Source organism: Myotis myotis, unplaced genomic scaffold (assembly GCF_014108235.1).
Source record: "Myotis myotis isolate mMyoMyo1 unplaced genomic scaffold, mMyoMyo1.p scaffold_m19_p_19, whole genome shotgun sequence".
Taxonomy (NCBI): domain Eukaryota; kingdom Metazoa; phylum Chordata; class Mammalia; order Chiroptera; family Vespertilionidae; genus Myotis; species Myotis myotis.
In genome coordinates, this window is record NW_023416323.1 from 6,063,701 (window position 1) to 6,328,252 (window position 264,552).

At 50.3% G+C, this 264,552-nt stretch overlaps 10 protein-coding genes, 2 long non-coding RNA genes and 1 pseudogene across 19 annotated transcripts; 7 read left to right on the forward strand and 6 right to left on the reverse strand.

The window, feature by feature from the left end:
* Positions 1-2,703: 2,703 nt before the first annotated feature.
* SERTAD1 (SERTA domain containing 1) lies at positions 2,704-5,786 on the forward strand. The gene is made up of 2 exons (XM_036346499.1): positions 2,704-2,861; positions 4,697-5,786. The coding sequence occupies exon 2, from the start codon at positions 4,700-4,702 to the stop codon at positions 5,441-5,443; it is 744 nt and encodes a 247-aa protein (XP_036202392.1). The 5' UTR covers positions 2,704-2,861; positions 4,697-4,699; the 3' UTR covers positions 5,444-5,786.
* Positions 5,787-12,899: 7,113 nt separating this feature from the next.
* On the forward strand, positions 12,900-28,398 carry PRX (periaxin). Its single transcript, XM_036346503.1, has 7 exons — positions 12,900-12,961; positions 16,435-16,472; positions 16,555-16,653; positions 16,773-16,898; positions 19,130-19,286; positions 23,696-23,892; positions 24,536-28,398. Exons 4-7 carry the CDS (start codon positions 16,872-16,874, stop codon positions 28,235-28,237), a joined length of 4,083 nt encoding a protein of 1,360 aa, XP_036202396.1. The 5' UTR covers positions 12,900-12,961; positions 16,435-16,472; positions 16,555-16,653; positions 16,773-16,871; the 3' UTR covers positions 28,238-28,398.
* A 2,599-nt stretch (positions 28,399-30,997) lies between these two features.
* Positions 30,998-37,918, forward strand: HIPK4 (homeodomain interacting protein kinase 4). Its single transcript, XM_036346321.1, has 4 exons — positions 30,998-31,462; positions 34,176-34,532; positions 36,146-36,979; positions 37,497-37,918. The coding sequence occupies exons 1-4, from the start codon at positions 30,998-31,000 to the stop codon at positions 37,674-37,676; spliced, it is 1,836 nt and encodes a 611-aa protein (XP_036202214.1). The 3' UTR covers positions 37,677-37,918.
* Positions 37,919-38,737: 819 nt separating this feature from the next.
* On the reverse strand, positions 38,738-58,716 carry PLD3 (phospholipase D family member 3). 4 transcript variants are annotated; one of them, XM_036346365.1, is made up of 13 exons: positions 58,572-58,716; positions 53,536-53,661; positions 48,283-48,373; positions 48,120-48,194; positions 47,893-48,035; positions 47,260-47,443; positions 45,782-45,902; positions 45,571-45,698; positions 44,049-44,249; positions 40,654-40,793; positions 39,900-40,065; positions 39,310-39,409; positions 38,738-39,231 (listed from the first exon to the last, which is right to left on the reverse strand). In XM_036346365.1, exons 3-13 carry the CDS (start codon positions 48,307-48,309, stop codon positions 39,044-39,046), a joined length of 1,473 nt encoding a protein of 490 aa, XP_036202258.1. In that variant the 5' UTR covers positions 48,310-48,373; positions 53,536-53,661; positions 58,572-58,716; the 3' UTR covers positions 38,738-39,043. The 4 variants fall into 4 exon arrangements, with proteins under 4 accessions (XP_036202258.1, XP_036202259.1, XP_036202260.1 ...); XM_036346366.1 differs by having other exon boundaries at positions 53,536-53,630; positions 58,572-58,599; XM_036346367.1 differs by lacking the exon at positions 53,536-53,661 and having other exon boundaries at positions 58,572-58,703.
* Positions 58,717-58,855: 139 nt separating this feature from the next.
* CUNH19orf47 (chromosome unknown C19orf47 homolog) lies at positions 58,856-80,482 on the forward strand. Of its 3 annotated transcripts, none has more exons than XM_036346941.1 (10): positions 58,856-58,967; positions 66,286-66,337; positions 68,528-68,615; positions 68,730-68,844; positions 70,918-70,999; positions 73,923-74,060; positions 75,486-75,638; positions 77,378-77,448; positions 79,225-79,555; positions 80,214-80,482. In XM_036346941.1, the coding sequence occupies exons 1-10, from the start codon at positions 58,872-58,874 to the stop codon at positions 80,300-80,302; spliced, it is 1,215 nt and encodes a 404-aa protein (XP_036202834.1). In that variant the 5' UTR covers positions 58,856-58,871; the 3' UTR covers positions 80,303-80,482. The 3 variants fall into 3 exon arrangements, with proteins under 3 accessions (XP_036202834.1, XP_036202833.1, XP_036202835.1); XM_036346942.1 differs by adding an exon at positions 60,858-60,953 and having other exon boundaries at positions 58,874-58,967; positions 79,225-80,482; XM_036346940.1 differs by having other exon boundaries at positions 79,225-80,482.
* A 15,177-nt stretch (positions 80,483-95,659) lies between these two features.
* On the reverse strand, positions 95,660-97,817 carry LOC118674837. The gene is made up of 3 exons (XR_004973714.1): positions 97,769-97,817; positions 96,049-96,177; positions 95,660-95,925 (listed from the first exon to the last, which is right to left on the reverse strand). It is a non-coding gene; the product is annotated as an uncharacterized LOC118674837 (long non-coding RNA).
* Positions 97,503-158,711, forward strand: AKT2 (AKT serine/threonine kinase 2). The gene is made up of 14 exons (XM_036346939.1): positions 97,503-97,674; positions 120,280-120,399; positions 130,968-131,096; positions 132,801-132,912; positions 148,518-148,671; positions 149,368-149,499; positions 151,549-151,614; positions 152,673-152,741; positions 153,456-153,578; positions 154,646-154,774; positions 154,969-155,183; positions 155,710-155,797; positions 155,906-156,008; positions 157,076-158,711. Exons 2-14 carry the CDS (start codon positions 120,354-120,356, stop codon positions 157,153-157,155), a joined length of 1,446 nt encoding a protein of 481 aa, XP_036202832.1. The 5' UTR covers positions 97,503-97,674; positions 120,280-120,353; the 3' UTR covers positions 157,156-158,711.
* Positions 158,712-163,053: 4,342 nt separating this feature from the next.
* On the forward strand, positions 163,054-167,816 carry LOC118673978 (cyclin P). The gene is given in 6 exon segments (XM_036345070.1): positions 163,054-164,019; positions 165,347-165,436; positions 165,514-165,669; positions 166,475-166,633; positions 166,735-166,886; positions 167,582-167,816. Coding segments are annotated over 6 exon segments (996 nt in total). The 5' UTR covers positions 163,054-163,746; the 3' UTR covers positions 167,748-167,816.
* A 2,333-nt stretch (positions 167,817-170,149) lies between these two features.
* Positions 170,150-172,662, forward strand: TTC9B (tetratricopeptide repeat domain 9B). Its single transcript, XM_036346376.1, has 3 exons — positions 170,150-170,697; positions 171,249-171,431; positions 172,468-172,662. The coding sequence occupies exons 1-3, from the start codon at positions 170,283-170,285 to the stop codon at positions 172,569-172,571; spliced, it is 702 nt and encodes a 233-aa protein (XP_036202269.1). The 5' UTR covers positions 170,150-170,282; the 3' UTR covers positions 172,572-172,662.
* Positions 172,663-172,825: 163 nt separating this feature from the next.
* On the reverse strand, positions 172,826-189,088 carry MAP3K10 (mitogen-activated protein kinase kinase kinase 10). Of its 3 annotated transcripts, none has more exons than XM_036346122.1 (10): positions 187,889-189,088; positions 183,727-183,907; positions 180,754-180,902; positions 180,131-180,306; positions 179,333-179,579; positions 177,264-177,380; positions 175,268-175,442; positions 175,065-175,177; positions 174,051-174,731; positions 172,826-173,345 (listed from the first exon to the last, which is right to left on the reverse strand). In XM_036346122.1, exons 1-10 carry the CDS (start codon positions 188,571-188,573, stop codon positions 173,212-173,214), a joined length of 2,658 nt encoding a protein of 885 aa, XP_036202015.1. In that variant the 5' UTR covers positions 188,574-189,088; the 3' UTR covers positions 172,826-173,211. The 3 variants fall into 3 exon arrangements, with proteins under 3 accessions (XP_036202015.1, XP_036202014.1, XP_036202016.1); XM_036346121.1 differs by having other exon boundaries at positions 172,826-173,401; XM_036346123.1 differs by lacking the exons at positions 180,754-180,902; positions 183,727-183,907 and having other exon boundaries at positions 172,826-173,401.
* Positions 189,089-212,206: 23,118 nt separating this feature from the next.
* On the reverse strand, positions 212,207-216,104 carry LOC118674709 (annotated as a pseudogene).
* An 8,604-nt stretch (positions 216,105-224,708) lies between these two features.
* On the reverse strand, positions 224,709-234,664 carry LOC118674543. The gene is made up of 3 exons (XR_004973662.1): positions 234,313-234,664; positions 233,536-233,572; positions 224,709-224,923 (listed from the first exon to the last, which is right to left on the reverse strand). It is a non-coding gene; the product is annotated as an uncharacterized LOC118674543 (long non-coding RNA).
* Positions 234,665-240,706: 6,042 nt separating this feature from the next.
* Positions 240,707-247,440, reverse strand: PSMC4 (proteasome 26S subunit, ATPase 4). The gene is made up of 11 exons (XM_036346282.1): positions 247,304-247,440; positions 246,366-246,464; positions 246,051-246,237; positions 244,619-244,765; positions 244,428-244,537; positions 244,239-244,332; positions 241,859-242,026; positions 241,698-241,774; positions 241,392-241,560; positions 241,122-241,177; positions 240,707-240,945 (listed from the first exon to the last, which is right to left on the reverse strand). The coding sequence occupies exons 1-11, from the start codon at positions 247,337-247,339 to the stop codon at positions 240,832-240,834; spliced, it is 1,257 nt and encodes a 418-aa protein (XP_036202175.1). The 5' UTR covers positions 247,340-247,440; the 3' UTR covers positions 240,707-240,831.
* Between the last annotated feature and the right edge of the window lie 17,112 nt (positions 247,441-264,552).

Genomic DNA, 264,552 nt, shown 5'->3' on the forward strand with positions numbered 1-264,552 from the left:
AGCTAAAACTGTAAACCTAACTTTTTGTTGGGGTCCAGCTCCAGCAGGTCCAGGGGTTCCCAAAGGTGTGGATGGAGTCGGCGAAGAATGAAGGACACGGAGGCAGAGTTCAGGTGATCATCATAGCGAGGTTCTCCAGCCAGGTTCTGTCCAGGATCTCCAGCCAGGTTCTGTCTTTATTGTCTTGTTACATCTGTATTTATACCAGTTGATTTTAATCCTGTCAATTTCTATTCCAAAGGTTAGGGCGTTTCTTATCTCCATTCCAGGGAGTAAAGATTAGGTAGCTTAAGCGTGATTGTTCGTAGTTAAAGTGATTAACTACCCGCCTGGCACTTAGCTAAGGGGTTTTATTCCCTCCCTAACTTCAGGGAAAAATTCCTACCTGGGGAAACAACCTTTCCTGGAGAGGTGACCTTGGTTAAAACACATATCTCTAAGAAGGGGAGCAAACATATTAAGAACAGTATGCCATATACACCAGGTCCCTTGAAACATATGCTGTGCAGATGTTTCTTCCCTGCAGTGACTGTGTCAAGCAGCAAGGATGGACCGGCTCCCAGCAACTTTCTTTTATTGGTGGGTAATAACTGAAAAAAATTATTTTATTTTTATGCTTAAAAAAAAAGAAATGATCGAGAGGTTTTTTTTTTGTTTTTTTTTAGGATTTAAAAATTGATGCTCAGCCAGCGTGGCTCAGTGGTTGAATGTCGACCTAAGAACCAGGAGATCATGGTTCGATTCCCGGTCAGGGCACATACCCTGGTTGCAGCTCGATAAATCCCCAGTGTGGGGCGTGCAGGAGGCAGCTGATCAATGGTTCTCTCTCATCATTGATGTTTTTATCTCTCTCCCTCTCTCTCCTCTCTGAAATCAAACTATATTAAAAAAGAAAAATATTCCTTAAAAAAGAATTTAAAAAAATTGATTTTAGAAAGAGAAACATCAATCAGCTGTCTTGAGGGAATCAAACTGGCAACCTTTTGTTGCACTGGACGGTGCCCAACTGAGTCATACTGGCCAGGGCCAAAATTATTTTTGTAATAAAGGCCCATAAGACCTGAGTGCCTTCTGTTTACCTGCCCATCCCTTTTGGGAAAATTCAGCCTCAATTCACACCTCATAGTTGGGGCATTGCTCTACTGCCAAAGGTTCACCATTTCAACAATTCAGCTTGGATATTGAAACTTCCTGGAATGAGCCTTCCTAGCGCTGTTAGACCGTGCTACCAAACAAAATGGTTGCTCATCAATGCGTCCTTCGGATTGATTTATGACCAAAAGGGGGAACTGGGAATGAAAAGGGGGCTATATAATAAATCTGGCAAAGTTCAGTGACAAAAAGTGAACAGGTCATGGGGGGTAGTCACACCACAGGTCTATAAAAGGTTTATCTTTGCCTTAAGCAGCCCTGTCCCTTGTTCTTGTGTGTTTAGGTTAACATACCTTTGAAATGCCTCTTTTTCAGACACCTCTGAAGTGTAACTACCCTCACGAGAGCACATTGTTAACTAACTAACCTGTAATCCAGTCTCCGCCTTGCTTTTCCCCCCACCTTCATGTAATCTTCCTTATGCTCTCTCCTTAAATCCAAATGTACGAGTATAAAAGGAAACGCAAACTGTCATTCCCTGGAGGATTTGAGATCTTGCTTCCTGGCATATGTCCTCAGTTTGGTTCAAATAAACTCATAAAATTTCTCTACAGGTTGGACACGTACCACATCCTGTTTTTCCACTTGTCTATTGGTGGATACCTAGATTGCTTCCATATCTTGTAGAAAATGCTGCATAGTATATAGTTAGCATATTTGAAAGCTTACTTTGCCAGGAGCGTTCTTCACAACTAACAGTTCTTCCCAACAGCTCCAGAAGAGTTAGCAAATGAGCTACTTGAAGAAGTTAAGTCCCATTGTCAGTTTATCTGACAAGTATTAAACTCCTGTCACCTACATGCCGCCCTGAGTGTCCCCCACTTGAATTAAGTGCCCGTGCTACTACCACAACTATTACCACTAATAAAAAAACATGCACACCACTCAGCATTTTGCACAAATTATTCTGCTTAAACCACAACAATCCTCTGCCCCAACGCTATTTCCCTCATTTTAACAAAGATGAGGAAATCGAGACTCTAAGGAATTAAAACCTTTGCCCAAGGTTACACTTAGGGAATGGAGCCTAATATGTGACTCCAGTGGCATCCCCCGCCCCCTTCCACTCCTGCCTTTTGACACCCTCTACCAGCAGTTGCTGAGTCTGGCACAGTGCTCTTATAGACACGATCTTATTTTAATTTTGTAAGAGGTAAGCAAGAAGATCCCCATTTAACAGACTTCACGTCGCTCAGATAGGTCAAGACTTCCTAAGGTCACACATCATGTGGTGAGTTCGAATTTGAACCGAGGCCGATCTGGCCTAGAGCGTAGATCCCCTGTTGGGCCGGGTGCGCGAGAAGCTCAATTGCGGGGTTTGGGAGGTGCAAGGGTAGGTGTGAGGGGTCCGCACCTTGGAAGGCTAAACACCCCGCCCTATCACTGCCAGGGCAAGTAGCCTCCCCCTCTACCCTCCCCTCTTGCAGCCGCCAGGGCATGCGCCCTGAAGCCAACCTCCCCTCCCTGGAACCCGCCCTCAGGCTCCGCCCGTCGCCGAAGGGCCAATCCCGGGTGGAGGGCGGTCCGCACGGGAGGGGGCGGTCCCTGCTAGTAGTCAGGCGCCGGGAGTCCTGCGCCGGAGTCAGAACTGCGTCTCCCGACCCAGGTGCCGGTCGCTGAAGGAGAGCCAGCGAGCGATGGTGCCGCCGCCGCTTCCTGATTGGCTGCGGGTGGCTCCCTTTTCCTTCTGATTGGCAGCTGGTGACTGGGTATGTAAATGAAGGGAAGGGGTCTGGGTAGGGAAAGAAGGGGTACCAGGAGCGGGGCCTCTGGCAGGTTCGATCCCCGGGTCCGGCAGGTGTGCGCCGGGGCTGCCAGGACGGAAACATGCTGGACTCTAAGCGCCGTCCGCCTCGGCCGGGCCGGGTGAATCACGCCGCAGCCCCAGAAGGGGGCGGAGGAGCCGGCTCTCTGGCTCCGGCTGCGTGACTCACCCGCCTCCGCCGCCGCTTCTGGAGGAGCCGCCTCCACTGCCTTCCGGTAGCGAGAGAGGCAGAGAGCGCCCAACAGCCCGCCCGGGACCCCGGCCTGCGCGGCCCCGGCGGCCGGCAGAGCAGCAGCCGGGACACGGCGATACGGAGGGTCCCCGGGTCTAAGGGGCCGGAACCCCCGGAGGAAGGCCCGCCTGGTGCCGCTAGGGGGCGCGGGGATCGGGGGGCGGAGTCGGGGTAGGGGGCTAAATTCCTGCGGTTTGGGACTCCCAGGTCTGCGGGAAAGGAGGCGAGGACCGAGCTCTGAGTGGTGTGAGGGGTTAAGGTCCTGCTGGACAAGGGCCCGCGGACTGGACCCTGCCGCCTGCCAGGAGACCGGGGGGGGGGGGGGGGCCAGGGACCCCCCCCCACCCGGGGGGAAGTGTAGGGCCTCTTACTGCTCAAAGTGATCCCCGTGGCCATCAGGATTTCCTGGCAAGCTCCGTACACTCTGCCTCCCAAATAAATCCTGAATCGACCAACTTTTTTCCATATCCATTACCATCTTCTACTGCAAACCACCGTCATCTCTCATCCCGAAGAGTGCAGTAGCCTCCGAATGGATCTCTTCCCCCTTCTCTCCACACCCCCATCTTCCTTGAAGTAGCCAAGGGGGAGCTTCTGGAAACCCCATCAATGCACACCACCACTCTCCCCCTGCTCAAACCCCTCAGTGACTTCCCACCACACTCACAATAAAATCCCAACTTCTTGTCTCGGCCGCCCACCTACCCCTCCCCGCCCCTCCCCACTCCTACTCTCATCATTTCTGTGTACTGACCACACTGGTCCTTTTTTTTTCAGTTGAAGCTCATCCCGCCTCAGGCAGGGTCTTTCTTTGCCTTTGCTGTTGTTCTCTCTTCCCAGATTGTTTCCCCCTGGTTATTTCTCAGGACTCATCATGCTTGAGGGCTCACCTCAGAGGAGCCTTCCTTGATCACTCCCCAGAACTTCCTAGCACCAGCTATACATTTCCTGTGTTTGTTAGTTTATTGTCTAATGCATGGTACTCAATAAAGATTAAACTATGAAACAGCCCCTTTTGTAAGTAAAAAAAAAAAAAAGAAGGTTGAATATTGAACACTTCACATGGTTCATTGGAGAAATAAATTATAATAGTTATTAATAATAGTACTTATTCATATGAGAAACTGCTATATACCAGGCACTGTTGTAGTGTTGTTGTTGTTTTAATCCTCACCCAAGGGTTTGTTTCCATTGATTCCAGAGAGGAAGGGGGGAGGGGGAAGAGAGAGAGAGAGAGAGATATCAATTGTCTCCAGTACATGCCCCAACCTGGGATCAAGCCCGAAACCTTTTGGTGTACGAGACATCTCTCCAGCCAACTGAGTCACACCAGCCAGGCCATAGTGTTTTTGTATATTATCTCATATATTCCTCAAAACAATTCTAGGATGTAGATATTAATATCATTCATATCTTAAAGATTCCCTAAGAAAACGTAGGCCCAGAGAGGTTAAGTGACTTGCCCAAGGTCTCACAGCATTCGTCAGAGCCAGGATTTGAACTTAACATTGGCTTTCCATAACTCAGTGACTCTTCCCTCCCCACAGAGGATGCTGAGCAAGGGCTTGAAGCGCAAGAGGGAGGAGGAGGAGGAGGAGGAGGAGGAGGAGGAGAAGGAGGCCCTGGCAGTGGATACCTGGTGGCTGGATTCTGACCACCCAGCAGTGGCACAGGCACCCCCGGCCGTGGCTTCCAGTTCTCTCTTTGACCTTTCAGTGCTCAAGCTCCACCACAGCCTGCGGCAGAGTGAGCCAGACCTGCGGCACCTTGTGCTGGTAGTGAACACTCTGCGGCGCATCCAGGCGTCCATGGTGCCCACGGCTGCCCTGCCGCCTGTGCCCAGCCTGCCTGCAGCCCCTGGCATGGCTGACAGCCTGCTGGCCAGCTCAGACGCCGCCCTCTCAGCATCCATGGCCAGCCTCCTGGAGGACCTCAGCCACATTGAGGGCTTGAGCCAGGCACCCCAGCCCCTGGCAGAAGAGGGGCCACAGGGCCGCCCCATTGGGGGAGCCCCACCCAGCCTGGGTTCCTTGGACTTGCTGGACCCAGCCACTGGCTGTCTGCTAGACGATGGGCTCGAGGGCCTGTTTGAGGACATCGACACCTCCATGTACGACAGTGAACTTTGGGCGCCAGCCTCTGAGGGCCTCAAACCTGGCCCTGAAGATGGGTCAGGCAAGGAGGACACTCCGGAGCTAAAGGAGACTGAGCTGAAGGACACTGAGCTGGACTACCTCATGGACGTGCTGGTGGGCACACAGGCACTGGAGCGGCCACCGGGGCCAGGACGCTGACCGCAGGGCTGGGAGGGTGTCTGGTGACTAAACTGAGAGTTGATGGCTGAGCCAACTCTCCTTGGAAAGACACGGCTGGCTCCCCTAGGACAGAGATGGGGGCTTCAGAGAGACAGAATCAGTCATGGGCAGCTTCACCTTGGTCTCTTCTCTTAGACTGATGGGAGGAGTCTGGGATCAGCCCTCACGATGGAATGACAGGGCTTGGTGGCTGGATTGTGATTGGACCAGGCCTCGTGCTGGACTGACTCCCCTGAGGTCGTAGCCTGGAATATGGTTCTCCCTGATGTGGAAAGAGACCCCAACCAGTTTTTTGAAATTAAAAACCAGTCCTCGGAAATAAGTCTGTATGTTTCTTTGTCTCTGGGCTAAGGCAAGGGTGAGAGAATAACCTTTAACATTTATTGGCTCTGGACTGTGTACTGCACAGCTCCAGGCACTTGACATGTGTTAACTCATTTACTCATAACAAGATGGGCATTTTCATTATCCCCGTTTCACAGCTGAGAACAGGCTCCAGGAAGTCATCACTTGAGGTGGGTTTCAAACCACGAGCTTTACCGTTTTATTGGCCCGAGAACCCCCCGGAAGGCGCTTAGCCAGGTTTCTCTGGTGCCTGTACATCCTGGTTGTGGATGCAGAGGCGCCCAGGCTGCCCTTCAATAATGAAGCCTAGTCCTTACCTGTGTGTTTTGGGGGCTGGGGGTGGCGGCAAGAGAATAAGCCAGAAAGTAAAGCACAAAGCTGGAGGCCGGATGGAGCCTCTCCAAGGAGCACCAGAGGCAGCTCTCCAGGAAAACGGTGACAGAAAGGGAGACTCCAGCAACTTTTTAAAAATAAAATTCCTGCCCAGCTGGCCGGGCGTGGCCCAGTGGCTGAGCATTGACCTATGAACCAGGAGGTCACAGGTTGATTCCCTTCAGGGCACCTGCAGGGATTGTGGGCTCTGTCCCCAGTGGGGGGCGGACGGGAGGCAGCCGATCAATGATTCTCTCTCATCATTGATGTTTCTCTCTCTCCCTCTCCCTTCCTCTCTGAAGTAAATAAATATAAATGTATATTAAAAAGAAAAATAAATAAAATTCCAGGTCTCAAACCGGAATTTGGGCACTAACAGGTAGCTCGGAAATAAAGCCACTGGGTTGGAGGCTTGGCCGAACTGGCAAGAAGAAACCCAGGCCCCAGCGAGCTGAGGCCACCTGCCTGCCTGCCTGCCTGCGCCGGGTGTCCGCGCCACCCCCGCGGTCCAGCCGCATTCCTGGCGGGGCGGGGCGGGGCGCGCGGAGGCCTGGCTGGGGACCCGGGCGGCGTCCTTCCTGGCGGCCGTGGGGGCAGGGCAGCGCCCGGGGTGCGGGCGCGGGGAGGAGCAGAGGCCCGGCGGTGAGCGGGGGGGCTGGGCCTCGACGGGGCGGCGCCGGCGAAGGGACACGGGGACCGTGGAGCACTCACGCCTCTCCTCCGCCCGTAGCTGCAGGGAGGCTGGCGCTGGGCGGGAGCCGGGGGAGGCGCGCAGCCCCGGGCGGGAAGGGGCGGGCGGAGAGGCGCTTCCTGGAGGGGCAGAGGAAGTCGTGCCCATTTCTGGAAGTGGATGCGGCGGCCTGGGCGGGGAGTGGAAATGGCTCGAAAGGAGCGGGTGCCCAGGCTGAAGGTCTTCCGGGTGCCCGACTCCAACCTCGGGGGAATGGGACTCCGACTCCGGGTTGACCCTGACCCAGTCCTTGGGACTTTAGTCGCGCTCAGCGATGCCCCCTGGTGCCCAGTCTGGGGTCTGTGACGTCGCTGCCTTAGATTTTCCCGAGATCTGCCCAGTGGCTCAGGAATCCCCCAGTGTGGGGTCAGCAATGCCCCCTGTTTACAAAATTGTGGGGGCCTGTGGCTGATGTCTCCCAGTGCCAAATTGCAGGATGCTCCGTATGCCTACAGACAGCCAACCGGCCTGTGCGTGATCCTCCCCATCTGCCCCCTGAGCCTCCTTGGCCCGCCATGCTCCCCTCTCCCCAGAGCCTCTGGGTACAGTTGCAGACGTTGTGCACTACACAAGACTCCATATTTAAGTGACTACCGCAAACGTCTTGGGCACCTGCATGTACATGTTTATGATAACGGTTTCCCAGCAGATGGAGGTCAAGTGCCTTGGGGAAGGGGAACTTCCTTTGTCCAAAAGCACCAGATGGGCTAGATCGCTATGGTCCCCATTCCTCTGGTGCCCTCAGGTTTATGAACAGCTCCTGCCCGAGGACCTGCCCCACTGTCCCCATGTCTGACCTCTGGATGATTGTACAGGCTCCCTGACTTTCTGGTGTGCACTTCTGTCCTCAGGCTCAACCCCAGGAAGCCACACCACCTCAGCCAGCAGATTCCAGGGCCCACACCATTCCTCGCTGAGCTGCCAGCCCTAGTGCTGCTGCTGCCTTTCACAGAGCCTCTGTGTGTTCCCACCACAACACTCCCCAGGCCAGCTCCCCTCCATGGACATTCACAGGGATCCCCACCACACACCCACTTCTTTCCTGTCCTTGGTCTTCTTCACCCTCCCTCCCTCCCTTCTTTCCTTCTCTCCTTCAGCAAAGATTCATGAGTACCTACTATGTGCCTGGCCCTACCTAAAAGGAAAATCTGACCACATCTCTCCCCTGCTCCGGGCCCTCAGAATGTATCCCAGTCCTCTAGGACCTGAACCCTGCACCTTCCAAGGCTCACCTTCCACCCCTGTGCCAAGTACCTAGGATGTGCAGTCCCAGCATGGAAATCTAATGATGCTTAGTCCATGATTATTGGCACAATAAGCCGTAGAGCAGCGGTTTTGTTGAGAGCCAGACCACCTGTGTTGGAACCTCAGCTCTGCCATCTGTGGCTTGTGACCCTAAGCAAAGTATTTAACTTCTCTGTGCTTCAGAGTCCTCATCTCTAAGCTGGAACCGTAACAGTACCCGCCTCACACAGCTGTTCTGAGGAAAGAATATTCTAGGACAGGGGTGGGCAAACTTTTTGACTCGAGGGTCACAATGGGTTCTTAAACTGGACCGGAGGGCCGGAACAAAAGCATGGATGGAGTGTTTGTGTGAACTAATATAAATTCAAAGTAAACATCATTACATAAAAGGGTATGGTCTTTTTTTTTTTTTAGTTTTATTCATTTCAAACGGGCCGGATCCGGCCCGCGGGCCGTAGTTTGCCCACGGCTGTTCTAGGAAGAGGGAACAGCATGTGCAAGAATTAGGAGGTGAGGGACCCTACAACCTCTTCAGGGACCTGCAAGCTGCTGGGTTTGACTGGAAGGAGGGGGAAGTGATAAGGTCAGTGATGGGGTTGGAGGGGTGAGGGACTTCGCTCTGAAGGCAGTAGGGTAAAGGGATCTAGGAGTAAAGGGATCTCTCTGGCTGCCATGTGCACGTGGTAGTGATGAGATGAGACGAGGCCAGGAGACCAGAGGGGAGGCCAGGAGCAGCCATGGGGAGAGGTGGAGGACTGATAAGCAGTGAATGAGGAGGAGCCTAGGACGAGACCTCAGCTCTGGCTAGGAGACTGGGGGATGGGGGGCCAGGCCTGCGGTTGACACCAAGGCCAGAGAGGGACATGGTGTGTCAAAGCGTCCACATGGCTTGGCCCTGGGAGTGGAGCTCAGTTGAGAGGGCCAGGGGCAGGAGCAGACATGAAGGACGGAGGTGAGGATAGTTTCCCTGGGCTGCACCGGGAAACCTGGCTCCTGCCCAACTCAGATTGGGTGGGGAGAGGGTGGTCCCTGAGCAGAAGCGTCCACCTCCTTCCCCTGCCCTACAGGATGTCCTGTGTTTACTGAGGTGGCCTTGGCCAGAACCGGGACACTGGTGCCAACTTCTAAACTCAACTTCCCATGGCCACACCCTCTCGGGTGAGGGAAAGCCAGAGACACAGAGAAAGAAATAGAGACAGAGATGATGAGACAAAGAGACACAGAGCTCAGGAACGAAAACAGGGACAAAGGGAGAAACAGACACAGAGGAGCACACAGAGAGCCATACCAGTTATGACAAAAACGCACTAAACTAGGGGAAGGAGCTTCCTTCGCCTGCTCAAGGGCAGCTCACAGCTCACTTAACGGCAAAAGACTGGATGCTTGGTACCTGCGATGGGAACAAGCGAGGGTATCTGCCCTCTGAGGCACAGAGAGAAACAGGAGGGCAGGCAGCAGACTGTCTCCCTGGTCTGTCTGACCCTGAGCAGACAGGGTGGATTTTCTTCCCGACTCCAGTCTGGCCAGTAGTCAGGCTCCACCCTCAACTACTTAAAACTTAAAACTCAGCTCTGCCTTTGTCCCTCCTGTTGGTACCCAGGGCTCTCAGAACAGTTTCAGCCCCTCCTCATGGCCCTGATGACCTCTCCTCACTCTCCCTCACACTCGCCAATTTCTCAAAGGAGCTCTGCCCACAGGCTATTCCCTCCATCTGAAACCCACTCTCATTTGTCTACCACTCACAGCTTTGCATGGATCCCTGTGTGTCCTTGTTGGGGCTGACGCAGCAGCTCGACGGATGAACAGATTAGTCAGACACAGTTGACTGTGCAAGAGAGGGTTGGGGGGCCCTGGCTTTAGTAGCCAGAGCTCCCTCTTTTGCCTGCCTCGTTAGGCCTTTATTGGAATTTTTATCTTTAGATACAATCAGTAGGATGAGTAATCTTGGGAGGACACATGTTTACCCTGTCCTTAGGCAGGGGCATCCAGGGATTAAGCATAAGGATTCCAGTAAACACCTGGGGGTCTGCATATGCACAGGCTTGTTTGGAAAGGCCAAAGAATAATTAGGGGCGCCGCCTTCGACACTTCCCTAAGTCGGAATTCTGATGAAACTGGGCAGGTGGCCTTCCACACACTTCCCTTTTATCAGAATGTCCTCCTTACAACTTTCCAACCAAGTCTCATGTGCTCCCCAACATATCCTTCAGGTGCCAGTTCGAATGTCACTTCCTCCAGGAAGCCCTCCCTGATCATTCTGATAGTACCAAAATGCCAGGCCCCTCATATAGACCTAGATCCGTCTTTCATATCACTTGGGTCTGTGTGTAATAATAGACTCATCCTGTTGATCACTTTTTTAACGTCTGTCCCCTTTCAACTGTGAGCTCTGTGAGGGCAGTCACTGTCACTACTGTGTCCCTAGCACGGCCCGGCCCAGGGATAGACACAGAGAAGGCATCTGCTAGGAGCTGGTAAAGCTATAAACGAGACGGAGATGCTAAAGAGGGGCATGCTTGGTCCTGGGGGCACAGCTACTGGTATGAACAAGGACACAGTTCTCAGCTCTTGGACATTTCCTATGTGTTGAGCTCTCTTCAGATTCGGCTCCTTCTGCCCATAAAACTGTTCCCTTCCCTCTTCTCTAGTCTAGTTCCTATCAGTCATTCAGTCTCAGCTCACACATCCCTTCCTCAGGACGCCTTCCCCGACCTCCCTTCCTCGGCTGGCGCAGGCCCCTTTCCTGGGCTCCCCCGTCAGGGCCCTGATTGGCCTCTCTGCCTGCGAGTCTCCATCACAACCCTGGCCATTTTGGGTCTGTCCCCTGTTGGGCTGTGAACTCTGTGAAATCGGGCCCGGGCTACCTCGGTCACACGGTGTCCACAGCACTGCTCAGCGTGGGGCTGGGCACAGGACCAGGTGCTCACTGACCGCTGATATCGGATAAAGGATTGCTCCCTTCTCCCCTCTGGTGCTCTGCCCGTATTTGTACCTCCACCTGAAGCCCCTTCCCCACCTTTGTACCTGGCTCCCTTGTCTCAACCCTTCAGCTTGACTTTAGATGTCTCCTCCTCCAGGAATCCTTTCCTGTGTCTACCCCCACCCCTGGAGTAAATGTAGGTGTGTCAGTGTCTCTAGTGCCCAGCAAATGCTTTTTGAATGAATACATGAACAGATGAATATTTGAATAGATCAATGAAAGCGAGGGGTGTTGGGGGTGGGGGGCGGGGGCAGATTGCAATGGTTGAGGGTCTCCTCAGGCCCATCCGCAGCCCTGACCACACTGTCCCTCCCACCCCTCCTGGGCGGAGGGTTCTGGCTGGGTTTCGGCCACACCCCAACCCTCGCTGGCTGCCAGGCCTGGAAGGTTTTTCCCAGAGCTCAGCACATTCCTGCCTTCTCCAGTGGCTGAGAGTGGGCAGGGGACATTTTGGAGAGCAGAGAGGAGGCCCTGAGCATTCTGGGATCTTGCCAACCTGTTCTATGGGGTCCTGCCAACCTGGTCCCTATGCCCTGATATACAGTGTAGTCAAGGGGACTGTTCCTCAGAGGGTCCACTGTGCTGGGGTGAGAGTTGAGGCTGCACAAAGGGCCTGGTGGCCTTGCCTGGCTGCACAATGGGGCAGAAGCTGCTGATGTGCACTTTGGGGGTAATCCCCAGGCTCATAGCAGCTCCAGCCTCAAGCCTGGGCTCAGAGAGCTGTGAGCATCCGAGGCAGCAGCCAGGAGGGTTCGAAGGGCATGTGGGGGTACTTGTGCTTCCTATGCCGCCCCCCAGGTCCTGGTGAGTCAGGGAAGGCTGGGGGCCGGAGGCCAGGGTATCAGGGTGAGGCCTTGGTTGGGAGTTGGGCAGGCCTGGGTTCAAATTCTAGTGCTACCGACTACCTGCTGTGGGTGGTCATGGGTGTCACCCTCTCAGAGCCCGTTTGTCTGTTATATGGGGGGACAGAACAGTGTTGCAACATCTTTGGGGTCCAGCAGAAATGGAGTTGGACCCCAGACCAGCCACTCCTGGCTGTATAGCTAAAAAGTGGGTATAATTTACCCACCTTGCACCCTTGATTCTAGGAGCAGGGCACAGTATTTAGCACAAGATAGGTGTCCCCTCAAATGGCAACTCCATTAAGCAGAGTAGTGGGGCTCCCCTGTGCCTGGTCTCACTCAGGCCAAAAGCCCCCTGACAAGGCTAGCTGTCCCCCTGATTTGTATGGATAAAAATGCAAAATATTTATAAGTAGCATTCATTCTATGCCAGATTCTTTAAAAAGTTTTGAGCCTCTTTTAACTCATCTAATCTTCACAACAAACCCATGAGGATGAGCACTTTTACTATCTGTTTTAGAAATGAAGAAATGGAGGCCCAGAGAGATGCTGTTACTTGCTGAAAGTCACATAGCCAGGCGGTGGCTGAGCTGGGAGAGGGAGTGGAAGTTTATTTTAGGGGCCCCAGGAACCAGGGGGGGCCAGGCTTGTTTCTGAAAGCCAGGAACTCATGCTGGAGGGGTGCTCAGTCTCCAAGGGGCTGTAGCTATGCAAATCCCAAGAGCAGGGGCTCATGGTGGCAGTCTCACCCCAGGCAAGGGAACACAGCTGCCTTGTGGCTCCCCACCCCCCTGGCAAGTGAATGTAGCTAGGAGGGGGGATGTTTGTTTCCCCACCCTCACCCCTGGTGATGTCATGCCTGGGCAGCCAATGGCTGGGGTCTCCCCCTTCTTCCCTCCCCATTCCTTTTCCCCCCCAGCCTGGTGCTGGGGCTGAGCAGACGAGGGACAGGAGCTGCTCTGGAGGTGTCTGGAGGCCCAGTGGTAAGAGATCAGCCAGCCAGTTCCCTTCCTGGCCAGGCTACTAAGCCTCGGGAATGGGACCCAGGGTCCTGGGAGGTGCTGGGAGGGTGCCTGGGGCTCAGGAAGCAGCGTGTTGTAGGAGTTGAAGGTACAGACTTTGAAGCCAGACCCTGGCTTCCAATCCCAACGTTCCTCTCTTTCTGGCTGTGCAGCCTCGGACAAGACACTTCACCCTTTGTGCCTCCACTTTACTTCCCTAAAAGGGGCTGCTGAAGGCCACCTCACAGGGCTGACGGGGAGATAAGTTGCTGCTTGTAGGGCAAGAATATCTGGGATAGGGCAGCGGTTTGGTCCCTGGAAGAGTGTGCTGGAGGCAGCGCTCACCTGGTGTGAGGTCATGCCCGAACTGGACTTTGTTCCTCATCCAAAGTTCCCCTTTGGTAGGAAAGAGTGCGGAGCCACCGGTGGGCAAAGGCTGGATATGAGATACTTTGAGAAGCACAGCCCGGACTCTCACTCGCTGTCAGAGACTAGTTTACAAGACTGAGCACCTACTATATTCTAAGCACCTGCAATTATCTTACCAATTTTATATATATATATATATACATATATATATATAATTGATTTTTTACAGAGAGGAAGGGAGAGGGATAGAGAGTTAGAAACATCGATGAGAGGGAAACATCAATCAGTTGCCTCCTGCACATCTCCTACTGGGGATGTGCCCACAACCAAGGTACATGCCCTTGACCGGAATCGAACCTGGGACTCTTCAGTCCACAGGCCAACGCTCTAGCCACTGAGCCAAACTGGTCAGGGCTATCTTACCAATTTTCAAAACCATTCTTATTGGCTGCATTTGACAGCTGAGAAAATCGAGGCCCTGAGAGGTGAAATACCATACCCCAGTGTTCCAACCTGAGAAGTGCGGGAGCAGGGATTGACCGAGGCAGCCACAGGCCATGCCTCCCCTCACCTCACTAGATGGCCTCAGGTTATGTCTAGGGTCCTGGATGGGCCAGGTCAATATCCCCATCCCATTACCAAGGGCACCAGATGGCTGGTAGCTAGGGAAGCTGAGGCTCCGAGTGGGGAGAATGAGGTTGTCGCCAGCCATAGGGATAAGAGGGTGCACAGGGCAAAGCTGGAGGAGTCCTCAGCAGGCCCAGCTCAGCTAAAGGGCCCAGTGGCTCTCACCCCAGCCACTCTGAAGGGCATGAGTGGCATTTTAAATGACCATCTAGGCTGTACCTTTTCCGGGGAGGTGTTGTGAGAATTTAATTATCCAGGGACGGATCTTTGCACATGGTACGTGCTCTAGAAATGGGGACTCGGAGTTCTGGAAGCTTAGGAATGTACCAGGATCGCACCAGAGGACCTGCTCAAGAAGTGGCTGCTGGCATCAGGAGGGTCCTGCCTTGCCTTCATTCACCGTGGGAGTCCCATTAGATCTTCCTCTAACGCAAGCCAGGGATGCCCAAGGAACCTCCCCACCCCTTCTTCCCTTGCCTAGTAGGATGGGCAGAGCTGGGAACAGAGTGCCCTGGGTGGGGTGGGCTTCCTTCCGGGGGCTGGGTACGTGGCTCAGGAAGGGCACAGTTGGGGCTAAATATAACCTGGGCTGGCCGCTGTCCTGGGCAGGGATGAGGGAGTAGGGTACTCTCGTGTCCCCACCCCTGCTGAGCTTCCTGTGCCAGCCTCTGGGTGTGACCTCGATGCCCTGCCTGAAGCAGGGAGCTTGTGGTCCAGGAGATCCTTTCCTCCGTCTTCACTACTTCCTACAAGGACCAGGCTTCTCCCACCCCCGACTCAGGATGCTATACTGCATCAGGGACTCAGAGTTAGCTTCTGAGACCTGAGTTCAAGTCCTGACTCTGTCACGGTGATGTCCTCTCAGCCCTCATTTACTCATCAGTAAAACGGGGTACCATGAGGCCTTGTCTATAAAGTGCCTGCCCAGCTCGGTTGGCACCACAGAGGTCCCTCTAAAAGTGCCTGTTTCTGGCACCTTCACAACCCCCACTTCCTGCCCCTGCCCTGCCCAGCCCTGCTCCTGCCCCAGCTGTTTTGCTCCTTGGGCCTCCTCCAGTGCTCAGGGCCACCAATGCTAGTTAAGGTGCAGGGTTGGGGTCAAGGGCACACATGCTAGCTGTGTGACCCCCGACCGGTCACTTACCCTCTCTGAGCCTGTTTCCAATCCTAAAACAGCCACCACGTCCAGGGTGATTACAAGGTCTATGGGTGTCAACACAGGGCCTAGTTTAGAGGAAATCCCCGATGGAAGCCAGCCCTGCTTGGAGGAGCTTGGGGCTCAGAGGAGAGTCCAGGAAAGGACACGGAGACCCAGACCCCTAACAGAGCCAGAGAGGAGCCCTCTGACTTGGTGGGGTGAGGGGGCAGCCAATGGAGTGGGCATAGCTGGAACATTGAGGGGGTCCCTGTGTCCTCCCTCCTGGCCACTGGTGGGCTATGAAGGGCCATTGTGCAGCTGGGGGTGGTGGGCAGGGGCGGAATGTGACTGGGCACAGAAGATGGGCCATTGTTTGAGGGAATGTGCCGCGTGAGGCCTGACCTTTCCCTTGGGAGTGGGGGTTGGCATGTTGGCATGCCAGGTGGGGGCTGGGGAGACAAGACCAGAGCTGGGGGGAGACAAGGGGAACATAGTATCCACTCCCCTCCCCCCAGAAGGGCTTCAGGGGAGGCTACAGACTAATCCAGCTCTGCCTCCTTCTCCCCGTGCTGTGTGACCAGAGCAAGGTTCTTGGGCTGAGGGGCTAGGGCTTTCCGTGAGGTGGACAGTAGTCTTAGCACAGGACTGGCCAAGGGTGAGCACTCGATACCCATTAGTTATTATCAGAATAAGGGGCTGGAGCTTTCAGACAAGTTCAAGTCTGTGATGAGGGCAAGTGACTCCCCTTCTCCCAGGCTCAGGTACCCTCTTCGTAATGGGCTCAATAAGGGTACTGAGCTCCTAAGGGGGTTCTGAGGTCCACAGGCAATAACCCCTGCGGAACATCTGACACAGGATCAGTGCCACAGGAAGTTCTCAGTAATAACAGCAAGTGCGCATGAAGTGGCTTCCATGTGCCTGACACTTTATATTGAGTAGCTCGTTTGACTCTCCCAACAGCCCTGCAAGGGAGGTGCTGTCAATCATGCCATTTTATAGATGAGAAAACTGAGGCACAGAGAGGTGAGGTGACTTACCCACGGGGAGTACATGGGATGGTTATAATGATTTTATAGTGCATTTGGCCCCCTTGGCCCGTTGAGGCTTTGGCCTCAGGGGTTCTGCTGTCAGGGAGGCCTAGGAGTTAGTTCTGGCTTTACTGTTTGCCGGCCAACTGTGCCCTCCTGGGTAAAGGGCTTCTGAGGCGCAGGTTCCCCACCTGTGCTATGGAGATAAAGTATTGACAGTGAAGGAAGGGCCAGGCACTCAGGAAGCAGTCCGAGGGGTTAGCTGACAGGAATGCTCATGTTTTTCTTCTTAGAGCCCCGGACCCGGGAGGGCCAAGGAGGTGACGCTGAGGTGAGCACTGGCTGACGCACATGCCCCTCCCTGCCCCTCCATGGCCTGCCTGGAGTTTCATGCCTTTGTCTCTCCTTGGCAGGCAGCAAGACCTCAGAGGAAGGGTGCGCGTCCCACAGACGACTGTGCAGCACGCCAGGCTAGGCTCCTGTTAGGAGGGGGTGCCTGTGCCCAGGCGGCGGTGAGAGGACAGCTGGGGGGGGCCCTCCTCCCCTTGATACCACCTGGACCTCACCCTCTAAGCCCAGCCTCTTCTCCTCATCCTCCCCGGCCTCAAACCTCCATCTCTGTCCCCCGCAGGCTCAGAGGCAGCTGCTCCATGCAGAACTGAAGCTGGTCCTGCAGGAGAAGGGAGAGAGGAAGCAGGAGCCTGGGGCCCAGGTGACTCCTAGCAGCGCCATGGAGGTCAGGAGCCGGAGTGCTGAGGTGAGTGCCCATAGGTCCTCCAAGGGGCACTTGTGGGGCCTACGTGGAGGGCACAGACTAGGGCAGCAAGGAAACACTTCCAGCTGTCCCTGGGCCTCAGTCTCCCTATCTATGAAATGGAAACAGTAACGGGGCATATTTTATGGGTCACTGTGAGGAAAAAATATTAACATATGTAAAGTGTTTAGCACAGAGCCCGGCACAGACTAAGATTCAAAGCAGCTAATTCATTGGTGCAGAATGGAATTATACTAACCATGAGCTAAAGAAAATGTAGCAGAAACCCTTCATCGAAAGTGGCAGGATGGTGCAAGGGTTGAGGACACAGGGTTTGGACATGTGAGTTTATTTTTTTTAATGAATATATATTTTTATTGATTTCAGAGAGGAAGGGAGAGGGAAAGACAGAAACATCAATGATGAATCATTGATCGGCTGCCTCTTGCACACCCCCTACTGGGGATCAAGCCCGCAACCCAGGCATGTGCCCCTGACCGGAATTGAACCCGGGACCCTTCAGTCCACAGGCCTACACCCTATCCACTGAGCCAAACCAGACAGGGCTGGACCATGAGTTTAAATTCCAACCCTACCACTTCAGTTGTGCAGCCCTGAACAGGTGACCTGATCTCTCTAACCCTCAGTTTTCACATTCGTGAAATGGGGCATGGTCCCCCCACTCTGAGGCTGTTGAGGACTCTCACACCCGCCATTTGCACAAGGCCTGGCACCTAGGAAGCCTCCTTTACTCTCAGCTGCTGTCACTGTTAAGTAGATAATGCACTGGCATTGACTGCATTCTACCAGGTGCCAGGCACAGAGAGGGTCCACTTTTACAGGAGCCAAGCGGGTCGAGGGGTGGCAGGCTGGGGGTGAAGTGCAAGGAGGTTACTTACTGCCTACAGAATAGTCTATGGGCTCTGAGGTCACAGTCCTCAGGTTGAGGCCCATGGCTTAACTTGCAAGTCACTTCACTTCTCTGAACCGTTGTGCCCCCCTCTGTGACTGCCCAAGCTGTGGGGAGGATGAAACGAGATCCCACACAGAAAATGCTTAGACCAGGGCCTACGGGTGGTGGTGATGGTTATCCTGCTCCCTGCCACCTTCACCACGACTCTTCTTACCCCTTCTCTGCCCAACCCTCTGGTCTCAGGGCCACGCTGTGGGGCATCTGTCCAGGCTTGCTTTCCCCTCTCTAGCCCTGGGCTCAACTCCAGTCTGCGCCAATCTGGACGCCTTGCCCAACAGAGCATCCGTTTGGATGCCTGTTGCTTCAGGTCTCAGCTCACAATCAGACTCCTTCTAGTACACCCATCTCACCCAACTTTACAGTAGGGACACGGGCCCAAGAGGGCGAAGTTCTCTCCCAGAGACACAGCAGATTGGGTTTCCAGACAGTTGTGGAACTGAGGTCTCTCACTGCCTATTCTGGGCAAGTCCAGATGTGAATCCCAGTGTGCAGCTGGGCCAGGGCCAGGTCAGCACCATTGACAGTAAATACCAGGAATGCCATGTCGCCTGTCCACCACTCATTACCCACGCACCCCCCTTTCACTGGATTCCCTCTCCCATGGGCGTTCTGCGGGTCTTGGGGTCAGAGAGTCCACAATAGGGCACAGTCTCACGCACATGCATGTTTCCAAGGAGGTCAGCCCCACGCCCGCCCCTCCATTCCATCCCACTTAAGGGTCCAGCCCATTATTTGGGAGCCCATCCTCACCCGCAACCCTGTTGGGCTGTTATTAAAGCCCCGCCCCATAGCTCCTGAGACTGTGGGTGCCCACCCACCACCACAGACACCTAGCCACACCCCTCTCCTGTACCGGTCCCTCCACCCCGCCTCTCTAACGGAGCCCCACCCCCAGAGCCCCACCCTCCCCAACCCGCCCCGCCCCACTGAGAGCATAGCCCCTGCCACTCCATCAGGCCCTCCTCGGTCGGGACTCTGGCCTCCCCCACACCGCCCCTCGCCCCGCCCCGCCCCGCCCGGGGGGATCTGGGAGAGCAGCGAGCCAGCGGAGCCCTTGAACCTTTCCGAGAGCCCCACTGAACGAGCGACCCCCGGGTTTCCTTAAAGGGGAGATGCCAGCGTGGGTGGGCCCGCACGACCAGCCTGAGCCTCGCAGAGGGACATGTGCCCTAAGGAATGGTTTAAGAGACGCGGTTAAGCGCGATGGCGAGCTCTGGGCGCGGTCTGGCGTCCGGTGGCGACCCCGCACTGCCCTCCGCAGGAGCTGAGGCGGGCGGAGTTGGTGGAAATCATCGTGGAGACGGAGGCGCAGACGGGAGTCAGCGGCATCAACGTAGCGGGCGGCGGGAAGGAAGGAATCTACATTCGCGAGCTGCGCGAGGACTCGCCGGCAGCCAGGAGCCTGAGCCTGCAGGAAGGTGGGCGGGGCGAGGCGTGGGGCGGGGCCTTTGCGCGGGGGCGGGGCCTTTGCGGGGCGGGGCCTTTGCGCGGGGGCGGGGTCAGGAATCTGCCCTGGGGCCCGAGCGCGACGGGCTACCAAGAGGCGGGGTTAAGGTCGTGGGGCGGGGCTTTGTGTTTTGGCTTTTCAGCTGCTCTTAGTGAGCTGTGGAGATTCATTGTCTCAGAGCTGCTGTTTATTGGTTTTTGATCTTTTTGTGCCTCGGTTTTCTCATCTCTATATGGGAATAATTCCAGTTCTTGCCTCATAGGGTTATTATGGAGATTAAATGAATCAGCATTTGAAAACACTTAGCACATAGCTAAGTGGCACATAGTAAGCACTATGTAAGTGCTAGTTATTGTTTTTGTTGTTTGGGCTGGAGGCGGAGTTAACGTGGAGGGGTGGAGCGGGTAGCTTAGTAAGGGATGTCTTAGGTAACATGGATGAGACGGATGTGGTTTATTCATGCAACAACTATTATTTAAGGGCCTTTTATTTCCATATAGTATTCTAGGTGCTTGGGTTACTGAAGTGAACAAAACAGATAGGGTGCTTACATTCTAGTGGAGAGAGACATATTTAAGCAAAAAAAAAAAAACCAAAGTATATAGTAAGTTAGGAGGCAATATGTGCCACAGATGCCAGGGAAGAAGCTGAATTTTTAAATAGGGTGAGCCAGGAAGGGAGGAAAGACCCGAAGGAGGTAAGGAGGTAAGCTGTGGGGCCATCTGGAAGAGCATTCCAGTGCAGACACCCCAAGCTGGGAAAGTGCCTGGCTTGTTGGAGGGAGAAAAAGGAAGCCAGTGTGGACAAAATAGTCCGTGAAGAAGGAATGAAGATGAGGCCAGAGAGGTGAGAGGGAGGGACGTTTTTAGAGGACTTTATGGGCCATGGTGAGACTTTTGATTTTAATCTGGGAGGGTTGTGAGTGGAGCATTGACTGTGTTCAACTAGCATATTAGCAGGAGACTGTAGGGGAGCAGGGTGAGAAGCAGGGAGGCCAACAAAAAGGCTACTGTGATTATCCAGGAAAGAGATGGTGATGCTTGGGGCCACAATGATGTTATTGGAGGTGAAGAGAAGGGTTTGGATTCTGGATTTATTTTGGAGGAGGAGCCTTCATGCTGGATAGGGGGTGTGGTGGAAAGGGACGGGTCAAGGAAGATGGTAGTCTTACACATGGGGAATACTGGGGCTGGGGCTTATTTGGAGGAAGACCAGAACAGTTTGGATTTGTTAAATGAGAAATGTCTCTTGAACACCAAGGGGGAGATGTGCAAGGGCAGTTGGATATATAAGTCTAGGAGGGAGGGGAGAGTGCTGGGCTGGAGAGATACACATGGGAGTTGTCAGCATATTTATGATCTTTAAACTCCTAAATCTGGATGAGCTTCCCAAAGGGGTGAGTAGAGCGTGTGGATAAAGGGGTCTAAGGTCTGAACTCTGTGTTAGTGTGTCTTTAAGAGGTCAGGAGGATGGGGAGGAACCATCCTAGGAAGCTGGAACTTGACCATTGGACTTGGCTACTCAGAGGTCACTGCCTGGGACCTTGAGAGGAACAGTTCAGGGCTCTGGGATGCGGTATCACAAGTGTGATTGCAGAAGTGGAAATAATGCAGAGAGACAACCCAGTGCATTTTGCCATTAAGATGAAGAGATAAGTGGGCAGGAGCTCCAGGTGGAGTGATGTCAAGACAGCTTTTCATATGTAAGAAACACTGGCATGTTATATGCTGATAGGAATAGTGTAGAAGAGGGGGACAAAACAATGATGGGGAGGGGGGGAGTTGCTGGAGGAATTGGCTGGAGCCAGGAGTGGGACAGTTCATTCCTCGGAACAGGTGGAGAGTGGAGTAAGTCACCACAGGAGGGGGGCGGAGGGTGACGAGTCGGGTGAAAGCTTCTGGAAGTTGTCTTCTGATTCTGTTCTTTCAGTAAAGGAAGCAGCGTCAGAGTCTGAACAGCTTCTCCCCTCAGTTGCCCATTCTCTTTCTTTGACCTGCCCCCTCTGCCAGTTCTGAGGGAAAGCAGTGGTGGCAGGTGGAGGGGAGGAGAGCAGGGAGAAGGCTTCATGGCACAGGCTGGGGAGAGCGTGATGTCAGCTGTGCTGAGGGCAGATGGAGAGGACAGGGGGGGTAGGACTTGGGCAGACACTAGCAGGCAGAATTTGAAAGGCCACGTGTAAGGTGACTGACTAGAGGGAACCTGAGCCTGCGGGGAAAAGAACCATGTCAGGAGTTTTACTTGAGCAGGGGGTGAGGTGCTGACTTCCACTGACATCCAGATCCAAAATTCCTGGTCTTGGCTCCCCAGAACTTTGCCTCTTGACTGTCCCCTTTCCCATTTCCACCCATGGAAACTTCATTCTTTTAAAAAATAGGTATTTTTTTTTTATTGACTTCAGAGAGGAAGGTAGAGGGAGAGAGAGATAGAAACATCAATGATGAGAGAGAATCATGAATCGGCTGCCTCCTGCACACCCCCTACCTGGGGATTGAGCCCGAAACCCAGGCATGTGCCCTGACCGGGATTCAAACCTCCTGGTTCATAGGTCAACATTTAACCACTGAGCCCACTGGCCAGGCATGGAAACTTCATTCTTTTCCCTCCCCTTCTCCTGCCTGATGTAGTTCCTCTCCAGACAGTCATGCCCTGTAAATGCTAGGGCCCTGGGCCCTGAACTCTGTAGACAGATGTCCCCCAAATTGGGGCATGGAAGAGAGGCATCTGTGGACTCCAATGCCCAGCCCTTTCCCCAGAACAGTTCCCTGACAATCCCATCTCCCCACTCTTCACAGCTCTACACATTTTTTTTCTAAATATATTTTTACTAGAGGCCCGGTGCATGAAAATCATGCTCTGGAGGGGTCCGTCAGCCTGGCCTGCGCCCTCTCACAGTCTGGGACCCCTGGGGGATGTCCGCCTGCCAGTTTAGGCCCTCTCACAGTCCAGGGCTCTTGCAGTTCTGGACCCCTCGCTCCTTACCACCTTCCTGCTGGGCTCCTTAGTGCTGCCATGAGCCCGACTTCTGGCTGAGCGGCGCTCCCCCTGTGGGAGCACACTGACCACCAGGGGGCAGCTCCTGCACTGAGCGTCTGCCCCCTGGTGGTCAGTGCGTGTCATAGAGACCAGTCGTTGTGCCGTTTGGTTGATTTGCATATTAGGGTTTTATTATATAGGACTAGGGGTCCAGTGTATGAATTCATGCACCTTGAAAAGAACTGTGGGCTGTGAGGCTGCGGTGTGCACAGGGGCAGGTCTCGGCCCATTCTCTGCACCCCTGCCTGGCCCCTCCCACCATGGCCCCCAGTCCCCTGTCTGCCGGCAGCCCCGCTCCCGCCCCCACTGCTCCCACACCGACCCCGCTCGCACCCACTGATGGCACGGAGCAATTTGGGCCGGTGCCAGCAGTGGGTGCAAGAGGCGGCTGCTGGTCCCGATTGCCCCTCAGGAGCAGGGGGAGATGGAGAAGCCTTGAGGGGTGATTGGGGCTGGCAGCTGCTGCTCACACTAGCTGACAGTGCCAAGCTATCCGGGCCGGTGCCAGCAGTAAGTGCGAGTGCCCGGCGGGACCACGGCATGGGGAAGCAAAGAATTTTCAGTAACCAACAGAGGCTCGCCCTGATGATAATGACCGGCACCCTGACTTGGTCTGATGACCCCGCTCACCTGCTCCACCATCCCACCACGGCTGACGCCTGCCATGTTCTGCACTGCCGCCTGCTGCTGACGCCCGCCATGTTCCGCGTTCACCCCCTGGTGGTCAGCGCACGACATAGTGACTGCTTGTTCTGTTGTTCCACCCTTCAGTCTATTTGCATATTAGGGTTTTATATATATAGATTGATCTCAGAGAGGAAGGGAGAGGGAGAAAGAAGTAGAAACATCAATGATGAGAGAGAATCATTGATCAGCTGCTTCCTGCACACCCCACACTGGGGATCAGCCTGCAACCCAGGCATATGCCCTGACTAGGAATCAAACTGTGACCTCCTGTGACACTCAACCACTGAGCCATGCCTGCCTGGCTCTCTACACATTTTTAAACCTGGCAAAAGATGAAGGGAATATTGTAACTATAAAGTAACTGTTTAAAACAGGGTCTGAAATGTGAGGAGAGGGGAATGGGAAGGCGACAGGCTGTGGTCTGAACGGGTGAGGATTTGTCCAGTGGGGAGGCGGAGCTAAGGCCGTGGGGTGGGGCTTCCTTCTTAAGCGTTCCCCAACTTCAAACAGGGAGGAGCTGCTTTGCTGCTCAATCTTGCCGTTGGGATAGGTGGGAGCCAAATTTTTGGGCGGGGCCTCGCCGCACCGGTTCCAGGGAAGGGGAGGAGCCAGGCGTGGGTGGAGCTGAGAGATGCCCACCCCTGCTCATCTCACCTGCAGGAGACCAGCTGCTGAGCGCCCGCGTGTTCTTTGAGAACTTCAAGTACGAGGACGCACTACGCCTGCTGCAATGTGCCGAGCCTTACAAGGTCTCCTTCTGCTTGAAGCGCACTGTGCCCACCGGGGACCTGGCGCTGCGGCCTGGGACCGTGTCTGGCTACGAGATCAAGGGCCCACGGGCCAAGGTGGCCAAGCTGGTACGCGTGCTTAGCCCGGCCCCAGCGCTGGACTGTCCCGGCGATCTCGTCTCTGCGCCATGAACCCTACTCCCTTACACCGCGGGCCAGCCTGGCCCTCTGTCTTGTCACTAACCCAACGCTAATCCCACCCTTTGCCTCCTGTTCTGTGACCCTAAACTCCTCCCTGGGTGGGGGACCCACCCAGAGACCAGGGCCCTCACCCACTTTGGAGAGGTGTCCTCACTCTCAGCTCCAGGTTTGCGAGGGGTCCTGGACCAGGGGATTCCAAATCAGGATTCCAGGTTTCAGCCTGACTGCTCCTCGCTTACTGCTGAGTGACCCTGGACAAGCTTCTTTTCTTCCGTAGGCCTCAGTTTCCCATCTCTAGAGTGAGGGTATTGAGGAAAATCCTGATTGAGGACCTAGAAGTCTTGGGTCCCAGTTTCCACATTCCTGTTGACTCACTGTAAGATTCTAAATGAATATCTTCGCCTTCAAGGGCAGTATGGTGAAATGACAGGCAGGAAGTGGGGATGGTGTTTGGGGAACAAAATGTTGAATCCATCACATCCCCAGCCTGGTACACCACCAGGTGGGGCTCCCCCTGTCCACCTTAGGCCTCACTGTCCCACTGCCTCCCGCCTCTCTCCTCTCTCCCCAGAACATCCAGAGTCTGTCCCCTGTGAAGAAGAAGAAGATGGTGGTGCCTGGGGCCCTGGGGGCCCCTGCAGATCTGGCCCCCGTTGACGTCGAATTCTCCTTCCCCAAGTTCTCCCGTCTGCGTCGGGGCCTCAAAGCCGAGGCTGTCAAGGGTCCTGTCCCAGCTGCTCCCACCCGCCGGCGCCTCCAGCTGCCGCAGCTGCGTGTCCGGGAAGTGGCCGAAGAGGCCCAGGTAGCTCGGCTGGCTGCCGCTGCTCCTCCCCCCAGAAAAGCCAAGGCGGAGGCCGAGGTGGCAGCAGGGGCCCGTTTCACAGCGCCCCAGCTGGAGCTGGTTGGGCCTGGGTTGCCAAGCACAGAGGTGGGCGTCCCCCAAGTCCCAGCCCCGAAGGGACTGGGGAAGGAGGCCCCCGCAGTAGAAGCAGCCACTGGCTTTGCCCTACACCTGCCAACCTTGGGGCTTGGAGCCCCCGCTGCACCTGCTGTGGAGCCTGTGGCTGTAGGGATTCAGGTTCCCCAAGTGGAGCTGCCCACCTTGCCCTCGCTACCCAGTCTGCCCACACTCCCTTGTCTGGAGACGCGGGAAGGGGCTCCGGCAGCACTGACGGTGCCCACCCTGGACGTAGCAGTTCCTACTGTGGGGGTGGACTTGGCTTTGCCAGGTGCGGAGATGGAGTCCCAAGAAGAGGTGCCGGAGGTGGCCCTGAAGATGCCCGGCTTCAGTTTCCCCCGCTTTGGGGCCCGAGCAAAGGAAGTAGCTGAGGTCAAGGTGGCCAAGGGCAGCCCTGAGGTCAGGGTGAAGGGGCCCAGACTTCGAATGCCCACCTTCGGGCTTTCTCTCTTGGAGGCCCGGCCCACTGCCCCCGAAGCCGTTGTTGAGAGCAAGCTGAAGCTGCCCACCATCAAGATGCCCTCCTTTGGCATTGGGGTCTCGGCACCTGAGGTCAAGGGGCCTGCCGTGAAGCTCCCCAAGGCCCCTGAGGTCAAGCTCCCAAAAGTGCCAGAGGCAGCCCTTCCAGAAGTGCAACTCCCAGAGGTGGCCCTTCCGAAAGTGTCTGAGATGGAGCTCCCAAAGGTGCCCGAGATGGCGGTGCCCGAGGTGCGACTCCCAGAGGTGGCACTTCCGAAAGTGTCTGAGATGAAGCTTCCAAAGGTGCCCGAGATGGCGGTGCCCGAGGTGCGACTGCCAGAGGTGGCACTTCCCAAAGTGTCTGAGATGAAACTCCCAAAGGTGCCCGAGATGGCGGTGCCCGAGGTGCGACTGCCAGAGGTGGCACTTCCGAAAGTGTCTGAGATGAAACTCCCAAAGGTGCCTGAGATGGCAGTGCCCGAGATGCAGCTCCCAGAGGTGGCACTTCCGAAAGTCTCAGAGATGAAACTCCCAAAAGTGCCCGAGATGGCGGTGCCCGAGGTGCGACTCCCAGAGGTGGCACTTCCGAAAGTGTCTGAGATGAAACTCCCAAAGGTGCCCGAGATGGCGGTGCCCGAGGTGCGACTGCCAGAAGTGCAGCTGCCAAAGGTGTCAGAGATCCGGCTGCCGGAAATGCAAGCGCCAAAGGTGCCAGATGTGCAGCTTCTGAAGGCACCTGAGATGAAGCTGCCCAAGGCTCCAGAAGCGCAGCTAAAAGCTGCCAGGGCAGAGAAGGCAGAGGGGGTGGAATTTGGCTTCAAGATGCCCAAGATGACCATGCCCAAATTCGGGAGGGCAGGGTCCCCGTCACGAAGCAAGTCAGGCGAGGCAGGGGCTGAGGTCTCAGGGAAACTGGTGACGCTTCCCTGTCTACAGCCAGAGGTGGACAGCGAGGCTCATGTGGGCGTCCCCTCTCTCACACTGCCCTCCGTGGAGCTAGACCTGCCAAGAGTACTCAGCTTGGAGGGGCAGGTTCCAGTGGCTGACGTGGGCAAGGTGGAGCGAGCAGAAGGCAAGGCAGCACAGGCAGAGGGCAAGGTGGAATGGGCAGAGGGCAAGGTGGCAGCGGGGGTTGGGGAAGTGGCCTTCCGGATGCCCTCTGTTGAGATCGTCACTCCACAGCTGCCCACAGTGGAAGTCGAGGAAGGGAGGGTAGAGATGATGGAGATGAAAGTCAAACCCACCTCCAAGTTCTCCCTGTCCAAGTTCGGACTCTCGGGGCCAAAGGTGGCCAAGGCAGAGGCTGAGGGCGCTGGGCGAGCCACCAAGCTGAAGGCATCCAAGTTCGCCATCTCACTCCCCAAGGCTCGGGTGGGGACTGAGGTTGAAGCGAAAGGGGTCGGGGAGGCAGGCCTGCTACCCGCTCTCGATCTGTCCATTCCGCAGCTCAGCCTGGATGCCCATCTGCCCACAGGCAAGGTGGAGGCGGCAGGGGCCGATTTCAAGCTCAAGGGTCCGAGGTTCACCCTGCCCAAGTTTGGGGTCAGAGTCCGGGACACTGAGGCTGGAGAACTAGTGCCAGGGGTGTCCGAGTTGGAGGGCAAGGGCTGGGGTTGGGATGGGAGGGTGAAGATGCCCAAACTGAAGATGCCCTCCTTTGGGCTGGCTCGGGGGAAGGAGGTAGAAATCCAGGGTGGGCGTGTTAGCCCGGGAGAAAAGGCAGAATTGATGGTCGGGCAGCTTAAGATCCCTGAGGTGGAACTGGCCACTCTGGGGGCCCAGGAGGAAGTGGGGGCAGAGGGGGCGGTGGCTGTCAGTGGAGCACGGCTATCAGGCCTGCAGGTGTCCACAACCAGGCAGGCAGGCACTGAGGGCCAGGAGGGGGTGCGAAGGATGCCCCTGGGCATCTCTCTGCCTCAGGTGGAGCTGACCAGATTTGGTGAGGCTGGCCTGGGTGCCACCTCGGGGCAGCAGGCTGAGAGTGCAGCCCCTTCAGCAGAGGGCACAGCAGGCTACAGGGTCCAGGTGCCTCAGGTGACCTTGTCTCTGCCTGAAGCCAAGGGAGAGGATGGTGAGCTGTTGGTGGGAGAGGGCGTCTTCAAGATGCCCACTGTGACCGTGCCCCAGCTTGAGCTGGATGTGGGGCTGAGCCGAGAAGTGCAGGTGGGTGAGGCAGCCACAGATGAGGGTGGGCTGAGGCTAAAGATGCCCACATTGGGGGCCAGAGCTGGGGCTGGGGTCGGGGGACCTGGAGACCAGCCCCCAGGGGCCGAACGATCCTTCCACCTTTCACTGCCCAACCTGGAGCTCTCGCCTCCTGCCATGGGCAGCCACGCTGAGTACCAGGTGGTAGAGGGTGAGGGAGACGCTGGACACAAGCTCAAGGTTCGGCTGCCCCGGTTTGGCCTGGTGCGGGCCAAGGAGGGGGTTGAGGAGGGCGAGAAGGCCAAGAGCCCGAAACTCAGGCTGCCCCGTGTGGGCTTCAGCCAGAGCGAGGCTGTTGCTGGGGAAAGCTCCCCCAGCCCTGAGGAGGATGATGATGAGGAGGAGGAGGGCAGCAGGGAAGGCGCTTCTGGTCGCCGTGGCCGTCTACGAGTTCGCTTGCCTCGAGTGGGCCTGGCTACTTCTTCCAAGGCCTCTCGGGGGCAGGAGGGCGAGGCAGCCTCCAAGTCCCCTGGTGGGGAGAAGTCCCCCAAGTTCCGGTTCCCCAGGGTGTCCCTAAGCCCCAAGGCCCGGAGTGGGAGCAGGGACCGCGAAGAGGGTGGATTCCGGGTCCGACTGCCCAGCGTGGGGTTTTCGGAGACAGGAGCTCCAGGCCCCACCAGGATGGAGGGGACTCAGACTGCTGTCATCTGAAGCCCCAGGACAGAGGGAGACTTCCCTCCTGTCTTCCCCTCCCCACCCCTTTTGTGTGTGAGTTAACCAGCACTAACCCTCAGAGGGCCAGGAGCCGCGGAGGCCTCCTGCCTGGCTCATTGGCAAGAGTGTATCTTGCCAAGCCATGTGAATAAATAATCCAGAGGTAGCCTTGTGTCTGGCCTTCTCTGTGTATTGGGAGGGGGTGTGTGTGTGTGTGTGCGCAGGGGAGGGGGGGGTGTAGGGGAGGGTGCAGAGAAAAGAATCCCAGAGAAGGAAGGAAGGGGGACATGATCCTGGGCTGAAGGAGCCTGTGTAGGCAGACACAGGCCACCTCTGGTCTGAGGAGAGTCAGGGAGGCCTTGGGATGGGCGTAGTGGGAGGGGGGCCTGTCCTAGCCCTTCAGAAATCCCAGGGGCCCCTGAGCAGGACTCTGGGAAGTTCCCCAGCAGAGCATAGCAGCAGGACTCCTCTGCTGGGGACTCCGCCTGCCCTGGGGAACCCCGCACTGGCCAGGACAACCCCAGGGGCCCTAAGAGAGCAGACTGATTGCTACCCACCTGCCCTCTGCTGGCCACTTCACCAACAACAGCGCCTCTGCATCCTGCTGTGCCTTTTCCGTCTGGCTGGTTTGACAGCCTGGTCCACCCGGCCCCACCCAGGAAGGCCTCTCCTGGCCTCTCCAAGCTCCTGGGTTCAGAGCCTCCACTCAAGACATTTGGTTGCCTCCTAGGACTAAGTCCTAGGGGCTCAATCTCGGCTCCCAGGGACCCAACCTCACTCTGGATTTATGCCCCTAAGCTCCTGCCAGGGCCTACAGACACCCTCCCCCCATCTCTCTGCCATGCCCCAGACTAGTAGGAAGACCTGTTTTCCCATTCCAAATCTCCCCCTGATGCCCCCATACCCACTCCTCCACTCTATTCCCATCCCAGAGGATGAAGGGCCATGCCCTTGAGTTGTCACAGACCCTCCACTTACTCCAGTACCTTCTCCCTTCAAGCCTTCCCCCCTCAGGTCACTACCCTGTCTCATGCTTTCTCTTTGTCTCCACCAAACATGCAGGGGTTATCTGCCCTCATGGCACCCACACCCCTTGACCAGCTCAGCTCTGTAGCATGTGGGGTTTTCCTCCAACAATGGCTACCCCGTCCAGTGTCTGAAGTGACTTCTCTGTGATCACACTAAGGGCTTCCTCTGTCTCCCTTGTCCTGACTTCTCAGGCCCCTTCCTCCTTCCTGAACACTCTCCTCTCTTCTCCACTCCTCTCTCTCCTTGTGCCCTTTGGGCTCATCCACTCCCACACCCATCCTAGGCCCGTCACCCTCCCGGAGGCTTCTGCTCCTCACCTCTGGGTGACAGTTCCCAAATTCTTTCCTGGGTGCATGAGGGGATCCACTGGCCTCCACATGCCTCCCCTGGACATCTCCTGAGCACTTGGAGGATGTGTGGGGTAGTGGTTCAGAGCTTGGCTCTAGAGCCAGACTTCTCAAGGTCAAAGCCTATCTCTGGCACCCAACTTTTTTTTTTCAATTAAATGGAGCTATTAAAATGTATGGTGTGCCCAGCCAGCATGGCTCAGTGGTTGAGCACTGACCCATGAAACAGGAGGTCATGGTTCAATTTCTGGCCAGGGTACATGCCTGGGTTTTGGGCTCGATCCCCAGTGGGGGACGTGCAGGCGGCAGCCAATGGATGATTCTCATCATTGATGTTTCTGTCTCTCTCTCCCCCTCCCTTCCACTCTGAAATAAATCAAAACAAACAAACAAACAAAAAATAAAACATGTGTTGTAAGGATAAGGCTTCTAAAGCACTCAATATTAAATTCCCTAACCTGATCTTAGCATCCTCTCCTCCAAAGTGCTTCTGTCCATGTCCCCATTTCTGGGACACCTCCCTCCTCCCCCCCCAAACTTTTCAGTCCCTTAGCCTGCCCTCCTGGCCTCCTGGCCTCCTGAATGCCTCATCCACAAGCCTCTTGCCTGTCTCCCCAACCTCTCCCGCCTGGGCCTGCTCCAGGCTCAGGGCCTCCACTCTCGCCCCTTCTGATTCAGCTTTCTTCACACAAGTAGCTTTCTGACACTCAAAAGCCCTTCTGTGTCTCCCCAGTGCCCTCAGAACAACGTCCCAAAACTCCTTAGCTTGGCACTCAACCTGAATCCACCTTGGCCACACCTTCCCCCATGTCAGCCACAGGCTGGGGCAGGTATTTTCTGAAAACAAACACACACACACACACACACACACACACACACACACACCCCTTTCGCCAGGAAAACCTGCCTTTTCTCACCTGTTTGGGAATGTTCCTTGCTTCTGCCTGAGGTCCACCATCAGACTCCCCTCTCAATGGATCCTTTACTTGTCCAACCTCTTCAAGATTCCGCCACTGGGTGGGGGAGGGGGTTTGACCTGCCACCCCACCCCCATTCCAGCGAGGGGCTCAGGTCTCCAACAACAGAACCGGAGCCACTTAGCAACGCTGGAACCCATTTGGGGGGGCCTGGGGCCCCTCGTCCCAAGCCAGGAGGGCTTTGGGGGAGGGGTGCAACTCTTGGCACATTCCCCGTGTGGCCCAGGGGGTTGTGAGGTGCCCAGGAGGTGAGGGCAGACCTCACAGGGGTAGTAGGCACGAGTGACGCTCTCTTTCCCCCACTGGGGGTACTTCGGGGACAGCGGCAGAGGAGGGCCAGGAGGCCTTCGAGACAGAGGTGGGGCAGAGGCGGTGGCAGGGCGGTGTCTGGCGGCCGGGGCGCCATGGCCACCATCCAGTCAGAGACTGACTGTTACGACATCATCGAGGTGCTGGGCAAGGGCACCTTCGGGGAGGTGGCCAAGGGCTGGCGGCGAAGCACGGGCGAGATGGTGGCCATCAAGATCCTCAAGAACGACGCCTACCGCAACCGCATCATCAAGAACGAGCTGAAGCTGCTGCGCTGCATGCGGGGCCTGGACCCCGAGGAGGCCCACGTCATCCGCTTCCTCGAGTTCTTCCACGACGCCCTCAAGTTCTACCTGGTGTTCGAGCTGCTGGAGCAAAACCTTTTTGAATTTCAGAAGGAGAACAACTTTGCGCCTCTCCCTGCCCGGCACATCCGCACGGTCACCCTGCAGGTGCTCAGAGCCCTGGCCCGGCTCAAGGAACTGGCCATCATCCACGCCGACCTCAAGCCCGAGAACATCATGCTGGTCGACCAGACCCGCTGCCCCTTCAGGGTCAAGGTGAGGGGCCGCCCGGGGTGGCAGCATCTCCTGTCCTGTCTCCTCCCAGCCTTCCCCAGCCCTGGGCGCTCTGGTTGTGAGGAGCAGGAAGACAGTGAGGGGTGACCGCCCCAGTCCAGGTGGGAGACATGGTGGGCGGGACTAGACATGTGGGGGGGAGTGGGAGGAGGGGCACGGTGGGTCTGAATAGGTTTTGGAAATGGAGACAACAGGGTTTGCTGATGGATCTGATATGAAGTGTAAGAGAGGACTTGAGGGGGCACAAAAGCCTGTTGGCCTGAGCAACTGGAGGATGGCAGTGCCATACCTCGTCACAGTGAGTTTGCTTGTCAACAAACACTTTCTGAATGTCTGCTCTGGGCTTGAACCTGGGCTTGCCCATCCCACCCCGACCCTGTCAGAGCTCCTGGGCTCCCCCATCCCACCCCGACCCTGTCAGGGCTCCTGGGCTCCCCCACCCCACCCCGACCCTGTCAGGGCTCCTGGGCTCCCCCACCCCACCCCGACCCTGTCAGGGCTCCTGGGCTCCCCCATCCCACCCCAACCCTGTCAGAGCTCCTGGGCTCCCCCACCCCACCCCGACCCTGTCAGGGCTCCTGGGCTCCCCCATCCCACCCCGACCCTGTCAGAGCTCCTGGGCTCCCCAATCCCACCCCGACCCTGTCAGGGCTCCTGGGCTCCCCCATCCCACCCCAACCCTGTCAGAGCTCCTGGGCTCCTCCATCCCACCCCGACCCTGTCAGAGCTCCTGGGCTCCCCCACCCCACCCCGACCCTGTCAGGGCTCCTGGGCTCCCCCACCCCACCCCGACCCTGTCAGAGCTCCTGGGCTCCCCCATCCCACCCCGACCCTGTCAGAGCTCCTGGGCTCCCCAATCCCACCCCGACCCTGTCAGGGCTCCTGGGCTCCCCCACCCCACCCTGACCCTGTCAGAGCTCCTGGGCTCCCCCACCCCACCCCGACCCTGTCAGAGCTCCTGGGCTCCCCCAACCCACCCCAACCCTGTCAGGGCTCCTGGGCTCCCCCACCCCACCCCGACCCTGTCAGTGCTCCTGGGCTCCCCCACCCCACCCCGACCCTGTCAGGGCTCCTGGGCTCCCCCATCCCACCCCGACCCTGTCAGAGCTCCTGGGCTCCCCAATCCCACCCCGACCCTGTCAGGGCTCCTGGGCTCCCCCACCCCACCCCGACCCTGTCAGAGCTCCTGGGCTCCCCCACCCCACCCCGACCCTGTCAGAGCTCCTGGGCTCCCCAATCCCACCCCGACCCTGTCAGAGCTCCTGGGCTCCCCCATCCCACCCCGACCCTGTCAGGGCTCCTGGGCTCGCCCACCCCACCCCTGCCTTGTGTCTGTTTCTGGGTTTGTTATTGTCCCCTGAGGATAGGAGCTAGGAGCGCCGTGAGAGCAGGGCCAAGGCAATTTTGGCCACCACTGTGCCCTTGGCACCCCCAGCACAGCGCTGCTGTGGAGTCAGTGCTACATGAATGTCAGACCCGTGTGGGTGCTAACAGTGCTTGATAATGAGGAGGGCCTGGGCTGCTGGGAGGTGTCTTTCTAGTGGGTGACTTAGAGACGCATGGAGAGAGACACTGAGAGGGGAGAGACACAGACAAGCCATGAAGCGGCAAAGAAGGAACAAGAGATACAAATGAGACAGAAAGACAATGATAGATTAAAAAAAAAATTCATTCACTCATTCATTCATTCATTCATTCTAAGCTCCTGCTCTGTGCCAGTCGCTGTTCAAGGCATCTGGGGACTCAGCAGTGAACAGACAAAATCCTGCCCTCATGGGACTCAAATCCTAGTTGGTTAGAAAAACAATGAACTCAATAAAAATATAAAACATATAGTTTGTGAAATGGTGTTAAGAGCTATGGAGAAAAGCAGAGGGGAGGAAGGGGGCGAGGAGGGGAGGGGCCTGGTGTTCGATAGGATGGTGCGGGGAGGCCTCCCTGAGGAGGTGACTGGAGTGAAGACTGAGGAAGCGAGGGTGGGCGATGCGGACATCCAAGGGAAGAGCATTCCAGGCGGAAGAAACAGCCCTGCAAAGGCCTTAGCTGGGAATATATCCGGCTTATTGAAGGAACAGTGAGAGGCCCCTGTGGCTGGAGCAGGTTGTGAGGGGGAAAGTGGGAGGAGCTGAGGGCAGCGTGGGACGGGCGGATTGTAGGAGCCTTCGGGCCTGTGGGGAGAACTTCGGCTTTTATCACAGGATGTAGTAAAGCCACAAGAGGATGCTGAGCCGGGAGGTATGTGACCGACTCAGGTGTTCACAGGATCTCTCAGAGCACATGTGAGGAACAGGCTGGGGGCAGAGGCGGGAGCAGGGAGAGCTGTCTAGGCAGGAAATGATGGAGGCAGGACCAGGCGGGCTGTGGCTTCGATGCACAGTGAGCAGATTCTTGATCTGTTCAGAAGGTGGAACCAACAAGATTTGCTGATGGACAAGGTGTGCGGTGAGAGAGCAAGAGAGGGGTTTAATGCTCACAGGCATCCATTCCAGTGGAGAGAAACAGAAACAGAGGTACCGACACACAAAGCAGCGACAAAGGCTGCAGGAGGCAGGTAGCGACCGACATAAGCGGTAAGACTAACAGACAGCGACAGACAAAAGGCAGAAGCAGACAGACACTGGGAGAGATGCCAGCTGCGGCCCAGATCTGTTGTCCCCACCCCATGCCTTGCCCACTGGGCTCCCTTTCCACACAGGTGATCGACTTTGGCTCCGCCAGCATTTTCAGCGAAGTGCGCTACGTGAAGGAGCCGTACATCCAGTCGCGCTTCTATCGGGCCCCCGAGATTCTGCTGGGGCTGCCCTTTTGTGAGAAAGTGGACGTGTGGTCATTGGGTTGTGTCATGGCCGAGCTGCACCTGGGCTGGCCGCTCTACCCTGGCAACAACGAGTATGACCAGGTGCGCTACATCTGTGAGACCCAGGGCCTGCCCAAGCCCCACCTGCTGCACGCCGCCCGCAAGGCCCACCACTTCTTCAAGCGCAACCTCCACCCTGATGCCACCAACCCCTGGCAGCTCAAGTCTTCGGCTGACTATCTGGCTGAGACCAAGGTAGGGGGGGGCAGGTGCAATGAGGGCAAGCAGTGGGGGGGCTGCTACATAAAGAAAAAAAATCTAGCCCAGCCAGCATGGCTCAATGGTTGAGCATCGACCTATGAACCAGGAAGTCACGGTTCGATTCCCGGTTAGGGCTGTCAGAGCACATACCCAGGGTTTGAGCTCGGTCCCCAGTAGGGGCCATGCAGGAGGCAGTCGATCAATGATTCTCTCTCATCATTGATGTTCCAATCTCTCTCTCCTTCTCCCTTCCTCTCTGAAATAAATAAAAATATACTTTAAAAAAAGAGTTAACACATATAAAGCACTTTAGAAATTGCCTGTATTTAGTAAGGGTCTGAATCTGAGCTCTGCGCTCCGTCTTCCAAGGTGTGTGACATTGGACAAGTGTCTTTGACCTCTCTGTGCCTCAGTTTCCTCATCTAGAAAATGAGAGGAGAAGAGCATTTACCTCCTAGGTTAGCCTCAGGGAGGTCTGGAAGCTTGGCTCAGCTGTGAGGATTGTCACAAGAGAGATCTGGATGAGACCAACGGTGGGACTGGGAGTTTGAGGGTCACTCTGGGGGCTGCTGCAGCAAGAGGGGTCTGGGTTATACCACAGTGTGACAGAAGGGTAGGTAGCCCCTCTGCCAGCTGCGGATCTGGGGTCAGGCAAACTCGTGCAGTGTGAGGGATCTAAATGAGGCCCAGGGGACTGGATGTTGAAGGCAGCCTGTCTGCCACCTCTGTGGCTACAGTCACACACCTGTGCAGAGTCTGGGAGAGACAGCAGAGGACTGGAAGTTTGGGTCAGCTGCAGGACCTGTCACAAGAGCGGTCTGGGTGAGAACAAAGATGAGACTGAAAGATGTGGCAGCTCCTCTAAGGGCTTCTTGCCTGGGGGTTGCCAAACTAGTGTGGCAAGGAGGTTCAACCACTGGGAGGCCCGGAGGCCTGGGATGGAGTGTGGGAGCTGTAGCAGCAAAAGGGACCCGGGTTTGATTCCAGGAGGACTAGAGGCTTAGGGCGGTTCCTCTGCTAGCTGCCCCCTGGGAGCGGCTGGGCCCACAGCTCCGGGGAGGACTGGAGGTCTGGGGTGAGGTGTGAAACTGAGTGAGTGATAACTCTGAGTTAGATGACAGGAGGACCAAAACACACAGGCAGGTGCACTTCCAGCAGGAACAGGGCTCTAGATCCGACTAGACGCAGCGGTTCTCAACCTGTGGGTCGCGACCCCTTTGGCGGTCGAACGACCCTTTCACAGGGGTCGCCTAAGACCATCCTGCATATCAGATATTTACATTACGATTCATAACAGTAGCAACATGACAGTTATGAAGTAGCAACGAAAATAATTTCATGTTTGGTCACAACATGGGGAACTGTATTTAAAGGGCCAGAAGGTTGAGAACCACTGGACTAGAGGGACCAGGTTTGGCCCTCCCAGCAGCAAGAAGGCTTCAAGTCAGATCACAGGCAGAACTGGAATCAGGATTCAGATGTGTGGACTTCATAGCAACAGGAGAGCTCTGGGCCAGACTGCAGGGCCTGCTGGAAGTTACAGGAGTGACTGGGGCCCAAGGCCTCGGTGTGGTGTCAACCCCTGCCCACTGTGTGTGTCCCACCAGGTACGCCCGCTGGAGCGCCGCAAGTACATGCTCAAGTCACTGGACCAGATTGAGACGGTGAATGGCAGCGGGGCAGCTGGGCGGCTAACCTTCCAGGATCGGGAGGCGCTGGCCGAGCACGCTGACCTCAAGAGCATGGTGGAGCTGATAAAGCGCATGCTGACCTGGGAGTCGCACGAACGCATCAGCCCCAGTGCCGCCCTGCGCCACCCCTTCGTGTCCATGCAGCAGCTGCGCAGTGCCCATGAGACCACCCGCTACTACCAGCTGTCGCTGCGCAGCTGCCGCCTCTCGCTGCAGGTGGAGGGCAAGCCCCCCACGCCTGTGGTGGCTGCTTCGGAGGAGGGGCCCCCCTACTACCGCCTGGCCGAGGAGGAGGAGGCCGTGGGTCTCGGCAGCGTGGCGGGCAGTGGGCCCTTCTTCCGCGAGGAGAAGGCGCCGGGCATGCAAAGGGCCATTGACCAGCTGGATGACCTGAGCCTGCAGGAGGCGGGCCATGGGCTGTGGGGCGAGACCCCCAGTGCGCTGGCCCCACTCAAGGCAGCTGTGGCTGGCCTCCGGGTGCCCGACCCGGGCCCCGAGCCCATCCTGGCCTTCTACGGCAGCCGGCTAGTGGGCCGCCACAAGGCCCGCAAGCCGCCCACCGGCTCCAAGTCCGACTCCAACTTCAGCAACCTCATCCGGCTGAGCCAGGCCTCGCCCGAGGAGGAGGGGCCCTGCCGGGGCAGCGGCTGGGCAGAGGGGGAGCACCGCGGGGCCTCCGCAAAGCCGCCCACCATCCCGAAGCGGGACGGGGACGGGCCGGACGTCAAGGACATGACGATGGATGCTGAGGTGAGTCAGGTGGGCAGGAAGGGTGCAGGTGGTTCTGGGTCAGGGGTGCCCACAGAGCTCAGGGGTTGGGGGTGAACCTGGCCTTGGCTCCCCACACATGTGCTGCCAACAGCTGGTTCAGAGTCCAACACACACTAGCCCAGCCTCGGAACATTACCAGGCTCCACACGCTAACCCACACTCAGGACACAACTAGGATGTGGTGAGGCTCTGCACATACTAACATGCCGTCAGGCTGCGTGAAAACTCAGGGCACCGTCATCCACCTGGAGGAAGTGACAAAGGCCCCGCACATGCTCACCCACCCGCGGAAGATGTGACAGAGCCCCAGCAGACACTAACACACCCTCGGGACACACTGGTCTCAGCACACACTATCGAAGCCCCAGGATGTGACGAGGATTGCAACGGTATAGAATCGTCTTCAGGAAGTGACAAGGGGTCAGGTGGGAAGGAGGGCGTCCATGAGGGGCAGGATGGTGGCTTCTTGGCTGATGCCCTCTCTTCTACCCCACAGAGGCCGAGCCCTGAGCTCTTCGACCCCAGCACCTGTCCTGGAGAATGGCTTAGTGAGCCAGACTGGGCCCTGGAGGGCATCAGGGGCCCACGGGCTCAGGGGCTCCCACACCGCCATACCCACCCACATGGTCCACCCCGGACCACCAGCTTTCTGCAGCATGTCGGCGGGCAGCACTGATGGTGACCCCACCTCTACCCATCACTGGTGGCTGAGCTAGCTGGGCTGGCATCCCTTCCTCAGAGCCATCCCCTGAACCCACACATTCTTACAGAAAGTTATCCAGAAATTCCCATTCCCCCACCCACAGTGCATGCCTGCACATACCCCCAAACACAGGAGGGCCTTGGTGTCTGGCCTGTGACCACCTCGATCAGAGGGGCACAGAGAGGTGGCTGCACCCTGTTGGCCCTGAGCACGTTCTTGGCCCTGCTATCTCTGCCTATTTCAATAAAGAACTGTTCACAGCCCTGCCTCATGCCTGTCCTCCCTGCCTGTCCTCGTGCTGGGGAGGTGGGGGGGCGGGTTTCAGGCTGGTGCCAGGCCTGCTCTCTGATGCTGCACCCAGTTGGCCATTGGCTCAGGCTGGAGGCTGGGCTCCCAGGATACTGGGACAGGCTGTGCTTGGCACACTGACCCAATCCCTAAATATGCACAGTGCCTGGCACACAAGCACACGAGAACAACCCACAGAACACTGTGTCCGGCAGGTGCCCATCCAAGCTTGCCAGATGCCAAGGTCTCACTGTGTGTTTACCTGTCCTTGTCACTACAGGCTGGCCATGCACTTGGCTGGTGCAAATTCACACTTGGTGCATGTGCCAGTGTTCAGACATTCGAGTCCACCCTTGGGCTATGGCGATGGTTCATCTGCTGGGAGCACGCCGAGTATGTGGCACACACTAACCCGTGCTGGCTACAGGACACTCAGCATACACCAAGTATGCCGTCATACACTGCATGCTCAGCACATGCCACCCCATGCCAGTTACACATGCCAGCTTGTGTGGTTACACGCTGAGAGCTCAGCACATGCTAAACTAGTGGGCCTCATGCTGTATGCTCAGCAATGGCAGGCCACCCCTGAAGACTCAGCACATGTCAATCACATGCTATGTGCTAGGTACATTCCAGCACATGTTAAGGGCTCAGTGTACATGCTCATGTCCCCACCAGAGGCCCACGCTGGCTGTCCCCGATCCCGACGACACCCTGCCTCACACCACTCAGTCAGGCAGAGACTGAACAGACAAGTTGTTTACTTATTAGAACCTGGGCCCTCTTTGCTCTGGGAACAGGAGGAGGCCGGGGGACTGGCCCAGCATGCATCCCCACTTCTTCTGGGGCTGACCCCTCCCCCAGCTCAGCTGGGATCTGGGGCCACAGCGTCAGGCGGCCGGGGGCGAAGGGAGAGGTGGGAGAACAAGGGCGTCTGTGGAGCCACAACGGGACAGACAGAAGCAGGGCTACGGGGACAGGGACCACGGCCCAGGGCATCTGGGTGTGTGGGGGCCTTGAAGGCCTCAGCCTGTCTGCTGGGACAGGTCTCAGAGCAGGCGACAGGCATTGCCCACGCTGTCGGCTGAGGCGTCGAGGTCGTGGCTGTAAGGGGAGTCCCAGTCCCTCAGGAAAACAGCCTCCAGCTGGCTCCGCAGGCCGCCCTCCCCGTTCTGTGTCACCAGCAGCGAGGTGCCCGCCGTCTCTGTGAAGTAACTGCCAGACCAGTTGGAGGTTCCTACAGGGCAGGGGGCAGAGTCAGGGCCTGTGGCAGTGCCTGGACCCCTCCCAGCCCTGGCGGTGCTCGGACACTCACCGATGTAGGCGGCGCGCTCGGTCACCATGTACTTGTTGTGGTTCACTCGGGCATATGGGATCCGGGCCTGGGCCTTGTCCGCAGGGACCACAAAGAGTTTCTGGGGGAGAGGGGAGAATGGGAAGCTGTGGGAGGTGCAGTGGGTTATAGACGCCCCCGGGTATGGGGTAGGGAATGGGGACAGGTCCGTAGGATTGGGGAATCCGTGAAAACCACAGGGCCAGAGCAGGGTCTGGAGGGGTGGCTTTCAGGCAACGCTGGCTGGGAGGCCCAATGACTTCATTTGCCACCGTGCCCTCTATAGTGACGCCCAGAGGGGCTCCTCTAGAATGGCCCTGTAGGCCGCACCTCAGATGTCCCATTTTCCAGACAGCCTTCCGTGACCCCTCAGGCTGGGGCAGGTGTGTCCTCTGGGCACTCCCATCCCACCCTCACCCTCCACCCTGCCCCCCCAAACCCGGGCCTCACGCATGGTCTCCCCGTCACCGTGCGGTTCACTCTGGGCTGTCTGTTAGGAGAGCTCCACAAGTACTATGTGCCCGGGACTGCCCAGCACAGGGGCTAAGGAGTGGGTTGTGGCAGGTGCTTACCACCTGGATGTCGGAGTGGGTGTGGTTGTCACGCAGGGCGGCCAGGGAGAGCAGGAAGGCTCGCATGGACGGCTCAGAGTGACCCCAGCAGCTGACCAGCAGGCGCACCTTGATGCCCCGCTCGTAGGCAGCCCGCCGCAGCCCATCATCGATGGCAGGCCAGAACCTTGGGGCGGGGGTGCAGGGTACAGGGTGGCTTTATCCACAAGCCTCACTCTTAGCTTTATGGAGCTCGGCCTGGGCCCTGCCTCAGCTCTGAGAGCCCCCAAACCCTAAGACCACTCATCTCTGACTCCCGGTCCTGTTCCTGCCTCCTTAAATACCACATCCTTTACTCCCTGATTCTGGCTCCCCTTCCTGCACCCCCAACCCGCCCTTTCCATCATCTTGTCTGCTGCTCTTACTACTTTCTCTGAGCCCCCCAACCCTGAAAACTCTTAGCCCCCATTCTTCAGGCCCTCATCTGTCTCCAGCCCATGCTCCCTGCTTCCCACTCCAGAAATCCGACACCCCCTGCCTCTGGCCTCCAGTCCCCAACTCACCCCCCTAACCCCAATATTCTCATCCTTTTCTCTGACCCCTCTGCCCTTGTCTGGAGCACCCAGGCCCCTCTCCCTGTTACCTCTGTCTTCTCTGCCTCTCCCCATCGCTTCACCTCCATCTGTCCCCTTGCCTCGGCTCCACTGCCTGCTTTCTGGGCCCCTTCACTCCCTCTCCCACGCCAGCGGCTCCCTGTCCGCCCACCCAGCAGTACCTGCGCGGGTGGGAGAACTCCATGGTGGGCAGGTAGTTCATGACTGCGATATAGATGAAACTCCGCGCATTGTCCACCACGTTGAGCAGAGCCTTCAAGTCTGGGGTGCGGCCACTCGGACACAGGGGTGGGGGCGCACTCTGGGGGTGAGGGGACAGGTAAGACGTGTGCCATGCCCGGGGTGCCATCACAATGGACCCGTGTACAGGCAGCTTGTCACTAGCCGGGTCCTGCGGTCTTGCTGAATCTGCAGCCTCCAGGAAGGGGAAGGATGCTTATGACGTCCATTTCACAGGTGAGGAGACTGAGCCGCAGAGAGGGTAAGTGACTTGCCTGAGTCACACAGCTGATAAACAGAGCCAGGATTTGAACCAGGCTGTCTGGTTCCAGAATTTATGCTCTAACCCAGTGGTTTAAGACAAAAGGTCCCCGATCCAGCACTAACAGCATCAACTGGGAACTTGTTAGAATTGCAAGTTTGTGGACCTCACTACACATGGCCTCCTGAATGAGGGTGCTGAGGTGGAGCCCAGGAATCCGGTGATATAGCATTCCCGGTGGTGCTCTCTCTCTCTTTTTTAATTGATTTCAGAGAGGAAGGGAGAGGGAGAGAGAGATAGAAATATCAATGATGAGCTGCCTCCTGCATGCGCCCTTCTGGGGATTGAGCCCGCAACCCAGGCATGTGCCTTGACCGGAATTGAACCTGGGACCCTTCAGTCCACAGGCCGATGCTCTACCCACTGAGCCAAACCGCTAGGGCACTCCCGCTGGTTCTGCTGCACACTCAGGTGTGAGGATCTCTGCTCTAATCGCTTTCATCCCTGACTCACTCCCAGGCCCCCCTGAGGGCACCCCTCGTGTGCCCACGCCACACCAGGCCCTTTACCCAGCTCTCTCCAGCCTCAGGACAGGTGAGCAAACTCAGGTTCTGAGAGGGGGAACCCTCAATTCCCTGTGGGAGACCACTGGAGTACAGGACCCCAGCATCCATACACCGTGTATGGCCCCCCCACAATGACTGGGCTTGGCCAGGTGACTTGTTTGGGGGGACTGAAGGGGACGAGGTTGGCCACCCCAACTAGTGAAAATATCAATAGCTAAAAAGAGACTCTCATAGCCAGTTAGCCTGGAGGTCAAATCACCCCTGGTATTGCCGACAACAATCAAGGCTTAATTACAACAAGACTGCGCACAAAGACCACTAGGGGGTGCACCAAGAAAAGATAAAAAAAATGCGGAGACAAAGAAACAGGACACAAATGTCAGAAATGGAAGATATAGAGCTCAAAACCACACTTTTAAGGTCTCTCAAGAACTGTCTAGAAGCTGCCGATAAACTTAGTAAGGCCCTCGAAAAGACTGGTGAGACCGCCGATAAATGTAGTGAGATCCTCAAGAAATCTAATGAGACCCTCGATGTTGTGATAAAGAACCAACTAGATATTAAGCATACACTGACTGAAATAAAGAATATTATACAGACACCCAACAGCAGATCAGAGGAGCGCAAGAATCAAGTCAAAGATTCGAAACGTGAAGAAGCAAAAAACACCCAACTGGAAAAGCAAAATGAAAAAAGAATCCGAAAATACGAAGATAGTGTAAGGAGCCTCTGGGACAGCTTCAAGCGAACCAACATCAGAATTACAGGGGTGCCAGAAGATGAGAGAGAGCAAGATATTGAAAACCTATTTGAAGAAATAATGACAGAAAACTTCCCCCACCTGGTGAAAGAAATAGACTTACAGGTCCAGGAAGCGCAGAGAACCCCAAACAAAAGGAATCCAAAGAGGACCACACCAAGACACATCATAACTAAAATGCCAAGAGCAAAAGACAAAGAGAGAATCTTAAAAGCAGCAAGAGAAAGAAACCCAGTTACCTACAAGGGAATACCCATACGACTGTCAGCTGATTTCTCAACAGAAACTTTGCAGGCCAGAAGAGAGTGGCAAGAAATATTCAAAGTGATGAATACCAAGAACCTACAACCAAGATTACTTTATCCAGCAAAACTATCATTCAGAATTGAAGGTCAGATAAAGAGCTTCACAGATAAGGAAAAGCTAAAGGAGTTCATCACCACCAAACCAGTATTATATGAAATGCTGAAAGGTATCCTTTAAGAAGAGGAAGAAGAAGAAAAAGGTAAAGATACAAATTATGAACAACAAATATGCATCTATCAACAAGTGAATCTAAGAATCAAGTGAATAAATAATCTGATGAACAGAATGAACTGGTGATCATAATAGAATCAGGGACATAGAAAGGGAATGGACTGACTATTCTTGGGGGGGAAAGGGGTGTGGGAGATGCGGGAAGAGACTGGACAAAAATCGTGCCCCTATGGATGAGGACAGTGGGTGGGGAGTGAGGGCGGAGGGTGGGGCGGGAACTGGGAGGAGGGGAGTTATGGGGGAAAAAAGAGGAACAAATGTAATAATCTGAACAATAAAGATTTAATTAAAAAAAAAAAAAAAAGCTAAAAAGAGCAGTGCCTTGCCCTAGACCAGTGATGGCGAACCTATGAACTCATTTTTTTGGTTGATTTTTCTTTGTGAAATGGCATTTAAATATATAAAATAAATATCAAAAATATAAGTCTTTGTTTTACTATGGTTGCAAATATCAAAAAATCTCTATATGTGACACGGCACCAGAGTTAAGCTGGGGTTTTTCAAATGCTGCCACGCCGAGCTCAGAAGGTTCGCCCTCGCTGCCCTGGGCAGTGTGGCTCAGTTGGTCGGAGAGCATCTCATGCGCTGAAGGGTCCCAGGTTTGACTCTGCTCGAGGGCACGTACCTCGGTTGCAGGCTCAATCCCTGGTGTGCGGGAGGCAACCAATCGGTGTGTCTCTCTCACATCGATGTTTCTCTCTCTCTGTCTCTCCGTCTCCCTTCCACTCTCTCTAAAAAAAAAATCAATGGAAAAATATCCTCGTATGAGAATTAACAAAACAAACTCCACAACAGCACTGCCTTGTCTAGAGTGCTCAGCATGTGCCACAGAGACAGCCGGCGCTGCCCACAGAACTTCTGCAGCGACGGAAATGTGTCTGTACCTGCACTGTCCTGAGGTGGCCGCTTGCTGCATGTGGCCACTGAGCACTTGGAGGTGGCTATGTGACTGAGGACCTGAACTTTCAGCTGGATTCAGGGCTAACGGGGAGGTATAGCTGGGCCCATGCAAGCCCTAAGAGGTCGTGAACGTTTTCTAGATGAAACTGAGGCCTAGTGAGGCTGGGATGCAGCCCAGGCCCCTGACTGAGCAGACTGAGCAGCAGTGAGGCTAGTGGCCCGACCCCTCCCCACCAATCCCTGGGCAGGGCTGGATGGAGGCCGTGAGGGCACGTGGCCAGGGGTGATAGGCCACGCTTCCTTCAGACTCACCGCCAGGTAGGCCAGAGCAGGGGTCCCGTTGAGGCAGATCTCCATTGGTGTCTTTTGATTGTAGAGGGTGTCATAGGACTGGGGCCAGGTTGACGGGATGGAGCTGCCCTCCTGGCCCAGGTACCAGTAGGCCTCAAAGATCTTGGTCAGGTCTTGGGCGAGACAACTGCAGTTGTACATGACCACGCCCAACTCCTTGACCTGTGGGAGGGAAGTGCTGGGGCTGGGGTAGTGGCCTCATGTCCACAGCAGCCCCATTCCTTCCCACGCCCCTCAAAATCCCCTCTCCCTTCTTTTTTTTTTTTTAACATATATATATATATATATATTTTTTATTGATTTCAGAGGGGAAGGGAGAGGGAGAGAGAGACAGAAACACCAATGATGAGAGAGAATCATTGATTGGCTGCCTCCTGCATACCCACACTAGGGATTAAGCCCATAACCCAGACGCATGCCCTGACCAGGAATTGAACCATGACATCCTGGTTCATAGGTCGATGCTCAACCACTGAGCCACACCGGCTGGGCTCTCTCCCTTCTTTTTGCCCCTCAGCTCCCCCCAACCCCCAGACCTCCATTTAAAGCCCTGGAATGGGCATGAACTTGATTCAAGACTAATATCTTTAGTCAAATTTTTATGAAAATCAGTGTCACTCCAAAGCTCCAGGTTTCGTGAACCTTTGCATGTGCTGTCACTTCTACCCTCCAATGAGGGAGCTCCTGCTTATTCTTAGGTTTCAGCTGATAGTTTCCTCCTCCAGGAAGCCTCCCCTGACTGCCCAGACTGCTTCAGGCATTCCTCTGAGCTCTCACAGTCCCTTGGGTTTCCCTCATCACTCTCTCTGGTGGCAAACCCATCTCCCCATTGGACTGGGAGGAAAGACAGCAGGGATGTCTCAGCCACAGCTGTATGTTCAGCATCTCCCCAAGGAGATGGTGAGATTGGGGACTGAGCAAATGATCACTGCCTGAGCTATGCCTTCTATCCTGTCTTGTGCTGGTTCCTACAGATCCTTCAGTTATCAGGTTAGTCAATGCCTCCTCTGAGAGCCCTTCTGATACCCCAGCTTGGGGCCCCCTTCCTGGCTCAGACCTCTCTGCTTGTGCTTCCCCCATCCCAGCCTTGACTCCTCTGGGCTGACACTACCTGGTGACTGGCCTGTCTCTGCACTGGGTAGTCCATCTGCTACCTCCGTGTTCCCAGCGTTACCCAGAGCAGAGCTGGGCTTAGAGGAGGCATCAGAGAATGAATAATGAAGCCCAAATGGGTGGACTGGGCCTTGAATGCCCTGGAGAGGGCCTGGCCGCTGTCACTGGGGACCAGAGGAAGCCCCAAGCTTCCATGACAGGTGGAGGGCAGTAGAGGGCTGGATTTGGGGACTTTCCTGGTAGAAAGTGGGAAGGAAGCCATTGAGGACTGGAGAGAGAACTCGGGGATTGAAGAGGGTGTAATTGGAGGCTGGGCACCTGTGGAGTGGGGAGTGGTCTGGAAAGGCGGGTGGGCAGGGTGCAGGCAGACCTGGGTGAGGGAGCGCCAGTCCATGTTGGCACTGCCGATGTAGAAGTGGGTCTGGTCCACCACCCAGAACTTGGTGTGCAGGACGCCATGGGTCAGCTTCTGCATGTCCACCATGCGAACCTGGGCACCTGCAACCGACAGGAGTGGGGGTCAGGGGCTGGCTTGGACAGCGCAGCCCAGCCCAGCCTGCACCCAGCTGCCCCCAACTCACCGCTCTGCAGCAGGGCCTGCAGGTCCGCCTGGGGCTGGGGCCCGCTGGGCTTGCTCACAGCGATGCGAACCTTCACACCTCGAGGTGCCAGGGTCTGGAGCTGCCGGAGGACTTCCTCACCCTTGGGAGGGGGATGGGGAGGAGCAGAGCCTCTGAGGGCCTGGTCCAGCCAGCTCTCCCGCCCCACACAGCACCCCATGGGGTTGTTTTGATGCTGGGCTTCCAGATGAGATCAGGAGTGATCAGGCTTTACATTAGCCAGTATGCCCAGGGATGGCTTTATAGGTTAGGATATTAAAACCTTTACTTGTTTTAATAACTGGCCGCTCTGAGCTTCGTCAGGGCCTCCCTGCCACTCCCGTGACATTCCAGGGACCTTCCCAAGATCCTACCTTGGAAGTGTCACTGCCTGGTACCACAGGGGCCTCCAGGCACTTTACAGGATACTGGGGGTTTGGCTTAGGCTGGGGGTCTGGGAAGGTACAGGTGAGGCTCGGTGATGCCAATAACAGTAATAGTAACAGCCCACGATTCCCTAGTTCCTACTTGAGAGGGGCCTGTTCCAAGCCCCTTCACGTCTGAACTCACTGAACTCTCACCACTCTCACTGAGGGGGCAAGTCTGAGTAACATCCCGAGGTGCAGATGAGGAAGCAGCGCCGGAGGATTCAGTGGTGAAGCAGGACTCGAACCTAGGCTGCTGCTTTCCAGGCCTGTGCTTGCGCTTTGAACCACTCCAGTGGGAGCAGCAAGGAGTGCGAGTACCTATCATTTCTAACTTTTGTAATTTTTTCAGGTAGTGCTTAAGGAGCCCCACAGTGTGAATAAATTTTAAGCCCATTTCTCACAGAAAGAGGCAGCAGAAAGAGGAAAAAAAGGGGAAACTTCTGTGATTTTCAACAAAGGGGTGATCCACCTAGACTGCTCCTTCCCAGACCTTGAAGCTTTATGGTTTTTAAGTTTGTCTGCAGACCAAAGAATATACTAATAACAAATGCTTATAAAGGGCTGACTGTCAGGCACCGCGCTATAATTTGCATGATTAGCCCGTTCCATCCTCCTAAGGGCTGGGTGCTATACACTGGCCCCATTCCACAGATGAGGAAACCGAAGCCTGAGAGTGGAAGTGACCTGCCCAAGGGAAGCGGCAGCCTGGCTAGAGGCTGGGCTGTTTCTCACTCGGCTCTTCCATTTCTTGGGGTGACAGGGTCGGGGCAGCTTGTGAGTAAGTGGCATCTGCCAGCCTACTCCCTCGTAACCAAACCCACACCCGACATTCAGAGGCCTACAGGGGACGGTGATAAACACCCCCGGCCCAGAGGGCCATGTGAAGACAGTTGCTTCCAAACACCTGTGTCCAACCCATTGAATGAGACATGCCTACCTGTCTCCTGGGCTGCAGGAAAACCCCTTGCACCCCGACTCCTAATGCCTCCCACTGTCCCCTTGCTTCCCACCAGGGCCCGGGTTGCCAGGTACCTGCTGTGCAGAGGGCTCCTGAGTGTGGGTATCATTGTTGGTGAGGGTCCAGTAGAAGGAGGCGATGTCCAGGCTGCTGTGAGCCCGGGCGAGCAGGCCCAGCCAAGCCTGGCTGGTGGAGGGGTGGCTAGTGGAAGCCTCAGGGAAGTCCAGGCCCTCGGGGATACTCTCCACCAGCACTGCTCTGCGGGATGGGGGAGGGGCGGCTGGCATCAGGCATAGCACACCCTGAGCCCACCTGTCTGCCCACCCAGGATGGAAGACTGTGTATTGTGCATGCCTGTAGTCATGATTCTCTGAATTCATGCATCTGTCTACCTGGAGGTGTGAAAGGAAGGTGTGTATGTGGATGCCTGTCCGCAGATGTGGACAGATGGTGCAGTGTGTGTCTGTGTGTGCCTGTCTCTTCACAGACCTGGACAGACGATGATGCTGTGGCTGCCATGGGAACAGTGTCGGGGATGGGGGTGGGCACGGAGGGAAGAACCGTGGTGCACTTGGGAGGCTGCAATCACCTCACAGTCATGGGCACTGGCTGATGCTGAGGGCAGGCCCTTCCTGGTGTGTCTACGTGTCCCTCGCTTGTCAGGGCCTCTTCCTCCACCATCCCAGGCTCTCCACTTCCCCACTTACTCGCAGGGGTCATAGCAGGGTGCTGGGGGCTGGTTGGCTCCAAAGAGATGCAAGTCACTGTATTCCCATAAGAACAGCTGAGTCATCAGGGCACCAAAACCCACAACAGCCAGGATGAGAACCAGCAGGACCCAGCGGGCTTTCTGTGGGAAGAGGCGGTCAGCCAGCCCAGGGGGCACAGCCCGGCCCATGCCTGAGACAGACCAAGGGTGGCCGTGGGCTCCTACCTTCTCGGCAGCCTTCCACGCCTCGATCTCATTCATGGGCAGCTCACTGACGGACTCCTCAGTAGGCAACTTCAGCTGGGGAACAAGGTGGTTTGGGGGTGACATGGGCGCCCCTACTCTCCCCTGTGCCCAATCCCTCGCCGCTGGGGCCCCATCCACCTACCTCCTGATACATCAGTTTAGGCTTCATCTTGCCAGGCAGCCGGGGGCACGCAGAGTGCAGGTAGGAAAGTGGGTGTATCAGGGTCTCCAAACTGTGGGAACAAAAGCTGGCACTGTGTGGGGGTGTTCTGGGCTTTTGGATGACACCACACAAGGCGGATGAGTCTTGGGGCTCACGGGATCCACTGGGTTCTGTCCATGATCACGGGGGTCAATGGCACGGAGCCCGCCAGCCCAAAAGGAGGAAGCAGACCGCTGGTCAGCAGGGATTTCGAAATCCCTCAAGCTCTAACGCCTCTGCTCTCTTCCCAACGACATGCGGTAGCCGCCCTTTCAGTGCCCGCTCTGCAACCCACCAGCACCTTGCCTTCTCTGAGCGCTAATCTCGACATTCCCAGAGACAGCTTCGGATGGGGTCAGCTCGGCGGAGCCCCAAACCTCTGCGCCTGGCTCTCCTAGCCAGGGAGCACTTTCCAGGTGCCTCCTCCGTTCTGACCCCCAGGTACCCACCAGCCAGCGCAGGCCGGGAGCCCAGGACCATCCTGGGCCCCCCGCCAGCTCCCAGCCCATCCCCCCAGCCCGCCTCCCCTCCCCTACCCCGGAGGGGCCTCGGCTTCGGTCGGCAAGCTGCAGCTGCTACTCCGCGGGGCCCCAGCTTCTGCCCCAACAGGCTGAACTGGGGCGAGTGGAAGGCGGGGGCGGGACCGAGGAGGCTCCGCCTGTGCAGCAGGGAGTCTGCGCAGGGACCGGGGGCCGGGCCCCCAGGTATGGTCCCGCCTACCTGGCCTGGCGGGGAGAGTGCATGGGGGTCGGATGGACTCTGCTGCACCGACCCGAGAGCCACCGTGCACGCCAGGGAAGCCACAGGTAAAGAAAAAGGACCCCGCGTCCCCGCCGGGGCTGGGCTGGTTAGAACCTCCTGCCGCCCAGCGAAGAGGCTGCGGTCTGATCCCGCAGGGGGCGCTGTGGAGGCGGCCGAGGATGTTTCTCCGCCTCTAGAATCGGTGAGAAACGCACTCCCGGGTGAGAATTTAAAAAAGACACCGCCCCCACCTCCCCAATCTTTTCTCTCTACAAACCTTGTGAAGTTTGGTACCACGGGCATGCGTTGCCTAATCAAACATAAATACATAAGATAATGTTTTAAAAACTTATAAAATACAATGGAGACATCAAAGTTGAGTGACAGCCCACGCTCTGGGTGGGAAGAGCAGGGCGGGGAAAGGAGACGGTGGGTTTTCTGTTGGAGTCTATTTTACTTGACTTATCATTTTTTTAAAAGCCAACTGATAGGGATTTTTAAAAATTTTGTTTCTGAATCCAGGCTCCGGCTCGCGGATAGGCTGGGTTCCCCACCTCTCAAGCTCCTGTCTCCCAGGGAGATATAAATTGGAGAACCCTTCCCCACCCACTTCTGTCAGTGAATGGGGGGCAGGACCCCCTCCCCCCAGCCAGGCAGGAAGTTGACAGATAAATGCAGAAAAGCATATTTTTGAGAGAAGAGCGTCAGAAGTGGTTGCTTTGAGAGTGGGACTTGGGGGTGGGTTAGAATTGCATTTTAATATATTTGTATTTTCAGGATCCCAGGCTGGGGAAGGTAGAGCTCAGCTAGACCCATCCTCTCATTGCAGGGAGACAAATGGAGACGGGGCAAATGGATCCAGCAAGAACTGGCAACGGACCACGGTATCCTGAGATCACCAGAGCAGAAGATAGCAAGGAAACAAGTCTTAGAGGTGGTTGGTAGCAGGGTTTCAGGGTGGGGGAAGGAGGTATGGGGCAGGAAACAACTTTTGCCGCTTTTGTTTTTTTGTTAACCCTCGCCTGAGGATATTTTTTCCATTGCTTTTCAGAGAGAGTGGAGGGCAGGGAGGGAGTGGGAAAAGAGAGAAACATTGATGTGAGAGACACATGGACTGGTTGCCTCCTGCATGAGCCCCCATCAGGGGCTGGGAGCAAACCCACAAACCAGGTAGGTGCCCTTGACCCTGAATCTGAACCCATGACCCTTTGGTCCTTGGGCTGACACTCTAACCACTGAGCACACCAGCCAAGACTTGCCGTTTATTTATTTGCAAAGACCTTGGTGAGAAATGTTGTATTAAGATTAAGGGCTTGGGAACAGCAGATGTGAAATTAGGAAAGCTGAGATGAACAAGAGCAAAACTGAGGGAGCAGTGAGGCTTGGAGAGGTGAGGGACAGGACTGAACACACTGAGCCGGGGAACCGGGACACCGATAATAAACCGAAAATAGGAAGAAAATAGAGGGAGTTCACTGAAACAGTTAGTGACCTTTTGGCTTTCAAATTCTACTAGTATAGTGATTACAGGGACTGTAATGAGGGGGTTAGTTGTAACTTCTGTTGTACTTTCATCAAAGCAAAACACTAGTACTGGAGAAGTGGGTTCCATATATGAGGATTCATATATGAGCCTCCACACTTATGTGACCGTATGACCTTGAAAAATGACAATGCAATTGTGCCTTAGTTTCTCCATCTGCAAAATGGGCATGGTAACAATAGCACTTTTCATAAGGTTGTTCATGAATTTTACACATATTTATTGAGTACCTGTGTACTTGGTATTGTTTTAGGCTCTGGGGATAATGCTGTGAACAAAACAGACATGAGGAAAGACAGACAAAAAGCAAAATAAGTAAATTATAGTAATAAGTACTATAGAAAATCAGGAAAGAGGGATAGGGGTAAGGGTGGGGTTGGGGTTGTTTGCAATTGTAATTAAGTCAGAGAAGGCCTCTCAGAGAAGGAGCTACATGGACTTCCTGAGGGAAGTGCTCCAAGCAGAGGGCAGGCCAGTGCGCCTTTAGCACAGTAGGCAAGCAGGAGAGGGAGAGATGAGTCTGGGAGGTGACAGGAGCAGGTCATACAGGGTTACCTGGACCATGGTGAGGACAGGGCCTGAGCAAAGGAGGGTTCTGCCTTTGGTGTTGTAGTGGGTTGAATTGTGGCCTCAAAAAAGATATATCTGATGTGGGCATTACCCCTGGGACTTGTGAATGTGACATCTACAAAAAGGGTCCTTACAGAGAACAGACTGATGGTTGCCAGAGGCGAGGTGAAAGGTGAAGGGATTATGAAGTACATATTGGGCCCTGGCCAGTCTGGCTGATTAGTGGCAGTCTGTGCACAGAAGTGTCTCTCTCACATCGATGTTTCTCTCTCTCCCCCTCCCTCCCTTCCACTCTCTCTAAAAATCAACGGGAAAAATATCCTCCAGTGAGGATTAACAAACAAACAAAAAGAAGTACAAATTGGTAGTAACAGAATAGTCACGGGGGTGTCAAGCACAGCATAGGGAATACGGTCAGTGACATTGTAATAACTGCATGATGCCAGGTGGGGACTGGAAATATCAGGGGAACACGTGATCAAGTATATGGTTGTCTAACCACTATGCTGTACACCTGAAACTAACACAAAATAATATTAAATGTAAACTGTAATTGAAAAATAAAATTTAAATTAAAAGAAAAAGAAGTCTTTGCAGATCTGATCGAATAAAGGATTATCTGGGTGGGCCCTAAATCGAAGGACAAGTGTCTCTGAGAGACAGAAGAGACTGGAGTGACGTAGCTGTAAACCCAGATATGCCTTGAGCCACCAGATTCTGGGAGAGCCAGGGAACAGATCTCCCCTAGAGCCTCTGGGGGGTGGGGGGGCCATGGCCTTGCTAACACCTTCATTTTGGAGTTCTAGCCTCCAGAATTGTGAGAAGAAACTTCTGTTGTTTTAAACCACCCCGATTGTGGTAACTTGTTAAGGCCACATGGGCAACTGGTGTGGTTTGCAGGTTCCCCCTGGCTGTGTGGTGAGCAGACTTGGGGAAGGGGGTACAGGAGCTGGAGCAGGGAGACCAGGGTGGGGGCAGCCACTAGGAGAAGATTGGATGGAGTCTGGTTACATTTTAAAGGTGGAGCTGATGGGATCTCTAATCCAATTGGATGCAGAATCCAGGTAAAGGACGGAGTTGAGGATGACTCCAGGGGTTTGAGCCTGAGCAACTCAAGGATGAAGATGCTAGTAGCTGAGCTAGGGAAGATTAAGGAGGAGCAAATTTGAGGAAAAGAGCAGGAATAAAGAATGAATGGCCCTAGCTGGTTTGGCTCAGTGGATAGAGCATCAGCCTGCGGACTTAAAGGTCCCAGGTTGGATTCCAGTCAAGGGCACATGCTATCTCTCTCTCCCTCTCCCTTCCTCTCTGAAATCAATAAAAATATATTAAAAAACAACAACTATCCAGGTGGATCCTTCAAACTAAAGGATTAATACATATCAAGCGCATAGAATGGGCATGTAAGAGGCTCTGAATAAATGTGATGTGTCAAGGCTAACAGCCAAAAAAAAGAAAAAAAAGAAAGAAAAGAAAAAAGGCATCATTACTACCCCCAACCCCAGCCAAGGTGGTTGCAGTTCAGTTGCTATTTAATTTTTAAAATGCACATAGGATGTCTATGGAGATTAAAATATGAGGCTCGGACTCCTAGCTGGAGTGCCCTCCCCCCACATTCTAGTCTTCAGAAAAGGACTGTGAGTTCAGCTGGAGAAGTATCTGGTGCTCCCACCCCAGGTCCCAGGGGGAGCAGGTAGGATGGAACTGAAGGGCTGGAGCAGCAGGGCTCCCAGCCAGGCTGGCAGGTGCTGGCATTGTCCTCAGCTGGTCTCCTGTGTTCCCAGGTTCCTAGAAGCCCCCATGGGGCTCCAGTGCAATGACCAGGCTGGTCCTTATGCTCCCCTTCCTTGCACCTCTCCAGCCCATGGAATGTCCTCTCCCCTTGACCTGTGCCCTCCCTGCTTGTGTGACACCACAGACCGCAGGAAAGGAGGAAGCAAAACCCACAAGGCTTTTGAGACACATTGGTACAGCTCCCCGAACACTCCACTCCTGGGTGAGGGGGTGGGGTTGGGAAGATTTGGTTCCTCCTCCATAGCTTTGGATTGGAGAGTCCAGGGTTCAAATCCCACACTGTCACTTCCTTCGGGAGTTACCTCAGGCTTGGGGCTTTACTTCTCTGAGCCCTGCTGGCCTCATTTATAAAATAGGATCATCTTACAGTTTTAGACACTGTCTGGGGCACAGTGGCTGGGGGATCTCCAAATGGTATATGGGGGTGGGTCTCAAAGTCCCAGAGCCCCGCATCCAGGTCTCAGCTCTGTGTGTCCCTGGGAAAAGAGGCTCCCTTCTCTGAGCCTTACTTTCATTCTCAGACAGTGAGCCACTTATATACCAACCTCACATTTGCTGGGAAGTCAATGAATCCATCCACGGCAGGCAGGTAGCACAGCACACTTCCGATACAAGCTGGCTGGTGAGAACTGTATGTCCCCTATTTGATCACAGATAATCTTGTGTGTCCCCTGAAAAACGAAGTCTGTGTCTGGTTTATTCCTCTGCCCCCGCTCCCTGCCAATGCCCAGCATACTGTACACTCAAGAAATGTCTGTTAAAAACAGAAGAAATGGAGTAGAATGGAAATTCCTGAGAAAGGATTTTCTTAGCTGTCTCTCTAGACCTTGTGACACTTTTTTATATACAGTGATAACCAGCTTGTGTTCTAAGCCCAGAACAGGTGGACTAGGAGCAGGTCATGGCATCTCAACCTGAGAGTAAAATTCAAGGTTGAATTAAGGTTGAGTGCAAAGGAGAGTGGGGGCCACTCAGCTGCTGAAGCGCAGGTGGAGCCCGGACAGGCCACACGCCAGGAAGCACCCACAAACCCATGGACCTCCCATGTGGCTCAAACTGAAATGTCCTCGTGTTTAAAGGAGCCAATTTCCCCCTGATCATGCAGACCTCTTTGGACTGAACAATCAACTGTCTGTGGTTAAGTCTACAGAAAACAAAACAGAGCTTTGGTTTTGTAACTTTTTTGTTTTTGTTTTTAGCAGAATCTTTATTTCAAAAGACTCCTCCCTAGAAGGTGCCGGCCTGAAAAACAATTAAATAGGTCAAAATAAAACAAATGAAACCCATCATGAATGGGGAATACTTCTGATTTGGAATTCAAAGTCTAAGCTGTCACCTCCCTGTTAAAAGCCCCTCTGTGGGTTCCCACTGCCTTCAGGACAAAGTGCCATGCCCTCTAGGGACCCCACCTTTACAGATTCAGGTCCCCTTTCTGACACCAAAGCCATCTCCAACTCTCACCTCCTCCCTGAACTCTAGTCTGGAAGTCTCATGGCCTTTTAGATACCTCCCTCAAGGTGTCCCCAATCCCCTTACACCCGCTATGTCCCCAACTCCCCTTAGCATCTCTCCCAAATCTGCTCCTCCTCTGCACCCCCATTTCAAGGACAGCTGTCCTGCCCATCCTTCAGGTCTCATCCTGTGTGCCAGCTCCTCCAGAAATCCCTCCCTGACTCCGAGGGAGCCCTGGGCTTCGTCTTAGACCCCCCATGTGTCTACTTGGCCTCCTGACGGTCTCGCACCCACCCCTATCTCTCCCACCTCCCTCCCTTATCTCTCCCATGGCTTCAACCTGGACTCTCCGGCCACCTCCTTTCCAGCCTTCACTCAACCCTTCCAATCCCCCTCCGAGTTTGACTTGCCTTCCATCCCCACTCAAAAACTCCCCGTGGGCCCCAGTGTCCTCACTGTGGATCTGAGTCCTGAACGATCTTCCCTAATAACTTACTCTCACCATCCTTGATGACCCAGCCATTTTTAATATCTTTCGGTTCCTTGAACTGAAACCACTTTTACCGCCAACCCTCCCACAGCTTCTCCTTTCATCTTGCTCACGCGTATCAACTAGAGTCCCATCTATTCCAGGAAGCTCTCCCTCACCCCCTAGTTGGTTCAGGTATCCCTTTTGGGCTCTGACAGTCCCCCGAGGTTCTCCATCCTAGCCCTGACCACTCTGGGCCGTCACTGCCTGGTGATGGAACTGTCTCCCACTGGACTGTGAAACCTACGAGGGCAGAGCGAGGCTGTCTCAGTCACGTTTATGTCCCCATTACCACCCAACACAGGGAGAGTACATGGCAGGCGCTCAGTGGCCAGCTCATTCATCTAGTTATTCAACTTGTATTTATTCAGTGAATACCTGCTGACAAGCCCTGTCTAGAAATTGAAAATACAGCATAGAACAGAAACAAAATCCCTGGTAAAGATGGCATTTGGGGGCAGAGGGGGAGGGAGTGAAACAACAGATAAATGAGTGAAACATAAAATGTGTCTTGGAGAAAAAGAAAGCAGGGGAGGAGGATGGTGGTATTACAACAGAAAATGGTGGATATCTGAATTCAAAAATAACACAGCTTATCTGGGGGGAAAAGCATTATTAGCCCTGTTTTTTAGATGCAGGGCAGGGCTCAGGGAAATGACTACCTAGGTTGCGTAGTGTCGGTTTGTTGGCCCGGAATTTGAACAGAGCTCAGTTCTGCTCCAGGATACTACACTGACAAACCAACTCATGGGCAGCGAAGAAACAGACTGTCTTTTCCTTGCAGCTCCAAGGGAGGCCTGTGCCTGTGAAAGTGCTGGATGTGGGGCTAGAACAGGGGTGGGCAAACTTTTTGACTCCGAGGGCCACAATGGGTTCTTAAACTGGACCGAAGGGCCGGAACAAAAGCATGGATGGAGTGTTTGTGTGAACTAATATAAATTCAAAGTAAACATCATTACATAAAAGGGTACGGTCTTTTTTTTTTTTTTAGTTTTATTCATTTCAAACGGGCCGTAGTTTGCTCATGGCTGGGCTAGAAGGTAGGGTTCCTTATGTTTATCAAACCAGACACTGATCTAAGCAGTTTATACATTTAATTCTTTTTTTTAAAGCCCCATTTAACAGATAAGGGAACTAAAGACCCAGAGAGGTTAAGTCATTGGCACACAACCAGGAAACAATGGAACCAGGATTTGACCTCAATCTGCCTCAGGCCCAAGGGGTGGACAGGTGCCTCTCCTGTTGTTTACTATCTGCAGTTCCGTAGATGCCCTCCCCTCCTCCCTCCCCAACAGCAGATGAACCCAGAGGTGGCTTTGGCCTCTCAAAAACTACCAATATCCCTTCCCCTCCCAATCTTTGAGGGGGACATTTGAAGCGTCCTCCAAATAGAAAGGATATATGAGTGCAGCTTTAAGAAGAGGACTCTTGCTCTCCTTCCAACCAGGCTGGTCTTGCCGATCCATCCTTGGTACTTTGCCGCTGCTTTGGGTCACATTATGTCACATCAAATGGTGTCCCTCTGCTCCGCCAAATCTTCCAGTGGCTCCCGCCCACCTCACTCAGAGCCAAGCTGATGGGCCCTCAGCACTCCACCGATCTCATCCTCCAGCCCTCTCCTCCCTCACTGGCCTCCTTGCTACTCCTTAAATATTCCATGTTCTTCCCTCAGGGCCTTTGTATTCGCTGTTCTCTCTGCCTTAAGGGAGAGCCACACCACTCTCCCTTAATCCGGGTCTTTGTTCAAACACCACCATATCAGAAAACCTTTTCTGCCCACCTTATTTAAAACTACAACCTTTATCGTGCAGTCCCCACCCTCCTCCTAAAACATCCTACAATCTACTTCCCTGTTTCTAATTGTCTCTTGTCCCTGCTAGATTGTAAACTCCATGGGGCCAGAGATCTCTAGGTTCGTTCACTGATGTGTGCCCAGTGCCTAGCACAGGGTTGGCCATGTAGAACGTGCTTTCCGAATAGTTGCTGAGTGAATACTTGTGTTTTCATTCCCGTGTTGCAGGAATGAAACTGAGGCACAGGCACATTAAGCTATCTGCCAGGTCATGCAACTATTTAAGTACGATACGCTAGAATCACCCGACCGTCATGGCTCCGTGGTGGAGTGTCAATCTATGAGCCAGGAGGTCACACAGTTTGATTCCCGGTCAGGGCACACGCCCTAGGTTTCGGGCTCAATCCTCAGTAGGGGGCATACAAGAGGCAGCCGATCAATGATTCTCCCTCACCATTGATGTTTCTATCTCTCTCCCTTCTCTAAAATAAAAAAAAATATATATTAAAAAAAATAAATGCTAGAATCAAGATTGGAACCAGGGTGTCGCAGATCCCAGGGACACACTGCTAGCCACTGTCCTACCTCACGTAGGCAAGCTGACTAAATAAGATACTTACCATTCCACCTGGGGACTCAGGGTTGCTGACATTTGACTGAGGTGTGGTGGGACCTGCCTCATCTCTCTGTATCCTCAATTCTAGAAGTCAAGGGAGGTCTGGGTCTAAGCTTCCTCTAGTCTCCCCCAAACCCTCCCAACTCACACCACTGTACCAGTAAATGCTCTCATTTTTTGGGTAGCGATCACTCAGTCCAACAAGGTGAAGAGATAAGGATTAACTATTTACGTGAGCAAGATTCGTGATGGCTGATGGGCCACCCCCTCAAGTGTGGTGCCGTGGCAGACGTGAGGACAATGTGGAGATCGTGATGTGGGGTGGCTGCCATGGCAGAGGGTATCACACACGGTATACGGTGTGTGACTGACGCCATAGCAATGATGAAGAGGTGGGGGCAGGGAGAGAGCAACAGTGAGGAGGTGATGAAGGTGATTGGACGAGGGTGAGAGTGATATGGTTACTAACAATATTAGCCCAAATCACCATGTCAAGCTGGACATAACACAAGAATAAACTGGCAGAATCCTCCCAATCACCCCTGATGTAGGTGTCCTGTGTGCATTTCATAGAGGAGGAAGCTTGGATTGCAAAGGTGTGACTGGTAGCCAAGGTTACCCAGAAGTTTAGTGGGGGAGCTGGATTCTGGCTCTACCCCGCATGGTGGTGAGTATGTGACACGGGCAAATGCTGGAGATGTGGAGGGAAAGAACCCTGTAAGGCAGCGTTGCTCCTTACGGGGAAAACCAGAAGCATGAGGCATGGACGGTGACAGCTAGAGGAGCAAACGTGACATGGGAGAGATGGTGACACAGGGGCGAGGATAACACAGGGGAACATGAACGCGATTTAAGGTGAGGGTGACAGGAGACGTGCGAAGGTGACACGGGTGTATGATGACAGTTTAGCTGGCGACATAAGAAGCCGATGGCGACTACAAGGCACAACTGTGCGCTATGGTGGCAATGGGCGCTTAAAGGGGACAACAGCGAGTTAAGGGGGTTGGTGGCGACAGAAGGAAGGTGATAGCGACAGAGGGGGAATGGTGACAATTTAAGCGGGATGCGGCGTAAGGGAGGAATGGCGATATAAAAGGACCGAGAACAACATAAGGGTAGAGACGCATTACCGACACGAGGTGACAACACAAGGAGGGCAGCGGAGGCGCCGCGCCCCCAGATCGCACAGTACCTGCACTGCCCGCTCCCACTCCAGCACCCAGCCGGGCACGAACCCTCGGTATTGGAGGTGGGCCCACACGCCCGCTGTGCGCAGGCGCAGTCTGGCTGGAATGCGGGTCAGCGTGGGCCTCGCTTGTGCCTTTCTGATTGGCCGCGCTCCTCGCTAGTGCAGGGCGGGGGGAAGTGCCCTGGAGACTGTGAGTGATCACGTGACGGCTGCCGCCTTACTCTCGTTGGTGGCGGCCCTGGTGGCTAGAGCGGCCGCGGGCGGGTCAATCTCGCTTCCGGCGGCGGGAGCGGTGCTTTCGGGATGGATCTCCGGGCTAGGGGAGGAGGGAGTCTGACAGTTGGTTCCGCCCGGAGGGGCGGGCGGGCGGCGCGAGTGGGCGCGGGCCCGGAGGGCCAGGTGAGGCGTGGGCCGGGAGAGGTGGGATTGGGCAGGAAACGGTGGGGATGGATGGCATCTAGGCTCACTGGCGCTGCGTTGCGGTCCTGGATAAACGACTTTTTTCTTTGAACCTCAGTTTCCTCCTCTGTAGAGTGGGGGTCAGTATCTATAGCTTCCTCCTTCTGGTTTGGAATGAGAAGTCAGCTCGCGCTTGGCGGAGCCCCTCGCTCTGCGCCTGGCACTGTGCTCACTTGTTAATATACTATTATTGTTAGTTGTGATGATGATGTTTGTGCTTGGCGGGGAAGATTGTTGGACTTGGAAGTCAACAGATTTCAGTTCAAGTCTCAGCTCCCCTAGCAGTGGGCCTGTGCCTTCGCCTCTCTGCACCTTATTTCTGCAGTGAGGGCTAGCAGTCCGAATATCATAGGGTCCTTGTGAGGATGCTGACGAAACGTGCGTGTAAAGCTCCTAGCACAGGGCCCGGGACAGCACTGAGTAGAACTCGCTAGACTCATAGTAATGATTTTGAGAGTCATTGTTGTAGCTGGGACTTCCAAGGCAGGAAAAGGAGCGAGGAAGCTCAAAGACAGCATCAGGAACAGCCTGGAATCTGGAGTCAGGGAAATCGACATCCTGCCACTTACAAATATTCCAAATCCCACGATTTTTCTTTTTCTTTGAAACTACTGATGCATTTTCCTCCGGTCAGTTAACTTGAGAAGGAAAAGTGGCCTGGCTGGCCATGAGAAAGGAACTCTTCACCTGAAATACAATGGAAGCAGAACAGTCCATTAAATTGAGTGTGATTCCATATTGTCAGGTACATGGAACTCATCAGGTTACCTAATACTCGGTTCCCAGCTCACACTTTGCATAGGACTAGTATAAGTCAGTGACTGTCCTTTTCTTTTCCTAGCTCACTGAAGATTTATTTATTTAATGCACACAGATCACCTGCCAAGCATTGTTCTAAGTCAGTGGTCCTCAACCTTGGCTGCACATTAGAATCACCTGGGAATCTTTTTAAAATCCTGATTTCTGGGCCCCGTCTTCCAGAAATTCTGTTTCTTTGTTACTAATGTTGTGGCCTCGCCCCATAACAAAGAAACAGGCTTTCCGGAGGATGAGGCCCAGCAATCAGGATTTTAAAAAGATTCCCAGGTGATTCTAATGTGCAGCCAAGGTTGAGAACCACTGTTCTAAGTGCTTGGTGTTTATGAACTCATTTACTCTTTTAAGAATAGATACTCTTATCATTCTTATTTTATAACCAAGGGAAGTGAAATCCTGAAAGGTTGCCCTGCCTGCGTGGCTCTGGCACCAGCGTGGCTCCGGCTCCGGCGTGGCTCAGTGGTTGAGCGTCAACCCATGAACCAGGGTGTCACAGTTCAATTCCTGGTCAGAGCATATGCCTGGGTTGTGGGCTTGATCCCCAGTGTGGGGTGTGCGGGAGGCAGCTGTTTAATGATTCTCTCTCATCATTGGTGTTTCTTTTTTTTTTTTTTAAATATATATATATATATATATATATATATATATATATATATGTATACTTTTATTGATTTCAGAGGGGGAAGAGAGGGAGAGAGAGATAGCAACAACCTGGGCATATACTCTCACCAGGAATCTTGGTTTATAGGTTGACGCTCAACTATTGAGTGATGCCGGCTGTGCTCATCATTGATGTTTCTATCTCTCCCTTTCCCTTCCTTTCTGAAATCAATTTTAAAAGAAAGAAAGAAAGAAAGAAAATTTAAGCCCCAGAGTCAGGGTTAGGAAGTGGTAAATTAAGATTTGGATCCACGCCTTGTAAGGTCTTAGCACAGGTTATCTAGTATATGGCAATTACTTGAGTTTTGGGAGTGGTCATTTTTCCATTATTATTAATGTTATAATTTTCACCAGAGAGCACTGGAGATGGGCTTTTAATGGTGGAGAGAGGAAACAGTCCAGCAGGGAATTCTGCAGCTGTAGGAGGATACCAGTACTTAAAGGCTTCTGGTAAGCATTAACTGAAACCTTGCAAAGACAGATCATAGTGCCTGCTCATAGTAATCCCTTGACCAGCAGTATCTTAGCCATTGAACTGACTTGGGTTCAAGTCCTGGCCCTGTAGTTACTTATTGTGTGACCTTGGAGGTGCCATTCTCATCTGTAACATGGGGATCGTTTTCACTTTCTTCCCCTGTGGTTGTGAGGAATCACTGAGACATGTATATACTGTTCCTAGCACGTGAACATTCAGTAGGAGCTACTGCATGGGCACTGGAATCAGGGAGAACTTTTTTTTTTAAATTAAATCTTTATTGTTCAGATTATTACAGTTGTTCCTCTTTTTCCCCCCCATAGCTCCCCTCCACCCTCCCCTCTCCCCCCCCCCCGCACTGTCCTCATCCACAGGTGTACAATTTTTGTCCAGTCTCTTCCCGCATCCCCCACACCCCTTTCCCCCCCAAGAATAGTCCACTCCCTTTCTATGCCCCTGATTCTATTATAATCACCAGTTTATTGTGTTCATTAGATTATTTATTCACTTGATTTTTAGATTTACTTATTGATAGATGTGTATTTGTTGTTCATAATTTGTATCTTTACCTTTTTCTTCCTCTTCCTCTTCTTAAAGGATACCTTTCAGCATTTCATATAATACTGGTTTGGTGGTGATGAACTCTTTTAGCTTTTTCTTATCTGTGAAGCTCTTTATCTGACCTTCAATTCTGAATGATAGCTTTGCTGGATAAAGTAATCTTGGTTGTAGGTTCTTGGCATTCATCACTTTGAATATTTCTTGTTATGCCCTTCTGGCCTGCAAAGTTTCTGTTGAGAAATCAGCTGACAGTCGTATGGGTACTCCCTTGTAGGTAACTGTCTTTCTCTTGCTTCTTTTAAGATTCTCTCTTTTGCCCTAACCGTTTTGGCTCAGTGGATAGAGCGTCGGCCTGTGGACTGAAAGGTCCCAGGTTCGATTCCGGTCAAGGGCATGTACCTTGGTTGCGGGCACATCCCCAGTAGGGGGTGTGCAGAAGGCAGCTGATCGATGTTTCTAACTGTCTACTCTAACCTCTTCCTTCCTCTCTGTAAAAAAAAAAAAAATCAATAAAATATATTAAAAAAAAGATTTTCTCTTTGTCTTTTGCTCTTGGCATTTTAATTATGATGTGTCTTGGTGTGGTCCTCTTTGGATTCCTTTTGTTTGGGGTTCTCTGCGCTTCCTGGACTTGTAAGTCTATTTCTTTCACCAGGTAGGGGAAGTTTTCTGTCATTATTTCTTCAAATAGGTTTTCAATACCTTGCTCTCTCTCTTCTTCTGGCACCCCTATAATTTGGATGTTGGTGCCCTTGAAGTTGTCCCAGAGGCTCCTTACGCTATCTTTGTATTTTTGAATTCTTTTTTCATTTTGCTTTTCCGGTTGGGTGTTTTTTGCTTCTTCGTATTTCAAATCTTTGACTTGATTCTTGCGATCCTCTAGTCTGCTGTTGGAACTCTGCATAATATCCTTTATTTCAGTCAGTGTATCCTTAATTTCTAGTTGGTCCTTTTTCATAAGCTCGAGGGTCTCACTAGATTTCTTGAGGGTCTCACTAAATTTATCAGCGGTTTCTAGAAAGTTCTTGAAAAACCTTAAAAGTATGGTTTTGAACTCTATATCCAGTTGTTTGCTTTCCTCCATTTCTGTCATTTGTGTCCTGTTTCTTTGTCTCTGCATTTTTTATGCTTCCCTGTGTTGATAGAGTGGCTTTCTGTATTAGATGTCCTATAGGGCCCAGTGGCTCAGCCTCCCCAATTACCTGAGGTGGACAGTCTTGGTGCACCCCTTTGTGGGCTTTGTGCACAGTCTTGTTGTAGTTAAGCCTTGATTGTTGTAGGTATCACTGGGAGGAATTGACCTCCAGGCCAATTGGCTGTGAGAATCAGCCATGTCTACGGTGGGAGAACTTCTGTGCTGAAGACACCCTTATGGGGCAAGATTTGCTTCAGTGGGGCTTTGGTGCTCACTGAGTCTTCCCCCTGAGTGTGTCGCTTATGGATCTGAGGAGTTGTAATCTGGATGGTCCCACTCTGACCACTGGGTACACTGGCTCTTGGATCTAAGGAGGTGCTAATTTAGCCTCTGCCTGAGGCTACCCAGCAGGAGCTACGAAGAGATCTGCAGATTCTCCTTCCTTTTTTGGGGTTTGGAGGTGCCCAAATGAGGCCCAGCTGTGAAGCAATGCAAGCTGCTGTGGGGCCTTGGGCCTTCTCTTGGAAGTTCTGGGTCTCTCTGACCCAGCTGCAGTTTGTTAGGTAATTTTCAGATTGCAAAGGGCCAGGGCATTCATATGCAAAAGCGTCTGCTGCAGCTTGGGTGGGGCGGGGTCTCAGGGAATCAACAGGGCGGAGAAAGCAGCTATGGCAGATCCTCAGCCCTGCCCTAAGGGGCCCCGAGGTAATTGCTGCAAGCACCTCTGAGGGAAAGCCGCCCTCGTTTCGAGTTCTGCCTGCAGCCAGACCGTTCAGTCTCTCCCCACCCGAGTCCGGGTCCCCAGAGACTTCCCGGAACCGGAGTTCAGAGCAGTCTGGAGCTTGTGACTCCCTCCTGATTCAGAAAGACAGCCGCGTCCTCAGGTACCAGCCCCTTTCCGCGCGCGCGCCTCCGTACCTCTGCACTTTACTTCCGCAGCTCCTCTGAGTCTCTGTGTGCTTTTCTCTTTCCTTCTAGTTGTAGAATTTCCACTCAGCCAGCCTTCCTGTAGTTCTGGATGATGTCCGTTTTGTCTTTTAGTTGTATTTTTGAAGTTGTTGTGGGAGGCAGCAATTTCCGGTGTTTACCTATGCCGCCATCTTGGTTTTTTCAGGAGAACTTGTTTTTGAATCCCAGTAAAGCCGTTTGCTAGATGTGGCATTTGGCAAATTGACTGCACTTCAATGAGTTGGTTTCTTTCATTGATTAAAATGAGTCTGATGCTAGTCCTCACTCATGAGGAGGTTGTGAGGCCTCAGCATGACACCTGGCTCTGGTCCTGGTATATGAAATGTTTTTTTCTCTGACTTATTAAAGCCTCTTTTTGCCCTGCCCTTTGAGAGATACAGGTATGTTATCTTTGTCCACTAGTAAAATCCAGGAGGGAAAGTGGGTGTTAGAGCGTCAAGTACAGGGTGGAATGATGTCTGTGATCATGTTCATCAAAGAATGCAGCAGGAGCCAGGGAAAGGCAGATGAATCCTAGCTGGGGGCAGAGGAGAGAATCTCACGTGTGGGGACTTAGGGGAAGCTTCACAAAGCAGGCAGCAGCAAAGCAGAGTGAAGAAGGGTTTTCCAGGAGAACAGGAGAAGATAAGCATTCCGGGCACAAGTGACATTCTGTGTGAAAACTGGGAGGTAGGCAAAGCCCCCAGTGTTAGAGGAAAGGCTGGGTGGGAAGCCTGGGAGTTAAGAATAGCCCACGCTTGGTGAGCATCAGACAGTGTCTCAGGTGCTTCGTACATAGAAACTCACAGCATTTGTCTAAGGCAGTGGTCGGCAAACTCATTAGTCAACAGAGCCAAATATCAACAGTACAACGATTGAAATTTCTTTTGAGAGCCAAATTTTTTAAACTTAAACTATATAGGTAGGTACATTGTTATTAACTTAATTAGGGTACTCCTAAGGCTTAGGAAGAGCCACACTCAAGGGGCCAAAGAGCCGCATGTGGCTCTTGCGCCGCAGTTTGCGACCAAGGGTAAGTAAGGTAAGTAATGTTTGTATCTTCCCAGTTTACAGATGGGAACACTGAGGCTCGACGTGTAATTTGCCAAGGCCACACAGCTAGTAAGTGGTAGAGCCAGATTTGAGCCCTGCAGTCTGGTTACAGAGTCCTTACTCTTTTATTGCTTCTGTTCAGCCATCAGAATGCGGGCGGGGAATGAGGGGGGAGATTGAGTGTGCTGGACAGAGGGCCTTCTGCACCCCATAGAGGAGGTGGACGGGGATGAGGGCGAAGGGTCACAGCTGGGGGCTGGGGTGGGTGGCAGGGAGCAGAGGGAAGGGTGAGGGCAGAGGAAATGGAGGATACGGCAGGATCAGAGAAGAGGATGGGGGCTAAGTGGGAAGTTTGGGCCAGGGCAGTGTGGGACGGATGTTCCTGGAGTCAGATAGCATCGAATCATCAGGAGAGAAAGTTACTTCCTGTAGTTTCTTTTCAGTGCTGCTGTTAATGTCCAGGAGAAAGGTTTCATTGGTGCTAATATGTCTCTAACACCTTTCTAGCACCTGCTAATCTCTTAGGTGAAAATTGGCTTTTCATTTCTTCTCCGAGGCCCCTCATGATTTGGTGCCCCACCTGTCTGCCCTTGTCTCCTCTCACTCTGCTCGCTCACTCCCCTGCAGCCGGGCCAGCTGCTGCTGCCCCTCCAGCATGTCAGATGGGCCCCTGGCTCAGGGCACTGGACTTACCTTCCGCTGGAGCACTCTTCTGTAAAACCACATGGCTCACTCCTCCACCGTTGGGTCTCTGAACGTCGCCACTTCAGAGTGTTCTCCCCGATCACCCTCTTTAGGATTGCAACCTCTTTCTTCCCAGGCCCTCCATGTTTTCTCTGGGACACTAAAGGCTTTCTGACACCACCCCTTTTTTTTCCTTTTTAAAAAAATATTTTTATTGATTTTTAGAGAGAGAGGAAGGGAGTGGGGGAGACAGAGAGAGAAAGATCAATGTGAGAGTGAAACGGTAAAACATTGATTGGCGGCCTCCTGCAGGCCCCCTTCTGGGCATCAGGTCCATAGCCCAGGCATGTGCCCTGACTGGGAATCGAACCGTGACCTCCTGGTCATAAGTTGATGCTCAACCACTGAGCCACACCGGCCAGGCTGACACACCACATCTTAACTGTTCTGCTTCTTTCCTCTCTGTGTCCCCCTTTCCCCTTTCCTTACCTAAATGCCAGGCTCTGTTTTTGTTCACCTCAGTATCCCTAGCTCCTAGAACAGTGCTTCACACAGGTTTTGAATGAATGAATGAATGAATGAATGAATGAATGGAGTATTTATGGTTAAAGTCTTGGGTAAGGGGTGTCTTTTTTCCCCCTTCCACCCCCCCCCCCTTCTGTCTTTTTCTAGCTAGAAACTTTTGAGGTGTGTGGAATAGAGCTGTGGACATTTGCTGTCCCTGGGCCTTGTCCCAGGCAAAAGTGATAGCTGTGGTGGCAGCTCTGTCCCAGGCTGACTTCCTGCCAGCTGCTCCAGTCTATTCCTGGGCTCTGAGCCCCCAGTCCAGGAACTCTCCTCCGGCAGATAGACAGGCAGCGAGAGAGGGACAAGCTCTCACAGCCGGTGGCAACTCATGAGCCCTCTCCCCTTGTTCTCTCTTCCAGGCTCCAGGGAGCTGCGTGAGGGCCAGGGCGACAATGGTCTCAGTGACCATGGGTGAGTCTGTGGACTTCTCTCGGGGCCCCCTCTCCCCGCTGCCCTTTTTGGGGTATGACCTTGTTGGGGAAGACGTGGGGGGGGGGGGGGGGGCCGGTCACAGGCAGGAACAGCTGTACTGGAGGTCCATGGAGGTGGGGCCAGGCCTGCTCAAGGCCTACCCGCTTCCTCTCTGTATCTTTGCCTCCTGCAGCCTCGTTTAGCCATAAAGAACTTGGGTATTGAAGTCCAGCAGATCTCCCACGTGGCCTCTCAGAGCCTCAGTTTTCTCGCCTGTAAAATGGAGATACTAATACTTCCTACAACCTGGGATCTAATAAGGATTAAGGAGGTTATTGCCGGTAAAATCCTGGGCATAGTTTTTTTGCAGTTCCTTTTGCTTTAGGCAGCTAGCTACTCCCAACCTATGTGGTACTTTTTTCTCCCCTTAAGAGCTTGATTGATATACAGTTTATATTTTGTACAATCACTTGTTTAAAGGCTACAATTCAGTGATATATATATATGTATATATATATATGTATCTTTTTCTTTTTTAAAAAAATGTATTTTTATTGATATCAGAGAGGAAGGGAGAGGGGGAGAGAGGTAGAACATCAATAATGAAAGAGAATCATGGATTGGCTGCCTCCTGCACACCCCCCACTGGGGACCGAGCCCACAACCCGGGCATGTGCCCTTGACTGGAATCAAACCCAGGACCCGTGCGTCCACAGGCCAGTGCTCTATCCACTGAGCCAGACCGGCCAGGGTTACATATCTTTTTCTATTCACAGATTTGTGCAACCATCACCACAGTCGATTTCTTTCAAAACATTTTCATCTTCCTCCAAAAACCCAATGTCCATTAGCAGTCACTCCCTCCACCCCGGACCCTGGCTCCACTAACCCACTAATCCACTTTCTGCCTCTATGGATCTCTACATTTACTGTTCTGGACATTTCATATAAATGGAATCATTACGTGGTGCTTTTCGATACTTAGACAAAAGTGCCTGCTTTTGGCTGATGGAAACCAGGGCGCCCTGGCTAAGCAGGTGCCTAGAGCCCATGCAGAACAGAAGGCAGCTTTTCCTCTGGGCAGGAGCCCACCTTTCTCAATTAGAGATACAGGCCTATGGCCTGGTGGGCAGGGGCCTCCTAGGGAGAGGTGTGGCTGTGCGTTTGTGCCGAGCCCTGCACTGCCACCTATGAGACATCTGACCTGGAGTGTGTCTCTTTTCCTGCACTGAACCTCAGTTGTCTCAAGCAAAATGAGCACAGCAATACCAATTTTTTTCTAATCTCAACTAGCATTGCCCAACCCCCAACTGGTGTGGCTCAGTTGGTTGGAGTGTCGTCCTATGCACTGAAGGGTTTCGGGTTTGATTTGATATTTCTCTCTCTCTCTCCCCCCGATCCCCGCCCTCCCTTCCTATCCCTTCCTTTCTCTAAGCATGTCCTTGGGTGAGGATTAAAATAAACAAACTAGCATGGAATGTTGGATATAATATTATGTACCATGAGAAAGAAAAAGAATGTTGCCAATTAAACTGGCAGCCTGGCTGGGGTGGCTCAGTGGTTGAGCATTGACCTATGAATTAGGAGTTCACGTTTGATTACCTGTCAGGTCTGTCAAGGCACATGCCGGGGTTGGGGGCTTGATCCCCAGGAGGGGGCATGCAGGAGGCAGCCAATCAATGATCCTCTCATCATTGATGCTTCTGTCTCTCTCTCCCTTTCCTTTTCTCTCTGAAATCAATAAAAATATATTGAAAAAACAAAACAAAACAAAAGACAACTGTGGCACACCCTCGATTGTGAGGTAGATCCTGGTTTCAGAGATATTTAAAATGAAAAAAAAAAGATTTTACTTGAAATCAGTGATCTTACCTAACACCTGGCCTAACAGAGCAGGGTCAGTGTGAAGGTCACACCTAAGAAAGCAAGAAAGATGTTTAGAAACAGTAAGCCAGGGGCAAGGTGCCCACCCGCCCCCTGCCTGCTTCCTCGTTGGCAAAGTGGGGGAATCAGTGCTGCTTAACCACGGTTGTCAGGCAGGCGTAATTCCATCGTCTGTGTAAAGCACTCAGCCCAGGGCCTGGCATTTGATAAGCATTTAATTTGTGGGCGCCGTTGCTGTTGTGGTTTTGCTGCGGCTGTTCTCTAAAGAGAATAATGTGAGTAATGAGTCCTGTCCACCCCGACCAGCCACCTCTGAGTGGATCCAGTTCTTTAAAGAAGCCGGCATTCCTCCGGGACCTGCTGTCAATTACGCTGTGATGTTTGTGGATAATAGGTAAGGGGCACCGAGGGGATGAGCTGAACTCCGGGAGAGGTGGGAGGAGACAGGGAACTGGCTGGCCCACCCTCCCTGGTCCACCGTGGCCTCACTGCTGACCCTCCCCTGCAGGATCCAGAAGAGCATGCTGCTGGATCTTAACAAGGAAATCATGAATGAGCTGGGCGTGACTGTGGTGGGCGACATCATTGCCATCCTCAAGCATGCCAAGGTGGTACACCGCCAGGTGGGTGCTCTGTGCCATCTTTGTTCCTGGGTTTGGGGAGGGGCGGGGCAGTGGTATAGCGGACAGGAGGCTTAGAAGCAAAGGCAGGCAGACCTGGGATCCAAGGCTGGTTCTACATTTGCTGTGTGACATTGGGCACATTGCCTAACCTCTCTGAGCCTTTGTCTATCTGTAGTATGCACATAGGCAAACCTATTTTTCAGGGTGGTTGTAAATATTACATTGTATAAAGCCTAGTACAGTGTAAACAGTAGGGCTTTAGTAAAAGCTGTCTGTATTATTATTACTAGAGGCCCGGTGCATGAAAAGTCATGCACTGGAGTGGGGGGTCCCTCAGCCCGGCCTGCCCCCTCTCACAGTCCAGGAGTCCTCAGGGGCGGGAGGCAATGCCCCTGTCACACCTCTGCTGCTGCCACTGCCGGCAGCGCAAGCCTCGGCCGGCCCTGGTTACCTGAGCCTTGGGTGGCCGTGGGCAGCTGGGGGGCTGAGGGGACTGGGGGACTCTGGAGGCAGGCACGTGCCTGGCCTTGCCGCATGCCTGCTGCCCTGGTGGGGCTGAGGGAACTGGGCACTGCCATCTTGTGGTTGTGGGGGCTGCCATCTTTGAGGTTGGGGCAGTCAATTAGCATATTTCCTCCTTATTGGCTGTGGGTGCCACCACCTTTGAGGGTGGGGCAGTCAATTAGCATATTCCCTCCTTATTGGCTGTGGGCACTGCCATCTTTGTGGGTGTGAGAGTCAAGTAGCATATTCCCTCTGTATTCGATGGGATTGCTAGTTGTCATCCTACTAATATAATGATCAGGACCAGGTGTCTTCTCTGTCCCCAGGACAGAAGCTTCCTATGTGGGATCCAGTTGATGACTTGGCCAACAATATGGTGGTTCCTTTCATTATTGGCCACTCCGGTTGGCCCCTCTGGTTACAGTGTCCTTAGACTAATGATTTCACCTCCCTGAGTCTCTCTGAAACAGGTTTTTCACACACTCTGCTGCATAGGGTGGCTTTGGCCATCTACCAACTAGTGTATGTGGCAAGGAGTGCCAGGTTTGGAGTGAAGTGCTTGTGAAGTTACGATGGCTCACACTTAACCATGTGCTTGCCATCTCTGCCCTTTATACCTATTAATTCATTTGCTCCTCCCTCCACTTGACCAAGAAGGAAACTTGCTTCAGAGCTGTACTCCAGCTTCCACATCGTGGCTGCTGGGTTATTTTCATGTCCAGTAGCTCCCTCCATCCCAGAGATGGTCTTCATAGTTCCACCATGAGAACAAGCCCCTACAGTGAGGCTTTCTCCAGCCAGGAGCATTATCTGAGTTAGCATGGAGATGGTCACAGAGTAGCACTTTTTTTTTCTTTAAACTTTTAAATTTGGGAATAATTTTTGATCTCTAGAAATGTTCCAACAATAGTACAGAAAGTTTCTATGTGTCCTTCACTCACCTTCTCCTAATGTTAACATCTTACATAGTGATGGTACGTTTGTCAAAACTAAGAAATGAACAGTAGTATGCTAGCATTAACTAAACTACAGACTTTTTGGATTTCATTCATTTCCATTGATACCCTTTTCCTATTCCAATGCCTCACTGCATTGACTGATGTCTTCTTTGTCTCTCTCTTCAAAAATTTATTTGAAAGAGAGAGAGGAGAAACATTGATTTGTTGTTCCACTTATTCATGCATTCATTGGTTGTTTCGTGGATGTGCCCTGACTGGGGATCAAACCCACAGCCTTAGCTTAATGGGACAAGGCTCTAACCAGCTAAGCTCCCGGGCCAGGGCTAAATTTATTTTTCAATTACAGTTGACACACAATATTATATTAGTTTCAGGTGTCAACACAGTGATTTGACATGACCTTGACAGTTTTGAAGAGCACTGGTCAGGTGTTTTGTAGACTGTCCCTCAGTTAGAGTTTGTCTGATGTTTTCTCCTGGTTAGGAGTGAAATGTCTTGAAACCTTTTCTCTAGCAGCTCTGATACCCTAGTTTGGTTTAGATTTCTGAGTCCCCTGTTCCCTCACCTCCTGTCCCTGTCCCCATGGTAACCCAGGCACTTTTTTTTACAGGACATGTGCAAAGCTGCCACTGAGTCGGTGCCCTGCAGCCCTAGCCCCCTCCCGGGCGAGATTCGCCGAGGCACCCCTAGTGGTGAGTCCCATCTGCTCATTCTTACACTCCTGCAGTGAAGGGAACACACCTGGAGTCTGCAGAGGTGGCAGCAAAGGCATCTGAGGCCCTCTTCTCTTAGGGAAAAATACACTGGGTGATGAGGGGCTGGTGGTAGTTCTGTCCTGTAAAGTCACTGCAAACACCGCAATAGTGAACACTGAATCATGCGCCTACGGGCAATACAAGGTTAGATTCCTGCAAACCTTTGATCACGACATTTTTCCTTAGCTGATCAATACTGAACTTCTTTTATGCATGTTTCCATTTAAAGACACTTTATTTCCTAGCTATTGTTGATTCATTAACATTGAACTGTGGTTAATAACACTATAACTCATTTCTGAACGGAGCTAATTTCACACATGTATTTTTTCCATAAGGCACATACATCAGTGCCTCCTTGCATTTAGGAACACAGACAGCATTTCAGTGCTGTGCTTAGGGGGCCGTTTTAATCAGCAAAATCATAGACCATGGAAAGAACACTTTTTACAGTATGAGAGCTGAAACAAGAACACAGCGTGTAGCTTGTTGGACCTCAGTTGGGAGTGTGGGTATTGGGCGATTCAAGTTTTCCGCCATTCTATGCATGTCTGTGAATGACCACAGACGCACTATGAGTGTTAGTTTTGGGGGTTACAAGTCAATTTTAATGAAGAGGTGAATTTGAAAATATGGAATCTGTGAATGGTGAGAACCTGCTCTATTTATACTTTTGTTTCTTCATCCGTATAATAAATTTAAAAAAAACCTAAAAAATTTAACATGTGTATTTGTTAGCCTTTGCTACTTAGCAAGCCACCCAAAAACTGGTTTAAAACACCGACATTTATTTCCCATGGTTTTATGACTTGGTGGGTCATTTCTGCTCTGGGCCAGCTCAGCTGGTCTCGACGGGTGATCAAGGAGACCTCAACACACATCTGATGGCTGGCTTGATGTCAACAGGGGCAATTTGGGCACACGCCTCTCATTTCCTAGCGGCTCGCTCAGGCTCATCCGTACAGTGGTGGTTGCAGGACTCCCAAAAGCAGCATGGGAAGGCAGCCTCCATTTTTCAAATCACCTCTAAGCCTCTGCTTATGTAACATCTGCTCTTGTCCCATTGGCCAGAGCCAATCACATGGCTCAACCCAGAGTCATTGTGGGCAGAGCCTACCCAAAGGCATGGTCAAGGGAGGCTGAACAAATTGGGGGTTCGTTTCTGTAAACATCTCTTACAACTTACCTGCAGAAAAGGGTTCAGATGACAACAGTACAGCTGAATGACTTCACAGACAGGACACCATGTGAGCAGCAGCGTCCAAATCCAGAAACAAGCGTGACAGTGACTCTAACCATCTCGGGTGCCCACCACCCTGATTTCTAGCAGCATAGGTTAGTTTTGCTAGTCTTTCAAGTCTATGTAAATGAAACTAGATACATGTACTCTTTGTAGCATTCTGAATATCTTAAATAGTTTAAAATAAATTTTAAAAATTAATTAAAACAAAAACACTAGTGGAAAAAATAGGCAATCAAATAGTAAGAGGAAACAGGCAAAGAAGGAAAGAGGGGAAGAGTTCTCCAAAACAGCATTTCTGATGTGGCCACTTGTATACACTTTATAATATCACATGTATGTGTCTGCGAGCAGCAGTCATGATGTCAGAGCACAAAGCACCTGATGTTAACATCCAGTAGAGACAGACAGTTGTTTTCCCTCTGCCTAAATGGTGCTAACTTGCCATAATAAACGCATCCCTGACTGTTCCCCTCCCATGCTGCTACTTAGCCTTACATGCTACAGCTCTCACCTTATACCCTAGGACAGTGATGGCGAACCTTTTGAGCTCGGCGTGTCAGCATTTTGAAAAACCCTAACTTAATTCTGGTGCCGTGTCACATATAGAAATTTTTTTGATATTTGCAACCATAGTAAAACAAAGACTTATATTTTTGATATGTATTTTATATATTTAAATGCCATTTAACAAAGAAAAATCAACCAAAAAAAATGAGTTCGCGTGTCACCTCTGACACGCGTGTCATAGGTTCGCCATCACTGCCCTAGGACATCCCTCTCTTGTTCTACGGAAAACAGGGTCCATCAGAGACTGTCCCCCATGCCCAAAGGGAGGTCACCTCTTTTCTTGCCCCAGACCAGCTGGAGCCAGACCCACATTCCCAGGCCTGGCTGAGTGATTCCCGCTCTGAATCCCAGCTCCCTTGTCTGTAAAGTTGGTTATCAGAAGGGTCTGTCTAGCACAGATGTTGGAGGGTTGGTGGTAGTGTTCATCTTTTCAGTAGATGCTTATCGAGGGCTGTGAAGTGCCAGAAATGTTGTGGGCACTGGGGAGACAGCAATGAACAGGCAGTGTCTCCGCAGGGAGCTTGCATGCTCTGGGAGAATCCACCAGTAAACAAATAATGTAAGTTAATGTCGAGCAGTAATAAAGGCTATGAAGAAAGAGAAAGTGTGGTGTAGGGTAAGGGAGTACAGGTTGATGGGTGGTCTGGAAAGCTTTCGCTAAGGAGACCATCTGAGAGGAGACCTGCATGAAGAGGCAGAGCAAACCTGTTGGCACTCCGGGAACTGCGTGCCAGGCCAAGAGAACAGCTTGGCTGAAGTGGAGTGTGGAGGGGAGGGTCGAGGTCCGTGCGGGGCTGCATAACTAACTGATGGGTGAAGTATGGTAGGGACCAGTCTGGTCTTGGGTCTCAGGAAAGATCCTCAGGGCAGGGAGGGGTAGGCTAGTTCCTGGAAAGACTGGCCCACCCAGTCCCCAGACATCCCCACAGGAGGACAGCACAGCCACAGAGGAACTCTGGCTGCTCCTTCCCCATTCAGTCCCAAGGCTGGCCTCCAGCCGGCCTCCCTCCCAGGGTGACTGAACTGGACTCTCCCCTTTCCTCCCTGCAGCCGCCTCCCGCATGATTGCCAACAGCTTGAACCGAGACTCCCCACCTGGAACTCCCCCCAGACGGCCAGATACCAGCACCTCTAAGATCTCCGTCACCGTGTCCAATAAGATGGCAGCCAAGAGTGCCAAGGCCGCTGGTGAGGGGACTGGGGCAGGTGGTGGGAGGAGCAGGAGGTGAATGTGCCTGTGAGTGCCTGAAGGCCACCAGGTTCAAAGGGTTTGTAATTGATCAAGTCACTGCACCTCTGGGGGCCTTGCTCTCCACGTCTATAGAATGGGGGTGGGGGTACCCTACCCAGAGACGGTCAGAAGCACTTGAGATGATGTATGTAAGCACAGGTGCACTGTGGTTCAGTCTTTTAAATTTTATTTTATTGTGGTAAGAACACTTAACATGAGGTCTACCCTCTTAGCAAAGTTTTAAGTGTACACAGCAGTACTGTTGACTCTAGGTGGTTCAGCCTTTTTTAACAGATGTTCACTGAGCCCTGCCCTGTGCCCAGCCCTGTGCTTGATGCCTGGGGTCAAAGGTAAAGAAGCTACTGTTTCCTCACAGCAGCCAGAGGATCTTTCAGAACCCTCAGCCAGACCTTTTCACACCTTTGTCTAGAACTGTCCAGGGCTTCCCATTATTCCAGCAATCAAATCCTGTCCTAATGTGGATTCCTCTCTTGTGTCTCTTCCCCTTGCTCGCTGCCTCCGGCCCCCTCCAGGCTCCTTCCCCCTGTGGGGCCTCTGTCCCGTGTTCCCTCCTTCTGGAGCATGCTTCCTCTGCAGACTTCCGTGGCTGGCCTCTGCTCTTCTAGGTCTCAGCTTGAAAGCTGGGATTGGGACTCTGGCCTTAGGGCTTTCCCCCTTTGTTGGGCCCATCCCACAGCAGTGATGTTGGCACAAGTGGAACCTGAGGCCCAGGGAGGGGGCTTCGTAATCTGACCCCCAGCCCATCATGCCCTGTCCACCTCTTTTGCACCCAGCATGCTCCCTTTTGCTGGGGGCATTTGGAAGTGCCCCAACCCCCTTCTGGCCTTGTGATTTGCATGCCATGAAAAGAAAGTTAAAATTACTTTCTAAAGTATTGAAAAGATAGCCTGGGAGGACTGGCGCTCTTCCCCCTCTACACATTTGAGGGGATTCTTTTTTGTAAAAATGGAGTTAAAATTTAGTTATACAGATTGTAAGTTTACGACTTGATTAATTTTTGGAAGGTGAGCACACCTGTGAAACCACTAGCTGGTAGGGCTCTGTAACCTCCCCTCCCAACCCAGGTCTGAGGGGAGTCTGGGCTGGGAGGTGAGCCTGTTTGGGGTGGACAGAGCCACAGAGAATGGGAGGCCCACCGCAACCTGGGTGTCCGAGTACCTTCTGCCCTGTCTGGCTCAGACCTCTGAGTTTCTTGGTGGTTCAGAGTCAGTGGTGATAGGGGTAGTTGGGAAAATAAGGGGTTCCAGTCATGCGGATGCATGGAGATAAAGGGCACATATGTGCCCTATGCAGGGCATCTAGTCCCTACCCTGGGAGAACATTCTATCCCGGAAGGCGCTCAGCCACACCCTCTTCCCCAGCTGCCCTGGCCCGCCGGGAGGAGGAGAGCCTGAACGTTCCCACCAAGCGACGCAGGGTCACTGCTGAGATGGAGGGGAAATACATCATCAACATGCCCAAAGGCACCACCCCCCGGACCCGCAAGATCCTTGAGCAGCAGCAGGCGGCGAAAGGTACTGGCCTGGCCTGGGTGTGCACTGGCATAGCCTGTGCTTCCCCTTTGGCCTCATCTCACTGGCACTGGCAGAGAAGCAGGCTCTAAAGGGACCCAGGGGACCTTGGACCAAGGGAGCAGTGATGGTAGCCATAGAGGAGGGGGAGGTCACCACTCTGCCCTGTGTCCTGAGGTTAGTGTTGCAGGTCTGCTTAGTCCTTCAGCCTGGCAACCTTCACCGGGTGAGGGTGGGAGGGTTCAGGGGCATGGATTTGGTGATGGCTGCCTCTAAAGCTGTGCTGTGCCTGGCTGAGGGCAGGTGCCCCAAGAAGTGGGAACTGTCATTATGAGCCCGAGGGGTCTGGTTGAGATTCAGTCCAGCGCTGCGGCTTGTATTTGGTCGTATGGAGATGGTGCTCTGTGGACTCAGAATATAGTCTGTTCTAATGGGAAAACATGCAGATGATGCAGAAGCATATACAGTAGGAACAGACTCTCTCCTTCTCTCCCATCTCCCCGCCTGTTGCTAACTTCCAGACTAACATCCATGAACTTACTTGCATCTGTATACATGTCCACACAGATATGGGCATTTTTTTCCTTCTAAATGTATAGCGTCACCCTGTAGGTATTGTTCTATTACTCTTTTATTGAGATCTTTTCACTTTAGTGTATGTACATTTACAGTCCATCCTCTGTATCCTTGAGTTTTGTATCGTGCACTCAACTAACTGCAGATTGAAAATATTCAGGGAAGCCCTGGCTGGTGTCCGCAGTGATTAAAGCATCGGTCAGTGCATCGAAGGGTTGCGGGTTTGATTCCTGGTCAAGGGCATGTACCTGGGTTGCAGGTTTGATCCCCACCCCAATCAGGGTGCATGTGGGAGGCAACCGATTGATGTGTCTCTCTCACATCAATGTTTCTCTCACTCTCTCCCTCCCCATTACCCCTGCCTTCCTTCTACCCTTTCTAAATATCAATGGGAAAAAATACCCTCTGGTGAGGATTAACAAAAAAAGGGAAAAAAGAAAAAGAAAATATTCAAGGGGGGAAAAGAAGAGCCCAGACATTTCCAAAAAGCAAAACTTGAATTTGCCACGTGCTGAGTGCTACCCTTGATTCATGTGAATGACGTAGTGATAAGTAGGTGTCCCCTGCTTTGACACCATGGAAATAGAGATGATATGCAGATACCGTGTCATTTTATATGAGGCACTTGAGCTTCGCGGATGTTGGTATTCATGGGGCACTGGAACCAGTCCCCCTCAGATACCGAGGGACGGCTATGCTCATTCTTGCTGATGGTGGTTTAATATTTCCACAGTATTTATACATCATATCAAGCTTTCTGTTGGTGGCTATTTAGGTTGTTATTTAGAGAGAGAACGTGTTACCAATTCATCAGATTTTCTCAGAGGCCTATGACCCCAAAAAGAGTGAGAGGGCCAAGTAGTGATCAAGAACTCTTCCCGCACACACACCTGATGAACTGGCACTAGGTCCAAGGAACAGATATCAATTTTAGTTCATCCTTCCCCCAGTTAACACCAGCCAGGAGCCGGTGGGTTCAGGTCAGTGTTAACCAACAAGTGTAGACAAAGCCGAACTGGGCCCAGTCTGTGCCTGTTGTACCAGCGCTGCGTGGGGCCTAGGCTGCCATGTTGGTGTCTAGGCTCCCTTGTCTGCACATGCTCACCCAGGTCTGGGCCACAGGGGCCGCTCACCAGGTGCTCAGTGATGGCCTTGCTTCCCTCCAGGTCTCCACAGGACGTCCGTGTTTGACCGCCTCGGTGCCGAGACCAAGGCAGACACGACGACAGGCAATAAAGTGAGTTGGAGATTGGGGAGCCACTCGGGGCTCTCAAATTCTTGTCCTCCCTGGGTGTTGTTCCTGACACTTCCCACATCTCACCCCTGCCATACCCTGGGCCCATCTCAGGGCAGAAAACAGGGAAAAAATGTCCAGCCCAGGGTCTGGCTGACTCCAGTATGCTGCCCTGTCCCAAACCGCCCTCAGCATCATCCCCCACAGCAACCCCTCTCCTGGGCCCTGTCTCAGGGACAGCCCACTGTCCTCATTCTAGGCAGTGACCAGACGGATGGCGCCATCTGTCTTGCCTGCTCTGCCACCTCTCCCTAGCTGGATAGGGCAGTGGCCGCCTAACTGGTCACGTGCAGCTACTGAGAGCCCCACCAGCCCTTCGGCCACAGCAGCAGTGGGTGCTGCACAGGACAGGCCGCCCGCCGCCTCCTGCAAGCCCTTCACAGGCTTTTCACCAGCTCAGGGTGAAGCCCACTCTTCTCCCCTTGGCCCTGCAGCCTGCAGACCCCAGGCATGGTGCGTGGGTAGGAGCACCCAGCCTGGGCCCGCCGCACAGTGTGAATCTGCCACCGCCTGGCTGCATGGCCTTGGCCACGTCACGTATGCCCTTCCTACCGTGGTTTCCTGTATAGTACCCACCGCATAGGGTGAGCCTGCGGATTAAGTGAGGGGTACCTGCATGGTGCTGTGGGGTCTGGGGCGTGGTAAGCACCCTTCAGTGTCACCAGCTGCAATTCCTGCCTCAGCCCCTCACCCACCAGGCCTCACCCGCTCTGGCCTGAGCATGATAATGGCACTCAGGATCATGTGGCTTGAAGATGGAGCCACGTCAAGAGCTTGTCCCAATGCCCTAACTGGTTTGGCTCAGTGGATAGAGCGTTGGCCTGCGGACTGAAGGGTCCCAGGTTCGATTCCGGTCAAGGGCATATACCTTGGTTGCGGGCACATCCCCAGTAGGGGGTGTGCAGGAGGCAGCTGATCAATGTTTCTAACTCCCTATCCCTCTCCCTTTCTCTCTGTAAAAAATCAATAAAATATATCTTTAAAAAAAAAAAGAGCTTGGCCCAAGCGAGTGTTCCAGTGATTCTTACTCTGGCCTTGGGGACTTAGCCCACTCCTTTTGCTGCTGATTCAGCCTTGAGGGTCTGGCTTAAATGTTGGTGCTTCCGAAAGCTTCCCTGAACTCGGAGAAGAGACGAGGCTTCCCTGTCTCCTGCTCTCCAGCACCCCCCTTTCCTCCACAGACGTATCACTGTCATAATTAGAGAATTACTTGTGTCATTTCCAGTGCCAGGTCTGTCGTTCCCTCTGGACTGTGAGCCCCCTGAGGACAGGGCCAGGCCTGTCTTGGGCACCCCTGTGTCCCCAGCACCACCCAGCACAGGGCCAGGTACAGAGACAGGACTCAGAAAGTATCTGTCAAGTCATGACCAAATTTGTCTTTTCTCTCCTGTGCGTCTGTAAACCTTAGCTGAGGCCTCACCTCTTTGTGGCGTGTGCTTTCTCCTCTCCTCCTTACTAGACCCACTTCTGGTCAACTCTCAGACCCCATCTCAGATGTCCCTTCTCCAGGGAGCCTTTCCTGAACTCCACCCAACGTCAGGAGCCTCCTCTGGGCTCCCCCAGCTCCCTGACTTCCCTGTCATGGCTCTTGCCAACATCTATGTGTTACCAAGGGGTTTCTCTCAACTTCGATCTCCAGGAGGCCAGTAGGCACATGAGGCAGCTGAATGCATGTTGAATGACTAAATGACTCACTTGTTCTGTCTCTGACCTCCACAGCCCACGGGAGTCTTCAGCCGACTGGGGGCTACCCCAGAGATGGACGAGGATCTGGCTTGGGACAGCGACAACGACAGCAGCAGCTCTGTTCTACAATATGCCGGGGTCCTGAAGAAGCTAGGCCCGGGCCCAACCAAGGCCAGTCCCCAGCCGGTGCCGACTGTCAAAGCCAAGGCCACAAGCTCAGCGATGACGGCCAACACCCCTACATTGCGGAGCCTGGCCCTTCCCTCCCGCCCAGGGTCCCTGTCCAAAGTCAGCATCATCCAGAGACTGGGCAAGGCTGCCCCTGTGCCTGAGGCCCAGGACAGCCAGGTCACGAGCACCAAGAGTAAGTCATCAGCCGAGGTCAAGGTCACCATTAAGAGGACTCTGGGGCCCCGGGGGAGCGGCTCCAGCGAGGGCCTGGGTGCCCAGATGGACCATGCAGGCACTGTGAGCGTGTTCAAAAGACTGGGCCGCAGGACCTTCTAGCCCACAGGTGGGGCACAGGCCCCTCTCCAGGCTCTTGACTCCACCAGTCTTCAGCCAGGGCCCACCCTGGGATGGCACTGCGGTCTCCTTCAGGCATTCAGGCCGGCCCGAGCTCTGTGGGGCTGCATCCCGTTTACTGAGTCCGAGATGGTCGTTGTGGCCTGGCCTTGCCACTCTGGGACTTTCCCTTCTCTCGTGTCCTCTGTTCTGTCCTCTCTGACTGTGGCCTTGGCAGGGCCCCCTTTCTACCTCTCCTGAGTGCCAAGTGCCCTTTATCTCTCCTGTATCCCCCTGCCTCCCTCTCAGCAGCATCTGCTGCCTCAAACCCCACCTTCTCGGCCTCTTGGTCCCCCAGAGCAGGTGTTGCCCGGAGGGTCTCCCTTATCCCTCCACCCTGCCGCTTCCTGACTTCCCTCCCATCACTCCTCTGTCCCCTACCCCCCAACTTTAACTTTGTTTTTTCTCCCTGTCTTCACCCTATTCATTTATCTTCTGTTTTCTGTCCCTGTGGTAAGGCCCGACTGTCCGCTGCATCCTGCCTGACCCTCCTGCACCTCCGGCCTCCCAGCGGCCCCCTCGTCGACAGTGGCGTCGAGCCTGTTGAGACTGTTAGCAGCCTCACTCCCAGGCTGGAGGGACCTCCCCAGACCCTGGGCTGCAGCTGGGGTACCTCCGTCTTCCTGCCCCGGGCATCTTTTCTCTGAAAGGCAGTGGTGGGTGTGGGCAAGGGGCACTGGGAAGGGAGGCCAGTGCCGAGAGAGAAGAAAATAGCTGTTTTAATATATTTGTGACTTTCAAATATTTTCCTCTCCTCCTTCAAGGTGAGTCGCAGGATGGTTTTTCACACAAAGCATAATGTGGTGGAGGGGTCGAATGAAGGCTTGGGCTCTGTCTCTGAATGTCAGGCTCCCTGCACACATATGGGCCATGTCTCTGCTGCAGGTCCCAAGTCCAAGGGAGTACTGGCCACGGTCAGCGTTCAGTTGGGCCTCCTCCTCCCTCAACAGAAAGCTGCCTCGGTTCTGTCACTCTGCCCTCCCCCTCCCTAGATTTCACCTGTTTCTGTCTCTCTCTCTGTTGGTGGCTTTCCAAATTGCAGGCTCCATTTGAAGGTGAGGGTTCACATGGGTTTGATTTCCACTTGTTTGCTGCTGCACAGCCCCCCTCTGTGCCGGGCCTGTTCTGGGAGCTGGGACCTCTCCGTGAGCAAGACAGACAAGCCCCTGCCCACGTTGCTAACGGCTCCAGCCAGGGAGTTGGGCGGTGGCGTGATCACGGGGGATCGAGGGATGAGTGATTTCAGAGAGGAAGGGAGCGGGATAGAGAGAGAGAAACATCAATGATGAGAGAGAATCATTGATCGGCTGCCTCCTGCAGGCCCCCTACTGGGGATCATGCCTGCCACCTGGGCATGTGCCCTTGACCAGAATCAAACCCAGGACCCTTCAGTCCGCAGGCCGGCGCTCTAAACCAGCTAGGGCAGACCAGGGCCTCTTTAGATGTTAGGGGTAAGAAGACCTTTTGGGGGAGGTGACAGGCTGAGCTGGGAATGAGAGAAAGCAGCTACATAAAGTTCAGGAGGAGTGTTCAGGCAGAAGAAACAGCTGGGCAAAGGCCTGACTTGGACAAGGAACTCAGAGAGGCCTTTGTGGCCAGCAGAGAGTGAGGGACCTGCCCTTCAGCACAGGTGGGGGCGGGGTGGGAGGGTAGACCAGAAGCAGATACCCGAGGCTCTATGACTCTGGGGGAGGAATTTGGGCATCACCCCCCAGAGCACTGAGGAGTTTGGGAGGGTTGGAGGCAGGCAGTAATGATCTGAGTTGCCTTCTGTGAAGCTGGCTGTGGCCCTGGGAGGAGGATAAATTGCTGGAAGGGTAAGGGTGGAGCAAGGAGGCCGTCGAGAAGGAAGGCTGGTGGTGGGGAGACAGAAGTGGCTGGGCTCGGTGTGCTTCAGAGGAGCAGCAGGAGGCTGCAGGGTGCGCTGAGACTGGGCGTTGGGGTGAGGGGAGGGTGGGAAGCATGGATCACGCCTGGGTGGGAGACTTGAGCATCTAGAGCAGCGGTTCTCAACCTGTGGGTCACCACTCCTTTGGGGGTCGAACGACCCTTTCACAGGGGTCGCCTAAGACCATCGGAAAACACATCTATAATTACATATTGTTTTTGTGATTAATCACTATGCTTTAATTATGTTCAATTTGTAACAGTGAAAATACATCCTGCATATCAGATATTTACATTACCATTCATAACAGTAGCAAAATTACAGTTATGGAGTAGCAACGAAAATAATTTTATGGTTGGGGGTCACCACACCATGAGGAACTGTATTAAAGGGTCCCGGCATTAGGAAGGTTGAGAACCACTGATCTAGAGGAAGGTACTCTTTGTGAGGCCAGGAGGCCGGGGAAGAAGGAGCGGGTTGGGTGGGAGGGCACTGAGCTTTTCGGCTTTCAACTTGATGGGTAAGCAGGCTGCTGGGGTTCGGGGCCACCTGGGCTGGAGGTCAGCAGATTCGGGGAATTCTGAGGGTACTGTTGTGTTCAAAGCCAAAGGCTTGGCAACACCAGCTGACAAGGAGCATAAGAGAGGGGAGGACCCAGAAGGAGCATGGGGGCCCTATTCCCAATTAGAGAACAGGGGATCACCAAGGAGTGGTGGGGAGTTTGGAAGAGAATGTAGAGCAGGTGAAGATGAGATTAGACCTTATCCATTTTTTTTTTATTGTGGTAAAAATATACATGACATAAAATTTACCATTTTAGCCCAGCCACCATGGCTCAGTGGTTGAATGTTGATCTATGAACCAGGAGGTCACGGTTTGATTCCCGGGCAGAGCACATGCCCGGGTTTTGGGCTTGATCCCCCGTGTGGGACGTGTGGGAGGCAGCTGATCAATGAGTCTCTCTCATCATTATGTTTATATCTCTCTCTCCCTCTCCCTTCCTCTCTGAAATCAATAAGAATATATATTTTTAAAAATTATCATTTTAACCTTTTTAAAAAAAAATATAAAATCCTCACCCAAGGGTATTTTCCCGCATTGATTATACTAGAGAGAGTGGAAAGGAAGGAGAAGGGGGAGAGAGAAAGAGAAACATTGAGGTGAGAGAGACAAATGGATTGGTTGCCTCCCTCGTGCACCCCTACCGGGGCTGGGGAACCTGCAGCTGAGATACATGCTCTTGACTGGGAATCAAACCTGCAACCCTTCCGTCCACAGGCCCATGCTCTAACCACTGAGAAACCGGCCACGGCCCATTTTTAAATATACTGTTCAATGGTGTTAAGTACATTCACATTGTTGTGTAACCACCACCACCACCACCACCATCCATCTCCAGATCTCTTTTTGTTTGCCCAAACCAATCATCCATTTATTTTTAGTTTTTTTGGGAGTAATGTCATACTGGGAGGCTACTGTGTGTCAGGCAGTGTACAAGCACTGGGCCTGGGGTGTGAAGGGCTGGATCAGTATGAGGGACAGTGGTAGAGAGAGCAGCCATAGACCCCTCTCCCGGTGAGGGCTCAGGCTTGGCCCTCATGTGGCTGAGGTTGACCTCAGAAGGACAGCAAGTAGTGGTGATGCCAGGGTTGCAGAGAGTTCTTCCTCTCATGCCCGAGCCATAAGGAAGAGCTCACACACACACACACACACACACACACACACACACGCGCGCGCGCACGCACTTGCCTTGCTGCTCTTCATCCTCCATGCCCCCCCGCCCCACTTCATGGATAATTTTAGCAACTGCCAAGGTTAATTGGAAGTGTTTCAGTTACTAAATTTAAGAGCACAGGGTAATTTCTTGATGTGTAATAGGAACTACAATGATGTAAACAAATGTATAGCTCATTGACCATGAAAAGTTTGCCTGCGTGGGTAAGTCATGTCACTGTGCTCTGTACAGTGGAAGGCCTCGCCCAGCCAGAGTGACAGGCCTGGGCTAGACGTCAGGGAGCTGACCGGGATCCTGGCCCCATATCCCCTACCCTGTGCTGCCTCAAGTACAGATTTGAAATAGGGTAAGGGTGGTCCTAGGAGAATGGTTTTGGATTTTCTAGAGTTATCTATGTTCCCTGCCTGATCAACTTGCCCTTAAGCATTTGCAGCTCTGGTATGCCATGGGCCATGAGAGTCACATCCCATCCTGCCACCCTTGGCCAGAGGGACCCAAGCTGGATGCCTCCTCTGCTGCCAGCCTCTCTAGAGCCCCAGTGTCCCACTCATTTCATTTGGTGATTGATTACTCCCAACCCAGCCCAACAGCTGTGACCCACAGGGATGCGTCATTTTTTCCTCTGGTTCTCTTAAATATTTTTGAGTATAAATAATACACATGGTTCAAAATGCAAAAGATACAAAAGGCTTTACAGTGCAAAGTTTCTTTTTGAGTCTTCTGGCCCTCAAGTCCTCCCCTCAGAGGCCACCACTGTCACCAATGTATTGGTAATTCTTCCATTCAGAGATGTTTGTATGTGCGTGCCAACACACACGCACGCGCGCGCGCAGAGGAACATTTGCACACATCTTTTTAAAAATATATTTTTATTGATTTCAGAGAAGGAGAAATAGAAACATCAATGAGAGAGAATCATTGACTGGCTGCCTCCTGCATACCCTCAATCGGGGATCAAGTCTGCAACCTAGGCATGTGCTCTGACTGGGAATTGAACTGTGACCTCCTGGTTTATAGGTCAATGTTCAAGCACTGAGCCACACCAGCCGGGCTAAGCGCTCACATCTTAACGGCCTACTCTACTTAACCAGTTCTTTCTGGAAGGGAATTAAAGTTGCGTCCAGTCTCTTGCTGTTATGTGAAATGCTGCAGGGAATAACTTGTTCTCGTGTGGAGTCCCTTCAGTGGTGAACTTGTAGAGTCATAATGATAGCAATTCAGTGCAAATACTCTATTGGGTCAATAGCATATCTGAACCAGGCTCTCCCCCAAGACTATTGGCATTCTTCAAGTGATTTATTTATACATTTATCACCCCACTCCCCAAAGGAATTAAGAGCAGTTGGACTCATTTAATTGGAGAGTGCTGGAGGAAGCGGGGCAGGAGATGCTAAGAGCCAACACTGACTGCTCCAGGAAGTACTAAAATGCTTTGCTAAGTTGATGGACTTGTTGACTCCTCAGGGCCAGGGGATCACCATGAAAGTCAGGGACTTCATATTCTCATGCTGTAAACAGACATGGAAGTGGAGGGGTCGTTAGCCCGTGGCTCTGGCTCAATCACAAAGCCAGGTCTGAGCCAGCCCAGGAGGATGATTGTCTTTGAATGTGGTCTTTGGATGAGGTTACCTCTGGACACATTACCTCTTCTGGCAGCTCCCGCCAGTAGATGCAAAGCAAGATGGGAATCTGCAGTGCTGCGGCAGCTGCAAGGTCCTGGCCAGATCCAACACCCTTCCTCCAGTGTCTGAGCCTGGTTTGGTGATATGTGCAAGGAGTTGGGTCACAGTGACCTTTGGGATCTGAGCTGACTTAGTTTGGTGAGCTCTGCTCCTATAGACCTGACTTTGAAGGCCTGACCATTACCTACCCTAAACTTGATCTAATTTGTGAACTCCAAACCAGGCCTTTGCAAACTGCATCAAACAGGTATCCTATATGGATAACTTAATAGTAACTGAAATCCATGGTTATTCAGATTTCCTTAGTTTTAACATCTTTTTCTGTTCTGGGATACCATGTTACATTTATGTTGACAAACAAGGTGTTGTTATGTCTCAGTCTCCTGGTTGTGGAAGTTTCTCAGACTTGTTTTTTATAATCTTGACATTTAGTTTTTTTGTTTTTAAATCTTTTCTTGCTTTATTATTATTATTTTTTATGACCTTGACATTTTGAAGAACACTGGCCAGGTATATTATAGGATGGCTCTTCATCGGGATTTTTTCCTCCTGATTATAGTGAGGTCACATGTTGTTCAGAGGAAGAGCTCAGAGGTAAAGTGCCATTTTGTCACCTCATGTCTAGGGTGCTTACTGTCAACATGATTTATCACTGTTTCCATTAACCCTGATCACCTGGCTTGATTACCGACCATTTCTTTGTCATATTGTTCACTATAAAGTTGTTCTTTCTCTCTTTCCATGTGGACTCTGTGAAAGGAAGTCAGTCCGCACAGCCCACACTAGGAGTTGGGGGGCTCATGCTCTACCTCCTTTAAGGAAAAACCCACATGAGTTATTTGGAATTCTTCTGCCAGGGAGACTTGTCTCTTCTTCTTATTCAGTCTTTTTTTTTTTCATCAGTATGGACTTATGGATGTTTATTTTAGACTTTGGGTTGTAATCCAGTGCTACGTTATTTATTTCATTGTTTACATTATTTCAGCTTTGGCCACTGGGAGTTCTTTCAGTTAGCTCCTGTGTCCCTTTGACATACCTCCATCATTGTGTAGTGGGTATTTATTTTGGGGGGTGAAGTTGTTTGTTGGCACTTCCTTACTTTCTGGCACTATAGCTACTCCAGGTTCATCTTGTATATTTCCTGGCCTGGTCCTAGAGTGAGCCATTTCTACAAGGAGCCTTCGTGCCTTTTATTGTAGAACTAGTAGCCCTGCACGTAGCTCGCTGCCTGCCCTCGTGTAGCTCTCTGCCACTTGTAGGTCAGTCGTGACGTTACGGCGCCCCGGCTAATTTGCATATTCCTCTATTATTATATTAGATGGTATTAGAAACCAAGATCTAGGGATGAGATTTAATATAGGAACCCAGTATAGAAAGCATGTTTAAAACAGAAAAGCAAAGCCGAAACCGGTTTGGCTCAGTGGATAGAGCGTCGGCCTGCAGACTGAAAGGTCCCAGGTTCGATTCCGGTCAAGGGCATGTACCTGGGTTGCGGGCATATTCCCAGTAGGGGATGTGCGGGAGGCAGCTGATCGATGTTTCTCTCTCATCGATGTTTCTAACTCTCTATCTCTCTCCCTTCCTCTCTGTAAAAAATCAATAAAATATATTTAAAAAAAAACAACAACAACAAAAAACAGAAAAGCAAAAACAAGCAAACAAAACAGAAAAGCAGTAATTTATTAGCATACATTTAAATGCTTTTTAAAATTAATTTATGCAAACAAAATTCAAAGGTACAAAAGGATAGATACAATAAAACTGTTCTGTGCCCAGTAGACTGGCAAGATATCCCAAGTCTCAGTGTTGGGGAAGATGTGGAGTGATGGGAGTGTGTACACTGCTGAAGGAATGTCAGTTGGTATCAAGCACATAAAGAGCTTTTTTAAATTTTAATATATTTTCATTGATTTCAGAGAGGAAGGGAGAGGGAGAGAGAGAGAGAAACACCAATGATGAGAGAGAATCATTGGCTGGCTGCCTCCTGCCCGCCCCCACTGGGGATCAAGCCTGCAACCTGGGCACGTGCCCTTGACCGGAATCGAACCCAGGATCCTTCAGTCTGCAGGCCAATGCTCTACCCACTGAGCCAAACCAGCTGGGGCATAAAGAACTTTTTATTCATTTATTTATTTTTAAAATATATTTTATTGATTTTTTTTACAGAGAGGAGGGGAGAGGGATAGATAGTTAGAAACATTGATGAGAGAGAAACATCTATCATCTGCCTCCTGCATACTCCCTTCTGGGGATGTGCCCACAACCAAGCTACATGCCCTTGACCAGACTCGAACCCCGGATCCTTCAGTCCGCAGGCTGACACTCTATCCACTGAGCCAAACCGATTAGGGCATAAAGAGCTTTTTAAAAAAACAAAACCATACACACCACTTTATTAAGCCCTGGCCGGGTACTCAGTGGTTAGAGCATTGGCCTGCAGCCTGAAGGGATTCCAGTCAAGGGCACGTACCTCAGTTGCAGGATCGATCCTGGGCCCTGGTTGGGGTTCATGTGGGATGCAACCGATTGATGCGTCTCTCACATTGATGTTTCTCCCTGTCTCCCCTCCCACTCTCAAAATCAATGGAAAAATATTCTCAGGTGAGGATAAACAAAAAAATAACACACGTAAAAACAAACAAAAAGCCCACTTTCTGGAGATATAGTTCACATACCAGACAATTCACCCACTTAAAGTACACAATTCACAGAATTGTGATTCACCACTACTTTTAGAACATGTTTATTACCCTAAAAAGAAACTCCACCTCCCTTCACCATCATTCCCCAAGTCTCCCCATACTCCGCCCCCCACTTCAAGCCCTTGGCAACCATGAATCTGCTGTCTCTATAGATTTGTCTTTTCTAGATGTTTCCTATCAATTGAGTCACATAATATGTGGCTTTTTGTGTCTGGCTCCTCTCTCTTAGCATGTTTTCAAGATTCATGTTGTAGCATGTGTCAGTACTTCATTTAATTTTATTGATGAATAATATTGCATTGTGTGGATAGATTATAGTTTTTTATTTTGTTGATGGACATTTGGGTTCCACTTTGGGGCTATTATGAATAATGCCTCTTGTGAACTTCTGTGTGGACATATTTTCAATTCTTTTGGGTATATACCTAGAAGTCTAGTTGTTGGGTCATATGTTAATTCTGTTTTTAATCATTTGAGGAACTGCCGGACTTTTTTCCAAAGTGTTTGCACCATTTTACATTCCCACCAGCAGTGCATGAAGGTTCTGATTTCTCCACATCCTGCCACTTGTCTTTTTTATTACTGCCATCCTATTGGTGTGAAATGATATTGCATCATCTGGTTTTGATTTGCATTTCCCTGATGGCTAATGATGTTAAACATCTCTTAAATATGTTTTTAAAATTGATTTTTAGAGAGAGAGGAAGGGAGAGGGGAAGAGAGATAAAAACATCAGTGAGAGAGAAACATCATCAATTGGCTGCCTTCTGCACGCCCTCTACTGGGAATTGAGCCAGAAATGCAGGCATGTGCCCTGACTGGGAATCAAACCAGTGACCTCTTGGTTCATAGGTCAGTGCTCAACCACTGAGCCACACAGGTTAGGCTGTGTTAAACTTCTTTTACTGTGCTTTTTGGAAAGAGCTGACCTTTAAAGTAATTGCGTAGTGTTCCCTCATGTGTATGCACCTTGATATATCAAACCAGTCCCTTTTTATGGACACGTAGTTTCCAAGTTTTTTTCTAAAACAAACAGTGTCTCTCGTGTATACCACATTTTACTCATGTGTGAACGTATCCATAGGGTAAATACCTAGGAGTTAAAAAATTACAGGGTAAAAAGGAATGTGCCTATGTTTTATAAGTTTGTATTTATGCCATTTGTGTATTTAAAAGTAAATATTGAGAATAATCAGAGTTGTTTGCAGGACATTCTAATTTTCCCTCCAGTGTTAACATCTAGCAGGTTCAGTCACATCAGAATCAGTGGCCACTTTATTTCTCTATTTTGTTTTGGTTACTGTTTTTGTGGGGGGGGGGCGGTTTGTTTTGTTTTTAAATATATTTTTATTGATTTCAAAGAGGAAGGGAGAGGGAGAAAGAGATAGAAACATCAATGATGAGAGAGAATCACTGATCGGCTGCTTCCAGCACGCCCCCCACCGGGGATCGAGCTGCAACCCAGGCATGTGCCCCCAAACAGAATTGAACCTGGGACCTCTCAGTCCGCAGGCCGATGCTCTATCCACTGAGCCAAACCAGCTAGGGCTGTTTTGGTTACTTTTGCATAGGCTTGATGTCAGGTTGAGGCCGGAGTTCAGAGCACATAAAACTAATTCATTGTTCCAAAATTACCCCCTAAAGCTGCCTTTCTGCTCCTCATATTTAGCACAGGGCTTGCTCCTAAGTGATCAGCATAGCATGTCCTGGAGATTGTGTGGCCTTCCTGATGACCTGTTAGGATTAAGAGCTTGACCTCTGCAGCTGCGTGATCTTTGCCTCAGTTTCCGCTTCACTAAGATGGAGTAATAGTAGCTCCTGCATCCCAGGGTGGTTGTGAAGATTACATGAGTCAGTTCACGTGAAGGGCTTAAAACAGTGCCTAGTACAGTGTTATCTAATTTTATCTCTGAAATTGATGATTTTCAGGGAAGATATTCAGGACCAGCAATAATTAGCACCACCACCTAAGAAACCCTTTTATGACATTCTCATGGGCTACAAAAAAAGAGCATTTTGGGTAACTTTTATTTTATTTTATTGATTGATTTGAGAGAGAGAGAGAGAGAGAGAGAGAGAAACATCAACCTGTTGCTCCACCCATTTATGCATTCATTGTTTGCTTCTTGTGTGTGCCCTGACCCGGGATCGAACCCATAACCTCAGCTCTAATCAACTGAGCTACCCGGCCAGGGCTGGGTAACTATTTTTATACTATAGGCCTGGTGCACGAAAATTCATGCACTCAAGGGGGTCCTTCAGCCCGGCCTGTGCCCTCTCGCAGTCTGGAGCCTTCAGGGGATGTCCGACTGATGGCTTAGGCAACCAACAGGCTGATGGGGGGGAAGGTGCTGGCCAACAAGTAGCCGGCCCCACCCCTCATCTCCACTCCGCGCTCCCTCCCCCCCACCCCCATCGCTGTCCCCTCCCTCTGCCTGCTGGCACTTGCCTTTCTGCTCCTCGTATTTAGCACCGGGTCATTCCGCCGTTTGGTAGATCTGCGTATTTAAATTGTGAACTTATAGAAAAGTAGCAAGAATAGTACAAGTGTTTTCTGTCGACTTTCTATTCAGATTTGCCCGTTTGCTCATCTGCCTTATTCTCTCCTGTCCCCTCCTCCTCTCTGTAAGCATGCATACATGCATAGGTACATACACATATGTTGTGCTTTTGAGCCATTTGAGAGTTAGGTTGGAGAGTATCTTGCCCTTTTACCTCAGAATACCTCAGTGCATATTTCCTAAGAACAAAAACATTCTCTTTGATAAACAGTACAACTATCAAAACCAAGAAATTTAACATGGATAAAATATTTCTATCTAAACCCCAGTTTCATTAATTGTCCCAATAATGTTCCTTATTGCCATTTTTCCCTCCGGCTCAGAATCTGATTGTGATCACATGTTGCTCTTTTTGGTTAATTTTATTTTAATTTTTAAATTAAATTTATTGGGGTGATATTGGTTTAAAAAATTATATAGGTTTCAAGTGTACATTTCTGTGATACATGACCTGTATATTGCATTGTGTGCTTACCAGCCAAAGTCAAATCATCTTCTGTCACCACATATTTAGCCCCCTTTACCCTGTACTACCCCCTTCCCTCTGGTAACCCCATACTGCTGTCTGTTTCTATGAGTTTCAGTTTTATATCCCACATGTGACTGAAATCATATGGGTCTTAGCTTTTTCTGACTTATTTCACTTAGCATAATATTTCCAGAGTTCACCCATGTTGTTACAAATGGCAATATTTCATCTTTTCTTATGGCTGAGTAGTATTCCATTGTATATATGTACCACATCTTCTTTATCCAATCTTCTACCGAAGGACACTAGGGTTGTTTCCATGTCTTGGCCACTGTGAATAATGCTGCAATGAACATAGGGTGCATATATCTTTGTGAATAAATGTTTTCAAAATTTTCAGGCAGATACCCAGAAGAGGGATTGTTGGGTCAGATGGTAACTCTATTCTTAGTTTTTTGAGGAGCCTACATACTGTTTTCCATTGTGGTTATACAGTTTACATTCCCATCAGCAGTGAATGAAGGTTCCTTTTTCTCCATGATCTCCCCAGCACTTGTTATTACTTGCCTTATTGATGATAGCCATTCTGACAGTGTGACGTGGTATCTCATTGTAATTTTGACTTGCATTTCCCTAATAGCTAGTGAAGTTGAGCATGTATCTATTGGCCATTTGTATGTCTTCTTGGGAGAAGTGTCTGTTCAGGTCCTCTGCCCAATTTTTTTTCTCTGTCCATTGATGCTGAGTGATATGAGTTCTTTATATGTTTTGGATATTAATCCCTTGTTGGAGCTGTTATTTGCAAATACTTCTCCTATTTGGTTGGTTGCCTTTTTGTTTCAGTGTTTATGGGTTGGAAGAAGCAACATAGTTAAAATGTTCATATTACCCAAAGCAATATACAGATTTAATTCAATGCCATCAAAATCCCAGTGACATTTTTTAAAGAAATAGAATAAAAAAATCATCAGATTTGTATGAAACCACAAAAGACCCCAAATAGCCAAAGCAATCCTGAGAAAAAAGAACAAAGCCGAAGGTACCACACTACCTGGCTTCAAATTATACTACAGAGCAACAGTAATAAAAAAGCATGATATTGGCAGAAAACACACAGAGACCAATGGTTGGCTCAGTGGATAGAGCATCAGCCTGCGGACTGAAGAGTCCTGGGTTCGATTCTGGTCTAGGACACATACCTCAGTTGTAGGCTCAGTCTCCTCGGGCCCAGTCAGGCACATGTGGGAGGCAATCAATCAATGTTTTTCTTTCTTGTGTCTCTCCCCTGTCTCCCACTCTCTTTAAAAATATCAATGGAAAAATATCCTCAGGTGAGGATTAAGAACAAAAACCTCCAAAACACATGTATACGGGTAGATAATTTTTGATAAAGGGTCCAAAAGCATACAATGGAGAAAAGAAAGCCTCTTCAATAAATGGTTCTGGGAAAACAGGAAAGCCACATGTAAGAGGATGAAACTAGACCAGCCGTGGGCAAACTACGGCCCGCGGGCAAATGAATAAAACTAAAAAAAAAAAAAAAAAAAGACCGTACCCTTTTATGTAATGATGTTTACTTTGAATTTATATTAGTTCACACAAACACTCCATCCATGCTTTTGTTCCGGCCCTCCGGTCCAGTTTAAGAACCCATTGTGGCCCTCGAGTCAAAAAGTTTGCCCACCCCTGTTCTAGACTATAGTTTGTCTCCATGTACGAAAATTAATTCAAAATGGATCAAAGACATAAATATAAGATCTGAAACAATAAATTACATGGAAGAAAACATAGGAACTAAACTTATGGACCTTGGTCTTAGAGATTTTATGAACTTGACCCCAAAGGCAAGGGAAATAAAGGCAAAAATAAATGAATGGGACTACTAAAACCTTCTGCACAGCAAAAGAAACCGCCAACAAAACATGGTGGTGTTGCTTGTATGAGTGGTTTCAGTTTACTTTTAAAGAGTGAATGTTTAAATAACAGTACAAAGGCCTCCCATCTTGCGCCTGACTCCAACCTACAACTCAGCGGGAGTTCCAGCCAGGATGACTAGCGCATGTGGTGCCATCTTGTGGCAACAGCTCAAATAGAGTTTATAAATCACCTTGTAGAGCAGCTATGAGATAATCTTATTTATTTGTTTGTTTGTTAAAATATATTTTTATTGATTTCGGAGAGGAAGGAAGAGGGGAGAGAGAAACATTAATGATAAGAGAATCATTGATCGGCTGCCTCCTGGGGATCAAGCCTGCAACCCAGGCATGTGCCCTGACAGCCCTGACCAGAATTGAACTGTGACCTGATTCCTAGGTCGATGCTCAACCACTGAGCCATGCCGGCTGGGCATTATTTTTATTAATTGATTTTAGAGAGAGAGAGGAACGGGGGGGGGGGGGGTGGAGTGAGGGACATTGTTTTGTTGTTTCACTTGTGCATTCACTGGTTGACTCTTGTATGTACCCTGGCCAGAGATCAAACTGGCAGTCTTGGGGTATGAGGACGATGCTCCAACAAAATGACGATGATGCCCTCCCTGGTGGCCTAAAAAAGAGATGATATTCATATCATCTCAATTTTTCTTAATAAATTGGGAAACTGTGTTTTAAGTACTTTGCTGTTTCAAATCTTAGTATAAAATGAGACTTTACTGTATCTCACTCTGGACCCAGGCAGGTTAAGTCCAGTGCTGTGAGTTAAAGTGTGGGCTTGACCTGAGACATCTTTGTGAGTGGATTTAGGCACCGCAGTATTCTGGCTGTGCCTAAATTTACTTCTGCAAAATAGGCTTTACAGAGACGTCCACCCGCAGGCACATTTAACAAGGTCATGTATAGTTCCCAGCATTGTGCCTAATATGTAGGAGTTCTTCCGTGAAGGTTAAGAGATTATTAGTATGTGTTCAACTTTTTGTGAGTAGACAAGTTCAGACCTGAAGTAAAAATCACCCCAGTTCAGAACTTTAACCTTCCTAATAAAAACCACAGTCAGTCAACAGATATTTCTGGATCCCCAATTCCTAACTATGTGCTGGGCATTGTTCTAGGAGCTGGGAAGACAGTGGTGCCTAAGACAAGGTCTTTGTTTTCCTGGGAAAATTTATATTCTGGTTTGGGGGAAGACAATTACAAAATAGACAAAAAAATTATGTGCTGTTAAATGCTAGGTAGGGAATTCAGAAAATCTAAAGAGATAGTGACAGCCTGGCTCTTTGGATTTGGGATGGCCAGGGAAAGTCAAAGAGGTGAGATTTGAACTGAGTTCTGAAAAACAAGGAGATGCCAGTCATGCAGAAGGAACAGCAAGTGCAAAGGCCCTGAGGTGAGAATAAGCTTGTCTTCTTAGAGGGGCATAGGAGAGGCTAGTGTGCCTAGAACATAGTGGTCAAGGGCAAGAGTAGCTTAGGATGAAGTTAGAAGGATAGGCAGGCACAGATCACATAGGGCCCGAAGGTCCTGGTGAAGCCTTTAGTTCTTACTCCACCTGGGATGGGAAGCCATCTATGTGTTTGAGCAGATCCATAAGGTGTTCAGTCTTGAGGGTAGAAAAAGTTTTATTCTAAGGTCTGCCCCAAAGTGTATTAGCATAGCACAACTACCAAAATGACCTGGGACTCTCCTGTGTGTGTTAAAAAATTGAATGTGCATGATGTCTTCTATTACAAGTTTTGAAAGAGAACCATATTTCATAAAAAGAAAATTGGAACCAACATTTACAGAATCCCTGAGCCTTATCTGTACTTGTGCCAAACACTTAAAATGACTTTAAAGGATCTTCCCAAACAGTAGCATCTAGAGTGGAGCTTAGTAACTTCTGACTGGGGAGTCAAAGATATTTCAACATTTCTGTATAACGCAGGAAATGCTTTTAAATAAAAACGTTTTCTTAACAGTGCCAGACTTTGAGAATTTGATCAATGCTATGGGATTTCTCCCCTGAAAAAGCGCTGTGTAGGATGAAGAAAGGGGGCATTCTCATTTCTCCTGCTTTCATCTCCTGTATGTCCACGTGTCAGGGAGGGTTCCCTGCCTCATCGCCACCTCCACCACTGCCAGGGTCAGACCCCCAGACCTCCTGGGAATGGAGTAGAAGCCTCCCCACTTGGGGATCCTAAGAGCTGGTCGTGCAGCTTATCCAATCACCACTCAGAGCCCAGTCTCTTGTGAGAAGGGTTGAAATGTCTGCTCCCTGGACATAAGGGGGCTTTGAGGAGATGTCTTCTTCATCCCTCAAGGCAGGATCCTTAAGTCATTTTTTTTCTGAATCAAGAGGCCTTTAAGTAGACTTCAGATGAGAAGTTACCGACCCTTCTCCCCAGAAAAATGCACAGGCAGCCCATATTTATAGCTATGGGAGGGAAGTTCACAGAACAGATTAGAGGGTAGAGAACAATTTGTGGTTTTAGGGAATTTTCTCCTCAATCACCCTTGATGTGGAAATTGAGCGAGTGAGGCTGAGAATGATAATTAAGTGGTTTCCCAAAGCACGCAGGGGACAAGAGTAGGGCCAATACTTCCCAGCGTTCTGCATGATATAAGTGCAAATCACAGGTTCTTGTATCAGACTGTCAGGTTCAAATTCCACCTCTATCCCTAACTTCTCCTGGGACGGGTACTGCTGCACTAACCTCCAAGATCATGTTGATAGGAACAGAATAGCACCAGCAGAACTATGTTAAGAACAGAACCTGGCCCATAACAACTACTAAATAAATTCTGTTGATATTTTGCAATGAGGAAAGGTAGGCTCAGAGAAGTGAAGTTATTTTTTTAAAATATATACTTTTTATTGATTTCAGAGAGGAAGGGCGGAAGAGAGAGAGAGATAGAAACATCAATGATGAGAGAGAATCTTTGATCGGCTGCCTCCTGCACGCCCCTAAGTGGGGATCAAGCCTGCAATCAGGGCATGTGCCCCAACCAGGAATTGAAGGCCGGTGCTCTATCCACTGAGATACACTGGCCAGGCCAGAGAAGTGAAGTTATTTTGACAAGGACATAGGAAAGGCATGATTAGAACTAGGGTCTGTCCATCTCCAAAGCCAGTGAACTGTTCACCTTTAGACGAGTGGTTTTACAAACTGCAAGGCCAATAGTGGGCCAGGAAATCAGTTCAGCAGGGTCTCAAACAGCACTGGAAAAAAATATCAGAGAGCATCATTCATAAGGGTAAATAGTATTTGGTGACTTTTGTTTCATTATACTGTAAGTACACATATGTCTGTATTAGGCCTTAAAATAGTTTGAAAGTCATTACCTTTGACTACTAGGACTCCAACAGTTCAGACACAAGTGCACTGGAGGTTTCAGTGAGATAATCCATCCTGTGCCCTAGGAGGGGCTGGGATTTGAGTTGCCCAAGAAGACTCAGAGGTAGGGGGATGGGCTGTGAGCAGAGGAGCAAAGAGGGTAGGCCACAGTAACCCTGAGTCCAGATTGGAGCAGAAGGGCTAATTCTTGAAACAATTATTCCCAAAGGGCCTACTCTGTGCCAGGCCCTTTGCTAAGTACACAGTGATGACTGAGACTGTCCTGGTCTTTTCAGTCTTGGGACTCTGTGCAGTGAAGGAGAGAAACCTGTCACCAGACAGTAAGACTGAAATGGTTAGGGTTGTGGTGGTGTAAGCATTGGTCAGAGTTATCGACACTGTAATGGCGCAACACCATGAATTAGGAATACAGAGCAGTGAGTTCCAAGCTGAAAACCCATAGTTAAGGCCTAGTTCCAGCATTAGGTTTATCTAAGGCTCACCCCTGAGCAGGATTTGTGCAAGACACTCTCACACTTACGTGAACCCAGGATTCTTCAATCCCAACCAGGCCTCCTAGGAGAAGTATGCTCTAACCAATGTATACTTGCCAAGCAGTGTGGTATACCAGAACACAAATTCACGATCTAACATGCTCCATTCAGCCTATAGGAGAGGGGAGTGTCTGCTACATCAGCTAATAAATGGGTCAGAATTTTGTGCAAAACGCTTCTCTTGCAGGGTGATTAAGGCCTTTGTAGGTTCAAGTTTCCCCATAAAAAAGTTATATCCCATATTTAATTGCATATGTGATGAGCAGATAAGAATATTTTGGCGTCCTAGAATGTCTAATTGATATAAACTATTCTGTTTACATAAAATAGTCCAATAGCCCAGTTACGCAGATATGATTGTCTCCATTTTGCAGATGAGGATACTGAGGCACAGAAAAAAACAGTGCAGCCTTCTGCCCAGCAAGAAAATGCAAAGCTGGGTTTGTGTGGTTTCAGAGCCTGAGCTCAACCACGAGGGACATACTGAAAAGACAACCTCTCCTGGCCCCAAGTCGAGGGCTCTTTAAGAGCCTTGGACCCAGGAAGAAAAGCGAGAGCCGCGTAAAACGAGATCAAAGCCTATGCAAATAAGGAGCAGGGGCTGCCGGGAAACATCGTTGCGGCTAGCCTCTGGGGAAAGCGGGCGTCAGTCGGAGCTACAGCGCCTGCTCGTTCCTACCCGTTCTTTCCGTCTGGCGCCTGCGCGAGGCACATCCCTAACGCACACCGGCCCAAACTCGCCTATTGTACGAAGGCGCTCGGCTCTGAGTCCGCCTCTTCCCTTTCCTTGCGCTTGCGCTCTAGCGCTCTCCGAGTCTAGTTCTCGCTTTTACGTCAGTTCCTGTTGTGGCGGGAGAAGGCGGTATTTCCGGCCAGAGGGTGGGACGGGGCGGTAAGCGGGGGCTCGGGGGAGGGGGCGGGGGGGCCGCGCCGCGCGAGCCGTTGGGTCTGGCTCGGAGAAGGCACTGCTGCTGCCACAGCCGCCACCGTCGGCAGGAAACGCAGGAGCGGACCTAGCGCAGCGCGGCGATGGGCGGGAGTAGAGCCCCGCCGGAGAGGCTGGGCGGCTGCCGGTGACAGGTGAGTGCGCCAGTGCGTGTCCCCGAACGCCCCCCCCCCCGGTGGTCTCGTCCGTCCCCCCCCCCCCCCGCCCCAGTGCCGCGTTGGGCCGTACCACCAGTGCCTGCCGGGCGGGGATCTTGGTCCTAGAGCCCCCCCTTCCGGGACCGAGTGGGGCAGCTGCGCGGGGGCGGTAGTTCTAGCCCTGAGGGGCCAGAGGCGGGGGCGGCGGGTCGTACCATTGAAGCGGCGGGGGGGGGGGCGCCTACCTAAGTGCGAGGCCCGAACCACTGAAGGGCTAGGGACGCGCGCCCTAGCATGTGTACACGGGCTTGGGGTAGAACTCGTGGGGTGTGAAGTGAGAGCGTGCCTGGTGGGCGAGCGCTAAGCCATCGAAGGGGCGCGCCTTACCCGGCGTAGGAGGCTGTACCTACTCGGGGACGTGGGAACAGTTCCAATTACGCGTTGGGAGAGGTGGGGGCTTTTGGGGAGGGAGCTGTACCAAGTGTGGTCCAGGTAGTGCCGTCTGGGTTATACCACTGGGTGCTGCGGGGGAGCCATCCTGAGAACATAGCCGTCCGTGAAAGTAGGAGGACTGTGATGTGTGGAGGCGCTGAGTGAGGGGCAGGGCAGGCTCAGTGGGTGTTAGGGGAGAGTTTGGGGAGGATAGTAACGCTAGTGATCAAGAGGGGCTTCTGCCTCCTGTGTTTGGTGGGTGGGGCTTGGGGTTTACCCTGAGCTGGAGGAGGATCCTCCTTTATTGAACTTAACTTTTGTGGGGAACTGGATGGACACACTGCTGTCTACCCCAGAACTCTTTCATATTATTACGCTATTTTACTGGTCCGGTGTGTGGGACAGACACCTCTGTGGCAAGTTCGATCTTTCCGTGGTTGTGGGGAGATGGCTTAGAAGCCACTGTTGGAAGTTTTCTGAGCTTTTGGCTCCATTTAGGGAGCAGAAGGGGTACTGAGCTTGGATTTCAGGAGCTGTACTCCTGGACTTGCTTAAGACTTTGGAGGAAGGAGTGTTTGGTGGGACACCTCTCTCCCAGGGCAAGGTGGCTGGGAACATCTTGCTCCTTGGGATTCTGAGGACCCCCTTCCTCTGATCTGGGGGCCGCTTGGGCTCAGCAAGAGGCGGGGACTGGAGTACTTGGGTCCTCCAGTACTTGGGCTGCCATTCAACCTTGTCCCTTTTTCCTGCCTCACACAAGCATTGGGAGTTTCGTTAGGGCCTGACCTTGGTTGATGGTGGGTGTGAAGTAACCAGGCACCACCCAGACAGCGGCCCCTCTGTCCTCAGTGAGGCTGTCTCCCTGGTTGGCATTCCAGGCGCCCATCATGTTTACGCTCCCCACCAGGTGATAACAGTTGGCCTCGCCATTAGGTGGCAGTGAGGCTGAGCGCTGTTTTCCCAGCTGTTCCTCTTTGCATAGCCAAGGGGACTTGTGGTGGGGTGCCCCTGGCCCAGCCCGAGCTAGGGAGGAAGACTGCTCTTTTGAAGGACTTGGGACAGCTAAACGCCCCACAGCTCTGCTTTCTCACTGTGGCTGCTGGGTGGGTGCTTGGAGCAGCCAACTCCAGATGGGAGGCCACTGCCCCTTCTCTCCAGGCCAGCTTGTGACCTTGGCTTGCCTGGTAACCTTTGCACTTGGGTCTGGAGTTCCCAAAGGCAGGCTGCAGTCCCTGACCGACCCAGCAAATATGAGCTGGTGATGTGGTCAGAAGGTCCACAGCATCAGCTTCCAAACTGGTGGGCTTTCCTAGATTGTGGTTTCTGGGGAGAGAATGGTTGCTGAGTCTGTTCAAGGCCTCAAGGCCTTGGGGGCTCTAGAATTTTCTCCTCTAGGAGTTAGTTTCTCTGGTTTCCTTCTGCTAATTTTAGAGCAGCGGCTCTCAACCTGTGGGTCGCGCGCGACCCCTTTGGCGGTCGAAGGACCCTTTCACAGGGGTCGCCTAAGACCATCCTGCATATCAGATATTTACATGACGATTCATAACAGTGGCACCATTACAGTTATGAAGTAGCAACGAAAATAATTTTATGGTTGGGTCACAACATGAGGAACTGTATTTAAAGGGCCAGAAGGTTGAGAACCACTGTTGTAGAGGGTTTGCCTGATGGGGATAACAGCAGCAATAAAAACAATAACCATGAGATTGACGGCTGACATTTATTGAGAGCATTCTGTGTGCCACATGCTGTTCAAAATGTTTCACATGGGCCAACTGGCTGAATATTCACATCCTAGAACTACAGGTACTGTTGTTATGATCTATTTTAGAAGGGGAAACTGAGGCACAGAGAAGCAGATAATTTCCAGAGCTAGTGAATAGCCGTGTTTATTGACCATTCACCGTATGTCTGGCATGTGACAGGACTTTTACACACATGATCTAATTTAAATCTCAAAATACTTCTATGGCTGGGTATTGGTTGTGCCCATTTTACAGATCCTAATAGGTAAGGAGAAGTGTGATACCTGCGTTACAGGTGAGGAAACTGAGACACTTGGTCTGAAGTGAAATGATTTGCCCCAGGTCTCACAGCCAGAAGTGGTAGAGTGGGGATGTGAATCCCTGGCCCTGTTTGGCCTCAGAGTGAACCTCTTGTCAACAAGTAGCTGGGACATTGGTTTATTTGCACCCAGGGGTGAATATGGTGTTTCTGTCCATTTTGCAGAGTCAGAAATTGGGGCTCAGAAGAGGAATTACCTTGCCCTAGGTCCATCAGACCTAGGGGGTCAAGCCGGGGTTTGAATGCCTGTCGGCTTGTCCTTGGTGTCATGTACTCCTAGCTCACTGGGTCCCAAGCTGGAGTGGGTCTCTGTCACCTCAAAGCTCCTGCCCTAGACCCTGCCAGCTGCACCTGTGGGTATTTCCTTCCTCTCATCTGCAGAGCCTAGGGCTACTGTGAACACCTCGGTTGGCAGCCAGTCCAGCAGTCCTGGCTTGGTGGTAGAAGTTGGTCCATCTTCAGATTTGAGCCAGGGCATTTATTAACCCAGGGCAGAGTATGTGCTGGGAACTGGGGAAAGACAGAGTGATATGCAGGGGGTGACCCAGCTACCAGGGCACCTTGTTAGAGGTCTCTAACAGGATGGTGTAGTGGCCATGTAAACAAGTTCTGGCACTTTCATGTTCTGGCTGTGTGACTTTGGGCCACAGTGTTCATCTCTGTGCAGTGGGCTCAAAACAGCAACCACCTCAGGCTATTGTGAGGGTTAAATAAGTTAGTTCATGAGAAGCTCCTCCAAGAGTGCCTGGCACTGTGTAAATGCTTCGTCAGCAGTACTGAGGGCATCAACACCCCCCCACACTCCCCAATCTCAGTTCTTTCTGGCACCCGGCTAGCCAGCCTTTCAGCTTGGCCCAGCTAGGATCCAGGAATCTGGTGTCTTGATCTGTAACCTCTATAAAGAGCTGCATTGAAGTGAATCAGAGCACAGGGTTCAAATCCAGCCCTTTCACTTGCTGGTTGTGTGACCTTGAGCGGGTTCTCAACCCTTCTGACCCTTTTCATCATCTGTGTCATAAGATGATGAAAACTCTCCCCTGATCGGTTGTTGTGAAGGTTTAATGGGTTAATTTGTGGAAAGCATTTATAATTGGGAAGACATAACAGTAAGTCTGCAAATAACATATCGAAGAAGAGTATATGACACATGGTGAGCCCTAGAATATCTTAGCAATTTTAAGTCTTTATTATTTCTGCTGGAGTTTTGAAGGCCCTTTTCAGGTTACAGAGCCTTGTCAGATAACATCAGGAGGAGGACTTGGACAAAATGAGCATCTTCGGTTTCAAGATGAGGGTTGGGAGCGGGAGGGACATATAATCAAATAAAAACTGGCAAATGCAGTGCCCTGGGCCCATCTTTCTTCCACATAGTTGCTGCCCAGAGCCCCTTCAAAGTAAAAATTCCAGCTTCTCTTCAGATGTCGGCCTCTGCTGAGTCCTCTTCTTTCTTACATGTGTTTTTTATTGGCTCTTCACCACAGCCATCAGGAGTGGTGGGAATGGCCTTGGCCCAGGTGAGGAAGAGGCTTTTTGAAGGCTGTAAGGTGGAAAGTTGGGGAGGGAGAGTTGGAGAAGTGTTCATGGATTTGGGCCAGGCTTCGTAGAGCCTGGTAGGTCTAGTTGAGAAGCGTGGATTTGATCCTGAAGGCATGGCGGAGCTGAGGAAAGGCATTGCTTCAGGTGTTGGAGATACAGGGTGTACTTGACAAAGGCCCTACCCCCATGGAGTCGGGGAGACAAACCCTTGGCGAATTAAACAAGGGGCAGGGTAAAGAGTGGGGCTAGGGGGTGGGCAAACTTTGACTCGAGGGCCACAATGGGTTCTTAAACTGGACCGGAGGGCCGGAACAAAAGCATGGATGGAGTGTTTGTGTGAACTAATATAAATTCAAAGTAAACATCATTACATAAAAGGGTACGGTCTTTTTTTTTTTTTTAGTTTTATTCATTTCAAACGGGCCGGATCTGGCCCACGGGCCGTAGTTTGCCCACGGCTGGGCTAGGCAGTGAATTAAAATCAGGTGTGACTGGTGCTTTAGCTGGGCTGTCAGGAAGACCTCTGAGATTGACAGGAGACAGACATAACTCAAGGCTGTTATGTAGGGGACAACAGTGCAACAGTCCCAGGGTGGTCAAGCTTGGTGAGGTGCAGGGCAGGGTGAGTGAGGGAGGGTTTTGGGAGGGGAGGCCAGGGGCTGGGGTATTCAGAGCCTTGCAGCCCGCCCTAAGGAGCAACTTGGTCAGATTTAGGGTGTTACCAGGTGCCTTTTGTCACAAGAGAGGTTCTCAGGCTTCTGGCTGAGGTAGGGATAGATTTTAGAGCCAGTCAGGGAGTTTCACATGTCTCCTACTTCCCCCTTGAGTAGAATCATTGCCTTAGAAATGCTGAAGGCCTGACGGTCGCCTCCCTCCTCTGTGGTTTTCACACTGTGTTCCCCAGGGCCCATGGCTGTTCCCTTTAGGGACAGATGGGGGGAGGCTCAATGGGCTGATTCGCTGCCCACCCCTCCCCAACCCAGATAGTTGGGCTAATATCAAGTAACAATGCAGAACTATAGTAATACCTGATAAAAACCACACCTGCTGATTCTGCCTTCCACTCAGCTTGTGCTTGAGGGCCTGCACCCTTCCTGGTGCTGCTCTAGGACTTGGAAGACCAGGCCTTGTGGGCCTATCTTCTAGTGGAGACAGGTGCCCAGCAAACAAATCTATGGTAGGACATTCAGTGGCGATCAGTGTTAGGAAAGCAAAGAGAATGGGGGTCAGGGGAAGGAGAGTGTGGGGATATTGGTATGTTTTATTTACTGATTTCATTTTTAATTTTTTCTTTATTATTCTTTGATAGTATGTTTTAGCTGGGATGATCAAGGAAGGCCTTCCGGAGGAGGTGACGTGTAGGTAGGGACTGGTGTGTGGTGAAGGAGCCATGGGAGGACTTAAATGAGGACCCCGCAGACCAAAAAAGAATTAGCTATGACTCTTACTTCACAGTGGTGAGAACTGAGGCCTGGAAAGTCTCGGTAACTTGTGCTGGGTCCCCCAGCGTGGCCATATTGGGGCCAAGCTCTGAATTTGGACAGTGTGCCCCCAGCCCAGGAAGGCTCTTGGTAACGGTGGGTGAGGAGAGCTTCTAATTCTGCACCTGAGCCTCAAACCTAAGGTTTAGCACAGTGAGCAAGAGCCTTGCTGTTGTTTTCCCCAGGCTCGCTCTGCAGTGTCTTCCCGGAAGGAGTAGAGCCCCTCAGAGCACATGCTTGGGGTCTCAGAATTTCCTTGGATTGGGAGGGTGGAGAAAGTATGTCCTCTGCAGTTGATCTCCAAGCCTCTGGGGGACCCAGGGACACCCCTTCCTGGGCCTCTCTTTGACTTCCCAACCACCAGGCCTCTGGGCTGCACGGTGGGGTGGTTCCGTGGCAGGCTCTTCTGGACAACCAGCCAAGCAGCGAGAGGCCCAGCTTGGGGAGACAGCCCTCGCTCGGAGCAGGACCAGGAGGGAGGGAGAGAGGGAACGGGTGTGGGAGGGGCGGTGGGGTGGGACCTCAGCCTGGCCCCCTTGGGGGCAGGACCCACTGCCAACTCGGCACCCACAGCAAGGCCCGCTGTGCTGGGCTCGTGGAGCAGGGAACAGCGAGCCACGGCTGAGGGGAGACGACATGTCAGAGGTCCCTGCAGGAAGCTGTCCTGCCCAGGAAGCTCGTCCACAGATGCTGTAAGGGTGAGGCCAGAAATCTAAGCCTGCCTTGGTCTGTCACCTCATGGGCCCTTTCCGAATGGACTGGGGTAGCTGCCACTCCCTTGCCCCCGCTCCCCAACCTCTCCCAGCCTGGTTTCAGGCCGCCTTCATCTGGTGGCTCGTTGTGAAGTGGTCTGGGCTGGGGCAGCCAGCCTGGGCGTGCGTTCTACTCCTGCTCCCCTTGGCTGATGGGGATCCATGGAGACCTTATTTCATCTCGCTGAGCAGTGGTTCCCAACGCGGGGCACCCCCGGGGGGCAATTCAAGAACAAGTCATTAACAGTGAACTTTTTGCATTTCTTATGGTTCTAGGAGCCTCATATACAGTATATAAATATATATTGTGACATATTTATGCATTTCAGTTCTCTGTTGTATGTTTTGAAACTTTATTTGCTATTTTTCATATCACTTTATATTCTTTTTTTTAACAATTTCTTAGTGATTTCTTCCTCAGTACTTCATCTCTCCTTTCTTTTTTTATTTTTCTCTTTCATGGATGCCATGTTCTTTGGAAGTTTGTTTAGACCAAGTTAATGGCCTTTTAGGCTTCCTCCGTGTGAATAGTTCGCTTTTTGAATAAGAATTGTGTGTCACAGGGGGCCTCAGGATTTTAGAGATGCTTAGGTGGGGCGTGGCCAAAGAAAAGGTTGGGAACCACTGCTCTAAGGTGTATTTTGCTCCGCTGAAACGCGACCCTTCCTGCCAGGGCTGTAGGGAGGAGTCGAGCTAACGTGTTAGCGCGCCCGTCGCGGGCCTCCTGGGAAGGCGCGTGATGGATCCGAGCTGCGGCTGCCTCTGCTGGTGGAGATTGTGAGGCGGGGCCCTGGATGCACCAGCCTGGGCTCGCTGGTGGGCAGAGTGGCTTGTGCTTGGAGCCTTGGGAGGGGATGGCAGGCCAGTTAGCTGAGGTTCCCTGCTGGGGCGGGCTCCGTACAGAAAAATTAATCACACCCATGGCTGAGCCCCTGCTCAGCCGGACATGGCTCCGAGCACTCCGTACATGTTAGCTCAGACGCAGTGACCTGTGAGGCGGGCAGTAGTCACCTCCATTTGTAGGTGGGAATCTGGCACAGAAAACTACACGGGATGCCTGCGTTTTGAGAGCCAGCAGAGCGGCCCTCTAGGCCAGGCACTGCTCCAGGGTTTTATGTGGTTCCCTCACCGGTACTCGCCACAACCAGGGAGCTCAGCACAGTGTTCTCCCCATTTCACCGGTGAGGACACCAAGGCCCAGGGAAGTGATGGAATTTGCCCAACGTGTTCATGGGTGACAGACATAAAATTTGAACCCAACTCTATCTGGCTGGGGTCAAGTCTGCCTTAGTAAGACTGACTCTTCTGCCTCTTACCAATGTTATGATCACCGTTTCTGGGGTTGTTTCTGTCATTTTAGTGATCTTTTTGCTTTCTTTTCTCCTAGGTAGAGCTGGCACAAAGTAGGCCTCAGTTGTCCCAGAAATGACTGAATTTGCTCCATTTGATGCTTGCTTAGGAGATGGATGCGGCTGCCTCTCTCCACCCCCTATGCTCATGGGGCCGTGGCCTCGGCCAGTTCCTTCCTTCCCCAGAGCGAGGGGAAAGGGGTGAGGGTGGGAGGCACTCCCCACCCCCTGCCTTGGCGTCTGATTCCTGAATGGCCTCTGGTGTCAGCCCTTGGCTGTTTTTGGTCATTTGTATATTCCATTCTCTCACCATATAGTTTATGAGTCCCCGTTATGTGCCCTGTATAGTTTTGGATGCCAGGGAGTAGCACATAGTCTAGTGGAGGCGGCAGAGAAGTAGCATTTGCCTTTCGAGTGCTCAGTGTGGGTATGGCTGAGGAAGGAAACAGAGATCTAGCTGGCCTTGGTTGGCAGGAGGGGAGCTTGGAGAAAGCTCCTGAGGGAGGCATCAGGACATGAACATAAAAGCCCAAAGGAGTGGGCTAGGCAAGGGGACAGCATGGGAAAGGTACCTCGATGTGGTGGTAAAACTTAGCATAGGCTACTGTGGCTGGAGCAGAAGAGAGGAGGGTGGCAGGGCACAGGTCCTGTGTGCAGTCTGGGGTCCCCTAGGGCCATGCTTCTCAGACTGGTTTCTGAAGACCTGGGGGTGGCTGCGGCAGGTGTTCGGCATGTGATTTGGGATAGTGTTTGCAGGTTGTCTACTTTTTAAACTGTGTTTTCATTTAGATCAGTGGTTCTCAACCTTGGCTGCACATTAGAATCACCTGGGAATCTTTTTAAAATCCTGATTTCTGGGCCTCATCCTCCGGAAAGTCTGTTTCTTTGGTATGGGGTGGGGCCACAACATTAGTAACAAAGAAACAGACTTTCCGGAGGATGAGGCCCGGAAATCAGGATTTTAAAAAGATTCCCAGGTGATTCTAATGTGCAGCCAAGGTTGAGAACCACTGATTTAGATGATATTTTCAGCAAGTTAATATAGGCATGTTGTGAATCATCTGGACGATTTCTTCTAGTCAACCAGTGACAGTATTCACTAGCTGCCACTTCCATAGCTCTAACTAACAGGCTCAGGCAGTCCCTTGACTTTGGAGTTCGCCTTTGTGTAATTGCTGCCTGTCTTCCAAAATGCTGGCCTCATCCCCAGCTGTGGGTGAAGCATGACTCATTGGGTCCCCATGGTGACTCTAGGTTGTTAAGAAAAACCATCTTAAAAAAAAGTTTTTATTGATTTCAGAGAAAGGAAGGGAGAAACATCAATGATGAAAGAGAATCATTGATTGGCTGCTTCCTGCACGCCCCCTGTTGGGGATCGAGACTGAAATCCAGGCATGTGCCCTGACCAGCAATCAAACCATGACCTCCTGATTCATAGGTCGACGCTCAATCACTGAGCCCTACCGGCCAGGCAAGAAAAAACATCTTTTGAAATAACATATGCATCTCCTCGGTCAGGTTGTATTAAGATACCATTTCATAGATGAGGATGCTAAGGTTCAGAGTGACTCATGCAGCCTGGAAGTAGTGGTCAGGATGTGAATCAGCCGGACCCAGGTGTGGGTTTGGGCATCTGCGCCCTGTTCCCCTCTCTGGGCTGAGTGTGTCAGGACTCAAGAGGGATGCCGTTGCGTGGGTCCTTCTCCTCGGCCCCTCCAGCCTGTGAGCGTCATGGTCCTCACCTCACCCTCACTCCTGCCTTCAGGCTCTGCTGCCTCATTAGCAGACCTTCTGTAGAGTTGCATCTCTAACCTGTTAGCCACTAGCCATGTGTGGCCACTTAAAGTTTAAAAAGTTAAAATTAAATAAAAGTGAAAATTCAATTCTTTGGTTGTACTAGCCACATTTAAAAAAAATCATATGAGTGTTTATTCCAATACTGTTGGCAGTATGGGAGAGCAGCAGGTCACCCGCAAACATCTGCTCCGTAGAAAGTTTTGTTGGCTAAATTAGCCATCTCCTGCACTTGCCCGTGATCTTGGGCATGTGATTTGTTCTCTCTGGGTCTCAGTTTCCTCTTCTGAAGGGTGGGGATAGTAACAGCATCTACCTCTCAGCGTTGCTGTGAGGGTTGGTATTAATCCAGACCAGGCATGTTGTGAGTACTCAGGAAATGCTAGCCGTGGATGGAACCCTGCTTGTTTGCTCCCAGGTGTCCTGTTGATGGGATGGGACGCAGGCTACCAGACCCTGCCTCAGAGTTCCTGGCCAGGGAGGCAGCAGGTGATGATGTGGTGCAATGCCTGTGAGGGAGGAACCCCCTCAGCCAGGCTGGGGGCTGTGTGTGTGTGTGCATGTGCATGTGTTTGGAACAAGGTCTCTGTGTGCGTACGTGCATAAGTACATAGGTACATGTGTTTGTCAGGGATAGCCCAGGTCTTCAGGGTGTCAGGGATGGTAAGGGTGGGCTGGCTAGGAGGTGGGAGGGCTTGGTGTCCTGGGTGCGAGAGCAGAGGGAGGAACAAGAGTCTCAGCTAGGACAGTATGATCCAGTCTTCTTGGTTGTGTGATGGCTGCCTGGCCTTGGGTACTAACTGAATCCTTCCCAGCCTCAGTTTCCCCATCTGTAGAGTGTATGCCCTCATGGTCGCCAAGTGAGCCAGGTGGTGGGAGTGTCAGGCCAGTGCACAGGGCTTCTTCTGGGGTCAACTCCTAAGAAGAAGGCTGTGATACAGCCCCTGCCTCCCTGGGGTCAGGGGATTCCATATGCGGCTCCTCCTCAAGCCAACAGTTCCCCATCTCTCTACCAGAAATAGCCACAGCCCTTACAGTGGCTTCCCAGTTCCTGCCCAGCCAGGCCCCTAGCTTCCTCTGTAGCCATATGTGCCTCACTCCCCTCCACCACCTCCTGACTGTGTCTCACGCAGGCCACACCTTGGCACTGCTCCTCCTGGGCCTGGCACACTCTTTCCCAGGTCTCCACATGGCTGCCCAGTCTCTTTCAGGTTTCTGCTTAGATTTCACCATCTCAGTGAGACTTTCCTTATAACTGTATACAAAATAAGAAATCCTCACCCCCTTCCCAACCCCTAGTCCTCTATGTGCTGCTTTTCTCCATAGCATTTGTCAGCTTCTGATATCTAATCTTATAAAAGAGAAACATGCAAATTGACTGCACCTCTGCTACGCCCCAAGCCATGCCCACCAGCCAAACAGAGCAACTATATACAAATTAACCCAACCAAGATGGTGGCCAGCAGACACGGAGTGGAGCAAGCAGGAGGTTTGGTTGCCCCGGCGATGGAGGAAGCCAAGCTTCCCGCCTGCCCTGGCTGGCTGTGGCCTCCGATCAAGGCAACAAAGTTTCAATTATAGAAGATAAATAAATCCCAGATACCTGCTTCCAGCCAGCCTCCACTGGGATCTTGGGTGGCTGGGGGCTGTGGCCAGCCTGCAAACAGCCATCAGCCCCTCACCCAGGCTGGCCAGGCACCCCAGCAGGACCCCCACCCTGAAGGGGGTGTGGCCAGCCTGAAAATGGCCCTCAGCTCCTCACCCAGTCTGGCCAGGCACCCCAGCAGGGACCCCCACCCTGAAGGGGCTGTGGCCAATCTAAAAACCACCCTCAGCCCCTCACCCAGGCTGGCCAGGCACTCCAGCAGGACCCCCACCCTGATCCGGAACACCCTTCAGGGCAAACCAGCCGGTCCCCACCCATGCACCAGGCCTCTATTCTTTGTCCTCCTGCTGGCAAGTGGACATCCCCCAAGGGCTCCCAAGCTCCCAGAGAGATGTCTGACTGCCAGCTTAGGCCCAATCCCCCCAGGGAGCGGGCCTAAGCCAGCAGGTGGACATCCCCCGAGGGGTCCAAGACTGCGAGAGGGCACAGGCCTGGCTGAGGGACCCTCCCGGGTGCACAAATTTTTGTGCACCGGGCCTCTAGTCTATAATAATAAAAGCATAAAATGCCAATTGACCGAATGACCAAACAGCAGAATGACCATCCGATGACCTTCCGGACAACCTTCCAGACGACCATGCTATGACACACACTGGCACCGGGCCAGCCAAGGCAGGTGCGATGCGATTAGTTGGGGAGGCCCCTGCCATTGCCCCACAAGCACCCCGCAGAGGCAAGTCCAGGCCACTCTCTGCATGGCGATCAATGGGGGTCTCCATGATCAATTGCCCCAAAGAGGGAGGCTCAGGCCACCCGGCTGGCAGCCACAGAGAGAGACCCAGGCCACCCAGCTGGCGGCGCTGCAGCAGGTGGGCGGGGCCTCCTCTGCAGGACAATGAATCTGGGGGCCCCACAGTCGATTGCCCCACAGAGGGAGGCCCAGGCCAGCCAAGCGATCACACCCCATGCCTGTCACCTGCAGAGGGAGGCAACCAGTGGCAGGTGTGGGGAGGGGAGGCAGCGCCACACAGATGGCAAGCAGTGGCAGCAGCTGGGCCAGGGCCAGCTGCAGGCACCCGGGGGAAAGGAAAGCCCCGATAGGCCTTGATCGCCAGCCAGGCCTAGGGACCCTACCTGAGGTGTCCCAGACTGTGAGAGGGCACAGGCCAGGCTGAGGGACACCGCCCCCCCCCCCCCATGCACGAATTTCATGCACCAGGTCTCTAGTCTCTCTATATAAAAGCCTATAAGCAACCAAACAACCGCTATGACATGCACTGACCACGAGGGGGCAGACGTTCAGTGCAGGAGCTGCCTCCTGGTGGTCAGTGTGCTCCCACAGTGGGAGCGCCACTCAGCTGACCAATGGGTGCCAGACACTGGGCTCACGGCTGGCAAGCGCCTCCACAGCAGTGCTACTACATCTCTTGGGCTGGCCTGCGTGGATAGCGCCGAAACTGGCAGTCCGACATCTCCCGAGGGGTCCTGGATTGTGAGAGGGCGCAGGCCGGGCTGAGGGACTCCACTGGTGCATGAATCCGTGCACCGTGCCTCTAGTACTGTATAATTTGCCTACTTACTTATTTTAATGCCTGTCCTCCCTCCATCCCCATCCCCATCCCCAGCCCTGTAAGCTCCCCCAGGGAAGAGAGTTCTGTTTTGGTCACTGCTGCCTTCCTGGTGACCCAAGCAATACTGACAAAGCATGGGTGCCCTATTTGTGAAATAAATGAATGCAGGATTTTTTGCTTCACCTTCACTTGGCAGAATTTTGAGCTCAAAAGCTGTGGTTCTGTTTGCCACCCTTCCCTTGCATTAATGAATGCTCTGGGCCTGGCCCTGTGCTGGGTGTGGCTAGGGACACAGTGGGGACCAGGACAGACCCTGTCCCTACTTTGTGGAGCTCTCATTCCAGTGCGGGGGTGGGTGGGGAGGGCACTGATACTCAGATGATCATACATGTGACTGAGCACAGTAGAGGTAAGTGCCGTGAGGGGACGCAAGGCTGAGCTCTGAGAGTCTGAACCGTTGTAGGCCAGGGGGCTGTTGGGAGGCTTCCTTGAGGAAATGAGGATTTGGCAGGTAAAGATGAGTGAGCAGTGTGCCAGGGGGAGGATGGATAGTACGTACAAAGGCCCTCAGGTGAGCAAGAGCAAGGAGTGTTCAAGGGACTGAGAGGGTAAAGTGTGTGTGTACGGGGAGCACAGTGATCCATGAGGCTGGAGAACAGGCAGGGGCCACTTTCAGATGGTCTCTTGTAGCCTCCGTAAAGGCCTTGGATGTGATCCCTGAGCAGGGGAGGGGCAGGGTCTGAGCTGTGTTTGTAGGGCCCCTGGCTCTGGTATGGTGCTCTCAGCATGTTTAGAGCCCACGGCTAGGCAGACTCAAATAATTGGCATGATTTCTGTGGGTGCTGTAAGGCCCTGGGTGGCAGGGTGAGGGGGTAGGTGTTGGGGCAGGTGGCAGGGAAGAGAAGAAATCTGCTGTGGTACTTATTCTTGTCCCGGTATCATTTGCAGCCCACCCACATCTTCAGTCTGCCTCCAGTCCTACCTGCTCCAAGTAAACAGATGGGGCCGCTGGGGAAAGTGTGGTGTTTAAGAGGAAAAAAAAAGTATCTTTAATGCTGCCTTCTTACCAAAGATGTGGAATAGGTAAAAAATACACGTATTATAGAAATGTGTAATATAGGAAGTGAAGGTCCCCATGTCTCCACCCATCAGAGGAAATAGTGATACTGGAAAGGTGTTGAGCAGTTGCTGTATTGGCCTCTGTTTGAAGAACTTAATGTGAATTAACTCATTTAATCCTCACAACGGCCTTGGCAGTGTGTACTATTATTATATCTAATATACAGATGAGGAAACTGAGGCAAAGAAAAGGGAAGTGATTTGCCCAAAGTCACACAGCCCAACCTCACAACTGAGGTTGAAATGCATTTGGTTTCCGAGGCCACCTGACTGCTGTACCTATTATTCTTCCTCTATTGGCTCTTGGGCACAATTCCTTCTACGCATGTGACAGTTAAACATAGACCTACTCTTGCCCCCCAGTCTGTGATACTTTTTCCCATAAGTTCCATTGTTGATCGTATAACTGCTTTTCTGAAAAGGATGCTTTAGATGAAATTTATACATGAATTGTCAGATGCATGTCAATCTCAGTAATGTCAGCAGGTGAAAAAATAAGTGTGTCAGAGTTGAGGGGACATTTGTTTCAGAAAAGAGATCAGGTTGGATATTCTGTTGCTTCATAAGCACATTGAATGGTGATGGTCAGTGTCGGTCCATCAAGTGGTTCTTGTGCATGAGATGCTATGGTGTGTCCTGTCAGTTGGACCCTCTTTAAGGGCTGGGTGCTGTGCTGAGCGCTTTCCATGAATGAGCCTTTGAAGGAGCCACTGCCCGCAGCCCCATTGCACAGAGGAGGAAACTGAGACTTGGGAAGGCTATAAAGTCAGGGAGCAGGGACATGAGCCTGAGTCTGCCTAACTCCAAAGGCCATGATGTGGTGCATTGTGGTGGGGAAGCCAGGCTGCCTGGGGTCCCATTCCAGCTCCATACATTTTGATCCAGTGATGGGAGCAAATCATTTCACATCTGTGACTTAGTTTTTTCATTAAAATGGAGGTAATAGTATAAGTGTCTGCCAGAGGGTGGACACAGGGTTGCTGTGAGGGTTGAATTTGCATGTACAAAGTACTTAGGTGAGCCTGGCATGTGGTAAATGCTATATAGGCATTCCCTCTTTTTAGTATTAACATCATATGGACCATTATGACAATACTAGATCCCTGTTGTGGACATTAGGTTGCTTCCAGGGTTTTACGAATCCAGCGAAAATACTCAGAGGAGCAGTTCTCCAAAGGGGTGGCTTGTCCCAGGGAGTATTTGGTAATGTCTGAAGACATTTTTGATGGTCCCAGTTCGGGGGAGGGCGTGCTGTTGGCTTTAGCAAGTAGAGACCTGGGATGCTGCTAAGGCTCCCACCGTACACAAAGCAATCCCCACAGCCAGAATCACTCAGTTCCAACAGTACTATTGCTGTGGTTGAGAAACACCTCTGTGCTCTGTCATAAGCATTTTCTGCAGAAGTTCCTCCAAGGACATGTGTGTTTTCCACATGATCAGTTTTGCTAAAGTGCTCTTATAAACACGGTAGCAGTTTGCAGAGCTGCGGATGGAGAGTGAGGGAGTCGTTTCCCTCTGCCCACCGCGTGCCTTTCGTCCCCATTCCTGCAAGTAGATGCTGATCCTTGAAGTTATTTCCTGAGCAAGTCCTCTGGGAGCTGCAGTTGAGGCGCAGATGAGAGGCAGGGAAAGCGCTCCCAGAGGGTATCCCAGCGCCAGGAAGGAGCCCTCACCCTACTCTCGCAAGTGCCTCGAGGCACAGAGCCTCAGCCTCCTCTTCTGCCTCCCTCATCCCATCTGTCTTGCCTGGTGTAGAAACCAGGTCAGGAAGAGGAGGCGGGAGAAAAAGGATCTGACAAATGGCAAAGAAATGAAAATTTAATTTATTTTGAGCCTGTTCTGGGCACAGAGCTTTACTTGGTACATATTCATTCCACAAATATATATTAGTGGTCACTGTGTACCCTGCATTGCACTGTGCAAGGCTTTGAGATCCAGTGCTGCCCCAGATAGGCCAAAGCTCCTGCCCTTGCCATGCTGACATCACAGTGGGGAGAGGTTGGCAATAAACTGATAAGCTGGTAAATATGTACAATCACATGAGTGATGGTAAGTGCTTATGGAGAAAAATAAAGGTTATGGGGAGGTAGGATGGATGTACTTTTCTCTAAGGATGTTAGGAAGGCTTCTCAAAGAAAGTGAGCAGAGATTGAAGAAAGTGGCTGGGGCTATGTGGATACCTGGAGAGGAGCCTCCTGACAGAGGCAGCATGTGTCAGGGCCCAGAAGTAGGGGTGTGAGCAGGTACCACTGAAATGGAGTGTGTTTGGAGAAGTAAGGGGGTGACAGTGCAGACCTCATAGGGTCCTGGGGCTCCTGTTAAGGACTTCGGCTTTTACGCTGGGTTACCTGGGCACACCAGAGGGTTTGAGCAGAGGAGGGATGGGCTCTGACTCAGGTGGTCCCAGGGTCCCAGACTAGAGGAGTGAGGACAGAAGCACTAGAGTTCATCTAGGCCTCACAACCTTACTAAGTGGCAGGAACCACCCAGCTAGTTTTGCAGATGAGGAAACAGGTTTGGACGGACCCTTCCCAAGACTGCCAGCCAGGACGAGGCCGTCATCCAGGGCCTCTCCGCTTGGCCCTGCACCACCCTGTAGAACGCCTCTCGTGAATCTGACCCCCAGCACTGTGAGATGCAGCTTCTGCAGGAGCTACGGTTTGGAAACCATTGAGAAATAAGACAGATGAAAGTAAAAATGTCTTAAAGAAATTTTAAAATAATTATACAGTGTTTGAGACATAATGATAGAGTAAGTGAATGATACCCATGTACTCAGTGACTGTTTTAAAAAATAAAACCTGCCCAGCCAGTGTGGCTCAGTGGTTGAGCGTCAGCCTATGAACCAGGATGTCTCGGTTTGGTTCTAGGTCGGGGCACATGCCTGGCTTGCTGGCTCAGTCCCCAGTGGTGTGTGCAGGATTCTCTTTCATCATTGATGTTTCTGTCTCTCTTTCCCTTCCTCTCTGAAATCAATAAAAAAAATAAAAGTAAAACCTGCCAATGCAGTCAGAACCCCCTATTCAGTCACGTCCTCCTCCCTGCTCAGAGCTGATCGAAGAGTGCGATGAGTCCATTCCCATTCAGCTTTCTTCTGTGCAAAATGTACTCCCTAAAACTCCAGCACCCTCCCTCCCCCTCTTAATTTTCCGGGCTTCCCTGTTCCCTCCTGGAGTGCCTGTCCCTCCTCCAGCAGGGTCTGGGTCATTGTATAGGTGGGTGCACTGTGGTGCACTTGCCTGCAACCACATAGCCAAAAAGCTGCAGAGCCCGGGGTTGAAATTTGGACCCTTGACTCCTGATTCCTCCTCCTTACTCATTGGTAATCCAGCCTTCTTGAGGCAAAAATCCAGGCAGACCTGCCTTGGAGTCAGGGGAGTCCTGGAAGCCAGGAGGCCCAATTTTGGCTCCCCTGTATCTTCTGGATCCCCAAGGAAATACAGAAAAATATGTTAAATCCATTTTATGCAGTATGATATAACAACTGCAAAGCAGAGCCTGGTGTGATCACCATAGAACAGCCGTGGGCAAATGAATAAAACTAAAAAAAAAAAGACCGTACCCTTTTATGTAATGATGTTTACTTTGAATTTATATTAGTTCACACAAACACTCCATCCATGCTTTTGTTCCGGCCCTTCGGTCCAGTATAAGAACCCATTGTGGCCCTCGAGTCAAAAAGTTTGCCCACCCCTGCCATAGAATATCGTCAGCTCCCAGAAATAGCGCCCCCTCTCAGTTACTCCCAAATCTAACCACTCTCCTGACTTTTGGATAGTTGTTGTCTTGATTTTCTTTATGCCTAGTTTACAAGCTAGAACGGCATCCCTGAACAAGTAGTGTCATGTCCCTGTTCTGCACTTATATGAATGGACCCTTACTTGATGTGTTATTTTGTGTCTGGCTTCTGTCATTCAGCATCACATTCTTACACTTCATCCCCGTTGTATGTGTCAGTAATTTGGTCCTTTTTATTGTTGTTTGAATTAACCTCATTTTGTTTATCCTTTCTTTTGTGGGTGGGCATCCAATCTGTTGCCAGTTTTGGGGTTACTGTATGCTGCTATGAACAGTCTAGTGCAGTGGTCGGCAAACTCATTAGTCAATAGAGCCAAATATCAACAGTACGATTGAAATTTCTTTTGAGAGCCAAATTTTTTAAACTTAAACTAGATAGGTAGGTACATTGTTACTAACTTAATTAGGGTACTCCGAAGCTGGTCTTTGCTAAAAACGTCCTCAGTCTGATTGAGGTACGTCCGCTGAGGTCGACCCCTTCCAACTCTCCCATCCACGCTCGCCTTGTATACTTGTTTCATCTATCTCCTTTCGTTCATCCTCTCTATATGTCCAAACCATCTCAACATACCTAAAAAAATGTTTCATTTGATAATAATAAAGCCACCATCACAAAACAGTTACAATTCTTAAATTGATGACAAAAATACCTGTAGGATTTGCAGCTGGTTGGAAAAATACAGGTAACTTTATGCTTCGAGTAGGTACTTTTTTTTTATTAGTGTAGATATGGTTATAACCATATTATGGCATATACAGTTTAATAATTTTTTCGAGTAGGTACTTTTGGCAGACGCGACTAGTGCTAACCATGCACAATGAGACTGCTCACTCAACTCGTGCATGAATCACCCGCGTCTCCTCCCCCCACGCTGCGTATCCGCGGCCCGCCTGCGCCGAGTCTCCCATCGCCGGACCCACCGACACCCCCCACTTCTTCTAACGCCACTTCTTCAAAATAGACTCGCCCAGGCCGAAAACCCACTTCTGCGCATGGGCCATGAAGTTTCAATCGCACTGTACGCACGTGGTATTTTGTGGAAGAGCCACACTCAAGGGGCCAAAGAGCCGCATGTGGCTCGCGAGCTGCGGTTTGCCGACCACTGGCCTAGTGCATGTTTTTTTGGTAAACAGATACACTCATCTCTATTGGGGGTTGTGGAGTTGCTGGGTTATGGTGTAGGCATATGTTGAGTTTTAGTTCTTACTGCAAAGCAGTTTTCCATAATGGTTGACCATTTGATACTCCGACTAGCAGCTATTCCTTAACATCATTGTCAACACTTGGCTGTTAGCCATCTGGTGAGTGGGTTTAACTTGCATTTCCCTGTAACTAATGAGATTGAGTGTTCTTGGTTGTGTGGTGTCTTTTCCTGTGAGGTGCCTTGTTCTTTTCACCTGGTGGTTCTCCTCTAGCTGACAGCTACAGTTCCGGCCCAGGCCTTCAGCGGACTCAGATCTGGACAGCCTAGGGAGCAGCAGGGAGTGGGGGTGGGGCCATGCAGGTACTCTCCACTGTGGGGCATGCTGCTTTCAGGCCATTGGCCAGGGCAGGCCCCCTGTGTGCAGACACTTGGCCTCTAGAGGCTGGTCTCTGACCTCCATCGCAGCTCCCCAGGGAGCAGGCCATCCTCTTGGCTGAGGTGCCTGGTGTTTCATCACCGCAGGACTGCGTCACAAACACCTCAGCAGAGGCGCCACCCTCAGTGGGAGGACAGGGCAGGATCCAGGCGGGAAAACTAGGGATCTTCCAGTTCCTCCCCCTGCCTTAGCCCAAGCTACTGCTGGCTTCTTAGTCGCTGAGATGAGAATGTAAAAAGTGACTGGTGTGCCGAGCATGGGCCAGGGCCTCCACCACTGCTTAGCTGGGAGACCCAAGGTAACCGGCTTTGTCTCTCTGTGCCTCTGCCTACCCTAGGTGTGGTCACTGCCTCTCTGGTGGGTGGTTGGGAGCATTTAACACATTAAGCGCCCTGTCCGTCACTGGTGACTGACACTATCTTTCTGTCCGGAAGACAAAACGGGCTGGGCGCTTAACGTGTTAAGAAAGACTCCATGGGAACGCTGTCACCCTACTCACAGCCACCCAGCTGGCAGTGACTCCCGGACTCTGCAACCCTGACCACTCCAGGTCACACGTGGCTGCCTTCGCTTCTCTCTTTCCTGTCACGGCAGCCATGTGTTTGCGGATCCTTAGGGGCTGTGGGCTGAACCTTTGTACACACTGGGCGCTTCAGTGCTGAATCACGGAGGCTCCTTGAGGTGAAATGAAGTTGCTGGGTTGGGAAGGGGAGGGGAGAGGAGCGCTGAGATTGGACACCAGGGCCTGTCCTTTCCTTCCACAGCACTCTTCCTTTGGACTCTGGGTCCGTCCCAGCCCTTTGGGAACTATTCCAAACTGAACTCCCTCCTGGGAAAGTGCAATATTGGCCCCTGTGTTGGGGAGGAATTCCCTAAGCTCCCACCACAGCTGCCAGGCCCTACGTGTGCTCCCAGGCACCTCTCCTGGCTTCTGACCTGCAGCCACGTGGACCCTTGGCAGTTCTCCCTGCTCACAAGCTCCTTTCTGCTTCAGAGGCTTTGCACTTGCTGTTCCCCTGCCTGAAATTCTTTTGCCTACATTTCAGGACTCACCCTGCTCACATGTCCCCCACAGCATGTGGCGGACATAGCTCCTTTCCCTGCTGTCCTTTTCTCTTGCTTTATTTTTATTCTCAGCGGGGTCGCCACCACCTGCCATTGTTATGTGTCTGCTTCCCCCACCGAAATGTGAGCTTCGCGGAGGCAGGGGCTGTGTCTTAGTGATGCTCTGTGTCTGGCACCCAGGATAGTCTCTAGAGCTTAGGACACCCTCAAACAAATGGGTGGCATGATTGGACTCTGGAAGTGTTTCTGTGGCTGTGTCTGTTCCTGGGCTGGGGAGTGGGGGCGTCTACTGGGGAGACTTGGATTCATTCACTGTGTACTCAGCCGATACCCAGACGTTGTGCTGGCTCACTGTGAGCACTAGCAGGTGTGGGGAGAATTGGTTGAGGAAGTGCACAGAGGGCACCCAGTGAAGCCTTTGAGGTCAGGAAGGCTTCTTGGAGGAGGAATCGGTTCAGCTGAGACCTCCAGGAGGGAGAACTCACGAAGGTGTGGGGAATGGAGGCCAGAGGGAAGGGCCTAAGTGACAAGCAGGCAGAGAGTAGGATGGGGGAAGAGGGATTGGGGAGGTGGTGCCGGCTGTAATCATTGTCATGGTCATTAGCCTTTATTGAGGGCTTTCTAGGTGCCTCTTGGCTCACAGGGAGAGAAGGCCAGACTTAGATGGAATGTAGGAGCTGAGTGCAGAGGTTGAGAACCCAGGGAGAAGACTGGTTAGGGGAGAGGAGAGGAGATGATGGGAGGTGAGGGAAGGTGGGGCCCGGTGGGAGAAGTGGTTAGGAAACTGGGTGGCTGGGACCACCCTGGTCAGCAGGGTAGGAGACAGAGGAGTACAGGCGGGCGGAGGCCGGGTCCTGAAGGGTCTTGAATCCCAAGCCTAGGAGCTTGTCACTTTCCCGAGGCCAGTGGGAAGCCACGGGAGGGTTTTGAGTAGGGAAAGGACAGGGTTAGGTTTGAGGGTCCTTCTAGCTGTGGAATCAGGGAAAGCTAGAAGGGGAGGAGTCTAGGGAGCAGGTATAGCGGGACCCTGCTGGGAAAGGATAGCGCTGGCCCTGAGCCAGACTCAGGGAGGGCTGGATGGAGAAACTGGTCACATTAGTGATTAAAACAGACGGGTGGGACATTGAGGATTGAAGGTCTGACAGTCCTGGGTATTGGGTTCATGAGGTGTGAGTCCTTTGGGGTGCCTGTCATGCCTGCTGGTGAGGGGAGCCCCTGCTGCTGCTTCTGGCCCTGTCTTGGCAGGTTGGAGTTCAGAACATGATTTCTCAGCCCGCTGTTTACTTCCCTGTCACTGTTCATCTTGTCTCTCCCCTGCTTCCTCCCACTTACCTCCTTCCCTCTGCCCAGCCCGGCAGCTTGCCACGGTCACATGCCAGGCAGTAGTGTGTCCAGCCCACCAGCTCCCCTGGGGCACGGGAGAAAGCTGATGCCCACAGTGTCCCTAGAGGCAGCTGCCACTTCTCTGGGGGCTCGGTAGCTCCTGACCTGCTGTCCGCAAATAACCCTAGGCGAGGAAAGGGAAAGGCGCCTTGGGCTCTGTGGCTCGTGGCTCCTGCCCAGGCCTGCTGCTCCAGGTAGGGGCCCGGCTGGTGGCTGCCTCCTGTCCTTCTCCCCTCCACCCTCCCGCCTGGGAACCTGAGACAGAATCAGCAGCCTCGGCGTCTGTCAGTCTATCAGCTGCTGGTCCCTGAGGACAGAAAGGGAGGTCTTGGGGAAGGAACCAGGGCCTTGATCAAGCCCCCAGGACTGGCTCCTGGGCCCCAGACAGGTGTCTGCACAGTAGGTTGCTTTCCTGGAGCACCTGAGGCCCTCTTTTTTTTAAATAGGGGCAAGGAGGGACCTGAGGCTGGGGAGCGAAGTGGGGTGGCCTGAGGCCGGGGAGTGGGAGTACTTGGTTTGCTAAAGATGGCAGGTGGTTGGCCTGGTTTGGAAAGGAGAGAGTGAGTGAGAGTGTGTGTGTGCTGGGGGGTGGCAGGCAGATGCTGTTGGCTTTGAGCACTCCCTTAGGTGCCCAGGGCTGTCTGATTCATCTAGGTTACCTCAGTGTTGGGGCATGGGAGTGACGCTGGGGGTGGGACCATAGCTCCCTTACCACCCTCCCAGCCTGGAGTGAGGGTGGGTGGATGGGCTGCCTCTGCTCAGTGTGGGTGTCGTGGGTGTTGAGCACAGGTCTGGCCTGCACATAGGCCAGGGAGCTCTGATCCCTGCAGAGTAGGGCTCTGTGGCCAGGGTTGTGTCCTTCCTGCTCCCCCACCCCTAGATTGGGGTCACTGGAGACACAGCCACATCCCCCCCCCCCCACTCCCACCCACTAGTTCTCCCACTCTCACTGGCTCCACCATGTACAGAACAAACAGCATCCACAGGGGCCACAGAGCCTGGAGGTCCCCTGGGAAGGGGCTGGGGCCCAGTCTCCCTCCAACTCTGATGAGCTCCTCTCTTGTCTTGCAGATTGTGCTCTGTTCCTGCATGTCCTGCTGCCCTGAACTGTCCTGAGCTAGGTGACAGCGTGTCACGCTGCCACCATGAACGAGGTGTCTGTCATCAAAGAAGGCTGGCTCCACAAGCGTGGTAAGGGGCCACTTATGCCTGTGGGATTGTGCATCTCTCTCTCTCTCTTCCTCCCCCCTCCCCTCCCCTCCCTTCCTGGCAGCTGATGTTGTGAGAAGCAGAGGTGCAGGGTCTTCACAGCATCCCAGCCAGTAGCTCTTTACCACTCATTTCATGAAATCCTTCAACAGTAGTCTGGGCAGAGGAGCTGTGGCTCTGCCTGGGGCCAAGTCTCCAGGTCTCCCTAGATACTTTGCATGAGCCCGCAGGCCAAGCCTTGAGCTCTGCTTCTGCACTAGTGATTTCATTCATAGCCCCATTTTATAGGTAAAGAAACTGAGGCTCTGCAGACTCAAAGGTCCCAGGTTCGATTCCGGTCAAGGGCATGTACCTTGGTTGCGGGCACATCCCCAGTGCGGAGTGTGCAGGAGGCAGCTGATCGATGTTTCTCTCTCATCAGTGTTTCTAACTCTCTATCCCTCTCCCTTCCTCTCTGTAAAAAAATATAAGATAAAAGATATTAAAAAAAGAAACTGAGGCTCAGAGAAGGGAAGTCACTTAATTGAAGTAACACACTCATTCAGCAAATACTCATCAAATGTGTGGTTTATGCCAGGGTGTCCCAGGCCCTGGGGACAGTGTGGTGCCCTTATGGAGTTTCCATTCCATTGGGAGGTGGGGACAAACAAACAAATATGCAGACATGTGATGGTAGTGGTGATAAGTACTGTTGTGAAAATAGGAACTCTGAGAGGGAAGGGGCTGGAGAGAGATGGGTGGTCAGGGGAAGTCGTTCTGAGGAGATGAACAGAGGCTGGAGCAGGTAAGGGAGCGGGGTAAAGGTGACACAAGGACAAAAGTGGAAGTGTGACTGGAGCAGAGAGTGAGGGAGGGAGAGCAGGAGGAAGTGGCACAGTGGAATGCTCTAGGTGATTGGAAGCCGAGGGGGTTGTGAATTGTGGTGTGACCGATCTGGTTGTACTGGTGAGCAGCCAGTGACTGAAGGTATTTACAGGGTAAAGACTAAGAGACAGACCTCTAGGTCCGAGGCTGCCTGTCCATAAAACTGTGGCACTTACCGGCTCTGCTGCTGCGTGCAGCTGGGAAGGAACGCAAGCTGAGAGCTGGCTTGTCCAGGCCGAGGAGGAAGGAGGCAGGCTGTCCTGGCCTCCTGGACCTTCCTCTAGGGAGGGAGGGTTTCAGGCCTGTGATAGCTGCTCTTCGTGTACTTTCATTCATTCAGCAGACATTTATTGAGCAGCTGCTGTGTTCCAGGCACTTATCTGGGCACTGGGAATATAGCAGTGAACCAAACAGGCAAAATCCCCGTCTTCATGTTCATGTCTTACATTTAATGGGGAGGGCAGTGGCCATGGAGAAAAACCAAGCATCATGTACAGGAGGGGCTGTGAAACAGGCAGGGGGCACTGCCATAAACAGGGTGCTCAGAGAGAGCCTCGCTGAGAGGGGCCCATTTGAATAAAGACCTGAGGGAGGCAAGGGAGTGAGTCCCATGGCTAACTGAGGCAAGAGCATGAGGGTGAAGGGGACAGCCCACGAGTCTGGAGAGGGGAGTGGACAGGCATGTTTGAAGAGGGCAGGGAGGCTGATGGGGCTGGCCTTTAGGGAGCAGGGAGAAATGCCCACCCGTCCTGCCCTGTCCTAGGCTGCAGACAGCAGTGATGAGGGGCAGAGGCAGTTCCCCAGGCCAGGCCTCCCCCATCAGACTGGGCAGGGAGATCTATTCCTGTTGCCCTCAAAAGACAGGGGTGTCATTCAGGACATGTCAGTCTACCTCTCAGATTGGGCCTTGTGTTTGGGGCCATTGATGGAACTTTCTGAACCTGGGCAGATGTCAAGGTTCTAACCCTGGCTCTGCCACTTCCTCTGGGTGTGACTGTGAGTAAGCTGTCACCTCTCTGAGCCTTGGTTGCACATTTGTAAAATGGGTTAACAACACAGGCCTCTGACGCTGTGAGCTCCTTGAGGGCAGGGGTTTGATCCAGTTTGTTTGCTGCGGTAGCCCCAGTGCCTAGAAAAGACATGGCATGCAGTAGGTGCTCAGTAACCAGTTGTTGAATGAATGGTTGAGATTGTGTGTGTGGGGGGGTGGGGGTGGGGGGGGGGTGGGCAGAGACCAGTGTGGTCTGTGGGCCAGAGTCTCAAGCTCCTGATTTTCCCAAGGCCCATGGGTGTGGGCTGGGGTGTGGGTGCCCTGGAGGTGGCTGGAGGACTGTGGCAGGGATGGGGGTTTGTCTCTAGTCCAGGTCTGCTGAGAGCATTAAGTGAATCTCAGCCCCTCTCGGGCCTTCACTGTCTTCATTTGTGCTGCAGGGAGACCAAATGAGCTGTTGAGGTGGCCTGACTGGGACACACTTGCCTTGGGTTCGCACCACACACACGTATTTGTTTCACTCCCGGGCCTCTCAGTGCCCATTGTTCTGAGCAGCAGCTGGCAGAGATGGGCAAGGCAAGGTGGCTTCTGCTGACTGCAGCTGTTTTGGCACCTGCACTAACCCACCCCTGGTGTTTACAATAATAGCAGTCCCAGTTTACTTTGTGCCCATTCTGTGCCAGGCATGGGCTGTGCTGTAGGCAAGCTCGATTTTGTTGCATTTTCTTAGCTGTCTTGTGAGGCGGGCATCTTGCAGATCAGGACACTGAGTCTAAGCAGGAAGACTGACTTGAGGTTCCATTGAGAAGGTGGCAGCACTGCATCCTCTGACTTTGAACCAGTGCTTCCAAGGCCTGGCCCACAGGCTGCTTCTTGCCTGGTAAGGTCTGTTCAAGGAATGGCTGAAGTGAGAGCACCATTATTGGAGTGGCTCATGCTATGTGCTGGTTCCCTTTCCAGAACAGCCTCTGCCAGGCCCCCCTAGGCTGGTCCTATCTGCCAGTTTAGAGGCAGACAGTGTCGTGGTCAAGAGCGTGGACAAAGCAAACCCAGCTCCATCCTAGCTATTCTGGTCAACAGCTATGAGCCTTGGGCAAGTAATGGGACCTCTCTGTGCCTCAGTTTCCTCATTTGTAAACTGGGATTATTGTGGGGATGTTTTTTCTTCTAGGTTTCTTTTGTCTTCTTAGCTTGTTCTTAGTATAAAACACTATAGGTTAAGTGCCTGGATCATAAGCTCATCCCCAAACTAGTTTCAGATCAAGAAATAGAACAAGACAGTCTCCAGAAGCCCCCTGCCACTCCCGAACAGTAACTCTCCTAATTTCCAAAGCATAAGTGAGTTTTTCGAGTTTTGTTTTATTTTTTTAAAAATTGAGGTGAAATTTACATAACACACTATTAACTACAGGCAGCCCTCAGGTTACATCGGACTCGACTACTACATAGTTTCATGGTTATGTTGCCATCTCCCACTTACAGTATTTATTAAAAAAAAATTCCGTCATTTCGACGTATGTATATATGTGCTTTATGTTTTTTATTATTTATTTATCACAAGTAAAGGTCAGGAATTGTTATTTTTCTTTTAAATTTTGTTTTACTTCTTTCACTTCATTACTGCTGTGTATGTGCTCCATGTGAGTGATGTAGGTGCTTATGTAGGTGGGTTCTGACTTACGTAGGAACGGATCTCCGACGTAACCCGAGGACCTGCTGTATTTTCAAGTGTACAATTCAGTGGCTGTTAAGTACATTCACAGTGTTGTGTAACCACTACCTCTGTCTAGTTCCAAAACATTTTCATCACCCTAAAAGAAGGCCCTGTACTCATTAAGCACTCAGTTCCCTTTCCCCCTCCTGCCCCTGCCGCCACCGGTTTGTTTTGTCTGTATGGATTGACTGATTCTGGATAGTTCATATAAATGAATCAAACTATTTGTGGTCTTTTGTGTCTGGCGTTTTTCACTTAGCATAATGTTTTTGAGGTTCATCCATGCTGTAGCATGGATCAGCACTTCATTCCTTTTTATGTCCAAATAATATTCCATTGTGCGAATATACCACATTTTGTTTATCCATATGTCTGTTGATGGACATTTGAGTTATTTCTTCCTTTTGGCTATTGTGAATAGTACTGCAGTGAATATTTGTGTACAAGTATTTGAGTACTTCTATATTTATAATCTATATTTATGTAAATTACACAAATTAGGTTAAATATCCTATATTTATATGCTAAAAGTCTATATAATTAGATAACACATAGATGTAAATAATCTGGGTTATATATTCTATATTTATAATCTTCAGTGTATTCTATATTTAACTTTTAGAAGAAGTGCCAAACTTTTCCATATGGCTGCACCATTTTACATTTCCACCAGGTTTGAGTTTCTCCACATCCTCACCAACATTGTTCTTTTCTTTTTTTAATTGCAGCCATCCTAGTGGGTGTGAAGTGTTATCTCATGGTTTTGATTTGCATTTCCCTAATGACTAATGATGTTGAGCATCTTTTCATATGCTTGTTGCCCATTTTTATCTCTTTGGAGAATTGTCTAGTCAGGTTCTTTGCCCATTGTATAATCAGGCTATTTGTCTTTTTGTTGTTGAGTTGTAAGAATTCTTTATGTATTCTAGATACTAAACTCTTATCAGATATATGATTTGCAAATATTTTTGCCCATTTTTTGTTTGTCTTTTTAGTTTCTTGATAATGTTCTTTGCATAAAAGTTTTTAATTTCAGTGAATCTACTTTATTTTTTCTTTTGTTGCTTGTATTTTGGGTGTCATATCTAAAAATCCATTGTCGCCAAAGCCGGTTTGGCTCAGCGGATAGAGCGTCGGCCTGCGGACTGAAAGGTCCCGGGTTCGATTCCGGTCAAGGGCATGTGCCTGGGTTGCGGACACTTCCCCAGTGGGGGATGTGCAGGAGGCAGCTGATCGATGTTTCTCTCTCATCGATGTTTCTAACTCTCTATCTCTCTCCCTTCCTCTCTGTAAAAAATCAATAAAATATATTAAAAAAAATAAAATAAATAAAAAAATAAAATAAAATAAAAATCCATTGTCAAATCCAAGGTCAAGAAAATTTTTTTATAGCCCTGCAAGTGTGGCTCAGTTGGTTAGAGTGTCGTCCCATGAAGCTAACGATCACAAGTTCGATACCCAAGTTGCTGGTGGGTTCCATCCCTGGTATGGGAGGCAACTAGACAACTGATGGATGCTTTTTCACATCGATGTTCCCCCCCCCCCTTCCTCTCTCTAGAATCAATGAAGAACATATCCTCAGATGAGAATTAAAAAAAAAAATTCTTGATTTTTTTTTTTAAGAGAGCCCTAGGGAGAGAGAGATTGAGGGAGAGAGAAACATTGATTTGTTGTTCCACTTACTGATGCATTCATTGGTTGATTCTTGTATGTGCCCTGACTGAAAAACAAACCCTCAACCTTGGCGTATCAGGACAACACACTTACCCACTTAGCTACCCTGCCAGATCCAAGGTCAGGAAGATCTACCCCTATGTATTCTTCTAAGAGTTTTATAGTTTTCTTATATTTAACTAGATCCTTTTGAGTTAATTTTTGTATGTGTGATACGGTGTGAGGTAAGCATCCAACTCTGGTTTTGTTTTTTGTTTTTTGCATGTGAATATTCAGTTGTCCCAGTACCATTTGTTGAATGGTCTTGACACTCCTATTGAAAATCAGTTGACCATGGTTTTTTTTGTTTGTTTGCTTGTTTTTGACAATTCTATTCCATTGGCCTATATGTCAATCCTTATGCCACACTGATTCAATTATTTTAGCTTTGTAGTGAAATCAGAAAGTGTGAGTACTTTTACTTTGTTGTTCTTTTTCAATATGGTTTGGCTGTTTGGGGTCCCTTGCCATGTGAGTTTGAATTCCATGTAAATTTGAAGATTGGCTTTTTCATTTCTGCAGAAGAGGATGTTGGAATATCGTTAGGGGATGTGCTGACTCTAGATAGCTTTGGTAGTGTTTTCATCTTAAATATATCAAATCTTTCAATTTGTGAACACAAGATGTCTTTGAATTATTTAGGTATTTCATTTCTTTCAGCAATGTTTTATAGTTTTTAGTGCATAAATCTTTTACCTCCTTACACTATTGTAAGTGGAATTGTTTTCTTAATCTTTTTTGGATTGTTTACTGCTGGTGTATAGAAACACAACTGATTAGCCTGTTCTTTTGCTGAATTTGTTTATTAGTTCTAGTAATTGTTTCATGGATTCTTTGTGATTTTCTAAATATACAGGATCATATCATCCTATATAATAAAAGCCTAATATGCTAAGTGTTCGGTCAACCAGTTGGCCGTTCAACCAATAAAAGCGTAACATGTTGATGATATGCTGAGGCTGCTCAACCGCTAGCTATGACATGCACTGACCACCAGGGGGCAGATGCTCCATTCGGTATGTTAGCTTGCTGCTGGGGTCTGGCCAGTCGCGACTGAGTGAGAGGGGCTGGACATGCCCTGGAGCCCTCCTGTGGTCCCTCCCCGTGGGCCAACCTCCTGCGTCCCTCCCCGGCCCCGATTGTGTACCGGTGGGATCACTAGGGTTGGCCGGTGCCCTCTCGCAATCCAGGACCCCTCAACGGATATTGGAGAGCTGGTTTCAGCTCGATCCCATATGCCAGGCTGAGGAACCCCACTGGAGTATGAATTTGTGCACCGGGCCTCTAGTCTTCAAATATAGATAGTTATACTTATTCTTTCACATCGGATGCCTTTTATTGTTTTATTTTTCTCTAACTAAAATGTCCAATAACATGTTTAATAGTGGTGAAAGTGGACATTGTTGTCTTGTTTCTGATCTTAGGGGAACCTTTTGGTCTTTCATCACTGAGTATGATGTTAGCTGTGGGTTTTTCATAGATGCTCTCTATCATGTGGAGGAACTTCCCTTCTATTCCTGGTTTGCCGAGTATTTTTATCATGAAAGGATGTAGGATTTTGTCAAATGCTATTTCTGCCTCAATCGAAATGATCATGTGTCTTTTTTCCTTCATTTAATATTAAATTGAATGATTTTCATATATTGAACCACCCTTGCATTTCTGGGATAAAACCCACTTGGTCATGGTGTGTAATCCTTTTAATCTGTTGTTAAACTTGGGGTTTTGCTAGTTTTTGAACTTCATATACATGAAATTATTTAGTATCTAAAATTGAAAGAATTTAGTAAGTTAAAACCTATAAGATATACTTAGGACAGTATGTGGCACAAAGTACCACTATAATGTTATATCATCATCATCAGTATCATTTAATGCAGTGGTTCTCAACCTTCCTAATGCCGCGACCCTTTAATACAGTTCCCAACCATAAAATTATTTTTGTTGCTACTTCATAACTGTAATTTTGCTACTGTTATGAATCGTAATGTAAATACCTGATATGCAGGATGTATTTTCATTGTTATAAATTGAACATAATTAAAGCATAGTGATTAATCACAAAAAGAATATGTAATTATATATGTATTTTCCGATGGTCTTAGGCGACGCCTGTGAAAGGGTCGTTCGACCCCCAAAGGGGTCGCGACCCACAGGTTGAGAACTGCTGATTTAATGGATAGCCCCTTAAGAGGAAACAGGGATTCAGAAGTGAAATGACTTACTGGCGGCCGCACAGCAAATATAGCTCAGAGCTCACCTTGCCATCCTATTTCACATGTGCCATGTGAGTTGAGGGCTTGGACACTCTTTGCAAAGTAAGCTGATGATAAGAGCATTTATTGAGTGCCTGCAGTGTGTGCTGGGCCCTAAGCTGGAGGCTGTATGCTTGTGATCGCATAGTTTTTAACAGTTTAAGATATAATTTACATACTATACAATTCAGCCTTTTATTTACTTATTTAAAAATATATTTGTATTGATTTCAGAAAGTAAGAGAAAGGGAGAGAGAGGTAGAAACATCAATGATGAGAGAGAATCATCGATCTGCTGCCTCCTGCACACCCCACACTGGGGATTGAGCCCACAACCTGGGAATGTGCTCTGCCCGGGAATTGAACCGTGACCTCCTGGTTCATAGGTTGATGTTCAACCACTGAGCCATGCCAGCCGGGTGCAGTTCAGCCTTTTAAACTGTACAGTTCAGTGGCTTTTAGTACCCAGAGTGTGCAACCATCTCCACAATTAATATTAACACATTTTATTACCGTGCTCCTGCCTGCTTTCCTGTCCTCCCTCCTCCCACCTAGGTGCCTCTTGTGGTGCACAGTCTCACACACTGCTGTTCATGTCTACGGATTTGCCTAATCTGGACATTTTATATAAATATGCTCATCTAATTTGTGGTTCTTTTAGTTACGGTTCATCTATGTTGTAGCGTGTGTTTATATTTTGTTTCTTTTTATGATTGAATAGTATTATATTATGTGGATATGCCATACTTTGTTTATCCATTCATTAGTTGATGGACTTCGGGATCATTTTCACTTTTTACTATTATGAATAATGTTGCTGTGGGCATTTATATACAAGTTTTGTTTCACCATCTCTATTTTTATCTTTTGAGGACTTAAATAGCATTTTATTTTATTGAAAACTTTTATTTTATTAAAATAAAATTGATGTACACTATCCTGTTTGTTTCAGTTGTACCTCAGGAATTTGATATTTACCAGGTGTACTGGTTAATAATGTGGATTTTTTTCACTAGATGGAGTTACACATATGTTGATATATATGCAATTTGATATGTATGCTGTTTTTTTGTATTGACAACAGGCTTCAAAACTTCATATGACAAATTTTCAGAAGGTGTTAACATCATAGATATTTTTACACTTAAAATTGTAGATTTTCATGCCAAAAAAAGAGCATTTGTGGGAAGTTTTAATTCATTATTTTGAAGAAAAGTGCTGCTGAATACTTTGGGAAGCTTATGGTGAATATGCTCCATTTCAAGATACTTGTGAACATTGGTTTAAACACTTTAAAAGAGATTATTTCGATGTGAAAGACAAAGAATGTCCAGGTCAACCGAAAAAGTTTGAAGACCAACAATTACAAGCATTATTGGGTGAAGATGCCTGTCAAACTCAAAAACAACTTGCAGAAAGATTAAACGTTGCTCAGCAAACCATTTCTGATCGTTTACAAGCAATGGGAAAGATTTTAAAGGAAGGAAAATGGGTGCCACATCAACTGAACGAAAGACAAATGGAAAACTGAAAAGTCATCAGTAAAATGTTGCTCCAATGGCACGAAAGAAAGTCCTTTTTGCACCGAATTGTGACTGGCGATGAAAAGTGGATTTATTTTGAGAATCCCAAATGCACAAAATCATGGGTTGATTGATCCAGGTTAACCATCAACATCCACTGCAAGGCCAAATCGCTGTGGAAAGAAGACAATGCTCTGCGTTTGGTGGGATCGGGAAGGTGTGGTGTATTATGAGCTTCTAAAACCAGGTGAAACCATTAATACTGATCACCACTGACAACGAATAATCAATTTGAACCACTCTTTCATCATGAAATGACCAGAATGTGCCAGAAGACACGGCAAAGTAATTTTGCTTCATGATGACGCACCATCACACACTTCAAAACCAGTTAAAGACATGTTAGACGATCTTTCCTGGGAAGTATTAACTCACCTGCTATATTCACCAGACCTTGCTCCTTCAGATGACCACTTGTTCTGATCGATGGCACACGCACTTTCTGAGCAGCACTTCAAAACATACAAAGTGGAAAATTGGGTCTCTGAATGGTTTGCCTCAGAACAAGAAAGGTTCTATTGGGACGGTATCCACAAATTACCTGAAAGATGGGAGAAATGTGTAGTTAGCGATGGACATTACTTTGAATTAAGCACTTTTGATGTTTCTCTTGAAATTATAGTGTTTTCTTTGATTACAAAATCCTCCATTATTAACCAGTACACTTAGTATATACATTATGGAATGATCCCCATGATAAGTGTAGTTATCATTTCTCACCTTACAAAGTAATTACAATATTTATTGACTGTGTCGCCTATGCTGTACTTTATATCCCCATGATTTATTTATTTTATAACTGGAAGTTTGTGCCTCTTAATTTCCTTCACCTATTTTACAGCCCATCTCATTTTCTTCAGCAGACTTGTGAGGAGTGGGTTCTTGTAAGTGTGTGTGTGTGTGTGTGTGTATGTGTGCGCGCGCGCGCGCGCGTATATACACCGGATGCTTGGATATTCACAGTGAGAACAAATAGAAGGGGTCAAGGGACACTTGGAGGGCACAGCAACAGTTATACCCGGACTGGCACAGTGTTTTTACATTTGATCCAACTGCACGGCTGTACTGGTGAATACCAGCCCATGGGGTTTGGCCTTACAGGGCCACAGGGCATGTGTGTTTGGAAGCTTGGGCCTCTCCTGGGACTGGGCCACGTGCTGGCAAGGATGGCTTGCTGTTGGCCACACGCTGAGCAGCTGGTGCCCTGGGCCACTGCAGCAGGCACCTTCCTGCCAGGCATGACCTCTGAATCACTGGGCACAGCCTGGCACCAGCCTTCATCGGCAGGGGCGACCTCAAAGGTTTCTCTTGGAGAGGCAGTATCCTGCCTACCCTCATCCACCCTCCTCCCACCCCGGTGCCCCTTGTGAGGCACGGTTACACCGGGCTGTCTGCCCTGACCTCTCTCCCTCTCCTCTGCCTTCGTTCAGGTGAATACATCAAGACGTGGAGGCCCCGGTACTTCCTGCTGAAGAGTGATGGTTCCTTCATTGGCTATAAGGAGCGGCCCGAGGCCCCTGACCAGACGCTGCCCCCTTTAAACAACTTCTCCGTTGCGGGTACGTCTTAGGGCAAGTGGCTGGGCCAAAGTTTGGGTGCTCCAAGGACAACTGGCTGGTCTTGTGGGCACATGGGGATTGGCTGTTCTTGGACTGTGGACCTGACCAGGGCCTGTTTGCCCTATTTCTTACCCTTCCCCTGCTCCACCTACGTGTCAGTTGGGTGAGGTAAAGTGGGAAGAGGGAAGAAGCCAGACATTTTTCCCAGTCTCTCCCCCAGGCAGCACTGCCTCTGTGGTTCCAGCTGCTGCTGGCCAGGCCCTGGGGTCTGGCTGGTGTCATGTGCCTCTGCATTCTGGTAGCAGCCTGTTTCTCTGTCCCTCTAAACTAGAGGCATCCATGGCCTCCCATTCAGCTGATCACAGGGCTAACCTTGAATCCTCCATCCCCTCTGTGGTATCCGAAATGATGCCTACCAGCTGGACCCTGGCCAGTGAAAGCTCGGCAGGCCCAAAGCCCTTGCCTGGATCTTGCATAACCACAGTCCTGCCTCCATCTCTCTGCCCCCTGCCCCCGCGCCTCCCCCGCCCCCCCCACCCTACCCCATTCTGCTTCCTTCCTTCCCTGCTGACCTGATCGGTTACCACATCCTAAGCACATTTCAAAGACACCCCCATCTCCACTGTCAATCCTTAGCACAGGCCACCATTCTTTCCCACCTAGTTCCCTGCTCCAGCCTCTTGCCGAGTCTCACCCTACCCACTGTCTCTGGAACCCAGTCCTGGTCCCCTCTGTCCTGCTTAATCCTTGTCCTGGTCGCTTTCCTGTATGCTGGTGACCCTGACATGGCTGCTGTCATTCCTGCCTTCTCACCTGAACTGCCAGCCTGTCTTGAGCAGCTTCCTCCTCATTTCTTCCTGGGTGTTCCCTAGGTCCCTCATACCCACCATGTCCCAAACTGGCCATCCAGTCTCCCCTTTCCTCTCCCAACCTCCCACTCCCTATCTCCATTCAGGGAGGGCCCTATTGTCTTCTAGTCCTCAGGCCACAGGCCTTGGCCTCATCCTAGGTGCCTCTCTCTCCCTCCCTCTGGCCTGTCTACCTGCCTCTTCCTCCACTCTCCATGGCTCCACTCTGTGTAGCCCCAGCCTTCTCCTTGGGCTCCCAGCCTCCATTCTCTCTCATCCTCTACATGGCAGCTAGAGGGATCTGTTTAAATCTGTCCATGCCCATTCCCTATTTAAGCCTCCCATAGCTCCCTGTTGCTCTCAGGACAGAGTCCAGATTCCTCACCATTTGCAGGCGGGCTCACTTCCCTGCTCCTCACACCATGAGCAGAATTTGCCATTCCCTAAGTGTGCTGGGCCTCTGGCACCTCCGGGCTGTGTACACGACGTACCCTTCTGTCGGACTGACCCATGTTCCCTCTTCCTTCAGAGTTCAGTGTAGAGATGCCCCTTCCTCCAGAAGTTGGCCCTAGGTTCCCCCCATCACAGTTCTGACCACTGAGCCATCATTGTCTAGTGTCTCTCTCTCTCTCTCTCTCTCTCTCTCTCTCTCTCTCTCACACACACACACACACACACACACACACACACACGATCTTGTGCCCCACGGGGGCAAGTCCAGAGCTGTCTGTCACTAAGGTGTCCTTAACACCATCTGGCATGCGGTTGGCACACAGGATGTGACTTAGGGGATGTGGGCTGTAGGCCAGCAGGGCTGTCCCTTACCCTCCTGTCTCTGTCCTTCCTCTGCCTACAGAGTGCCAGCTGATGAAGACCGAGAGACCGCGGCCCAACACGTTTGTCATACGCTGCTTGCAGTGGACCACAGTCATCGAGAGGACCTTCCACGTAGACTCTCCCGATGAGAGGCGAGTCTGGGCCTCTGTGTGGCTGCCTTTTGAGAGTGGCAGGCCTGATGAGGGGAAGGGGTACAGATGGGCAGACTCCCCTGTACCCCAGTTTTTAACAGGTGGAGCGCAGGCCACATCAGGGCCTCTGATTATCTGGAGATGGGTGGAGGGTCAGGGAGCTGCATTGCTAATGCGCATCTCCATTGCTTTTGAGGCAGGCGGTCAGAGACTTAATCAGAAGAGATGATACAGGTTTACCGAGTTTAAAAATCATACAATATAAGGAAGGTGTCTAGCTTCCCTCTCCCTTCTGTCTCACCCCCAAGTTAACTGCTCTCCTTATGTGCCCTCCAAGAGCTTCTTCCGGAGGGGACGGGCTCGCTCACTCCGGGAGGGCCTTTCACGCCGACTCCCCTGGGTTTTCTTTGTTACACAAAAGGTAGCACTGTACATGCACTAGAGCTCTTTTACTTGATTTGTCTTGGGGAAAGCTCTTGCTTCAGTCTGTAGTGAGCTGCTGCTGCATTTTTGTTTTTTTTAAACAGCTGCACTTGTATGCTCCCTAGTTCATAGAGCAATTCTTTATGGATGGTGACTGGGCTTGTTTCCAACCTTTGGCTGATTACAAGCAATGCCACAGTGCGGTACCTGTGTTTGTCTTGTTGGCATATGTGCTGCTAAATTTGTAAGATGAATTCTTAGATGGAGGCTTGCTGGGTTATAGGGAATATGTATTTGTAATGTTGAGAAATGTTTCTATTAGGCTATGTCTGAGTCCACACAGCTTTGTGTATTTAGATGTTTGGGTTTTTACCAATCTGATCAGTGAGAAATGGCACCTCAGGATGGTTTTCATTGGCCTTTCCTCTGGGTTAGAGTTCCTTTCATATATTCAAGGGCCATGTGAATTTCTCTTTCTGAAATGCCTGCTCATATCCTTTGCCTGTTTTTCTATTGGGTAGTCTTTTTTTTTATTTCTTTCTGAAAGCTCTTTATGCTTTAGGAAACTTAACCCTTTGTAATGAGTGGCAAATATTCCCCCCTGTCCCTACTTTATCCCTTTGAGCCTCTCTTTGAGAAATACTCCTTTAACTTGTCTCTGGGGTAAGGATTCAGCTGACCCTCTGGAGAACCCAAAACAGTGCCATCCAAGAGAATTTTCTGCTGTGATAGAAATGTTCTGTACTTGCAGTGCCCAAGCAGGTGCCCGTGGTGCATTTGAAATGTGGTTGGTGCAACTGAGGAATAAAATTCTTTTATTTAATTAATTTAAATTTAAATAGCCACATATGACTAGTGGCTATACTCATAGACAGTGTATTTCTAGAGCATACACAAAACAGTATCACAAGACATATTACCACAATCTATACTGTAATTATTGTTGCATACCTTCCCAAGATCAAAAATATATTTGTCCCTTCAAGGGGAACAGAATTACCATCTCAAGCCAGCTGAGGTTACTCAGCTGAAAACTGAACCAAAACATAGACTGTCAGTAAAAGCCGATTAAGACCAATAAATGCATAGGACCTGAGTGTTGGCTGAGTTTTGGAAGTATAGGTAGGAAGGAGTTGGCCACAGAGATAGGAAAGAGAAGGTGACTCCAGGAAGAGGGACCAGCATATGTAGAGGTCTGGAGGTGAGATAGCTTGTCATTCCAGGAACATCGAGGGTTTTGTGTCACCAAAGAATCAAGCACCAGAGGTTTTGGGAGGGGAGGAGTGGAGAACCTTAAAGCTGGTGAGTTCAGCCAGGGCCTGGACTCCCGGTGGAGATCCCCAGGGGCTTGGCAGGTGGTGACTCAGTTGGGGTTTGTCACAGGTCGCTAAAAGGTTCAAGGGGCTGACAAACAGGAAGCCCTTGATTCAGCGGTACCTGGCACACAGTGTGCAAGCCTGGAAAAGGAGCAGTGGGAGCTGGCGAAGTGTTTTCATGGGCAAGAGACCTGCTCTGGTTTTCACTTTAATGAGATACCATGCCCTTCAGTGTGAGGAAGTCCCTTTCTGAAGACTGGGGTAGGGCTCTGAGAGCAAACCCCAGCTTCCTGACCTTTATCCCAGTGAGGCGTGAGCCAGAAACCCAGTGAAAGGCAGTCTGCTCTGCTGTGGGCTGTCCTCACTGCCCCAGCCACATAGGCCCAAGCCTGGAGAGAGGTGGGGGGTGGCGGTAGAGAGCTGACAGGGGCCACACTGGTGGCTGGTCCTTGCCTAGATGCTGCAGTGGCCTGCTCACTGCTCCTGGTAGCCTCTCCTGCTCCCCAGTTGGCTCTCCTGGGCAGCTAGAGGGATTCCCTGAGCCCCGCCCTGCCAACTTATTTCCAGTGCACATTTAGTATAATAAATGAGGGTCCAGGGTGATAAAGGGGGACATATGTAATACTTTCAACAATAAAGATATTTTTTAAAAGGTTCAGATTCCTGTGCCCTGAGTCAGCAATTCAGCATTTGCCATGTTTGCCTCATGCTGAATCTTGAACTTCTGTTCATATATGACACTTACCTCCTTAATACCTCAGCAGGCTTCTCCTAAGAATAAGGACATTCTCCTACAGAATCATGGTATCATTATCACATCTGAGGTGATTCTTTATAATATACTAGAAGCCCGGTACACAAAATTTGTGCACGGGGGTTGGGGTCTCTCAGCCTGGCCTGCGCCCTCTAGCAGTCCGGGAGCCTTCGGGGGATGTCCGACTGACGGCTTAAGCTGTTAGTGGGACATCCTTAGCACTGCCCTAGAGATGGGAGCCCAGCTTCTGGCTGAGCGGCGCTTTCCCTATGGGAGCACACTGACCACCAGGGGGCAGTTCCTGTGTTGAGCATCTGCCCCCTGGTGGTCAGTGCGTGTCATAGCAACTGGTCAGTCCACTGTGGTTTATTTGCATATTAGTCTTTTATTATATAGGATATCTAGTAACATCCTCCCCATAGCCATGCCATACTTGAATTTCCCCAGTTGTCCTCAAAATGCTATTTTGTAAAGCAGGATTTATTCAAGGTACATGTTGTCTTTTTGGCTTATTTTAATGTAGTTCAGACCTTTCCCTTTTCCCCCACATGACATTGAATTTTTTTAGGTAAACCAGGCTAGTTGTCTTGTAGAATGCCACACTATGGACATGTTATCTTACTGCCTTTTGGCACTGTTTACTTTGGTCTTCTGTACCCATATTTCTTGTAAACCGGGAATTAAGTCTGGAGCAGGATTGGCAAACTATAGCTCAGCCTCCTGTTTTGTAAATAAAGTTTTATTGGAACACAACCATACCCATGGCTGCTTTTTCCCTACTGTGGTATAGTTGAGTAGTTGTGATAGAGACCATGTGGCCTGCAAAGCCTAAAATATTTACTGTTTGGCGATATCCAGAAGTTTGTAGACCCTGGTCTTGGCAGGTATGCTTAATAGTGTATTACATTAGTGTGATCTTTTAAATGTACATCTTATAATGTAATTTCTCTTCTTAAAAGTGAGTGGCTTTTAGTCCCACTTGGAATAAACCACAAAGTCAATGCTACATTCTACAAAGTCCTACATGGTCTGGCCCCCTCTCCAGAATCATTTCCTACCACTAGTGTCCTCACTTTAGCCACACTGGTCTCCTCACTGTTCCTTAAATAGGCCAAACACGCTTTCTACTTGAGGACCTTTGCACTTGTTGTTCCCTTTGCTTAGAATCTTCTCCCAGATATCATTATGATTCTCTCCTTGACTCCATAAGGTCTCTGCCCAAATGTCACCTTCTCAGAGTGTTCTGCCTTGGTCCCATATCCCTGTTACTCTTACCCTGCTATTTTTCCTCCATAGCACCTGTGTATTTATATGTGCTGGGAGCATTCAGTAAATGCTTGTTGAATAAGTAAAAGGATAACTAAAACTAATTCTCTGTTGGCCACACCCTGTTCTAAGATCTTTACATATATTAACTCATCCTCAAAACATTTTTAGGAGCCCTAACCGGTTTGGCTCAGTGGATAGAGCGCTGGCCTGCGGACTGAAAGGTCCCAGGTTCGATTCTGGTCAAGGGCATGTAACTTGGTTGCGGGCACATCCCCAGTAGGAGGTGTGCAGGAGGCAGCTGATCGATGTTTCTAACTCTCTATCCCTCTCCCTTCCTCTCTGTAAAAAATCAATAAAATATATTTTTAAAAAAAACATTTCTAGGAGGCAGTTCCTCACCTGTTAAATAGGGATAATGGTAGTGAAATGGAGGCACAGGGAATTAGAATAAGAAAGATCGGGTGGGCCATCTCAGGGTATCTGTGAACAGAGTGGGACTTCAGATATCCTCCAGCTGTAAACACCCCTCTGGGTCAGAGGACGGCCCTGGTAGGGAGAGAGGCCCCCCATTTGTCATCAGACCAGCAGTGAGTTGAGTTGTTACTCCTGACACTGTGAAGTGGACAGACCTGTGTGTTGAGGGTAGACCTTCTACTTCCAGTTTACTGGGCTTCCCTCTGGGGTGCACTTAATCCCGCTCAGCTGGGGATCTCGGGGTTGGGGCCCAGGCTCTGGAGTCAGACCAGCACTGTGCCACTTTCTCAGTGGGGCTAGCTCCCTGACTGTCATGAAGAACAAAGGAGGAAGTAAATGTGAAAGCTGGCCTGGGGCTGCCCCATGGAATCCTGCTTGTTGGCACCTTTTCTCTTCTCCATCTCCTCGGCCCGGAGCACTGCTGTAGTCTACTCATACCCGGTCACTGCACCCAATCTGTGTCCTACACAGCAGCTGCCAATTTAAAACAAATTGGGTCCTGTCATCCCTAAGTAAACCTTCAGTGACTTCCCCTGATGTTAAGATGTAAATCTTGGAGAAGACAGAACCTACACAGAACCTAGAGACAGAAGAACTTCGCTGGAGAGAACATGGCAAAAGATCCTGGACTGAACCTGACTACAGAAATTGGCAAGAGAACCTGACTAGAACCTGGTGACTGAACCTGGCTGGAGAACCTGGCTGGAGAACCTGGAGAACCTAGCAAGAGAACATGGACACAGAACCTGGCTGGAGATCCTAACTAGAACCTCTCTGGAGATCCAGACCAGAACTTGGCTGGAGATCCTGGCTGGAGATCCTGGCTAGGCTGCTGATCAACTGAACACTGTCTCCGTGTCCTTCCTTCTTCACCGACTCCGTCCACACCTTTGGGGACCCCTGGACCTGCTGGGGTTGGACCCCAACACCCCAGAAACCTGCTTTAGTCCCGGGCTTCAGCCAGCAGGATCGCAACATTGTTTCAAATACAGAAGGTAAACAAAGGCCAGAAACCTGCTTTCAGCAGTGGAGGCCTAAGAGCTGGAGCCAAGCCTGAGAGGTAAAGCTGGCCCAGAATAAAAAGAAAAAGAAAAAAAAGAGCGGTTGGGAGCTTCAGTCACCCGCCAGCCTGAAAACAGCCCTCAGCCCCTCACCCAGGCTGGCCAGGCACCCCAGTGGAGACCCCCACCCTGAAGGGTGTGTGACCAGCTGCAAACAGCCATCAGCTCCTCCTCCAGGCTGGCCAGGCACCCCAGTGGGGAGCCCCACCCTGATCCAGGACACCCTTCAGGGCAAACCAGCCGGCCCCTACCCGTGCACCAGGCCTCTATCCTATATAGTAAAAGGGTAATATGCCTCCCAGCACTGGGTTCAGCGGAGCTGCGAGGCCTCCCGGCACCAGGATCAGCGTGACAGGGGGCAGCGCCCAAACCCCCTAATTGCCCTGCGGCTCTGTGTGTGACAGGGAGCTGGGCCACAACCTCCCTATCTGCCCTGTTCTGTTCATGACAGGGGAAGGCGCCCCAACCCCCTGATTGCCCTGCAGCTCTGTGTGTGACAGGCTGCGGTGCCCCGACGCCCTGATCGGCCCTGCTCTGTGTTTGACAGGGTGTGGCGCCCCAACACCCCCCCCTCCCCCCATGGGCCCTGCTCTGTGTGTGACGGGGTAGAGCCATAACCTCCCCATCGGCCCTGCCCTGAGTGTGACAGGGTGCGGCGCCCCAACCCCCTGATCCGCCCTGCTCTGTGTGTGACGGGGCGGTGCCCCAACTCCCCTATCAGCGTCACTCTGTGAGTGATGGGGGGAGCTCCCCAACCCCCTGATCGAGCTTGCTCTGTGCGTGACAGAGTATGGAGCCCCAACCCCCCTGATGGGCCCTGCTCTGTGCTTGACAGGGGGTGGCACCGCAACCTGCCCATCGACCCTGCCTTGAGTGTGAGAGGGGGCAGTGCCCCAATCCCACAATCGGCCCTACCCTGAGCGTGACTGAGGGTGGCATCGCAACCTCCCAATCCGCCCTGCTCTGTGCATGACAGGGGCGGCGCCCCAACTCCCCAATCGGCCCTGCTCTGAGCCCGACCAGGGGCTGCACCTAGGGATTGGGCCTGCCCTCTGCCACCCGGGAGCAGGCCTAAGCCAGCAGGTCGTTATCTCCCGAGGGGTCCCAGACTGCAAGAGGGCACAGGCCGGGCTGAGGGACCCCTCTTTCCCCCCGAGTGCACAAATTTTTGTGCAGTGGGCCTCTAGTTGGTTAATAAAGTTATGTAGGTTTTGGTATACAAAAAAAAAAAAAAAAAAAAAAAAAAAAAAAAAAAGATGTAAATCTTAATACAGCAGTACCTGTAGCCCAGTGGGATCTGGGCCTGTCCTCCCTCCTACCCTCATCTGCTCTGTCCCCCTCTCTGTCAGTTTCAGCTCCAGTACACCTGCTGGGCCTTATTTAGACACCCAGGCTCCCTCCTGCTCAGGGCCACACGGATTCCTTTCCGTCCTGGCACTTTGCATGGCTGCCTCCTTCCCTCCATTTCATTTCATAGCCAGGTGCCAGGCGCCTGTTCTCGGTGCTGGGATTGCCCATGTTCCAGGAACATCTTTCAAGCCCTGGCTTAGATACCACCTCCTTGGAGAGGCCTTCCCAGACCACCCTCTGAGAAGGAGCTTCCTGTTCTAGTCCCTGCCTTGGAACCATGATACACTTATCTTCTCCATCAGGCTAGGAGCTCCATGGGGCTTGTTTTCTGCTGCAGCCTCAGTGCCCAGAACCAGGCTGGAGCCCAGAAGGCAGGAAGTATTGCTGGCTGGCTGGCTGGGCCAATTTCTACAACCACTCCGTGAGGTACTTGCTGTGCTGGGCACTGCCTTAATGCTTTCTGTCTAGTGGCATTTCACCTTTACGCAACCCTCTGGTCCCTGCTCTACATGGCAGCAGCTGAGGCACAGGAAAGTTAAATCGTCTCCCCAGTGTTGCCTCCGGGAGGGTCAGAACTAAGATCATGCCAGGCCACCCGGCTCCAGAGTTTGTGTGCTCAGTCACTGTGTGGTGCCCAGTGTATGTGGGAGGCAGACAGAGGCTGGAGAGGTGAGGCCACTCAGGGCCCCCTCACAGCTGGTTTGCAGCAGAGCTGAGCTCCAGGCTCTGGCTCCCGGCTCCTGAGCCTGTGCTGCACACAACTGGTGCTGCCTGGGGGAGCTTGGATCCACCAAATGTGTCTTCCTGGCCTCAGAGCTCAAGTGAGGGATAGGAAGGCTCCTGAAAGTTCCCCTGAGGGGAGAAGTGCTTTGGGGTGGTAGGGCCCCCTGGGTTCCTGGGCCTCTGCTTGCTGGCTGTGTAACTGGGCTTGTCAGCCTCTCTGTGTCTCAGCCTCCTCGTTCATAGGAGGATGTTCATCATACCCTCTTCATAAGGTTGTCAGGAGGACCATGGGGTTACCTCAGGTAACGTGTCCAGTCACTTTATGTCAGGTAAAGTGTCCTTTTACAAATTTTAAAACGCTCACCATGTGTGTACAACCATGGATTAAAGAAACAGTGAAGCCCTGGCCAGGGGGCACAGTTGATTGGGCATTGTCCTGTACACTGAAAGTTGGCAGGTTCGATTCCCAGTTAGGGCACACACTCAGGTTGTGGGTGTGACCCCTGGGTTAGGTGTGTAAGGGAGGCAGCCAATGATGTTTCTCTCTCTCCCTCCCTCCCACCATTTCTCCCTCTTTCTCTCTCTCCCTCTCCCTTTCTGTCTCTGGAAAAAAATAAAAATAAAAACATCTTGCCCTGGCTGGTGTGGCTCAGTTGGTTGAGCATCATACTGTGCTGGTTTGATCCCCGTGAGGGGCATGCAGGAGGCAGCCGTTAAATGTAGTGCTCTCACATTGATGTTTCTCTCCCTCTCCGTTCCTCTCTCTCTAAAAAAAAACAAACAAAAAAACATGGCTTGGTGAATTTCAGGCCAGAAAAAAACCAACCCATATATCTTGGGGTTTGGATTAAAGAAATAGAGTGCGCCTGTGTAAGTGGAAGGCCTTTGTGGGGGAGTCCCTCTCGAAAAGATCAACTCCCAAGGCGTGGCTTTCCTCCCCTTGGCTCCTGAGTTCTGTCTCTTGCTGTTCCTTATTCCCTGAGCGCGTGGGAGCGTGCCCTGCTCCATTCCCCTGGGCCTCCCCTAGGAAGCTGTAGCTTTCATCAGGGAGCAGTGGTGTGGTGCCAGGAGCCAGGGGGCTTCACCACAGCCTGGCTGTGTGACCTCCAAGGTGACTGTGCACCTCAGTTTCCACATCAGAAACATGCCCATTCCTCCACTGCTCTTAAGAGAGATGGAATGAGGTGGTTTCTGTGGCGCTGTTATAGTTCTCATGTCTCTTGGCGGGAAGGAGGTTGGTTCCCCTGGGAGCTTCCTTTTGAGGCGTGGAAGGCACATCAGCTCCAACTCTGGGTGGGAGCTCCCCTCTGCCCCAGACACCATGTTGCAAACCCTTGAGGAATATCCTGGACCAAGGCCCTTGCTTTTTCTCTGAATTCTGAGTGCTGCAACCTTGCAACCTCAGTCCAGTTGGAACAGGATGGGGAGCTTGTCAGGCATTGGGAGAGCCCCAGTTACCCCCATCCAACCTTCTGTATCCCTGAGGGTTCCTAGGATCCCTGGGGGGCTGGGCAGCTGAGTCAGGGTGGATGGGCTAGGTCCAGGTCCCACCCAGTATAGTTAACATTTCTTGAGTTGAGCACTTTCTGTGTATGCGGTGCTTTGCACATGCAGCTCACTAGTACCTCAATGTCCCCAACCTACCGCAGGGGGCGGACTGGGAGGGCGAGCTTGCCTGGTGGCAGTTACCGTTTGAGCCCTGGCCTGTGTGGCTCTGGGGTCCCATGCTCCTGATCAGCAACTCTGCAGCCCCGAGAGGTAGCTCCAGAGTCCCTTGGAGCTGCTTCCAGAGCTCCTGTGGTGTGGATGCGTGTTTATTTATTCAGGCTACTGTTTGTTTGTTTTTAAACTAGGCAAGGGATTCTTTCTTTTTTTAAAAAATATACTTTATTGATTTTTTACCATATATGACAGGCCCACAGCCAACATCATACTCAATGGACAAAAACTAACACCATTTCCCCTAAGAACAGGAACAAGACAGGGATGCCCCCTCTCACCACTCCTGTTCAACATAGTACTGGAAGTGTTAGCCATTGCAATTCGGCAAGAAGAAGAAATAAAAGGCATCCAAATTGGAAAAGAGGAAGTAAAACTGTCCTTATTTGCAGACGACATGATATTATACATACAAAACCCTAGAGACTCCATCAAAAAGCTACTGGACTTAATACATGAATTTGGCAATGTAGCAGGATACAAAATTAACCCCAAGAAATCCGAGGCATTTCTATACACCAATAGTGAACTTTCAGAAAGAGAGATTATAAAAACAATCCCGTTTACCATCGCACCAAAAAAATTAAGCTACCTAGGAATAAACTTAACTAAAGAGGTAAAAGACCTCTACTCAGAAAACTACAGGACGTTGAAAAAAGATATAGAGGAAGACATAAACAGATGGAAGAACATACCGTGTTCATGGATTGGTAGAATCAACATCATTAAAATGTCCATACTACCCAAAGCAATCTATAAATTCAACGCACTTCCCATTAAAATACCAACGGCATACTTCAGAGATCTAGAACGAACTCTCCAAAAATTCATCTGGAATAAAAAAAGACCTCGAATAGCTGCAGCAATCCTGAAAAAGACCAAAGTAGGTGGGATCTCAATACCAGATATCAAGATGTATTACAAAGCCACTGTTCTCAAAACTGCCTGGTACTGGCACAAGAATAGGCATATAGATCAATGGAATAGAATAGAGAGCCCAGAAATCGGCCCGAACCAATATGCTCAATTAATATTTGACAAAGGAGGCAAGAACATACAATGGAGCCAAGATAGTCTCTTCAATAAATGGTGCTGGGAAAATTGGACAGATATATGCAAGAAAATGAAACTAGACCACCAACTTACACCATACACAAAAATAAACTCAAAATGGATAAAGGACTTAAATGTACGACAGGAAACTATAAAAATTCTAGAAGAATCCAAAGGCAACAAAATCTCAGACATATGCCGAAGCAATTTCTTCACTGATACAGCTCCTAGGGCACTTGAAACTAAAGAGAAAATGAACAAATGGGACTACATCAAAATAAAAAGCTTCTGCACAGCAAAAGAAACCATCAACAAAACAACGAGAAAACCCACTGTGTGGGAAAACATATTTGCCAATGTCATATCCGATAAGGGCCTAATCTCCAAAATTTATAGGGAACTCATACAACTTAACAAAAGGAAGATAAACAATCCAATCAAAAAATGGGCAAAGGACCTAAATAGACACCTTTCAAAAGAGGACATCCAGAAAGCCAAGAGACATATGAAAACATGCTCAAAGTCACTAATCATCCGAGAGATGCAAATCAAAACAACAATGAGGTACCATCTCACACCTGTCAGACTGGCTATCATCAACAAATCAACAAACGACAAGTGCTGGAGAGGATGTGGAGAAAAAGGAACACTTGTGCACTGCTGGTGGGAATGCAGACTGGTGCAGCCACTATGGAAGACAGTATGGAGTTTCCTTAAAAAACTGAAAATGGAACTCCCATTTGACCCTGTGATCCCACTTCTAGGAATATATCCCAAGAAACCAGAAACACCAATCAGAAAGGATATATGCACCCCTATGTTCATAGCAGCACAATTCACCATAGCTAAGATCTGGAAACAGCCTAAGTGCCCATCAGTAGATGAATGGATTAGAAAACTGTGGTACATCTACACGATGGAATACTATGCTGCTCTAAAAAGGAAGGAACTCTTACCATTTGCAACGTCATGGATGGAACTGGAGAGCATTATGCTAAGTGAAATAAGCCAGTCAATGAAGGAAAAATACCACATGATCTCACTCATTCATGGATAATAGAGACCATTATAAACTTTTGAACAATAATAGATACAGAGGCAGAGCTCCCTCAAACAGATTGTCAAACTGCAGCAGGAAGGCCGGGGAGGGTTGCGGGGCAGGAGGTAGGGGGGTAGGAGATCAACTAAAGGACTTGTATGCATGCATAGAAGCATAACCAGTGGACATAAGCATGGGGGGATAGGGGAGGCTAGGGGACTGTCTAGGGCGGGGGGATAAAATGGACACATATGTAATACCCTTTGTAATACTTTAAGCAATAAAAAAAAAAAAAAAAAAAAAAAAAATAAAAATAAAAATAAAAAATATACTTTATTGATTTTTTAAAAATATATTTTATTGATTTTTTTACAGAGAGGAAGGGAGAGGGATAGAGAGTTTGAAACATTGATGAGAGAGAAACATTGATTAGCTGCCTCCTGCACACCCCCTACTGGAGATGTGCCCGCAACCAAAGTACATGCCCTTGACCGGAATCGAACCTGGGACCCTTCAGTCCGAAGGCTGACGCTCTATCTACTGAGCCAAACCGGTTAGGGCTATCCAGGCTACTGTTGATGGGCTGTCAGTGTTCTCCCTTATAAACAAAGACAAGAGTGCGCATGTATCTTAGTCTGCCACTTGCTGTTTTTCATGTGACAGTCTCTGTGTATGAGTTATATACATTTTTTAAAAAATATATCAACATATCTTTTAGGAGATTAGTGATTTTTAAAAATCCATTGTTAATTTTCTAAGAAAACAGTTATGATCTGATAAAGTAAGTTATTTTTCAAAATACAGGAATATTAATGTAGGCATAGGAATTTATATTGTAATTGGTTCCAAAGAGGGCACAGGGTAAAACAAGTTGAGAAATGCCTGCCTGAGGCATTGGGTCAGGAAAGAAAGTTAGTACTGCTCTCTCTAATTGTGCACTGGGCCTCAGTGTGCCCCATCAGGGTGTGCATGGGCCTCAGTGTGCTCTGTCGGGATGTGCACGGGCCTCAATGTGCTCCATTGGGGTGTGCACTGGGCCTCAGTGTGCTCCATTGGGGTGTGCATGGGCCTGGTGTGCTCCATAGGGGTGTGCACTGGTCCTTGGGGTGCTCCATCGGGATGCGCACTGGGCCTCAGTGTGCTCCATTGGGGTGTGCACTGGGCCTCAGTGTGCTCCATTGGGGTGTGCACTGGGCCTCAGCGTGCTCCATTGGGGTGTGCACTGGGCCTCAGCGTGCTCCATTGGAGTGTGCACTGGGCCTCGGTGTGCTCCATTGGGGTGTGCACTGGGCCTCAGTGTGCTCCATCGGGATGCGCACTAGTCCTCGGTGTGCTCCATTGGGGTGTGCACTGGGCCTCAGTGTGCTCCATTGGGGTGTGCACTGGGCCTCAGTGTGCTCCATTGGGGTGTGCACTGGGCCTCAGTGTGCTCCATTGGGGTGTGCACTGGGCCTCAGTGTGCTCCATTGGGGTGTGCACTGGGCCTCGGTGTGCTCCATAGGGGTGTGCACTGGGCCTCGGTGTGCTCCACTGGGGTGTGCACTGGGCCTCGGTGTGCCCCATTGGGGTGTGCACAGGCCTCAGTGTGCTCCATTGGGGTGTGCACTGGGCCTCAGTGTGCTCCATAGGGGTGTGCACTGGGCCTCGGTGTGCTCCATTGGGGTGTGCACTGGGCCTCGGTGTGCTCCATAGCGGTGTGCACTGGGCCTCAGCGTGCTCCATTGGGGTGTGCACTAGTCCTTGGGGTGCTCCATTGGGGTGTGCACAGGCCTCAGTGTGCTCCATTGGGGTGTGTACTGGGCCTCAGTGTGCTCCATAGGGGTGTGCACTGGGCCTCGATGTGCTCCATTGGGGTGTGCACGGGCCTCGGTGTGCTCCATAGGGGTGTGCACTGGGCCTCTGTGTGCTCCATTGGGGTGTGCACGGGCCTCGGTGTGCTCCATAGGGGTGTGCACTGGGCCTCGGTGTGCTCCATCGGGGTGTGCACTGGGCCTCAGTGTGCTCCATCGGGGTGTGCACTAGTCTTTGGGGTGCTCCATTGGGGTGTGCTCTGGGCCTCGGTGTGCTCCATTGGGGTGTGCACAGGCCTCAGTGTGCTCCATTGGGGTGTGCACTGGGCCTCGGTGTGCTCCTTTGGGGTGTGCACTGGGCCTCGGTGTGCTCCATTGGGGTGTGCACAGGCCTCAGTGTGCTCCATTGGCGTGTGCACAGGCCTCAGTGTGCTCCATTGGGGTGTGCACGGGCCTCGGTGTGCTCCATTGGGGTGTGCACGGGCCTCGGTGTGCTCCATTGGGGTGTGCACGGGCCTCGGTGTGCTCCATTGGGGTGTGCACGGGCCTCGGTGTGCTCCATAGGGGTGTGCACTGGTCCTTGGGGTGCTCCCTCTGATTGTGCATTGGGCCTCGGTGTACTCCCCATGTATAATGCAGGAGGAAGGGTGAGTGCTCTCCCCAGAGGCAACCAGGGCCCTGTATCAAGACCATCCTTTTCAGAGGTGTTTGTGCTTATGAGGTGTGTGCATAAATTCCGTTAGTTTTGTTTCTAACCCCACTAGCATGATCCTGTGCTCTGTCTGCACCTTCCTGTTTTCACTTAAGATATCTTAATTCGCCGAAACCGGTTTGGCTCAGTGGATAGAGCGTCCGCCTGCGGACTGAAAGGTCCCAGGTTCGATTCCGGTCAAGGGCATGTACCTGGGTTGCGGGCACATCCCCAGTAGGAGATGTGCAGGAGGCAGCTGATCGATGTTCCTCTCTCATCGATGTTTCTAACTCTCTATCTCTCTCCCTTCCTCTCTGTAAAAAATCAATAAAATATATTTTAAAAAAAAAAAGATATCTTAATTCATTCCAAGTCCACAAATAGACCTGCCCATTCTCTCAGCTGCAAGATGTTCCCTCTCCACCTTACAGAGCCCTGTGAGCTCAATGCTGTTGCCAATATTCCTTATGATTTTCGTAACATTTTCTTCTCTTTAGTTTACTTTATTGTAAGAATATAGTATATAATACATAGAGTGTACAGAATAGGTTTTAATTAACCATGTTGTCGTTAAAGCTTCCAGTCAACAATAGGCTCGTATTAGTAGTTAAATTTTGGGGGAGTTAATAGTTAATACGTGGCCCTCTCCAGGAGACTCAGTTGGTTGGTATGTCATCCCGGACACTGAAGGTTTGCAGTTCGCTTTGCAGATCAGTTCCCCTCAGGGCACATATCTAGGTTGCAGTTCGATCCCTGGATAGGGCTCATACTAGAGGCAACTGATGGATGTTTTTCTCTCTTTCTCTCTCCCCTCTCCTTTTCTCTCTCTCTAAAAATCAGTAAAAACATACTCTTGGGTGAGGATTAAAAAAAAGTTAGTAAGTGGATTTTTCAACTGCGCAGGGGGTTAGTCAGAGATCAGCTGCAGTGCTGTTTGGTGTGTGTGGAAATGGAGGCTCCCGGGCGAGCAGCAGAGCAGGGTGGCCCAGGCTTGGCCTTGCATGACCTTGGGCAGGGGCCTCAGGAGTGCAGAACTGGAACACGCTGCCTGGTAGCGGGGGATGGGGGTAAAGGGGTGGGGGCGGGGAAGGCAATTCTCGGGCTTATTTACATCGCTGTGATTGTGGAGGTTGCCTGCTCTCTGAATTCTTGTATTCCTAGCAAATGTTTTGTTTTTCCAACTGTTCATGTGGCTGTTTTATAGACATAAGCAAAATCCATAGAGGTTTCAACAGATACTGCCACTTTTGTGGGGTGGGTAAAAAATGAGGGGTGTGGACAATTTCATTCAGCCTCCTTTTTTTCTTCTTCTTGGTCTCTGGTCACTTTTACTTACTTTTCCCTCCCTCCAGACAGAACAGTTTGCAGAGATCTGAAGCACACGCTCCCCCAGTGAATCCTAATCATGAACAACAGACTAGCTAATGGCTCTGAAGCCAGGCTCCCTCTTGCTGGGGCTGCTTCCTTCTCCTCCATGCCCCTGCCCCAGTGGGAGCCTCTGTCCCTGACCAGTCCTGGCAGAGCCCTTCCAGGGAGTTAGGTCGGTGGCTCTTGCCTTTGAAGATCTTCAGCTTCTCTGGCTAATGAATGCTTCCTTTTACTCTTGGTTTTCTTTAACAAAACATGGGTCACTTGTACACTTGAGCTTGTCATTTGTCCCGGAGAAATTTAGCACTGTCTCTTCCTCATTCGAGGCTCAGGGGCTGAGAAAAAAGGTAGCTGCCCCTCTTTGATCAATTAATTGCTGCCTGACTTCAGGTGGCCATTCCTGGGAACAGATGGTCTCTGTCCTTACTGAGCTCTTGCTCTCTCCCACCCAGAGGTCCTGTCAGCTCTCCCCAGCTCAGACACATTGTGCCAAAATGCCCGAAGGTGTTTGGAGAGGGTGGGACTCAGGCCTTCCTGCCCAGGACTCACGGCTCCCCTGATCTGTCCCCACACAGGGAAGAGTGGATGCGGGCCATCCAGATGGTCGCCAATAGCCTCAAGCAGCGGGGCCCAGGCGAGGACCCCATGGAATACAAGTGTGGCTCCCCTAGTGATTCTTCTGCGGCTGAAGAGATGGAAGTGGCAGTTAGCAAGGCACGGGCCAAGGTGGTAAGTGCTTGGGGGGCAGAGCTGCCAGTAAGTGAGCATGCCTCCCCCACAGTGTTGGCCCTATCACCATGCAGAGTGTGAGGGGCCCCGGCCCGCCATGACTGCCCTGTAGCATGGGTGATCTCACGGTGTAGATGCCCCAGGGCTGCTCTGTGCCCACTTCCTCCTGAGAAGTCATTACAACTTGTCCACCCCTCGCCCTAGCCAGTTTAATTTAGTGGATAGAGCGTTGGCCCTTGGACTGAAAGGTCCTGGGTTCGATTCTGGTCAAGAGCACGTATCTCGGTTGCAGGCCCTGTCCCTGGCCCTGGTTAAGGCAGTGTGGGAAGTAACCAGTTGAGTGTCTCTCTCACAGAGATGTCTCTCTCTCTCTGTCTCTCCCGCTCCCTCCCACTCTCTCTAAATATACATATATCTCCATATCCTCAGATGAGGATTAACAGCAAGAAAAGACCCCCCCGCCCCACATCAGATCCCTCCCAGGGCCTCACGTCTGGGAGAGTTGAGTGCTGGGAGAGCCTGGTCTGAAGGCCACTTCAGAACCAGCAGTTGCTGCCCAGAGCCTCCCTTCCTGCTCCTGCTGGAGCATTTTGGCAGCAGTGTCCTTTGATTTTCCTTTTCTTTTGTGAAAATTTTCTCCCACGGGCCGTGTGCCAAGTTGCACTGATGGGCCTGCTCTCTCCCCACCCCTGGCAGACCATGAATGACTTTGACTATCTCAAGCTCCTCGGCAAGGGCACCTTCGGCAAAGTCATCCTGGTGCGGGAGAAGGCCACCGGCCGCTACTACGCCATGAAGATCCTACGGAAGGAGGTTATCATCGCCAAGGTGGGTGCTCCCCAGGCTGCCCTTGGCTGGCCTGGGACACACACACACACACACACACACACACACACACACACACACACACACCACACACACACCACACCCCCACACCCACACACCCACACACACCACACACCACACACACACACCACACCCCCACACCCACACACACCACACACCACACACCACACACACACACACACACACATACACACACACACCACACACCCCCCACACACACACACATACACACACACACCCCACACCCCCCCCACACACACACAGATACACACACCACACACACACACCATACACACACACACACACACCCCACACCCACACACACACACACACACACACACCACACACACACACCACACCCCCACACCCACACACCCACACACACCACACACCACACACCCACACCCACACACACACACACACACACCACACCCCCCCCCACACACACACACCCCACACCCCCCACACACACACACACCACACACCACACACACACACACCCATACACACACATACCACACACACAGATACACGCACCACACACACACACACACACACACACACACACACACACACCCATACCCATACACACACACACCACACACACACACACAGATACACACACCACACACACACACCATACACACACACACACACACCACACACACACACAACACTTACTTGTTCCTTCTGCTGCCAACGTCTCATTTCTCCGCCAACCTATTCCTCTGGGTTCAGGCCTGTAAATCTCCAGGCTGGCCTGCCTGCTGAGCCCCCGCCCCACACTCTGGGTGCCTGGGAAGGGACGTGGAGAGTCTGGTCTCATCCAGCAGGCACTATCAGGGCCTGAAAGGAGGTGTCCCCATAGGCCGTGAGGGTGGGGGCTTGGCTCAGGGTGTCTCAGTAGGAGGCTGGGCCAGGAATGGAATTCTATTCCTTTTATTTTTCTTTAAATGGAAAATTCCTAACATACATAAAATTTTTAAAAGAAAAATAAATATAATGGACTCCCATGTAGCCTTCATTCAGCATCAATAATTATCAACATTTGGCCAATCTTGTTTTGTTAGCTCTGCCCTCCCCCTTCTTTCTCCTGGAGTATTTTAAGGCATGTTTTAGACAGCATAGAATTTACCCATACGCACTTAGAGATGTATCTTCAACAGGTGAAGATGTTAAATACTGTAATTGTGGTACTGTGGCCATATTCAACAAGATGAACAAACCCAGTGTCATTGGTCCAAGGCAGGGTTTCTCAGCCTCAGACACTTGGGCTGATGCCTCTGCTATGGGGTCATGCTTTGTACTGTGGGTGTGGAGCAGTGACCCGTCTCCACCCAGGAAAGCGGTAGCTCCCTTCTGCCCTTCCCCCTGAGTTGTAACAATCAAAGATGCCTTCAGACATCGTTACCAATTACGCCCTGGGCGTAGACTTTCCCAGAGGTGGTTCAGGCCTGTCAGCAGCTCTTGGTGACGGCGGAGCCTGTGTTAGAGTCAGCGGGAGGGCTTGTCCAACCACAGCCGGGCCCACTCTGTTCTGGTGGGTCCGAGGAGGGGCCCAAGAGTCTGCTTTTCTCCAAGTTCCAAGGCAACACTGATGCTGCCCCTGTGGGACCACACAGAACCGTTACTCCACAGCCTGGAGTCCTAATTCTAGATCCAGTTTTTCTGGGAAGAACATTTATAGGTGGTGATTCCCACAGCCTGTGACATCACCTCAGGAGTCTCATAATGTCTGCTTGTTCCCTCTTAGGGATGTTAGAATTGTTCTGTGGGCTCAGGAGGCGACGGCCTGATCCCTTCATTGTAAAGTCCCCACCACCCTCTCCCCTTGTGGTTTGGAGAGCAAACCACTGAATGTCCTTGCCTTGGTCCCTTGTTCCTTAGGGCTTGTGGATGGTAATGTGCCACTCCTGCCCTTCTCGCTCTGCATAATGGCTAGGAATGGGGTTGTTGCTCCCCCATCCCTTAGGCTGGGGGCATGCATGCTGTCGCCCACCAGCCCCTCACCTGGCCTCTGTCTGTCTGCAGGATGAAGTCGCCCACACAGTCACCGAGAGCCGGGTCCTCCAGAACACCAGGCACCCGTTCCTCACTGTGAGTGGGACTCCCTCAGACCCGTGCACGTGGGAGCCTCCAGGCCGGCCCCATTGGACAGACTCAGGGAGCAAGCCCAGCCCTGCCGCTGGGAAGCACAGACTTAGTGTCGGCAGGTGACTGGGCCAGGTGTTGCTGGGCTCCCCAGGTGGCCTGAACCAAAACCCCAGAGGTGGCAGCTTCTTCCTAGACAATGGCGTCATGTCAGCACCTCGAACGACAGGTGAAGTGACATTGCAGGTGTCCAGGAGAGCGTGGCTGCCATCTCTATGAGTCTGAGGCACTTAGCCCAGCTGGTCAAAGTGGGAACGTTATTTTTTGTTTTTATGTACAATGTGATACAGATGTATCATTGTGCTGCCTGTCAGCTTACGCTGAGCAGACGCCTCTTTGGGCTGCAGCTATTAGTTAAATGGACCAGGTTGAGGATGGCTTATGGGTTGTTTCTGTACCTCGGTTGCTGTCTAGGTGTTCCATTAAGCCACAATATTTGTTCACATAAGATCTTACGAGGTACTTCCAGGCAGAAGACGGAAAACAGTGGAGTTCAACCAAGGGTTCTGAGCCACCCTCTTTAGAGCTCCTGAAAGCAGTGTGAGAACCACTCTGTTCGCAGATCTCCTGTCCAAGCTCAGGACAGCTCCAGCTCCCAGCCAGCGGACCTCGTGTGTGTGTGTGTGAGTGTGAGTGTGTGTGTGTGTGTGTGTGAGAGAGAGAGAGAGAGAGAGAGAGAGAGAGAGAGAGAGCGCGCTTAATGCATTTGACTGTAAAATAGAGGAGGAAGAGAGATGTGAAATGGCTCTGCTTGCTCAAAATAGTCTCTCTCCTGACCTTGCCTCTTGGAAGCTCAGTGGCAGGCAGAGGACAGATTGTTCAGCACAGTAACCTCTCCCGGCCCTCAGAGCCATGAGCCCCCTCACACAGCCCAAAAGGCGGAGCTGAGGGTTGAAACCCCCCGACTGCCGACGCCCATGGCCAGGCCGGTGGGGAGGAAGGGGGGCTGGGGTGGGGTGTCTAGGCTGAATCGGCAGAGCCCCAGCCACTCTCCCTCCCCGCAGGCGCTGAAGTACGCCTTCCAGACCCATGACCGCCTGTGCTTCGTGATGGAGTACGCCAACGGTGGGGAGGTGAGCCGTGCTGCCCGCCTGGATTTCTGGGTATCTCGTTCCCAAGTGTGGGGGGGAGGGAGCTGGAGGGCAGAGGAAGACTTCCCGGGAGTCAGCTGGTCCTGTCCTCCGCGCCTTGAGGAAGGCATCGTCATCTTCATTTTTCAGGTGGGGAAACAGCTCAGAGAGGTTAGCGGCTTGCTCAGATTCACACAGCTGGTGGGAGGGTACAAACCGAGTCCCGCGCTGTGGCAGGGCGGTGAGGGAGGTTGGATGGCAGTGTAGAGGATGTTCTTGGAGGACAACCTCCAGAGAAAGCGTATGAGGCCTTCTGCTTTCCCAGTTCTGCTGCAGAGCATCAGCCCCTCACTGGCCCCACTCCATGACCTTACTCCTCTCACACGGTGTGACTCCCTGGCTCCTGATCCTGGGCTTCATCTGTCCCTTGTGGTCTCACAGCTGTGGCCACTTGCTCACGACTCGTGTCCTCTGCTTCCTCGCTGTCACTCCCTCATTCACTATCCCCTTCATGCAGGATGGCCCAGGACTGTCCCCTGCTCTCCCTGCGGTGTCATCCTTCACGTCAACTCTTCTCTCAGTTGGTCCTTTTTGGTTGTCACTTGCCGGTTCATGGAGTAGATGTGACGTTTTCACTGGCCCTCCAGGCGGGGTTCCATCCTTCCCTCCTCTGGGCCAGGGGCCTGATGTCCTGCCCCCCTTTCCCTCCTCCGGCAGCTGTTCTTCCACCTGTCCCGGGAGCGCGTCTTCACGGAGGAGCGGGCCCGCTTTTATGGTGCAGAGATCGTCTCGGCCCTGGAGTACCTGCACTCGAGGGATGTGGTGTACCGCGACATCAAGGTGAGTGTGTGGTCGCCTCCTGTGGAGGGCCCAGGCTGGCCCAGGGCGCACATGCAGGACCCACGCCAGGGAGCCAGGGAGGCTGAGCTTCCCCCCAGGGAGGATCTGTCTTGTCCATGTGCCTGTGTCTAGTTCCCTCTGGGCTCAAACCCTTCCACTGTGGCCCCTAGTAGTGATTCCACAGCAGGCAGCCCTGCATGAAGTCCCTTCTGAGCCTCTTGTGAGCACAGGCTGCTGAGCAGTGGACGGTGTAAATTGGTACAGGCGCTTTAGAAGGCAGTTTGCAGAATCCACCAGCAGTGGACATGTGCACACCCTGTGAGCCAGCCATTGTGCCCTAGGCATATGCACACAGGAACAGGTACCTGTGTGCACCTCAAAATGTGGACACATTCCTAGCAGCACTAGTCATACTAATCCCAGGTGTCCGCTGTCAGAAAATGGATGAAGTCCAGGTGGTGTGTTCACACACTGGGGCTCCACAGCAGTTAAAGAGACCACACTTCAGCCACACACAGCAGCGTGGACGCGTCTCACAGACTGACGTTGGGAAAGCCAGGACAGACGGGACAAATCTGTGTTGATGACAGGCGTATGTATAGGCAGGAGAAATTGCAAAAGAGAGCAAGGAAGTAAAATTACTTCTCTGTCCGGAGCAGGGGATGGTTAGTAATAGGGAAGGGGCACCTGGGGTGTCTGAGAGACTGGAAGTGATCTGTCTTGACTTGGAGGTTTTGCACAAAGGCCCACTAAATGGCCCATTGTGTGAAGCTTAGGAAAAAGGAGAGAGATACTGTCCCTCACATCCAAAGTGGGGGAGAGGAGGCAGGGTGGAACAGGACCCAGCCCTGTTTTTTTTCCAGCTCCCCTGGGGGTTGGCCAGGGACTGGGGAGGTGTGAGCCTCAGAGGGTGAGGGCTTAACCCTGTGCTGGGGTGTATCCCATAGCTCAGCCTGGAGCCCATGATGTGACAGCCCCCTCCAGGGCAGGGCTGGGCACCTGGGGTTTCAGGGAGGTGGCAGGAAGCCTGGGAAGACATGTTCCTGATACACTGACTTTTCCTACAGCTGGAAAACCTCATGCTGGACAAAGACGGCCACATCAAGATCACTGACTTTGGCCTGTGCAAAGAGGGCATCAGTGATGGGGCCACCATGAAGACCTTCTGCGGGACCCCCGAGTATCTGGCACCCGAGGTGTCTGGGGCTGTGATGCCGAGGGAGGCGGGGCCCCGGGACCGGATGCTTCCCCCACCTAGACGCTCTGAGGGCCGGGCTCCAATTCCTTAGATTGCCCTCCCCAGCCCCAGGCAGGGCCTTGTCCCCACTGGACCAGCCAGCTCCTAGGCCCCAGAGTATGGTCCTGGCCCCTCATCGCCCCTCCCCATCAGGTCCTGGAGGACAACGACTACGGCCGGGCTGTGGACTGGTGGGGGCTGGGCGTGGTCATGTACGAGATGATGTGCGGCCGCCTGCCCTTCTACAACCAGGACCACGAGCGCCTCTTCGAGCTCATCCTCATGGAGGAGATCCGCTTCCCGCGCACGCTCAGCCCCGAGGCCAAGTCCCTGCTGGCTGGGCTGCTTAAGAAGGACCCCAAGCAGAGGTGAGGGCTGGTGACTGCCCTGCGCTGCCCAGCACCACCTGCTGCCACCGTCCCCCCAGCCCAAAGGGGCAGTGTCCACAGGCGCACGCACTGGTGGGTGTGCTGTGTGGTCCCCACAGCCTCTGATAGTCCCCACAGCTGGCACTCGGAGCACTCCCTGGGTCAGGCCTCTCTCTAGCTCTCTGCCCGCACTACCTTGTTTTATGGGGATGCTGAGGAGCAGGGCAACCCTGATCTGGCCTTGGGTGGCCCAGTCATACGTGGCAAAGCCGGGATGTGAGGTGGCCAAATGCCCTCTCAGTTCACATCCTGGTCTTGGCCCAAGTTGCAGTCTCCTGGCTCTGGCCCTAGGCACGAGTTCCCGCCTGGCCTCACTTTCCTCCTCTGTGAGGTGGAGGTCTGTGGCCGGGACAGGCTTATTAAGGTTGTTCAGGGCCTGCATGTCACAGGCTCAGGCCTGCACCGAAAGCGTCTCCCAGAACCTGGCTGCCCCGGGAGGCGGGTGCTCATGGCCGTCTCTGCCCAGGCTCGGCGGGGGGCCCAGCGATGCCAAGGAGGTCATGGAGCACAGGTTCTTCCTCAGCATCAACTGGCAGGATGTGGTACAGAAGAAGGTGAGTGCCACCACCCACTGCTGCCAGCAGGAGCTCGGCCCCTGTGGGTGACCTTGGCCAAAGCCGCCTGGCCACAGGGTCCTGAGCCGGGGCTCCTCTCCTCCGCAGCTCCCACCACCCTTCAAACCTCAGGTCACATCCGAGGTCGACACCAGGTACTTCGATGATGAGTTCACTGCCCAGTCCATCACAATCACACCCCCGGACCGCTGTGAGTGTCTGAGCCCCGCATCCCGTGGGCTGGCCGGGCGGTGGAGGGCGTCTGCTGCTGACCCAGTTTTCTGGGAGGAAGCTCGCAGGGTTTTTACTGTTAGTCGTCTGTGGGCCCAGTGAGGCTCACCACAGCTACTGGGTCCCCCCTGTTCCAGTTGTCCAGGCAGAGGTCTGGGTAGGAGATGCTTGGGGAGTCGTCAGTACCGAGATGGCAGATCCATCGTTGTATTTCCAGACCACCCAGGTCTTTGGAGCCAGATTATTCATTGACTCTGTAGCTGTTTGAGGTCTTACTCTCACCCGCCCAGTGCTAGGCTCTGCTGGAGACAAGGCAGTGATGGAGTCAGCCCTGGGCCTTGCCTTCAGGGAGTGCTCAGTCCAGGTGGGGTGACAGCCCAGAGTGGTCAGGACAGTGTGTAGGAGCACAGGGACTGGGGAAGCCCAGAGGAAATGCCTGGCTGTGGGTCAGGGAGGGCTTCCTGGAGGGGGAGACATGGCAGCTGAGACTCAGTCCTGGCAGAAGGAATGGCTGTGGGACGTCTAGAAATGAGAGCGTTGCAGAGGTCAGAGTAGATGGGGAGGGGAGAGGCAAGGGGGTGGGTGAGCAGGATGGCCTTGGCCCCTGGGAGGAGTGGGGATTGTACCAGGGCTATGGAAGGGCTTTTTTAGGAAGAGGAATAGAGTTGCATCAGGGCTTTAGAAAGACCTTTGGCTGCATGTGGAGGGTTTGTTGTGGGATGGAGTGGTGGCCAGGGCAGGAGCTGCTAAAAGAGGTGTGGGCAGACCTCGAGGCAGACTGAGGTGTGGTAGGGGAGGAGGAGGAGAGCAGGGAGATGGTGGGATGCTGAGGTGGCTAAGTGAGCAGCTCCGAGACCCTGGAGCCAGGGCTATGACCAAAGGGTGTCTGTCAGGGAGGAGGTCTGGTGGACACCTCACCAGCTGGAGTTTCTGCCTGTTGTCCTTCCTGAGGTTGATTCCCCTCTGTCCCCCTCCCCGGGAGTCTGGCCGGGGTGCTGGGCCCTCTGAAAGCCCGTCTTCCCAATCCACCTCCACTGACCCCTGCAGATGACAGCCTGGGCTCTCTTGACCTGGACCAGCGGACTCACTTCCCCCAGTTCTCCTACTCGGCCAGCATCCGCGAGTGAGCAGTGCCGCCCGCCTGCCCGCCGCCGCCGCTGCCCCCACCACCATCACCACCACGGACATGCATGGCTGCCGTTGCCGCTGGGGCAGGGGGGGGTTTGTCTTTTTGTTTTTTTGGTCTTTTTTGTTTGCCTCTCCATCCCTCACCCCTTACCCCCATTTCTAGTTTTCAGCCCTCTGCCAGACTCCTCTCAGTGGACCCAGTGGCCCTGCCTCCAGGATCCTGTCCTGCCCTCACTTTTGCGCCCAGATCAGGACTGGGGAGACTGCCGCTGCCCCAGGACCTGGCCTTTGGGCAGTTTGGGAAGAGTTTGGGTTTTGATCAACACAAGCCCCAGTGAGGAGCGAAAGCCAGGGGGGCCTGCCTGCTATCAGCCGGGCGCCCACGGCTGCCTGCTCTGTGCTATGCCGCCCTCAGAGGTGCGGACAGTGCTCTGGGGCTGCCTTCCATGCCTGTCGTTAGGCTCCGAGTGGCCTGGCAAGGGAACAGCCCTGCCCCCTCCCCACCCAGCAGCAGAAAAGCAGTAATGTCCAGGCCCAGGCAGGGGCCTTTGGGAGCTGCAGGAGCAGAGGTCCAGGGATCCCTCGGGCTGGGGTTGATTACCTGGTGGGGAACCCAGAGCGGCCAAGGGGATGGACGCTGCCTCCCTGCGCCCCACGCTGCTCTCCTGACCCTGTGGACGAAGTAGGAGGAACATTTGGGGCCCAGCCTTCCCACCCCAAGCCCCGTGCCTTACCAGGGCTTCCTTCCAGCCAGCCTTACCTCCTGCTGGACCTGGGCCTGGCCCCTCCCGGAATGGGGGCCAGGATTGCCCCTTCTCTCTGCCTGGGGTGGAGGGGTGCCAGCCTCGGCTGTTACACATCTCGCACCGAGACAGTATTGGGCCCCATGAACTTGGTTGAGGAGGGGGCAGGGATGGGCGTCTCTGGTACGTACTGGGGTGGGGGCCTCTGAGAAGGAGGCTCCAGGCCACCCCCCTCCCCCAGCCCCACGTTCTGCAGCCTTAAGGTGAACGTGTCAGTGCTATGGGCACTCGTGTGCGTGCGTGCCTTGGATTGTGTGCTGTTGGTGTCCTTGTGCATCTGAGACAGTGCACATGGGGTGTGTGTGTGCATGTGTGCTGGGTATGTATGTGTGAGAGCAAGCGAGTCCCAGCCTCAAGTGTGTGGTGTGTGTGCGTATGTGTGTGGACTCAGGCCCCTGGCCCTGACCCCAGCATTTCTTCCCAGGGGGAGGGGTGCTGGCCTAGTGTGAGAGCCACACGTGAGGTCCACTTGCTGCCCTGTCTCTCCCCCTTCCCCACCAACATCTCCGGGTGTTTGGAATGTAACTTTGTGGTTTTGATCTTCCCACCTCCTGTACTAGGTAGTTCACCGAGAGACGTGGGGTGGGTGGGGCTGGTTTGGGGGTGGGAGGTCTCTTCTTTTTGTGTGTGTATGTCATTTATCTGACAGTTCTCCCTCTTCCCCACTGGCCTTTCCCTGTTCCTCATATTTGTACGGTACAAGCAATAAAGACTCTTTTCAGACCAGGCCCACCACCCTGGGCCTTTCCTTGCTTATGGAGTGGCCCCAAGTGCCGGCTGCCTCCCACTCCCATTGCTGTTAGGTAGGGCCCTTTTAAGTTGTGCAGGCAGAGAAGGCGTCCTGGCGGGAGGTGGTGTCAAGCTCAGGCTGGAGAGGGAGGGGACTGCTGGGAGGGAAGCTGTTGAGTTTAGGAAACGGGGCCTGTGGTGGGGGGTGGTGGACAGAGGTCATCCCAGGCGCTTGGAAACTGCTTAGGCAGAAAGGCGGGGAGGGCCAGGGGCGGGAGGGCCAGGTGGCTCTGAACAAGGAGGATATGTGAGGGGTCACTGAGCCCTGTCAGGAGTGTGAGGGGGAGTATGTTCACTTCCCGAGGTGCTTGAGCCCTAGAGCAGGCATTGCCTGTGCATCTGCATCCCCCAGCCTCCATTGATGCTAAACTGGGGAGCCTCGAGGCCCCTAGTTCCCCCACAGATTCCCTGGTATAACAGGGGGTTTGTGGTGACTGTCAGCTGGGAGCACCTCAGATTGGGTCACAGCCCCTTGGTCTGGGAGTCCTCTGACAGCTGGTTCCATGCTGAGTCACTCTTCCCAGACCTTGGGGCCAGGGCTGCCAGGCTGCGCACCGGCAAGCTTCAGTCCCATTTTGCCAGAAGCTATTAGGGCTTCCCACACAGGGAGTTTTTGAGATCGTAAGTGTGGGGAGCAGAAAAGTTGAGTCCAGGAAGTCTGTTACCTGTGACCAAGACTCGAATTTTTTGGATTTTTTCCCTATTTCCTATGGACATTTTTTAAATTATAAAAGTATGCCTTGGTGGTAATCAGATAAACAGGCTTATGAAGAAAAGCCTTTTCTTCTCCCCTCTAGTCACAGTCTGAGGGGCCGGTGCTAGAGAGTCCTTTCAGGAACTCGCTCAGCTCTCCACGTGGCCCGTCTCTGGGGACCTGTCACAGGGACGGGATCCTGTAGGTAATCAGCTGCTTCCTCCGTTGAACGCAATGTCCTTAGATGCAGTGGTGCTTCTCATTCCTGTAGGACTTCTCCCAAACTGGGAATTTTAGGTGAAAGAATTTCAATAAAATTTTAACAATTAGAAAAATTAAATTTTGAGTCATCTGTTTTTTGTCATGTGCATGTAGAAAATGTCACAAGTTTTGTGTGTGTGTGTAAAGAAAAATGCAACAAAACAAAAGTGTGCAGAAGGAAGTGAGTCACCCGATCCCAGACCTGCGGCCCTGGCTGTGGGTCTCACATTACCTCCCGCACAGATGGGCGTGGCATCGCGAAGGGCTGGCTCCTCCTTTCCTGTACCCCTCTCCTCCCAGGTCACCAGGCCACGCCCTGGGCTGTGTGCTGCCACATGGAACCCGCACTCCCACCACTGCGTGTGCTCAGAGGCCGTGTGGGGTCACCGGTGAAAATGAGGTTTTTTTAGTCCCTTCACTTGGAGGAACTCCTGGTGGACATTGCTGTGATGCTTCCCAGTTGCTTCACAAGGTTCTTCAGGGTGGACACACCTCCGCTGATGCTGCCACCCCTGTGGACAAGGATTTACTTGTTCCCAGGTTTTCTGTTTGCTTTTCGCTGCCGCAGCACTGAAGTAACCGTAACAGTCCGCTCTCACTGTGCTTGTGCTTGTATTTCTGTGGCCGACATTCCAGGGTCGCTGCGTTTTGATATGTGTCAGATAGCTTTCCAAAAAAGTGTGATTCGCGTATTTTTGACGTTTATTAGAAATAATTTCAGACGGGTAGAAAACTTTGAAACTTCGAAAAATAGTGCTAAAGTGATTCTAGGGTTAGAGCAGGAAATACACAAGATGAACCTGCAGCATCCAGTCGTGTCCAGAATGAAGGACCTAGAAGAAAAGAAACCTCACTAATGGCATGTAAAGGGACACAGGAGCCAATGGGAAGAGCCTCTAATGGCCAAAGCTGAACACAATTTGAGCACCAATTTGAGCAATAAAACAGTGCAGTATTGGTTATACCCAAAATGGTGAGAACAGACATACCTGTACAGAAGTCCAATAGTTTCTGTAGATGCTCTGCCTTCAGGGAAGCATATCCCCTCCTTCGGTGTGGCTGCCAAGTGGCTTCCTTCCAAAGAGGACAGTAGAGGAGGGGCGAAGACTGACGACCACAGCAGCCGGTGATGAGTCAGCATCAGCAGTGACGAGTCATGTTGGCAGTGAGACTGATACGCAGTGAGAATGGTACCCTGTCTCTGTGGCCTTCCGCTCTAGAACAGATGCCCCAGTCTAAAAGAAAACACCAGGCAAATCCCAGCTGAGGGATGTTTTACAAAAGACCTGGCCACTGGCTCTCCACGCTGTGGAGGCTCAGAACAAGAAAAGCCTGAGAACAGCCAAGAAAAGCTTTAGGAGACAAGGAGACCAAGTGTAATGCATCCTGGATGAGGTCCCGGAACAGAGAACGGGCATGAGGTAAATGGGAAATCTGAATAAGGCACGGACCTGAATAACATTTCTGTGGCTCACTAAATTGTGGCAGATTACCACACCAGTCATGTATGAGGCGTTGATAGGGGAAATTGGGTGCGGGTACTTGGGAACTCTACTGTGTCTGCCACTTTGCATAAATCTATTTTTTTTTATTTTAAAAAGTACAAGTAATGCCCTAACCGGTTTGGCTCTGGATAGAGCGTCAGCCTGCGGAGTCCGGTCAAGGGCATGTATCTTGGTTGCGGGCACATCCTCAGTAAGGGGTGTGCAGGAGGCAACTGATCCATGTTTCTCTCTCATCGATGTTTCTAACTCTCTATCCCTCTCCCTCTCTAAAAAATCAATAAAATATATATTTTTAAAAAGTACAAATTCTCGTCTCCCCCTCACGCGATTCCCCAGTGTTTTACATTTACTCTGTTCCCGCCCCCTCCACATTCACGTATCTATCCTATAATGAGAACTTTGTCTTAACCACAGTCCGGTGATCAAGGTCAGGAAGTTAACAGTGAAACAGTGTTCTCCTCAGACCTTCATCAGATTTTGTGATGGTCACACTAATGTCCTTGTGTACCAAAAAGGAAACAATTTCCTGGCTAGGGACTCCATCCAGGCTCGCTGCTGAATCCAGTTGTCAGGTGTGAAGCTTACGGGCAGTTATTTTGCAGAATGTCCCTCAATGAGGGATTACTGCCTGTTTCCTTGTGGCTATATTCAAGCTATTTTTGACAGGAATTCCCAGAAATGATGTCCCCTTCTCAGTGCAACTTACCAGGAGGAATCTGAACATCCCATTAGCGGTGGTGACTAATCCCATGGTTAAGGTGGCGTTTGTCAGGTGTCTCCACTATCAAGTTACAACGTCCTCTTTGTAGTTAGTGTCTTGTATAGAGATACACGGAGAATGTAAATATGCAGGTTCTCACCAAAGCCCTGAGCCAGGCCGGTGCCTGCTGTGTTTAAGAACCATAGAGGACAGGTGTCTCAAGTGGAGTGAAGGAGATGGAGGGCAGAAGGAAATAGGTTAGAGAGGTAACAGCGGGATCTTGTGGTGAAGGAGCTGGGTTTACTGCATGTTTGACAGGAAGCCATTGGTCCAGCATCTCACGCTTCTATCTGCGTGCGTTGCCAGCCTCTCTGACTTCTCAATGCCTCCAGATAGCAAGCTCTTTGCTACCGCAGGGCCGCTGCTCAGGCTGTTCCCTCCGCGTGCGGTAGCTCCCCTGTCTTTGCTTTCCTGGCTCCTCCTCCTCCCAGGTTTCAGCTCCAGCGTCACCTCAAAGAGGTCCTTCCGGACAGCTATCTCTAAATTCAAACCCAGCCTTTCCACTCACTCATTAACAGATATTTACTGAGTACCATGTGCCCAGCTGTGTTCTAGGCACTGGGAACAGCGATGAAAACAGACCCGCCCTGCGCTCATGGGTTCACGTTCTAGTGAGGAGGGAGACAGTACGGCTGTTCGTGCTGAGGAGAGTAAGTATAGAGATGGGGACAGGAAGTGTTCAGGGCGATGCTTTTCATGGAGAGGGGGACATCTGAGTAAACCTTAAAGCAGCGGTTCTCAACCTGGGGGTCGCGACCCCTTTGGCGGTGGAACGACCCTTTCACAGGGGTCGCCTAAGACCATCCTGCATATCAGATATTGACATTACGATTCATAACAGTAGCAACATGACAGTGATGAAGTAGCAACGAAAATAATTTTATGGTTGGGTCACAACATGAGGAACTGTATTTAAAGGGCCAGAAGGTTGAGGACCACTGCCTTAAAGGGAGTGAGGGGCATCTGAGATAAGAGAACTTCAGGCAGAGGAACAGCCAGCGCAAAGGCCGAGGTGAGGCTGAGGATGGGCCAGGAGGCCAGTGTGGCGGGAGAGGGAGGAATGAGGGAGGTTGGGTTAGGAGATGAGCTCACAGGTGTGTGCTCACCTGTGGGAAGATAATGTAGAACCGCATGGACTTTCACTTTGAGGGGATGGGAGCTGCAATGGAGTTCTGAGCAGAGGCCAAGTGAGACCGACCTGACTGATGAGGTGTGCACAGGATCCCGGTGTTATGTCCGGGCACACGGAGGGCAGCGAGGAGCTGCCGCACTAGTCCAGGCCCAGCCCAGCGCTGGCGACTTCTCCCCATCACCCGCGCTCTGGGCCTAAGGCGGCGGCTAAGGGGATTTGCTCACCCCCGAGTTCCCACTGCCCAGAGCACAGAGGCCTTCTCTAAATGGGTGTGAAGCGACTTGTAGCTCCCATGTACTAAGCTTTGATTCTGTTAAGCCCCGAGCTGGCCACTTAACACACAATCTTAGAAAATCCTCGGGACGACTATCAATTGAAACAATCCCTACTTCATGGCTGAAGACCGTGAGGCCCCAAGGGACTGCTCCTCGCCGCGTGGTAAGTGGAGGATGAGAGCTTGGCTCCAGCTGCCTGACCTTAGAGCAGTAGTCGAATTCGCCATTGACCACGCACCTGCCCACCTGCCCAGGTGAAGCTTACTCAGCGCGCATGCGCCCAGCCGTGTTTAAAGCGCCGGCGGCCACGGATCCTCGCTCCAGTAGGAAGAGGTGGGCTCTTGGTTTCGCCCTCGACGCCAGCTTAAAAGATGCTGGTGAGCTACAGGAGCCTGGGTCCCCTCCCAGCGGGACGCTCCAGGCGCTGACCCAATCCTTCCCTGCAGAGTCCGGCAGCCGCCCTTGACCCAGAGCCTGCGAGCGCCCCAGTCCCGGACAACGTTCCCGCGGGCACGAGCGCCTCCCCAGGACCCCCGGAAAGGCCCCGGGGACGGTGCGCGCCGCCGGGGCTGGAGGAGGCGCTGAGCGCGCTGGGGCTGCAGGGAGAACGCGAGTACGCGGGCGACATCTTCGCCGACGTCATGGTGAGGCGGACGGGGAGACTCCCTGGGAGCCCCCCAGCCCCGAGGACAGCCCAGGGGGAGGGTTGGCCCAGGCCAGAGCTGCCGGGCTCGCCTAGAGTCCGTGTGATGGGCATTTCTGACCCGTCCCCCCTCCCCGCCAGCCTGTCTGCCCCTTCCCAACCCCACCCCAGCTCCCGGCTGGTTTTTCCTGCAGTTATCTTTGAATGACTGCTCCCACCCTCCCAGGACGTTTGCAGTTCCTCCTTTGGTACTTCAGACCCCTCTTACTCATCCCTCACACTTATTCGTTTAACAAATATTTAGCAATTTATCAACAATTTTTTTTTCTATCCTCCCTGTGCCTTACAAAAACTACAGAGTTTCAAAGTAAATGTAACATGTTTTGGAGCATGCTCTAGGGTTAGGTACTGGGGACGAACCGCGCACAGCCTGTCTTCATTGTGGAAGGCAAGCAAGCAAGTGTAGGTCAGAAGGGCCATAAAGACCCAAACACAGGCTGTGACAGACGCTGTCAGAGAAACACTCCAGGGATGAATTAATTTAACATACATCTTGTGAACATCTCTTCTGGGCCAGGGTCTCTGTTAGGAGCTGAGATACAGCTGGGATTTGGACAGAAATCCCCGTCCTTGTGGTGCCCGCAGCCTCGTTGGACAAACAAAATACACAATGAAACAGCCATCTCCAGAGTGGAAATAATATGAGGGAAATAAAGTGATGTGATAGGGAGGAGTATGGAGAGTCAGGGACGGTTTAGCTGAGACATGAATGACTAGAAGTCAGCAATGCAAGGAGCTGGGGATGGACCGCTTCGGGTGGAGGGAATAGTACACATATGCATAGGTACTGAGGTAGGGATACGGCTGGCATAGCCTAGGGCCAAAAGAAGGCTGGGGCAGCTGGAGTGTGAGGAGAGAGAGGGAAGAGGTGATGTTGGAGCAAGGACAGGGCCTGGGAGAGTCTGCGAGGAATTAGATTTTCTCCGGGGGGTCCTGGAAGCCGAGGAAGTGTTTGAAGCTGGGAGTTCCTTGGTCAGATTTCTGCTTTAGAAAACGGGTGTTGTGAGGAGGATGGATTTGCCTGGGAACGCTGGGGGAGATCTCAGGGGGTCCTGCGGCATGGGGGCTGACGACTGGGAGGGAGGGTAGCGAGTCCGGGTTCTAGATGGTTACGGAAGAGGAGCACATCGGGAGACGCTGGAGGCCAGTTTCGTGTGGCACTCATGCTGCCCGCAACGGGCGAGGAGGCTGCCGCACCCAGGGCTGGCGTTTAGGAGAGCGGCTGAGGCACAGGTGTGGAGAGTTAGGCCGTCCCTACCTAACCCCAGGTGTGCCCTGCGCTGCCCCAGATGGCCCTGCCCCGGACCGTGACCCCAGAGATGCGAGCACTAGTGGTGGACTGGCTGGTCCAGGTGCACGTACGTACGTAGGTACCAAGAAGGGGGTGGGGTTGGGCCTACGTGGCAGCCTGATTGTAACCTGCGCCCCTCCCCAGGAGTACCTGGGCCTGGCGGGGGACACGCTCTACCTGGCTGTGCACCTGCTCGATTCCTACCTGCGCTGCAGCCGAGTGCGCCTACACCGCCTGCAGCTGCTGGGCATGGCCTGCCTGTTCGTGGCGTGCAAAATGGAAGAGTGCGTGCTTCCCGAGGTACTTCCGGGGCGGGGCCAGGAGCCGCAGCTCCTTCTCCCGGCAGCAGTCACAGGTTCAACGCCCATTCGCAGTGATGGCGAACCTATGACACGCGTGTCAGAGGTGACACGCGAACTCATTTGTTTGGTTGATTTTTTTCTTTGTTAAATGGCATTTAAATATATAAAATAAATATCAAAAATATAAGTGTTTTACTATGGTTGCAAATATCAAAAAATTTATATATGTGACACGGCACCAGAGTTAAGTTAGGGTTTTTCAAAACGCTGACACGCCGAGCTCAAAAGGTTCGCCATCACTGGGCTGTGTGCCAAGCACCATGCCCAGCAAACACTTCATATTGTCTTGGAGTCCCAGCAGATCTGATGAGGTCGGGGCTGCCAATGTGTCCTTTTAACATTGGAGGAGACTAAGGCCCAGAGAGAGGAAGACATTTGCCCAAAGTCAAGTAGTTGGGACTTGGACTTAGTTACAGTAGTTATAATCCTTAAGGAGTGTTTACAGTTAACATGTGTAAACTCAGTGCATTATCAGAACGGCCTGGTGAAGTAGGAGCAATATCTCCGTTTTACAGATAAAGAAACGGCGTCTCAGCGCCCTGGATGTCCATGTCACAGTGCGGAGTGGTAGGGTTTGAACTCGAATCGAGGTTTCTCTGACTCTGAAGCCTATATTCCCCAAGACTTCCACACAACAAAGCAATGGTCCCATTTTACAGACCAGGAAACTGAGGTCCAGAACGCGGACAGACCCGAACCCAGGGCAGGGAGTAACAGCCAAGGTCTTTCTCCCCAATCTGCAGCCCGCCTCCCTCTGCCTCCTGGGCGCTGGCTCCTTCTCCCAGGCCGAGCTTCTGCGAGCCGAGCGCCGCATCCTGAGCCGCTTGGATTTCCGACTGCACCACCCGGGTCCACTCCTCTGCCTGGAGCTACTGGCTGCTCTGGCAGGGAGCAACCCCCAGGTGCGAGGGGAGGGGGCAGTGGCTTGGCCTGCGCGGCGAGGGGCGTGGCCTGTGCGGTACAGACGCGTGGCCTGATGGTCTGGCAGGTGATGCTTTGGCAGGTGATGCTCCTTGCCGCCTACTTCCTGGAACTGTCTCTGCTGGAGGTCGAGGCCGCTGGGTGGGAGCCCAGTCGCTGCGCAGCGGCGGCGCTGAGCCTGGCGCGCCGTGTGCTCCACGTGGCGGGCTCTGGGTTGGAGCCGGCACTTTACAGGTATGGCCACAGAGGGACACCCCCCCCCCCCCCGTGGCGGCTTCAGGATCTGCCTTCCTCATCCTTGTCTTTACTGTCTCAGAGAGTGAGAAACAATTGTTGGGGGGGGGGGGGGCCACGATGACACCTAGACTTGATTTTTCTGGGCATAAGAGAGAATGGGGTATTTGCCTAGCCTTGGGGTATCCCATTGGCTTTTCTCTGGGCGGGTCTGAGAGAGTGGGGTATTGTCCAATTTGGGGGACCCTTAATCTTGTCCAGGGTGGAATATAGGCTCTCCCAAGCCCGGAAGATGGGACTGCTGAGAATGAGAGGTCTGCTAGCCTCTAATCATAAACAGGGTGTCCCTTTAGCTGCTAGAGCCCCTATCTCTGTTAACCATGCCACCAAGGGGCTGGGTGAATTGTCTTTGTTCCCAGCAGTGCCCACGAGGTAGAGCTGGATGCCAGTCTGTCCTCAGCCCCAGTCCTTCCCTCTTCGAGCGCCCTGCCTGGCGCTAACGGCGCCCTGTGGGGAGAATCGAGGGTCTTCCGGCCCCTCCAGTCACTTTCTAGTCTAGATGATGGGCCACGTGCCCCGGAAGGTTTCCGGGACCCAAGTCAACGTGTCTTCTCGGCCTCGAGCCCCAGCTCCAAGGACAGGTCATCTCCACCGCCACCCTTTGCATCCACCTTAGTTTCTCCCTTTCCTCGCAGCCCCGCGGAGTTGGGCCCGCTGGAGCCGTGCATGGCCCGCGCGGTGCTCCGAGGCCCCGCACCCGGCCGTGCTGCCATCTTCCTCAAGTATGCGAGGCCCCAGCGTCGGGGCACCAGCCTCTTCGCCGCCCGCCTGCTCCGCTGTCCCCAGCCGGGGCCCCCCTGAGCCCCGACACCCCATCAAAAAAGTCTCAGTGTGTGTCCGTTTCCCACTTCAATAAAAGAGTTTCTTTTATTCCGAGCGCTCTCTGTCCTTACTGGTCAAATTCTGGCCCATCTCTTGCTTTTGATTGGTTACTTTCCGGGCCTCATCCCTGGGGTGGGATGTTCTCACTAACTTCCTTAATGATGAAAATTACGAATTCCTCCGCGAGGGGGCACTGCGGGCTTAGCGCGGACGGCTCAGCAGGATCAAACTGGGATCCCAAGCGCAAACATTCGCGGGAGGTAGACAGAGAGGCTAAGAGGAAAATTCCAATGCAACCTGAACGGCCCTCAGACTCAGAGTTGGGAAGAATCTAGGAGGGATGGGCTATGGGAAACGGAGAATGTCTGCCCCAGTCATGAATTCTACCTAGATGTTACCAGGTTTTCAGATTTTGTTCAAGTGAAGCTGAAAACCTGCAATTCCTTAAACATCTCTGCTTTCCTACGTTGGCAACGAATTCAGTATTTTTAAATGGTTGCACAAGCCCAACACATCGCCTGCGAGGGTCATCTGTTTGTGGCTTTATGGGTCTTTGATAGCAAATGTTTGATAAATGGGATCTGATTTACTTAACTTCATTGTGGTGTATTTAGATTGTAAGTTAATATATTCACAAAGTTTTAGGACATTGCCTGGCACCTAGTAGGTGCTGTGAAGGTGCCAGCATTGCATCCTTGCAGGACTGTGAGTTAGTGGCAGTGGTCCTGTTTCTACCAAACTCCTGGCACCTAGCCATTTAGTAGGTGCTCAGAAAATATTTGTTATGAATCAATGGATCTCCATGTTTTTAATTAAAACAAAACACACCGGAGGCACAGAAAGATGACCTCACTGCTCTGGAATTCAACCGCAGGAATATTAGATTCTTAACCAAGCCAGGTTTTGAAGGTGCAGGTAAGAGGAAGTTTCTGTCCTAAGATGTTCAAGGTTGGACAGGATGAGGGAGAACCTCCCTCAGCAAGGTGCAATAAGAGATAAAAGCAGATGCTGCTGTTGGAATGGAAGGTGCCTTGTTAGGTTTGGGAATGTGGAGTGGGGCCTGCCATGGGACCTCCTGGGGGAGATGTGGGATAGGAGGGGAAAGGGACAGTGGAAACACAAGCTTGGTTCTTGGGGTTGAGACCCAGCTAGGGTCTTGTGGGGGTGGGGGGTGAAATACATAAAGTTTCCATTCAACAACCATAGATGGATGCTGACTCAGAGCCAGACACTTACGCTCACCTGTCTCCTAGTCTCACCGATTATAAGAAACACAGGGTGTTAATTGCCTGGTATGTACCAGGCCCTGTGCTAAGGGCTTTGTCTGCATAACATAATCCAGTCCCTGCAACTCCTCTGAAGCAAGCTCGCTTGTAATTCCCATGCTGCACAGATGGAAGGCCAGCTGGAGGCAGAGTGAGGAGCCTGCCCAAGGTCCCACTGCTAAGTCAGTGGCTAAGGAGAGCGGAAGGACAACCCTCTCGTTCAGTCTCAGTTTTTCTTCCAAAGGCTCTCACATGTTTTATTTTCTGTTCACTCTTACGATTGCACCACTCACTCTGGGCTGTCACCTGCGTTCCCACTGGTTTTTCTGCTCAGTGAGCTCGATGAGGTCAAGAAGCAGCTCTCTCTTGTTCATAGTTATCCCCTCCTCTAGGAGATCCATTGATTCATAGCAAACATTTTCTTCACTCACCACTACAGTCTAGGGCAGACACCTCCTCTGGGCCCTCAGAGCCTGTTGTGTGTCCTCCATCCGGGCGGGGCTTGGACCCTCTGCCTGTACCTCCCCCATCCTGCCCTGACCACTTTGCCTGAGCTTCCCAGGCTAGCCCACTCTGGGCTGTCGCTGGCTACTGGTTTGTCTCCTCACGGGACTAGGGGCTCCATGAGGATAGGGCCCGAAGCTCCCTCCATCCCTGCTATATCCCAGCATCACCCAGCCCAAAGCTTGGCACAGAAAAGATATCAGTGAATATTTGTTTGTTGCATAGATAAACCAATGAGTTTCAAAGTTGCTACCATTGTCCCTTCCATGTTACTGAGGAGGATATAGAATTCCAGGTAATTTAGGGGATTTGTCCAAGTCATATGTAACTAGTGAGGAAAAACCCAGGGAATTGAATCTGGGCAGCTTGAGTCCAAAGCCTGTATCCTTATCCAACATGCCGAATGCCTAGTGGGCTGAAAACCAGCTTTTCACGAGGTTGAAATCTTCCTGTTTTTTCCCCCCAGACTTATCCTTTCCTTCTAGAAAGCTTTGGGTACGAGGAAGGCGAGCAGGCAGAAGGGTGGGGGAGTGGGGGGAGTGGAAAGGAGGAAAAGGTGGGCTGGAGAATGAGGGCTGGGCTGATTTGAAGAAAAGAGTGGGGAAGTCTTGAGGGGTTTCTCTAGTCTAGACCCATAGGGGGCAGCCGGAGTCGGCTACCGGAGGTGAAGGGGCGGAGAAAGGGTGGGGACAGGCGCGGGGCGCAGCGAGATAGCTGCAGCAGCGGCCCGCAGGAGTTTCCCACAATGCAGCGCGGCGCGCTGTCCCCGGTGCTGATGCTCAGCGCAGCCCCGGAGCCTCCACCGCGCCCGCCTCCCGCACTCTCCCCGCCGGGCCCGGGTCCCCGCCATGGCTCCGCTCGGCCTGGTCCTGCCCCGGAATCGTCGGGGGGCCTGGGCGCGGCGCTCGATAGCAGCCTTCGGGCCGCTGTGGCGTTCAAGACGGAGGGTCAGCGCTGTTACCGAGAGAAGAAGTTCCGGGAAGCCATTGGCAAGTATCATCGGGCGCTGCTGCAGCTGAAGGCGGCGCAGGGGTCCCGCGCTGGAGGCCTGCCCACCCCCGCCCCCGGGCCCGCCGCCGGCCCCGGGCCGGCCCGCCTCAGCGAGGAGCAGCGGCGCCTGGTGGAGAACACGGAGGTGGAGTGTTACGACTCTCTCACGGGTATGCGGCCGGCCGTCGGGAGCGCAGAGGGTGCTGATGCGACGGGGTGGGCGTGAGGGGCAATCCTGAGGCCTTGGGCGGGGAGGGGCGAGCGGAGGCTTGAAGGGACCAGCGCTGGGGTCTGGGGGGAGACATCAGAACTTACCGAAGAGAGGGCTTGGGGAAGGAGGGACCACGGGGACGGGAGGCGCCGGGATGCAGGAAATGGGCTTTGGGCTGCCACCGCGAACCTCAGGTGAGAAAGCCTTGCCCTGGGTGCGCCATTTAAAGCCTCACCACTCGCCTGAGGTGGCCCTCAGTACTATCCCCCCCCCCTCCCCACTACGAAAATAGCCGAGCGCCAGTCTGTGTTCACACCCTCTAGCGGCCGTGCAGACTGATCCCATTCTGATTGGTCCGAGGCTCTGGTGGCCTGAAGAAGCCCTTAGGCCCGGCTCAGCCGTGGGAACGGGTGGGGATTCCCTCGCAGCCTGAAATCCATGCTCCTCGCGGTCCTGTGAAGTCTAGGGTTGCCGGCAGGCTCTGAGAGCGCGGGTCCTGGTGCCCCGCAGCCTGCCTGCTGCAGTCGGAGCTGGTGAATTATGAGCGGGTGCGCGAGTACTGTCTCAAGGTGCTGGAGAAGCAGCAGGGCAACTTCAAGGCCACCTACCGCGCTGGCATTGCCTTCTACCATCTGGGTGACTATGCGCACGCCTTGCGCTACCTGCAGGAGGCCCGAAACCGGGAGCCCACAGGTGAGGGGGGTGGGGGCTGGGCGGAGCAGGGGGAGGGGCTGGAACAGAGCAAACAAGGGCGGGAAGGCCAGGGCACAGCTACTTCAGGGAGTGCTGGACCACACACCCCACCTCCACCTCCTCCTACTCCCCCACCCATCCTCCCACCCATGCTTCCTGGATATTCACCCACCCACCTCTCATCTATTTATTGACTCATTTTGATGCTTCCCATTTAGCCCATTCCCTATGCACTCACTCCATGCCCCCCCCCCCCCCCCGCAGCAACACACATTCATTCACCCACTCCCTCACTGACCCACTCCCGCATCCACCCTTCTCCCAGCCACCGCTTGTGAAGCACTTGCTGGGAGTTAGACCCCCGGGTGGAAATGGCAGGACATTTGCGGGGGGTGGGACAGGGGATGGCAGAGCTGGAGATGGTTCCTTGCCCTCTGGGGTGTGTTGGTGTGTAGACAGACACAATAGGAGATTCTGTATTAAGAGCCAATGAAGCCAGACCGGTTTGGCTCAGTGGATAGAGCGTCAGCCTGCGGACTGAAGGGTCCCAGGTTCGATTCCGGTCGGGGGCATGTGCCTTGGTTGCGGGCACATCCCCAGTGGGAGGTGTGCAGGAGGCGGCTGGTTGTTTCTCTCTCATCGATGTTTCTAGCTCTCTGTCCCTCTCCCTTCCCCTCTGTAAAAAATCAATAAAATATATTAAAAAAAAAAGAGCCAATGAAGAGGAACACAACCTGCATGATACGGGCTGTGGGAGCGGAGCCGGTAAGTGGCAGGAGAACAGGCTTTGCAGATGTCACTGAGGTAAGCAGAGTGTAACAGGAGTCTGAGCAGAGCAGCCCTGGCAGGGGAATAGCAAGTGCTACTCTGGAGGTGTGACATGCCCCCTCCCTAGTTGGGTCTCGGGCTTTTGAAGAAGGGGTCTGACAATACCAGCTGGGGAGCCACTGAAGGCTGGGGACAGCCAGGTGTGAACTGAGGTGCTACAGACGTCACCCAGGACACCCAGATAATGCCCTGCCCACCTTCCCTGCAGACACCAATGTCCTACGCTACATCCAGTTGACCCAGCTGAAGATGAGCCGGTGCAGCCTGCAGAGGGAAGACAGTGGGGCCCAGCCTCGGGATGTCATTGGCTGAGGCCAGCCTATGGGGACTGTCCCTACCCCCACCCTCTCCCATCTCACTGTGTAACTTTCCTGACTCGTGTGTTGGCTAGTAAAGCACTTATCATAACCTCTTTGTGTGATGTTCTTGTGGGAACCAGGGAGGGGACACAGGCTGCGCTTCACCCTCTGGACCTCAGAAACCCAGAGGGGCCCAGGAGGAAGCAAGGGTGGGGGGCAACCCTAGGGGATGAGCCAGGATTAGGGAAAGATACACAGAAAGCATGGCAGGGGGCAGGGGTTACCTTTAATGCTGCATTTTGTGCCAAATCCCCCACATTGCCCTGTCCCTGAGTGTCCCTGCCCACCTTCCCCCCATGCTGCAGGGCAAGCACAGGGTACAAAGGAATAAATTAAGTGTTCTTCCCACTCCCCTTCCCCAATAAATAGAGTATCCTGCCCAGGGCCTCCCCTGCCTTGTGGCCTGGTGGGCTGGGGCAGGGCCTGGGGTGCTACATTCATGGCTGCCCAAGCGGGTGGCAGTGGGCAGGCCTCAGCGGGAGCCACGGGCGCCACACAGGGGCAGTGTACTGTCCTGGCTCTGCCCCTCCATGTCCATGTCAAGCAGCGTGGGCTGCATGCTGGGGGGCCCAGGGCTCTCTGGAGTGTCCAGCCTATTGGGAGGCGAGATGCTGAGTGTCCGGCTGAAGGAGACCAGTTTCCGGGGGTCCAGGCAGGGGCGGCTGGCAGCAGGCCGGGGTCTTGGGGTGAAGGTCAGGGTGGTGGGGCGGCCAGGAAACTCGGGGGGCTGGAGGTGGGTGGGAAACAGAGCCTGGAGAGGGAAGTCCAGGGGGTCTCGAGGGCCTGGTAAGAGGATCAGAGGAGGTGAGTGAGGTGGAGCCGAGGGTGGTATTGAAAAGCCAGGAGCATTGACATGAAAATCGGAATTTCTGACTTTTCTCAAAAAACCTGCTGGAGAAAAAGCCCTCATCCTTCCCAGATCTCTTACACTGGGCTAAGGTCAGAAAGAGAGCTCAGAGCTACGGAGGTACGGAGGCCTGAGGCATGATAGCATCTCTAGATGGGATAACAGCGCCTCCCCACATGGGTGAGGAGCAGGTCCAATAACAACAATGGTGAGACTAGCTCAGTGCCTGATAGGAGGTACCTAACTCCTTTATGTTTCCGTCATCTTTGTAGGGTCAACAAAGGCACTGAGACCAGGGCCTGCATGACTGTTCGCTGTAATTCTTTGTGTTAGTTCTAGGTATTGCCATCATTAACGTCACCTGCTTGGCCCCTGTGGGCATTAGAGTTTGTCACCTCTGCTTCGTCCTGTGTCACAATCACCTGGGGCCCCACAATGCCTCTAGCAGTGAGGGCCAGGGGGACACAGCCCCCCCCCCCCCCACTGGGCAGCTCAGGGGTGGCAGCTGGGCAGGGACATTGGACCTTGGAAGGACAGGGAAGAAGGGCCGTTTTCTGCACACGGGGTACAGGGTGCCTCACTCACCAGGGCCGGGGCCTGTGGGCTCTGGCGCCCCCCGCTGCCCTAGCGCCCCATCCGAGGGGGTCCTCCGGTGCCCGCGGTTCACAGCGCGTGTGGCAGTGACTGTGACGTGGGTGGGCGTCAGTGACTGGCGGGGGTCCTTCTTGAAACTCTCCAGCTCCAGATCCACCAGGGGGTTGGCGTTGGGCGAGGGCGCAAGAGGAGAGGGCGTCGGGGAGGGTGCGGCTGGCGCAGCCTCGTCGCTGTCGGAGCGCAGCAGTGAGCGCGTGGAGTTGCAGTCGGACACGGAGGACAGCGATACCAGGGTGGCCGAAGGCGCCAGGCCAGGGCCGGCGGAGGCTGCGTTGGGGCGTCCAGGGGAGCGTGCAGGCGGGCTGAGGCCCCGTGGGAAGCGGCCAGCGCGGTGGAAGAAGAGGCTGTCGAGCCATCTCCGCTGCTCCTCACCATCCGCTGCGCGCGCTTCCGCCACGTCAGCGCCCAAGCCCACCGCGCCCAGCAGCGTGGCACAGCCCAGCAGCGCAAATTCACAGCGCCTCCGCCGGGCGCCAAGCGCGGGTCGGGTGGGTGTGGGGGGCAGCGGCACCCCAGGGGAGGGCTGGGTGGGCAGCGGCACCTCGAGGTAGGCCAGGGTGCTGTGGGGGGAGTGGGGCCCGCTGCTGTTTCCCTCTGCCTCCGCGAACTCCTCTGCAACCAGATAGGGCCGGCACTGGACTCCAGGCGTCGCTGGGGACTTGGAGGCAAGGGACTGCCCCCACGATCCCTCAAACAGCAAGCCCCCAAGTCCTCTAAGCATGGCTTTTGACTCCGTTTCCCCTAAAGCCCCCTGCCCCTGGGAGTGATGCCCACACCCCAGGGACGGGCTGTCCCCTTTCTGGGAATGCTTCCTCCACTCTGGCCCAGTGAAATCCCCTCCCTGCCCGAAACCCTGGGGAATGGTAACCCCTTTGTCTTGGCAGTGTCCCCTTCAGCCAGGGAGTGTCCTCTCCCTTCCTTTTGAAGGCACCCCCGTCCTCTTACCCATCTCGCTGAGGCTGGCGAAGCCTGGGGCGATGGGGGTGTGTTTGGGGGACTTGCCCAGGTTGGGGGCGCTGGATGACCACTGTTTGCTTCCTTCCCCCAGGGCCTTCAGCCTGCAGGGGAGACAGTTGGGGGTGGGGGTGGGCCTTCTGGTGGCCATGGGCCTGGGGGTAGGGCACGGGGTGGGCTCCAGCCACCAATACCTCTCTTCTCCTTCAGCCTGCTCCTTCTGCAGGGTGGAGCTGGGCCCCCAGGTCCGGCCTTTCTTCTTGCCCCCAACCAGTTCTTCCTTCTTCGGGGGCCCGCTGCGGCCCCAGGTACTACTGCCGCTACTACCGCTGCCACTGCTGCTGCCGCCACCACCATCCATAGGAGTCACTGGGCCGAGAAAAGCCACTTGGTTACTGGGTCTTGGAAAGTCTGACCCGCTGGGTTCCCAGCTTCACTTTCCCCACCTGGGATTCATCCTCCCCCTGGAAGCTCAAAGGATCTTGGATTCTAACTCCAATCATGACCCTTCTCTGCCTGAAATCCTTCCACAGCTCCTCACTGCCCAGGACGACAGCCCAGCTCCTCAGTCAGCATTCAAGGCCCTTCATGTTATTCCCAGCTGACTTCCTCAGCCTCACTTCCATCACTCCTCACAGCCTAACCCTTCAACCATCCAGTCATTCTCAAATGTTTACTGAGCACCTGTTCTGTGCCAAGACCTGTGGCAGGTGCTGAAAAGACAGAAGTGGACAGCGCAGACGAACCCCAGCCTCAGAGGATCAACACGACTCTCACAGGGAAGTCATCTGTGCAGGAGGCAAGTGCTGCAGGAAACATGAGGCAGGACAGGGCCCTGGTGGCTGGGGAAGGCTTCCCGTGGGAGGAGAAACTGGGCAAAGACCAGGTGGTGAGTGAGTCAAGAAGATACAAGGGATGGAGCATTGCAGGCAGAGGGAACAGCAAATGCCAAGGCCCTGAGACTGGACAGCGCGGAATGTGCACAGACAGCAGGAGGCCAGTGTGGTTGGTGTGGAGGGAGGGAAGGAGGAGAGCTAGAGTCGGGATATGCAGGCAGAAGGTGTAAGAGCCGTGGTTGGGACCCCATGTCCACAGGTTCCCAGGTGGGTGCTTTCACACCTCCATGCACAGGCTGTTCCTTCACCTGGAATTCTGTGCCTTTTTAGTCCCTTCCCTGACGTGGTTGGCTGTATGCCCTTCAGGCCTCGAGCTCTGGAGTAATTTGTTCCCTGGAGAGTCAGAAGGCTGTGTCTTCTCTGTTCCTGCCACACTCTGAAGGCACCCTGATACCAGTACTGACTCCACTGCATGGCTGTTATTTGTCTTTGTGTCCCCCATGAGCATGACCTCCAGGCCTGGCACAAAGCTGGTGCCCAAACAGAGGTGTGCAGGAGGCAGTGTGTGGGGCAAGGCTGGGGGTGAATGAGGGGCAGAACAAGAGTCAGGAGTCAGCCCTATATCCTCCAATTTATCAGCAAACCATGCAGCTACACCCCTGCCAGGCAGCCCCTACTGTGACCATCTCTCCCTCCAAGGCCCTACCCTGGGTCAGCCCCATCACCTCCCTTGTCTCCTGCCTTTACTCTGCCCTCTTACCATCCACATCCCCACGGCAGCCAGAGGGAAAGGTGTGTCTTTTCACATTGCTGCCTGCTCACAGCCCGCCAGAGCTCCCTGTCACCTTTAAAATGGAATCTAGGTTCTTCATCCAGCTCTCAGGGCCCAGCGTGATCTGGCCCCTGTTGAACCCCTGACCTATTGCTCTGCACCCCGATCGTTCTACTCCAGCCCGGTTGGCCTTTTGGGCTGACACACATGCCAGGCTTGTTCCCACCTCTGGAACTTTGCCTTTGCTGTTCCCTCTGCCAGGGACACTTCCTCAGATCTCTGCACGTCTCTCCTGCTCTTACCACTTAGGTCCCTGCTCAAACCCAGCGCCTCAAACAGGCCCTCCTGATACAAAACAGCAACTCTTCTCTTTTATTCCTCCCCTGGTTTCCTTTATAGTGCTCGTCCCTAAAAAGGCGATCCTGTCTGCTTGCTGATGTGTTCATTGTGTTTCTCCCCCATGAGAATGAGGGAGGGGACGCTGCCTGTCTTGTTCCCCGCTGATCCCCCGCTTGGTGCAAAAAATGTGTTCAGAGAAATCTGCTGACTGATGGGCTGGTCAGGGCCTTGGGAGATACTCACAGCGAATGGCCCTCAGCCGGGGGATGATGCTGGGGCTTGCGGGGGGGCTGGTCCCATCGGATCCTTTCCGCTTGTCCAAGGTTGGAGAGGCCTGGACTGTGATCTTGTGCTCAAAGCCTGCAAAACAGAAACTTCCCTAAGCAAACGGTTCCACGGGTCACCTGAGCAGTTCCCTCTAGAAGCAGTGCCGCCATTTAGTATTCATGTCACGGTGGTTCTCCAAGTGTGGCTCCCAGACTAGCAGCATCAACACTGAGTGGAAGCATCTTGAAATGCATGTTCCCGGGCCCTTCCTGAATTAGCAGCTTTGAGGGTAAGGCGCATCTAACTGTGGAGGAACACGTGCTCTAGGTGCCCCTGATGCACATTCAGGTTTGAGAGCGGCTGCCCTCACTAAGAACCTAGGCCTGAGTGTCCACTCTGGTGGCCATCGAGCACCTGAAATGTGGCTTGTACAACCAGGAACTGGAGAGTTTTACCTTCATTTATTTAACTGCAATTAATTTAAGTTTACTTTTAAAGGTGAATATGCAAATTTGGTCATTAGGAACAATTAAGCATGTATGGAACAACCTGGGTGTATAAATCCGCTTTTTCAATATTTTATGAAGTCTAAAGACAGGTGAAGTAGTTTTGATGAAAACTCAGCCCTTGGATTGAGATGTGCTGTAAATATAAAATACATACTGGATTTCATAGATTTAGTATGGGGAAAAAAAGGTATATTCCTTTAACAAGTCTTTCTTGTATTTATTATATGTGAAACCATAACATTTTAGATATATTGGGCTAAATAAAGTATATTATTAAAATTTCACTTGTTTCTCTTTCCCATATATATACATATATACACACACACACACACAGACATATATATATGTGTGTGTATATGTATATATACACACAAACATATTTATACATGTAATTTTCTTTATTTCAGAGAGGAAGGGAGAGGGAGAGATAGAAACATCAATGATGAAAGAGAATCATTGACTGGCTGCCTCCTGTACGCCCCAACTGGGGATCGAGCCTGCAACCCTGACCAGGAATCCAACTGTGACCTCTTGGTTCATAGGTCGCTGCTCAACCACTGAGCCACACTGGCCAGGCTCTTTCCCTTTCTTAATGTAGCTATTAGAAAATTTAAAATCACACATGTGGCTTGCGTTTCTGTGAGCTGGTGCTGTTCTAGGCACTGTGCTGTGGCTGTAACATCACAGAGAGACAACCAGCATAATGAGCCTTCTGACATCACCCAGGAAGCAGTCTTTGAAAAAAAATAAAATCAAACCTAAACTTGAAACTAATTAAGCCTTGAGATCCATGTGAAACCTGTGTTTGTAGATCAAAAATGGCTGAACATCAGCAATTTCATATGGTTTAACCTAATACCAATTCATAGGAAATCTAGGAGACATAGGGACGTGTGAAGTGAAAACTGGGCAATTCAAGCAGCAAAATCTAGACTGTGGGAACAGGATAAATGACGTGTCCTCAACAAATTACTGGCAAGGAGGAAAACCAGGCAGAGTAAAAGTTATTAAGCAAATAGTTGGGAGACAAAACTATAAAGTAAAGAAGTGACTGCCCTGAAAGTCAAGACGGGTTACTCTCAGGGGGCTGCAGGGTGTTGGAGGGGGCACATGGAGGGCATCTGGGTGCCTGTAGGGTGATTATACCAATGCTTTAAACTGTACAGTTTTTTGGTGGTTGTGTGTGTGTGTGTGTGTGTGTGTGTGTGTGTGTGTGGTATTTAGCATTAAAAATATATATATTTTAAAAGCCCTAGCTGGTTTGGCTCAATGGATAGAGCACCTGCGGACTGAAGGGTCCTGGGTTCGATTCTGGTCAAGGCCACATGCCCAGGTTGTGGGCTCAATCCCCAGTAGGGGGTGTGCAGGAGGCAGCCGATCAATGATTCTCTCATCATTGATGTTTCCTATCTCTCACTCTCCCTTCCTCTCTGAAATCAATAAAAAAAAAATATTTAAAAATATTTTAAAAAGAAAAGAAAAAAGGAAGCAATAAACTCTGGATTAGGGACGCTCCAAGCTGACAGAGATGAGTACCAGAGGGCAGGCTGATGTGGCTGCCACCTTCCCGCAGCTTGAGAAGGCGGGTGCGCCTGAAGTTGCCCTTGCGTCTGCGGACACGGGGCTTTTCCTGGCTCAGCTGGCACATCAGCAGGTGCAGCTCCCGCTCTACGATGTCCATCTCACGCTGCGCCAGCTCCTGCTCTCGCCGCCGCAGCTGCTCCTCTTGGCAGCGCTGCTCCTGGGCCGCCCGCAGTAGCTCTTCCTCACGGCTGCGGAGCTCCTGGAGAGGAGACGGGGCTGGGGAGGGCTTGGCTACTCTGCCCCTGGGATGAACCCAGGGCTGAGGGGTCTGGCTGGGGCCCTGCCTAGGAGTGTCCTGCTGTGTGAGCAAATTGGGGGCACAAAAGTTGGGTGCCAGGGCCGGGGGCTGTGTTAGCCCAAAGAAAGAATGTCTTTTTTTTCTCTTTAATTTTTTAACTCTTCAATTAGGAAAACTTCAAACATCCATGAAAGCAGAGAGAACAGTCTGTCCCCATGCTCCCATCATCTAACAATTGTCTGTACTTTGCAAATCTTCCTCTTCCTTCTCTCCTCTCTCTCCCTCTCGTTTTGCTGTAGTATTTAAAACTAACCCCCGATTTCAGGTAGTATCCCTTGTAAGCACTTTGGGGCAGGGTGCCTTTTTCTTATTAATCCACTAACAGAAGGCTGTCTTTTCTTAGACAAAAAAAACGGTCCCTGGGCCCTGGCTCGGGAAGGGACTCTACCCCACCCAAGGCTTCAGAACTGAGGGGTCTTGTCCATCCCTCCCACCTTGCCCCTTGCCTTCACCTTCTCCTTGGTTCGGAGATCATTGAACATGTGCTGAATCTCCAGCTTCCAGTCTTCCTGCAGTGAGTGGAAGGACTCCAGTGGCATCTGGAATAGGGCTGACTGTTCTATGACTTCAAGCTGCTTCAAGATGCTGCTGAAATCTGGCCGCCCGTGGGGGTCTGGGTCCCAGCACTCTGGGGTGGGAGTGGAGATGTCAGTGGCCATGCTCTGGGGCATCAGCCTGCTCAGTGAAAGGCAGGACTTTAAGGGGCTGTACACAGACAGCTTCCATGAGCTGAGGGGAAGGGATTCAAACCCAAACTCCTGGCAATCTTTCACTCTGAAACTCTGGGAGAGAAACCCAGGGACCTGATTTCTGACTGCTGGTAGAATCAGGGATCAGGGAGGGATCCTAGGGCCAATGAATCCTAACAGATTGCCCTCAAGAACTGTGGGCCTGGCCAGAGTAAGGGTCTGGGGGCCATGGAGCCAACTGTGGGGGAGTCATTGTCTGATGGGTCCAGCCCTTCTCTCTCACTCCTGGGCCCACTGGTATGGATGGGTGTGAATGGGCGAGGTCTGGACCCACGGGCCCCTGCCACCCAAGCTGAGCCTTCCCTCTCCACGGGGCCCTGGCTCACCCTCCAGTAGGCGGGCAAAGGGCTCGGGGCATGTGGAGGGGATGGGCAGTGTCAGCTTGTTCATAGCCACGCCATATGCCACAGCCAAGGCGTCGATTTCACGGTAGGGGACCTCACCCGTCAGCAGCTCCCAGAGCAGCACCCCGAAGCTGCAGGTGGGGGAAAGGGAGGGGTGATGCCACAATCCACCCCAATCCTCACTTATACCCCAGTCCTGCCTCCAGTTCCCTGGTGCGCCCCCCTCACCCCGACATTCAGCCTGGCCAAAGAGGCCACAACAACCTAATTTGACCTCCACTGCCCTGATCGCAAATAGATGTGCGGAGATTGCTCTTTGATGTCTGGCTTTTGCTCTCTCTTCCCTTGTCCCTGCCTGGAAACCTTCAGTGGGTCCCCCGTGCCCACCCTTCTTAGCCCTGACCTTCGGTGACCCCTGCAGACTCACCTGTAAGCACTCTCAGCCTCCATATCAACCTCAGCTTCATCTTGCAGCCACACTTGAGTTGAACAAGCCCTGTTCTTCCTAACTTCTGGCCTTTGCACAGGCTGTTCCCTTTGTCAAGAACACTTTTCCCTTTGTAACTGTCCCTTCAGTCTCAGCTCAGGTGCTCCCTCTCCCAGGAAGCCTTCCTTGATTTCACAGCCTCCAAAGCTGGGTTAGAGGTCCCTCCTCTATGCTCCCATAGAACCTTTGGCACTTACCCATAAAAACAAGTTAACACTATCTAACATTTATAAAGTACTTATGGCTAGCACTGTCCTAGGCACTCAGTAATCCTCACAACAGCCCTGGAAGGCAGTCTTGGTATGACCCCCATTTTATCTGATGAGCAGAGTGGTAGGCGCAGAAAGGTTAAGCTGCTTGCCTACAGTCACACAGCTAGTAAGCAGTAGAGCCACACTCAGACTCAGGTTTGCCTGATGCCCACAACGTCCCTAATGGCTCCACAGCACCAGAGCGCGCATCTGTGCTACAGCCACCTGTGTGCCCATCTTTCCTAGTAAGCTGTGCTCCTCTGGATCTTGACCACTGCTTTGTGCAGTGCCTTACATGTCCGCCGTATCTCCACGTGCATTCATTCAACATGTACCTACTAAGAATCCAGTGTGCCAGGCACTGTTCCAGGCACTGGAACAAGATAGATGCGACCCCTGCCCTCATGCAGCCGACAGCCTCGCCTCCCCTCCCCTCAGCGACAGGACTGGTGAATTTGCGCTGGGCACATGCTGCCTGAAATAATCTTTCCATCTTCCTTTGCAGCCCATTATGCCACATGACATTGGTTCTGGCCAGAGGGATGTAGGAGGGTGTGTAGTGTGCAACTAACTTCCGGGAAGTAGCCTTAAAGGGAAGAGGTGCCCTGCTAATCGTTTCTCCTTTCTACTGATTGGAATGTGGACATAAAAGCTGGAGCTCAGGCAGGCATGTTGGACCATGAGGTGAACTTGGGACTGGAGGCCATGGGACGTGGAGGAACATGAGGGGCTCATAATTAGAGGCGGCATGATCCTCCCCTTTCCTGTCCCTGGAAGCCTGTGGGGATGCTTGGTTGTCACAATGACCGGGGAGTGCTACTGACGTTTGGCTGCTTCGAACCATGGATACCTTTGTCCTGAAAAGTCCAGGACAGTATCGCACAAGCAAGAATTACCCTGCCCAATGTCAATGACACCCCCATTAAGGGGCCCTGACATAGGACCCTGGGTCTCTAACACTGTATCAGTCCTGGCTTCACATGACAGCAAAAGCTTCAGCCTTGTTTTTATTTGGGGTTTCTGTTCCTTGCCACTGAAACACGCTCTGCTAAATGCCTGGGACCACACATGAGGCCTCACATGGAGACAGTCTCAGGACTTCCCCCAGAGGCTGTGCTCTCTAGTTGAGATCCTGTCTGCCCAAAGCCATGGCTTTGCTGCCTGGTCCATCTGGAGCCTCAGTGGGGGCGCTCTCCCAGCAGCAGACCCTGGGTTAAAGAGTTTTGCTGCCACCACAAAGTCCTGTTGGTGATGGCAGCAGCCTCCTCACTGGCCTCCCGCTCCCACTCCTCCCCACCGTCCATTCTCCACCCTACAACTGGAGGCAGGCTTCTCAATGCTGAGTCAGACCGCATCATCCATCAGCGCCTCTGTGGCGTCCATTATGCTAGAATAAAACAGCGGCTGGTGCCTCACCCAAGAGGCCCTCCAGCTCTTTCCTTCGTTTCCCACCACTTTCCTCCTTGTCTGCTCTCGCCAACCACGCAGGTCCTCGTAGCCGTTTCTGGCCCCACAAATCGTATTTTCACCTCAGCACCTCCTCTGTGTGAGCTGTTCCCTCTGACTGGGAAGCTTCTTCCCCCAAACTCTGCATAGTCTTGTCATCCAGGATGCAGCTCAATTATCTCGTCTCATAAAAGCCTTCTGCAAGAAGTCCTCCAGCCTTCAGAGTTCTTTTCCGTCAACCCCCTGGCTCATAATGCTATCTAATACTTCTTCTAGTGAATAAACTTATATTACTTTACAATTTTCTTAAAAACAGCTTTTTTTCCAGCTTCTTGTGTGCTTGTTTACTATCCCTGCAAGCAGGAAATGTGTCTGTTTTTATTTCTGCTGTATCCCTAGCACCCAGCACTATTGGTTGGATGGATGCATGCATGAATGGTTGTCTCCAAAGGTCTCAACTTCCTGTTTGACAAGTTGGGGCTGTGTAATGGATGGTGTCTGAAGGGCCTTTAGTGCTGACAACATCCAATCTCTACATCTTTGCTTTTGTTTTTTGTGTGTTTGTTTTACTGCAATCCAAGTCCTCCTCAGCCGCCACTTTTGCTATCAGAGCAGAGACCTGCTTTGGTACCCGTCTATTGGTCCTACGTGGCCAGCACTTTGCCAGGCCCAGAACCTTGCTTCAGTGGGAGACTGTCCCTCCCACTCTGCCCTCACCCCTACTCATCCCCCCCCCCCATTTCCAAGAGGCCTCCCAAGCCCCATCAGCACCTCCAGACGTCACTGCTTTTGGAGAAGAGGGAGAGACGAATAACCTCCGGGGCCATCCAGGCGTAAGTCCCTGCAGCGCTCATTTTGGTGGTCTTGTGCCACTCTCGGGCGAGGCCGAAGTCCGTGATCTTGAGCACCGTGTCCGCGAGGTTGTGGTTCTCGATGGCCTCCAGAATGAGGACTGTGGGGTAGGAAGAAAGGGGTCACCCCAGACCTGGTGGGCTGTAGACCGCATGTCCCGGCCCTGCCCCAGCTGGACTTTTTTACTTGTTTTCTGTCCCCCACCTCAAGAGGCCGGTCTAATCCCTACAACTTCCAGTACTTCTTGGCCCCAACCTGGACGCTGGGGAGCTCAGTGAAAGGTCGATGGCCAAGGCCTTGGTTTGCCTTGGTCCAGGCCTTGAATTCCCAGCCTCCCCAGAAGTAGAAGCTACAAACCATGAGCCAAAGGGATGAACAAGGTTTCCTTTGTCTTTGTCATCCCTGTGGTCACTGCACTTATGTCATGGCCCCAATTCTACTCCTTTCTGTGACATACTCTTTGCCACATGACTTCGCAAATCTTTCCACTAAAGACGCAGAGTGCATGTCCCCATGCTTTCCTCTGGGTTGGCCATATGACTTGCTTTGGCCAGTAGAGTGAGGCAGAAGTGAGGGTACCAAGCCTAGGCCTTAAGAGGCCTCGTGTGCTGGCTTGCCCTCTTGCACTTCTGCCATCAGCAGAACATGCCTTGCTGGTCCAAGGAAGATGCGAGATCCTCGGAGCAAAGCCTTTCCAGCTGACCCAGCCTAAATCATTTACCCTCCAGCTGGCCTGCTAATGCATGAGCAGTAATAAATGACAAGGAGTTTGAAGACATTGAGTTTTGGGGGTGGTTTGTTACACAACAGTATTGTGACAAAATCTGACTGATATATCCCCAAAGCATACCGAATGGTTCCAACTTACTTGCTGCCTACCGTCAATACTAATAATAATCACGGCTGGTGTTTATCAGGATATTATTATGTGGCAGGCACAGTGCTAAGCACCCCATGAATTACATGAAGTGTTTCACTTATATTAGTATTCATTTCATTATATTCATTTACATAAATTAACTAGCAAGCAACCCATTTTGCTGACTAGCAAACCAAGGCTCAGAGCAATGAGGTCACTTGGCCAAGATCACACAGCTTAAAAACGGTGAGGTAAAGCCCAGATGTGTCACCAAAGCCCAATCTTTTAGCTACTATGACATTCTACTACCTTCTATCAGACAGAGACCCCAAAGTGTACAGTGTACAGCCTGGGCTGGAATTACAGCTCTGCCACTTATTAGTTGCATAACCTTGTATAATTTATTTTTATTAACACCAAGATTTCTCCTCTGTTATATGGAGATGATAATAATAATAGTATTTACCTTATAGGGTTGTAGCAAAGATTTATTGCCTGAAGCAACAGTAGGTCCTTTAAGAATGTTAGCTATTACTATTAGTGTGTGATGCCACCATAATTGTTTCTTATTTCTCCACCTTTATCTTTGACCCTTCCCAGTTACTTCTCCAGTCAAAATAACGAGGTAATTCTACTATCATGTCCATTTGGCAGATGAAGGGGTTAGAGAGATCAGTACATTTCCCAAGGTCACACAGTTGGTAATCTTGTCAATTTTTACAAGCCTGATTCAAATGCCGCCTCCTCCTGGCAGCCTCCCGTGACTCTCTAGCCTGTGACTCCAACTACTAGAAATACTCCCTTCTGGGGTCCCCACTGCTCCTGTTTGTGGAGTGATCCTGTGACAGAGGGAACAATCCCATGGTCATACACTTTATTTTTGCATCTTCCAGGCTGGGCCTAAATCAGTTCCCTTTAAAAAATATATCTGATCATGTCATTCTCCTGCTTAAAACCTTCTAATGGCTTCCACTACATTGAGTAAAATGCCCGAGTCTTCACTGTAGCCCCCAAGGTCAACAGGATCTGGCCCCTGCCTACCTTTCCACCTTTGCCTCACTCCTACTCTTGCAACTCCTGGGGTCTTGCAGTCTCTCTAACAAGGCACACTCTTTCCCTCCTCATGTCCTCTGCCCTGCCCACATCTTTGTAAGGCTGGATCCTTTTGGTTCGGGTCTCTGTTCGAATGTTGCCTTCCCTGACCAGCTGATCTAAAGAGCTCTCTCTGCCCAATCCTTAATCTGCTTCATTTCCTTCGGAGCTCGGTACTCTCTGGAATTTTATCTAAATATCAATCACTGGTTGAACATTGACCTATGAACCAGGAGGACACGGTCAGCGCACATGCACAGGTTGCGGGCTCGATCCCCAGTAGGGGACATGCAGAAGACAGTCAATCAATCACTCTCTCATCATTGATGTTTCTCTCTCTCCCTCTCCCTTCTTCCCTGAAATAAATTGAAAATATTTTTAAAAATTTATAAATTTTTATAAATTTAGGACAGGGCCTAGTATGCTTAATTCTGCTTAAGAATTATTGGTTGAAAGAACCAGTGAGAATGATACATCAGATGAGGACTCCTTAGGGGAGGATGACTGGGGGAAGCTGTGCCGTGGAGGCCTGTATCCTCTGTCTCAGGCATGGAGCAGGCCCATTGCCGGAGCAGGAAGTCCTGGCCTGGAGTCTTACCAACCCTCTGTTCAGGTGGCACTGGCTACACAACAACTTGAGGGTGGGAGCAGTGTCTCTATACCCAGCTGCCCTAGCCTTCAAGAGGAGCCTGCCCGTAGTCCTGCCTCCATTTACCCAGCGTTTCAGAGTAGAGCATGAGCATCTATGAAGGCAGGGACCATCTATGTCTGTCCTCCTTCATTCCCCCGTCCTGGTAGAGGGCTTGGCACACCTTGAACACTTGGTAGCTCTCTGTTGAGTGTACGAATGCCAGGCCTGGTAGGTAAGGCTCACCCCTCTGTTCTAGGTGGTGGTGGGGGCATAGCAACAAACTTATAAACAATAATGGGATGGATTCAAACAAATTTCAAGATGTAGAATTGACAGGGATCAGAAATAGATGCGATGTGAGGGCCAAGGGGAACCCTTCACAGTTCATGTGAGTGCAGGGAACGAACGTGCTGGTCTCATTTCTCATTGATCCCTCTAGCTTAGCACAAGATCCAGCCCAGTAAATAACAAACTAAAGAATGAATAAATACATGCGGAAATGAAAGGAAGTGAGAAGGGGCAGAGGAAGATAGGAGAGTAGGATTTTGCCCTGCTGTATCCTTAAGACCCACAGCAGGGTCTGGCATACAACAGGCGCTCCTGAAATATCTGGGAATGAATGAAATCTCTCATTTGTAGGTATTATTAGGGCAGACATCATGGCCATCTTCGTCCCTGCTTTGCTCCTACATAAGAGGTGCTCAGTTAATATTTGCTGACATCACGAGAAGCTCCTTGATCTAGACGTGGGTCCCCGGGAACCTTCCCTTCTACCAGGTCTCGGTCCTCATTGAACAACCAATCAACGTTTGAGGGCCTGTGACAGGCCTGGCAGCCTGGAGGCTTCTACATAAGGCACATTCCTTTTCCTCCTCCCTCGTCTTTTCCAGTTTGCCTCAGCTGGACCAGAGGCATAGCGGGTCGCCAGGAGGTGGTTCTCCAATACGGGCAAGTTTGCCCCCCCCCCCGGGACGCTTGGCAATGTCTGGAGACATTTTTGCTTATCGTAACTGGAGGTGGGGTTGGGGTGAGGAATGCCTAGTGGCATCTAGTGGGTAGAGACCAAGGATGCTGCTCAACAACTTACCACACACAAGACCGACCCCATGAGCACCCTCCCCAAAGGTCAGTGGTGCCAATGCCGAGAAGCCCTCACGCTAGGCCAGCTCCTGTCTCTGGGGGGCTCTGGAGTCCTGGTGGGCAGGGGTGCCTTGGGGGCAGGCACTGCACCTGCCCTGCTCACACCGGGAATGCAGGGCCTGTCAGTGTTCACAGATACAGATTTACTGAGCGACGGTGACCGTAGCCTGGGAGGCAGGCAGTCCTTCAACCTTTCTGAGCCACCCTGTCCTCCCTTAATGGGCAAGGCCTGCCTCACCCGCCCTGAAGGTTACTGCTGCCCCTTCCTGTCCCCGGCAGTGTTTTCTGGTTTTCCCACCACCTCGGCTTGGCCTCCTGAAGTCCTATGGGAGCAAGCTCTGGGGGATGACACCACTTACTGTTGATGGACTTGAGGTCCCGGTGGATGATGGGCACGGGGGCCTCATTGTGTAGGTAGTTCATGCCCCGGGCCACCTGCACCGCCCAGTTGACCAGTACATGCGGGGGCACCTGGCGACCCGCCAGCACCCTGCTCAGCGCGCCCCCCCTGGCATACTCCATCACCAGGCAGAGGTGCGGGGGGCTGAGGCAGGCGCCCCGGAGGGCAATGATGTTGGGGTGCCGGAGGGCTCCGAAGAGCCGGGCCTCTTGGCGCACCTGCTCTGCGGTCACTGCCGGGTCCCGCTCAGGGTCCAGCCGGGCGGCCTTGACGGCCACCTCCTCGCCGCGCCACAGGGCCCGGTAGACCTTGCCGAAGCCCCCGACGCCGATGATCTCCTCCAGCTGCAGCTCGTGGAAGGGGATCTCCCGGGGCAGCCGGAGGCCGGCGGGCGCGGCGGGCGCGGCGGGGGCCACGTAGTCGCTGGGGAAGACGCCCACGCGGCCGCCGGGGAGCCGCCCGGTCCACCAGCCCTCGTCGCCCGACACCGCACAGTCCTGGGAAAGCACCTGGACGCGGTCGCCCCTCCGCAGGGTCAGCTCCTCGTCGCCCGTCGCCTCGTAGTCGAACACCGCGGTCCAGATGGGCCCCGCGGGGGTGGCGCCCCACTCCTCGGCCGCCGCGCCCCCCTCCGCTTCCTCCATGGGGCAGGGGCGGCGCGGCGAGGCCGCTCACACGGGCTGCCCGCGGGACGCAGAGGGCGGGCCCCGGCGGCCGGGGTGGGGGGCCGGCCCTGCGGGCGCCGGGGGGCTCCTGGGGGCCATGGCGGGGGGCCCTCGCAGGAGCAGGGAGAAGCCGCTCCGATTCCGCTGTCCCGGCGGGGCGGGGGCGGGCTCACCGGTCCCCTCAAGCGTCAGGCGCTAAGAAGGCCTAGCCGCCCGGCTCCCGATTCCTTCAGGGGCCGCCGCGGGGGGACGAAGGCGAGGGCAGCAGGCAGCCCCTTCCCGGCGCCTCTCACCCCGCGCAGCACCACCGGCGGCCCCCGGCTCCGCATCCCGGGCCACAGCTGCCGGGCGGGGCGGGAGTGGAGGGGCCCGTGGGGCGCCCGCCCCGCCCGGGACGGGGTGGCGCGCCCCTCGGCTTCCTCACGCGCGGGGTGGCCGGCAGGCCCCCACCTTTTGCACCAGCCTCGGGGTCTGCCCCGGCCCCCGCCCCCGCCTCCGCCCCCGCCCCCGCCCCGCCCCGCCCCGCCCGCGAGGCTTCCCCGGGCCGGGAGGTGCCGGAGTGAGTTGTCGTCGCCGCCGCGGTGCCGCCTGGGAGTTGTAGTCTCCCGCTGCGCGGCTTCGAGGCCCGCCCCAGTCCCTCGGCCCCCAGAGCCCCGCTGCCAGCCGCGGGCCGCTGTGGGAGTTTCGTGGGGCCGAAGGAACCCTCCGGGGGAGATAAATTTGGCTTCGGATCCTCCCTGGGACCCGGTAGCCGGACGTCTGAAGGAGAGCAAAAGGACGGGGGCCTCACAGACCCTGCGGGGGCCGGGGCCCAACCCGGGGCCCAAGGTGGGGTTGATGGTGACGGATGCCCTTCGCGAGCGAAGAGTAGGAGCTGCGTCAATGACGGTTACTGCCTCCAGCCTCTAACGAAGCAGGGGTGCGGGCTCCGCCGGAGGGCCGGGTGCGCGGGGCGGGGCCGGGGGCGGGGGGAGGGGGGTGCCGAAGTGCACGCGGGGAAATGTAGTCCGCGCTCGGACCGCACGGCGCGAGGCAGCCTACAAACCTCGGTTTCGGCGTCAGGCCAATCAGTGGTGAGGCCTCCGAGGGGAAGACGGGGCTGGGGGGCCGTGTTTGCTGTCCCTGGGGCTGGCACTGCCGCCTCTGCCCTCCCCTCCAGCCATGGCGTCCTCTACCTCTGCGGTCAGTACTCACCCCCTGGACAATCCCCGTCCCCATCATAGGAACTTGGACTGAGGGTTTGGGGGTGGAGAGGGCTTAATGTACAACTTGTGCTTTGCATGCTTGGTGTCATTAAATCTTTGCAAAGGCCCCATTTTACAGATGACGCAGAGAGGAATGAAGTCCAGGTCCAACAAGGCAAGAATCAAAGGCAGATTTTTAAATTAGAAAACAAAAGCATGATTTAAAAATGCCATTCCACAGCTGATCAATGATTCTCTCTCATTATTGATGTTTCTATCTCTCCCTCTCCCTTCCTCTCTGAAATCAATAAATAAAAATGCCATCACATTTGTTTTATTTTATTTATGTTTAATTTTATTTTTCGATTATAGTCTACATTCAACACTTTAAAAATATTAATTTCAGGTGTACAGCACAGCGATAGACATTCAAATAGGTTGCAAAGTGTCCCCTCTGATAATTCAAGTGCCCATCTGGCACCATAAATAGTTATTACAGTATTATTTGTTTTGTTTTTTTAAAAATATATTTTATTGATTTTTTACAGAGAGGACGGGAGAGGGATAGTTAGAAACATGGATCAGCTGCCTCCTGCACACCCCCCACTGGGGATGCACCCGAAACCAAGGTACATGCCCTTGACCGGAATCAAACCTGGGACCCTTCAGTCCTCAGGCCGCTGCTCTATCCACTGAGCCAAACCGGTCAGGGCAGTTATTACAGTACTATTAACTATGTTAGAAATAAGGTGAGCCCCCCAGCCAGGGGTCCTGGTAGGACACAAAGGCTACTGAGGACCCAAACAGCAAGGCAAACACCTTCACTCCTGCAGGAGGGTGAGCAGCACAGGGTCTGGCAACGCCCACACTGAGCAAACCAAGGGCTGGGGTGGGGGCTTTATTGCTGACCTACCTCACCTGTCCCTCACTCTTGATTGGTCAGAGCTTAGGCTCACATTCTGGTGCGATTGGCTAATTTAAAGGAAAAAGGGAAGGGTTGACCTTTGCCATTTCAAAGTGGCAGCCACCAGGGGAGCTGCAAGTCACGAAAGCTAAAATGATGTCTGCCTAAACTCCCTTCTTTGACAGAAAAGATTACTTGTTTATTCTCACAACTATGTGCACTATATTCCCTATGCTCTACCTTATGTCTCATGCCTATTTTGTAACTACCAATTAGTACTTCTTAATCCCATCACCTTTTTTTTTTTTTAACCGCATTTCCAACACCCCTCCCGTCTAAAATGCCATTCCCTTGAAAGAATGAGGAAACAGCTCTTCAGCGGTCAGGACTGGCTCAAGACCCTCAAGCTTGTACATGTCAAAGTTTTGGGACTTTTCACTCGGCTTCTCCTAAGAGGTCTTGGGGGTCTGGAGGGAGAATAGAACAGGGGAACCCCAGGGACTCAGGTGCCTGGACTCCAGAGCACCGCCTCACAGGCCCCCTGGGAGGTTGTTCCACTCTCAGAGGGAAGCTGCACCTGGCAACTGGCTACCTGTCAGGGGAATCCAGGCCCCATCAAGAATGCTGTTGGAAGAGAGCAGACCTGCTGCATGCTGAGTACTGGCATCTCTTGAAAAAACAAACAAAACAAAAAAAGCCCCCACAGCTGAAGTTCTGCAACACAAAATAAGAAGGCTTTATAGTGCAAGATAAGAACTTCCAAGCCTGTGACATTTTTAAAAGAGCTTATTAGCATTCATTTGAGCCAAGCAGAGGATACACCTGGAAGCAAGATTTCAACAGAATGAAAAATGCTTCCTAGGATGAGTTTGCAGTTTCTTTTTTGCATTTGAAATTAAAGAGGTAACTTAAGGAAGATTACATGAAGGTGGGAGAAAGCAATGCAGAGACGGGATGGTTAACAGTGTGCTCTCTTGAGGGTGGTTACCTTCTGAGGGGTCTGAAAAGAGCGGCCTAGAAAAAGAGGCATTTCCACCAAAGGCGTGCCCATCTAGATGCACAGAGACTATGGACCAGGCTTGCGAAGGCAAAGATGAAGCTTTCACTAAAGAAGTTATATGCCTGAGTGTGACAACTCTCCATCATCTGCCTTGTTAGGAATTTATAATAAGATCACCCTGTGAGGTTATTGGTTAGATTTATTATAGCCCGCACCTTTTCATCCACAATGGGAAAAATAAAGTTAGGGATGGGTTGCTCAAAATGTATTCGTAATCAGAACACTATAAAAATATGAACGCTTTTAATAGGAATACTAGCACAGTTAAATTTCTATGAGCATTTGCTCGTAGCAACACCTTCTGTCCCTTTGTGATCTTAAAGGCTGGGACTTGTCTGGAGATATTAACTTGGAGATGTTGGTCTGGAGATACTAACTTCTTTTTTTTTTTAAATTAAATCTTTATTGTTCAGATTATTACATTTGTTCGTCTTTTTTCCCCCCATAACTCCCCTCCTCCCAGTTCCCACCCCACCTTCCGCCCTCACTCCCCACCCACTGTCCTCATCCATAGGTGCACGATTTTTGTCCAGTCTCTTCCCGCATCTCCCACACCCCTTTCCCCCCCAAGAATAGTCAGTCCATTCCCTTTCTATGTCCCTGATTCTATTATAATCACCAGTTCTTTCTGTTCATCAGATTATTCACTTGATTTTCAGATTCACTTTTTGATAGATGCATATTTGTTGTTCATAATTTGTATCTTTACCTTTTTCTTCTTCTTCCTCTTCTTAAAGGATACCTTTCAGCATTTCATATAATACTGGTTTGGTGGCAATGAACTCCTTTAGCTTTTCCTTATCTGTGAAGCTCTTTATCTGACCTTTAATTCTGAATGATAGCTTTGCTGGATAAAGTAATCTTGGTTGTAGGTTCTTGGCATTCATCACTTTGAATATTTCTTGCCACTCCCTTCTGGCCTGCAAAGTTTCTGTTGAGAAATCAGCTGACAGTCGTATGGGTACTCCCTTGTAGATAACTGACTGTCTTTCTCTTGCTGCTTTTTAGATTCTCTCTTTGTCTTTTGCTCTTGGCATTTTAATTATGATGTGTCTTGGTGTGGTCCTCTTTGGATTCCTTTTGTTTGGGGTTCTCTGCGCTTCCTGGACTTGTAAGTCTATTTCTTTCACCAGGTGGGGGAAGTTTTCTGTCATTATTTCTTCAAATAGGTTTTCAATATCTTGCTCTCTCTCATCTTCTGGCACCCCTATAATTCTGATGTTGGTACGCTTGAAGCTGTCCCAGAGGCTCCTTACACTATCTTCGTATTTTCTGATTCTTTTTTCATTTTGCTTTTCTGGTTGGGTGGTTTTTGCTTCTTCACATTTCAAATCTTTGACTTGATTCTTGTGATCCTCTGGTCTGCTGTTGGGAGTCTGTATAATATTCTTTATTTCAGTCAGTGTATGCTTAATTTCTAGTTGGTTCTTTATCACAACATCGAGGGTCTCATTAGATTTCTTGTAGATCTCATTAAGTTTATCAGCAGTTTCTAGAAAATTATTGAAAGACCTTAAAAGTGTGGTTTTGAGCTCTATATCCTCCATTTCTGACATTTGTGTCCTGTTTCTTTGTCTCCGCATTTTTTTTATGCTTTCTTGGTGCACCCCCTAGTGGTCTTTGTGCTCAGTCTTGTTGTAGTTAAGCCTTGATTGTTGTTGGTAATCCTGAGGGGGGATTTGACCTCCAGGCCAAGTGGCTGTGAGAATCAGCTGTGCCTGCAGTGGGAGAACTTCTGTCCTCTAGGGAGGTGCTAATCTAGCCTTTGCCTGAAGCTATCCGGCAAATGCCTCTGTGCAGGGCTTGGGCAGGGCGGGTCCCACGGGATCAACAGGGCAGGCAGAGTGAGCAGTTATGGCTGCTCTCAGTCCCATCCCCAGGGGCTCTGCCTCTCAGAGTCCCAGCAACTACTGCAAACCTTGGAGAGAAAGCTGCCCTCAAGTTCCGACCGATGCCAGACAGTCCCGCTTCTCCCGTTTGAGTCTGGGTCCCCTAGAGACTTGCCCAGACCTGGAGCTCAGAGCCTGAGACTCCCTCCCGATTGAAACAGACAACTGTGCCCTCAGCCGCCAGCCCGCTCCGCGCGCACCTCTGCACCTTAGTATTTGGCTTCCGCACTGCGCCTCCTCTGAGTCTCGGTATGCCTTTCTCTTTCCTTCTAGTTGTAGTATTTCCCACAGCCAGCCTTCCTGTGGTTCTGGGTGATGTCCGTTCCATCTTTTAGTTGTATTTTTGAAGTGGTTGTGCAAGGCAGCAATCTCCAGTGTTTACCTATGCCGCCATCTTCTGATCCTAGGTATAGTCTCCATTAATCTGTTATTTTAATATGGGAAAATGTGTTGCAGTTTCTTCACCTGCATTCACAGCTTTGCCACATACCATAATGGCAAAGCATTATTTGTAGCAAGCATTGTGGTATTTGAAGCCACTGTGGATATGAAGGAAGATATTTTCCATAGTTAGGCAACGTTTCCCCTTAAGATTGTCTTTTATTACTAAAGCTGCCCCTTTAACTGTGAAAAAACTGGCCCTTGATTGCTTCAAGACATTAACTTCTTGGAGAAAATTGCACATTAACCTCACATTTAATCCTCACCTGAGGATATTTTTCCATTGATTTTTAGAGATAATGGGAAGGAAGTGGGAGAGACACACACAGAGAGAAACATCAATGTGAGAGAGACACATCAATTGATTGCCTCCCGCATGCACTTGGACCAGGGCCAGGAGCCTGAATCGAGGTACGTGCCCTTGACTGGAATTGAACCCGGGATCCTTCAGTCCACAGGCCGATGCTCTATCCACTGAGCCAAACTGGCTAGGGCCCCAATGCTATATCCTTTAACAATTCATCTTGTTCCTTCTGATTAGGATGCTTATTCTGAAATACCTTAAGCTCTTTGATGTACTGGTGTCTGTTTCTGGCCTCTTGAGTCTGTTCCCTTGATCATTTTGTCTGTTCATGTGTCATACACCTTTGCTTTCTCTTTTTAACTGTGGCTTTTTAGTATATCTTATCTGATACAGGCAATCTCTCTTTTGCCATTCTTTCCTATTTGTGGGTCTTAACTCTTCCACATGCATTTTTGAATTCATTTTTGTGTTTCTAAAAGAATATATCTGGAATTTGGGCTTGCATTGAATTTATAGATTGATTTAGGTAGAAGACACGTCTATTATTAAATTGCTGCACTCATGAACATGGTTTATCTCATTTGTTAGATTTCTTTTATGTTATTTTAATAACAGTAAATTTTTTTCATAAACATTTTGTAGATTGATAGGTGAATTCCTAGATTAATTTTTTTGTTAATCCTCACCTGACAATATTTTTCATTACTTTTATTTAATTAATTAGTTTTTATTTTATTATTTATTTATTTATTAATCTTTATTGTTGAAAGTATTACACATGTCTTCCTTTACCACCCATTGACCTCCTCCAGCCTGCTCCCACCCCCCCCCCCCCCCAGGCTTTCACCACCCTATTGTCTGTGTCCATGGGTTATGCATATATGCATATAAGGTCTTTGGTTGATTACCTCCCACCCACCCACCCTTCCCTACCTTCTTTCCAAGAATCTGCACTCTTCTATGTCTCTGGATCCACTCCGTTCATCAGTTTATTTTGTTCATTAGATCCCATATATGAGTGAGAGCGTGTGATACTTGTCTTTCTCTGACTGGCTTGTTTCACTTAGCATAATACTCTCCAGGTCCCTCCATGCTGTTTCAAAGAGTAAGAGATCCTTCTTTTTTATAGTTGCATAGTATTCCATTGTGTAAATATACCACAGTTTTTCTATCCATTCGTCTACTGATGGGCACTTGGGCTGTTTCCAGATCTTAGCTCTTGTAAATTGTGCTGCTATACACATAGGGGTGCATACATTCTTTCTGATTGATGCTTCAGGTTTCTCAGGATATATTCCTAGAAGTGGGATCACTGGGTCAAATGGCAGTTCCATATTGAATTGTTTGAGGAAACTCCATACTGTTTTCCATAATGGCTTCCCCAGTCTGCATTCCCACCAGCAGTGTACTAGGGTTCCCTTTTGTCCACATCCTCACCAGCACTTGTCATTTGTTGATTTGTTGATGGTAGCCATTCTGCCAGGTGTGAGGTGTTGCCTCATTGTCATTTTAATTTGCATCTCTCTGATGATCAGTGACGTTGGGCATTTTTCATAGTCTCTTGGCCATCTGTATGCCCACTTTGGAGAACTGTCCATTTAGGTCCTTTGCCCATTTTTAAATTGGACTGTTTGTCTTCCTTTTGTTAAGTTGTATGAGTTCCTTATATATTTTTGATATTAACCCTTTATCAGATGTATCATTGCCAAATATGTCCTCCCATACAGTGGGCTCCCTTTTTGTTTTGTTGATGGTTTCTTTTGCTGTGCAGAAGCTTTTAGGTGGAGTGGAAAGGAGGGAAGAAGGGAGAGAGGCGGGGAGAAAGAGAGAGCGAGACATCAATTGGTTGCCTCCCGCATATGCCCCGCTCAGGGCAGGGGATCAAACCTGCAACGCAGGTATGCCCTTGATCAGGAATTGAACCTGTGGGAGAACCAAGATGGTGGCGTACGGTACAGACCTGTGTGTGCTGCCTCCCACAACAACATTAAAAATACCAACTATAAGACAAAACAGCTGTCATTCAGAACTATGGGAAAGCTGGCCCAGTGGAAGTTCTACAACTGGAAGGAAAGAAAGAAGAGCATTGAGACTGAGTAGGATATGCAGAGGCACCAAGAACAGAGGTATGGAGTTGCGCTCCAGGCGGGCTGCAACTGGATGCGCGTTTTTTTTCAATCGAAAGGGGTTACAAACTCTCGAATCCACTGAGCTTGCTTGGGGCGGGATTCTGAGGTCCCAGACCCCTACGGGGAGAGGCGGGACGGCCTTGCAGCGGGCTGGAAAGCGAGGGCGGCTTTCTCACAGAGCTGCTTGCCAGCGCTCAGGGACGCGGAGACGCGGAGTCGCAGAGAGGCGAGGAGTTGAGGAGATGCCATTGCTGTTTGCTCCGCCCTGGTGATTCCCTGAGACCCTGCCCTACTCAATTTACATCACCATCCAAGCTGTGCCAGTGGCACAAAAGGAACCACCTGCGCTTTTGCAGCTTAACCCAACAAACTGCAGATTTCAACTCCTCGCACCCATAAGGGACACACTCAAGAAGCAGAATCAGGTTCGGAGGAAGCCGGAACCAAACCTGGCTGGGCTGGCAACATGGAACCGCTGTACCAGCAAATGCACAAACAGGTCCACCAGATCCAGTCTCACATGGGACGCTGGGAAACGGCAGACAAGCAGTCTATGCACTTAGTAGAAAACGAAATCCAAGCAAGCATACCAGATATTCAGCCAGCAAGAATGACTGGAGATTTTGTCCAGCAAGGAGCCGCCCAACAAACGACAGAATGCCAAACTTCATGTTGACCAGTTAAAGTATGATGTCCAGCACCTGCAGACTGCTCTCAGAAACTTCCAACATTGGCGATATGCAAGGGAGCAGCAGGCGAGACAGCGAGAGGAGCTTCTGTCTCACACCTTCACCCCCAGTGTGGGATGCAGTGCCCCCTGTGAGGCTGAGACAGCCCCTGTGAGGCTGAGGCGGTCCCTGTGAGGCTTAGACAGTCCTTGTGAGGCTGCGACGGTCCCTGTGTGGCCGAACACAGGGACACGTTGCAGATGGAAATAGCTACATTTTCCATGTGTATGACCCGGCAATAAAAAGCGTACACCTGCCGAAACCGGTTTGGCTCAGTGGATAGAGCGTCAGCCTGCGGACTGAAAGGTCCCAGGTTCGATTCCGGTCAAGGGCATGTACCTGGGTTGCGGGCACATCCCCAGTAGGAGATGTGCAGGAGGCAGCTGATCGATGTTTCTCTCTCATCGATGTTTCTAGCTCTCTATCTCTTTCCCTTCCTCTCTGTAAAAAATCAATAAAATATATTTAAAAAAAAAAAAAAAAAAAAAAAAAAGCGTACACCTATGGATGAGGACATGGGGGGATAAGGGCAGAGGGTGGGGTGGGAACTGGGTGGAGGGGAGCTATGGGGAGGAAAAGGGGGAATAACTGTAATAATGTGAACAATAAAGATTTATTAAAAAAAAAGAATCAAACTCGTGGTCCTTCGATGCGCAGGCTGTTGCTCTAACCACAGAGCACACCTGCCAGGGCCCTAGATTACTTTTAAACTTTTGTTACTATTCTGAATAGAATCTTATATTTTGTTAGAGTTTCTAGTTGTTTATTATTATACTAGAGACCCGGTGCACAAAAATTTGTGCACTCGGGGGGGGGGGAGGGGGGGTCCCTCAGCCTGGCCTGTGCCCTCTCGCAGTCTGGGACCCCTCGGGAGATAACACCCTGCTGGCTTAGGCCTGCTCCTGGGTGGCAGAGGGCAGGCCCAATCCCTAGGTGCAGCCCCTGGTCGGGCTCAGAGCAGGGCCGATTGGGGAGTTGGGGCACCGCCCCCTGTCACGCACAGAGCAGGGCGGATTGGGAGGTTGCCATGCCACTCTCAGTCACACTCAGGGTAGGGCCGATTGGGGGGTTGGGGCACCACCCCCTGTCACACTCAAGGCAGGGTCGATGGGGAGGTTGCGGCGCCACCCCCTGTCACGCACAGAGCAGGGCCAATCAGGGGGTTGGGGCACTGCCCCCTGTCACGCACAGAGCAGGGCCCATCAGGGGGTTGAGGAGCTCCCCCCGTCACTCACAGAGTAGGGCCGATAGGGGAGTTGGGGCACCGCCCCCTGTCACACACAGAGCAGGGCGGATCAGGGGGTTGGGGCGCCGCACTCTATCACCCACAGAGCAGGGCCGATCAGGGGGTTGGGGCGCCGCCAGTGTCACATTCAGGGCAGGGCCGATGGGGAGGTTATGGCACTACCCTGTCACACACAGAGCAGGGCCCGTGGGGGGTGGGGGGTGGGGCGCCGCATGCTGTCACACTTAGAGCAGGGCCGATCAGGGGGTTGGAGCGCCTCACCCTGTCACACACAGAGCCGCAGGGCGATCAGGGGGTTGGGGAGCTCCCCCATATCAGGCACAGAGCAGGGCCGATCAGGAGGTTGGGGCGCCTTCCCCTGTCATGAACAGAGCAGGGCGGATAGGGAGGTTGTGGCCCCGCCCCCTGTCACACACAGAGCCCCAGGGCGATCAGGGGGTTTGGGCGCTGCCCCCTGTCACGCTGATCCTGGTGCCGGGAGGCCTCGAGGCTCCGCTGATCCCGGTGCTGGGAGGCATATTACCCTTTTACTATATAGGATAGAGGCCTGGTGCACAGGTGGGGCTGGCTGGTTTGCCCTGAAGGGTGTCCTGGATCAGGGTGGGGGTCCCCACTGGGGTGCCTGGCCAGCCTGGGTGAGGGGATGATGGCTGTTTGCAGCTGGTCACATACCCTTCAGGGTGAGGGTCCCCACTGGGGTGCCTGGCCAGTCTGGGTGAGGGGCTGAGGGCTGTTTTCAGGCTGGTGGGTGATTGAAGCTCCCAACTGTTCCTTTTTTTTTTTTTTTTTTTATTCTGAGTCAGCTTTAGCTCTGGCTCCAGCTCTGAGGCCTCTGCTGCTGAAAGCAGGTATCTGGTTTGTTTGGGTTCTATAATCGAAACAATGTATAACTCCAGCTCTGAGATCCCAGCTCGCTGAAAGCAGGTTTCTGGGGTTTTGTTTAGCTTCTATATTTGTTACAATGTTTCAAACTGCAGGCTCAGAGGCCGGCAAGGCAGGCGGGGAACGTTGGTTTCCTCTGTCACTGAAGCAAGCAAGCCTCATGTTAGTTTCAAGCTGCCTGGCTGCAGGCCGCCATCTTGGCTGGCAGTTAATTTGCATACCGCCCTGATAAGCCAATGGGAAGGGTAGCGGTCGTATGCTAATTACCATGTTTCTCTTTTATTAGACTATAGGACTAGAGGCCCGGTGCACAAAAATTTGTGCACTGGCGGGGTGGGGTATCCCTCAGCCCCACTTGTGCCCTCTCACAGTCTGGGACCCCTTGGGAGATAACAACCTGCTGGCTTAGGCCCACTCCCGGGTGGCAGAGGGCAGGCCCAATCCCTAGGTGCCTGCCCCGCAGCCCCTGGTCGGGCTCAGAGCAAGGCCAATTGGGGGGTTGGGATGCCGCCTCCTGTCATGCACAGAGCAGAGCGGATCAGGAGGTAGCGATGCCACCCCTAGTCACACTCAGGGTAGGGCCGATTGGGAGGTTGGGGCGCCACCCCCTGTCACACTCAAGGCAGGGTCGATGGGGAGGTTGTGGCGCCACCCCCTGTCATGCACAGAACAGGGTGGATCAGGGGGTTGGGGCGCTGCCCCCTGTCACACACAGAGCAGGCCCATTAGGGGGGTTGGGGCTCCGTACCCTGTCACACACAGAGCAGGGCCAATGGGGAGGTTGGGGCACTCCCCACTATCAGGCACAGAGTAGGGCCGATCAGGGGGTTGGGGAGTCTTCCCCTTTCACGAACAGAGCAGGGCAGATAGGGAGGTTATGGCCCCGCCCCCTGTCACACACAGAGCCGCAGGGCGATCAGGGGGTTTGGGCGCTGCCCCCTGTCACGCTGCTCCAGGGGCCAGGAGGCCTTGCAGCTCCGCTGATCCCAGTGCTGGGAGGCCTCACGGCTCCGCTGATCCTGGTGTTGGGAGGCCTCACTGTTCTGCTGATCCTGGTGCTGGGAGGCATATTACCCTTTTACTATATAGGATAGAGGCCTGGTGCACAGGTGGGGGCCGGCTGGTTTGCCCTGAAGGGTGTCCTGGATCAGGGTGGGGGTCCTGCTTGGGTGCCTAGCCAGCTGGGTGAGGGGATGATGGCTGTTTGCAGCTGGTCACACCCTTCAGGGTGGGGGTCCCCACTGGGGTGCCTGGCCAGTCTGGGAGAGGGGCTGAGGGCTGTTTTCAGGCTGGTGGATGACTGAAGCCTCCCAACCTCTCCTTTTTTCTTTTTTTTTTTTTTTAATTCTGGGATTTATTTACCTTCTATGGCTGTCACTGGAGCTGAGAGCCGGCTTTAGCTCAGACCTCGGCTGCTGAAAGCAGGTTTCTGTGCTTTGTTTACCTTCTGTATTTGAAACTTTGTTGCGACTCCAGCTCTGAGATCCCGGCTGACTGAAAGCAGGTTTCTGGGGTTTTGTTTAGCTTCTATATTTGTAACAATGTTTCTTAGAGAGCAGCTCAGAGCCCAGCAGCGGCAGGCGGGGAACGTTGGCTTCCTCCGTGACTGGAGCGAGCAAGCCTCCTGTTCGTGTCAGTTGCCTGGCTGCCGACTGCCATCTTTGCTGGCAGTTAATTTGCATATCACCCTGATTAGCCAATGGGAAGGGTAGTGAAGTTACGGCTAATTACCATGTTTCTCTTTTATTAGATAGGATAGAGGAATGCTATTCATTTCCCCAATTTTATTTTTTATTTGGCCAATTTGATGAATATCTTATGAGTTTTAATGGTTTGGACTTTCTATACAGAATAGCGAATGACATCCACATAATGAGAATGTTGTCATCCTCCCTCCCATTTCTTATATACTTATTTATAATGACTTACTGCAGTGGCCATGACAGCCAGGAGTGAAAGGTACCCAGCTGTATCTTCTTCCTGAAGAAGGGAATGAGTTTAGGGTTCTATGTGAAGTGTGAAGTTTGTGATAGATTTTTGGTAGAGGGTTCTTATCAAATTATGGAAGTTCCTTTCCATTCCAAGTTTCCCAAGAATTTTTATCATAAGTAGATATTGAATTTTATCGAATGTTTTTTTCTTTTTTCCCCCCAATTTTTTTTTCAATCTATGGAGGCAACTATGTGTCTTTCCTCTTTTATCCCATAATGGAGTGCATTCATTGCATTGTTAATGTTTGCTTACTAAAACCCACTTGATGATGTTTTATTTTTAATACATTATTTTATTTTCTCACCTAATATTTTATTTAGGAATTGTATGTACAATTAGATAGTCAAATGGGCCTCTAATACTCTTTCCCCAAATTGTCCCTATTTGGTTTAGGAATCAAGGATATACCAGCTTCATAAAATAAATGTCTTTTCTTTTCTCCTGTAATGATTTGTATGTTGCAGATGCTATTTGTTTCTTGAAGGTTTGGTGGAACTCCCTTGTTAAACCTTCTGGAGCTCCTTTTAATTAAAATTTCAGGGTCTTTAATAGTCATCAGCTAACTATAGTTTACTGTTTTTTCTTATTTCAGTACTGGCATTTTCTATGCTTGCAGAAATTTGTCCATTTTGTCAAGATTTTTAAATGTATTCGTTTATATATTTCAAAATTTTATTATTATTTTAATATATTTTTATTGATTTCAGAGAGGAAGGGAGAGGGAAAGAGAGATAGAAAAATCAATGATGAGTGAGAGTCATTGATCAGCTGCCTCCTGCACTCCTCCAACTGGGGATCAAGCTGCAACCCTGGGCATGTGCCTGACAGGGAATCTGACCATGACCTACTGGTTCATAGGTTGATGCTCAACTGCTGAGCCATACCAGCTGGGCTATATTATTATTTAAAAATATTTATATCTGTATCAGTCAGGTCAGAAAAAGAAAAATGAAACTGAACCAATCAATTTAGCAGCAGACAGACGTCAACAAAGGAGTTGGTTAAGTTGATGCTGAGATGACAAAGTGGGAATATGTATTAACCAAAGATAATAAATGCAGAAATCAGTTTTCATTCCCTAAGCCTGGGCAACAAAGGAATGAGGTTTGGATATTGGATCTAGAAGGTTGAAGGGATACTCCTGTAGAGCCAAGACCAGACCTCTGACAAGGAGGCATTGGACAGCTGGTACTGTTATGTCGGGGACAGAAAATGAGACAGAGTATGGAGAAAACAGGAGGCAACTGCCACTGTGAGGGGGAAGAACCATGGGATGATGCAGACAGGAACAGAGAGCAAAACAGGAAGCAGCAGGAACTTCTCTTGTCTCTTTCTGTGCTCTCTTTTGGCAGAATCTAGTAGGGAGCCAGCTGGCAAAGGAGAAATGTGATTTGTAGATTCCCAGCCTCAGCAACACAAAGTCCAGAATAAATGGGTGAGGCTGGGCTAAGAAACAAAGAATTAGTACCCCACACAGTCCATCCAGCCTTTTGACTACTCAGCATCCATACAAACCTTTCTATACATAGTTGATCTTCCTTCCATTTAACAACCATACAATGTCATGTTTCACCTAACCTTGAACAAAGAAGCTTTCCTCTGCTCCCCAATCCTCCAGTCATTCTGTCCACCCCTGTTTCATTTTCTCTATTATTTTCTTTTTGCTTCTTGCCTTTGTTTGGCCCGAGTCTCCTCCCAACAAATCCATTTCCCCTCTATACTATATACTTAGTTTCTCTTTGTTTGGTGGTTACTTATGTGTATTTAACAAAATCCTCTCCATTTATAAGTTCTTTGATTGTGGTTCTTTTTTTAACACTAACATTTGACATTCTTGCTGTACTTAAAGAGTCTTTATTGTTGAAAGTATTACATACGCTCCCCCTTTCGCCCCATTGACCCTTACTGCCTGCCTCCGCCCACACCCGAGGCTTCACCACCCTATTGTCTGTGTCCCTGGGTTATTGCTGTACTTTTGATAGAGTAAACATATGTTTACCTTTCACTTTGGTTTCCTACTTTTTTTAATATATTTTTTATTGATTAAGATATTACATATGTGTCCTTATCCCCACGTTGCCCCCTACCCCCCCCCCCCCCGCTCATGCCCTCACCCCCCCGTTGTCCGTGTCCATTGGTTAGGCCTATATGCTTGCATATAAGTCCTTTGGTTGATCTTCCCCCCTTACCCCCACCCACCCCTACCTTCCCTCCAAGTCCCGACAGTCCAATCAATGCCTCTCCGTCTCTGGATCAGTCCTTGTTCATCAGTTTATGTTGTTCATTATATTCCACAAATGAGTGAGATCATGTGGTATTTATCCGCTCTCCAGTTCCATCCATACTGTGGCAAATGGTAAGAGTTCCTTTTTCTTCTTCCTCTTCTTAAAGAATACCTTTCAGCATTTCATATAATGCTGGTTTGGTGGTGATGAACTCCTTTAGCTTTTTCTTATCCGTGAAGCTCTTTATCTGACCTTCTATTCTGAATGATAGCTTTGCTGGATAAAGTAATCTTGGTTGTAGGTTCTTGCTATTCATCACTTTGAATATTTCTTGCCACTCTCTTCTGCCCTGCATGGTTTCTGTTGAGAAATCAGCTGACAGTCATATGGGTACTCCCTTGTAGGAAACTGACTGTCTTTCTCTTGCTGCTTTTAAGATTCTCTCTTTGTCTTTTGCTCTTGGCATTTTAATTATGATGTGTCTTGGTGTGGTCCTCTTTGGATTCCTTTTGTTTGGGGTTCTCTGCGCTTCCTGGACTAGTAAGTCTATTTCTTTCACCAGGTAGGGGAAGTTTTCTGTCATTATTTCTTCAAATAGGTTTTCAATATCTTGCCCTCTCTCTTCTTCTGGCACCCCTATAATTCTGATGTTGGTACGCTTGAAGTTGTCCCAGAGGCTCCTTACACTATCTTCATATTTTTGGAATCTTTTTTCTTTTTTCTTTTTCAGTTGGGTATTTTTTGTTTTTTCGTATTTCAAATCTTTGACTTGATTCTTGGGATCCTCTTGTCTGCTGTTGGATCTCTGTATATTATTCTTTATTTCAGTCAGTGTATGCTTAATTTCTAGTTGGTCTTTTTTCATATCCTCCAGGGTCTCACTAAATTTATCAGCGGTTTCCATAAAATTCTTGAAAAACCTTATAAACGTGGTTTTGAACTCTATACCCAGTCGTTTGCTTTCCTCCATTTCTGTCATTTGTGACCTGTTTCTTTATCTCCCCATTTTTTATGCTTCCCTGTGTTGGTAGAGTGGTTTTGTGTGCTAGGTGTCCTGTAGGGCCCAGTGGCTCAGCCTCCCCAGTTACCTGAGGTGGACACTCTTGGTGCACCCCCTTGTGGGCTTTGTGCACAGTCTTGTTGTAGTTATGCCTTGATTGTTGTAGGATCACTGGGAGGAATTGACCTCCAGGCCAATTGGCAGTGAGAATCAGCTGTGTCTGAAGTGGGAGAACTTCTGTGCTGAAGATACCCTTCTGGGGCAAGACTTGCTTCAGTGGGGCTTTGGTGCTCACTGAGTCTGTGCCCTGAGTGTGTCCCTTATGGATCTGAGCAGTTGTAATCTGGATGGTCCCCCTCTGACCACTGGGTACACTGGCTCTTGGCTCTAAGGAGATGCTAATTTAGCCTCTTCCTGAGGTTACCCGGCAGGAGCTACGAAGGGAACTGCAGATTCCCCTTCCTTTTTTGGAGTTTGGAGGTGCCCTGATGAGGCCCAGCTGTGAAGCAGTGCAAGCTGCTGTGGGGCCTTGGGCCTTCTCTTGGAAGTTCTGGGTCTGTCTGGCCCAGCTGCAATTTGTTAGGTAATTTTCAGGTTGCAAAGGGCCAGGGCATTCATATGGAAAAGCCTCTGCCAAAGCCTGGGCAGGGCAGGGTCTCAGGGAATCAAAGGGTGGAGCAAGCAGCTATGGCTGATCCTCATCCCTGCCCTAAAGGGCCGTGTGTCTCAGTGTCCCGATAATTGCTGCAAGCACCTCTGAGGGAAAGCCGCCCTCGAGTTCCGAGTTCTGCCTGCTGCCAGACAGTCCAGTTTCTCCCCATGTGAGTCCTGGGTCTCCAGAGCCTTCACGGAACTGGAGTTCAGAGCAGTCTGGGGCTTGTGACTCCCTCCCGATTCAAAAAGACCGCCGCGTCCTCAGGTACCAGCCCCTTTCCTCGCGTGCGTGTGAGCCTCCGTACCTCTGCACTTTACTTCCGCAGCTCCTCTGAGTCTCAGTGTGCTTTTCTCTTTTCTTCTAGTTGTAGAATTTACACTCAGCCAGCCTTCCTGTAGTTCTGGATGTTGTCCGTTTTATCTTTTCATTGTATTTTTGAAGTTGTTGTGGGAGGCAGCAATTTCCCAGTGTTTACCTATGCCACCATCTTAGTTTCTCTGGTTTCCTATTTTTTTTCACCATTCATTTTTATGTTTTTTGTTTTTTTTTAATCCTCACCTGAGAATATTTTCCCCATGGATTTCTAGAGAGAGTGGACGGGAGGGAGGAGGGGGAGAGAGAGAGAGAAAGAAACATTGATGTGAGAGACATATCAATTGTTTGCCTCCCACATGCGCCCTGATCAACCAGGGCTGGGGAACCTGCAACAGAGGTACGTGCCCTTGACTGGAAATAGAACCTAGGACCCTTCGGTCTGCGGGCCAGTGCTCTAACCACTGAGCAACTGGGCAGGCCATTTTATATTTCAAACCTTCAGTCTAGGATTTTCTTCATTTTTTTCTGAAGTTTATCCTTTAGAAGTTCTTTGGAAGAGGGTATCTTAGGAATTGTTCCTTAGTTTTTAATGTATCTAAACAATAATTTTATTTTTGCTCTCAAAAGGTAGTTTTGCTGCACATACAATTCTGTGTGAAAGTTATTTTATTTCAGCACTTCTGGTATCTCATTCTACTGTCTTCTGGCTACTATTATCTCATTGCCATTGAGAAATAAGAAGTAACACCTCTGGTTATGGTGATGATTTTCCTTTCTGTGTGCTAAGGTTTACTTTTTGTCTTGTGTGGATCTATTTTTAATATTCTGTGTAGGATTCATTGGATTTCCTAAATTTGAGGAAGAGTCATCAATTCTAAAAAATTCTCAGATTATCTCTTCAAATGTGCTTCTCCCATTCTATCATTAAAAACCCTCACATAAATTAGATGTATGTTGGACCTTCCCATTCTGCTCCATATTTCTTAACCCATTGTTTGCAATTTCCCTTCTCCTGTCTCCCTGTGCTGCAACCTGTGTAACTTCTTAAAATATAAATGTTTTCTAGTTTCTTCTCCTTTCTGCTGTGATATAATCTATTTAATTTGTCTACTGGGTTTTAAATATATATATATATATATTGATTTCAGAGAGGAAGGAAAAGGAGAGAGAGATAGAAACATCAATAATGAGAGAGAATCATTGATCAGCTACCTCCTGCACACCCCACACTGGGTATCAAGCCTGCAACCTGGGCATGTGCCCTGACCAGGAACTGAACTGTGACCTTCTAGTTCATAGGTCGATGCTCAACCACTGAGCCATACCAGCTGGGCTTTACTGGGTTTTTAATTTCTCACTTCAGTAATTTCTAGTTTTTCTTATTCAAATCTTCCTCATTAATCTTGATAGTCTCTTTTCCTTCAATAGTGTTCAAACTCCATCTTTAATTTCTTTAAAAATTTAATATATATTGACTATTGACCTGGCCGGGAAGGTTAGCAGTTAGATAGTCAGCCAGCACATGGAAGGGTCATGGGTTTGATTCCCAGTCAAGGATGTACCTGGATTGCAGATTTGATCTTGTCCTAGGTGAGGCACGTGTGGGAGCAACCAGTCAATGTGTCTTTCCTACATCCATGTTTCTCTCTCCCTCCCTCCTTTTCCTCCACTCTCTCTAAAATCAATGGAAAAATATCCTCAGGTGAAGATCAATAAAATACAACATTAAAATAAAACACTAAAATGTGATGTGTTTATTTTATATCCTGTACCTTATAATTCCAATATTTATACCATTTGTGGGTCTCATGCTGAGATTTATTGCTTCTGCTTTAGTCATTTGTGGAACTCATGTTCCTTGGGATTTTATCTGTGGAAATTCTTTGAAGTCTGAGTTTAAAATGTATTTCTCTGGATAGAGTTAGTGTTTGCTTATGCCATGGACCTGTGGGAATAGCTGACTTGAAACATTCTAAAATTTTGCCTGGAGGTCTTTCTGGCTACACAGATAGTACAAATTTAGGTTCTAATCCAGTGATGGCGAACCAAGACACGCGTGTCAGAGGTGACACGCGAACTCATTTGTTTTTTGGTTGATTTTTCTTTGTTAAATGGCATTTAAATATATAAAATAAATATCAAAAATATAAGTCTTTGTTTTGCTATGGTTGCAAATATCAAAAAATTTCTATATGTGACACGGCACCAGAATTAAGTTAGGGTTTTTCAAAATGCTGACACGCCGAGCTCAAAAGGTTCGCCATCACTGCTCTAATCCCACAGGAATGTGGGCTTACCATTGGGAATTCTCAGGGGAAACTCTCTCACTTTACTCATTAGAGCGGCAGAGACAAACACAGCTCACTGCCATCCTTTTCCAAGGAGAAGGTTTAAAAAAAGGTACAAACTGAGGGTTGGCTCTCAGGTTCTGGAACGTTATATGTAGGTCTCTGACCTTTCTTCTCACTCTGCTTGAGTCCCAGGGTTTTTCTTCTGTGAAAACGGCCTATTAGCACCCAGGCTTAAGGCAGATACCCAGGAAGAATGATGAGTCTATAGCTCTCTTTATATCTCTGCATTCATGCTTCTTGTTTTCAGTCTGTAAGGATGGAGTTCGAGTGGGACAGCTGAGAGGAAGAACCTGGGGATCTGGGCCCCACGCCGCCTCTGCAGCCCTTCACTGAATTAGAGAGCTAATTTACATATAATTAATTGCACCCATTCATTTTAAAATTAATTATATCCTGTCCCTTGCTTTCATGGACAACAAGTCCATTTACGTATCCAATAGTTACTGCCCTTATTCAGAGAACCCCAAAGGACTGGTACATCCTAAAACCAAGGAATGTCTGTTATGGTTGAATCATCTCCCCGTACTCTCACACACAAAATCATACGTGGAAGCTCTAACCCTCGGTGCTTCAAAATGACTGTATTTGTGAAACTGGACAACCAGTGGGTCTGGGTGCTGTCACTACTTGAGCCAATTAAGCAGAGACAGGGTTGAATCATGTATGAGCGTTTATTCCCAAAATGTCGACAGTATGAGGGATCAGCAGGTGATCCATGAAAATCTGCTTTAGCCCCACCCCCCACCCCAATAAACCAGCTGCTTATATCAGGTAGAAGGATAAAGATTACATGGGGAAGTGGTAGGAATTACAGGCCTGAGGAAGCAGGCAGGTGTCATGGTACAGGTCACAGGCAATGCAGGCCTGGGGTCGCAGAGGGTGGGCGCCTCCAGAACTAGACTGCTGCATGTTAATCTTTTCATGGTGATAGGCAGTTCTCAGAAAAGGAGAATGGACTGCATTTCGAGATTAACTCCCATATCCAGGGCGTACAACTCTCAGCTGAGGTCAGAATGTGCTTTCTCTAATCAGAACAGAACAATCATGGTTAACAGAGCAGGGTTAATATTTCTTAAACTACAGCTATCCCCACTATTCTATTCCTGCCCCTCACATTTGAGATGGGGCCTTTAACAATGGGATTAAGTTAAAATGAGGCTGTTAGGATGGGCCCCAATTCAATCGGACAGGGTATTTGAGCACGGAGACGCCAGGGATGTGTGTGCCAAAGAGAGAGACCCAGAAGCCAAACCTGCCCACACCTTGATCTTGGATGTCTAGTCTCCAGAACTGTGAGAAAATAAGTCTCTGTTGTTGCGAAAGTCATTCAGTCTGTGGAACGTTGTTACTGTAGCCTGCACAGACTGGCACGGTCTCCAAGGCTATAATTTCAGACACCGCCTCAGCCTGGAGGCAGGAACTCTGATTGCACATGGGGGCCTTTCCTAAGCTGTTCACATCACCCCCATAGCACAGCCTGGCTGGCAGACAGACGTAGCAGCCCAGACCTAGGAGGCGTCTCATCCTGCATCATTATGCTTCTCTCTTCAGGGTGTCATGCACGTCCTTCTGCTCAAGAACGATGTGAGGACAGGCGACATCTCGGTGATGCTACAGTCGTTTCCAGATGACTTAGTTTGGAGGAGCGGGGGGATGTGCTGAGGAGGACGGGAGGAGAGGTGAGAGCAGCAGGAGGGGGGGGGGGCGGGAGGAGGGAAGAGGCACCTCTCATGAAACCAGATTTCTCTCCAAGGTCTGGGCGAAGAAGGCGTTTTACGAGGTCTGCACACAGAGGTAAATGCAGAAAGAGAGTGACGTCTGCTGAGTTTAGAACCAAGTGACTCAGAGGCGGCACAAGTGCCCCAGCCCTCTTCTGCTTCTTGACTGAGTCAGGAGGCGAATTCAGCTACAGATGATTACACCTGTTAACCTTTATGCCTTTCTTCCCCCAACCTTTATATAGGACCAATTCATTCCCTCATCGAAAAAATATTTACTGAGCACGATCACTGTATTGGGGCGTAGCAGTTAAGGGGACAGTCCTCCTGCATGCAGCCCCAAGTCTGGGCAGGCAGGAGAGGCACTGAGCATGGGCAGACAGGAGTGTGGTGTGTTGGAGAAGGGGCAGTAGAAGGCGCTGCAGAGAGAACCAACCAGATCTGAAGGCATCAGTGAGGAAGGTGACGTAGAAGATGAAGAGGAGGGTGAGAGAATAAGTTCCACGCAAAGAGAACCATGTTATCAAAGCCTTAAAGTCGTTAACGTGTCAGTTCAGGCGAGAGATGATGGTGCTTGGAAGAGGGTAGCTTCTGTGTGGACTGAGAAAAGTGACAGGTTTAGAAACTCTGGATCCTCCTAAAGCAGTGGTTCTCAACCTTCCTAATGCCGCGGCCCTTTAATACAGTTCCTCATGTTGTGGTGACCCCCGACCATAACATTATTTTCATTGCTACTTCATCACTGTAATTTTGCTCCTGTTATGAATCGTAATGTAAATATCTGATATGCAGGATTTATTTTCATTGTTACAAATTGAACATAATTAAAGCATAGTGATTAATCACAAAAACAATATGTAATTATATATGTGTTTTCCGATGGTCTTAGGCGACCCCTGTGAAAGGGTCATTCCACCCCCAAAGGGGTCGCGACCCACAGGTTGAGAACCGCTGCCTTAGAAGGACGTGGCTCTCTCAGCTCCTGAGGAATATGACTCAATGAAATATCCAGCAGGCAAGGGAGTGTATTAGTTTACTGTTGCTGCTGTAACATGTTACCACAGACTCAGTGCTTACAATAACACAGATTATTTTTTTTAATCTAGAAATTAATACTATTTTGAGTTGGTAAAATGCTCTTTTGCACACACATTTCCGGCATCTGGTACAGTTAACCGAATGTCCATTTTTACGCAACTCTCACACAGAACAGCTTCCACACTGTCCTCTCATCTGAGCATTAAAAACGCTTGACGTTCTTAAGTCTTCACAACATCCCTGTGAGGTAGGCGGTATTGACTCCATTCTACAGACGGGGCGGTCTGGGCACGGAAAGGTAGCAGCTCCTCGGAGGGGAGGCAGCAGGTCTGCGCTCCGCGGCTCCGCCTCCACGTTCCGGGTCCCAGCGCCGCCGCCGCCCTGCGCGGAAGGATCTCACAGAGCCACGCTCCGGTCTAGTGCAGAGTTAAACGAGGGTCTTCACAGCTCCTATGTTTGACTCCTAAATCCAACCACTCTCCCTGAACTGGAAAGACAAAAATATGACTAAACCTCAGTCGGGATTATTTGCTCTATTTAAGACTTTTACGAGTCGTCTTACATTTTGTAGCTGTGTGAGCGCGCAAACCCCTTTGGAAGACAATTTGAAATGGCATCAGGGATGATGAAATTTTGAGAACGGAACATAGAAATCAATAGTTAATAGATTTGAATCAAACCACAAAACTACACGCTATGGTAGAGTAAAAATAAAACCCAAATCGACGGAGAGCAGTACTTCCCAGTGTCTGACAAGGCCTCGCACAGAGCAGGTGTCCAGTAAGTTTCTTGGACGAAGGCCAGATGACACATGTTCGACATGCCTGCCACTGATGACACCCCCACTGGGGAGAAGGGCAGGGCAGGAGCCGGGAGGCCCGGGAGGCCACAGGCCCCGGGGGCTCCCTGGTAACACAAAGCCGCTCGGCCGCTCGATCGTCTGGGTGTGGATGCTCCTTTTCTGACAAAAGTTGGGGCTGTAAACACCGAGCCCCCCTGAACTTATACTGCCATTCATGTAAATAGGTCCGTAAATAGGATAGATACATGGAGAGCCTTATCAGGAAGTGTCTTGAAAACTGGATAGATGCTCATGCGCCGACCGAGGACGAGGACGGGAATGAGGTAGAGCTGTGCTGCGTGTGTGTTTCGGTTAAAATGTATCTCTAACGCTGGAAAGCCCTGGTGCCCACGCCCCTTCCGGAGGAAGAAACCTGGTTCTGAGTAATGAGTCCACCTCCCCCGGGGGCGGCGGCTTGGTTACAGCCTAAATACAGCGGGGCCTCAAAGGACGGCCTCTGCCTGACACCTAGGCTCCTGCGGCGTGGCTCGCCCAGCGCACTCTGGAGCGCACTGCTGACATGGCTCTTACTTGCTCCTCGTCCAAGAAAAGATTGCTCCGGGAAGTTGGGGGGGTGGGAGGGAGGGAGGGAGTTGTCCTTTGGTCCAGGGCTTCTGACCATTTGGTCTTGAGGGATATTCCCGAAGAGGAAATGGTGAGTATAAAATGATTAAGAAAATCCATCCTGCAGAGTGGCCGGCGGAGGCCGTTTTGTCCCGCGCTGCACGGAGTGGGAGGCACCGCGGCCCCCGAGGGTCATAGCTCCACCTTGACCCCTTTTACGAAAGGCAGGCCCGTGGGCACCCACTTCTTGTACTCCAGGTACTCCTCTCCAAAGAAGTGGGTCAGTGAGGTTTCCTCTCCCGTCCGGTCGCGGAAGAACCGCCACACCGTCAGGCGTAGCCCCCGCCGCAGATGGGGTTGCAGAGCATCACCTGGGTTCGGATACCCCAGTAAAACCACCCCACGTAAGAAGGGTGCCGGAACCAGGCATCACCGCGCTCCTCACCGGAGTGTGAGTTTCTGATTGTTCATTCTGCACCACGTGGTTGAAGGTGGAACCAGCCTTAAACATCACCGCTTCCCTCAGACGTTCCCCGGAGACACCATCAGCAGCCCGTGGCGCGGAGCCCGGTGACCTGCTTCAGTGCTGGCCAGAGGAGGCTCTCGAGGGTGAGCTCTGTCCAAGAGGACAGGGCAGCCACGGTGTGCTCCAGGCTGTGATTCGGGAGGAAGGAGTCCAGGGACAGGCTGTTGGGGTTGTTGGCCGCCGGGACTAAGTGTTCAGAATAGTGAACGAGGACAGGGAGCACATATACCAGCCAAAGTGAGTCCAAGAAGACTGGCTGGAACTCAGGGCACCCCGCAGCCGAACACGAAGCCAAGGAGGCAGGCTCGGACGGCTGTGTGGCAGCGCGGCGGCCGGTAGAGCAGCAGCAGCAGCAGCAGCAGCAGCAGCAGCAGCAGCAGCAGCAGCAGCAGCAGCGCGCTGAGCCCGGCCACGTGGAGCGCCAGCGGCGGGCGGCCCTGCAGGCCGGTGCGCGCGAGCAGAGGCAGCGCCAGCACCGCGGCGCCCAGCGGGAAGGCGGCCAGGCGGAGCCGCGCCTCGGAGCCGGCGGAGCCCCACCGCGCAGCCCGCCCTGGTGTGGACTGTAGCCCCGGGGAAACCCGCCCACTGCGCTTGCGCACGGCGCCCAACGTAGATTATTTTAATAGTTTGGGAGGACGAAAACCTGAAATGAATCTCACTGGGCTAAAATCAAGGTTCTTCGGGGCTGGTTCCTTCTGGAGGACCTAAGAAAAAATCAATTTCCTTGACTTTTCCAGCTTCTAGAGGCAACCTGTGTTTCTTGGCTCGTGGCCCCCTGTCCACCTTCAAAGCCTGCAATTGCATCACTCCAACCTCTGCTTCCATCATCACATCTCCTCTGACTTTCCTGCCTCCCTCGTCTTATGAGGACTTTTGGTAGTTACATTGGGTCCACTTGGATAATTCAGGATAAGCTCATTATCTAAAAATCTTTAACTTAATCATATCTGCAAAGTCTCTTGAGATTAGAACATGCACATCTTTGAGGACCAGTATTCTGCTTTCCACAGGGGCAAGTTAGCAATGGGCTCTCAGGCATCAGTACATGCTGTGTCCCTCTCCAGTCTCCCGCACTGTGTGCTGATTTCATCTCTTTTTTTCTCCGTTTCCCATTTATTCCTGTCCGTGCAACTCATTTAAAACAGATATCATTAGCTAGAGGCATTTGCTCCAAACCCCCTAATCTGTAGGGATGGTGGTCCAGGTTAAGGTGTCCTCTGGTTCCATGCACTGGAGTGAGCCTGATCAGACATGGTCTCCAGGTGGAGCTTCTAGAACAGCACAGTCCAAAAGAAATAGAGTGTGAGCCAGAGATGCAAGTCCCATATATGGATGTCCCCGAAAATGTATACACACCTGAACAGCTGATAACTTACTGAATTTCCACTCCTTTTCAGGTTAAACTGATTTGAAATAATGGGTGAAGCCAGATTAAGCTTTGAACAAAGAAAATTTATCCTGAAGTGCCACTAGACTATTTTTATGGGGATACATAAAATGCAAAGTTTACGGTACACAAACCCAGCAACAGTGGATGCACTGATGGCACACAAATATGGAACAAAATGATTCTTTTAAAAATGGACACAAACACTGGGGCAGTGGGGGCTTGCCCAGGGTGGGAATGGCTGGGGGGTGTCAATTGAGGAAAAAGGAGACATATGTAAAACTTTAGATAATAAAAAAATAAAAAATAATAAAATAGCTATATTAAAAAATCAAATCTTTATTGTTAGAAATATTTCATATGCCCCCCGCCCCCCCCGCCCCCCCGCCCCCCCAGGCCTTCACCACCCTATTGTCTGTGTCCATGGGTTATGCATATATACATACAAGTACTTTGGTTGATCTCTTCCCATCCACCCATCCACCCACCCACGGCTTCCCTCTGAGATTCCACAGTTTGATCTATGCTTTTATGTATCTGGATCTTATTTTGTTCATCAGTTTATTTTGTTCATTAGATTCCACATATGAGTGACATTATGTGACACTTGTCTTTCTCTGATTGGCTTATTTCGCTTAGCATAATACTCTTCAGGTCCGGCCATGCTAGTCAAAGGGTAAGAGATCCTTCTTTTTTACTGCTGCATAGTATTCCATGGTGTAAATGTATCACAGCTTTTTTATCCACTCATCTACTGATGGGCACTTGGGCTGTCTCCAGATCTTACCTATTATAAATTGTGCTGCTATGAACATAGGAGGGGTGCATACATTCTTTCTGATTGATGTTTCAGGTTTCTCAGGATATATTCCTGAAGTGGGATCACTGGGTCAAATGGCAGTTCCATATTGAATTGTTTGAGGAAACTCCATACTGTTTTCCATAATGGCTGCACCAGTCTGCATTCCCATCAGCAGTGCACTAGGGTTCCTTTTCTCCACAACCTCACCAGCACTTGTCATTTGTTGACTTGTTGATGGTAGCCATTCTGCCAGGTGTGAGGTGATACCTCATTGTCATTTTAATTTGCATCTCTCTGATGATCAGTAACGTTGGGCATTTTTTCATAGTCTCTTGGCCATCTATATGTCCACTTTGGAGAACTGTCTATTTAAGTCCTTTGCCCATTTTTAAATTGGATTGTTTGTCTTCCTTTTTTAAAGCTGTATGAGTTCCTTATATATTTTGGATATTAACCTTTATCAGATATATCACTGCCAAATATGTTCTCCCATACAGTGGGCTTCCTTTTCATTTGGTTGATGGTTTCTTTTGCTGTGCAGAAGCCTTTTATTTTGATGTAGTCCCATTTGTTTACTTTCTCCTTAGTTTCCTTTGCCCCAGGAGATGTATCAGTAAACATATTGCATAGAGCAGTCTAGCCAGGATCTCTAGCCAAGTTCTGGTCAGGATCTCCAGCAAAGTTCTGGTTAGGATCTCCAGCCAGGTTCTGTAGCCATGTTCCCTCGCTAGGTTCTCCAGCCAGGTCTGGAGAGATGTCTGAGGTTTCTTCTAGTATTTTTATGGTTTCCTGACTTACATGTAAGTCTTTTATACATTTTAAGTTTATTCTTGTGTATGGTGTAAGCTGGTGCTCTAGTTTTATTTTTTGCATGTATCTGTCCAATTTTTCAACACCATTTATTGAAGAGATTGTCTTAAGTCCACTGTATGTTCTTGCCTCCTTTGCCAACTATTAATTGAGCATAATGTCAACTATTAATCTGGGGTCTCTGTTCTGTCCCATTGTTCTTGTGCCAGTATCAGGCTGTTTTGATTACAGTGGCTTTGTAGTATAGCTTGACATCTGGTATTGTGATCCCTCCAACTTTGTTTTTCTTTCTCAAGATTGCTTCAGCTATTCGGGGTCTCTTTTGGTTCCATATAAATTTTTGGAGTATTTGTTCTAGATCTGTGAAATATGCTGTTGGTATTTAGTAGGGATTGCATTGAATCTGTAGATTGCCTTGGGTAGTATGGACATTTTAATGATGTTAATTCTACCAATACACGAACCCGGTTTATTCTTCCACTTGTTTATATCTTCTTCTAGCTCATTTTTTAACGTCATGTAGTTCTCTGAGTATAAGTGATTTACCTCCTTGGTTAAGTTTATTCCTAAGTATCTTAAATTTTGTTGCAGTGGTAAATGGGATTGTTTGTTTAATTTCTCTTTCTGACAATTCATTATTGGTGTATAAAAATGCCATCGATTTCTGGGTGTGAATTTTGTCAAATTCCTTTATTAAATCCAGCAATTTTTTTGGTGGAGTCTTTAGGATTTTCTATGTACATTATCATGTCATGTACAAATAATGTGAGAATTTTACTTCCTTCTTTCCAATTTGGATGCCTTTTATTTCTTCTTCTTAAAAATACTTTTATTGATTTCAGAGAGGAAGAGAGAGAGAGAAAGAGAGAAACATTAATGATGAAAGAGAATCATTTGCCGGAGTCCAACCCCAGCAGGTCCAGGGGTCCCCAAAGGTGTGGATGGAGTCAGCGAAAAAGGAATGACATGGAGACAGCGTTCAGTTGATCAGCAGTCTAGCCAGGATCTCTAGCCAAGTTCTGGTCAGGATCTCCAGCAAAGTTCTGGTTAGGATCTCCAGCCAGGTTCTGTGTCCATGTTCTCTTGCTAGGTTCTCCAGGTTCTCCAGCCAGGTTCTGTAGCCATGTTCCCTCGCTAGGTTCTCCAGCCAGGTTCAGTCACCAGGTTCTAGTCAGGTTCTCTTGCCAATTTCTGTAGTCAGGTTCAGTCCAGGATCTTTTGCCATGTTCTCTCGCTAGGTTCTGTCTCTAGGTTCTGAGGCCAGTTTCTGTCCAGGATCTTTTGCCATGTTCTGTCTCTAGGTTCTTCTCTAGGTTCTGTGTCTAAGTTCTGTGCCTCTTGGTTCTGTCTTCTAAGTTCTGTCTCTTGCTGTCTTGTTACATCTGTATTTATACCAGTTGATTCAATCCTATCAATCTCTATTACAAAGGTTAGGGCGTTTCTTATCTCCATTCCAGGGAGTAAAGATTATGTTGCTTAAGCATGATTGTTCATAGTTAAAGTGATTAATTACCCGCCTGGCACTTAGTTGAGGGGTTTTATTCCCTCCCTAACTTCAGGGGAAAATCCCTACCTGGGGAAACAACCTTTCTCAGAGAGGAAACCTTGGTTAAAACACATAGTGCCAAGAAGGTGAGCAAACATTTTAAGAACAGTATGCCATATATGCCAGGTCCTTTGAAACAGCAAGGATGGACCGGCTCCCGGCAATCATTGATTGGCTGCCTCCTGCACACCCCACCAGGGGATGGAGCCCACAACCCAGGCATGTGCCCTGACTGGGAATCGAACTGTGACCTCCTGGTTCATAGGTTGAAGCTCAAGCACTGAGTCACCGTGGCCAGGCTATTTCTTCTTGCCTGATTGCTGTGGCTAGCACTTCCAGTACTATGTTGAATAAGAGTGGAGAAAGTGGACATCACTGTCTTGTTCCTGTTCTTAGGAGAAATGGTTTTAGTTTTTGCCCACTGAGTATGATGTTGGCTATAGGTTTGTCATATATGACCATTATTATGTTGAGATAAGATCCTTCTATTTTCACTTTGCTGAGAGAGGAATTAAATTTTGTTGTTTAGCCACCCAGTCTGTGGTTATCTGTGTATAACTAATGCACACTCCTTTTGCCAGTCTTCAGTGTTGCCCTTGAACTACATTCCTGTCCTTCAATAAGTTAAACATAGAGTTGCCACTTAATCCAGCAATTTCATTTCTAGGTATATTCCCAAGAGATTTGAGAATGTGGTCACACACAAATGTGTACAGAACATTCATAGTAGCATTGTTCATAATAGCCAAAAAGCAGAAACAACCCAAATGTTAATCAACTGATGAATGGATGAACAAAAAAAGGTGTTAGATTCATGCAATGGAATATTATTCAGCCATAAAAAGGAGCGAAGGTCTGCCCTGGCCAGTTTGCTCAATGGTTAGAGCATTGACCCTTGGACAAAAGGGTCCCCATCCCCAGTTGGGGCGTGAGTGGGGGGCAATCAATCAATGTGCCTCTCTCTCTCCCTCTCTCTCTCTCTCCCCGTCCTGGTTCAGTCAACTGCAAACCCAGCGGGGCAGCTCTGCTCTGCTGCTCCTTTGAGTGGTGTTTGCTACTAACAAGCCCAAGGCCAGCAGTTGGCCCCTCTTCCCAATGTGGTGTGACCACAAGGCCTGGGAAAGTTACTGTGTTTTCAAAAGACATCCCAGTAAGAGTTGGAGAGATGGAGGGGGTTGTGGCTGAGGGGCGCTGCTCTTCTGGCATCAGCCAGTGGTCCTTTGTGTGGAGAACACTTTTTTTCTGGGCCATACACAAGAAGCAGCTGAGCCAGCTGGTCAACGGGCGGATTATGAGGATCAGAGTTGTCCCAGAGCAGACAAGCCAGAGTGCTTGTTGCTGTGTGCTAGTCCCATTAGTCACAAACACATTACTCCTCTCCGTCCTCAAACAACACTACGAAGTGAGTGCCATTGGCCACATTTCAAAGAAAATATCCCCGACAGTGAATACTGAAGTTCTGTCTAAAGCAGCCGTGGGCAAACTATGGCCCGCGGGCCAGATCCGGCCCGTTTGAAATGAATAAAACTAAAAAAAAAAAAAAAAGACCATACCCTTTTATGCAATGATGTTTACTTTGAATTTATATTAGTTCACACAAACACTCCATCCATGCTTTTGTTCCGGCCCTCCGGTCCGGTCCAGTTTAAGAACCCATTGTGGCCGAAACCGGTTTGGCTCAGTGGATAGAGCGTCGGCCTGCGGACTGAAGGGTCCCGGGTTCGATTCCGGTCAGGGGCATGTACCTGGGTTGCGGGCATATCCCCAGTGGGAGATGTGCAGGAGGCAGCTGATCGATGTTTCTCTCTCATCGATGTTTCTAACTCTATCTCTCTCCCTTCCTCTCTGTAGAAAATCAATAAAATATATTTAAAAAAAAGAACCCATTGTGGCCCTCGAGTCAAAAAGTTTGCCCACCCCTGCTCTAAAGTCACAGTCACTGCGCTCTGGACCTTACATGCAGCACCCCATTTATTTATTTTTTTAAAATACATTTTATTGATTTTTTACAGAGAGGAAGGGAGAGGGATAGAGAGTTAGAAACATTGATGAGAGAGAAACATTGATCAGCTGCCTCCTGCACACCTCCTACTGGGGATGTGCCCACAACCAAAGTACATGCCCTTGACTGGAATCGAACCTGGGACCCTTCAGTCCGTAGGCCGATGCTCTATCCACTGAGCCAAACCGGTCAGGGCGCATCACCTCATTCAGTCCTCACGGCAACAGATGAAGTGGGAACCGTCATTGCTATAACTTGTAACCACAGAACCAGCTCAGAAAGGTCCTATCCTGTTTCTAACAAGATACAAGTTGCCTCTGAGAGGACCACAACGCAAGGCATGCTGCTGAAACGTGTGCAGAGGAGAGAACTTTGACCTTCAGCTGCACCTGGAACCATAGTCTTGGGCCAGAACATGACGGGAGCTTGAACACTAGAACCCTTTCAGAAGTGAAGGGTCCATTGTCCAGGAAGATCCGGTGCTGAATTTACCATAAATGCCCAACTTCCAAAGCTCTGCCATCAAAACCCGCACCACCAGTGCTTCCACACACCAGCCTGCTCCCCCTCCCTCTCATCCTCAGTCTTTGCGTTTCAAACCCTGGCTTAAAAGCCATCAGGGGGTCGAGGTTTCAAGCAATAGATGGATTCCTGTTCTCCTTCTTGGTGCCCTGCAGATAAAATGGCTTTAATTCTCCATTGCAAACTCCAGTGTTTGCTGTGCATTGACTGGCACACTGAGCCTCATGCCATTTGGTTTGGTAACATTACCATCCCTTTTCTGTGGGAAGGGAAGGTGCCCCAGGGCTGTTCATTCCCATGGGCAAGGCCACACCACGGGCAACTGCCAGGCGGAGCAGTGTGGCGAGCACTCACAGCAGCCACTGCACTCTGCCTTCCACCCCAGAGTCAGCTGAGACCCAGGGAGCCTTGTGCACTTGCCTAAGGTTAGAGAATAACTGGCTGGGCTGGCTTGGAACAACACACTTTTATCAAAAGCGCTGTTGCATTCACTCAAGAACTGTCTGATGAGTGCCTACCATAGGAACGATATTGCGCTAAAAACATGGAGTCCGAAGACCAAAACCCACAGTTACTGCCCAAAAGGAGAACAGCTAAGTGGGAAGACAGTCATGCAAACCACTGTGATTCAACTAAAACAGGTGTTGATTCTAGTGCAGCGGTTCTCAACCTGTGGGTCGCGACCCAACCCTTTCACAGGGGTCGCCTAAGACCATTGGAAAACACATATATAATTACATATTGTTTTTGTGATTAATCACTATGCTTTAATTATGTTCAATTTGTAACAATGAAATTGGGGGTCACCACACCATGAGGAACTGTATTAAAGGGTCGCGGCATTAGGAAGGTTGAGAACCGCTGCTCTAGTGGGATCCGATAAAGAGCCCGTTTGCCCTGGAAGCCTTCACAAGGGATTCATGTTGGGAAAAAACAAGACTGGACAGAAACCACATGATTCATTTTTTAAAAAGTATTGCAGTAGAGAGAGAGAGAGAGAGAAAAAAAACAAAATCATGCTCTTAACCACACAAGAAGTTTATGGCCTTCAAGTTGAAGAACCAGCTTAGAAAACTATTGTTAAATCTTTTAGATCATTTGACATGATTTTATAAACCATGTCTAATTTTCAAACCAACTATCGCTTTTCATCTATGGAATTTATCTAAAAATGTTTCAAGCCTTAAAGAGAATTCAAGTAAAAATAGCTTTAGCAGGAAATAAAAACTAACAAGTTTCATTAGCACGGGGAGTGTTCTTATCTTTTTTTAAGAACAGTAAATTCTGTGGAATTGAAAAATACATTTACTTTAAGATTTTCATTGGCTTTTAAATCCAGCTTATACTTTATCGATTGAAAACGCTAACTTTCATTCTTAAAGGGGAAGCACATATTCTGACCTTACGTTTTCTTCTCAAAAAGGGGTCTCTGTGCTTTTCATCCAAATGAGGGAATAGTATATTCAAAGTCTAGCAACTTGAGAATGTGGTTTGCTTTAGGAACCCATAGGTTGATATATTTCCAGAGCATCAAGATCAGGAACAAAGATGAGGCTGGGCTGTAGCTGAAAATAACTTTGAAGAGGCGTTTATGCTGAAGTTGAAATTTCACCCTGATTGGCTAGTAGACAGTGAAAAGGAAAAACGCTCTTTCTCCCTCTCCTCACCATTCTACTCTCAGTACTTCAGTTCTGCTCACCAATGCGTGGGTTTCTTTCCCATACCAAGAAGTTCTCCACTTCTCTGCTGACACCAGCTGGGTGTCCTATAATTCAATTAAATTGTGACACTGTCTCCCTGGAGTTAGCATCAGATCCCACAGGCGAAGGGCTCAAGTCCCACAAGACACCCCCGCCCCATGCAAACTGCAAGTAGTAGTGGGCCTTAGGTTACCCACAGTCTGTCCGACTTGGCTACGAAGTGGGGATTCCCGCCAGAACTGCTCACAGAACTCAGGAAAACAATCCACCTACTGGTTTGTTATAAAAGGATACAACTGGGGAACAGCCAAATGGAAGAGACACATAGTGCAAGATCTGGAGGGAGGGGAGCAATTTCCTGCCGTTCACCAACCCAGAAGCTCTCTGAACCCCTCAGCAGTTTTTCGGGAGCCTTCATTATGTAGGCTTGATTGACCAGCTCTATGGCCATTGGTGATTACCTCAACCTCCAGCCTGGGTGGGTGGGTCTGAAAATTACAACCCTCTAAGCAACCAGCCCCAGTCGGTCCCTAGGTTACCTGCAGGCTTTCCAAAAGTCAGGTGTGGTTGAAAGGGGCTTGTTAACCAAAGACGCTCCTTTCACCTTTATCCTCTTCTCACGTAGGAAAGAAAACTCCAAGGGTTTTAGGAGCTTTGTGCCGAGAAAGAGAATACAGACTAAATATTTATTACACATCACAAAATCATAGGCAGTATTGAAATTATTTTGTCAAGAGTCTGAAATGATCAGTTTTACCAACGTAGAAAGCGCCTCTGATGGCAGCCCCAGGGTGGATAGCAGAGAAGCAGGAGATTGTTTGGAGTCAGTATCAGTTATGAAGTTACTGTCTCTGAGCTCCAAGCCCACCCTCCGGCTCCCCACTTTCCAACGCTGAGCTGGGAAACCACGTTTCTGCGGGGCCGGTGCCAGACGGCTCTCTGTCGTACTCGGGAAACAGGGTTTGCCAGGAGACTTCAGCAGGAGCGTGACCAACTCCTCCCGGTTTGCCCAGGACTCTCCCCATTTTATCACTGAAAGTCCTGCCTCCCGGGAACCCCTTCCCTGCGTGGTTGCACACCTTCCCCAGAAGGGACTTGCCATCTGTTACTGTGAGGACATTTCACTTCACTGGCAGCAGCCTTGGCAGTGCCTTCCTGTAGCAACAGCTGAATCCAGTTTGTCATTTTCTAACACTTGCAAAACCAGTTCCGTCAGCAACATCAGCGCCAGGCGGGGGCGCACAGTCTGTTCCCCCAGCTCCAGGAGCCCCGGTGCTGCTTCCTGCACCTTGCTTTTTCCCCACTTAACTATACAGCAGGTCCTTGAATAACAGCGTTTCAATCAATGTCGTTTTTTATATAATGTTCAGAACTTAACTCTTGTTTATATCAATTAACTCATGGTAAAATGGTTTTAGTGTAAGTTGTTTTGCTTAGTCACAGAACCTATTGATAATATTAGGTGAGGAATCACTGAATCTTGGAGGTCACTACCGCCCCCCCCTTATCTATATACATAAAAGCCTAAGTGAGCATTATGACCAGACGACCAGTTGGTAGCTATGATGCACACTGACCACCAGGAGGCAGACGCTCAATGCAGGAGCTGCCCCCTGGTGGTCAGTGCACTTCCACAGCCAACCTCCCATGGCCAGCCAACCTCCCACGGCCCCTCCCCTGGCCAGCAGCAGTCCCTCCCCTTGGCTGGCCCCAATTGGCCCTGATTGCCGGCCAGGCCGAGGGTCCCCACCCATGCACAAATTCGTGCACTGGGCCTCTAGTGTATATATATATATATAATCCTAATATATTTCTTTTTACAGCTCTATTGTATTCTATTTCTGTGGATTGCATAGTTGATTTAACCAGTACTTTATTATTCACTAGAGGCCCAGTGCACGAAATTCATGCATGGGTAGGGTCCCTAGGCTTGGCAGGCGATCAGGGCTGATGGGGGCCTTCTGGCTGCCAGCTGTCCATGGGGCCTTCCTTCGTTCTGCGCCGCCCCCTGGTGGTAAGCACACAATTGAACTCAGTCTTCCAGTCAAACTCCCGAGGGGACACTTTGCATATTAGCCTTTTATATATATAGATGGACACATCAATAGTTGCCAGTTTTTTGCTATTATAAATAGTGCTGCAATGAAGAGGCACACTTACGTGGCATTTTATTTTTCCATCTGCAGGTCTTTGCAATAGAATCCTAGATGAGGGTTTTTGTTTTGTTTTTATTTTTTTACTTTTTTGCATTTCACCAGCAAGGTGTGAGAATCCCTCTTTCCCCACAGCATTGCCCATGGAGTTTTGTCAAACGTTTGGACTTTTGCTAGTCGATAGGTGAGAAAAAGGATTTCAGTACAGTTTTATTTTTTTTTATTATGAATGAAGTTGAGCATATCATATGTGGAAATATTTGCATTTCTTTTTAAGTTAACGCTCTGTTCACGTATCTTTCCCATTTTTAAGAGATTTCTTGGTCTTTTCCCACTCAATTTTTAGAAGCTTTTCACATTTTAGGAATACTAGTCCTTTGTGATATAAGTTGAACATATTTTTCTTATTTTGTTATCTGAAGTTTTCAGCTTGTGTCTGGAGGGTTTGTGTTTTGGAACAGCACAAATTTTTCATTTTTGTTTGGCCATTTAACAAAATTCTCTTTTATTGCTTCTGGATTTTGATGAATAGTTGGAAAATTTACCCTATTGGCAGGTCATTAGAGGACTCACCAGAATTTTCTTTTATTGTTTGTGAGGTTGTGTTTTTTCACTTAGATCTTTGATACACTTGGGATTTAATCTGGTACCAGTGTGAGGAATGGATTCAAGCTATTCTTTTGGTTATCTAGTTGCTCCAACCCTACTATATTAAAAACTTCTCTAAAGTCCATCACGCCCTAGCTGGTTTGGCTCAGTGGATAGAGCATCGACCTGTGAACTGAAGGGTCTGGGTTCAATTCAGTCAAGGGCACATGCCTGGGTTGCGAACTTGATCCCCAGTAGGGGCCGTGCAGGAGGCAGCTGATAAATGATTCTCTCTCATCATTGATGTTTCTATCTCTCTCTCTCCCTTCATCTCTGAAATAAAAAAAATATTTTTAAAAAGTCCATTGCTAAATTAAAAACTATTATACAATCATATAATACACTTCCATAAGCAATTGTTTCTATTTCTGGGCTTTCTAATCCTTCACTTGATCTTTATGCTTATTCCTGCACCAATAATATTGTATTGTTTTTAATATCTGGTATTAAAAACACCTCACTTCTCCCCCTCCTCCTTTTTTGCCCATTATCCTTCCAAATTAATCTAAGAATCAAGTTGTCTGGTGACATTTTTATTAGGACTGTGATACATTGTTTTATTTTTTAAAAATATTTTTTATTGATTTCAGAGAGGAAAGGGGAGGGAGAGACAGATAGAAACATCAATGATGAAGGAGAATCATTGATCGGCTGTCTTCAGGACTAGGATATGTTGATTTTACCTCTCATAATGGCATCCTTTACGTTTCCATCCTTGGAATCCAGGCGCCATCTGGTGGCCACTATGCACAACAGCAATATTTTCTCTAAAAAGGGCAATTTAAAGCAAGAAACATTTATCATATACTTTGTGTGAGTCTGGTTTTGGGGGGGAGGAGTTGGCTTCTCTGGATGGTTCTGGTTGGAAGCCCCCACAATGAAGACATTGGCAAGGAGATTAAAAATGGCGGTGGTGTAAGTGGATGCTGAACAGACACACTCCCAGGACCAAACTGGAATTACAATTAAAATACAGAAAAACTTCCTGAATAACCAAGAGAAGACTCGCTGGAGAGAATCCTGATAACCAAGGATGGAAAGTGGAGACCACATAGAGACAGACATTTGCTATTGAGGGGGCTTTGCCAGGGGGGAAGACAGTTGACCCACCCTATTGGAAAATACCTTGCCCCACAGTGCAGTTTCTGAGGCCCATTAAGAGATTTGAGGATAACAATTAGCCTCCAGGCAGAAGCAATTGCCCCACCCTGTTGGAAAAAACTCTTGCCACACCTGTGGATGATTGCCTGAGGGCTATTCAAGATGGAATCCTAACACTCTGTAGGCAGAGGTAGTCTCTGGAGGCTTTGAGTCTTTGCCTGATCTAATTAGTCAGAAACAGCATTTGACACTGTCCTGCACTACAGATTGAGAGGCATAACAGATCTACCCAATACATAGTCAACAGCCCCAACAGCAGCCAAAATGAGGAGACAAAGAAACAACCCCAAACGAAAGAACAAGAGAATTCTCCATAAGCAGAGATAAATGAAATGGAGATAAGAAATTTATCTGATATAGAGTTCAGAATAATGATGGTAAAGATGCTCAACAGCATGAGAAAAGATATAGTAACTATGAAAACAGAAATAAAGAATGACATAGCACAAATAAAGAACACATTGGAAGGAATACACAGCATATTAGGGGAAGGCAAGGATCGAATCAAATCAGTGAAATAGAAGACAGGGTTGAAAAAAATCACTTAATGAGAGAACCAAAAAGAAAAAATAATTTTAAAAAGGAGGACAGCCCTAACCGGTTTGGCTCAGTGGATAGAGCATCGGCCTGTGGACTGAAAGGTCCCAGGTTCGACTCCAGTCAAGGGCATGTACCTTGGTTGCAGGCACATCCACAGTGGGGGGTGTGCAAGAGGCAGCTGATCAATGTTTCTGACTCTCTATCCCTTTCCCTTTCTCTCTGTAAAAAATCAATAAAATATATATTTTAAAAAAAAGGACAGCTAAGGGAACTGTGGGACAACATGAAACATAACAATATTCAAATAGTAGGTGTGCCAGAAGAGGCAGAAAGGGAGAAAGAGATAGAGAATGTGCTTGAAGAAATAATGGCAGTGAACTTTCCTAACCTGGTAAAGGAAAAAGTCACACAATTCAGGAGGAACAGAGAATCCCAAGCAAGAAGAACCCCAACAGGCCCACATACAGACACATCATATTTAAAATGCCAAAAATAAATAAATAAATAAATAAAGACAAAGAGAGAAATTTTTTGTTTGTTTTTTTGTTAATCCTCACCCAAGGATATTTTTCCATTGATTTTTAGGGAGAGTGGAAGGAAGGGAGAAAGACAGAGAGAAACATTGATGTGAGAAAAACACATCAATTGATTGCCTCCTACATGAGTCCTGACCAGGGCTTGGACTAGGGAGGAGTCTGCAACCAAGGTATGAGCCCTTGAGCAGAATCAAACCTGGATCCCTTTGGTTCACAGGCCAACACTCTATCCCAGTGATGGCGAACCTTTTGAGCTTGGCGTGTCAGCATTTTGAAAAACCCTAACTTAACGCTGGTGCCGTGTCACATATAGAAATTTTTTGATATTTGCAACCATAGTAAAACAAAGACTTATATTTTTGATATTTATTTTATATATTTAAATGCCATTTAACAAAGAATAATCAACCAAAAAATGAGTTCGTATGTCACCTCTGACATGCGTGTCATAGGTTCGCCATCACTGCTCTATCCACTGAGCAAAACAGGCTAAGACAAAGAGGAAATCTTAAAGGCAGCAAGAGAAAAGCAAACTGTTATCTACAAAGGAGCTCCCATAAGGCTGCCACCTGATTTTTCACCAGAAACTCTACAGGGCAGAAGGGAATGGCATGAAGTACTTAAGGTAATGGAAAACAAGAATCTGAAGCCAAGATTACTATATCAAGCAAGGCTATCATTCAAAATAGATAGTGAAATAAAGAGCTTCCCAGACCAAAAAAAAAAAAAAAAAAAAAAAAAAAGGCTAAATGAGTGTATCACCACCAAACCAGCATTACAAGAAATGCTAAAGGGATTACTGTAATGAAAAGAAGAAACAGAAAGAGAAAACTAGGCATACAGAATTAAAATGGAAATAATTACCTATCAATACCTTAGATGTAAGTAGATTAAATGCTCCAATCCAGAGACATAGGGTAGCTGAATGGATACAAAAACATGACCCAACTATATGCTGTCTACAAGAGACCCACCTCAGAACAAAAAGCTCACACAGGATGAAAGTGAAGGGATGGAAAAAAAATTTTCATGCAAAGGGAAAAGAAAAAGAAGCTGGAGTAGCAATACTCATATCTGACAAAACAGACTTCAAAATGAAGGTCATCACAGGAGACAACAAAGGTTACAACATAATATTAGAGGGATCGATCCAACAAGAAGATATAACTCTGTTAAACATATATGCACCCAATATAGGAGCACCTAAATATATAACAAAACTTCTAGAGGACTTTAAGGGAGAGATTGACAAAAATACAGTCATTGTAGAGGACTTTAACACCCCACTGATGTCACTGGATAGATCTTCCAGGTAAAATATTAACAAGGAAACAGTGACTCAAAGGACACACTGGATCAGATGGATTTAATTGACATTTATAGAACATTTTACCCGAAAGCTACCGAATATAAATTCTTCTCAAGTGCACATGGATCATTCACAAAGATAGACCACATGTTAGGACACAAAAGAAGTCTCTACAAGTTCAAGTAGCTTGAAATCATTATCAAACATCTCAGATCACAGTGGAATGAAATTAGAAATCAACTATAGTAAAAACACCAAAAAAAAAAATCATGGAGGCTAAATAGCATGTTATTAAACAATGAGCAAGTTACCAATGAGACTAAGAGAAATAAAAAACTTCCTGGAGGAAAACCAAGATGGTGGCATAGGTAAACACCGGAGATTGCTGCTTAGCACAACCACTTCAAGAATACAACGAGCCGAACCGGTTTGGCTCAATGGATAGAGCGTTGGCCTACGGACTGAAGGGTCCCAGGTTTGATTCCGGTCAAGGGCATGTGCCTTGGTTGCGGGCACATCCCCTGTGGGGGGTGTGCAGGAGGCAGCTGATCGATTTCTCTCATTGATGTTTCTAACTCTCTATCCCTCTCCCTTCTTCTCTGTAAAAAATCAATAAAATATATTTAAAAAAAAAAAAGAATACAACTAAAAGACGGAACGGACATCATCCAGAACCACAGGAAGGCTGGCTGAGTGGAAATTCTACAACTAGAAGGAAAGAGAAAAGCATACCAAGACTCAGAGGAGGTGCGGTGTGGAAGTAAAGTACAGAGGTACGGAGGCGCACGCGGAGAGGGCTGGCGGCTGAGGACACGGTTGTCGTTTTCAATCAGTAGGGAGTCTCAAGCTCTGAGCTCCAGTTCCGGGCGAGTCTCTGGAGACCCAGACTCATCCGTGAGAAACTGGACTGTCTGGCGTCGGTCGGAACTCGAGGGCAGCTTTCTCTCGGAGGTGCTTGCAGCGACTGCCGGGACACTGAGAAGCAGGGCCTCTGAGGGCAGCCATAGCTACTTGCTCTGCCCTGTTGATCCCCTGGGACCCCCCCCCCCCCCCAAGCTGTGTGCCTGCTTTTGCATATGAACGGCCTGGCCCTTTGCAATCTGAAAATTACCTAACAAACTGCAGCTGGCCCAAGGCCCCAGGGCAACTTGCATTGCTTCACAGCTGAGCTCCTGCTGGGTAGCCTCAGGCAGAGGCTAGATTAGCACCTCCTTAGAGATCCAGGAGCCAGTGTGCCCGGTGGTCAGAGTGGGACCATCCAGACTGCAGCTCCTCGGATCCATAAAGGACACACTCAGGGGGCAGACTCAGTGAGCACCAAGCCCCACTGAAGCAAGTCTTGCCCTGGAGGGGTGTCTCCAGCACAGAAGTTCTCCCACTGCAGACACAGCTGATTCTCACAGTCAATTGGCCTGGAGGTCAATTTCTCCCAGTGATACCTACAACAATCAAGGCTTAACTACAACAAGACTGTGCACAAAGCCCACAAGGGGGTGCACCAAGAGTGTCCACCTCAGGTAATTGGGGAGGCTGAGCCACTGGGCCCTATAGGACACCTAGCACAGAAAGCCATTCTATCAACAAAGGGAAGCATAAAAAATGCAGAGACAAAGAAACAGGACACAAATGACAGAAAGGGAGGAAAGCAAACTACTGGATATAGATTTCAAAACCACACTTTTAAGGTTTTTCAAGAACTTTCTAGAAACCGCCGATAAATTTAGAAAGACCCTCAAAAAGTCTGGTGAGACCGCCGGTAAATGTAGTGAGACCCTCAAGAAATCTAGTGAGACCCTCGAGCTTATGAAAAAGGACCAACTAGAAATTAAGCATACACTGACTGAAATAAAGGATATTATGCAGAGTTCCAACAGCAGACTAGAGGATCACAAGAATCAAGTCAAAGATTTGAAATACAAAGAAGCAAAAAACACCCAACCGGAAAAGCAAAATGAAAAAAGAGTCCAGAAATACGAAGATAGTGTAAGGAGCCTCTGGGACAGCTTCAAGCGTACCAACATCCGAAATATAGGGGTGCCAGAAGAAGAGAGAGAGCATGATATTGAAAACCTATTTGAAGAAATAATGACAGAAAACTTCCTCTACCTGGTGAAAGAAATAGACTTACAAGTCCAGGAAGCACAGGGAACCCCAAACAAAAGGAATCCAAAGAGGACCACACCAAGACACATCATAATTAAAATGCCAAGGGCAGAAGACAAAGAGAGAATCTTAAAAGCAGCAAGAGAAAGACAGTAAGTTACCTACAAGGGAGTACCCCTACGACTGTCAGCTGATTTCTCAACAGAAACTTTGCAGGCCAGAAGGGACTGGCAAGAAATATTCACAGTGATGAATGCCAAGAACCTACAACCAAGATTACTTTATCCAGCAAAGCTATCGTTCAGAATTGAAGGTCAGATAAAGAGCTTCACAGATAAGGAAAAGCTAAAGGAGTTCATCACCACCAAACCAGTATTATATGAAATGCTGAAAGGCATCCTTTAAGAAGAGGAAGAAGAAAAAGGTAAAGATACAAATTATGAATGACAAATACACATCTACCAACAAGTGAATCTAAAAATCAAGTGAATAAATAATCTGATGAACAGAATAAGCTGGTGATTATAATAGAATCAGGGGCATAGAAAGGGAGTGGACTGACTATTCTTGGGGGGGGGGGGAAGGAGTGTGGGGGATGCGGGAAGAGACTGGACAAAAATCGTGCACCTATGGAGGAGGACAGTGGGGGGGGGGTGAGGGCAGAGGGTGGGGTGGGAACCGGGTGGAGGGGAGTTATGGGGGGGAAAAAGAGGAACAACTGTAATAATCTGAACTGCCGGAAGCCGGTCCATCCTTGCTGCTTGACACAGTCGCTACAGGATAGAAACATCTGCACAGCATATGTTTCAAGGGACCTGGCGTATATAGCATACTGTTCTTTTTTTTTTTTTTTTTTTAATATATTTTATTGATTTTTTACAGAGAGGAAGGGAGAGAGATAGAGAGTTAGAAACATCGATGAGAGAGAAACATCGATCAGCTGCCTCCCGCACATCTCCCACTGGGGATGTGCCCACAACCCAGGTACATGCCCTTGACCGGAATCGAACCTGGGACCTTTCCGTCCGCAGGCTGACGCTCTATCCACTGAGCCAAATCGGTTTCGGCTAGCATACTGTTCTTAATATGTTTGCTTCCCTTAGCGCTGTGTGTTTTAACCAAGGTCACCTCTCCGAGAAAGGTTGTTTCCCCAGGTAGGAATTTTTCCCTGAAGTCAGGGAGGGGATGCCTCTCCTAGAAAGGTTGTTTCCCCAGGTAGGAATTTTTCTCTGAAGTCAGGGAGGGGATGAAACTCCTTAACTAAGTGCCAGGCGGGTAGTTAATCACTTTAACTACAAACAATCATGCTTAAGCTACATAATCTTTACTCCCTGGAATGGAGATAAGAAACGCCCTAACCTTTGTAATAGAGATTGATAGGATTGAATCAACTGGTATAAATACAGATGTAATAAGACAGAGCTTAGAACACAGAACTCAGAAGACAGAACCTACGCACAGAACTTAGAAGACAGAACCAGGAGAAAACAGAACCTACACACAGAACTTAGAAGACAGAACTTAGAAGACAGAACCTACACAGAACCTACAGACAGAAGAACTTCGCTGGAGAGAACATGGCAAAAGATCCTGGACTGAACCTGACTACAGAAATTGGCAAGAGAACCTGACTAGAACCTGGTGACTGAACCTGGCTGGAGAACCTGGACAGAACCTGGCTGGAGAACCTAGCGAGGGAACATGGCTACAGAACCTGGCTGGAGAACCTGGAGAACCTAGCAAGAGAACATGGACACAGAACCTGGCTGGAGATCCTAACCAGAACTTCGCTGGAGATCCTGACCAGAACTTGGCTGGAGATCCTGGCTAGAGATCCTGGCTAGGCTGCTGATCAACTGAACGCTGCCTCCGTGTCATTCCTTCTTCGCTGACTCTGTCCACACCTTTGGGGACCCCTGGACCTGCTGGGGCTGGACCCCAGCACTGAACAATAAAGATTTAATTAAAAAAAAATATTCTCACCGAGGATATGTTTACTGATTTGGGAGAGAGAGAGAAAGAAATATCGATGTGAGAAGGAAACATTGATCGGTTGCCTCCTAAAGATGCCTGGACCAGGGATGGAGCCCACGCCTGGCTGGTGTGACTCAGTGGTTGAGCGTCAACCTATGAACCAGGTGGTCAGGGTTCAATTCCCAGTCAGGGCACATGCTTGGGTTTTGGGCTCCATGCCCAGTAAGGGGCGTGCAGGAGGCAGCCAATTAATGATTTTCTCTCATCATTCATATTTCTATTTCTCTCTCCCTCTTTCTCTCTCTGAAATCAATAAAAACATATAAAAAAATCGAACCCACAAACTTTTTGGTGTATGGGACCATGCTCCAATCAACTGAGCCAGTGGCCAGGGCACGTGTACTTTTTTTTTCTTTATTGATTAAGTTATTACATATGTGTCCTTATCCCCTCATTACTCGCCCCCCCCCCCACTCCCGTTCATGCCCTCACCCCTCTGGTGTCTGTGTCCATTGCTTATATGCTGCATACAAGTCCTTTGGTTGATCTCTCCCCCTTACCCTCACTCTCCCCTACCTTCCCTCTGAGGTTTGAGCATCTGATTGATGCTTCTCTGTCTCTGGAGCACGTGTACTTTTTTAATGACAAACTCTTTATAAAGAGAAATAAATCTTGACCCATTGATTCCTTAGAAAAAACCCTGCCCATGATGACACAGATTTCCATGCTCAGACTTCCAATGACATTCCTGCTCCCCAAAGCCTTAAAAAGCAGATGATCATGTCACTTACTGACACTAGTTAAACCACCTCTGATCTTGCTTACTTTTTTTTTTTTAATCCTCACCCGATGACATTTTTCCATTGATTTTTAGAGAGAGTGGAAGAGAGAGGGAAAGGGAAATATCGACATGAGAGAAACACATCGATTAGTTGCCTCCTGCACGAGCTCGGACTGGGCCAGGGAGGAGCCTGCAACCAAGGTATGTGCCCTTGACCGGAATCAAATCTGGGACCCTTTGGTCTGCAGGCCAACGCTCTATCCACTGAGCCAAACCGAGTAGGGCTGCTCTTGCCTTACTTTTAAACTGAGTTTTTGGGGTCAATGATGTGATTCCACACTAATCTAAATAAAACAAATCTTTACCTTTAGATCCAGAATAAGCATTTCTTACTGTTATAAAAAGTGAGTGCATCTGGTCAAGGGCACGTACCTCGGTTGCAGGCTGGTTCCCTGGCCCTGGTCGGGGCATATGCTGGAAGCAACAAATCAATGTGTCTCTCGAACATCAATGTTTCTGTCTCTCCCCCTTTCTCTAAAAATCAATGGGAAAATATCTTAGGGTGAAAATTAACACAACAACAATATCAACAACAACAAAAGTGAGTGCAGAGGAAGGAGCTGAAAAATGAGGAGGCAGCATGTGAGGACCAATGAGGAGAGGATCTACATGACCATCAGCCACTGGGGGAAAAGGCTTAGGATAGGCCACTGGACATTTCAGGAAAATAAAAGCAATGTTTCCATTTTCTTTTTTAAAATATGTTTTTATTGATTTCAGAGATGAAGGGAGAGGGAGAGAGACATCAATGATGAGAGAGAATCATAGGTCAGCTGCCTCCTGCACGCCACCCACCAGGGATCTGGGAATTGAACCCAGACCTCCTGGTTCATTGAGCCACACCAGCCTGGCACAATGTTTCCATTTTCTAAAAACAAAAATGCAGGAAGGAACAAAGAGGAAATACCAGCTCACCTGATCTGGACTTTCAGATGTGCAACAGCTCCCTCTTCTGCAGGAGCGTGTTTGGGAGAATGGCAGGACAGGGGAAGAAGGGGCTCATGAGACACCACAGACAGACCGAGAAAATGTCCTCCCGGCCACATCTGCTCTAACCGCACACATGTAACGAGATGGGGAGGGAGGCTGGAATCTGTCTGAATTTACAGGAGAGTCCCAGGTTGGGGGTATGGAAATGCTGTGGTTCTGAAAAATGTAGCATCCACGTTGCCTCCAAGAAGGGACCCTCCCTCATTCTTCCCAGAAGTCAGTGGTAGGGACACTTCTAGCTTCGAAAGTCCCATCCCAAGTCCAGGAGTGGGCCTTGTACCTGGGAACCCTCGTCTTAGGGCTCAACACGGTATTGACTTCCCTCTTTGGGGACACTGTTCTGTGGGCCGTGAGGAGGGCGGGGTAAGCACCCGCGGCAGCCTCACAATCGCACGCACCGTCACGGTCACGGAAGCCCCACCCGGTCGACGGCAGGCCCCGCGCGCGCACGCGCACACACCGCCAGTCACACTCAATCGTAGTCCCCCTCCTGTGCTCCTCACGCGCAGGTTTGAGGCTCCCTGCGCGATGCGCCCCGCCCGCGCCCCAGGCCCCTTACTTTGGGCTGCAGCCCCAACCCCACTCCTACTCCGAGGAGGCCCTCTCCCTCTCACTTAGGCCCACTACCCTCCCCCCACGTCCACCCGCTCCGACTGCGACAGACAGATTTCACCCGCGCTGCCTGAAGCACCTAGAACGCACCACAGAGGGTCCTCAGAGTCGCTGCTAACGCCGCCCTTGGGGATTCTGGGAAATGTAGTCCACAGCCGGGAGCCGGTGGGTTCGGGCGCTGAATGCGCTGGCGCAGGCCCAGACGCGCGCGGACTGGAAGGCTACCGCGGGCGGGGCCCGCGAGCCGCTGGGTAAGCCGAGGGGCAGTCGCACCCGGGTGCTGTCTGGGCTGTGCGGATTCGCCGGCTGCCACAGTGCTGGGCCTCGGTCGGCGGGAGCTGGGAGGCGGGTTTTGTCAGTTTTTTCCCCAGAGGTAGTCCCAGCTTCTGGTACACAGCTATATGTGTATTTTTTTTTAATATATTTTATTGATTTTTTACAGAGAGGAGGGGAGAGAGGGAGAGAGATAGTTAGAAACATCGATGAGAGAGAAACATCGATCAGCTGCCTCCTGCACACCTCCTACTGGGGGTGTGCCCGCAACCCAGGTACATGCCCTTGACCGGAATCGAACCTGGGACCCCTCAGTCCGCAAGCCGACGCTCTATCCACTGAGCCAAACCGGTTTCGGCGACTATATGTGTATTTTTAAAGAATGTGTGTGTGTGTCTCTTTGTATCTGGCCTTGTGAACGTGCGCATGTGTGTCACCGTGAGGGTTGCGGGACCAACCTCGCCCCGCTGCTGTTGGTCACAGAACGCTTGGGAGCCTGATTGGTGACTGTAAGCAGCGAGGTGACAGGTTCGGTGGGAGATTGTGACTGCCTGTGCCTGTCGTAATACGCGTTGGATGGTGTGGATGTGTGGGTCAGAGTGTGACTGGGATTGTGGGGTGTCTGGGTGCAAGCCAGACTGTATGAAGATGGTATATGTGAATCTGAGTATCTGGAGATGTGGGACATGATGGGTACCAGTGGAATCGTGACTATGTTTATGCAACCACACGCCTGTTCTGTGGAATAAAAAATATGTTGCATCTTCTTGTAGCATCAGCTTTATTTAAAGATTTGGACCAAAGATTTGCAATTTACCTGCCAAATAATTTTTAAATAGTCAATTGAATTTTTTCATAAAGAAAAATGCAAATCATAACCTTTTAAAAAATATTAATCTTTTGGTGCTGTTAAGAGTCTTTGGCAGATAAATGTGAAAGTCTTGGACTGAGGAAACGACTTTATGCTTGGAAAGGCAGTGTGCCAAAGAATAGTGAGCTTACACTTGGTCAGTTATTCTGGATTGTGGGCCAGACTTCATTAGTCCTACATTTTAAAGAGAAAACCTTGGCTCATAAAGGCAAAGAACATGTTTAAGACCATGCATAGCCCAGCCGGCGTGGCTCAGTGGTTGAGCATCAGTCTGTGAACCAAGAGGTCATGGGTTCTGAGAAACCAAGATGGCGGCATAGGTTAACGCCGGAGATCGCTGCCTCAAACAACCACTTCAGAGATATAACTAAAGGACAGAACGGACATCACCCAGAACCACGGGAAGGCTGGCTGAGTGGAAATTCTACAACTAGGAGGAAAGAGAATATCATACCCAGACTCAGAGGAGGCGCAGTGCTGAAGTGAAATACTAAGGTGCAGAGTGCGCGCTCGGAGCGGGCTGGCGGCGGAGGGCGCGGTTGTTGTTTTCAATCGGGAGGGAGTTTCAGACTCTGAGCTCCAGATCCGGGCGAGTCTCTGGGGACCCAGACTCAAACGGGAGAAACGGGAGAAACGGGACTGTCTGGCTTCGGTCGGAACTCGAAGGCAGCTTTCTCTCCGAGGTTTGCAGCCATTGCTGGGGCTCTGAGAGGCAGAGCCCCTGGGGAAGGAACTGAGAGTCGCCATAACTGCTTGTTCCGCCCGCCCTGTAGATCCCCGGGGACCCGCCCCGCCCAAGCCCTGCGCAGCGCCATTTGCCAGATAGCCTCAGGCAAACGCTAGATTAGCACCGCCCTAGAGATCCAGCACAGAAGCCCTCCCACTACAGACACAGCAGACTCTCATAGCCAGTTAGCCTGGAGGTCAAATCACCCCAGTATTGCCGACATCAATCAAGGCTTAAAGGCAACAAGACTGCGGACAAAGACCACTAGGGGGTGCACCAAGAAAGCATAAAAAATGCGGAGACAAAGAAACAGGACAAAACTGTCAATGGAGGATATTGAGTTCAGAACCACACTTTTAAGGTCTCTTAAGAACTGTCTAGAAGCTGCCGATAAACTTAGTAAGGCCCTCGAAAAGACTGGTGAGACCGCCGATAAATGTAGTGAGATCCTCAAGAAATCTAATGAGACCCTCGATGTTGTGATAAAGAACCAACTAGAAATTAAGCATACACTGACTGAAATAAAGAATATTATACAGACACCCAACAGCAGACCAGAGGAGCGCAAGAATCAAGTCAAAGATTCGAAATGCGAAGAAGCAAAAAACACCCAACTGGAAAAGCAAAATGAAAAAAGAATCCGAAAATATGAAGATAGTGTAAGGAGCCTCTGGGACAGCTTCAAGCGCACCAACATCAGAATTATAGGGGTGCCAGAGGATGAGAGAGAGCAAGATATTGAAAACCTATTTAAAGAAATAATGACAGAAAACTTCCCCCACCTGGTGAAAGAAATAGACCTACAGGTCCAGGAAGCGCAGAGAACCCCAAACAAAAGGAATCCAAAGAGGACCACACCAAGACACATCATAATTAAAATGCCAAGAGCAAAAGACAAAGAGAGAATCTTAAAAGCAGCAAGAGAAAGAAACCCAGTTACCTACAAGGGAATACCCATACGACTGTCAGCTGATTTCTCAACAGAAACTTTGCAGGCCAGAAGGGAATGGCAAGAAATATTCAAAGTGATGAATACCAAGAACCTACAACCAAGATTACTTTATCCAGCAAAGCTATCATTCAGAATTGAAGGTCAGATAAAGAGCTTCACAGATAAGGAAAAGCTAAAGGAGTTCATCACCACCAAACCAGTATTATATGAAATGCTGAAAGGTATCCTTTAAGAAGAGGAAGAAGAAAAAAAAAGGTAAAGATACAAATTATGAACAACAAATATGCATCTATCAACAAGTGAATCTAAGAATCAAGTGAATAAATAATCTGGTGATCATAATAGAATCAGGGACATAGAAAGGGAATGGACTGACTATTCTTGGGGGGGAAAGGGGTGTGGGAGATGCGGGAAGAGACTGGACAAAAATCGTGCACCTATGGAAGAGGACAGTGGGTGGGGAGTGAGGGCGGAGGGTGGGGCGGGAGCTGGGAGGAGGGGAGTTATGTGGGGAAAAAAAAGAGGAACAAATGTAATAATCTGAACAATAAAGATTTAATTAAAAAATAAATAAATAATAATAATAAAAAAAAGAAAAAAAAAAAAAAAGAGGTCATGGGTTCGATTCCGGTCAGGGCACATGCCAGGGTTGCAGGCTTGATCCCCAGTAGGGAGTGTGCAGGAGGCAGCCAATCAATGACTCTCTCATCATTGATGTTTCTATCACTCTCTCCCTCTCACAAATCAATAAAAATATATATTTTTTAAAAAGACCATGCATAGCCCTGGCCTGTTTGGCTCAGTGGATAGAGAATCGGCCTGCAGACTGAAAGGTCCCAGGTTCGATTCTGGTCAAGGGCATGTACCTTTGTTGCGGGCACATCCCCAGTGGGAGGTGTGCAGGGGGCAGCTGATTGATGTTTCTCTCTCATCAATGTTTCTAACTCTCTATTCCTCTCCCTCCCTCGCTGTAAAAAATCTACAAAATATTTTTTTTTTTAAAAAAGACCATGCATAGTCCATCAGAGAATGACTTGCTTTATTTCAAATTGTAACACATATTGCTCTTCCTCTTCTCTTCCTGAACAGTTTAGTCCCAAAGCCTTAAATTGGCTCAGAGCAGGGTTTCGGAGCCTGAGCAGGATGAGGTGGCTGTTTATGCAGGGGGTGGCTTGGTGCAGGGCGGAAGCCTCCTAGAGGGCATTCCAAGTGGTGGAATGGACCAGCATGGCGGCATCAACCTGAGCAGTGTAAGGATTTCAGAACCTTGGGTGTTGGAGCCCAACTAGGGGCGGTGGAGCCAAGTAGGGTGTTGGAGACACAGAGGCAGTATGTCAGAACCCAATATCCATTCTCCCAGCTAATGAGTGGCTGCTACCTCTTGCCAATTACAGCTTCATCTCACTCTGGTCTGTCTTCATTATAGATAAGACTTATTACAGTGCCTAATCATAATAAAATCCCTCTTGCTTTCAAGAGGAGAGCTCTTCACAGCTTCTGGGAAGGACTTGGGTTTTCCCTCTCACTGTCTAGTACTTTATGCTGTTGACATTGTGTGTTATGTCATGTACTCTGCTCACTGTCCCTGGGCTTGAGTACTATGCCCATTAACTGGTGAGGACTCTGACTGACGGAGCTTAAGGCAGACGCTTCAAGTTGCACCACCATCCTAACTCCAAAAAGGATGTTCTGATCAGGTTGTGGCAATATCCTACCCCCTGCGTTACTTTCTTTGCTGTCATTTCTGGGGCGCATGGCTTTGTTCTCTTTTCCCAATCTCTACCCTTCCCTGATGTTTAGGGTGCTTTGTCACTTGGGCAATTTCTCTCTTTTATCATTCTCCTTCCAAGTATCTACTGGCTTGTAAGATCCCTTTCTTCTTTTTCTGTGATTTTGTTGTCATTTTTAAGTGGCTCATTTAAAAGGTCAAATATTGCCGGGTTGGCATGGCTCAGTGGTTGAGTGTTGACCTGTGAACAAGGAGGTCAGGGTTCAATTCCGATCAGGGCACATTCCCGAGTTGCAGGCTTTATCCAGGGGTGGGGTGTGCAGGAGATAGCCAATCAATGATTCGTTCTCATCATTGATGTTTCTCTCTCTCTCCCTCTCCCTTCCTCTCTGAAATCAATAAAAATATATTTAAAAAATAAAAGGTCAAATATTGTATAAAGTATAGAACAAAACAAACAAAAAGCATTCCCATGGCACCCTCACCCCTTATTTCCCTGCTTCCAAGAGGCGACGACTTCCCATCTTCCCATTTCTTTGGAAATTTAGTTCCGTGTTGCTACATTATATGCTTTTGTGAACTCATCAGTTTTAGATTTTAATGGCTACCGAATGTGAAAGATGAAGACTTTAGGTGTCTGACTAGCTCACTTTCCTCTCATGCTGTTGTTTCCTCAGGACTCTTTCAATTGCCTGCCTGGGCTCTCACTTAATCCTGTCTTCAGCATGGAACACCCTTTCATCCATGCTCCAGGCCCACTGGCCCAGAGATCGCTGGGTCAGCCTTTTCCGATTAAACCCGAGGTCTTCAGCCAGGCTGGAGAAGGGTCATGGGCCTGGAATAACATAGCTTGTTTACTTAGTACACACCAGGTTCTAATCACACTGGATATATGAATTCGGAGTTTTATAAAACCTGTCAGGTAGTCCTGTTTCCAGCCCCACTTCAGAACCTGGCACCTCGGATTTCTGAAACGGGAATCTGTTTCTGCGCTTCCCTTCAGTTCAGGTTCATGCCTCCCCAGGTCTGTTACATCATGAGCAGGTATCTGCCTCTTTCCAAAACTGCACTGCTACCATCTCCTCTCTCCTGTGTCCTTGTGAGTCTCCTTTTAGTGAGGTTCTAGGAAGGAGGGAGAATTTTCCCTGCTCTGCCATCAATGGAGGAATCACCTGTCCTTCAATGATTCGTGATTCCCCATACACCTTCTTCCCATTTTGCTCCTAAGTATACAGTGATATTCATATATTTGTTCAATAAACTGAATGTCTACCATGTGTAGGTGCTGAGACTTGAATTGTGGTCAAGCTATAATCCCTGACTACTATATAGGTTTCAGTCTGGGGGACAGGCAAGCACATGAGAAAGTCTAGCCAAGCAGAGTACTTGCATGGTGCCAGGATGTACAGAGGAAGGGCTCCTTCCCCAACTGGGGTACCAGGGAAGGCTGCCCAGACGAAGAGGTATCTGGACAGAGACCTCAGAGTGGAATTGGTCCAACCAGATGCATCTATGCCCTGACAAGACCATTTGGAGAAGAGCCAGAGATAAGTCACAGAACTTGGGCAAGCAACCTCACCTTACATATCCCCCAATCCCTGCTCTGGGAGACTCTGTGGGTTTGTCTCTTTCATTGATATTCCCTGAGTGTGAGGAAGGCAGGGCTCACCACTCAAAGGGTCTTCTGCCTGTAGGAAATGGGGGTGGGAGATGTACGGGGGCTTTACTTTGTGGTCAAGGCTGTGATCTGAAGTTCATTTTCCTTCCCTTTCCCCAAGTTTCTGAAGTCATTTTATTTGAGTTCTTTGCTTCTTAAGCTGTAGCCCAGGCCATGCACCTCACCCACTCATCTGCCAGAAGAACAGGAGGGGCAGAAGATCCTATTCAAGGCCCAGGATACTAAAGGAGTTAAACTTCTAAGAAGAAACTAGATTGACTCAACTTGTATATTTATTGAATAAATCAATCAACCCTGGGTAAAGAGAAAAGAGAACTAGGTTTGGGGACAGAGGTTGGGGAGGTGAGGGAGGTCCCTGGGTCCTGTGGTTAGGGAGGGGTCACTTGTAAAACTCATGCTCCTGCTCATCTTTCTTGATAACTGTCTTGTATGCTTTCTCGAAGTCCTTCGCCAGAACAATGTAACGGTTCTCTCGGACAGCTAGCATTCCACTCTGTTAAGAGACGAGAGTTAAAATGTACTCCCTGCCACTAGTGATGGTGGAGGAAGAGACAAACAGGGCCCGCTACCCCAGGGAGGCAAAAAGGGACAGGATTGCAATAGAATGATCACAAAGAGGAAGGATCCTCATCCACTCCCAGCCTGGATCCAGAGAAAACCATCACTCACCTCCTGACAGATGGAATTGATATCTGCTCCTGAAATCTTATCTGGCCTGGCCACATCTGCAGCGGTGAGTTAAGGAAACCATTCCCTGCATGACGGGGTGGATGCCTGGAGCAGGCAGTCATTCTTGGGCTGTCTTTGTCACCACCACCCCTTCCAGGAGTTTGGTCCCCTCCCACCATACAATCTGGGTCATGGTGAAGGCAGAGGTGGAGTGAAGATCCAATCCCCATTCCCAACTGTGGCCCTCCCCTCACTTCCAGAGCAGGATACAGTCTTCCAAGTCAACCTCCTCAGAGAGGTTCATCTTGCTGGTGATAGTGGAGAAAATCAATCTCTTCTGGCGGCGGTCAGGGAGTGGAAATTCGATTTTACGGTCAAGGCGTCCTGGCCGCAGCAGGGCAGGATCCAGGGTGTCTGCTCTGTTCGTTGCCATAATCACCTGGCATTGGAAACAGGCTGGCTCAGACCTCTCTCCCCACTACACTCTCCTTCCCACCATAACTGCCCCCTCATGTGCCAGCCCTACCTTCCCGATTCCCATACCACACCTCCCCTTGTCCATTCCAAACCCCGAACCTTGACATTGACGTTCTGGTCGAATCCATCCATTTGATTTAGCAGCTCCAGCAGGATTCTCTGAACCTCCCTGTCAGCTGGAGTATGCAACACAGTTAGTCCAGGGCATTATGTACGACAGGCCTGTTCAAGACCCCAGACCCTATTTGGGTAACACTCACCCCCTGTCTGCGCATCAAATCTTTTGGTGGCGATGGCATCGATCTCATCTATGAAGATGATGGCAGGTGCATTCTCCTTGGCCAGGCGGAACACATCCCGGACCATGCGGGGACCCTCACCCAGGTACTTCTGTACAAACTCCGAGCCCACGACCCGGATAAATGCAGCTGAGAGTAGGATGACAAGGGTTAGATGTGGATGGGTCTCCTGTAGGGCCCATTCTGCTTTAACTGAAACTGGGAATTCCCTGAGGACACCCCCTCCTTTGGATGCCCACTCCAAGTAGCCAGGTTATTCTCTTACACCCTGGACTGGGTCCCAGATCCAGTGTCAAGGACCAGTCATCTGCTTCCATCCCATAAGAACCCAACCCAGCAGCACAAGTCATGAACCCTGTGCACAGATGTGTCGTTTTTTGTTTTTGTGTCCAACTTTTAACTGTCAGGACATTATAAAAACAAACAAAAAACAAATGCATCTGTGCTTCAACATGTCTGTGGAGAAGAGCTACAGACATTCATGGACCAAGATACAGAAAAAAAACCTGGTTTCTAGAGCGCTTGAAAAACAGGTTGCCATGCACAAAGGTATCATTCTACCTCACCATGGGCGCCGACTTCCCCTTTGCTATAAGGGCCCACAGGCACAACTCTGACATAATTGACAACTAGCAATGGGGTTGAAGACAGGTTTGTCCTGGGCCCCTCCTTTTTAATTTGTTTCTTGAAGTTTAACATGTGAAGTTGCAGCCCCTATTATTCTCTGTCCCTTATTCTGTTAGTTGTTCTCTTCATGAACTTATCACCATGTGACATAATCTATTCACTTATTTGTTCAAGAGCTTCCCCAACTAAGATACCACCTCCATGACCATGAGGAATGGAAGCTCTGCTCTGTTCACTGCCATGTCTCCAGCACCTACAACTCAGCTTAGCACATATTAGGTGCTTAGAAAATGTGAACTAAATGATTAAGTTATGTGTTCTTTTTCTCCAGCAGGCTGGGAGCTTCTCCAAGGCAGGGGGCAAGTTTGAGTCACTGCTGGATCCCAGCACAGGGCACTGGAGGGCAGAAGTCAAATGAACTGCTAAGCAAATGAGTAATCTTGAAAATGGCTAACGTTCACTGCCTACTTACTATATGCCAAGTAAGCTTCTAGAAGCTTTATATTGACTTAATCCTCTGAACAACCCAGGAAAAAGGAAATGGGAGTCAGAGAAGTTAACTTACTGAGTAGTTACATAAACTAACTTACATAAGTAAGATTAACTTACATAAGTACCTGTAGGGAAGCCAGATTTCAAACCCAGCAGTCTGGTCCAGAAAACCCACTGCTAGACCACTGCTCTCTACTGCGCCCTGCCTCACACGTATGAAGATTCTAAGATGTGCTGAGCCCTGTCTTTAGGCTTTATAAATAGCAATATGTTGATTTCCAGACATTCTGCCTGGAACCTACAAGAATACATTTGTAAACAACCACAATATATAGGGTGTCCAAAAAAATTTATACACACTTTAACAGCTGATAACTCGTTTTAATTTTCACTCCTTTTCAGGTTTAACTGATTTAAAATAACGGGTGAAGCCAGACTAAGCTCTGAACAAAGAAAATTTATCCTAAGGTGCCACTACACTGTTTTTTTTTTTTATTTTTATGGGGATACATAAAAGATAAAATTTATGGTATAAAACCAGAAAGAGTCAATGAACTGCGGGCCACAAATACTGAATGAAATGATTCTTGATGTTCACATTATTAGCAGTGCCTGGACCAGAATGGTCATCAGTTGGGAAACAGGCATTAACAAAAAAAATTATGCATTTCTGTAGATTCTTTTCAATTTTGTAAATGAACTGTATGTTAATAAACACCGACTTTATAATCATTCAAACTGCATACATTTTTTGGGGACACCCTGTATATATGTGTGTGTGCACATGTGTGTGAAGCCAGTTTCTCAAAACAGTATGACATCTCCTTATATGGGATAAACTCTTATATCTTCTGTTCTGTTTCATCGTTTAAAATGCTGGTTGCAAGCCATGAATTTGAATTCCTAATTCCTAATGGGTCACAACCCACTACAGTAAAACACTGACTTACCCACTACAGTAAAACACTGACTTATTTTATTAATTTTCACAATAATGCTGTGAAGTGAGTTTTCTATTAGATGAGGAAATTGAGGCATGCGGTAAAGTCAACTGTCCTTGACTGCACAGCCAATGACTGTGCAGTCATTGGGGCTTTGACCCCATAACCCGTGTTCTAAATCATTGTGCTGTGCCATTTCCTGGGGAGGATGAGAGAGAGCAGGGAGACAGATGGGAAAAGCCCAGAAGGTCAGAGCTTGAGGGAGGGACTAAGCAGCTCACCAGTGGTATGATGAGCCACGGCCTTTGCCAACATGGTCTTCCCGCAGCCGGGTGGGCCGTACATAAGGACGCCTCGGGGAGGGTCGATACCGATCTGAAATGCAGAAGTGGAGAAAGAAGGATGAGCCAGGGAATCCTGTCACTAATATGAGACTCAGTAGGGCCTCTTCCTTCCCTGCAGTTCCTCACCTGCTTGTAGAGCTCAAAGTGTGTAAGTGGGAGCTCCACAGCCTCCCGCACCTCCTGCTTCTGGATGTCCATGCCCCCGATGTCTGCATACATCACATCTGGCTTCTGGTCTGGTGGGAGAGCAGAGCGGGGACTCCCAGCCTGGCGCACAGGGTCCTCTCAGGCCTCCCTGGCCCCAGGCGCCCCCTCACCTGAAGTGAGCATCATGATACTGCTGTCCGCTTCAGGAGGCAGCACGTCCACCAGGGCGTTGCTGTGCTTGTGGAGGGCCACCGAGGCATTGGGCTTGAGCAGCTCCCGATCGATGGTGCTCAGGATGCGCACATAGTAATTGGAGCCTTGGGAAGACAGAAAGGGAGGAGGGAAAAAGAGAAGTGCCAGAACTGTCCTCTCCTCATGACCTCACAGTTGTGCTGTCCAGGCCACCAGCCTCTCACTCATTCCCAGGCTGCTCCCCCACCTCTAGCCCGCCTCCTCTAGTCTGTCCCCCATGTTCACAGACCCGGTGACCAGTAGCCTCCTGGAATCTCCCCCAGCCGCCCCCCGCCCCGGACTTCCCTTTGTATTTCTCACCTACTGTGTCCCTATGTGTTCACATCTCCCCCCAAACTGTGCTTCTCCTCCTGGATCTGTCTCAGGCAGGCCCCCAGTCCCTAGTCACCAGCAAAAGCCCCAAGTTTCATCCTGGACTTTTCTCCTCTTCCCTCCATAGCCCATCAGTCACTATGACCCGCTACCCATCTCTCTTCTCTCTCCTCTGAGTCCTGCCCTGTTTCAGTCCTCCCATCTAGATCTCTGTACCAGACTCTTTCCTGCTCAGACTTATCTCACCTCTCCAATCCAACCTCTCTCCTGACCTTCAGATTTGGCTGTCCAGTAGCCACCCAGGCACCTCCCCGTGATATCCTAGACTACACTCACTGTCTCCTAAACCTACTCCTCTGACCATGTTGCCACTTCAGGGATAGCCTCACTGTCCCCCTATGTCCAAAGGTCAAAGACACATTATGGATCTCTCCCTTCCTTCACTACCTCATTATCAGCCCATCAGTCCAATTCCAGGCCTAATCACACACTTTTCCCTACAATCTTTACAAGAACATGGCTTGGTCCAGAGTAGAGGCGAGAAGCAAAAAAGGCAGATAAGATACAGAGACAATGACCATTATGAAGGAAAGGCCCGGACCCGTGTTAATAACAGCAGCTACTGTGTACTGTGTCCTTACCAGAACCCAATCTCTTAACATTTCACCCATGGTTTCAAAGTGCAGGTCCTAACCCAGAAGTGGTCATGACATCAATTTAGAGAGTCATGATCAGAACATGGTTTAAAATAAAAGACTAGAACAGAATGGAAAAGCAATTAGAGTATGTCACTCACTGTAAGGCTAAACTTGGTCAAACTTTTACTACATAAATTACATATATACAAAAAGAGGAAAAGAATATAAAATCTATTTCCATTTTTGCATCAGACTCAAAATACCCTGAAAAACACCACTACACTGTCTTGCCTTGTTTTCTGTTGTACACCCTGGCACAGCTCCGGGCACAGGCCAGCAAACATTCAACAGCTGTTCAATGAACAAGGTGAGTGAATGAGGGCTCCCCACCCTCCCACACCTGTGGTGGAGCCCACGATGGCTGTATTCTGATCCACAGCCTCCAGGAACTGCCCGATAACCAGTGGGATGCTCTGGATTCGCTTCACCTCCTCCTGGGCATGGAGGAATTCCTTCTTCAGGTTCTTTTGCTCGTCCTTGATGTACTCTTCCTGCACTTCCAGGAACTCCAGCTCTTGCTGCAGCTTCTGTGAGCAGAGAGGGGAGGGGAGGGGAGGCGATGGCTCTAGGCCTTGCTGGGCCAGGGAGCAGTGGAAGGTGGCGGGAGTATGGGACATTGGGCCCTGTGCAGGGTCTGGATTGGGGCTGAATGTACCTTGTAGCGGCTGTACAGGTCCTCCAGGTCCTCAGGCTCAGGCCCCAGGAAGGACAGGCCAGTCTGGGGCCGTGTCACTGACAGCGCTGGGATCTCATCCTAGACCACGGTGGGAAACACAGGTTGGAAGAAGAGTCCCCGCATGAAAACATCTGATTTAACCATGAAGTCTCTCATTCCCCAGCAGGCTCCTGACATCACTCAGCCCCTCTAAATAGACGCTGGAAACTTCGCAGCCCCTTTGTAGGACCCTTTTGTCAACTAGCCTTCCAAACAGACATTTTGCTACCATCTGCCACTTGTAACATGTCCCCAATGTCACCCAACTAGGGCCTAAATGTCTCACCGACTCCTTAGCAGACTCAGATGCCCTCCAGCCCCCCTCAACAGGTTCCTAACGTCACATGGCTCTCACACAGGCCAAGTCACCATGCCTTCAAACAGTTCCGGAATTACCCCGTTACCCCCAAAAGATCCCTCATGTCACAGCACCCCAACTCACATTCATCAGGCCCTCATGTCATCCAGCCCCCGGGGGAGGCCCCAAACGTCCGCGGGCCAGACCACAGTTACTAATTAGCCCCCCAGCACCAGTCAAGCCCGAACATCAGTCGGCAACCCAGCCTGGCCCCACAGCTGAGCCCCCCACAGCACTCCCCACCTGACCCATCCCCAACCCCGCGGGCCCGGGTGCCACCAGGTACTTCCAGCTAATCTCTAAGTCATTCAGTCCCAAGAGCTTCCGACGCACTCATTCCCGCGCCTCGCTTTCCGAGCCTGGCTCCCTTTCCAGCATCCCTGGGCCACCCAGGCCGCGGAGGGCACACAACTCGCCACCGAGGGCTCCGGAAGCACCGCGGCCCGGCTGGGTCCCTGCAGCCACGCAGCACCCCACTCAGGTCAGGTCGCCCCGTCCCCCGGGCCAGACCCCGCCGGACCTGAGCTTTCTCCACCAGGATGCCTATCTCCTCCATAGTGACCCAGCCCGCCGCCGTGAGTCCGGCCAGACACAGTCACCGCTTCCGCTCCGCCACCGGAAGGGGCGGGCCTAGGCAGATTGTGGGAAACGTAGTTTAAGACGTCGACGGGCGGGGTAGGACGGAGGGCAGGGAGGGCCCGCCCTGGGCTCCGCCCCCCGCCCCCCGCCCCCGCCCTGGGCTCCGCCGCCCGCCCTGGGCTCCGCCCCCCGCCCTGGGCTCCGCCGCCCGCCCTGGGCTCCGCCCCCGCCCCCGCCCTGGGCTCCGCCCCCCGCCCTGGGCTCCGCCGCCCGCCCTGGGCTCCGCCCCCGCCCCCGCCCTGGGCTCCGCCCCCCGCCCTGGGCTCCGCCCCCCGCCCTGGGCTCCGCCCCCCGCCCTGGGCTCCGCCGCCCGCCCTGGGCTCCGCCCCCCGCGCTCGCGCGCTCTCCGAACCTCGGGCGCTGGCGGCTGGGGGAAACGAGGCAGCGGTGCCAGGGGTTGGGTGGCACAGGTGTTAAATGGGAAGGAAGGAGGGAGGAAAAGAGGAAGCAAGGGTCCAAAATGGAGTCACCAAGCCCTTGAGCAGCTCCCGATCGGGATGTGCCAGCGGTTCTCAACCTGTGGGTCGCGACCCCTTTGGCGGTCAAACGACCCTTTCACAGAGGTCGCCTAAAACCACCCTGCATATCAGATGTTTACATTACGATTCATAACAGTGGCACCATTACAGTTATGAAGTAGCAACGAAAATAATTTTATGGTTGCGTTACAACGTGAGGAACTGTATGTAAAGGGCCAGAAGGTTGAGAACCACTGTACCAAGCCAAAACTTAGCTAACCTCATTGCAGTGTTAGCCTCTCCCAGGAGTGGGATTTTAAACCAGCCTAGTTTCCCGACCCACACTACCGAGGTATCTCCCTGAGACCCCTGCCTTCCTCCAAACAGGACGGCATCCTGGCCTGGAACAGTCCCCTCTTTTAACTCCTTAGTCCCTCACCCGAGTGCCCTTCTAGTTGCTAGATGGGATGCTGCCCAATTCACACATCGCTAATAAAGCCAATTAGATAAACACATTTACTGGGTTGAGTTTTGTCCTTCACCATGGGAGCTGCAGCCCTGTGCCAGGCCCTGTACTTAGTATTATTGTAGGGGCAAAGATAGAATATTGGGGACCAGCTATGGCTACGGGAAATACTATCATGCTGTTAACCGTGATTGCCTTGTGTTGTTTTAAAAGAGGACATTCTGACCTGGCTAGGAATTGTACGCCCCCAGCACCTGGGAGTCAACCTTGGAACCACTCTCATTGAAGAACTGCCTATTATCATGGAAAAATTAACAACTTGTTGCCCAAACAATGGAGTCCCGCCTCAGCCAGCACAGCGTATTCCCCATGCCTGTAATCCCCACTTTCCCCATGTAACCCTTGTCCTACCCCATGTAAGCAATTGGCTTATGGGGGGCTGCAGAGCAGATTTTTGTAGATGACCTGCTGCTCTCCCATACTGCCTGCAGTGCTGGAAGGAACGCGCACATATGATTCAACCCTGTCTCTGCTTAATTGGCTCAAGTAGTGACAGGCAGGACCCATTGATTGTCCGGTTATATCATGAGCATCAACTAATTGAATCTTGACATTGTTTCCTGTTTTACAAAGAAGGAAACAGACTTAGAGCCATGAAGCCACTTGCCAGTCACAAGGGTCCCAGATCTGTCCCCAAAGCCTGTGCTTCTGGTTCCAGGGATACACTGCCGCTGTCACACCAGCTACAGTTGTTGTTAAGTCCAGGTATACCTGTGAGATACTGTGGGTTTGGTTCTAGACCACCACAATAAAGCAAATATCGAAATAAAGCAAGTAGCATGAATTTTTTGGTTTCCCAGTGTCTATAAAAGTTATATTTAACTATACTGTATTCATAAGCGTACAATAGCATTATGTCTAAGAAATGTACATACATAATTAAAACAATATTACTAAAAATGCTAATCATCATCTGAGCCTTCCTCAAGTCCTAATCTTTTTGCTGGTGGAGGTCTTGCCTCCATGTTAATGGCTGATACTGATCAGGGTGTTGGTTGCTGAAGGTTGGGGTGGCTGTGGCAATTTCTTAAAATAAGACAACAATGCAGTTTGCCACATCAACTGCCTCTTCACAGATGATTTCTCTGTAGCATGCCATATTGTGTGATAGTATTTTACCAGCAGTAGAACTTTCAAAATTGGAGTCAATCCTGTCACTGTTTTATCGACTAAATTTATACAATATTCTAAATCCTTTGCTGTCATTTCAACAATTTTCATCTTCACCAGTGGTACACATGTGACTTTTCCTTTCACTTAAGCACTTAGAAGCTATTGTACAGTTATTAATTGGCCCAATTTTAATATTGTTGCATCAGGGAATAGGGAGGTTCAAGGACAGAGAGAGGTAGGGGAACAGCTGGTCAGTGAAGCAATCAGAACATACACAGCATTTATCAGAACACACACATTTATCACTTGAGTTCACCATCTATATGGGTGCAGTTAATGGTGCCTCCAAACAATTACAATACTAGTGTCAAAAATCACCGATTACAGATTACCATAGCAAATATAATAATAATGAAAAAGTTTGAAATAACGAATTACCAAAATGTGACAGAGACACAAGTGAGCAAGTGCTGTTGGAGAAATGGTGCTGATTGACTTGCTCCAGAAAGGTTGCCACAACTTAAAAAAAGCAGTATTTGAGAGACACAGTAAAACAAAGCACAATAAAGGTGAGGTGCACCTGTAAACTTTTTATTGATGTATAAATACAGAGACATGTACAATTTGTAGTTTAAAGTTCAATGATTTACACAAGGTGAATACACCTGTACAACCAGTACTCATCAAGACACCAAACATTAGCAGCCCCCAGAATTCCTGCACATGCTCTCTTTCTGCCACCCATCTCCTCTGAAAGTTATCATTTATTTGATTTCTAATGGCGTGGATTACTTCGGTCTGTTTTGAACTCCCTATGGGCCCATATAGTGTGTATTTGGCTTACCATTATGTTTCCAAAATTCATATTGTGTATAGGAGTAGTTCTTTCATTTTCATTTATGTCTGGTTTCTATACAAACATATGCCTAAAATGGAACAGTTTCCAGTTTGGGGCTATCCTGGTGCTATAAATATTCTAGTACGTTTCTTTGATGAACATATGGGAATATATTCAAGAGTGGGATTGCAGGTCATAAGGCAGGTATGTGTTTAGCTTTAGTGGATGCTAACTGCCACTTGTGCATACATTTAATATTATCTGTCTTAAAGCTTTTTTTCCATTCTGGTGGATGTATTGTGAGTTGTCACACCAAACACCATTTACTTCTAGCCAGGCAATTTCCAAACCATGATTTCTGAATTCTTAAAACACTCAGAAGTAGGTATGCTTTTCCTTATTTTTCAGATAAGGAAATTAAGGCTCAGACAGAGGAAAGTAAAGTCTACTAAGTCAGAAAGCAAATGGGTGGCTCCTACTCAGTGCCGGCCCTATACTGAGGGAACTCAAAGATTAATCAGATCTGACTCCTGCCTTCATTTTTATTTTATTTCCACAAAAAATGAAAACAGCAATGGAAACAAGTGCTTCCTTTTTTCTCTCCATTAAGAACTCTTCTTTTGTTTTTGCAGAGAGCTCTTAGTTCTGTCTTCCAGGTCTCTACTCAAAAGGCATCACAGATTTCTACTTCAGGTTTAGATCTATCACTTCAAATGGAATCCATCATTTTCCTCCTTGCCTCCCATTCCTCATCTTCCCAGTTTCCAGGCATCAGATTCAAATCTATGTGAGAGGTTTGCCTTTATTGCAACCAAGCCCAGTCGAATCATCACTAAGTTCTCTCTCCCCCCTTTGGCAATGACAAGTCAATGTATCCTCTGGACTTTTTATGAAAATAATAATAAATAACCATTTCCTGAACACTGACTATATTACCTGGTTCATCATCTCATTTAATACAACCACCGTAGGAAGTGGATAGTAAAAGTAATCAACATTTATACAGAGACCTAACCTTATGACCGGGCATCCTAACTTAATCTGAGATTAAAGTGGGATTTGAAGAGGGAAATCTTGTTTTCCTACTTTTCAGGTCCGACATGAGAAACGAGGCTCAGAGAGGTATAGTCACTTGCCCAAGATCATGCAGCAAGTAAATGATGGAGCTTTTATTCAAATCCAGAGGCTGAGCTCTTAGCCTCATGTAATAGTTATTATTTAGATCTGATGATCTTTGACAGGTAAGCTAGTCATTCTCAAGAAGGTGGATATTAAATCACTTAGGGAGTTTTATCAAGTTAGACCCATCTTTTTTTTTTTTTTTTTAGGGCATCTTTGTTTTTTTTGTTTTTTGTTTTTTTGTATTTTGTTTTTTTATTGCTTAAAGTATTACAAAGGGTATTACATATGTGTCCTTTTTTTCCCCCCGCCCTTGACAGTCCCCTAGCCTCCCCTATCCCCCAGTGTCTTATGTCCATTGGTTATGCTTATATGCATGCATACAAGTCCTTTGGTTGATCTCTTACCCCCCTCCCTCCTGCCCCCCAACCCTCCCCGGCCTTCCCGCTGCAGTTTGACAATCTGTTTGAGGCAGCTCTGGCTCTGTATCTATTATTGTTCAAAAGTTTACACTGGTCTCTATTATCCATGAATGAGTGAGATCATGTGGTATTTTTCCTTCATTGACTGGCTTATTTCACTTAGCATAATGCTCTCCAGTTCCATCCATGCCGTTGCAAATGGTAAGAGTTCCTTCCGTTTTACAGCAGCATAGTATTCCATCGTGTAGATGTACCACAGTTTTCTAATCCATTCATCTACTGATGGGCACTTAGGCTGTTTCCAGATTTTAGCTATGGTGAATTGTGCTGCTATGAATATAGGGGTGCATATATCCTTTCTGATTGGTGTTTCTGGTTTCTTGGGATATATTCCTAGAAGTGGAATCACAGGAAGTTAGACCCATCTTTAACTGCACCCTATCATTTTGACCTTCCCTCCCATCCTTCAGTTAAGAACTAGCCATATAGGTCACTTAACAGATGAGTATTTAATTACATGGTCAATTAACTAGAGCCAGGACCAACCCAGTTGAATATGTTTATCTCTCATGATTTAAGCTCAGGGCTTTCTTGTCAATTACTCTGACTTCCAAAAGAAGCCCCATGTAGCTAGCTCTTGTGCAGCTCTTGTTTTGAGTGAGGGTGTTCTCAAATCTCGATCTTAAGAACCTTGAGTAAGGCTGAGTGCATACAGAAGCTGCTAGCAGACAAGTAACTAAAGCCAACTGGGCTGACAGAGAACCTATTCCTTAAGTCTAGAGAGGAGCTCAACTCCAGCCATGACAGCCCTACCAGAATGTAGGTCCATTGTTGCCCCATCTGATATTCAAGAGAAGTAAAAAATCCAGACTTTCAAGTGAAATCTTCTCATTAATGTTGACAATAAATTCAAATACTTAAAAACACCATGCAGGCCAAACAAAATCCCAAGAAACTAGAAACACCTATCAGAAAGGATATATGCACCCCTATGTTCATAGCAGCACAATTCACCATAGCTAAGATTTGGAAACAGCCTAAGTGCCCATCAATAAATGAATGGATTAAAAAACTTTGGTACATCTACACAATGGAATACTATGCTGCTGTAAAAAGGAAGGAACTCCTACTATTTGCAACAGCATGGATGGACCTGGAGAGCATTATGCTAAGCGAAATAAGTCAGTCAGAGAAAGATAAATATCACATGATTTCACTCATTTGTGGAATATAATGAACAACATAAACTAAAAAACAAAAACAGATCCAGAGACAGAGAAGCATCGATCAGACCATTAAACCTCAGAGGAAAGGTAGGGGAGGGTGGGGTAAGGGGGGGAGATCAACCAAAGGATTTGTATACAGGCATATAAGCATAACCAATGGACACAGACACCAGGGGAGTGAGGGCATGAACATGGGGGTTTGGGGGGGGGCAATGTGGGGATAAGAACACATATGTAATACCTTAATCAATAAAGAAAATTTTAAAAAGAGGGAATTAAACTTACCATTCATAAACATTATGACGGTGTTTCTTTGAGAATCCAAAAGAAACTATAAATAAATTATTAAAATAATAAGTGGTGACTTCTGGTTCCAGACAAGATGGCAGAGACTCATTTCTTCCTCCCCCTCTCTTCCAAATAACAAAAAATTCTGAAAATAGAACAACAGACATTTATAAGAGGACTGCGGAAAGGTAGAAAGAAGGAGGCAAACTGGCTAGGGAGCTTAAGGTTAGGAGTAACACAGTGAACAAGCATCTCTCAGCTCCAAACTCAGTGACAGGAGGTGACCCAGGCCCAGTGGCTTCCTAGCCTCCATCCAGCAGCAGAAGGCATCAAAGTAGGTGCTTTTCTTCCCCGTGAGGGACACCAGCACAGATTCAGCAGGAGCCTCGTGGACACAAAGCAGGACCAGAAGGTTCTCCCCACCCCTTCATGCCAGTGTCTCCAAACTGGCGGCACCAGATGAGCCCCCCAAATGCCTTCGGCTTCCATTGGTGTTACCGATAGGAATTGGGAGCAAGCCCAACCAGCTCTGGGCAAATGTAGCAGACAGGAACAACACTGCAAGGGCTCTGGAAACTAAATTGTCATTGGAACCACAGCACACAAACCAGCATGCTCAACCTAAACAGGGCGACTGCCTGCTAAATGGAAGAGCTAAGTAGGACCCAACATCTCCTATCCTAATATCTAAAATTGCTACCCAACTCAAGGGGTTCACTGTTCAAAAATGAAACATGGTTGTCACAGGTAGTTTCATTTACTTTCAGTAAGTAAAGGAGACAGAGGATTCACATCCAGCAGGGGGGCTTAGCCATTGCTTATATACACTATTTGGTCAATTACTTGTTGATTTTTTTCTTGGCAGTTGGCTACATGTATTCAGTTGAGTTACTATCAGTGTAGCCTGTGTAGAGCTGGTCTGCAAAATACTGTGCTAAATTTTAACATTTAGCAAGAAGAGCATTTAGTAAGAATTGCCTAGACCTTGATATGAGACTCTTGTTCTATCTAAGAATTTCCCTCCTAGGATTTTTTACTCCTAATTTTTGAGAAAATGGGATGATGGTTATACTTCTGTAATTGCTGCCTGCTGAACATGGATGGAATACATCTTTGAGTGAGAAGAGCGAAATTCTCTGGCTGCCTGACTTATGAAAGTTTTGGGGTCCTTTAGGTTCTGGGACTCCTGAGAATAGGGGTGCATAAAAGAGCACTACACTAACAGGAGACAAGCCTAGCAGATGAAACGTAGCAATCCCAGAGGGGAGAGGGATATCAGATAAGACAGTTCTACACAATATCCAGTCAGTGCCCCATGGTTTCTCCAGCACAGCGATGCTACTATGTGGCTGAGTGAAGAGCTGCACCTTGTAAGGCACCTTGGCCTGGGGCAGGAGGACAGCCTGGAAAGAAGTCCTGACATGGCCCTCTGAATCCACTCTCTTGGGAAAGTGCACCACAGAAAAAGCCACCTGTGATGGCAGGAGGCACTCCCGGAGAATATGTATGGTCCAACACGTGGCCCCACATGTCTGAGTGATGTGGGCTTGATAGAGTTCAGGTGCGTGTAATTGAGTAGGATCGAAACCCACGAGAATGTTGTAAACATCTTGACCATGCCCTTACTTTGCCTCGTGGAATCTGGTTATAAAATAAAGACACGGCTTGTAGTCCATGGTGCTGTCTCTCCATCCAGGAGTGCTGGGAGCCGGTCCATGCTTGCTGTTTCAAGGGACCTGGCATATATGGCATACTGTTCTTAATATGTTTGCTCACCTTCTTGGCACTATGTGTTTTAACCAAGGCCTCTGAGAAAGGTTGTTTCCCCAGGTAGGGATTTTCCCCTGAAGTTAGGGATGGAATAAAACCTCTTAACTAAGTGCCAGGTGGGTAATTAATCACTTTAACTACGAACAATCATGCTTAAGCTACATAATCTTTACTCCCTGGAATGGAGATAAGAAATGCCCTAACCTTTGAAATAGAGATTGATAGGATTGGAATCAACTGGTATAAATACAGATGTAAGAAGACAGAACCAAGAGAGACAGAACCTAGGCACAGAACCTACACAGAACCTAGAGACAGAAGAACTTTGCTGGAGAGAACATGGCAAAAGATCCTGGACTGAACCTGACTACAGAAATTGGCAAGAGAGCCTGACTAGAACCTGGTGACTGAACCTGGCTGGAGAACCTAGCGAGGGAACATGGCTACAGAACCTGGCTGGAGAACCTGGAGAACCTAGCAAGAGAACATGGACACAGAACCTGGCTGGAGATCTGAACCAGAACTTCGCTGGAGATCCTGACCAGAACCTGGCTAGAGATCCTGGCTAGGCTGCTGATCAACTGAACGCTGTCTCCATGTCATTCCTTCTTCGCCGACTCCATCCACACCTTTGGGGACCCCTGGACCCGCTGGGGTTGGACCCCAGCACAGGAGCAGCGTCCCACCCAGACCCAGCTCATTCTCTTGTCTGTCTTTTCTCCATCCTTCACTGCCCCCTCTCAGGGTCACTGAACCAGGCGGAGCTGGTGTGGCACATAAGGCGCCTTGGGCTGAGTATGCCATGGCCTTGCCAGCTGGCCACATATGGCGCCTGAACAGGGACTGAGTTCTGGGAATAGGGACTGAGTTCTGGGAACAGGGACTGAGTTCTGAGAACAGGGACTGAGTTCTGGGAACAGGGACTGAGCTCTGGGGAACAGGGACTGAGTTCTGAGAACAGGGACTGAGTTCTGGGAACAGGGACTGAGTTCTGGGAACAGGGACTGAGCTCTGGGAACAGGGACTGAGTTCTGAGAACAGGGACTGAGTTCTGGGAACAGGGACTGGTACGGGGGAACTACAATTGGGAGGTGAAAGGCGGCTCCAGTGAGGCATGCAGAAAGCAAAAGTAGAAAAATAAAATTGAAGCTGAAAGCAAAAGTAAGGTAAGGAGCCGAGTTTTGCAGTAGCTCGGTGTAAAACATGGGAAATTCAGGGTCCTAGGAAGGGGATCCCTAAAAACAATGCTTATTGGAGCATTTTAAAATTTCTTAATTAGAAAATAAGCAGTAGAAATAAGTGGTAGAAATAGAAGGCAGAAATAGGTAGAAAATAAAATAAAATAGAAAATAGGAGATACAAAATAAGGTAGAAAACTCCTAGGTTTTGTTTAAGCCACTGTAAAGCAAAAAATGGCTGTGGTTGATATTGTTTGATGAAGTAACTTTTACTTCTGACCTAGATTGTAAGCTCTTGCGGCAGTTGCATTGTTTCTGGGCTTTGGTTATTTTTTTCTTGTGCGGCCTGATAGCTCCCTGGGACTTTGCGTTCTCTCATGCCACTACTTTCTGACATCACTAATAATCACTTTAAATGTAAATGGTTTAAGTACTCTAATTAAAAGACATAGGGGAGCTGAATGGATAAGAAAACAAGATACACACACACACACACACACACACACACACACACACAAGAGACCCACCTCAGAATGGAAGATACACACAGACTAAAAGTAAAGGGATGAAAAAATATATTTCATGCAAATTGGAAGAAAAAACAGCTGGGGCAGCAATACTTACATCTGACAAAATAGACTTTATTTTTAATTTTTGGTAAAGAATTATAAATGCATTAGATCATCTGGAAACCAGATGGGCCGAGCCCCCAAATGGCCCAAGCAGAAAAATAGACTTTAAAGCAAAGGCCATAGTAATAGTATGAGACAAAGGAGGACACTACATAATGATAAAGGCGTCAATCCAACAAGAGGATATAACCCTTGTAAACATTTATGCACCCAATATAGGAGCACCTTAATATGTAAGCAAATCTTGATGGACATAAAAGGAGAGACTGACAGAAATACAATAATAGCAGGGGATTTTAACACCCATTGACATCAATGGATGGATCTTACAGACAAAAAAATCAACACAGAAATGGTGGCCTTAAATGACACACTAGTTCAGATTAATTTACTTGATATCTTAAGAGCATTTCACCTCAAAGCAGCAGAATATATACACTCTTTTCAAGTGCACATGATACATTTTCTAGGATAGACCATATGTTAGGAGACAAAACAAGTTTCAATAAATTTAAGAATATTAAAATTATATCAACTATCTTTTCTAATCATATGACATGAAACTAGAAATCAATCACAAGGAAAAACTGAAAAACACAAAGCCATGGATGCTAAATACAATGAATGGGTTGCAGTGAGATCAAGGAAGAAATAAAAAGGTATTCGAAACAAATGATATGAGAACACAATAATCCAAATTCTATGGGACATAGCAAAAGCAGTCTTAAGAGGGAAATTTGTAGCATTACAGGCTTATCTCAAGAAACAAGAAAAATATCAAATAAACAATTTAACTTTACACTTAAAGCGACAAAGTGAGGAGAAGGAAGGAAAATAATAAAGATCAGAGCAGAAATAAATAAAATAAAATAAAAAACCTAATGCAAAAGATCAATGAAACCAAGCTCTGATTATTTGAAAAGATAAACAAGTTTGATAAACCTTTAACCAGACGCATCAAGAAAAAAAGAGCCCTAGCCAGTTTGGCTCAGTGAATAGAGCGTTGGCCTACGGACTTAGGGGTCCTGGGTTCGATTCTGACCAAGGGCACATGCCTGGGTTGCGGGCTTGATCCCCAGTAGGGGCCATGCAGGAGACAACCTATCAATGATTCTCTCTCATCATTGATGTTTCTCTCTCTCTCTCTCTCTCTCTCTCTCTCTCTCTCTCTCTCTCTCCTTCCTTTCTTAAATCAATAAAGAAATATATATTTGTTTAAAAAAAGAGAGGACCCAAATAAATAAAATCAGAAATGAAAGAGAAGTGGTATCTAACACCAAAGAAATACAAAGGATTATAAGAAAATATTATGAACAACTATATGCCAACAAATTGGACAATCTGGATGAAATGGCTACATTCTGAGAAACATACAACCTATTAAAACAAATTCAGGAAGAATCAGAGAATCTGAACAGACACATCACACCTAGTGAAATTGAAGCAGTAATAATAATAATAATAATAATAATAATAATAATAATAAAAACCACACCCAGCAAACAAAAGCCATGGACTCAATGGCTTCACAGATGAATTTTACCAAGAATTCACCTATACTTCTCAAACTATTCCAAAACATTCAAGTGGAGGGAAGAGTCCCAAGCTGATTTTTTGTGGGCAGCATTAAACTAATTCCAAAACCAGATAAAGACACTAGAAAAAAATGTTATAGGCCAATATCCCTGATAAACATAGGTGCTAAAACTTCAACAAAATATTAGTAAAATGAATCCAGCAATACATAAAGAAGATCACATGCCATAAGATTTATTCCAGAGATGCAAGGTTGGTACAATATCCACAAATCAATAATGTGATACATCACATAAACAAAATAAAGGATAAAAACCACATGATCATACCAATAGATGCCCGAAAAAACATTTGATAAAACCCAGCATCCATTTATGATAAAAACTCTCAGCAAAGTGGGAATAGAGGGGTCAAACCTCAATGTAATAAAGGCCACATATGGCAAACCCACAGCCAACATCATACTCAATAAGCAAAAGCTACAAGTGTTTCCCTTGAGATTGGGAAGAAGACACTTTCACCACTCTTATTCAACATAATCCTGAAAGTCCTCGCCACAGCAATCAGACGAGAAGAAGAAATAAAAGGCCAAACTGGAAAGGAAGAGGTAAAACTATCATTATTTGCAGATGACATGATCCTGTATATAGAGAACCCTAAAGATTCCACCAAAAAAAACTACTAGAACTGATAAAATGAATTCAGTAATGTGACAGGGTACAAAATAAATAACCAAAAATCAGTTGCATTTTTATACACCAATATGGAACTATCAGAAAGGGAAACTAAGAAAACAATCCTATTCACAATTGCCTCAAAAAATAAATAATGAATTCAATCAAGGTTAATAATAAATTTATTACCTAGTAAGAAACTTAACCAAGGTTGTAAAAGACCTGTACTCAAAAAACTTTAAGACACAGAAGAAAGAAATTGAAGAAGGTACAAATAAGTGTGTAGGAAGAATTAACATCATTTAAATGTCCATACAACCCAAAGCAGTATATAGGTTCAACACAATTCCTTTTAGGATACCTATGGTGTATTTCACAGAACTAGTACAAATATTCCAAAAATTTATATGGAACCACAAAGACCCCAAAAAGCCATAGCAATCCTGAGAAAGAAGAACAAAGTTGGAGGAATTACACTTTCTGATATCAAACTCTACTACAAGGCTATAGCACTCAAAACATCATGGTGCGGGCATAAAAACAGACATATAGGTCAATGGAACAGAATAGAGAGCCCAGAAATAAACCCACGCCGTTATGGCCAACTAATATTTAACAAAGGAGGCAAAAACATACAGGAGGAAAGACAGTCTATTTAATAAATGGTGCTGGGAAAATAGGACAGGCACGTGCAAACAAATAAAATTAAACCACCTTCTTACACCATACACAAGAATAAACTGGAGATGGATTAAAGACGGAAATGTTAGACTAGAAACCACAAAAACCCTAGAAGAAAACATGCGGTAAATCTCACACATTCCTTGTAGCAGTATTTTTTCTGACACATCTCCCCAGGCAAGGGAAACAAAAGAAAAATAAACAAATGGAACTATATCAAATGAAAAATTCTTTGCACAGAAAAGGAAACCATGAACAAAATGAAAAGACAAGACACAGAATGGGACAATACATTCACCAATGATACATCTGATAAGGGGTTAATATCCAAAATTTATAAAGAACTTATAAAACTCAACACCAAAAAAACCCCAACACACACACACACACACACACACCCCAAAATCCACCCACAAAGAATCCAATTAAAAAATGGGCCAAGGTCCTGGCTGGTGTGGCTCAGTTGGTTTGGTGTTATCCCATGCACTGAAAGGTCGAGGGTTCAATTCCTGGTCAGGGCAAAAGGCTGGGTTGTGCGTTGAATCCCCAGTAGAGGTGTATGCAGGAGGCAGTTGATTGATATTTCACTCTCACACCAATGTTTCTCTCCCCTCTTCCTTCCTCTCTTTCTAAAAATCAATTAAAAATTGTAAAATTAAAAGCAAATGGGCAAGGATTGGAATAGATACTTATCTAAAGAGAACATACAGATGGTTAATAGACATATGAAAAGATGCTCAATGTCACTAATCATCAGAAATGCAAATTAAAACCACAATGAAATATCATCTTACACCTGTCAGAATAGCTACCATCAATAAATCAATAAACAACAAATGTTGGTGAGGATGTGCAAAAAAAAGAGAACACTAGTGCACTGTTGGTGGGAATGCAGATTGGTGCAGCCACTATGGAAAACAGTATAGAGTTACTTCAAAAAATTAAAAATGGAACTTATGAACCTGCGATCCCACTTCTGGGAATATATCTGAATAAACCCAAGACACTCCTTCGGAGGAATACATGCATTCCAATGTTCATTGCAGTGTTATTTACAACTAAAGGCCCAGTGCATGATATTCGTGCATGGGTGGGGTCCCTAGGTCAGGGCCTAACGGGGCCATCTCGCCCAATCCCGATTGGGGCCAGGCTGGCTGGGGCCTGCTGGATGGAGGGAGGGACTGAAGGAGGTTGGCTGGCCGTGGGAGGTTGGCTGTGGGGACACACTGACCACCAGGGGGCAGCTCCTGCATTCAGTGTCTGCCCCCTGGTGGTCAGTGCACATCATAGCAACTGGTCGACTGGTCGTTCTGATCATTCAATCTTAACGGTCACTGAGGCTTTTTTATATATAAATAGCCAAGATTTGGAAGCAGCCCAAGTGCCCAGCAGTAGATGAGTGGATAAAAAAGCTGTGGTACATTTATACAATGGAATACTACTTTGCCATAAAAAAAAAGAAAATCTTACCCTTTGCGACAGCGTGGATGGACCTTAAGTTAAGTGAAACAAGCAAGTCAGAGGAAGACAAGTACCATATGTGGAATCTAATGAACAAAATAAACTAACAAACAAAATAGAAACAGACTCATTGTTAGAAAACAGACTGACAGCTATCAGAGGGGATGGTGATTGTGGGGCTGGGTGAAAAAGGTGAAGGGATTAAGCAAAAAAACAAAAACAAAAACTCAGACATAGACAACTGTGTGGTGATTTCCACAGTGAAAGCAGGGTGGGGGGAGGTAGAGTAGGGTATAGGGGGGATAAAAGGTGATGGAAGGAGACTTGACTTGGGGTAGTGAACACACAATACAATATAGATGATGAATTATAGATTGTACACCTGAAACTTATATAATTTTATTAACCAAAGTCACCCCAGTAAATTCAATAAAGAAAGAAAACCTTATATAGCAATGCCATAGCTGACATGAAGACCAGATGCAATAATCTTCGATCCCTACCCTAGCACTGACTGATCAGCAGAGGCCACAACCCTGACCATAACTCTAACTCCCCTAGACACCATGACTGGTGATTTCCCCCTATATAATCCATCCCTTGAAAGCCATCAGGAACCAAGTCTTTGACTAGCTTACCTGTGAGTCCAGGTGTGCACAACTAATGAACCCTTACTTTTTTGGCCGCAAAAAAATTAATTAAAATTAAATTACATTGAAAATTCAGTTCTTTCCATTATATTTCAAGAGCTCAGTGTGTAGCTATTGCCTACCACATTGGGCAGCAGCAAATATAGAAATTTATCATCACAGAAAGTTCTATTAGACAGCATACGTAGGTGGACATAGAAAAAAAATCTCCTAGAGAAAGAGGTCATAGAGAAAGAAGCAGAGAAAGAGATTCTGAGAACCACAACGTAAAAGAGGTTATTATAGGAAACACAAAACAACACAAGATCCAGAAGAAAGTGATGTCATGGGAGCCAAAGCATTAGAAATTTTCTTTATCTTTTTTTGTTTTATTTCTTTATTTTTCTTTATTTTATTTTGTTAGGCATTAGAAATTTTCAAGGAGGAAGGGTTCACATCAAATGTTACAGAGAGGGAGCTAGAATCAATTGGCAAATAAGAGAGCAAGACAGTTTTTAAAAAATATATATATATTTTTTGCCGAAACCGGTTTGGCTCAGTGGATAGAGCATCGGCCTGCGGACTGAAAGGTCCCAGGTTCGATTCCGGTCAAGGGCATGTACCTGGGTTGCGGGCACATCCCCAGTAGGAGATGTGCAGGAGGCAGCTGATCGATGTTTCTCTCTCATCGATGTTTCTAACTCTCTATCTCTCTCCCTTCCTCTCTGTAAAAAATCAATAAAATATATTTTAAAAAATAAAAAAATAAAAAAAATAAAAAATATATATATATTTTTATTGATTTCAGAGAGGAAGGGAGAGGGAGAGAGAGAGAGAAACACCAATGATGAGAGAGTCATTGATTGGCTCCTGCACACCCCCACTGGGGACTGAGCCCTGACCAGGAATCGAACAGTGACCTCCTGGTTCGTAGGTCGATGTTCAACCACTGAGCCACTGTGGCCAGGCTAGCAAGACAGTTTTTAGAAACAAAACACCCAAACAAAGAAAGTACTTCACTGCTCACTGCACAGCAAGCAACATGAGGCTTGTTCACACGGGTTCCACCAGTACCGTGGGGGTCATGGAGGCCCCAGCTGGATGCCTATCCTTGAGGTGGCTTGCATTATAGGAGAGGAATCCTGAGCTTAAGGAATCTTCTATTTTATAGCAAGTAGTAAGCAAGCAAGCCTGGTTTTTGTTCCAGAGGGTGACATTATGTCATCCTTCAAGACTGTTCTCAGAAAAAAAGAAAGAAAAAGATTGTTCACTGCAAGTACAGTCCTGAGAAATGGCCTGGGTAAAGGCAGTCAGGGCCTTGCACTCTTGGCATACCCAGCAAAATACGCAGGGATGCCAGAGACCCATGGAGGAGTGTCTTTCACCTAATGCACTGCTGGAACGAACGTAAAATGGTGCAACCACTTTGAAAAACGTTTTGGTGTTTTCCTAAAATGGTAAACAAGGCACCCTCCCTCTCAGGAGCTTGCCTTGCCTTTCCCTTCTCCCTCGCCTCCCCAGTGCGTTACCTTTGTCTTTCTCTCTCCTAAGCTCCAAGGGCCATGCATTTAGCAAAACAGCTTTAATGCACACGGGAGGTCAGATTGTGGTGGGTGGAAGAGAGGTCGGTGGGGAGGCATAGAACAGAACGTAGACGTAGCAGAGCTCTCAGTTCCAAGCAGCTAAAACAAAACAAGGGGATTGCCATTAAGTACAGGAGCAGATAGCCAGTGTTATATAAGAGGAATTAAAGAGATTAGCCTCAGTTTGGCAAATGACTCATGCAGAAAGTGATGATGTTTGGATTCCAGATAAGGAGTCAGCAGGTAGGTTGTGGGGAAGGTGCACCAAGAGGAAGGAACTGCACAGCAATGGCGAGGTGGACAGCAGGAAATGGAGCCCCAGGACTTGGGATCCTCCTGCCAACAGTGTGCATTTGCACTCACAGGGACAGGGAAGCCTGCGATGTTCTTGAGCAGAAGAGGAACAAGATCACGGTTGAGCCTTAGGGGGGTTAGTGGCAGCTTCGGCAAGATAGAGGAGTTCCCCCAAAGGAGTAGAGAGACCCCCTTGTGGAATCCAGAGCATGAAAGAAGGGAGTTAGAAATTGTTGGCAAATCTGAATTTAGCTGCAGAGAGTAAATTCCCTCCAGCGGTGCCCTGGGGCTATAAAGCCCAGGTGAGCCAGGGGGTCCCCGGGGTCTGAGTTGGTGTGACCAGTGCAGATCTGCCCCCTGCAGATCCCGCCTGCAGGGAGAGGTCAGAGGCTCAGATGCACAACCCCCGCTTGCTGGGGCTGCCAGGGCTGCCAGGGTGGGATAGAGGTGGTTTCTCTGACCGTGAGAAAGTGTCCCCACAGGTTAGCGTTACCATCAGTGGGATTTCTGAGAACAGATACAACATAGAGTAAGGCACAGGTTCCAACACACTAAACACCCCCTCACACACACGCCTGAAAAGACCAGAAAGGTCTCAGGGGTTTCAAATCCAAAATATAAAAGATTTCCCATCCCCACCCCATTTCTGGGGACTCTGGCTGCAGAGAGCAATGGCAGATTTTGAAGGGGGAAGGTTCTTTC

What these genes read in the sequence shown, in the direction of transcription:
- HIPK4 (XM_036346321.1), top strand. Translation starts at nt 30,998, where the DNA reads ATGGCCACCATCCAGTCAGAGACTGACTGTTACGACATCATCGAGGTG. An exon ending in GCTGCCCCTTCAGGGTCAAG is followed by an intron (nt 31,463 to 34,175) that starts GTGAGGGGCCGC and finishes CTTTCCACACAG; the next exon opens with GTGATCGACTTTGGCTCCGC. An exon ending in ACTATCTGGCTGAGACCAAG is followed by an intron (nt 34,533 to 36,145) that starts GTAGGGGGGGGC and finishes GTGTCCCACCAG; the next exon opens with GTACGCCCGCTGGAGCGCCG.
- PSMC4 (XM_036346282.1), bottom strand. Translation starts at nt 247,339, where the DNA reads ATGGAGGAGATAGGCATCCTGGTGGAGAAAGCTCAG. An exon ending in ACTTTGAGCTCTACAAGCAG is followed by an intron (nt 244,333 to 244,427) that starts GTGAGGAACTGC and finishes TCTGCATTTCAG; the next exon opens with ATCGGTATCGACCCTCCCCG. An exon ending in ACCAGAACGTCAATGTCAAG is followed by an intron (nt 241,561 to 241,697) that starts GTTCGGGGTTTG and finishes TTCCAATGCCAG; the next exon opens with GTGATTATGGCAACGAACAG.
- TTC9B (XM_036346376.1), top strand. Translation starts at nt 170,283, where the DNA reads ATGCAGCGCGGCGCGCTGTCCCCGGTGCTGATGCTCAGCGCAGCCCCG. An exon ending in GTGTTACGACTCTCTCACGG is followed by an intron (nt 170,698 to 171,248) that starts GTATGCGGCCGG and finishes GGTGCCCCGCAG; the next exon opens with CCTGCCTGCTGCAGTCGGAG. An exon ending in CCGAAACCGGGAGCCCACAG is followed by an intron (nt 171,432 to 172,467) that starts GTGAGGGGGGTG and finishes CCTTCCCTGCAG; the next exon opens with ACACCAATGTCCTACGCTAC.
- MAP3K10 (XM_036346121.1), bottom strand. Translation starts at nt 188,573, where the DNA reads ATGGAGGAAGCGGAGGGGGGCGCGGCGGCCGAGGAGTGGGGCGCCACC. An exon ending in CCACATCAGCCTGCCCTCTG is followed by an intron (nt 177,381 to 179,332) that starts GTACTCATCTCT and finishes TCTGTTTTGCAG; the next exon opens with GCTTTGAGCACAAGATCACA. An exon ending in CCGGCTGAGGGCCATTCGCT is followed by an intron (nt 175,443 to 177,263) that starts GTGAGTATCTCC and finishes TTCTCGGCCCAG; the next exon opens with TGACTCCTATGGATGGTGGT.
- PRX (XM_036346503.1), top strand. Translation starts at nt 16,872, where the DNA reads ATGGAGGTCAGGAGCCGGAGTGCTGAG. An exon ending in TCAGGAGCCGGAGTGCTGAG is followed by an intron (nt 16,899 to 19,129) that starts GTGAGTGCCCAT and finishes TGCCCTCCGCAG; the next exon opens with GAGCTGAGGCGGGCGGAGTT. An exon ending in GGGCCAAGGTGGCCAAGCTG is followed by an intron (nt 23,893 to 24,535) that starts GTACGCGTGCTT and finishes CTCTCTCCCCAG; the next exon opens with AACATCCAGAGTCTGTCCCC.
- AKT2 (XM_036346939.1), top strand. Translation starts at nt 120,354, where the DNA reads ATGAACGAGGTGTCTGTCATCAAAGAAGGCTGGCTCCACAAGCGTG. An exon ending in AAGAAGGACCCCAAGCAGAG is followed by an intron (nt 155,184 to 155,709) that starts GTGAGGGCTGGT and finishes GTCTCTGCCCAG; the next exon opens with GCTCGGCGGGGGGCCCAGCG. An exon ending in AATCACACCCCCGGACCGCT is followed by an intron (nt 156,009 to 157,075) that starts GTGAGTGTCTGA and finishes TGACCCCTGCAG; the next exon opens with ATGACAGCCTGGGCTCTCTT.
- CUNH19orf47 (XM_036346940.1), top strand. Translation starts at nt 58,872, where the DNA reads ATGGATCTCCGGGCTAGGGGAGGAGGGAGTCTGACAGTTGGTTCCGCC. An exon ending in GCGCGGGCCCGGAGGGCCAG is followed by an intron (nt 58,968 to 66,285) that starts GTGAGGCGTGGG and finishes TCTCTCTTCCAG; the next exon opens with GCTCCAGGGAGCTGCGTGAG. An exon ending in GTGATGTTTGTGGATAATAG is followed by an intron (nt 68,616 to 68,729) that starts GTAAGGGGCACC and finishes CCTCCCCTGCAG; the next exon opens with GATCCAGAAGAGCATGCTGC.
- SERTAD1 (XM_036346499.1), top strand. Translation starts at nt 4,700, where the DNA reads ATGCTGAGCAAGGGCTTGAAGCGCAAGAGGGAGGAGGAGGAGGAGGAG.
- PLD3 (XM_036346365.1), bottom strand. Translation starts at nt 48,309, where the DNA reads ATGAAGCCTAAACTGATGTATCAGGAG. An exon ending in AGGAGCCCTCTGCACAGCAG is followed by an intron (nt 45,903 to 47,259) that starts GTACCTGGCAAC and finishes CCCCCTCCCAAG; the next exon opens with GGTGAGGAAGTCCTCCGGCA. An exon ending in GAGTTCTCCCACCCGCGCAG is followed by an intron (nt 40,066 to 40,653) that starts GTACTGCTGGGT and finishes CCCCGCCCCAAG; the next exon opens with GTTCTGGCCTGCCATCGATG.